Consider the following 288358-nt stretch of genomic DNA (forward strand, 5'->3'; position numbering starts at 1 on the left):
GCAGAGTTCTCTATCGATAATGCAATTGTGTAGTAGAATTATACTGAGCCTTGGTCTCTTGGAATCCATTCCACTTTCTCTAATAGTGCCATTTCCCTCTGGGGAATCTCTCTTTAACAGACAGCACATAGCTTGTAGTGGGTTTGTCTCAAATCTCAGCTACAGTAGTCAACCCATTCTTCAGACCGAGGCAACTAGAAACCACAGTAATTATTTTGGGAAGGTCGTGTGATCTAGTCAGCTCCAACAACACTCATGATACTTTTTCTTGGGCTGCTAGGAAAGAGTGGTCTTGAGACAGGAAGATGACAGGCTGAAGCTATTGCAGCAGTATGACCACTCACATGAGGGTGGAGTCAACACAGAGGAAGTAGAGTAAGAGTTGAAGAGGGAAAATATGGATTCTGATGACATTGGCTGTCTCCAGGAATTTACCTAAAACCAGACTTACCTATGTAGTTATTAGTTATGAAAGCCAATAAAATTAATTTCTATTTACGTTGTTTGGAGTTCACCCACATACTCCATTTGTTAAAATCTGTATGAATTTTAGATCATTAAGCAAAGTGGGAGAATCAAGCAGAGAGGGTATGAAGTGGGAAAATTTAGTAGTATTCTAAGAGTGGGGCAATGGGATCAGTTCTTACTAGGTACAGGAAATAAGAGAGGACATTGTTGTAAAGAATTTAAAAACAATAATACTCCGCTTGGATTTTGCTCCCAGTATGGCAAACTAAACCCCTAATAAAGTAACCGTATAAACTCTTAACAAAATATAAAACAAAGTAAATCAAACAAAAAACAAATATATGAGAGGGCAGGGCCAAGACAGCAGAGTAGTCAGATGCATCCTGTGGTTCCTCTTACAACAAAGACCCAAAAAAACAAGTTTTTTGATTATACAGGACAATCTAGGAGCCCTGAACAACAAAGGCAAAGCTGAGGAATCAAACTAAGTAGTGGGGGAGGGAGAGATGGTTCAGAAGCAGCGAGGAATTGCCTGACCTGACAGGCAGAAATTGGCACTCTGCAGGCTGGATTGGCTGGCACTAATGGTGAGGCAAACAGTGGCATTTGGGATGCATTTTCCCCATTGGGAGAGATCAAGTGCCAGAGAGTCTGCCCCACCCTCCAGAACCAGTGAAAAGTGGTGCTCAACTGGCAAAAGATAAGTACATGCACCTAACCTACTGCATGGACAAAAAAACACCCCTTTGGGAAAAAGCTCTCTCCCATTTATCTGCCTCCTTTCTGCTCTGTACTGGATCCTGGGCAGGCTTCAAAGACTGCCAAGCCCCCTGGGCCAGAAATAGGACCCATCGCGCCCCCCGAGCCATTCTCCTGGCCTTGGAGAGGGAACAAATTAACAAGTAGGAAAAAATAATCTGCCAATTCCCCTAAGCTGGGAACTCAGGGAAGGCACAGGTCCTTTGCCTAGCTACAGGCATAAGGGGTCCATGGACTTTGAATGCCTTTCACCCCTGCCTAGACCCATGTGGGCCCATTTCAACAGCATAGGCCCTCATTAACACGGCACAACAGGGTATGAATCTGAAGCCGAACTTCAACTGTATCATCCATATGGTAGAGTGGTAGGTTCTTGACATTTCAAACCCCTCTGCCCATTAAGCAGCGTTCTTGCAAACCCACATAAGGGGCCTACAGACTGGTGTCTCCACCCATGCCACCTAGCCACCCAAGGCATGGGTCCAAGAATAAGTGGTGCCTCCCAGTCCTTATAGCCAACAGCTTTGGGTGCTGTGGTGTGGCTGCAAAACCCACTCCCCTATCCGCTCCAGGAAACAGGGACATGCTTTCCTCACAGACACTCAGACGCAGCTGTGAGCCCCTTGCCTTCCTCAATGTGTGACCCTCTACTGCAGCCAGGTACCTGTGCCTACACCAATCACCTCTGCTCATTTAGGACTGTAGGTGAAAGCCTGCACCACACACTTGGTGATCAACTACCTGGACACCTGAGCTGAATCCATACAAGAAAAGTAAGCAAACTCCTGGGTTCACACACCCAGTAACAGATCAAAGCACCTAGTGACAGGATGTGAGAGCTTCAAAGGTGCTAATAATCAAACTAGATCACAGGAGCAGCCCATTTGGGCATATCAAAACAGAAAACAGAACACAACAAGCATGCACAAAATAAATAAATACAACTTATTGGTGCTCAGAGACAATGGTCAATATCAAGTCACATAAAGAGTCATACCACGATGGCTTCAGCAAGGCCCAAAACAAAGAACCAAGAAATCTTCCAGAAGAAGGGAATTTGTTGAAATTACTGGAGGTAGAATACAAAAGATTAATATACAGAATTCTTCAAGAGATCACGAAGGAAATCAGGAAAATGCAGAACAAGACAAGCAACACACAAGCAAAGCAATAAAGGGACTTAAGAGCATAATGACAAATTTAACAGGCTGCAAGAATCCATAGAGAGACAGGAGATAGAAATCCAAAAATAAAGAGAATTTTAAGAGTGGCTAGGTATAAACGAAAACTCATCTACAAAGGAGACTCAATAAGACTGAGCTCAGACTACTCAGCAGAAATCATACGGGCAAGAAGGCAATGGGATGACACATATAAAGCCTTGAAGGAAAAAAAATTGCCAGCCAAGAATTATACAGCCAGCAATAAATAAATAAATAAATAAATCTCTCAAATAGGATGGCGAAATCAGGGCATTTCCAGGTAAACAAAAGTTTAGGGAATTTGTGAAAACCAAGCCAAAATTACAAGAAATGCTAAAGGGAGTCCTCTGGTTAGAAAACCAATAACATCAGTTAACAACTCAAGACTAGAACACAGGACAGAACAACCAGATATCAGCCCAGACAGGGAAATCAAAAAACAAATCGAAGCTGAAACACTGAAAATAAGGAACCAGAGACTTCAATGTGTAAAAGATGACAACACTAAAACAAACAAAAGGACTAAATAATGTAGTCATAGATCTTTCATATGGAGAGGAAGTCAAGGTGATATCAAGAAATAAAAGATTGGTTTAAACTTAGAAAAATAAGGGTAAATATTATGGTAACCCCAAAGAAAACTAACAATCCTATATACCAAAAAAAAAAAAAAAAAACAAGGAAAATGTAGACTCAGCAAATACAAAATCAACAACAATGAAAAAGATCAAAAGAAAATGCATAAAGGAAAACGACTCAGCACAGAAAATTAAGTGGAGCAAAGAAACTGCCAACAACACAAACAAAAAAAGACATCAAAATGACAGTATCAAACTTATACCTATCAATAATTATGCTAAATGTAAATTAACTTAATGCACCAATAAAGAGACAGAGAGTAGCAGAATGGATTAAAAAAAACACAGTCCATCTATATGCTGCTATCTTAGTCATCTAGTGCTGCTATAACAGAAATACCACAAGTGGATGGCTTTAACAAAGAGAAATTTATTCCTTCACAGAAAATAAGCTAAAACTCCAAATTCAGGGTGTCAGCTGCAGGGGAAGGCTGTTTCTCTCTGTCGGCCTTCTCATCAATCTTCCCCGGATTAGGAGCTTCTCTGAGCAAGGACCTTAGGTCCAAAGGACGCACTCTGCTCCCAGTGCTTCTTTCTTGGTAGTTTGAGGTCCCTCTCTCTGCTTGCTTCCCTCTCCTTTTTATCTGTTGAGAGATAAAAAAGTGCAGGCCACACTTGAGGGAAACTCCCTTTACATTGAATCAGGGATGTGACCTAGGTAAGGGTCATGTTACAATTCCACCCTAATCTTCCTTAACATAAAATTACGATCATGAAATGGAGATCAACCACACAATACTGGGAACCATGGCCTAAACAAGTCAATGCATATTTTTAGGGGGACTTAATTCAATCCATGACAGCTGCCTACAAGAGACACAAACTAAAACTCACAGGATGTAAAAAAATATATCAAGCAAACAATAATCAAAAAAGAGCAGAAGTAGCAATATTAATCCCTGACAGGATAGACTTTAAAGTAAAAGCCACCGCAAAGGATAAGTAAGGACACTATATAATGATTAAAGGGCCAATATATTGTGGAGCTGTCTATTTCTCTTTTCAATGCTGTTAGAGTTTCTTTTAAGCATTTTGGAGCCCTGTCATATGACGGGGGAAATAATCATAATAAATATTTACACACTGAAGGACAGGGCTCCAAAATGCTTAAAAGAAACTCTAACAGCATTGAAAAGAGAAATAGACAGCTTCACAATAATAGTAGAAGACTTCAACACAGAACTTTCAGTGAAGGGCAGAACATCCAGAAAGAAGCTCAATAAAGACATGGAAGACCTAAATGCCACAACCAACTAACCTGACCTCATAGACATATACAGAATACTCCACCCAGCAGCAGCCAAGTATACTTTCTTTTCCAAAGCACATGGAACATTCTCCAGAATAGACCCCATACTAGGCCATAAAGCAAGCCTTAACAGAATCCAAAGCATTAAATATTACAAAGCATCTTTTCTGACCATAAAGTCATAAAAGTAGAAACCAGTAACAGAAAAAGCAAGGAAAAAAATCAAACATATGGAAACTGAACAATGCTTTGCTCATAAACTACTGGGTTATGGAAGAAATCAAGGGTGAAATAAAGAAATTTACAGAATCAAATTAATACGAAAACACATCTGTCTTAGTCATCTAGTGCTGCTATAACAGAAATGCCACAAGTGGATGGCTTTAACAAAGACAAGTTTATTCTCTCCCAGTCCAGTAGGCTAGAAGTCCAAATTCAGGGGAAGGTTTTCTATCTCTGTGGGATCTGGAGGGAGGTTCTTGCCATCAGTCTTCTCTTGGTCTGGGAGCATAACAGCGCAGGTACGTCAGGTCCAAAGGATGCACTTTGCTCCCAGAGCTGCTTTCTTGGTGGTACGAGATCCCCATTCTCTGCTTGCTTCCCTTTCCTTTCTACCTCTTGAGAGATAAAAGGCAGTGCAGGCCACACCCCAGGGAAACTCCCTTTATGTTGGATCAGGGATTTTACCTGGGTAAGAGTGGTGTTAAAAAAAAAAAAATTTTTTTTTTTTTTTTTTTTTTTTAAGAGTGGTGTTACAATTCCACCTTAATCCTCATCACATAATGGAGGACAACCACAGAATACTGGGAATCGTGGCCTAACCAAGTTGACACATATTTTTGGGGGGACACAATTCAATCCATGACAACATCCTACAAGAATCTTTGGGACACAGCAAAAGCAGTGCTCAGAGGTCAATTTATAGCAATAAATGCACACATCCAAAAAGAAGGGCCAAAATCAAAACATTGACTCTATAACTTGAACAAATAGAAAGAGAGCAGCAAAAGAAGCCCTTGAGCACCAGAAGAAACCAAATGATAAAAAATTAAAGCAGAATTACAAGAAACAGGAAAACAATTCAAAGAGTTGGCAAGACCAAAAAGCTGGTTCTTTGAAGAGATCAACAAAATCGATAAACCATTGGCCAAACAGACAAAAGAAAAACAGGAGAGAAAGCAAATAACCCAAATAAGAAATGAGATGGGTGATATCACAACAGATCCAGCTGAAATTAAGAGTCATAACAGAATACTATGAAAAATTGTGCTCTAAAAATTTTGAAAACCCAGCGGAAATGGACAAATTTCTGGAAACACTCTGCCTACCTAAACTAACACAAACAGAGATAGAATAACAAAATAAACCTATAACAAAAGAAGAGATTGAAAAGGTAATCAAAAAACTCCCCACCTCCCCCCCACCCCAAAAAAAGCACTGGCCCTGATCATCTCACTGGAGAATTCTACCAAGCTTTCAGAGAAGAGTTAACACTGCCACAACTAAAGGTATTTCAGAGCATAGAAAAGGATGGACTACTCTCAAACTCATTCTATGAATCCAGCATAACCCTGATACCAAAACCAGGTAAAGACATCACAGGAAAAGAAAATTACAGGCCAATATCCTTCATGAATATAGATACAAAACTCCTCAACAAAATTCTAGCCAATAGAATTCAACAGCATATAAATAATAATAATAATAACAATTCGTATTGTCCAAGTGGGATTCACCTTTTCAATCTCTTCTTTTGTTGTAGGTTTATTTAGTTGTTCTCCTGTTTGTGTTAGTTTAGGTAGGTAGTGTGTTTCTAGAAATTTGGTCATTTCTTCTAGGTTTTCAAATTTGTTGGAGTACACCTTTTCATAATATTCTGTTATGATCTTTTAATTTCAGTTGGGTCTATTGTTATATCACCCATCTCATTTCTTACTTGGATTATTTTCTTCCTCTCCTGTTTTTCTTTTCTGGGTTTGGCCAATGGTTAATCAATTTTGTTGATCTTCTCAAACAACCAGCTTTTGGTCTTGTTAACTCTTACAGTTGTTTTTCTATTCTCTAGTTCATGTAATTCTGCTCTAAGTTTTATTATTTGCTTTCTTCTGGTGCCTGAGGGCTTCTTTTGCTGGTCTCTTTCTATCTGTTCCAGTAGTAGGGTTAATGTTTTGATTTTGGCCCTTTCTCCTTTTTGGATGTGTGCATTTATTGCTATAAATTGACCTCTGAGCACTGTTTTTGCTGTGTCCCAAAGGTTCTAGTAGGATGTGTTTTCATTCACATCTGATTCTGTGAATTTCTTTATTCCATCCCTGATTTCTTCTACAACCCAGTAGTTTTTTAGCAAGGTGGTGTTCAGTTTCCATACATTTGATTTTTTTCCTTGCTTTTTCTGTTATTGATTTCTACTTTTATGGATTCATGGTCAGAAAAGACGCTTTGTAATGTTTTGATGCTTTGGATTCTTTTAAGGCTTGCTTTGTGATCTAATACGTGGTATATTTTGGAGAATGGTCCCTATGCATTGAAAAATAAAGTATACTTGGCTGCAGTTGGGTGGAGGGTTCTGTATATGTCTATAAGGTCAAGTTTGTTAATTGTGGCATTTAGATCTTCCGTGTCTTTATTGAGCTTTTTTCTGGATGTTCCTTGCTTCACTGAAAGTGGTGTGTTGAAGTCTCCTACTATTATTGTGGAGCTGTCTATTTCTCTTTAAGATGCTGTTAGAGTTTGCTTTATGTATTTTGGAGCCCTGCCATTGGGTGTGTAAATATTTATTATGTTTATGTCCTCCAAGTACATTGACCTTTTAATCATTATGTAGTGTCCTTCCTTATGCTTTGCGGTAGATTTAGCTTTAAAGTCTGTTTTGTCAGAGATTGATATTGCCACTCCTGCTCTTTTTTTGACTGTTGTTTGCTTGATATAAATATTTTCCATCCTTTGAGTTTTAGTTTTTGTGTCTTTAAGTCTAAGGTGTGTCTCTTTTAAGCAGCATATAGACAGATTGTGTTTTTTTTTTTTTTTATCCATTCTGCCACTCCCTTTGTCTTTACTGGCACATAATTATTGATAGATATGAGTTTAGTGCTGTCATTTTGATGTATTTTGTGTGTGTGTTGTTGTTGACTCTTTGTTCCACTTAATTTTCTCTGCTGAGTTCTTTTTCTTTGTGCATTTTCTTTTCATCCTTTTCATTGTTGTTGCTTTTGTTTTTGTAGAGTCTTTATGTTTTTCTTGTTTTTTACTTTGATGTGCAGGATTGTTAGTTTCTTTTGTGGTTACCTTAATATTTACCTCTATTTTTGTAAGTTTAAACCAATCTTTTATTCCTTGATATTGCTTTCCTCTCTATATGAAAGATCTATGAGTACATTATGATTCCCTCTTTTTTTGTTTAAATGTTGTCATCTTTTACATGTTGATGTCTCTGTTTCCTTATTTTCAGTGTTTTAGCTTTGATTTATTTTTTGACTTCCCTGTCTGGTTAATATCTGGTTGTTCTGTCCCGTGTTCTAGTCTTAGGTTGTTAAAAAAAAAAATTACTTTGTACCCATAGGAATCCCTTTAGTATTTCTTATAATTTTGATTTGGTTTTTACAAATTTCCTAAACTTCTCTTTACCTGGAAATGCCCTAATTTCAGCATTGTATTTGAGAGATGGTTTTGCTGGATATGTAATTCTTGGCTGGCAATTTTTTCCTTCGAGGCTTTATATATGTCATACCATTGCCTCCTTGCCTGCATGGTTTCTGCTGAGTCATCCAAGGTTAGTTTTATTGACTCTCCTTTGCAGACGACTTTTCATTTATCCCTAGCCACTCTTAAAATTCTCTTTATCTTTGGTTTTGGCAAGTTTGATTATAATATGTCTTGATCACTTTCTTTTGGGATCTACCTTGTGTGGGGTTTGATGAGCTTTTTGGATAGATATCTTCTCATCTTTTGTGATATCAGGGAAGTTTTTTACCAACAAATCTTCAACAATTCCCTTTGTGTTTTCTGTTATCCCTCCCTGTTCTAGTGCGCCAATCACTTGTAGGTTATTCCTTTGGGTAGAGTCCCACATAATTCTTAGGTTTTCTTCATTTTTTAAAATTGTTTTATCTGTTTTTTCCTCAAGTAAGTTGGTGTCAAGTGATTTATTTTCTATCTCACTAATTCTGACTTCTATTGCCTCAATTCTGCTCCTATGACTGTCTATGGAGTTGTCTAATTCTGAAACTTTATTGTTAATCTTTTGGACTTCTGTTTCCTGTCTCTTTATGGATTCTTGCAGCCTGTTAAATTCATCGTTATGCTCTTGTATAACCTTCTTAAGTTCCTCTATTGCTTTATCTGTGTGTTCCTTGTCTTGTTCTCCATTTTGCCTGATAGCCTTCCTGATCTCTTGAAGAGCTCTGTATATTAATCTTCTGAATTCTATCCCTAGTAATTCCTCCAGGTTTCTTGTTCTTTGTTTTGGGCACCTGCTGAAGTCATCATGGTCTCTCTCTTTATGTGATTTGATATTTACTGTTGTCTCCAAGCCATCAATGTTATTATATTTATTTATTTTATATTTGTTTACTGTGTCCTAGCTTCTTGATTTATTTTGTTTTGATATGCCCAAATAGGCTGGTCTTGTGAGTTAATTTGATTATTGGTGTCTTTGAAGCTCTCACATCCTGTCACCAGGTGGTTAGAGCTGTTACTAGGTATGTGAGTCCAAAAGCTCATTTACTTTTCTTGTATGGATTCAGCTCAGGTGCCCAGGTAGTTGGTCACCAAGTGTGTGGTGCAGGCTCTCACTTACAGTCCTAGATGGCCAGGGGTGATTGGAGTAGGCACAAGTATCTGGCTGAGTAAAGGGTGATGCACTGAGCAAGGCAGGAGGCTGATGGCTGCCCCTGAGTGTCTGGGAGGAAAGCATATCCCTGTGTCCTAGAGTGCATAGGTGGGTTGGTTTTGCAGTCAAACTATGAGCACTCAATACTGTTGGCTGTAAGGACTGGGAGGAACCACTTATTTTTGGACTGTTGTCAGGGGTGGCTAGGTGGCGTGGGTGGAGCCACCAGTCCTCAGGCCCCTGATGTATGTAGGTGCAGGACCCTGCTTAATGGGCAGGGCAGTGTAAAATATTACGATTCTGCCACTTCCCATTATAGCTGATACAGTTGAAAATAGCCTTCAGGTATATACTCTGTTGTACTGTGCTAATGGTCCTACATCGATCTATGCAAGGGTGAAAGGCATTCAAAGTTCACGGACCTCTTATGCCTGTGCCTAGACAAAGGGGTTGTGCCTGCCCTGAGTTTCCTGCTTAGAGGACCTGGCAGATTACTTTTTCCTGTTTGTTAATTTGTTCCCTCTCCAAAGCTGGGAGAATGGTTCATGATGTGCGACGAGTCCTACTTCCAGCCCAGGGGGCACAGCGATGTCTGAAACCAGCCCAGGACCCAGTACAGAGCCAGGAGGGGGCAGGTAAAAGGGAGAGAGGTTCTTCCTAAAGGGGGTGGTTTTTTGATCAGCGCATTAGGTTAGACATGTGTACTTACCTTTTGCTGATTGATCACCACTTCTCACTGTTTCTAGAAGTTTGAGCACGCTCTCTGCTGTTTTGTCTCTCCCAATGTGGAAAATGTTCCTGGAGTGCCTCTGCTGGCTTCACTGTGCATGTCAGCTGATGCAGCCTGCAGGGTGCCGGTGCCCTCCAGGTCAGGTCTGGCAACTCCTCGTTGCTTCTGAACAGTATCTCTCTTCCCCTGCCATTTAGTCCAATCCTCAACTCTGCCTGTAATGTTCAGGGCTCCAATATAATCAATTCACTGGTTTTTTGGGGTCTTTGTTGTAAGAGGGACCACAGAAAGCATCTGACTACTGCACCATCTTGGCCCCTCATGGTTAAGATATTAATGACTGGAGGCAAAGTGCTAGAACCCTGTCTGTCTTACTTTAAAACCCATGTTAACAACCATCCTAATAAGTCTGGCCAAAGTAAAACACTGAATATTAAAGTTCATAGATAATTTCCATCTCCCTTTGGCTTGCACTTATAAACCCAAAGGCTTCCTGGTGAGAAATTCAAAAGCTCAAAAGTGGAAATTATAATATGAAAAAAGGGTTTGGAGTTTCCTATGATTCTAGTCAAAATTTCCATCTTCCCACAAATAGTCCTCTGAACTTAGAAGCAAGTATATTTACAATTGTTATGGTCACTTTTAATCTCTGCCCAGGTAATCAGTAAAAGACAGCAACTTCTCTTGGAAGTGTCATTATTTTTTAGAGTAAAAAACAGATCTGTCATGCCCATCAATTCAGAATATCATCAGTATGATAAAAAGAAACAAGACCATTCATCTACTCAATTTTTTTTTAAAAAGAAAGAAAAAGACATTGAAGATAGGTTTCCTCGTTAATGCTAAAAAAGGCTATGTGCTTCTAACTTCAATAATGTTCCTAAATTATTTTGCAGGTAGATAAGAAAAAGGATTGGGGAGGCAGAGAAATGTGCTTATGTGTTGAATTAATGTGGGTACGTAAAATTTAACTGTCACATTTAGGTAGTATTTTTATGCATAAAAGCCTTGAACTCAAAGTAATTTTACAGAAAAGAGATATGTGCATGGTATATTCATTTCTGTGTGCTGAGCAGTTAAGAAGACACTTTTTTTTTTTTTTTTTTTTTAATACAAGAGTGAAAAATATGTAGTATTAGGTCCGGGACTACAGTTCTTATTTTATCATTTAGTGGCTAGGAGATCTTGGGCTAATCCCTTAACTCCCCTTAGCTCCAGTTTTTCATCTATAAAATGGTGATAACATAGAGTTTGGGGATCTTAATGGGCAGCAAAGCACTATACAAATGCTAATTATGGTTATAGCTTTTACTCATCATTTTCTTACACTTTACTCCTTTTACTCCTAGAAAGCTCCATAATGCACAGTCATCATTTTGAGACACCCAGTAAAAATTCCCTTTGTTCATCTCTTCTTCACCAATCATGTCAACTAATTAATTTCTTCTTATATGTGTTAGGAAACTCTGGTGGCTTAGTGGTTAAGTGCTATGGCTGCTAACCAAAGGGTCGGCAGTTTGAATCCACCAGGCGCTCCTTGGAAACTCTATGGGGCAGTTTTACTCTGTCCTGTAGGGTCGCTATGAGTCGGAATTGACTCGACGGCACTGGGTTTGGTTTTGGTTTTGGTTTTATATGTGTTAAGAGTCCCTGTGTGCACTGCACTGTTAACTGAAAAGCTGGCATTTCAACTCCACCAGAGGTGCCTTGGAAGAAAAGCTTGGTGGCCTACTTTCAAAAAATCAGCCAATGAAAACCCTATGGAGCACAGTTCCACTCTGACACACACGGGTTGTCATGAGTTGTAATCAATTCAATGGCAACTGGTGGTGTTGGTGGTTTATGTAGTTATTTATTTAATAAATGCTAATATATATTTAAGGAAACTTGGTGGTGCGATGGTTAAGCATTCAGCTTCTAACTGAAAGATTGGCAGTTCGAACCTACCAGTGGATTTGCTGGAAAAAGTCCTGGTGATTTACTTCCATAAAGATTATAGCCTAGGAAAGTCTATGGGGCAGTTTTATTCGGTCACATGGGGTCACTATGAGTTGGAATCACCTCAACAGCACATAGCAACAACGACATAAGAAGGCAAGTCAAAAATTATTGCTACAGAATCATAGAAAACTTTATTAAAAAAAAATGTGAAGCTATTGTTTCTCTACATATCCTTCATCTAGGTCTATACATTTCTAAAGATGGTGTTTCAATCTCTCTAATCCTTCCCTGAAGAATTCTGCACTTTTCAATTTATACCACATCAAAACAGCAGTTTTAGCACCCTTGAAGGACACAGTGTTCCTTCTAAATGTTCTTTGAATTTTAGAAACAAAAAGGAGTCTGAAGAGGCAAGATCTGCTCTGCAGGGCAAATGAGGTAAGTTTTCCCAACCGAATAGTTATAGGACAGTTCTTGCTACCTTAGAAGACTGAGCAGGTGCATTGTTGTGATGGAAAAAAATTGCCCGGCACAAATGCCCTGGCCTTTTTCTCACCAATGCAGTTTTCAATTTTCTTAAAACTTCCTCGTAGTAAGCCCCTGTGATTATCCCATGTCTTTTGAGAAAATCTATCAAGATTACCCCTTTGGGATATGAAAAAGCAGTCATCATAACTTTCTGAATGGTCCTCCCTCTCTTGGCCCATCTTTGAGGTCTTCCAGACCTTTCTAAAAGTGCTTGATCCATCTAAAAACTTGTTTTATGTGGGGCAGCATTCCCATAAACTTGTTGCAAAGCTTAAATGATTTCGGAAGATGTCCACTTGAGTTCTGTTACATATTTAATATTAGCCCTGACCTCAAAATAGTTTTTTTCAGTGGCACAAAAAGTATCCTTTTTTTGGAAAGCACCCTAATGAGATGAGTGTATTACTGAGAGAACTTGTCTGCAGCCATCCGCTGATCGCAGAGACATGTTTAAACATATTTTGTTTGAGATAAACCCGTGCATATAAGAACTGGAAACCTAGCAGCAATGCTTTTTGACTTACCCTCACACATGTCTTGCCTTATTATCTATTTTAGATATGCCCCACAAGTACACCCACCTTTGTTCACACACTGTTACAGTGGTATGGGTATAACCACCTATTTGCACATTTGTCTCTCTCACTCTACTTAGAGCTTCTAAAAGCAGAGACTGTGTCCTATTCATCCTTCTATCCTCATCATCTTAGAACACTATCAGCAGATGTTTGCTGAATGGGCGAATGAGTGCTTCTCTTGATTCCTATAATAATCATTACTATATGTTAAGTGGTATTGAAACCCTTCTTTTGATAATGATTATGAAATGAAACAATAAGTTTGAACTATGGGTACATGCTAATATATTAATGGAGCATATTCTAAGTAGAAACCAAAACAAACAAACCCGTTGCCATTGAGTCGATTCTAACTCATAGCAACCCTATAAGACAGAGTAGAACTGTCCCATAAGGTTTTCAAGGAGCAGCTGGTGGATTTGAGCTGCCCGCCTTTTGGTTAGCAGCCATAGCTCTTAAGCACTAGGCCACTAGCGTTTCCCAGCTCATACTAGTGGGATGCAATATCTATTTGAGACTCAAGAAGCCAGCCCTTTAAACAGTGAAGGATATTTTTCAGCATCCTTGTATTAAAGTCCTTACCATTCCATTCCAAAAATAAAGATGCTACATAAAAAGTACAAAATTAAATGTTAAAACAGTAGGGATCCTACATTGTATCCATGCAATTCAGGATACCAATATTTATTGAACATAATATGTTCACACGATAGTAAAGGGAAAAAAAAAGATCCAAACAAATTCTTCGGTTCCTTTGGCTATGTTTCACGTTACATGGTGTCTGGTGTTTGCTAATTCAGTAAATTTTTACTGAGTGCCAATTTTGTCCCATACCCGTAGCTGAGCACTAAAAAAAAAAGCACTAGGAGTGATCAAAATACTCACTGAACTTTGTATACACCGTGTGTCTCTTCAGCAGATTTTGTTATGGCGATGTCCCGCTTAAAATATACTGTGTGGTCATATCACTGAGTAGAATGAGGCGGAGATTGCATTACTTCATGAAAAGCCATTTTATACTGTTGCCTTTGATTGTGTTTGTAACCAATTAAACTTTCAAGGACTTTTTTTTTATATGAAGAAAAGCTAAGCCATAAATCGTCTCTTCTTTGCTCTGCCTGTATTCGATTTTGAAATTCAGTGTAAAAGTGTGTTTTCCTTGTTAAATTTTATGTTGTTCATTTGACTTCTGAAAATTAGCTTTCATTTTTATTCAGAAATGTAACGTGGTAGGTATCCTTCATGATTTTTTGTGTCTAAAATTTCTCTAAATATGCTATATCTTCATCCAGGATATAGATTAAAGTATACTAAAGACTGGGCCAACCAGAGAGCCCTTTGGCACATCAGTAGCAGCATTCTTCTATTAATTACTTAGGTTGATTTTTAGCCAGCAACACATAAACCGACTTATACCACCATTCAGTAAAATTAAAACATTAAAAATATTTGTGTCAAAATGTTTGAGCTACTTGGTCAAATACTTTTTTGAAACCATAATCATTGTATCATAATTTAAATGTGATATGTATTTCCAGAAATCACACAGTTCTCTTAGTGGTTATTACTTATTTTTAAGTGTCCATATATATTTAACTAAAAATACATTCTCAAATCAACATTTGAAGTTTCCTACTTGTAGTTTCTGTTATATTCTCTCCTTCAAATAATCAAATATTTGTATTTTGTAGTATCCTGGGACAGTTTCAGTTTCTAATTTTGCAGAATACCAACAGATATTCTACAACAGCAGCTCCAATTGCTTTTTTGCCTAGGTTGTAATTCATATGAACTTCCTCACGTTATAGAAAGTAGAAAATAGATGGCTCTGGAGTTGAACAGGCTTAGGTTCACATTCCTGTGTCTACTCCAAATATGCTTTATGTCCTTAAAAAAAAATGGAACCTGCTGTCATTGAGTCCACTCTGACTCACTGTGCCCTATAGGACAGAGTAGGACTGCCCCACAGGGTTTCCAAGGAACAGCTGGTGGATTTGAACTGCCAACCTTTTGGTTAGCAGCTGAAGTCTTAACCACTGCACCACCAGGGCTCCATTATGTCCTTGGGAAACTGAATTACCCTCCCTGAGCCTTGATTTTCTTGTCTATAAAAGTAATACCTTTAAAATTCCCAGGAATATGTGAGATGTTTGTATAAAAAAATCACTGGAGATTAGTTTCTTGACTGTGAAGGCTTATTTAACTTGTTCATTTCTATATACCCAGAGCCTATAAGTGTAAGTGTAGTAAATTTCCAAAATGCAATTGTTGAATAAATGCATGGTACATAGTAAAAAAAAAAAAAAAAAAATGTCAGTAAATGTTGGTTTAATTTCTTCCTTGCATACCTCAAGCCTTAATCTTCTTGGCAAAGTTTTACCCTGTACACTTTGAAGATCATTGTCTTTCATACGCAAAGTGGAAGGAAAATAAATCTTGACTTGTTCCCCTTTCTCCATTTTAACAGTACAACATCCAAGCCAAGATCAATCCTTCCTTATGGTCTTCTTCCACACACAACAGAAAAACAGACATTTTTGTTGTCCTCAGTATATTTCACAAATGCTTGCTTCTTCTGGGCTTTAATATTTTTGTACTGAGTTTTCTGGTTAGAATACTTCTTTATATTTTCCTTCAAAATGTGCCTCTTCTATCATTTGTGCATTATCAAATAACTCCCTCGATAACTACGCTGATTTTTTTAGAAGTCCCTCATTTTTCCTTTATAGGATTATTTAAGATTGAATTGTCAGATTTATTTTTTTAGAGATTCCTATCCATTTGAATTACCCTCTTCTTTTAAGTTCCTGGACATAGATTCATGTTTTCTGTGAATATTTTGAGGCTGCTTTCCTCAAAGCCAATGCACACATCAGACCATGCCCTGTTTTGATTTGATGCCAATTTTTACACACTAAAAACACAACTCTTCACTTTTTTTTCAACAAAGTTCAAAGTAGCTATTCCCATGGTTGCTTCATCCACCTTCTAGAAAATGAATCTATTAGTGAGGAAAGTCAATAATGCTTCGGATTTTCTACTTTAAGCTTCCTGAAAACATTTTTATATATGAGAGCCCCAATACACTTCTTTATTTTTTCTATATTAGTTACATCTCTGTAGCCCTGAATTTTGACTGCATTATCGAAATTGGCCAACTTGCCTAATATGTGAACTCCTACAATAACAGTGGCTAGTGCTTTTCTCTCCTTTTCTGTCCTTTATTCTCATTTGAATGCCTTCCAAATGAATACTACCACAATGACTTTGTGACTTGCCCTATAGATGAATGCTATGATAACTTGGGTAAGGCTTGGTTGAAAAAAGTCAGCAGCAAGATGTTTGGTCAGACTGAACTGACACTGGCATAGAATGGTTCATCCAAATTTTAGGGCTGGCCCTAGGATGAGAGTGAGATGACCAGCAGAAATCCATTAGATAATTTTCCTTGTGGTGAAGTCAATCTTGAGTCCAACTGGGGAAAAATATGGTGGCATTAGTTCAGACCATGGAATGATATTTAGAGTCAGCTGGACAGAACTGGGCTTTCAAGTCAAAGACATTGGTGACTACTGCTGTGCAAGAATGGGAAAAGCCAGAGCAAGTATACCTTGTTGCAGATAGAATTATACTATCATTTCTAATCTGTTCACTTCTGTAAACAAGCATTTCTTTTCTATTTTTATGGTATAGCCAAGAGTTCCATCCAACCTGTCAGTGATGCCTGTGAGAAAGTATACACCTTCTTCCTACTCTAATTTCAAGTGCACCATAATAAATTGCATATACCCTGACAAAGTGACATCTCAAGAAACAAATGCTACTCGTGCTTCTTCTCGCTGAAGTTTTACCCTGATAAGAGAACACTATTTCCATTGTTGCTCTTCCATACACTTCTGTAACTCTTACAACTCACTGGATCCAGTTTTATCTGTATATTTCTCTAACTCAAATATCGAAATACTAATCAGCTGACTTAGAATTTTAATAAGAATAGCCCTACTGTTTTTATTAAATAAAATTTATAGCATCTTTTTTTTTTTTTATGGGACTAACTTCAATATCAAGCAACTTAAAAAAAAAATCTGAGAGGCCATTTTATTTTCTTTTCAGAGCCCCATGTCAGCAGGCAGAGACTCTACTCCACTATCAACCAGGGAGGCATCCAGGCAATTTTGACTATGTTTCTGCATCATCCTTTAGGGCCTTGGAGTCCTCAACTTGATCCTCAGCATTAGGTCACTCGATGAGTGAAACCAGTATGATGTTATTAACCACCTCTTTCCAGACACAAGTTACTTCTACTCGTATTCCACTGGAGAAAACTGATTGCATGGTTCCACACAAAAGGGAGACTGAAAAGTAGTTTAGTGGTGTGCCAAGAAAAATGCAAACACGGATATTATTTAAAAACTAGGCAGTCTCTACCACAGCAGAATTCCATCATTCTACTATCATAAACTATTATTTAGTGAATCGAGTAACTCCTTTCCTTTCCATTTTGTTGCCACCATCCACACAATCAAATATTTATTTCCCCTACTTTCTCTTTCAAATAGAAGGCATAAAATTAACATCTTTTCCAGAAATTTTTTTTTGCTCCCAAATTTTGAAATCATTAAATACGTCCCTGATTTCTTCTGCAAGGTCTCATTTATATGAAACTTTATGTATAAAGAAAAACAAGCAATAATAAAAGGATTTAGTTTATTTGAAGTCTCTCCTCATTATCTCTTGATGTAGTAGAATAAATGACTTCATGAAAATCAGGTTAGGTGGCTGCTTCTGAGTTTTGGAGCAGAGAAATGATCACCCATCCTTACAAATATCTTCAGTATAAAGTTAAGAGGAGAGTTTTTCTTAACGATTCTGTGGAATACGGGATATTAGTTCTTCCTCACAGGATTTATTTTATCTTCCTAAGCAATTGCTTCATACCAGTAAAGGGCTATGGAGTCAGACATATCTGAGCTTGAATTTTAACTTTGCCACTTATTAGTCACATGACATTGGCCAAGTTACTTAAACTCTCTGAGCCTCAATATTGTCAACAGTAAAATGGAAAAAATAGACCAGTGTTTCAGAGTTGGTTCAAAAGGATCAGAGTTCATGTATAAAACCACCTAATATCTATTTAAGGAATGACATATACCCCTATTTCTGCTTTGGGTTGCAGTTTTCTTCTGAACAACTCCTTAATACCAATTTTGAGTGTTTTCTAAGTTCTCCAAGTCTTCTTTCTTGATTATTTCCTCTATCCAGCCATTGAGAAGTCTGGATCAAAACAAATTCTATAGAAAAGCCAATTTGAGTAATTGTGCAACTCAGTGACCCAAGCAAGAACATTTTCTAAAACATGCTTCCTGAAACTTGCTGAAGAATTCAGACAATTCTTAGATACCCCTGGCCTGAGGTTTCTTGAAGGCCTTTGTGGTTCTTTTGTATACAGGTTTCCCCCACTATCCAAAAGTAGGGCTTTCCTATGAAAATTTTTGTGAACTGAAATGGCATAAAGCAAAGAAGCAATTAACATTAATTTATAGTGGGATTTTTTTTTAGCATTCTCAGGCCCAAAAAATAATCTACCAAATAACATATGAAACTTACTGACATGTAGTAAAAACAGGAATGATATGATAAATACACAGCCTATAAAAAGTAGAAATAAAGTATGTACTGTGTAGTTTGACTCTTGCTGCTCAGGGTGCACGCTGCCTCTTTAACAGCTCACTGCTAAACAAATGGTGAAGGCTATTTCCGCTTTCCACCTTTTTTCATAAAAGCGAAAATCCTCTGTGGATTTCTTTCAGTAAGCGAAAACATACTGATGTACATCTTCCATAAAAGTGAGGTTGCTTAAAGCTAACTTTCGAAAAGTGGGGCATACATGTATAAACATGTTAAACTGTCTGTAGGGCGTCTAGATATTTAGTGGGTTCTGAGAACATTGCTTATACCTGACTCTTATTTCTCCTTACATGTAACTTTGGCCAACCCCTTAACTATTATTAATTACCTTGAATTTAATCTGCAGTATCATGTGCCTGGAGCCCTCCTGGTGCAGTGGTTAAGAGCAGGGCAGCTAACTAAAAAAGGTCAGTAGTTCAAATGGACCAGAGGCTACTTGGAAACCCTGTGGGGCAGTTCTACTCTGTCCTATGGGGTTGCTATGAGTCGGAATCAACTTGATGGCAATGGGTTTGTTTTTGTTTTTTTGGGAGGGGTGGCAGGGAGGTTGTGACATGCCCAGTGTCCTTTAGTATACTTTCAAAGATGAAATTATGATCATCTTCTTCTGGTCAGGTGCCGTCTAGTCAGTTGTGACTCATAATGACTTTATGTAGTACAGAACGAAACACTGCCAGGTCTTGTGCCATCCTCACAGTCACTGTTCTGCTTAAGCCCTCTGTTGCAGCCACTGAGTCAATCCATGTCTTGAAGGTCTTCCTCTTTTTTGCCGACGCTCTGCTTTACCAAGCATGATGTCCTTCTCCAGGGACTGATACCTCCTGATAACATGTCCAAAGAATGTGAGAATAATCTCACCATCCTTGCTTTTAAGGAGAATTCTGGTTGTACTTCCTCCAGGACAGATTTGTTCATTCTTTTGGCAGTCCATGGTATAGTCAATATTCTTTCCCAAAGCCACAATTCAAAGGTGTCAATTCTTCTTCTTCAATCTTTACTCATCCTCCAACTTCCGAATGCATATGAGGCAATTGAAAACACCATGGCTTAGGTCAGGAGCTCCTTAGCCTTCAAGATGACATCTTTGCTTTTTCAGACTTTGAACAGATCTTTTGCAGCAGACTTGCCCAATGCAATGTGTCTTTTGATTTCTTGACTGCGGCTTGCGTGGGTGTTGATTGTGGATCCAAGTAAAATGAAATCCTTGACAACTTCAATCTTTTCTCCGTTTATCATGATGTTGCTTATTGGTCCAGTTGTGAGGATTTTTGTTTTCTTTATGTTGAGGTGCAATCCATACTGAAGGCTATGGTCTTTGATGTTGATCTTCTTCTTGCTACTAGGAAAGTTACAATATATAATGACAGGTACATGGAAATATGTTTCTTTTTTGAGGAATATGCATTGTATATAAATTGTTTTTTTTATAAATTCTAAAGTATGTATTTCTTTGAGCATAATCCTAATTGAAACATTAGACCATATTTTCCTTTCCTCTACATTCTTATGCTTGAAGAAAAAGACTAAAAATCTTGTGGAAATCATGTTGTAGTCAAATTTTAAAACATTTTAAAGGCTTTTCTCCATTGCTGATTAAATTTTCTATAAAATTTATACTATAGGTGACTTTTGGAATCTTGGTTATACCATCAAATATGTATATGATATAATCATTTTTGTTGTGTGAATATTAATTTTATATATGCTTAAACTTTTTATATTTAAATGCTGTGAATTTAATACAGGTAGTCACTGACTTAACATTGGGGTCCTGTTTTGAGGGTTCTGTCATAAGTCAGTTCTCACATAAGTCAAATACCTCATTTTCTTTTATTATTTTCCATTATTATTACCTTTTATTATCAGCATATTTATATAAATCCAATCTTTGTTTGTCTTTGGTGGTTCACATAAGAATTATAAGAACAGTAAATTACACACTGCCACATTGTAGATAGTACATAATACTAATGATAGGATGTACCAAAAAAAAGTACAGTTATAAGTGCAGTTCATTGTAACTTGTATGTTCTATGTCATATAATAAGTACTACTTCATATTAATATTTATTTTATATTCATATTCATTTGTCCAATTTAAAATATATATATATTTGGTGAAAATATACACATCAAACCATTTTCCCACACAACAACTTCCACACATTGTTCAGTGACATTGGTTACATTCCTCACATGTGTCAAAATTCTCGTTATTTATTTTCTAGTTGTTTCACCTCCATTAATCCAGACTCATTGCTCCCTAAACTTCTTATCTATGCTTTAGAATTACTGTTGTCCATTTGGTCTCATAAAGGTTTGAATATGGCCCCCGACATGCTTTTAACTGAGTAATGAAGTCACTCCCCAAGGTTCACCCTTCAGCCAAAGATTAAACAGGCCCCTAAAACAAAACAAGACTAAAGGGGCACAACAGCCCAGGGGCAAGAACTAGAAGGCAGGAGGGGACAGGAAAGCTGATAATAAGGAACTAAGGTCGAGAAGGGGGAGTGTTGACATGTCGTGGGGTTGTTAACCAATGTCATAAAACAATATATGTACTAACCGTTTAATGAGAAGCTAGTTTGTTCTATAAACCTTCATCTAAAGTACAATAAAAAAGAAAAACAAAATGCAATACTTGAGGAAGACATTCTTAACTTTTTGTGCTAAACTTTTTTTTTTTTAAATGACTTCAGGGGATAGTTCGTTTCAAGGTTTGAAGAGTATTCCAGGGCAATGGTCTCAGGGGTTCCTCCAGCCTCAATGTTTCTAGTAAGTCTGGGTTATTTGGGAATTTGAAGTTTGGTTCCACATTTTTTTCCTCTCTATCAAGATCTATTGTGAACCTGATTGAAGAATTTACTAACTGTAGCCAGGCACCTTCCAGTTCTTCTGATCACATATTAGAGGAAGCAGCAGTTCATGGATGCTGATAGCCCTGTAGTCTAGTTGCTTCTCTGACTCTTAGGTTTACTTTCTTCCTCTGTTGCTCTAGGTGAATAGAGACCAATTACTGCACCTTGGATTGCTGTTCACAAGCATTTCAGACCCCAGATATTATTCACCTAACTGGATGGCAGAACAGAACCTTTAAAAATAGCATTATGCGAATTGACTACATTGTGAGTCCTCTGTGTTAATTACATTTTTCATAATATACATTTTATAATCCAAGATGGTAGAATTTAAACAATCAATACTTGGAGTCATAGGCACTATAGTTTCATATTCTTAGTTAACATTTGATTATTTTTACCTACTACTAAGGAAGAAGGAAAAGATGCTAGAGGAATTTACATAATAATCTTTACAATGATTACAGCTGATAGCCAGAAGAGAGAATGTAAAGCACATGCTGAAATACTCTTGGGGTAGCACCTTCCCACACCTCTGTTACTGTTACCCAGGCCCGGAAGAATGAGCTTTTCCTGATCAAAGAAAAGGAAGACAAGGTTTGTGCCTGGGTAGATAGTGATTGAGTTTTTAGTCTTTTGGAAAATTAAAGCCTGACCTAAACATACGCTTCTGTTTTTTCCCTTTGAGACAGCCAAGAGTATGAGATAATAATTCCAAGCATTTCAAATACCAAGAGATGCCAAGACTGATGCATTGTTTCCTATTTCATGAACTCAGAACAGGATGCTCAGCTCAGAAACACATTTAGGGAGCTTTATAGGATGTAAAATCACTTACACAGCACTATGAGTCTCCATTTTTAATTCCCTTCCAAATTAATTTTTATGACTTCTTGGGGAGTATTCTCAATTCCCTACACAGGTTCTGAAATTTTGATTAAAATTTTAATGAGATTCTTTGCATAGATCTGTCTTATTTCCCAAGCCCGTTCAATCCACTATGCTTATTCAACCCTGTGACCCATCTCTAAAATAAACTATTAATAGAAATTAATTATTCCTTTAAGGTTTTACAGCATACGCTCTTTTCAGTTTTGCCTCTGTAGTTACAGATTTTTCATATATTTTTATCTTGCATTGTTGAGAGCCTACTATGTGCTAGTCATTATGCTAGAAGATGGAAGAAGCAGAGATGAATAAAAACAGCAATTGCTTCTCTCAGATCATTCACAATATAGTTGAAAACATTTTTAAAAAATCCTACTTGTTATATGTAGATGATATAAAAACAAATTGCTATGAAATACCTGGATGGAGTACTGCTACATTCTGGCACTTTTTTTTTTTTTCAGAAGAGGATGGTTATATATTCACTCAAAAATATTACTCGAAAAACTAACCTAGTTTTAGTCATTCAGTGGAAACAATAAAATTAGTCAGTGCATGTATCACACTAATACTCATGTAAAACTTAACATTTGCTTTATATTACTATTGTGATGATAGTTATTAAGTATCTGATATTCAATATTACAAGAATATACAACAGTTGGTAATATTAAAAATAAAGTAAAATAATGATGGAAGGGGAAATTAAAGCATATATAGTGTAGGGTTGTTATGAGTCGGAATTGACTCAACAGCAAACAGGTTTGGTTTTTTATTTTATTTTTTGTTATGTAACAATAGAGAATTCCCCACGCGTCTGTCAGTTTGTTGTACTATGGGGGCTTGTGTGTTGCTGTGATGCTGGAAGCTATCCTAATGTTATTCAGATACCAGCAGGGTCACCCATGGAGGACAGGTTTCAGGTGAGCTTCCAGACTAAGACAAACTAGGAAGAAGGACCCGGCAGACTACTTCTGAAAAGCATTAGCCACTGAAAACCTTATGAATAGCAGTGGAATATTGTCTGATATAGTGCTGGCAGATGAGCCCCCCAGGATGGAAGGCACTCAAAAGATGACTGGTGAAGAGCTGCTTCCTCAAAGTAGAGTCGGCCTTAATGACATGGATGGAGTAAAGTTTTGGGGACCTTCATTCACTGATGTGGCACAAATCAAAATGAGAATAAACAGCTGCAAACATCCATTAGTAACTGGAACCTGGAATGTATGAAGTATGAATCTAGGAAAATTGGAAATTGTCAAAAATGAAATGGAATGCATAAACATTGATATCCTAGGCATTAGTGAGCTGAAATGACCTGGTATTGGCCATTTTGAATTGGACAATCATATACTCTGCTATGCTGGGAATGACAACTTGAAGAGGAATGGGGTTGCATTCATTGTCAAAAAGAATGTTTCAAGATCTATCCTGAAGTACAGCGCTGTCAGTGATAGGATAATATCCATACACCTACAAGGAAGACCAGTTAATATGACTATTATTCAAATTTACACACCAACCACTAGGGCCAAAGATGAAGAAATAGAAGATTTTTATCAGCTGCTGCAGTCTGAAATTGATCAAACATGCAATCAAGATGCATTGATAATTACTGGTGATAGAAATGCAAAAGTTGGAAACAAAGAAGGATCAGTAGTTGGAAAATATGGCCTTGGTGATAGAAACAATGCTGGAGATCGAATGATAGAATTTTGAAAGACCAATGACTTCTTCATTGCAAATACCTTCTTTTACCAACATAAACAGCGACTATACACATGGACCTCGCCAGATGGAACACACAGAAATCAAATTGACTACATCTGTGGAAAGAGATGATGGAAAAACTCAATATCATCAGTCAGAACAAGGCCAGGGGCTGACTGTGGAACAGACCATCCATTGCTCATATACGAGTTCAAGCTGAAACTGAAGAAAATCAAAGCAAGTCCATGAGAGCTAAAATATTACCTTGAGCACATCCCACCTGAATTTAGAGACCACCTGAAGAATAGATTTGACGCATTGAACACTAGTGACTGAAGACCAGACGAGTTGTGGAATGACATCAAGGATATCATCCACAAAGAAAGCAACAGGTCATTGAAAAGACAGGGAAAAAAGAAAAGACCAAGATGGATGTCAGAGGAGACTCTGAAACTTGCTCTCGAATGTTGAGCAGCTAAAGCAAAAGGAAGAATTGATGAAGTAAAAGAACTGAACAGAAGATTTCAAAGGGCCTCTTGAGAAGACAAAGTAAAGTATTATAATGACATGTGCAAAGAGCTAGAGATGGAAAACCAAAAGGGAAGAACACGCTCGGCATTTCTCAAGCCGAAAGAACTGAAGAAAAAATTCAAGCCTTGAATTGCAATAGTGAAGGATTCTATGGGGTAAATATTAAATGACACAGGAAGCATCAAAAGAAGATGGAAAGAATACACAGAGTCATTATACCCAAAAGAATTAGTCAGTGTTCAACCATTTCAAGAGGTGGCATATAATTAGGAACCAATGGTACCGAAGGAAGAAGCCCAAGCTGATCTGAAGGCATTGGCGAAAACAAGGCTCCAGAAATTGATGGAATATCAATTGAGATGTTTCAACAAACAGATGCAGCACTGGAGGTGCTCACTTATCTATGCCAAGAAATATGGAAGACAGCTTCCTGGCCAACTGACTGGAAGAGATCCATATTTATGCCTATTCCCAAGAAAGGTGATCCAACCAAATGTGGAGATTATAGAACAATATCATTAATATCACACTCAAGCAAAATTTTGCTGAAGATCGTTCAAAAACTGTTGTAGCAGTATATTGACAGGGAACTGCCAGAAATTCAGGCCAGTTTCAGAAGAGGACGTGGAACTAGGGATATCATTGCTGATGTCAGATGGGTCCTGGCTGAAAGCAGAGAATACTAGAAGGATGTTTACCTGTGTTTTATTGACTATGCAAAGGCATTTGGCTGTGTGGATCTTAACAAATTATGGATAACATTGCCAAGAATGGGAATTCCAGAACACTTAATCGTGCTCATGAGGAACCTTTACATATATGAAAAGGCAGTTGTTCAGACAGAACAAGGGTATACTGATTGGCTTAAAGTCAGGAAAGGTGTGCGTCAGGGTTGCATTCTTTCACCATACCTATTCAATCTGTATGCTGAACAAATAATCTGAGAAGCTGGACTATACGAAGAAGAACGGGGCATCAAGATTGGAGGAAGACTCATGAACAACCTGTGTTATGCAGATGACACAACCTTGTTTGCTGAAAGTGAAGAAGACTTGAAGCACTTACTAATGAAGATCAAAGACCACAGCCTTCGGTATGGATTACACCTCAACATAAAGAAAACAAAAATCCTCACAACTGGACCAATAAGCAACATCATGATAAATGGAGAACAGATTGAAGTTGTCAAGGATTTCATTTTACTTGGATCCACAATCAACAGCCATGGAAGCAGCAGTCAAGAAATCAAAAGATGCATTGCATTGGGTAAATCTGCTGCAAAGGACCTCTCTAAAGTGTTGAAGAGCAAAGATGTCACCTTGAAGACTAAGGTGCGCCTGACCCAAGCCATGGTATTTTCAATTGCATCATATGCATGTGAAAGCTGGACAATGAATAAGGAAGACCAAAGAAGAATTGATTCCTTTGAATCGTGGTGTTGGCAAAGATTATTGAATATACCATGGACTGCCAAAAGAATGAACAAATCTGTGTAAAAAGAAGTACAACCAGAATGCTCCTTAGAAGCCTAGGGTGGCGAGACTGCATCTTACATACTTTCGACATGTTGTCAGGAGGGTTCAGTCCCTGGAGAAGGACATCATGCTTGTCAGAGTACAGGGTCAGCGGAAAAGAGGAAGACTCTCAGTGAGGTAGATTGACACAGTGGCTACAACAATGAGCTCAAGCATAACAACGATTTTAAGGATGGCTCAGGACCAGGCAGTGTTCCGTGCCGTTGTGCATAGGGTCGCTATGAGTCAGAACCGACTGGACGGCACCTAACAACAACAATCGAGAATAGTGAGGAGGGAACAACTAGGTCTGCCTGGAGCTGAGGGTTTAGTTTAACACGGGAGTTACACTTATACTAGGACTCAAAGAATAAATACCTGGTATGATATTTAATTTTATGTGTCAACTTGGCTAGGCTATGATGCCCAATTGTTTGGTCAAACACTACTATAGATGTTGTGGTGAAAAGGTTTCTCACAGAAGAAGGAATACTGCCTCCAGATGTAACGCAGAAATCCTGCTAGAGTTTAAAACCAGTCACATGCTCTAAGGATTTTGAACATGCCAGCCTTCACAATCTCATGAGTCATTTCTTTCTCTGAAGAACATGGACTAAATCAGATTCATAGATATATGATAATCAGATAGGTAAATGATAGGTTGATAGATGTTAGGTGCCACAGAGTCAGTTCTGACTCATAGCAACCCTATGTACAACAGAACATAAAGCTGCCAGGTCACGCACAATCCTCACAATGCAGTCGATGGGTCAATCCATCTCATTGAGGGTTTCCTCTTTTTCGCTGACCCTCTACTTTACCAAACGTTATGTCCTTCTCCAGGGCCTGATCTCTCCTGATAACATGTCCAAAGTGTGTGAGATGTCATTCTCACTTCTAAGGAGCATTCTGGCTGTACTCCCAAGACAGATTTATTCATTCTTCTGGTAGTCCGCATTATATTCAATATTCTTTGCCAACACCGGAACTCAAAGGCATCAATTCTTCTTTGGTCTTCTGTATTCACTGTTCAGCTGTCTCATGAACATGAGAAAAATGAAAACACCATGGCTTGGGTCGGGTACACCTTAGTCTTCAAATTGACATCTTTGCTTTTTAACACTTGAAAGAGGTCTTTTGTAGCAGATTTGTATAACGCAATACGTCATTTGATTTCTTGACTGCTGCTTCCATGGGCATTGATTGTGGATCCAGGTAAAATGAAATCCTTGACAGCTTCAATCTTTTCTCCATTTATCATGACTTACTTACTGGACAAGTTGTCAGGATTTTTGTTTTCTTTAAACCAGGTGTAATTCATACTGAAGGCTGTAATCTTTGATCTTCATCAATAAGTGCTTCAAGTTTTCTTCACTTTAAGCAAGCGAGGTTGTGTCATCTGCATATTGAAGGTTGTAAACAAGTTTTAGTCCAGCTTCTTGGATCATTTGTTCAGCATACAGGTTGAATAAGTATGGTGAAAGAATACAACCCTGACACACACTTTTTCTGATTTTAAACATGCAATATCCTCTTGTTCTGTTCAAAGGACTGCCTCTTGGTCTATGTGTAGGTTCCACATAAATCCAATTAAGTGTTCTGGAATTTCCATTCTTAGAATAACATAAAAACATAAAATACCTAGGATTAAATTTAACAAAAGATGTTAAAGTAATCTGCATTAAAAATTATAAAACATTAATGGGAGGAATTTTAAAAAATCTGAAAAAATGAAGAAATAAACCATAATCATGGATTAGAAGACTATTGTTAAGATATCAGTTCTCTCCATTGATCTCTAGATTCAAGACAATCTCAGTTACCATCACGATAAGTTCTTTTGTAGAAATTTATCAATTGATATTAAAATTCGTATGGAAATAAAACGAATTTTGAATAGCTACAACAATTTAAAAAAATAAGAACCAAGTCAGAAGATTTTTATTCTCTGATTTCAAGACTTCCTATAAGGCCACATTAATCATGCTAGCACAAAAAAAATATCAGAGACAGAAGAGAGAGTTATTCAACAAAGGTGCTGAGCAATTCAATTGGAGAAGTATTTTCAATAAATTGCACTGGAACAACTGGCTAATGCATTAATAAATAAATAAATAAGACTTTAACTCACAACATACACACACAAAATCATTTCAAATGAATCAATGACCTAAATAATAATAATAAAAAAAAAAACCCAGTGCCGTCGAGTTGATTCCGACTCATAGCGACCCTATAGGACAGAGTAGAACTGCCCCATAGAGTTTCCAAGGAGCACCTGGCAGATTTGAACTGCCGGCCCTTTGGTTAGTAGCCATAGCATTTAACCACTATGCCACCAGGGTTTCCATTGACCTAAATGTAAAACTCAAAACATAGAATCACTTCATGAACTTGGTGTAGGCAAAGCTTTGCTTAAGATGACACAGAAAACACACAGAAAAATTGGACAACATCAAAACTAAAAACTTCTGCTTGACAAAATCAATCCTTAAGAAAATGAAAAGGCAAGACACAGACTGGGAAAAAATAAATGGGGTACATACATCAGACAAAGTTTTGTGTCATGAATATATAATGTACAGTTAAGAATCAATTTTAAAAAAGAACAATAAAAAATAAGCAAAAGACTTTGTTCCAGTTATCTGTCACTGAGTAACAAACCATCCCAAATTTTATGACTTAAAAACAATCACTTATTTTGCTCACAAATCTGCAATTAGCACAAGGCTCAATGGCAACAGCTTATCTCTACTTTATGAGGAAGCAGCTTAGTGACTTGAAGGCCGGGTGGGGTTAACTCAATGCCTGGAGGCTGAAATCATCTGAAGGCCAGCTCATTTACATGACAGGAACTTCTTTCTGGATAGAAGCTGGGATCTCATTAGAGATTGTTGTGGTTCATAACACTGGCACATGGCCTCTCCATGTGGCTGTTAGGCTTCCTCTCAGCACCATGGTTGGATTCCAAGAGTAATATTCCCAGTGAAAGCTGCAGGTGTTTAAGGTCTAGGCCCAGAAACTGGCACAATGCTTCTTCTGCTGTATTCAATTGGTCAAATAGTCACAATGAGTAGATTCCATGGGAGGGGCTGTGGACCATCTCTCTCAACAAAAGCGGTATCAAAGAATTTGGGGGCCATGTTTTAAAATTGCCACAGTCCAGACCACAAATTCTTATATTCATTTTATATTTAAAATATACTTGGCCCCTTCAAAAAAGCCCTCTAATATCTTATCGTTAGCCTCAATTTCCAAGTCCAGGATCTGATCATCACCTAAATCAGATACAAATGCAGAGAAGGTGGATTTGTTTTAATTTCTTAAAAAATATGGTTTCTTTCAATATGAAGATCTGTGCTCCAAAGAAACTGTCTGCCACACATTAAAAATTTATGGTAAAACAGGCATAGAATAACTGCGACAGACACCTTCCAGAAAAGGAAAAATCAGAGACATACCTCAGTCACTATATTAGAAAAGCAAAAACTTCAAAACAGCCCAAATATTCATCAATAGGAGCATGGATAAACACATTGTGGTATGAATATATATTCATACAAAGGAATACCACTCACCAATCAAAAGTAACAAACTATTAATATGTGCAACCATCTGGGTGATCTCAAAAGCATTAAGTTAAGGGAAAGAATCTAGACACAAAAGAGTACATAATGTATGTTTTCATTTACATGAAATTTCAAAAAAAAGCAAACGGTGATAGAAATTTATAACAGTAGTTGCCTCAAAAAAACAAACCTGTTGTCACCGAGTCAATTCCAAATCATAGCGACACTATAAGACAGAGAAAAACTGCCCTGTAGGGTTTCCAAGAAGTGGCTGGTAGATTAGAACTGCTGACCTTTTGGTTAGCAGCCAAATGGTTAACCACGGTGCTGCCAGGGCCCCAGTAGTTGCCTATGGGGATGGAAATTAATTTTGAACAAGAGGGAACTTTCTTCGGTGATGAATATATTCTTTATCTTGTTCTGAGTTATAGTTACCTGGTGTATCAATTTACTGAAAGTTATCATGCATTTTATTGCACACAAATTTTGCCTCGTTAAAATAGTTTTAAACGCATTGAGTTGTACACTTGTGATTTGTACACTTACATGTTATATTGTAGTAAAGACATTTTAAGAAAAATATGTGAGATTTCTTAAGACAAAAATAAAAATATTCAATTTATCTGTCTTTCCTCTGACGCTGACTGCCTGTGACTCCTCTTTAAGAAATATGTGGATGCCCCTTGAGTTATTCTTGGCAATTTTATACTATTTGAAGCTACTTTTGAGTTCCCAGTCTCTGCATGATTCTGAACTCTGAACTTGCAGGTTTTCAACACCAACTCTATTTCTTGACATTTAAATTCCAGCTTACACTAATGTAACATTTTTCAAACTTTAATTACCCAGGAATATTGTCAAACTGCAAATTCTGACCCAGGAGTTCTTCGGTGGGGTCTAAGTATCTGCTCTTCTAGCAAGCTCCCAGTTGATGTTGCAGTTGATCCATGCACTTGGACTACTTGGAGTAGCAAAGCTCTAGTGTACGCTGATGTGGCTTTCTTCTTTGTCAGATTGTTCTGTGATGTCTCAGACAGGAATCTTTGCCAGAGTTCTGGCACCTTGAATACAAACTGTGACATCACTCACTAGGTAAATTCCTAAGCAGGACCAGCCCCAGGTCTAACAGAAGAGCATTATTTAACCTCTATCCACATATAGGGAATCCTTGACTGGCACAAATGGTTAAGTACCTGACTACTAACTGAAAGGTTGGTGGTTCCAACCCACCCAGAGGCACCTTGGAAGAAAGGTCTGGTGATTTTCTTCCAAAAGATCACAGCCTTGAAAACTCTATGGAGCATCATTCTACTATGCAACACATACAGTCACTGTGAGTCAGAATTGACTTGATAGCAATCTTTTTTTTTTTTGTATACACATAGAAGCCTGATGGGACAAATGATTGACTGAAAGGTCAGCAGTTCAAACCCACCAGCTACTCCGCAGGAGAAATACGTGGCAGTCTGCTTCCGTAAACATTTGAAAATCCTATAGAGCACTTCTACTCTGTCCTGTAGGGTCACTATGAGTCTGAATCAATGAGAGCAATGGGTCAAACACATAGAAAGCGTATGAGTATTTCATTTATCTGGGGAAGAAGATTTTCTACTTCAGTTAATTTTACAAATACCTGAAATTTACTTTAATCTGTATCAAAAATTATTTTTGTGCATCTAACTCTTTGTAGGAGTCATTGAACTTCCCTGAAGTCTTAAACAGAGAATATTATAATTGGATCTTTCATTATTAACTCAGGAACATTATTAGTCTGTAATGCAGTGATGCCCTCTGGAGCAATTGAGGTCTGTTTATCACTACCTAAAGAGGTTGGAGACTGCAATTCTTTCTGAGCTTTTGTGTACTTCTTTGAAACAGTTTTTGTTTTCCTAATTCCCTAATAGACTCTCAGCTGTTGTTTTTTATTATTACACTTCAGTGTGCCTGGCTGCAGTAGGCATCTTTCCCTTTCTTAATTTGCAGTTTCTATTCAAGTATTCAATTATTCCTGGAGCCTTGGTAGAGGGAGCAGTCCCTGGAGAAGGGCATCACGCTTGCTAAAGTAGAAGGTCAGCAAAAAAGAGGAAGACCCTCAACAAGATGAACTGGCACAGTGACTGAAACAATGGGCTCAAACACAGCAATGATTATGAGGAGGGTGCAGGACTGGGCAGTGTTTCATTCTGTTGTACATATGGTCACTGTAAGTCAGAATCAACTTGATGGCACCTCACAACAACACAACATTCAACAATAAAAATTAAAAATGAACAATCAAGCAATGGTTTTCTATTTTTGTTTAAAATAAAAAAGACCCTGAATGAGGACATAATACTTCCTGCTTTAGGAAAATCCAGGAGATTTTAGTGTCTGACTTTCCCCAGTTTGGTAATCTAGAGGCCAATTTTGATTTCTTTTTTTGTTATTGGCTATGTTCTACAACAACATTTGTCCATGTTTGGTTAGTAAACACCTTGCAATACAATCAGCTGGGATGCTTATTCAAATTAAGATCACAGGGCCTGAACCGTAGAGATACTATACTTTAGATCCTGAGTGAAACCCAACTTTTTGCATTGAGCAACACTTCGGGTCTTCCTAGGCTCCCCAAATTGGAAAATCACTGTTCTTGTGTAAGTGCTATTAATCAATTGAAGATCATGGTATCTTTTTAAAATTCTCATTAGAATCTCTTCTTTATCTTCAGTCTTCTTGCTTGTGACTAGTTCTAGCTCTCTGTGTAGCACTAGAAGACTTGTTTGTCACAATTAGGAAGCTTCTTATCACTTTATGACCAACCTTTTCCCTTTCTTGGGAGTGGAAAATTAGATGGAAATGTACGAACTGACATGTCAGCGCTCCAAGCCTGAGTTGTGACCCTCCACACCTAAGAGTTGACCGGTAGAGCGTCTAAGCTGCAAATTCACAGATCTGCCAACTCAAGTTTTTTTTGTAAATGAAAAAGCAGATATCCAACTCAAGGTCTGAACTTAATCTCACCTTGGTGGTGTGAAAACAATTGCCTTTATTCAAAATATTTGTTATCTACCTAACAGTTACTACATCCCATCTAACTTTTTAAAACCCTCTAAAAGCATCTCATCATTGTTCTCATCTAAGATTCATGAGAAATAAAAATGAGTTTGAGAGATAAGGTAAAAAAGTGTAAGGTAAGGTAAGGTGAAAAAGCAAGAGAGAAAAGTCATCTCAGACACAAATTCTGGTGTAAAAAAATCCCCTTCTGTGTGTCTATGCCTTAGCAGTTGAGAGCAATAGAAGAAAATATTCACATATTCATGGTCACCATCCCCAAGGTTGTGTCCTATGTTGCCTAAATGTCTTAGCTCTCCCACTCTATGCAACAAATCACTCATTGAATAACTTACTGAGCATCTATGTGTCATGCCCTATTTTATCTACTAGGGATACAGTTGTGAACAAAACACACCAAAAACCCTGCCTTTGGGAAGCTTTAAATCCCAACAGTAAAGACAGACAATAAACAAGGAAAAAAAAAATATATATATATATATATACATCGTGATAGGTAATTTTAAGTTCAAACAGAAAACAGTAAATAAAGGAAGGAGATAAGAAATGGGAGGATGGTTGAGATCTTAGCAGGTCTGGGAAGGCTTCTTTGAGAAAGCAACTCTTGAGAAAAACGGAAGAAATAAGGAAACTTGTTACTTGGTTGTCTGGGGCACAAGAATCTCAGCTAGAGGAAGTGGTAGGTGCAAGGGCCCTGCGCTGGGATCATAACTGCCATCTTCATGGAAAGCTGGAGCAGAGTGAACAAGGGGAAAGAATTAGGAGATGAGATACATAGTGCCTTGTAGGTCTTAATAAGTGTGTGGTTCTTTCTTGGATCAAGGTGGGAAGTCACTAGTGGGTTTAAGCAGAGTGACATGATCTGGTTTAAGTCTAGCTGAATCGATCTGCCGGTGTATTGAGAATAAATTGGAGACTGAGAGTAGAAGCAGTATGACTGGGTAGAATGCAATAACCTCAGCAATATATGAAATGATTTCGAATTTTCTATACTGCTGTAAAATCCCCAATATACCTTTTTTCTACTCACTTTTAATTGATGGTGTAGTCCACTGGGAAATGGGGAGCCATCTGATGGGAAATCTCTTACCACTGCACTACAAAAATCTTCACATCTGCAACCGCATTTATTTCCTTCTCTTTTCTTCTTATCTCAATGGAGAAAATGACTTTATTCTAATTAAAGAGAAGCAGTAAAATACACAAAATGAGAATATTGACTCTGGAAATAAATGCTTAAAATACAACTGTGTCTACTCCACTTAAATTCTGTGTGACTTGGGAATATTCCTTAGCATCCCTGTTCCTAGCTTCTTCATCTACAACATACAGACAATGGTAGCAATTACTTCAACTGATGGTGTTAGCAACGTGTGTTGAACATTTGCAACATTCAAGGTCTCCTATGAAAGGTGCAAGAGATCCTATTTTCCCCTGAACTCACTGTGGAGGTGGAATCTAAACACAGTGTGAAGATACATGAGTGGAAAAGGAAGCATGGGGAAATAAGGTCAGCAGTTACACTGCCAAAACCCAAACCAAGCCTGTTGCCATTGAGTTGATTCCCATGTATAACGACCCTACAGAGCAGAGTAGAACTGCTCCAGAGGGTTTCCAAGGAGCTAGTGGATTCAAACTGCAGACCTTTTGGTTAGCAGCTGAGCTCTTAACCACTGTACCACCAGGGCTCCAACAACTACAGTAAAAAAAAAAGAAAAACCTGTGGCCGTCAAGTCAATCCCAACTCCTAGTGATCCTATAGGGCACAGTAGAACTGCCCTATATGGTTTCCAAGGAGAGCCTGGTGGATTTGAACTGCCGACCTCTTGATTAGCAGTTGTAGCTCTTAACCACTACACCTCCAGGGTTTCCACAACTATAGTACCTACCGTTTAATGAGTACTTTCTATTTAGCAGGCTCTGCTAAACCATTTACTTGCGTTTCTTCACATGATCTTCACGAGGATTGTATGCCATGGTATAATTACCACCTCTGTTTATCAGGAACTGAGGCTTAGAGAGGTTAAGTACCTTGAAGAGGCCACACAGCTATTAGGTAACACAGTCGTATTTGACTCCCAGGTGGCCTGACTTTGGAGCTCAGTCTTCAAACTCAGAGGGAATGCGGAAGGCATTTTAGTCACCCGTATTTTAGAGTTTTCAGTCATAAGTAAATTTATTATATGCTAGAAGTCTCTGTGTGACACAAACAGTTAAGCGCTCAGCTGCTAACTGAAAGGTTGGAGGTTAGTGTTAACCAGAGGTACTGTGGAAGAAAGGCCTATCAATCTACTTCTCAAAAATCAGCCATTGAAAACCTTACCAAGTATAATCGTACTCTGACACACATGAAGTCACCATTAGTAGGAATTGACTCGACAGCAGCTGTTCATTGTTATTATTATTGTTATGAAACACTTTATACTGCACTAATCACTGGGGATGAAATGGTGAAGACCAGCCTGCTTCTTCTCAGGAAGCTGAAAATTTAGTGGGGGCCAGAGGCAGGTGTTAGTCCAGTATGCAGAGGAAATGTAAAATTTCACCATTATTTGATACAAAATCCTATTGCTATCCACTGCCGTCGAGTGGATTCTGACTCACAGTGACCCTATAGGACAGAGTAGAACTGCCCAATAGAGTTTCCAAGGAGCACCTGGCAGATTCAAACTGCTGACCTCTTGGTTAGAGCCATAGCACTTAACCACTACACCAGCAGAGTTTCCCAAAATCCTATTAGACAATATAATTTTGGAATTTGATTTAGCAGGATTTGTATATGTGGAAGATTTTATATAGTCAGGAATATATATTGAGTACTCCCTAAAAAACTGACAATTATGTTTAAACCTGAAGGAACAGGTAAGAGTTAATTAGTCAAAGGAGGGGGGACAATCACTTCAGGCAGAAACAAACCTGCAGAGACCTGTGGTAAGCAGGAGCATGGGAGGGACAAAGGACAGAAGGGGAGTGAAAATGTCTGAAAGGCATGGGAAAAGATGGACACATATACAGTGAGATGAGTTTGGACAGGAAAGTGGAGTGGGCTGCAGATTGTAGGGTATCCTAAGGATTTAGGCCCCTGTCATGGATTGAATTATGTCCCCCCAAAAATCTGTATGTCAGCTTGGTTAGGCCATGTGTGGATGCCTTCCACTTTGTGATCATAATTTTATGTTATAGGAATTGGGGTGGGGTTATAACACCACCCTTACCCAGGTCACATCCCTGATCCAGTGTAAAGGGTGTTCCCCTGGGGTGTGGCCTGCACCACCTTTTATCTCTCAAAAAATAAAAAGGAAAGGGAAGCAAGCAGAGAGTTGGAGACCTCAAACCACTAAGAAAACAGCACCAGGAGCGGAGCATGTCCTTTGGACCTGGGGTCCCTGTGCCTGAGAAGCTCCTCGACCGTGGGAAGATTGAGGACTAGGTGCTTCCTCCAGAGCCGACAGAGAAAGCCTTCCTCTGGAGCTGACACCCTGAATTTGGACTTTTAGCCTACTTTACTGTGAGAAAATAAACTTCTTTGTTAAAACCATCCACTTGTGGTATTTCTGTTATAGCAGCACTAGATGACTAAGACAGCCCCTCACCTAAGAATGTAGGCACAGATTTTCACTTGAAAAAGATATGTGCTATAAGGAGAATGGATTTGACAGAGTCAAGAGCAAATGTGGTAGTCTAGTAAGAAGGTTATTTTAAAATGCCCAGGCAAGAAATGATTAAAAACTCTACTTAGTGTAAAGGTAGATATGAAGAGAAATGAATAGATTGGGGAGATATTAGAAAGGTAATATTGGAGGGCTTGATGAAGGACTGAATTAAAGGTTGAGGGAGAGTAAAATGTTGCTAAACTTCTGACTTGCAAAACTGAAAAAAAAAAATAGTAGTGGCATTCACAATAATAAAGAAGAATAAAGGTATACAAAGAACAATAAAAAAAAAGAAAAGATTTTCGGGAGGGGAATCATGAGTCTGATTTTGAAAATGTTGAGTTTTAGTTTCTTTTGAAATATTCCAGAGAAGAGATGTGCATAGGTTTGTGCATATTTCTGTCTTAAGATAGAGGAAAATCCAAGGCTGGAGATGTGAACTTGGTACACATTGTGTAAATTGTCATTTAGAAATTGTTTACAGTGATGAGCTAATTATAGGTACTCAGTAGATATTTGCTAAATGAATTAATTGATGATTTAATCTGCGCATTGTTGCTGTTGCTAGCTGACATCTAGTCAATTCCAACTCATGGCAACTCCATGTATTCAGAGTAGAGCCTCTCCCTAGGATTTTCAGAAGCAGATTGACAGGCCTAACTTCCGAGGTGCTTCTGTACGTGTTCAAAAGGCCAACTTTCAGCTAATAGCCAAGTGCTTAACTGTTTGCAACATCCAGAGACTCTATAATCTGTATATATTGTTGTATTACATTTGTTTGATTCCAGTTTTTCTTCAGACTTCCAAATTCTTCACCAGTTTGAACTCCTTCTTAAATCCTGGGTTTATTTCGTGATGTTGAGCCTTAATCCCATTGTTGTTCTAGTCCTGCCATCTCCTGTCTGAGGACTGGGCGAGGCAGTAGAGCATAACCAGAAAAGCACTGGGCCAAGACCTGGAGGTTGGTTCAGATCCTGATTCTGACCTACTTACTTCTGGGACTTTAGTGTGAGTTTTAAACTAAATGGGATCTTTCCAGTTTCTTTTAGTGTAAACTCGTCCAACTGAATGAGTTTCCTTTATTTTATGGACTGTGTGCAAAAAAAGATCTAGTCATTAACTCTGTAGATTTAATCATATGGCCTACCCTTCTGTAGAGGGGATCTCTTCCTTGCGGTTGTCCCAGAGAGAACAGAACCTTTCTTCTGCGTGGTTTTGAGTTGTATCCCTGCTTAGCATCTGAAGAATGAATAACTGCGGACAACCATGCAGGAATATAAGAAGAGTTAAAAGATTGCTTTTACCAACACAGGGAAGATAGACATCATTTAGAGACATAGAGGCTTGAGAAGAGTGAACTTTTCAAGTTTATGTGGAGTCAACAGAGGGCAAGTATTATTTGGCCTTTTGTGGAGAAAAAAGAAAATCCTCTGTAGAATTCCCTCACTGAGGGTGAGACTTATCTCCTATGCAAATTACAATATTGAATGTAGAGATTGTTTGCTCTGTTCTCTAAGGTATGAAAGGTCTAGATTGTGTGTGTGTGTGTGTGTGTATGTAAGAGACCATGAGAGAGAAACTAAGAGATACAGTCCTAATACAGTTCAGGTTATCCTATACAGTTTGGGAGACTTTTTTCACAGCCACATTATTTTTTAATTGAATATTTTAGACATTTAAACATCATTCACTGAACTCCTCTAGGAAAGACAGGAATAAGATTTTGTGGGATCTGAAGCTAAAAAATTTCATGGTCATTTTTAAGGAAAAGATGTAAGCTAAAAAAGTAATTATCTAGAATTAGAGGTAAACTCGCTAAACCTAGTGCCACTGAGTTGATTCCAACTCATAGCAACCTTATAGGACAGAGTAGAACTGCTCCATAGGGTTCCAAGGACTGCCTAGTGATTCGAACTGCCAACCTTTTGGTTAGCAGCCATAGCTCTGAACCACTATGCCACCAGAGCTTCCTTAGGCAGGCTAATTATTTTGTGCCTTAAGATATTGTTTAATATTAAGGAAGTGTTTATATATTTAAAATGAGAAGTAAGGCACAGCAAATTACATATTTTAAAAGCCAACAAATGTCACATCACAGTTGTCACAAAAAAACACTCTTCTATAACACTTATTTTCTACATGGTTTGGCTTCACATTCTTTGATCACTTCTTCACTTGACAAAGATTTTGTAAAACCATTTTCTACAGGGAGAAGAGAAAGATAGCCTGCCTTTCTTTTGGTGGGGATGAACAAAATTTGTTTGAGATTACTGATAGTTGAAATAAACATGTGATCTCACATACATACATACCTACTTTTTGTAATATTGCTACCAGAAACACAGGCAATCCAGCAAAGTCTATTCTCATGATTCCTACCAAAAAAGAAAAAAAAAAATTCATTTATTCTTAAATATACAGAATTTTTTTTTTTTTGACAAAAGAGAGCAAAGGGAACCACAAAATTTGATACATTTGACGTTCAGAAGAATTTTTCACAAACTGGTGTCTGACTCCATACATTTCAAACATTGCTTTACCTTCATGACCCACAAAATTCCAGTACCAGAAGCCATAGAGCACATTCATATCATAATCAGACAACTAGCCTTTCCCATTCCTGCCACAACACAAAGTCAGTCAGTGCAGCAAGCAGCAGAGACACTCTTCAAGGCGTTAGTACACCAGAGACTCTAGCTATGACCTCATGATACATAGAAATGGCTGTCAACCACATAAATATATGCCATCAGGTCTAAAAAGAATTCCCCAACTCAATTTCCACTTGGACATATCCTTTTAATATCCAATTCCAATACTTCACAGAAATAGGGAGAGTGAGGCAACAAGGAAAGAGATAGCAATCTTAACTGATTTCAATTAAGGAGTCTTCTTTTTTCAAATTTTACAACAAAAGCATATGTTCACATGAGTACCTTGCTCAGGTAGATAACCAGGACCTTGGATGAGCACATGCAATGAGGGACTCTGAAGCTTAAACTCCATTAGCTTCACCGTAAATCTGTCTCTGGCCCCAGATCTGTCTCTAGTGGTGTCTCATCCATTAACCTATGTTTTTTTATGGCAGAATGAAGACGTTATCTACATGGGCATAAGCCAGGGAGGCCATGCAAGAGGACAGTAAGTCTGGTCTGAAGCAAAGTAGCTCATTGTGAAAACCTGGTGCAAGTTAAAATATATCAAATCCATTCTTGGTAATTCAGAGCTACTTAATTGATAACCGGTATCTGCCAGGCGCTCCTTGGAAACTCTATCGGGCAGTTCTACTCTGTCCTATAGGGTTGCTATGAGTCAGAATCGACTCAATGGCAGTGGGTTTGGTTTTTTTGGATCACCTATGGAGTTTCCAGGATAGTCTCATTTTTGAAACGCAGGAGGAGGAGGCTACAAAAAGAATTTTCGGGATAAAGCATGTGGCTATAATACAAGAAGTGGCATAACCATTGCAAAGGGTCAGGCCTAACGTGAGACTGATGTTTCTGTTGACTTCCTCAACATCTGCCAACCAGCAAAAATTCTATAAAAGTGACTTTCCAAAATATTGCTGCTACTTTTTAAGGTTTTGATTATACTGATGTGGGTATGGCTTGATAAAATCCCATTAGAAACCCTCATAGAATTTTAAAGTCAGGGTCTTCTGGGTAGACACTGAGAATGAGGACCAGGAAATGCAGCTGTTTCCTTTAAAATAGTAGTGAGCACACACACAGTGATTATTAGCTGAGGATGGACGTCAGAACCCACAGTGGATTTTATTTTATTGTTTTCCATATGTATGCCTGGTCTCAACCCTGGACCTTCTAAATTGAAATTTCTAGTGGTGAGGCTAAAACATGTGTGTTTTTGAAAAGCTCCCTAGGGTGGTTTTGATGCTAAGAACTGCCTGATAAGCGAGGACAAAACCACCAGTCTTATAGCTTCAGACCAGTCTGGGATATCAGGATCAGAAGCCCCATAAAACAGGAAATTGGGATTGTATGGTTGGAAATGTGCTCAGATGTGGCCCTTGCCTGCTTGGGAAAGCTGCTACTATGTCATTTCCTCTGACCAAAGGCTGGATTTGGAAGAATGGGGTGGGTTGGGTCTCAACTTTGTTGTTCATCCAAGATCTTTTTATGTTCACTCATACGGGGTGGGAACATCCTAAGCCAGAGCAAGTTTAATGAAGCTGAGAATATTTACAAACAATTCTATTTGGTGATGAAATGGAACTGATATATTTTATTTTGAGAAACCATTTGTATTCTGTTAAAATTGTTTGCATCCTGGCTAAGTTAGCCATTTGATAATGGCATTCTCTTAATTATGAACACCCTATTCTGAAAACTATATTTTTATTCTGAAAACTATTTGCATAGCTTTATGAAACATTTTCTTAATTTTCAGGACACTTAAAATACTATCTTATTTTTTGAGAAAAAGTGATAGATTTTAGAATCCTTTTCCTAAGGCAAACTATGTAAATGTTAAGTATAAACTTCAATTAATAATATATCAATGTCCATTCCTCAGTTGTAACAAACGTACCACACTAACGCAAGATGTAAATAATAGGGGAAGATTGGAGGGAGGAGTGGGTATATGGGAGGAGTCTGTACTTTTTACTCAAATTTTCTGTAAACTCAACACTGCTAGAAAAACAAAGTCTATTCATTTTAAAAAGTATCTAACTTTTATATAGAAATTCATAGATTTTAGAATCTTTTCATTCAAATCACCTTCCTCAAAATTCAGAACAATAGTGTGAACTTGACAGTTTCAGAACAAAGAACCATCATTACCATTTTATAGGTGAGTAAACTAAGACTCAGAGAAAAGTTGTTTCTATTCTAGTGTCATAAATCAGGACTAGAAGGTGAGGTGTGTCAATTGCTTCATTTACATACAGGAATCACACTTATTATTCGAATAATCCTTTGAGAAAATTATTTTTTCCTCTATTTGAAAGATCAGAAACCAAGAATTAGAGAGCTTCATCAACTTGTTCTCAGTAACACAGAGAAAGTGGCAGAGTCGGAACTGTTTGTTCTCAAAGCCCATGCTCTCATGATACACTAACTCATACATGCTCTCTAAGGAACCATGTGTGCGGACCTCTACCCCTCCCTTTCCACCTCCTCAGACCACTGTGAGCCTGGGAAGAGTGCTAGAAAATAGCTAAATTCCTGAGATTGCAGGCCAGGCCAGTAGTCCAGACATATCTGGCGGAATCTGTACCTGTGGGCACCCTGAGAACTAAAGCCTGACTGAAACAGAGGTCACAGGTCAGGGAGAGATCAATAAGCCTTCAATTAAATAAATTGGGGCTTTAATTGCTTTTTGTTGCTAAAGGCAAAACAGGGCAGATGAATAGGGGGAGGAAATAGGACCCAATATAAGACCTGCCTAAAAGGTTAGGATCAGACCTGAGGAATCAATCTAATTGACATAAAAGTTTGATATGTGGGATAGATGATCAAGGCAGAAACTCTGCCTTTTTGGAGTGTACTATCTAGTGTAGGGGGCTAACAGTATCTGAAAAGCATGACTAATTTAGTCTTAGTTTCATTACATCAAGATTTTTAAAAGAAGGTAATAGGTTACCACGAGCCAGAAGAGACATGACCATAAAGGGCATGATTCTGGTTTATTGGTCAGAATAAGCTAGGCTATGCTTCAATAACAAATTACACTTGAAATCTCAATGGCTTAATACAACAAAAGTTTATGTGGGACTTATGCAAAGTCAGAGTAGGTCTGTGAGGTTACAGTGCAGGGCTCTGTTTCACACATTCACTTGGGAATTCAGACCGCACCTTTTGGAAAACATAGTCTCAAAGTCGCCGTGGAAGAAGAGTGGAAAACATGAAGGACTCATATCTGCTCTCTCTGCTTTGCCCTGGAGGTGACCTGTGTCACTTCTCCTTAAAGCCCCTGGCAAGAATGAGTCACATCGATACATCTAATATAAGAGATTGGGAAATGAGGAGGAACACAGGGACATTCAATGAGCAGCACTAGTCTTGGCTACAAATCTCTTTTTCACAAGAGTCAGGGATGGAAGTGCAGAACATCGCCATCTGGGACACCCTCCACACGCTAGCAGAACACTGATCTGTGATACAGTACCCAAAGGCAAAGCCACATGAAAATACTAGTAGGTAGAGAGAGGCCATTGTGAAGAGCATCCTGAAGGGAAAAACATTGGAATTCTGGAACAAGAAGTTTCTTGAATTCCCGAAGTATAGCCTGAGAGCCACTAGTGGGGTAACTTCTTCCCCAAGCAATGTGTGAAGATGGATTTATTAAAGGACTGAGCAGGGGCTGACACTCCATTTCTAACTTTAAGTTTCTATGAATACAAGAAAGCTGTGCCTGCAATTGGTTTTCCTTATTTAGAAACACACACACACCCATACAATTTCTAGAGAATTAAATTCAATCTCCATTGTGCTGGAAGTTAGAAAGGGAGAAGCAAAAAAGTCACCTCATCATGGTTTTAAATTGGTTCAAATCTGGCCCTGTAAAAGATTCCTTTGAGTATTCTGGAATTGTCACAGAGATGGACAATGCAAAAGGGAATTTGAGAAACTGAACAAGAACTAAAATGGGTGGAAAAAATAAATAAAATCAGAATAGATAAAACAGTACTGCTGGATGGAGTGTATATAGTGTGAAAAATGAAGGAGTTTAATATCATTCACTTAAATGTCACATTTTTGTCTGAACATGACTGGCATAGACTAGATACTCAATAATTTTTTAATAGGTGCCATTTGACCTAAGAAAAGAATATTTCTCTAAGATACTGTTGCTAGCACATCAAAATTGAAACCTCTGAACAAAAATCATGGGCACGGATTTTAGGGCAACAGCTGAGTTAAATAAACTGTTTCAAGAACTTTATACTTGACTGTTTATTTCTGAGATCACTTACAAATTCCACAATTCCAAAGACTTGATTATATTCACGTTCCCTGAAGTATGATTAAAATTTGATCATGGATTTATAGAGTAGGAATCCTAAATTTCTTGGGAAAAAATCTTGTTTTCTCTATTAATGATATGATCTATATGAATGGAAAAAAATACTCTGTAGCTTAGTTTTAAACATGAACAATCAGTTTATGAAAATAGATTTCACAGCATCATAGCGCAGGTAAATAGGAAGGAATGGTGATCAAACTAATTAACAAGGACAGTTATCCAGCAGGAGAATGGGCTGCCACACATAGTAATGAGTTCAATCATTTCAAGTGTTGACGTGGATGCTCACTTGCCTTCTGTCAAGGGTTTTCCTGTGTTAGGTAAAACTTTGTACTACTACAGTAACTCTTTCTATATATGTATGTGTATGTGTATGTGTGTGTGTGTGTATACATATATATATATATATATATTTGTTGTTTTTGTTAGGTGCCGTCCAGCCGGTTCCAACTCATAGCGACCCTATGCACAACAGAAAGAAACACTGCCCGGTCCTGCGCCATCCTAACAATTGTTGTTATGCTTGAGCTCATTGTTGCAGCCACTGTGTCAATCCACCTCATTGAGGGTCTTCCTCTTTTCCGCTGACCCTGTACTTTCCCAAGCATGATGTCCTTCCCCAGGGACTGATCCCTCCTGACATATCCAAAGTATGTAAGATGCAGTCTCACCATCCTTGCTTCTATGGAGCATTCTGGTTGTACTTCTAAGACAGATTTGTTGGTTCTTTTGGCAGCCCACAGTATATTCAATATTCTTCGTCAACACAATTCAAAGGCGTCAATTCTTCTTCGGTCTTCCTTATTCATTGTCCACCTTTCACATGCATATGATGCGATTGAAAATACCATGGCTTGGGTCAGGAACACCTTAGTCTTAAAGGTGACATCTTTGCTCTTCAATACTTTGAAGAGGTCCTTTGCAGCAGATTTACCCAGTGCAACGCATCTTTTGATTTCTCGACTGCTGTTCCCATGGCTGTTGATTGTGGATCCAAGTAAAATGAAATCCTTGACAACTTCAATCTGTTCTCCATTTATCATGATGTTCTTATTGGTCCAGTTGTGAGGGTTTTTGTTTTCTTTATGTTGAGGTGCAATCCATACCAAAGGCTGTGGTCTTTGATCTTCATTAGTAAATGCTTCAAGTCCTCTTCACTTTCAGCAAGCAAGGTTGTGTCATCTGCATGACACAGGTTGTTAATGAGTCTTCCTCCAATCCTGATGCCCCGTTCTTCTTCGTATAGTCCAGCTTCTCATATTATTTGCTCAGCATACAGATTAAATAGGTATGGTGAAAGAATACAACCCTGACGCACACCTTTCCTGACTTTAAACCAATCAGTATCCCCTTCTTCTGTCCGAACAACTGCCTCTTGATCTATGTAAAGGCTCCTCATGAGCACTATTAAGTGTTCGGGAATTCCCATTCTTGGCAATGTTATCCATAATTTATTATGATCCACACAGTTGAATACCTTTATGTAGTCAATAAAACACAGGTAAGCATCCTTCTAGTATTCTCTGCTTTCAGCCAGGATCCATCTGACATCAGCAATGATATCCCTGGTTCCATGTCCTCTTCTGAAACCCACCTGAATTTATATATCAGCTATAAGCTACCATGATTTTAGGTTTTCCCTGTATCTGTGCCCTGATGTATGAAGAGATCTAGGTAAGCTTAGAGGGCCGATGTGAGATGAGAGGGCCACTTTTATATGTTGAGGAGTAAAATTGTGATAGAGAGGAAATGTGAGAGATAGGCTCTTCGGAAGCTTCAAGAATCAGCTTGCCTTATAGTATCTTCACCTGAGCAATGATGAAACACTGGGAGTTAATTAATAAAATATGATAGCTCAGAAAAATATTTAATTTACTGCCATAAGTTTGGCCAAATGGTTTGGCCCTACTGCTGTTGATGTTTATCATGCATTTTGTCTCTGCAAGAAGGAGACTTAATATCTGTAACACCATGGGTCCTAAAGAGCTGTTTGTCTTCAGCTCTGTTCCTAACACCTCCAGGAGTACCCCCAATTCTAATTTCAAGTAGGCCAATAACAAAAACAAGAAGTTCAATTTTATCTGTTCTGAAGAAATTACCCAATATTTAAAATGCCTTAAGGTGGAGCAGGAGCCCTGATGGTACAGTGGTTAAGAGCTATGGCTGCTAACCAAAAGGTCAGGAGTTTAAATTCACCAGGCACTCCTAGGAAACCCTATGGGGCAGTTCTACTCTGTCCTATGGAATTGACTCAATGGCAATGAGTTTGGCTTTGGGGTTTTTGTGTCAGGTAAAGTGTAGCACAGAACGGTTTCAAAGAATAAGGGTTAGTAATCTGCATAATCCATTCTCAACAACATTTGGGACTCTATGATCTGAAAATTTTTTAGGAAATTGGCTAATCACTTTGGAATGAAATGGTTTGTACAAAATCCTGATAACCTGAAAACAACGCTGAACTGAAGCAACTTTCTTTAGCTCAAAGATTCTGGAAGCTTAAGGTTAGTTTGTTTTAATATGGACTTTAAGAAGGCTTTCTGGAATCTCATTTAATCCTCTAGGCAACATTAAGAAGTTGGCATACTAACTGTCCTATTTTTCTGCGGGAAAATCAAGGCATAGAGAGGCCAAGTACCTCAGTCAAGTCACATAGTAAGAGGAGGAGCCAGGGTTTGAACCCAAACCTCATGCTCTTTCCCAGTTTCTAAGATTACCTGTAGGCATTCCTACCATTTTATTTCACCCACAGTGACAAGTAGGCAGGGGGGAAGAAGGCAGATATCAAAAAAAGTATTAATTTTTAGACTTCATAACTTTGCCTCCTGAGTAAATGTTTTTCAGTGCTGTACCTTCGTTTCATCTGAGCAATGATGAAATAACATGAGTTAATATAAATTATCAATGTTGGGGTCCTCATTACTGTATTTTTACATAAATAATGCATGGTTTCTATGTTTGTTTGCCAACCACTCCCTCCTCCCCTGAGGTATTTTCGTAAGCACCGTCATGCTAATTTTTTTTTACTATTGCTGTAAAACAATTACCATAGTGCACTTATGAAAATGACTCATGGGGAGAGGGAGTGGCTGGCAAACAAACATAGAAGGCCCATATTATTTGCATGAAAATACGATATACAATTTCTTCAGTGTCAGCGATAAAGTTAACGGCAAACCTTGCTATGTACTTGGGAATAATTCTGAAATTACCCTTGCAGAACCTCAAAACAGCTTACCTTTCCTTTAGACAAGGAATCACATGACGAATTGTGAAAAACTACAGCCAAAAACACGTTTTCATCTCTCAGGTTAGAGTGATTCAGTTCTCTTCACATATCTTCTTTTATTAAAGTGCTCTTAAATTACACTCTCCATTAATTAAAACATCAAGGAGGTTACAATACAGAATGCTTAATAATACCTGTATAAATAGTCCCTCAAAACATTAAATTAAGCAATAAGTATGAGGTCAAAACAAAAAGTGTTTTTTCTTTTTTAAAGATAGAAATTATATGTGTTTATTCTGGAAAAAAGTTTTTTAAGAAAATAAACAAAAATAAGATAAAAACTTCCCATAACTCACCACCAGGAGATAAGCAGTGTTAATGCTTTTATTCTGATAGTCTTCTGTAGGTTTGACTTTCTGTGAAATCTTCCTGCCCTCTCCACCCCGACCCCCAACACACACACTTGTTGCTCTTGGTTGCTGTCAAGTCAGCTCCAATTCATGGCAACTCCATGTACAACAGAAGGGAGCGTTGCCTGGTTCTACGTCATCTTCACGTTTGTTGGTTTGCTCTAGTACCGGACAATATTCCGCTGTGATCCAGAGTTTTCACTGGCTAGTTTTTGAAACTAGATCACCAGTCCTCTCTTCTTAGTCTGTCTTAGTCTAGAAGATCCACTGAAACTTGTCCACCATGAGTGACCCTGCCAGTATTTGAAATACTGGTGGGACAGCTTTCAGCGTTAAAGCAATAAGTAAGCCACCACAGCACTACAAACTGACAGATGGAAGGTGGCTATACATGTACATACTTACATCATTCACATACATACATCATAAGCATATGTATATATAAATGCATATATACACACATTTGCAACAAAATATCATAAATGTATTTCCACACTGATAAAATTTCTCTATATTATTTTGTGGCAAAATAATATTCCATCTTATTCCCCGATAATGAATGTTGTTGACAAATTTTTGTAATACTATGAATGTCAGTGAGCATCTTCATCTTTTTGCATAAGTTCCTAAACATATAATTGCAGTTTCAAAGAGTATCAGTCTTTAAGAGTTTTAATATAAATTGGCAAATCACATCCAGAAAGATTATACCCCAAGAATAGGAGAGTAACTTTTTTTGAACCTTCACCAGTGTTAGAAATAGTTAGAAAATATACCTAATTATATATGAAAGTAAAAAGTAATTTTCTCAATGTTTGAATCTCCATTCCCTTGATTTCTAGCAAGATGAATATAATTTTACTGACCGATTTCTTTCTTTATGACACTCTTTTGCCTATTTTTGATTATAGGATCCTTGTTTTACTGTTGGTTAGCAAGAGTCTTTTCATCCTGAGGATATTAAGTTTTCATCACATGTGCTAAAAACACTTTTTACAAGTTTCTTATTTGCCTTTTCATCTTTTAATTTTTACAGAAGCGAAAGTATCAAGTTTTTCTTTCATGTGCTCTACCTTTGGTGCCAAGTAAAAAAAAATTCCTCTTTACCCCAAAAACATGAAAAGAGCCACACATATTCTCTTCTCGCTTTGTGTAATTTCATTTTTTACATTTAAATGGTTGACATATCAGAAATTTTATTTGGTATTTGAAGTAAAATAGAAACCTTAATATTTTAGGGGGTTAGCAACTTGTCAAAAACAATTTATTAAATAATACACTCTACTCATCTACTCTGGCAAGGATGGCAAGGCTGTGTCTTGCGTACTTTGGACATGTTGTCAGGAGGGATCAGTCCCTGGAGAAGGACATCATGCTTGGCAGAGTACAGGGTCAGTGGAAAAGAGGAAGACCCTCAATGAGGTGGATTGACACAGTGGCTGCAACAATGAGCTCAAGCATAACAACAATTATAAGGATGGCACAGGACAGGGCAGTGTTTCTGTTGTGCATAGGGTCGCTGTGAGTCGGAACCGACTTGATGGCACCTGACAACAACGACTCATCACATTGACTATGTATTAAATTCACCTATATTTATATGTCTATATATTATGTGTCTATGTTTATGTGTATGTATACATATATACCTATGAATATATTTATATAGATATGTAAAAAAAAAGAAATTTTTTTTGTGTGTGTAAGTAGTATAAAAATATATATTTCCATGTACGTACTTTCTATTCTATGCCATTGATCTGCCTGTGTCTTCCAGCAATCATCACTGGTTTAAATAATTATTTTACCTTAAAATTACTTTCCTATCTAGAAAGACAAAGCTGCTTCCCTCTCCTATCCCAGTTATTCTAATTTTCCAATTGTCTTGCCTAACCATTTTTTACTGCATTTTCTTAGGTTTTGTTTTGTTTTTAATCTACAGGTCTTCACACTTTTAAATAGACTTTCTACCATCAAGCATTCCGGGAATCAGAAGCTGGTCTGCTTTGTGGAGATGCTTAGCGGTCAAGAGTGAGAAATCAAAATCCTATTGCATTTCTACAGAAATGATGGTGACCAGTACAAGTGCTGGCCCTGTGTGCGGCCAGCTCCAGAGTTAGAATATAGCAAGAAGCAGGAAGTGAGGGAATGGAAGTGCCTGTCTAAGCTTTCACACTGCCTTGCCCCAATTTATTTCTGGAAAGTACATGCGACATCTCTTCACATGCATAGCTATCTTCATACTCACCAGGATGTGTCACACAGAGTAACAACCCAAAAAGCTGTCTGAGAAAATTTATTAGAAAAGAGGGTAAAATTAAGTCTTGCCTATGCACAAAATCGAAACTTGGAGGCTTTTCTGAGACTATAACTTAGAAGCAAAAGAAACTAATGTGTTTAGGTGCTTTGATCATTTGAGTTTCTCTAACCACTCTCATGTTGAGTTCTTCCCAGCTCAACAGTAATGAAGTGTGTGCCCTTCTTATAAAAATACTGGCCTAAATTTGTCCTGACTATTTTCCAGGTGAAAGGTATAATTTTGGAATAGCTTTCTTGGTGGAGCAGATGAGCCTATACTGATCCATCCACATTCTTTTGTAGGTTTCATGGCTAATGGTACATAAAAGGGTGGTTGGCTGAGATTAGATGCGCAGCCTGTGGCTGAGGAAAAGTGTAAAGTTACCTGGCACACATAGGGTTTATACATAAGGCTGTGGCTGTGTTATCACTGTATTTTAATTAATTACCGCTGACGGAAAAGAGACCTTGATATGCAGATTAATCTTCCTGGTTTGTCTTCTGGTCCTGCTGAGGTTATGTCTCTTAACTGCACCCATTTGTTAAGACAGCATTCCATACCAGGTGCCAACCTCACCCCATTCCCAGGAGAAGAGCACCCATTAGGTATTAAAAGTAATTTTTCCTTATTCTTCTTCAAAGTTCACCAATAAAAATCAGGAATGAACAGTGGACATTCACATACATTTGTTGACTTCTATTTAAAATATCCTGTTCTATTCAAATGGGTTTGGCACTTCTCTCTAGAAGGTGGTCTTTGCAAACCTGGCTTTTAAGTTGGAAAGAAAGAAGAAAAGTTGATTCCTTGTGAATCTTGCTCCAAAACTGAACCCTGGGGCTGTAAAAGCCTTTTTATACAAATTGAGTAGCTGCTTAATGAGTTCCCTTTATAGCTACTCCAAAACACACTTTCAAAACAAAAGTTAGAAAGCTATATGATCCATTCTCAAGAAAGATCTGTTTCTGGGCAAAACCTATCCTGACCTCTTCGTTGAAGAAGAACAAAATAATGTAGCAACAAAAACACAAGTGGCTGCCAGAGGAAGAGAAAAAAAAATAAAAAAAGAGTTCCTGTAAGGGACTGGAACAATAAATCTCCTCTCTGCTGACCTCCCAAAGGGAGTACGTGTATTTCCTCCCGTTCTTTATCAGAACACCCAAAATAAGCAGGAATGGGCAGTGACTGCTCAGATTTAACGCACCTTTTCCATTTGCTACTAAGGCTCTGCCTGGCTCGGAGTGAGTTCTCCCTACCTGACTCTGGAGAGAGCAGCCACTGGGACTGGTCCACAGGCACCATGAAACTGCTACTAGGGCCCATTCTTTGTCTGCTTCTGTTCAGCCTTCGCTACATTGGAAACAAAGCAGGTACCCTTTTCTCTTATTCCTCTGGCTTTGTGGATCAGAAATGACAAGTAGGGGGCTCTTAGCATTAGTTTACTTTCAAGAAGCTCCCGCTGATACTTAGATGCAACAATTCATTTGCTGAGTTTGAGAGTGTGGGTGTTGACTAGGAGTGCATGGGGAAGGCTCCACGGAGAGGATGTTTGTTTTCACTGAAGGGAAAAATGGCTGCTAAGTGTGTTTGATGGCATCATAAAAGTACAATGACCTTTTTAGAGACTAGAAATCTGGAGAAAGAATGCTGGTTAAAAAATGTACTATTTCCCAGCATGCCTCTTCAAACATTAAGTCCACAAAATAGAGATTGTCATCTATGTATGAAAGGCTATAATTGGAAATATTGCGCTGCAGAGACTGGCCTAAATTTGTCCTGACTATTTTTCAGCTGATAGATTGAGAAGTTGGGTATAGCTATCCAAGGAAATGAATCTTAATACTTTAAGGGGGAGAGAGAAGAAAAGGGAAAGAATCATTTAATGAAGGTTTATGGACTTTTGCCCCAGAAATATGCAATATTTACTTACACACATACAATATTTAGCATAACATTTCAGGGAGTTCATAGACACAAAAACCATTTACACAGGTTAAGAAACTCAGGTAAAGGGCATATATATATCTACACTATCCTGACTATATCAATGACAGTTTCAAGAAAAGATTACACATTTAACTCCTAATTCTTTATGAGTGAGTTCATAATAAGCAATTAAATGTATTCAATATTTATTAGGCTCCTTTTTTTTTTATCAGGTACCTACCTAGCAGAGCAAGAATACAAAAATGAGTGAGACATAATCTTTGTCCAGGGCAATAAGTATACTATTGGGACAGATCAGCATGTAATTTTAATACGAGAAAGATTTAATAGGTGTTAAAACCAAAGCAAAGTCCCTGAGTGTTGCTAGTGCTAACCGAAAGGTTGGAAGTTCAAGGCCATTCAGAGGCAACTCAGAGAAAAGGCCTGGCAATCTAGTTTTGAAACCCCTATGGAGCACAGTTCTACTCTGAAGCACATGGGGTCGTCTCTAGTAGGAATCCACTCAACAGCAACTGGTTTTTTTAAGCCAAGGTACAAACTATCATAAAAGAAACTAGTTAGGGAAAAATATTATTCTGACGGTGAAGGTCTGCAGGGGAAAAAAACCTCTGTTCTAATTTTATTTTGCTTGTGTTCTTTTCCAAAGTTTGCTGGCTAGGAAATTCCTATTTCCAGTGATGATGTCAGGGAAAATAAGCACACTCCTCCCTGAACGACATTCATCAGTAATTCCTCAGCATCTACGTAGATTTAAGATCAGTTCCCAGACACTTCAAAATCACATACAGCTGCTGACAGTACATCTTGGTGTCTCCTGGATTAAGTTGCAGCAGTTATCAAGGCCATAAAATTTAATGTAGACAAGTTCCTAAGAATCAGATACTTAAAAAATAAAGAATATTTATGAAATATCACTGAAATCAATGCACTAGCTTGTAAGTAACTCTTCAGTATGCACAGGAAAAATGGACAGGGATCCCATTGCTATGAAAACACTGCTCACTAACATGTGTCGGGTCAGTACAAATTCTGAAAGTCTGAGGTAGGCTGCTCCTCAGTCCAGCTCTGCAGGCATCAGTGAGTACACCACTTTCTGGCATTGTTAAACTCTAAATGGATAACACGTCCTCTGAAAGCAAGAAAGGATCAATAGAAGCAGCCTGCAAAACTTGTCCATAAGGAAAACGTGAAGGCGAAGAACAGCCCGGAGATGACCAGGCAAATTTTTCCATTAGGGTCATTTTGGGAAAATACCAGCCTGTTGTAGCTCACTGGTAATGATCCCTACCTTTCTGTTAACAGTGTCTGCTTTCTAATGAGTTATTAAGCCACAGAAGATAACTTCCCATTTGAGCAGAGACAACTGTAACATAATAAGTCAATCTCTCCTAACAAGCCTGTTTGTTAAAGTAAGGGAAGTATCTGCAAAAACTACCTGATTTATCTTAGTAAAAGAAACAATTGCTCAGGAACAGAAATTGACCATCTGAGTGGTGCCTAGAAGGAATTGGAAGAGATTTTTCCATCCACATATATGATTTTGTTGCACCTGGCTCCGCCTGTTTTGTTTTCCTTCCAAGACTGGGCACAGGAAATGAAGCATTTCCTAAACTGATTTATTAAGTTCTTCCCCTAAACCCCCGCACCACACCCCTTACTGGAAACACATTGATTTCACAGTTTAACATGTTCCCCAAACTCAGAAGGCTAACATATTTCATCGGCAGAGTTGATTACTGGGGATGAGGAGGGAGGTGTTTCATCCACATTAAATTCATAAGTTGTCAAGCAGATCCATGCTTCTTTTTGCATAACAACTCATCTCTAAATAATGATCTTTTAGAAAAATTGACTATTTTCCTTTTCTTTCTGACATTTTTGTCAGTCTCAGGTTTAAATAAATATAGTATAATCCTCTGTGCTCTTTCTGAAAATAAAGGAAATCTGTCCACATGGCAGTGAGTGTCTTTCTATTACTTGGTAAAAAAAAATTACTTGGTAGGCGGTATAATATTTTACAATCTCAAATTTGGAAAACTCTTCTATTGAAATATGTATGGGAGATTCCAAAAAAAGGAACCATCATTCTTTTCTAAAGTTTTCTAAATTGTATTTAAAACTGAACAGACCCCTACAGTGTTTTCCTCTGGCTTTTAAGTTTAGATAGATGGATTTTGAGAGAAGTTAGATTAAAGAGGTATTTAAAATTTGCTTTTTGAACTTTACACAAGTTTAAGAAAGATTAAAATATTTTAGGCATTTGCAGGCAGGCACAAACCCTATTGTATTGGTATCTGAAGAAGAATTTAATTGCTTGGAGGAATTCATGCATTAGTAATTGAACATTCAATTTCACGAAAAAAAAATGATTGAATACACTATAGGGCAGACTATACTAAATGCTGTAGGTTTACAGAGATCGATAAGACTCAGCCTTGAGGTGGTGGCCGAGGAAGAACGAGCCAAGTAATTATAAGTTTGTTTATATCGTATACCCTTGGAAGGAAATAAAGTGTAAAATGTAGAATTCACAACTAGCTTCGTTTTGGGTGTGAGGACGTCAGAAAAGGCTTGGTATTCAGGGCCCAATGCATTTGTTTAGAATTCTTTCTTCACTATTCATTTTTAAATCATCTCTACCTAAAAGTAGAAGTCATCATTCTAGGATTTATATTTTCAGGAGATTCATAACATGAGTTTCACCAACAAATTCTCTGGCAATTTTATTTTGTTGATCGTAATTATTCAGATAAGATAAGTGAGACAAAAAAGATGAACATTTGAAGATTTCAAAAAGTTTTTAACTTACTGTTTAACTAGTTGCCCATCTTTTCCTTTTCTTTGGTGAAGTTAGATTTAAAAAAAAAAAAATTTTTTTTTTTGTTAGATTTTAAGCTCCAAGTAAATGTCCCAATTTGTGAATAGTTATCTAATGTAAATTACTTGTATGCTTTTTTTCTTAGTAATCACTTTTCAACTTCTTCATCTTTGAGAATAATTTAAGATGTGCACTTCTGGACATTGACTGTCAAAAAGGAATTTACTCTAAGTAATTTACTCTAAGTAAATGCTCCTGCTGCTGAACTCCTATAGGTCATTACAGTTCTACTGTATTAGGATAATAATCCTGGCTGGGTGTTAGAAGATGCATTTTTAGTTAGCTAACAAGATCTTTTTTGTACTGTTGCACACAATGGCAACATCAACACAGGATACAACAGTGGTGTCAATTCATTGAGAAGACACAGTCCCATTTCAGGCAACCATAAGAAAAGTAGTTCTCTAAACTTGAGTAGAGGTTTTATAACCTGTAGAATGATATAACAAGAGAGATCATCATAACTGGTCCCTAAAGAGAAGCAGTTACCATATGAGTATTGGACACCTCTTGTGCCACTCCCTACGTCCTCTCTGGCCCTATCTGCTCCAGCCATCACTGTGGCAACTAGCTAAGCACAGGTGTAACCTGATAGCACCTTGCATTACCTGAATGCATGTCTCTTGTTTTCTGTTTGGTGCTATTCTGATAACAACATGTGTTTCACCTGCAGAAACCCATCTGGCACTCTTGCATGCCTGAGTTAGAAGAGAAGGAGCATTATACAGGCAAACCCCGGGTTACAAACCTTCAGCTTACAGACAACTCATACTTGCCCTTTAATACTATGGAAATTTGCCCTCACTTTGAAACGATTGAACCAGCCCTACTCAAAACAAATTCTTCATTGCAATCGCCTTCAATTGCTGCATGTACAGCTTTTAAATCATTGAAAAGGCCTTTTCTTGCACTAAACCAAAACCCAAACCCATTGCCATTGAGTCAGTTCTGACTCATAGCAACATTTATAGGACAGAGTAGGACTGCTCCATAGGGTTCCCAAGGAGCCACTGGCTGGTGGATTCGAATGGACAACCTTTTGGTTAGCCGCTGAGCTCTTAACCACTGTGCCACCAGGACTCCTTTCTTGCACTAACCAAACCAACCCATTGCCATCGAGTCAATTCTGACTCATAGTGACCCCATAGGGTTTCTGAGGCTGTAAACCTCTACAGAAGTAGACTGCCATATCTTTCTCCCACAGAGCCGCTGGTGGTTTTGAACTGCCGAACTTTAGGTTAGCTGTAGATCATTTTAACCATTGCACCACCAAGGCTCCTTTCCTGCACTAAAGTAAGGCTAAATAAGAACCGTATGCACCTGTTTTGACTTACATACAATTTGACTTAAAGATGGAGTAGGAATAGATCTCATTCATAACCCTGGGGCTGCCTGTAATACCCTATGAGATAGTTTTGACCAAAGGGGGATGGAACTAGTGAATAATGCTCTGTCCCCCTATTCCTGTTCCAATTTCACTGTGTTCAATTCTTTACTCCTTTCCCTGAGATCGCTTCCCTTTATAAACAATCTGCACACAAACCCCTGCCTCAGGCTCTGCATTCCTGGAGGTATCCAAAATTTATTTATTTTGTTTTTGAGAGGAAAGTTTTGGTTTGGTCGATAATGTATATCTAGATATAGATTAGTTACAGTTTCTTTGAGATCCTAATTAATGATCACGAATTTTCTTCTTTTCTGAAAGATCTAAAAAGTTTTGATCAGTCTTTTGTAGAATAAGCTAAACAATATTTTATTGTTGAATAAGCTAGATATAATGTTCTAAGTGGGTCGTATTCTAAGACAGTCTTTTTTTTTATTTCATTGTGTTTTAGGTGAAAGTTTACAGCACAAATTGGTTTTTCATTCAAAAGATTTATACACAAATTGTTTTGTGGCATGAGTTGCAATCCTCGCAATGTGTCGGCGCTCTCTCCCTTTCGCTTTCCACCCTGTGTTCTCCATGTCTATTCATCAAGTTTTCCTGTAACTTCCTGTCTTCTCGTATTTGCTTTTGGGCAGGTGTTGCCCGTTTGGTCTTGTATACACGACTGAACTAATAATCACATTCCTCCTGAGTGTCACTGTTTGTTTTATACCTGTAATAGGACTGTCTAATCTTTGGCTGAAAGATTTAAAAAAAACTTTTTTTTTAATCTTTGGCTGAAAGGTGGACTTGGGGAGTGGCTTCAGTTCTGAGGAAGGTGTCTGGGGGGCCATAGTCTCCAATTATTGATTGATTGATTAGTGCCAGTTATATTGGGGTGAGATGGTATCATTTTCATTTAATGCTAGGATTTTTTTTTTCATTCCCTCTTTATGTCTTCTATTACCCAGTTGTTTTTAATCAAAATGCTATTTGGTTTCCATTTTTCCCCCAGGCCTTGCTCTTCCTGTTTATGACTTTTACTTTAATGACTTTGTGATCAGAGGAAATACTTTGTATTATTTCAATGTTTTGGATTTTATCAAGGGTTGTTTTGCTGCTTAAAATTTGGTCTGTTCTAGAGAGTGTTCCATGTGCATTGGAAAAGAATATATACTTTGCTGCTGTTGGGAGGAGTGTTCTGTATATGTCTATGAGGTCAAGTTGGTTGATTTTGGCCTTTAAATCTTCTATATCTATTTTGAGTTTCTTTCTAGATGTTCTGTCTTTTACCCAGAGTAGTGTGTTGAAGTCTCCTATTATTATTGTGGAAGTGTCGATTTCTCTTTTCGGTGCTGTTAGAGTTTGTTTCATGTATTTTGGAGCCTTGTCATTGGGTGTGTAGATATTTATCACGGTTATGTTCTCATGATTGATTGTCCCTTTAGTCATTATTTAATGTCCTTCCTTGTCTTTTATGGCTAATTTTGCCTTAAAGCCTATTTTATCTGAAATTAGTATTGCCACTCCTACCCTTTTTTTTGTTACTCTTTGCTTGATATACTTTTTTTCCATCCACTGATTTTTAATATATTTATTTCTTTGTGTCTAAAGAAAGTGTTCTCTTGTAGATTGTATATTGATGGGTCATGTATTTTTTTTTTTTTAACCTATCCTGCCACTCTCTGTCTCTTTATGGGTGCATTTAAGCCATTTACATTCAGTGTGATAATCTATAGGTATAAGTTTATTGCTGTCATATTTTTGCAGGTTTTTTTTTTTTTTTTTTGATGCTGTTTTCTTTGTTCCTGTTACTTCCCTGTGCTGAGTTCCTTTTTTTATGGATTTTCTTTTCTTTTGTTTTTAAAAATTTTGTGTTTATTGAGTCTTTATGTTTTTCTTCTTTTTTATTCTGATGAGTAGGTTTGTTAACTTACTTTCTGATTAACTTGAAATCTACCCCTATATTCCTAAGTTTGAACTAGTCTTTTATTGCTTGATATCACCTTGACTTCCTCTTCATTTGAAAGTTCTATACCTACACCATTTATTCTCCCTTTTATTGTTCTGACATTGTTGTCATTTACAGACTGAAGTCTTTGTTTCCCTTTTTAAGTTTTATTATTATTATTAATAAAGAACTCCAGTTTATTAAAATAACTGGAATTATTTTCTTAGGTGGGTATCTAGTCGATGCTTTCCTGTGTCCTAGACTCTGGTTGTTTCTGATGTTGTTGGTTCTCTAACTGAAGGGCTTCCTTTAATATTGCTTTTAAATTTGGTTTGGTTTTTACAAATTCCTTTAATTTCTGTTTATTTGGAAATATCCTAATTTTGCCTTTTTAATTTTTTTTTTTTTAATTCAGAGAGAGTTTTGCAGGGTATATTATTCTTGGTTGGCAGTTTTTATCTTTTGAGGTTTTATATATGTCATCCCATTGCCTTCTTGCCTGCATAGTTTCTGCCGAGTAATCAGAGTTTAGTCTTATTGTTTTCCTTTGTAAGTGATTTTCCTTCTCTCAAGCTGCTCTCAGAATTCTTTCTTTGTCTTTGGTTTTGGCAAGTGTGATTATGATATGTCTTGGTGACTTTCTTTTGGAATCTCTCCTACGTCAGGTTCGTTGAGCTTCTTGGGTGGTCAGCTTTTCATCTTTCTTGATATTTGGGAAGTTTTCTGTTCTTTGTTTCCTCTCCACCCCACCCTTTTCTGGAATACTGATCATGCACAAATTTTTGCTCTTAATTGTGTCCCACATAATTCTTAGATTTTCTTTATTCTTTTTTCTGATTTTTTCTCAAAGAGGCGTCCCTGGATTTGTCTTCAGTCTCATCAATCCTGTCTTCCATTGCTTCAAATTTGCTCCTAAGACCTTGTATTGAGTTGTCAATTTCTGAAATTTTGTTATTTATCTTTTGGATTTCTAGTTGCTGTTTTTGCATGATTTCTAATTATTTATTTATAAACAATAAATAAATAATTATTTATTTTGATGTTCTGTTCTTATATTATTTTCCTTAATTCTATTGTTTTGCCAGTGTTTTCCTTAATTTTGGCTATGTTTTCATTGGTTTTGTCTCTGTTTTCCTTGGCCTCTTTCCTAATCTCTTGGAAAGTCCTACATATTAATTTTTTTTTAATTCCATATCTGGTGGTAACACTCCCTTTTCTTCTACCAGAAAGTCATTTGATTCTTTATTTTGGTCACTTGTTTTAGCCACCTTGTCCTGTTTTTCTATGTTTTGATATTGTCTGCTGTCTCTGAGACATTAAGATATTATTTTCTTTATTCATTGTATGTTTGTTTCATCATGCTTCTTTATTTTGTTTTGATATGTCAGGGTAGGCAGTCTGGGTGTGCTTTGCTGCTTGCTTATCCTGGGCATGATAGCTCTCACCACCTTGTCCAGGTAGGCAGAGCAGTACCAGGCATGGTAAGCCAACTTGGCTGTACACTGGTTTGGTGATGTGGCTGAGGGCAGACTGAGTGGGTGCTGTCTGCCTTCTGATATTGGTCCAGGGGTGCGGGAGTGTTCACAGCCTCTTGTCCGATAGGTAGTGTTCTTGTATGGGGAATGATATTGGTTCACTTCCCTCCATTCAGCATCTGATTGAGTGGTGGGAGCAGCAGGGCAGAGAGTGGGCCTAGTGAGGCAGTGGTCTGAGTGGCATGGTGAAAGCCAGAAGGAAAGGAGTTTGTACTATGGGGCTATGTGGGGGTACAAAGAAAAGAAAAGAGATAGAAAGAAAAGTAAGTAAAAGGGCATAACTGCTGGTGGGGGGCAGGGAGGTCCTGGGGACCCATGGGAAGGGGGTAGTGGAGGTAGAAAGTGGTGGATAGGTGGCTTTCTAGCTGTAATGGTGTGGCATGGCTCAACAAGAAGGGTGGGGTGTAGCTTATGGGAGTAGGTGGAAGGGAAAGAAATATAAATAAATAAATTTAATTAAATAAAAATGGCATGGTGTAGGCTGACAGGTGGAGGTGGATGGGGGTGGGTGGGGGCAGGTGGGACCTAGGTCAACCGTGGGCTGATAGGTCTCTACCTGAGGTGGTTTGGAAAGGCTTAGTGGGAATGAGTAGAGGCGGCAAACAGGGCTAGGTGGGAGAGAGAAAGAAGATGTAGAAAGGGGAAAATAAAGAAAAAATGGTGCAGCAGGAGCCATTGGGTGGGGACAGGATGGACCCAGGGTGGCAGTGGGCCAGTGCCTCTCTGGCCAAGGCAGCATGGCATTGCCCAGCAGATATGGGTGGAGATAGCCTACAGGGCTGTATGGGAGGGAGAAAGAAGAGGAGGGAAAGGAAAAAATAAAAAATAAAGTGGCAAGGTGGGAGCCAGTAGTTGGGGGCATAGGGGGGACCTGGGCTGGCGGCAAACCAGTAGCTCTCTACCTGCAGTGGGCCTGACAGGAAGGGGTAGAGGTGATGTATGGGGCTAGGTGGGATGGAGAAAGAAAAAGAGTAAAGGGAAAAAAATGACATGGTGGGAACTAGTCGGTGGTGAGGTACCCAGGCTGGCAGTGGGCTGGTAGCTCCCTACCTGCAGAGGTGTATCATGGCCCAGGGGGAAGGGGTAAAGGTAGCATACTGGGTCAGGTGGGAGGGAGAAAGAAAAGGGAGTAACGGAGAAAAAAACAGCATGGAAGGAGCCAGTGGGTGGAAGCAGGGTGGACGTATGTTAGTCAGGCCAATGTCTCTCTAGCCAAGGCACAGCATCGTAGGCAGGAAGGGGTAGAGATGGGATATAGGGCTTGTGCCCTGACTTCTGTTGGGAGCTCCATGAAGTTGCCTCCCCATACTCCCTGTCTTGGGTCATTGATGGCTCTGCTCCAAGATGGCGATACTGTGCCATGTTAGTTAGTAGATGACCCCTACTCTGTATCTCCCCTTGTTCTCTGTTTTCCTTCAGTTTCTTCTTCCATATGATGTTTGATCTATTTCTTTATCCCTTCATTTGATGCTTAGGGTTCCAGGATTGACATTTATATCTGCTTTTATTTAGTTTTTCAGGTCTTTGCTGCAGAGGGATGACATGGTACACCTGTCTAAAGTGCTATGTTGACTCTGACCTCACTAAGAAAGTCGTTTGCCTGTTTGCATAGTGTCAGTAATGAATTATATTGTGAGATTAATAGTAAAAAATACCAATGTCATTGATTTTACTCTTAGTGTACTGCTCATCTGAAATGTGGGCTGCTTTTTAATGTGTTTAAACCAGTCACAGTCTGACCTAAACCTGTATTGGTTTTGTCTAAGATCAGAGGATGGAGTTTACAATTAACCCAAAGAAGTATTTTTGCAACATCCACTTATATGTACCATTTCTTGTGCCAGGCACTTTAAACACATTATTTCTATCACAGCACTTCAAGGCCAGCTTTTTTATTGTTACTAGGAAACAGAGGCTACTAAAGTGTTGTAAGGTTATTAAGGTGTTGTGGCTTAAAATCAAACCAAAGGCTGTTCTTCAAACCCTTCCCCTACAGCTTGCTACCTTCTAGTACAAAACAAATCCTCCCTTCCAATGTAGTGAAACTACAGTATGTTGAGCCTATTTTGACTGAATACAATAAGGGTAAAAGACAAAACACTTGCTACTTCTCACAGAACACCAGTACCTCTAAACCACCAACTAAGACCACAGTGCCATGGACAACTTCCTACTCAGTCATGGCAATCCTTTTAATATCCTGGATTCAATTAATTCTTAGGAGATGGGCTGGAAGGAGATGTACGCATTTGCCTACTTATCCATTGTTATGTTGGTGGAAGAAAAAAAGGAGGGGGAGGATTAGCTATAATATAAATAAATGTCAGTGCAGGCAATATGGAACTTAGAGGAGAAGAAAAAAGCAAAGAGGAAATAACTATGAGAGCTTTAATCACTTCATGTCACATTTATAATTCTTCTAGAGCCAGACTGTCTGGATTAAAATTCTAGCTCTGCTTCTTACTAGTTGTGTGAACTTGAGCAAGTTACTTAACCTTCAGCTTTCTCAGCTGTAAAATGGGGTGGAGTATAGTCTACCTCATAGGGATGCTGGGAGAATCACATGAGGTAATATGTAAATTCTATATAAATTTTCCTGCTTTTGAACCCATAGTCCTATAGTTTATTCTATCCTGTCCCTTAAACAGAATGATTTCTTTCCAAATTGATTCTAACCCAGGATTCGCTCTTACACATTTAAATAATAATAATGTTTATTCTCACAATGTAAAAAAGAAAAAAAAAACACATGAAAATTTTTTGTACTAGAATTGTCATAGAATAGTAGAAAGATAATTTCCCAACTTATATTTTTAATCACAGTATATACAGGTACAATTTGATCTGTATGCAGAATGGTGCATTACCTTGAATGCCTTTCAAATTTGTAAGTTATTTAATTCTCTTGTGTAAATTAATTATTCAAATCAATAAGCAAATTTATGATGGTATTTATTGAGAATTCTAATTTTTTAGTCTGAGGCTAGTTAACATTCTCCAATTTTACTACCTGTCACAAAGTTTTGAGCATTTCCTAATCAGGAGGGCAGAATAGGTTAGTGGAAGGAATGTTTAGCCTTACTGTAAGAAATGAGTTTGTGTCTGGCTTATGGGTATGCCGAAACTGACCAAGACACTAAATCGTTCTTAGACTCAGTTTCTTTTCCTAAAAATGAGAAAATAAATACTTGTTGATGTTTTACTGGCATTACACAAAAATAAGAAAACCTCTTTTAAGTGATGGATAAATCATAAATTACTATTAAAATATCAGTTAAAAATATACAAACTAATATTTAATGTATAGAATCCGTAGACAAATAGGTAGATATTTAATAAGTCTGAGAACTCTTCCTTACTCTCTGGGCCTTTTAATTGCCATTCCATCATTTCTCTTTGAGCCATAGTACCTTTACATATTTTTCATGGCCGCCTGCACCTCCAAATCACCATATATTAAAACAATGCTTGATTTATTAAAAATCACACATGAAAAACACACACAGCAAAACTATTTGTATCACACATTGAGGTTATTTTTAAGTGAAGTGGGAAAAGATATGCTTTTTTTTGTGGTATGAACTGTGAGGTTGCCCTCCTAGGGTGACGAGCTAGCGTCAGGGAATAAATGCTCAGCTCTTGGGCACTCTCCCCGGGGTGTGGAGCCCCCCCCCCACCGCTGCACTGGTCAGGTCAAAGCCATTGTGGCAATTCTGCTGACCAACAATGAAACATTCCTCAACTATCTCCGTTTTCCTACAAACCCAGTTTTAAAAGGTAGACTCATTTTTCAAATGCATAAAATTAACTAATTTAAAGATTTATTAATAGTAATTACATTATTGAGATTAACCCAAAAAACCTGTTGCCATCCAGTTGATTTCAACTCATAGTGACCCTATAGGACAGAGTAGAATTGCCCCATAGGATTTCCAAGGCTATAATCTTTACAGAAGCAGATTGCCACATCTTTCTCCCGAACAGGGGCTGGTGGGTTCAAACCGCCAGCCTTTTGGTTAGCAGCTGAGCATTTAACCACTGTGCTACCAGGGCTCACTTTATTGGGGCTAGGATAATTAAACAATATGAATCAATGAGCTTGTAATGAATTTCTTCTATCCTTTTCGTTTTCTGACAGCCTCATTTGTTGGGTACAAATTTTATGCCAATTAAAGCTTAAAACTCTATAGGCTTACAGAGTAGAAGAATGAAAAACGATCATGCTACCAACCACTTAGACACCTGTTGTTAGGATCCATTACAACCTAACTGAATATAAACCTCTTGAGAGCAAGGACAATGCCTTATTGATCTTTGTTTTCCCAGGACCTAGCATATCTTTGTGCACATAAAACCCACTACCCACTGCCGTCGAGTCGATTCCAACTTATAGCAACCCTATTGGAAACCCTGGTGGCATAGTGATTAAGTGCTATGGCTGATAACCAATAGGTCGGCATTTCGAATCTGCCAGGCACTCCTTGGAAACTCTATGGTGCAGTTCTACTCTGTCCCATAGGGTCGCTATGAGTTGTGCACATAAGTGATGCTAAATTACTAGCCCTTGCTTTAATTTGAAGAACTGTATTTCCTCAAATGTCAGCAAAGTTGGAAGTACCTAAGGCATTCCTGGATTTATTTTCAGCAACTTATGGGGCAATTATCTATTTTTATCTTTGGCCTGTGTAATAGAGAATCTGTGATTGTTATTTTGGGATGCTCTCTAGGCTGGATGAACTAATTTGATTTGCTTTATGAAGTTGACTTGTTCTATTATCGTTGTATGAAGAGCAGAAAATACCTGCCTTTTTTTTTTTTTTAATCCAAATCACACTCACACTGGAAGCATGCTTATCTGAATGAAAGTGTTAAATCACCCTCGTGTCTTGCTCACAAGGAAAAATTAAAGGTTTCTATTTCTATATATCATTCATGTGTATCTTGACCCAATTAGATCAGATTAGCTCCCACATACACTGGAATAAAACTAGAAATTATGGAAGTTCAGTTTTAAACACACATTGATTACTTCATCTCTGATGTCTTATTTCAATATGTTGAGCAATTGTTCCTGTTCGGAAGCAAAGGCCTTAGATAATTCAGTTGTTCCCAGGTTTTTAAAATTCTGTTGGTCAGTTAATAATGTCCTTTGTCCTTTGGGGACCTGTCGTTTGGGTAGTTGACATGGGAGTAACCTACGTTGTCAGGTTAAGACACAAAACCTTCTCAGCATATACATTATTCACCAAAAAAAGAAAGTGCATTTTAACACCAAAAATAAATACATTTTTGCAATATGTTTTTTTCCTTATTGAGCCTCTGACTAGCATCACAAGCTGGCTCAGCTGCCCTGGCAGAAAGTGTACTGTCTTGAGTAAGGAGCCCTTGGTTTTTGTTACCAGGGTCAGCAAGCATAAAGTGTGACTGATTCAAGCAAATTTTCTCACCTCTCAAGCCTTTAATTTCCTCATCTATAAATTGGGCATGGTTTGATTAAATGATTTTGAAGTTTTCTTCCACATCTACAATTCTATCTTCTTACTGTAACAAACAATTTCTGTACATTTGGACTCAAGTTATCCTGCCTGCCTTTCATCCTGTTATTCCTAGATTGCTCACTCTGGAACAAGATGTCCAATTCTATTCCAAACACTGATTTCCTTTGGGGATTTTCAGATGGGGCTGTTGGAAAATGCCTGCTTCTCATGGAAAAGGTCACTTCTCTGCCATGAGAGACATTTCTCAGAGTATAAAGGTACACACCAACAAGAGACTTTTTTTTTTCCATTTTCCATGTGGTATTATTTACATGTAAATTGGAGAGATTTGGGGGAGGTGGGTAGCAGAAAAAAGGTCTAATGAGAGAGAGAGAGAAACCCACTGGCATCCAAAAAAAGACTGAGAGGAAGGTTAAAAGAGATTAAAAAAAATAAAAGGAGTTTGGAGAAGGAGAGCAAGAGCCTCTCAAAGAAGTATGGGGTGGGGGAAGATCAAGAATGAGAAGGCGGGGCGGCGAAATTGAGAGACTTGCTAAATGCTCTAGCAATTTGGGAAGAGAATTTCTCATAGGCCTTCTGACTACTCTTACAGGGATGGTACCCGGTAGAACCCTTTTTTTTCCCATTAAAGTTCTTGCCTGTCCTTTTTCCCTCCATTCATTCAATTTCTAGAGCACTGCACATTTTCAAAGCACTTTCATTTGATCAGTTATCTCATTTGATCCTTCTTATTGCCCAGGGGACTGGGAGGGGCTGGTGTTATTTGTATCAATTATCAGAGGAGGAAATAGCAGCCCAAGGACACTTTGTGGCTCAAACCAGTATCCCTCAAAATTTAATATTCATAAGAATCACCTCTGATGTCTGTCAAAAACATATTTTCATAATCTTTACCCCCGGTGACCGTGAGTGACCCTTTTAGTAAAGCCCAAAAAGCTGTTTCCAATACTTACCCTGGATAATTTTTATATAGTGGTGGGTTGACACTCTCCAAGAGACCATGAACTAGACTCAGATTTACAGATTAGTCATCTGAGTTCTTTTCACTGCCCTCAATTCCCAAGATAACCAGAGGGGTTTGCTTCTGAGAAAGGTGCTAGGGTCCAGTGCTTTCAAGGAAATATTTGGTATTAATTCAGTGTAATCTATTTTTTTGAAACCAGATTTGGCCAAAACCCATTGCTGTCAAGTTGATTCCAACTCATAGCAGCCAAGACAAATGTTATTTGAAGCACAAAAATCTCCCTAGGCTCATAAGCCTAATTTACAACTTCATTTGACCATCTCCTCATATAGAGATATGCTTCACCCTTACTCATTATAAAATTTATTGATTATTTTCAGTCCAACTAATAACCTCTCTCCTGCTCTCATTAACATTGAAAGACCCTAGGCTTCTGTCCTATAGGCTAACTCCAGAAAATTAGCCATCTTTAATCAAACAGCCACAATATTCCCACCAAAGTTTCTAGCAGGGTCAGGATGTACTTGATAATAAAGACACAAATATTCCTGGTTGTCAGGGAACTGTTAAGAACCAGCCAGAGTTTGAGAAGGTGTGAAGGACTAAACAATGCCTAACATTTAATAAATCTCTTATGAGCACGAGAAGAGATGGAGAAGCTGTGATATTATGAATATGGGCTAGATAAATGCAGAACTTCTGGTATTGGAAAATGACAGACAAGTTTCTTCAGACTGCTTCATTATCCTGTCATTGCTTAATAAATTGGTATAAATTGCAGAAAGAATTCAGCAGATTCTTTTCAAGATTCACAAACTAGCAACCCCTGAAATATAACTGACAGGATTGTGTACCTTGATCTACACAGTAGTTTATAACCTTATGCAAATATTGAAAAATAAGAGCATTTCAACAGCAAAACAACAGCAGCAGTGAAGAAAGAATGAAAGAGAAAAACATATTTTTAGGTTTTCTTGCAACGCTGGGTCTTGTGTTACCTCATGGAAGCACTCAGCTAGCCTGAGTAGTAGTGTCCCCTTAAATTGGGGTGTGCCCTCTCTTCTATTAGTTTATGTGCACTTACACCATGCTCAGAGAGTGCCTGCATGGTGCAAACAGTTAGCGTGCTCAGCAGCTAACAAAAAGTTAGAGGTTCTAGTCCTCTCAAAGGTGCCTTGGAAGAAAGGTGTGGTGATCTACTTCCAAAAAATTAACCATTGAAAACCTTATGGAGCACAGTTCTACTATGACATATACAAGGTCTCCATAAGTTGGAGATGACTAATCTCAACCAGTTATTATACCCGGCCAAATTCTCTTATTTATCTCTCTGCCCGGCCTCTGTGGACATCAGTGTTTAATCCCTTGGCCTACCTGATAGAAACAGTAGGGTTTTATCTAAGCATTAGGCATGCAACTTGCAAAGATGCTACCATGTTTGCAGTGGTTCCACGAACTGTGAAAGATCAGTTATTATTGTTAGGTGCCATCAAGTCAGCTTCGACTCACAGAGACCCTGTGTACAACAGAATTAAATACTTCCCTGTCCTGCACCATCTTCACAATCATTGCTATGCTTGAGTCCATTGTTGGAGCTACTGTGCCAGTCCATCTCATTGAGGATCTTCCTTTTTTCATTGACCCTCTACTTACCAAGAATGATGTCCTTCTCCAGGTACTGATCCCTCCTGATAACGTGTCTAAAGAATGTCACATGAAGTCTTGCCATCCTTGCTTCTAAGGAGAGTTCTGGCTGTACTTGTTCCAAGACAGATTTGTTTGTTCTTTTGGCAGTCTGTGGCATATTCAATATTTTTCACCAATACCATGATTCAAAGGCACTAATTCTTCTTCGTCTTCCTTTTTCACTGTTCAGCTTTCGCATACATACGAGGTAATTGAAAACACCAAGGCTTGGGCCAGGCACACTTTAGTCCTTAAAGTGACGTCTTTGTTTTTGAACACTTTAAAGGCGTTTTTTTGCAGCAGATTTGCCCAGTGCAATGCATCATTTGATTCTTGACTGCTGCTTCCATGGGCGTTGATTGTGGATCCAAGAAAAAGAAATCCTTGACAACCTCAATCTGTTCTTCATTTATCATGATGTTGCTTATTGGTCTAGTTGCGAAGATTTTTTTTTTCTTTATGTTGAGTTGTAATTCTTGTGACAGGACAGAGAGCTGGGGATGTTTCCTACTAGTGATTAAATTTGTCCTCTCAATCTCAGAGTTTTAAAGATATATTCTAGCCATCAAATTTTCCCACTTTTCATAAACAAAATGCTTTTATTAAAATGCAGTTATAAATAATTAAGTGCTGATTACTATTCTTTTATCATCTTAAGAAAGCATAAGACTTAAATGACTTTAAAGAACATGGAATCCACAAATCATAGAATGTGGTTAAAATCCTTTGATTTTGTTTCCTACCACCTCTTTAAAATTTATTTGGTAGTGGTAAACTTCCTGCCCTTCATGAAAATATTGGAGGCCCATGGCATTTCTACTCACTCTGAGGAAATGGACAGTTCTCTGGACAACTAAATTTGCAAAGAGTGTATCAATCTATAATTAGAATATAAAATCCAAAATATTAATAGGAACTCCTCTCCTTTCCAGTAGCTCATGCCAATGATGGGAATGGAATTCTACACAGGTGGTTTCTTTACAGTTTCTCTATTTCTCTGATTCCCTTTTCCCTCCCCAGTCCCTTTCTGATCTCTGCATATTGGGAAGAGAGTGTGGGAGGGTTGGGAAAGTGGAATGAGGGGTGTTACTTGATCTGGCTACCTAAACTGTGCTCCCAGTCTGAAAGACGGTTAAAGCCAACTGCTGAATGATGCATTTTCATGGGGTGCTCAAAGGTGTATTTTGGACCTCTTTCTCCTGCAGTTCCTTGGCCCATGAGGACATATCTCTATTCTGGGAATCCACGTGTTACTCCTTCCAAAGTACCATTACTCCTGTGCTAATACAGAGCTGCTTAATTCTAGAGTCCTAAGCTCTCCAGGCAACTCTAAGGAACAGGACTCAAGGCAACTCTGAGCCCACTCTCTCTCTCCTTCTCTTTCCCCTACAGAGCTCATGTCTGGTTCATAGGAAAGAGTCACATATCTCTTATTCTAACAGTCTCTGGCAGGATGGGCTTGTTCTTAAAATAACAACACAACCTGGCCCTATACCAATACAGCTAGACAGCCATCCTTCATTCTTTGGATTTCATAGGTAGGAGTCAGATCCCAGGTCACAATGCTTTCAACTTGTAGGAATCACACATTAAGCTAGCTGTGAATTGAGAGAGTGGGCAATCCTTTTGTCTCAGGGTTGGGGGAAGTGGGAATGACACTCAAGACAGTATTCTGCAAAAGCTGCTTCCTTTCAAATAATATTTATATATGTCTCTCTCCACACTCTGATTCTTTTTATATTATGGAGTCCATAAAGGGCTTCAAGAGTCCATACAACATGTTTTAGATTTTAATTTGAAAATTTTCATATGGTTATTTGGCCCATCACCTTGCAATTTCACATATGTTGATACCTGGTTAAAACATTAATGCTCATATACTGGGCTAACTATCTTGCACCAACCCTTTTTCTGAGACCAACTAAAACTCTGAGTGAAATATAAAAAACATCTTCTTAGAAGAAAACTATCTGGCTAAATAGAATGAGATTTTAGAGATTAAAGTTTAGTATTTGTCCATCTGGAAGTCAGAGCTGAAGACCTGAGATGTAGTGGTAGCAGCCTTATGGTATGAAGAACACAGAACTCAGAACAAGGCTTATTCAAGGTGAGAAGTCTGTCAACTTCCTTCCCAAACAAACAGAATTACAGCACACATAAAAAAAAATACACGCAACACACTCAAGCCACACATGTAGGCACACAACATAACAACACACACATATACACACCGCATACGTATACACAGCAGACATACACACGTACACCACATGTAACACACATACATGTATACATACAACCCACACAGTGCATACTACATAACAACATATACACATGTACGCACAACAAACATATACGCTTGCTTTAGACTGGTATCCTAAGAGCACTTCAGTGTTAAGAGTGAACTAAAAATAAACTAGCCCTCTTTCAAATTTATAGCAGCTTTGGGTTTTTTTTTGGGTTTAGATTTAAATGGACCCAAACAGATAATGTCCCCAGGTGACTGGAAGAAGTAAATTAAAACCTTTCTGAAGGGAAGGGTGTGTGTATGTGTGTATAAATCTATATATTATATATAAATCTAATATATGTAAATATACACATATATATTAACAGAGAGGCAGAGATAGACAGACAAACAGCAGACAGACAAATAAGCAGCAGACAGGGAGAAAGAGATTTAGATTAAGGAAATGCATGTGACTGTGAGGGCTGGCAAGAAAACTCTGGCAGGTTATCTATGCTATAGTCTTGAGGCAAAATTCTTCTCCTCTTAGAAAATTCAGTTTCTGCTCTTAAGGCCTGCAACGGAAAGAATGAGGCCCAGTCACATTACTGAGCCATTCTGTTTACTTAGAATCAACTCATTAATCAAATCACATCAACAAAATACTTTCACAGCAACATGTATATATGTTTAACCAAACAACAGGACACCATAGCCTAGCCAACCTGACTCATGAAATTAACCATCACAAAGGGTCAAGATGGTAAAGTTGGGAATGGTTTTTACTTCAACCATATGGCATATGGGTATGTGTGTTGTAGCCCAGGAGTATGAGAGCCTAATAAGGGAAGTAGTTGGCATGTAGGCTTAGCAAAACTGCTCAGGAAGGAGGGGAATGTGAGTTTTTAGCTAAGACCTCAAAATCAGGTCAATTTCAGATGAACTACTGACCTAAATGTAAAAGGTAAATTTTTTAAACTTCCAAAATATAAGAATAGCTTTATGACCTTATTCTAGGAAAATATTTCTTAAAGACACAAAAAGCTTTCATCATGAAGAAAAGATGGATAATCTGATTTTAGCATTAACGACTCTATTTATCAAAAGACACCGTAGCAAGTGTGAAAGGCAAACCACAGGATGAAAGAAGAGATTTGCCATATATATAGCTGACAAAAGAAAACTCATCTAGAATATACAGAGAAAACTACACACTTGGAAAAAAAAAAAAAAGTTCTGCGGACTTACATGGGTTTTTTTCTTTTGTGCAAGAAGTAATGTATTGTTCATAGCAGCATTTTTTATAATAACTCAAAATTAGTTACACCTGAAATGTCCATCAATTGCAAAGTAAATAAGTATATCATGGCTTATTCATTTAATGTGGAACTTCATACAATAATGACAACATGCTATAGCTGTAATCAATAAAATGAAAAATCTTAAATTATGGTATTGATCAAACACAAAAATAATACATAGAATAGGTTTCCATTTACATAAAGTTTAAAAGAATCAAATATAAACTATATTATATTTAGAGGTATGTGCAGATCAGTAAAGAAAAGCTGGAAATGATTACCAGAAAAGTCAGGTTAGTGGCTCCGTCTGTAGTTGTGAGAAAAGGATGTAATTCATAGAACATTCCAAAGGAGCTTCTGTACTCTTGGTAATATTCTATTTCTTCATTTGGGTCAGGATTACTCTAGAGCTTACTTAAGAATTATTCATCATATATATATATTTATATTTTTTAAACTTTTCTATGATCCTTTAAAATTGTCACAAAATCTGAGGGGAAATTAATAAAATGCAAGATTAAAAAAATCTTAAGAAACTTAAAGTTGAAGCAGGGATCTGTTAACAGGAAATAAGCAGCCTTCCTTGGGTAGAGATGATGACTCTTCAAGGCCTTAAAAGTGATCACTATTTAACAGAGGCTGCACATATTTAATCAGAAAATCTTAAATATCAAGAAAACTATGAAGAGAAACATCAGTAGCCTTCTGAAGCATTTTGTGGCAATACTCCTTTTTAGCATGTAAATCTCTACTGCCATTAGTCATACACTATTTGTGGATTCTCTATTTCCACACTCCCTACAACAAATCCCCTATGAATAGGGAAGGTATACTATGTACTTTTAAACTTCAATTTAGTTATTATTGATTTCCTCTCAATCTCATGTTGCTATTCTCCTGAATTTCAGTTTCTCATTCACTCTAACTACTTATTTAGGGTCAGAAGTCTCCCATGCAAAACATATCCAGTTTTGTGCTTCATTCTCTAAAAATCATTTCCGTATGGTAACTGACTTTATAGCTCAATAACAATAATGTCATATTTGTGAATTGAGTTTACAAAGTGCTTTTACATATATTATCTCTTCATCTCTACAAAACCCTAAAAAGTAAGCAAAGTAGTATATGTTACCTATTCTCATTACAAAAATAGAATTTTAAATGTTTAAGGGAGTTTAATTAACAAAATATACAAATAGGATTAAATGTTGACCTAAGTGCTGAATTTGCTATTTTAATCAACACAATAACATTAGTGAATTAAGCATACAAATTTAAAAATCAGTTTTTAGTCTGCGATTTAAAAAAAAAAAATTAACTTCCAAAGCCTAATTAGCCACTGAAAAATATTTTCTGCACACAAAATATACACTTGTACATTAAAGAAAACTTATATTTAACATCTCAAAGAGCATGCTTCCAAAACATATATTAATTATGATACTAATGCCATGAATATAAATTAATTTCTTGAGTTAATAAGAAAAATAATAATTTTTTTATGCTGTCACCTTGCACAGCTCTCATACATAGTAGGCATTCCGTTAATGTCTGTTAGATGAATGAAAATGACTCATCAAGAGTTCAGTTGTATGGTTGAAGAATTGCATGTATAGGAGTTCTAGCGAGAGCATAGTAGTCGTAGATGGAATTAATAAACAAGACTTCATGCAGAAGGTACAACTTGAGTTGAGCTTTAAAGAAAAAATTTTCTGTGTTCTCTGTGGTTTTATTAAATAAAAAAAAAGTGGGAGGAAAAACATGAAGAAAGCTACAGAGCAGAAAATAAAAAATATGCCATATTTAAGGGATAGCAAGGTCACCAACTTATCTGTCGGAAGAGCAATGGAGAATTGCTGTGAATAGATTAAGGTTATCAATAAAACACTGAAGTTCCCTCTAGGATACCAAGATTTTTTTAATATAATGATCCCTGTCCTTGAAATCAATCCAACAAATTATAAGTATTTTGATAACTAATCTCCAAGATGATCTCCAGTGTGTCTTGACTTCTGGTATTCATGCCTATGAGTGACCCCTTCCCATCCAAAGCTACTGTATGACCAACAGAGTACGGTGGAAGTGGCATTGTGTGAGGCTAGGTAGTGAAAGGCATTATGGCTTCCACTTGGATCTGAATTGCTCTCTTTGGGGGAAGCCAACCATCATAGTGTGGCCTTTTGGAGAGATCCAAATGAAGAAAAACTGAGGCTTTCCACCAATAGCCAGCACCAACTTACCAGCAGAGTGAGTGAGCCACCTTGTAAATGGATTCTCCACCCCATCAAGCCTTCAGCTGACTGTACCTGTACCGTAATTGACACCTCACTGCTGTCTCATAACAGACCCCCAAACCAGGACTGGTCAAAGCCACTCTCAAATTACTGCCCCAAAGAAACTGTGATCACTGGGCCTTTCTTCCACAGAGCTACTGGGTAGATTTGAACCGCCAATCCTTCACTAAGTACTAAAAATCAAAATAAAACAAAACAAAACCAGCTGCCTGTAGAGTTGATTCTGACTCATGATGATCCCATGTTTTACAGAGTAGAGTTTTCACAGCTGGAAGGAGATTTCCAGGCCTTTCTTTCAAGGTGACTTTGTGTGGGAGCTGAGCACAAACCGTTTGTGTCACCCAGGGACCTTAATAAGTAATTAATTGTTGTCTTAAGATACATGTTTAGGGATAATTTGTTATGCAATAATAAATAGCTAATATAAACTCCATCAACTAAAACTTGTAATACATTCTAATTTTTGACACATATTTGACATTCACGTGACATGAAGTAGAAGAACACCTTGTACCAAGGGAATTTTTCTAGACTGAAGGAGAAATTCTTTTTTCTTAAGCTACATCAAAAGTAAGTGCTCGATTAGTACTGTCTGAATTTATTTAATTGATCCATTTTCTAGTTGCTTCATTAAGCCAAAAATATATCTTGCCTATTAAGTTCTTGAAGTTTAGAGCTTAAATTTACCATTAAAGAACTACTGCTGATAGAATCAGAATGATGCTTTAACATTTTATTGCAATACTATAGCAATAATAATAACAATGAATTTTATAATTAATACAGAATGTTCTATTTTATTCCATCATGTTGTTATTGTTGTTGTTAGCCGCTTTTGAGTTGGCTCCAGACTCATGGCAATCCCATGCATGATGAAACGAAATGCTGCCCTGTCCGATGACATCCCCATCATGGGTTGTGGACCAGACAGTTGTGATCCATAAGGGTTTCATTGGCTGATTTTTGGAAGTACATTGCCAGGTCTTTCTCCCTAGTTTTCTTAGTTGGGAAGCTCCACTAAAACCTGTTCAGCATCATAGCAACATATAAGCCTCCAATGACAGACAGGTGTTGCTGCACATGAGGTACACTGGCTAGGAACTGAACCAGAGTATTCCATTATAAATCACTAAAAACTTATATACTCGAATTACGGAAGGTATCATGTTACTTTATTGCACATATGTTTTACTGAGGAATTTTGCTTAAAATTATCATCTGAATTTCTTGATGTGTCTACGTGAGAGTTATTTTATCCATGTAGCTATGTTCTTTGAATATTAGGAAAATAATTACTGGTTTATGGTTTAATCTAGTTTGTCGATGGTTATGTCTATGAGGCAAAAATCTAAAGCCTTGCTTAAGTCTAGCTAGTTTATTCCTGGTCCTACAGCTCCTTCCATATATAGATATTGGTAGGGATAGATAGACATAAAATAAAACCCAGTGCCTTTGATAGACGTAGAGATATTATAAATGTACATGTTGTTGCTGTTGTTAGCGGCCATCAATTTGGTCCCCAACTCATGGCAACCCCATATGTTACATAGTTCCATAGGGTTTTCTTGGCTGTAATCTTTACAGATCCCCATGTTATCTGTCAGTTTGTCCTACTGTGGGGGCTTGCATGTTGCTGTGATGCTAGAAGCTACACCACCGGTATTCAGCTACCAGTAGGGTTTCCCATAGAGGACAGGTTTCAGCTGAGCTTCCAGACTAAGACCAAGTAGGAAGAAGGACCTGGCAATCTACTTCTGAAAAGAATTAGCCGGTGAAAACCTTATGAAGAGCAGTGGAACATTGTCTGATATAGAAGATGAGCCCCCTGGGGGAAGGCACTCAAAATGTTGTCGGGAGGGATCAGTCCCTGGAGAAGGACATATCATGCTTGGTAAAGTAAAGGGCCAACGGAAAAGAGGAAGACCCTCAACAAGGTGGATTGACACAGTGGCTGCAATAATGGGCTCAAGCATAATAACGATTTTAAGGGTGGCTCAGGACCAGGCAGTGTTTCATTCTGTTGTGCATAGGGTCACTGTGAGTCGGAACCAAATTGATGGCACCTAACAACAAAAACAACAACCTTTACAGAAGCAGATTGTCAGTCCTTTTCTTCTTGAAAGCCACTAAGTGGGTTGGAACCACCAACCTTTCTGATAGCAGCCAACTGCAAATTGTTTACACCACCCTGGCTCTTATGTGTAGATATGGAGATATATAGATATAGATATACAGTATTTTCCTCACATAAGAATTTGAGAGACTAAATGGTTATTACCTAGTTAGAGCTCAGGCTGCTAACTAGAAGGTCAACAGTTTGAATCCACCAGCTGCTCCTTGGAAACCCTATGGGGCAGTTCTCCTCTGTCCTTTAGGGTCTCTACGAGCTAGAATTGACTCCACGGCTAAAGGTTTTTTTTTTTTTTTTTTTACAGCTTACTTTTTACTTGTATAATCAGTCCCTAAAAATGCTGTCCCCAAAAATGCTGTCTAAACATTCAAAAAGAAAAGATTTTGCTTACCTTTGGGCTCCTTTGACTTTGACCATCTGGAGAAGCTGTAATTTATTGCATTACGGTGAACTTTATGATTGATTTGGTGGCCTTCAAAGCCTTCATGTAATAAGGTACAACTGATGGTCCATGAGCTAATTTTAGGTATATATTGTCATGGAATTAAACAGCATTAACTCAAATCTCTGTTATGCTCCTGTTTATCTCAGAAAGAAAGTATACATTTCTTGTTCTTATGTCTTTACCAGGAAACCCTGGTGGCGTGGTGGTCAAGAGCTACCACTCCTAACCAAAAAGTTGGCAGTTCGAATCCGCCAGGCACTCACTGGAAACTCTATGGGGCACTTCTACCCTGTCCTACAGGGTAGCTATGAGTCGGAATCGACTCGACAGCAACGGGTTTTTTGGTATGTCTTTACCATATCTTGCTGGAAACCCTGGTGTCTTAGGGGTTGAGAGCTACAGCTGCTAACCAAAAGGTTGGCAGTTTGAATACACCAGGCACTCGCTGGAAGCCTTAGCTAAGGGCAGTTCCGCCGTGTCCTATAGGGTCACTATGAGTTGGAATTGACTTGACGGCAAACGATTTTTTTTTTCTTTTTGGTTGGTGGTTGTTATTAGTTGCCGTCTACTTAGTTTATACTCATGGGGACCTTAAGTCTGGTCCTGTGCCATTCTCACAATTGTTGGTATATTTGAGTCCATTATTGTCGCTATTGTGCCCATCCATCACATGGAGGAGTTCCCTCGTTTTCACTGACTCTCTACTAAACATCATACCCTTTTCTAGCAATTGGTCTTTCCTGATGGTGTGTCCCAAGTAAGCAACATGCTTCTAAGGACCATTCGGGATATACTTCCTCCAAAACTGATTTGCTCATTCTTCTGGCAGTCCACGGTATATTCAATATTCCTTGCCAACACTGCAGTCAAATGTGTCAATTCTTCTTCAATCTTCTTTTTTCATTGTCCTGGTTTCCCATGCAGATGAGATGATTGAAAAGACCATGGCTTGGGTCAGGGGAACCTTTGTCATCAGAGTAATATCTTGCTTTTCAACACTTTAAAGAGGTCTTTGGCAGTAAATTTTCCCAGTACAATACGTTTACCATACCATAACACTCAGTAATTTTTTTCTTTTCAACACAGAGGGTAGGATTCATCCTGTAATTATTTCAGTCAGTGGTATCTGTCTTAGTCATTTAATGCTACTGTAACAGAAATATCACAAGTGGATGGCTTCAACAAAGAGAAATTGATCTCTCATAGTCTAGTAGGCTACAAGTCCAAACTCAGGACAGCAGCTCCAGGGGAAGGCTTCCTCTTCTTGGCTCTGGAGGAAGGTCCTTGTCATCAGTCTTCCCTTGTTTGAGGTGCTTCTCAGTGCAGTTACCCTGGGTCCAAAGGACACGCACTCCTATTCTTCATTCTTGGTGGTATAAGGTCTCTCTGCTCACTTCTTTCTTTTATATCCAAAGATTGGCTTAAGACACTATCTAATTTTGTAGATCTCATCAATATAACTGCTACTAATCCATCTCATTACATCATAGTATTAGGATTTACAACACGTAGGGAAATCGAGATGACAAAATGGTGGACAAGCACACAATACTGGGAATCATGGCCTAACCAAGTTGACACATATTTTGGGGAGACACAAATTTAATCCATGACAGTATCTATCTAGAATAGAATGGCTTTCCTCATAACATTTATTTTTATGGTGACTTTTATTAATAACCACTGATGCTCTTTTCCTTCTGTGGTAATAAAAAAAAAAAAACTCTTTTTAAAACATGAGTTTAATTTTAAAAAGTATAAAAACAATAAGGAAGTAATAGCTGATAGAGTAAGGGATATGAAAAAATCATGAATGTGGTACAGGAGAGAATGACTTTTTGGAGGCATTTTTCTGAACGTTAAACCTTAGAAGGCTGCTACAGCCGAACCTGGCATTTCCTTTTACCAGATCTTTTTTCTCACTAGGAGGCTGCTAAAATGGGGGAAAGTTTTTAGGATGCTTTGATAGTTGGTAAATGACTATTCTGAACTTAACAAACAACATTTCACTGCAACCTTTATTCCCCAGGAGAATATGAAGAGTAATGCTCTCAAATGTTACAGAGTCTCACTAGAAATCAGAAAAACACCATGAAGGCAGGAAGCGTTCCATGAGTTATTCTCAGATTTTAAAATGACCCTGTGTCAGGAAAGAAAAAAAAAAAATCACAAAGCCAAATCTATCCAGCATTCAAGAACTACTGAGGTCCCAAAAGAGAAGAAATATGTTTACATGGAGTAATTAAGTATAAAGGATAATGATGTGCAAGCAAATTTAAACCTAGAATTTTTATTTTGATCTGTAATTTCAACACTAAATCATATAAAAAAAATAAATTCAACCTAATTTTTTACTCTTTTATTTTTAGCAGGTGATAATTGTATTTAAAATGATATCTAGAATAAATACAAGGTTTTGAAGATTCCAGATATTTGGAAAAAAACTCACATATTCAATAAACAATTATTAAGGCACTGTATTAGTAAATGTTAGTGCTGATTTTCTTTGTTAGAATTGCTTGAAAATTAATCACTCTTGTATATTTCACAGAAACCCTGGTAGCATAGTAGTTAAGAGCTACGGCTGCTAACCAAAATGTTGGTGGTTCAAATCCACCAGGCGCTCCTTGGAAACCATATGGGGCAGTTCTACTATGCCCTATAGGGTCGCTGTGAGTCGAAATCAACTCAACGGCAATGGGTTTGGTTTTGGTTTTGTATATTTCACGTGGTGACTCTTAACTAATAAACAATTTTAATTATACAGAAATATTTCTTAAGCATTTTGGATAAAAGAAACTAATTACATATCGATGATAATGCAAGATTACTTCTATTGGTTTTCTCTTATTTACATCTCTGTTACTCAGGCAGGAAAGTGAATTTAACTGTTCTGCCATGAATTAGTCTTAAAGACCAGAAAAAAATCAGCTTACAAGTGTTAACTCTCATCTAATGCGATCCTTCACACTTAGAACACGCTTTAGTGCTTTAATCCTGGTGACAGCTCAGGTTTAAGTAATTATTGGCACTGCACTGAAGTGCTTATTCTATAGCTACAGAATCTATTTGTTCTGATTATCTATTCTGCCATATCTGTGAAGCAAACAATTTTTAGCCAACACATTTGGAATAATTTGCCATAGAACAAATTTGCGATTACCCTTTGCTCAGCAAGCACATAATTGCCATTTAGCAGATTTAATACTGAGTCTAGCAAACAGCATTTATTGAGTGTGTATTTTATATGTGTTTCTTTTATAAAACTCAGAGGTCACCTGAGTTTTATGAAACAGCTATATCACCTGAGTATCCTCCCCTTTAACATATGAGCATGTTCAGATTGAATATTTATTTTATGTACTGGGGAAAAATACAATGTCCCAAATTTCTGCAAATCCTTTTGGGCAGAGAGAGGATTGCATTTTCACCCCATCTCTCTAACTTCCTACATCCATCAAATCTTGTACTCTATTTGGTTTCTTGTGACATTTCTTTAACTTCCCATTGGCAGCTAGTAAAATGTAGTTCGTTTTTCCTTCATGTATTCCCAGAAAAATCCGCTTAACTGAAATCTTGGTGTGTATTTGCATGCTTTGTGTGTAGGACCAGATTTTACTAAAGGACACGGTTTTATATCACAGTAGAATAACTCAGGGTGATTTTTAGATATCCTGGTCCTTAAATGTTCTTTGGATATCCCCCCTTCTTTCTGGGACTTTTCTCTCTCTTCCCTCCCATCTGCTTTGGCTCTCTAACCCTCAGGAGTAAAATATAGCACATTGTTTCCATGTTCTTGGACAGAGCAATTCAGTTCTCTTCAGCCCTTTCTCTTACACTCAATTTTGAACATTTTGAATAACCAAAAATGCCTTTTGCAAGGGTCCACCTGAGCATTTGTTCTTCATTAAGCACCGTTTCTTCCCTAGTGTTTGCCTTGGTATTTGGGAGGGATTTGGGGTGGTTCATTCTTCTACTTAAAATCGGACAATATCACGCAATGGGGTGCTACTTTTAAAAATTGAGGCAAGTTTGAATTATTTAAGAAGCAAAAATATAGTTTACTTCTTGCTCTCCTTCTCTTTAAATATGAATTTTCTGCCTTCCCCCACTGTTAGAAGAGCAGACACTTCTCAACCACGCTTTGAGAGCAATTCTGGAAATGTGTCTGTTGCCTGCTATTAAACACAAAAATCTGTTGCAATGTTCACTGTAGGTTCTTTCTTTTTCCAAAGGCTACATCTGCCCCACAACATGCGGAGTTATTTTTAAATGTGTTAGATTTAATTAACCCACCACAAGGCCTCCTTTGATAGCATCCTAATGGAATGGTTCAAAATATTTTTAATTTGGGAAAATATACCATATAAAAGCCAGTCTCTAAAATCAGAAAGTAGACAAACATGACTTCTTCTGTGGCATGGGATAAGTACACGATGGCCTTCTGCTGAGCACGTGGCTCAGAGCAGTTTTTCCATCTCTGAGGTGGAGAGGCTGTGGGGAAACAGAGTCAGAGGAAGAAAAGATATGTTTTTTCCTAACACTTAGAACTGAGATATACTGGAACCAAAAAGGGCTATAAATCCCCTGCTCTGCAAGGTATTTGCTTGCTTGTTTTTAATTAATAACAAGTTATGGGTGTTTGAAGAGTGCACCTGGCTTTTTACAGGGAATCGATGAGATTTCAAATTCTGGCTCAGTCCTGTGATGCTATAGTGTCTTAAGTCAAATTAAATAACTTTACAACTATTGATATATTAGTGGAAGATCCACAGGGAAGTGGTTCCCAATTTTTTTGAGAATGAATACCTCATTTACATAGAAAAAAGAGTGAACTCCTCCAGGAAGATAATAATGTACCTATTAATTGATGAAACAGAAATAAAATGTTATTTGTTGATGAGACAGAAATAAAGTGTTGCCCAACATTTAGCACTTAAGAAAAAGTTTTATTAATCACAATAGGATCTATATATTTTAAAATAGTAGCATATGTATGACTCATTCTTTCTCAATATACATATAATATTTGGCATGAATATTAATTCAAAGACTCCTGGTAGAAACTGCACAGGTGCTGGTACTCCAAGGCCCACAGCATGGTAACAATCAATGTAAAGCATATTGAGTTGCCACATGTAACACCCCTCTCTTCTCTTCCATGAAACCAACTTCCAAATCATCTTTTTTTTCTATTTTGAAACATTTCTCTTCTACTCCTATAGCAAGTTTCTTAGAAGAAATGGTATATGGATATTAGACAAAGATCATAAAAATAATTTATAAAATCTAGCAGAGAAGTTGTCAAAGAGCATAACTGGGAGAGTTGGGTGGTATTTAGGAAGAGCTCAGAATTTTTTTGGAAACATTTTACTGGTTTAAATCCACTGATTGGGCTGCAGATGGCTTCGTAGCTAGTTCATGAAGTATTTAGAGAAGAATTAGCAAGAAACAAATTCACCTTACTAATTGTAGAATTCTTAAGTATATTTCATCTCCTTGAGTTAATCAGGATAAATTCAAATGGAACCTAGATGTTGGCTGTAACTCTCATCTTTTTATATGTATTAATCTTTTGATTGTCCCCAAAAGCTCTCTAAGCTAGATTTCCATAGGATTAAAAATTGAGGCTAAAGAGGTTAAGCAACCTTCTTAAGGTCACACAAGTGCTGGGGCCTGAACTCAAACTGGGCAAGCCCAAGTTCTGCTATTATAAAAAAAAAAAAAATTTTTTTTTGCAACCCCTATATTATACTGCCCCTTGCTTTAATGCCTTGCAAATAAATTATTTTTTATTGATTTAGTGTTTTCTCTTTCATTCACAAAGGACGCTAGATATAAAACACATTAAAAAATAGTGTGACTACACATGAAACAAAGAGGGCAAAAGAGTTGTTTGATGTGATCAAGGTAGTATAATTGGTGATTTCACTATAAAAGTGAGACAAATTAAAAACGTCTTTACCATATCACTGTCCCTTTACCCTAAAACAAGAAAGAAAAAAAAATTCTTTGAAATATTTCCCTAAATCCAGGACAAGTCACAAACAAAATAAATAGAACACTAAAAGAGCCATATCTTACAAAGCTCTTTGTAAGTTTTCTACAGGTCATCTTGATATTGTAATAAAAGTTAACTGCCCTACTTTTAATAATTTTTAGTAAAATGGTTTTTCACTAATGTTCTAATGATGAGCAAGATAAGAGAAAACATTGAGCTAAGATATATTTTTTCTTTTCTATAATAATCCCTGATAAATGGGGTGGCTGGTGAACCAAAACAGTGCTACTGATCATCAAAGTTTTTCACTTTTGGTACTTTACAACAATTTTTCCACAGCTGACACTTCGTTGTTGTTGTTGGGTGCTGTTGAGTCCATTCCAACTCATAACAACTCCATGTGACAGAGTAGAACTGCTCCATTGGGTTTTCTTGGCTGCAATCTTTAAGGAACCAGATCAAAAAGTCTTTCTCTCACAGAGCCGCTGGGTGAATTCAAACTGTCAACCTTTTGGTTAGCAGCTGAGGGCTTAACCATTGCACCACCAGGGTTCCTGTTGAGACTTTACATACCCTAATCAATTACACTTATTTTCATAACTATTAGAATGGCAGAAGAGGGAAAAAAAAAAGACTTTAAAGTCATTACAATACTGAAGTAGTAAATAAGTGCTACTGGCATAAAATACACCAACCACAAACACCAGGACATTGTAGTTCTAAGATTCTAGTCAAGGCAGGAGCAGAACATGGAAAGAACACCCGAGTTTGAATAAAACTCTGATGCCTTCTAACGCTGAACCTTGAAAAGTCTTGATCAGTTAACAGGGCCTCAGTTTATTCAACCACAAAATGGAGATAACAGTAGTATCTGTTTAGTTCCCTCACAAAATTGTCACTAGAATCTAACCATGTGAATGAAAGCAATTACTGTTACGTTTGCTTGCTTTCTCGGAATGTCTATCGTTTGAAGTTTTCTTTCCTTCAAATAACTATTTTTAGGGCAAGAAAAGATTTTCTTTGACTTCTTGGAAGATGGAAATAAGTTTTATGTCCTTTGTTTTTATCCATTTAAAACCAAAAATACAGCTTTTCAGCTGATACAAATTAAAGGGCATTTAAAATCCACTGGAGCATTTATTTTTTAGATTTAGACAAGATAAAAATAAAAGTAGATAATATGACAGGTGAGGCAACTCAAACGCTGCCAAATGTCATTTTCTAGCTTCAAATGCAATACTGTAGACTACTTTTAAGGACTTCCTTCTGTGAGGCAGCTCTACTCTGTCCTATAGGGTCACTATGAGTCGGAATCAACTCTACGGCACTGGGTACTGGGTTTTCATTGTAACTGGTTAGCAAGATACTTAGGAAATACACATGCATACACACAGATGCACATTCATGTGTGGGAGTTAACTAGTGCATTGGATATGGTCTCTAGCATGTGTGTAGAAATCAATTTACCTATATAAAAATATTTCATAACATTATACTTGTTCTGCTATGTTGAAAGAAAAAAAATTCCAGACCAAATCACTCTAAATGACTGTTTCAAACTTTGTCTTTAATGTTTCCTCTAGTTCTGGGTAGACTAATACACTGAAGGAAAATGCAATTAGCCCAGGAAACACTGTCCGTTTACAAGTTAGTGTATCCAATGCTTCCCCCTCCCCTTTAAAATACAGAATTTCCTTTTGTGTCTAGATTTCTCCCAGATGATAAGTTACTAGTTCTTTCTGTATGCACAGCCATTGTGTATAACTATTGAAATACAAGCCTTTCTTGGAATGTATAAGGGCAAAATGTATTTTATTATTTGCCGGAATGGATATTTATATTATAATCCAATCTTAAATGTAACAAAATTTTATTGTTGAAGAGGCATTGTTCAACATCCACTTTTTATAGATGAAGAAACCAAAGGCACAGAGAAGTAAGGTGGCTTACACAGGTTCTGACAGCCAATGTCAGAGTTACCAGGTCTGTGTTTTCCCTCCACCTCACAACATGTCATTTTATGTGTGTAAGTCACTATTCTAAACTAGTGTGATATGGTGGTTAAAATGTTTCTAGTGAGAAATAGACAACAGAAAAGTGGTAACTTTGGTGAAGGGTGAGACACCATACAATACTGGGGAAGCCAGCACAGCCTGTGCCGTGGTCATGGAAGTTCCAAAAAAGCCAAAAACCCATTGCCGTTGAGTTCATTCCAACTCATAGCGACCCTATAGGTCAGAGTAGAACTGCCCCACAGAGTTTCCAAGGAGCACCTGGTGGATTCAAACTGCTGACCTTTTTGGTTAGTAGCCATAGCACTTAACCACTACGCCACCAGAGTAGACACATTCAAACTCCCTGAAGGACTGAGTTGCTGGGCTGGGGGCTGTGGGGACCATGGTCTGGGGGAACACCTAGCTCAATTGACATAAATAGCTTATAGAGAAAATGTTCTACATTCTACTTTGATGAGTAGCGTCTGGGGTCTTAAAAGCCTGTCAGCAGCCATCAAAGGTACTCCACTGGTCTCACCTCTTCAGGAGCAAGGAAGAATGAAGAAAACTAAAGACACAAGGGGAAGATTAGTCCAAAGGACCACAACTAGCATGACCTCCTCCAGACTGAATCCAGTACAGTTAGATGGTGCCTGCCTACCACCACCAACTGCTCTGACAAGGATCACAATAGAGGGTCCAGGACAGAGCTGGAGAAAAATGTAGGACAAAATTCTAACTCACAAAAAAGACCAGACTTATTGGCCTGACAGAGACTGCAGAAAACCTGAGATTATGGCCCCCAGACACCCTTTTAGCTAAGTAGTGAAGTCACTCCCAAGGTTCACCCTTCAGCCAAAGATTAGACAGGCCCATAAAACAAAATAAGACTAAAGGGGCATACCAGCCCAGAGGCATACCAGCCCAGGGGCAAGGGCTAGAAGGCAGGAAAGGACAGGAAAGCTGGTAATAGGGAACCCAAGGTCAAAAGGGGAGAGCGGTGACATGTCATGGAGTTGTTAACCAATGCCACAAAACAATATGTGAACTGTTTAAAGAGAAAGTAGTTTGCTCTGTAAACCTTCATCTAAAATACAATAAAAAAAAAAAAAGAAGAAGAAAAGGTTTAAAAAAAAAAGTTTCTAGGGGGACCTTCCCCATTTCTGAAGATATCATTAGAGAGAGGATAGGATTGTACTCTCCCCATTATCTCTTCCCCTACATGGAGTCCAGAGAAGAGAAAGTGGTGCCATTCCTTTCGGGAGTGAGAGGACATTAAAATTGTTCTTGGAAGGGGTCCAAGAGGTTCTTTATAAAGTTTGCAGGTGCCCAGAACAATGTGCTGAATCTAAATATCTTGTTTCCTGGGAAGATGCTTTTTGAACCGTAGAGCCGCAGCTGCTCTCTGGTCTCAGGGTAAAACATGGTGAAACGGATCTTGGAATGATTGCCTGAGAGCCCAGGAATATGAATGGGTTGACCCTCTTCCCTCTCACCCCTACCCAGATAAATGCTGAAATAACCTTTGCCTTTTTATAGCTCAATGCACTGAAGCTCCTCAATCAAATTTGGTATAATATACGAAAATATCCTTTATAATAAAGTCCACAATCTAAAAAATCTCATTTTTATAGAACATGATTTTTAATAACTACATCACCCCATAATTGCAAACCTGATACCTGGGTGAATGAAAGCAATTGCCTTGCCTACTTCCATCCATTTTACAGCCAAAATACCTTTTATGCCTAGGTCCAATTTGCAGATATTGTTGTTTTCTGTATAACAAGCTCACCAATGAAATGCTGCCTTCCTGTTCTCCCTAGAAGGGCCAGGTGGCTGAGACACCTGTCCACACTGACCGCCTGCCAGGCTTGGCACTCCCTTCCCACCTCACAGATGGCTAGCAACCTGAAGAGATTCCTCTTCTGGCACAAAGAGAATATTTTCCTCTCCATGAGAGGTGAGCTTCTCTTCTTACTTATTCCCCAAATTCATTCGATGTAGGAAATTTAAGCATTCTTAAAACTTTTGTGCCTGCTGCAGTATTTTGTTAGCTTTAATGAAAAATTTGGAGCCCTGGTGACAAAGCGGTTAAGAGCTTGACTGCTAAACAAAAAAGACGGCAGTTCAAATCCACTAGCCATGCCTTAGAAGCCCTATGGGGCAGTTCTACTCTGTTCTATAGGGTTGCTATGAGTCACAACCGACTCAGTGGCACCTAACAACAACGAAAAATTTACTTTAAATTTAAAATACCTTTTTCAAGAGTTGCCCCTACCCATGAAGTTTTCATTGAAAATGGAATTTTCCTGTTTCTCTATCCCCCAAAATTTTACTTAAAAATGTCTCATCTCATCAATGCCCTTATTCTGGCTGCGTATTATATGGTCTCTGTTCTATTTGGCACTATTGAATCTTCCCTCCTATATGAATATCCTTTCTTTCTTTTCTTCTATGAAACATTTTTTTTCTATGTTGTTCTCATTTATCTGATTCCTCTTGGAAACTTCTTCCTTCAAGATAATTATTCTAATTATCCCAGACACATTGAGCAATATCACCATAATTTGATTTCATTTAACATTTTGTGGAACCAGCTATACATAGTACTAATTATACAGCTATTGTTGTCGTGGATGCCACTGAGTCGCTTCCAACTCTTAGTGATCCTATGTGCCAGAGTAGAACTGCCCCATTGGGTTTTCTAGACTGCAACCTTTACAAGAGCAATGGTTAAGTGTTAGGCTGCTAACCAGAAGGTTGGCATTTTGAACCCACCCGGTGACTCCAGTAGAGAAAGACTTGGGGATCTACTGCCATAAAGATTGAAGGATTTTGCTAAGATTACATGGCACCTTAGCATAATATCGAAGTTGTTTCATATATGTATAGCTTGAGTATTGTAATAAACTCTATATTCCTCTAGGAAAATAGGTGTATTATTTATCTTAATTAGCTCCTATTCAAATAGATGCTTAATAAATGTTAAAATAAATAACTCATTGGTTAGTGATATATTTCAAATTTTCTACAGGATATCATGACATTTTGGGGTCAATGCAAATAGAAGAAATCATGGACTACATCATCACATAATAAGTGCATTTTTCTTTTAATTAAAAAGAATATTAACTACATTTAATTTTGTTGGCAGTGAGCCAAAGTGACCTCTGCTATGGCAAAAGAGGATTACCGCTAGTGTAAAAATGTGTTAATATGAAATTGCTAATCAGAAGCAATTGGTGCCATGTTTTCATTCAGGTGCTGTTTTAACAGAAATATTAGAATGACAGAAATACCATATTTCATATATATATATATTTACTTTTTTTTAATACATAAGGGAAAACAGCTTTTCAACTTCTTTTTAACTTAAGCTTCACTAATGGCCATTTACTAACAAAGAAAGCATAGGGTACTTATTAGATGAACGCCAAGACTTTTAAGGCTAACAATTACTGACAAATTACTATGAGAAGGGACCATCCCATCATTTAAAATGCACCAATTTATGCACTGATATCAAATATAAACTTAAGAAGTGGACCCACATTCATTATAACCTGTGACCCGGAGTATCTGCCGCCACAAAATCATAACTGAACAATTTACAGTTACTTTATTTCAGGGTAAAATCTGATTAAAGATTCATAAGTCTGTAAGCGTGAGGGTATGGAGCTGTAGAGGGGGTAGCCTTGCATGATGATGGTATGAATTAGTGGAAATAATATATTATAAAGAATTTTAAAATAAAATTACTTATTTTACTTTCAACTCCATAGATAGCCAAGTTGGGTTATGAAATTATTACCTAATAATGGTACTTGGGAGATTTATAACACCATTGAGTAATTAGCATTTTGTATGTAATGAGATATTTATAAAGAGGTCACCGTTCTGTTTACTTAAAGAATGAAAACTTATCTTCTGAAATTTTGTTTATAGTATTAGTTGGTGTAGTAAATATTTTCTTAAGATAGTTCAAAGGGAAACTGCAGCATGGTCTCTGTCAGAAGCGTATTCCACATATCCAGTTAATAGAATTAGAAACAATAAAAAAAATTTCTCTATCACATCATAATAAATAGTGCTGAACTATAATCAAGGAAACATTGTCACTAATTGGTGCTGTGAGTTTTTTGAAACTAATTTAAACTCATACTTTTTCTAAGCTATAAAATATAGGGGTTTTATGACATTAAAGATGTCCAAAAAAATTCTTTCCAGGCCTCAAATCCTAGAACCCTAAGTTACTGTCATTCAGTGTTTGGGTCAACCTATAATGAGAAACAAGATCTATTCTCTTTAATAGTGGATTTCTAGTGGACTCTAGTTGTAGACTTGGGAGAGAAGAGATGGTCTACTGCCCAAAGAAAAAATGAACCTGAAGAGATAGATCATTGTGAGGTTGGATGGGAAGAAAATCCGTTCTCATTTTCAGAATTTATTTGTGAAACTCCTAGAAAAGTAATTACAAAGCATGCCTATGAAGATTGGAGTAGATGACTTGATCATTAGGAAACAGGGAAAAAAAAAAAAAAGATACTCCATTTCCACCCATAACAAGAAAAGCAAGTTCACTTGAAAAGTCATATATGCTGTTATACGTGGACAGGTGGAAATTCTGTATCTTGAACTTCAGAGAATGTAGAACTATTTCAAAATCTGTGGAAACATATTAGCATGAATCTGCCATCAGATGTTTTTAATTAGGATAGTTATTTTATTACAATCAAGATAGTGCTTCAGCCTCTCACTATATATAAATCTAGTGTCATAGTATCTCTTGAGCTCTTGAAATCTGGGTATATGAGTGTAGAGTGGGATCAGGACAAAATGCTGCTTCTCCTATAATCTGGTTCAGCGCAGCAAAGTCGTGAGGCACAGGTCTTCTCGTTAAATTTATCTTTAATCACTTCGGAGTTCAAGAAATGAAGATGGCTACCTCACTGTTGTTTGTAAACAGAAACTACTTCAGGATAAACTGTTTTCCCTCAATAGTTTATTAGGAGAGCAAATTAAAACTAGGAGAAATTTACAGATATTCCAGTCAAAGCGTATCTGCTAGCACTTGCATCATGGTCAATAAAACTTTCAACAGCGATAGAGGAAAATTTTCCAACCAGATCATAAGTTTCTAATCATAGAACTTTTCAAACTGGGAGAATATGTATTTTTATTTTTGAACTAAAAATCTAATCTGTTTTTTTTTCATCTAAATAGTTCTAGTAAGTAGGAAATTTCCTTTAAAGCTTTAAGTCTAATATTCTTTATTTCCACATTGATTTTCCTATGGACGAATTTGTTTGGTCACTTTCTGTGGCCCCTCACTGCCTGGTTGATGAAGTCCAAATACCCTGCTTGGCACTCATGCTCCTCTACAATCTGCCTCCAGTATTTTACCGGACAAAATCCACTACATACTTCCATAACACACTGAAATCCAGCAAAACAACTCTCACTGCCCCCCCTTCAGGGCTTTGCTCATCCTCCTTACTCTTCAAAGCTCAGCTCCTGCGTCAGCTCTCTCATGAAGTATTCCTTGCTCATTCCAGCAGAGATGGTCCTTTTGTCTTATAAATCCTTGTTCAATTTATTTTTTGTCCAGTAGCATTAAAAATTTTTAACTGGAATCAAAGTAAGAAATATATTTTGCATTGGCACATACATCATGCAGACTCACGTGTGTGTGCTCATATGCACATGCACTCACACACCTAAACAAAAAACGTCAGGAAACAGCATCCTTATTACTTGCAATAATACTCTAATATTGTTTCTTTTCTTCTCTTTCATTTGGCAAAAGCTCTGACCGCAATTCACTAAGTACAGTTTACTATCCTTTAATTGTGTCATAACCCACAGTTTGAAAATTGCTGGTCTATATTGTTAAGTGCTATGGCTGCTAACCAAAAGATTGGCAGTTCGAATCCACCAGGTGTGCTCCTTGGAAACTCTACGGGGAAGTTCTACTCTATCCTATAGGGTCACTATGAGTCAAAATCAACTCGACAGCAATGGGTATACTAGTTCTATGACCTAAACAGAATACCGTCTATTATTTACCATCTATTATTTTCCCTACAAAATTGAAGACTCTCAAGGACAATACTATGTGGTATATCATAGAATCTCTTACTATATTTAATTATGTTTTTCATATAAGTAGTTGTTCAATAAGTATTTCTGAAAGAAAGCAAAAGGAAGGAAAACATCTCTCTCTAGAAAACCAAACCCAAAAGATGTTAGTTATGCACAGTTATTACTATTTAGGAAATCAACAGATAGGGATGGTTTTAGTTATTTACAGAAGAATTTTCCAGTCAAAGTGGTATGTTTCTTTGAATAACTTCAACTCCAATTTGAACTTGAAAATTAGTGTTATTTCATGCACTTTAAACAAAAAAAAAAAAAAATAGTGGCAACAAAATTACTATCGGAGAAAAGATATCTGCATACATGTGGTATTCCCATTCCCTACTGAATTTTGCAGGGTGAGACCACAAGTATGAAGAATACCTACAGAGGTTTAAAAAGTAAGTCTTTGACTTGATTTCAGTAAAGCCTGTAAAAATGCAATTCTGTCATTTCTGAAGGTGCTAAACACTTCTGTATGTGCTGAATGCATCAAGCAATTCCTATATACTGTGTCTGTAAACAGAGTCAGTGCTAAGTACTAACACTTCCAAGCACTTCAAGGCTATAAAATGAAACAACAAATATACTCTATCTCATGACATCCAAGTTACTGCTTTTCGCTGACATACTGGATTATGAGAGGCAATTTTTTTTCTCAAATTCAAAAGAATTTTGAAGAAGTTTAAATTTGAGATGTCATACCATGACGAATGATTAATGTAATTACCCACCCAGTTTGACTGGAATTTGAACATAAGTCTTTGACTCAAAGTTTATCCCCTTGTAATATGCTATACATTACCTGTGGCTGATAAAATGCTAATTATGTCTACACAGACAAAGTTAACAATAACACCGTGAAAAATAATACCTTCCATCAAGATGAATACTTTTTCCAAGTCCTTTGTAGACATTTGCTGTTTTTGATCTTCAACATAACTGTGAGTGTAAATAGAAGAGACTAACAAGATGCAGGGTTAGAAAGAAAAAAAAACCAAACCCACTGCCATCGAGTCCCTTCCGACTCATAGCGAACCTACAGCACAGAGTAAAACTGCCCCATAGAGGTTCCAAGGAGCACCTGGCGGATTTGAACTGCCAGCCTCTTGGTTAGCAGCCATAGCACTTAACCACTACGTGACCAGGGTTTCCCAGGGTTAAAAAGATTATATAAATGCTATTAAATTAAAACAAGTTTATGTGAAGCTGATCTTTCCATAGATCACTGTGACTTAAGTCTTACATACTTCACTTTGAAAAAAATAATAAAGTGATGATCGTGCCAACTCCAGCTGTTACAGAGGGTCAGGTCTCTCATATATTTTAATAGAAGTTTTAAGAATTGTTAAAAAGAAGTACATAACATGAATCACGTTAAGCAGATTGCCTTCATTCCTATGCTCTGTTTGCCCAAATACTGGAAAATTCAGAGAAATTAATAATTTCAAATGCAGGTATGTGGTATCTTCAGAAATGTAGGCATATTGCAACTGTTGAATTTCTTTAAAATTTATCTTCTTTGGAATTTCATACAGTATATGTGTATATAGATATAGATATATACACATTGTTTCATATCAAAAAAGATATACTGATTTTTGTTACTTAATAACTAATCTGATGTGAAGATATTCAGTAAAATTGCTCTGACAGGGATCACAATAAAGGGTCCCGTACAGAGCTGGAGAAAAATGTACAACAAAATTCAAATTTACAAAAAAAGACCAGACTTACTGGTCTGACAGAGATGGGAGAAACCCTGAGAGTATGGGCCCAAGGCACCCTTTTAACAGTACTGAAGGCACTCCTGAGGTTCACCCATTAGCCAAAGATTAGACAGGTACATAAAACAAACAATAATACATATAGCTTAACCCTGTATACAAGACTACATGGCCATGTCAGCTAAGGGGCAAGGATGAGAAGGCAGGACGGGAGAGGAAAGCAGGACAAATGGAAATGGAGAACCCATGGTGAAGAAGGCGAGAGTGTTGACACGATCGCGGGGTTGGCCACCAATCTCACAGAACAATATGTATATTAATTGTTCAATGAGAAATTAACGTGCTCTATAAACCTTCACCTAAAGCACAATAATAAAACAAAAGAGAAGAAAATATTTAATAAAATATTCACTACCCATGAAGGTCACATTTAATTTCATCTGGCATGGTTGTTGTTGTTGTTAGGTGCCATGAAGTTGGTTCCGGCTCATAGCGACCCTATGAACAACACAACGACAGAACGAAACACTGCCCGGTCCTGAGCCATTCTCACAATTGTTATGCTTGAGCTCATTGTTGCAGCCACTGTGTCAATCCACCTCACTGAGGGTCTTCCTCTTTTCTGCTGACCCTGTACTCTGACAAGCATGATGTCCTTCTCCAGGGACTGAACCCTCCTGACAACATGTCCAAAGTATGTAAGATGCAGTCTTGCCATCCTAGCCTCTAAGGGACATTCTGGCTGCACTCCTTCCAAGACAGATTTGTTCGTTCTTTTGGCAGTCCATGGTATATTCAATATTCTTCACCAACACCACAGTTCCAAGTCGTCAACTCTTCTTCCGTCTTCCCTATTCATTGTCCAGCTTTCACGTGCATATGATGTGATTGAAAATACCATGGCTTGAGTCAGGCGCACCTTAGTCTTCAAGGTGACATCTTTGCTTTTCAACACTTTGAAGAGGTCTTTTGCAGCAGATTTGCCCAATGCAACGTGTCTTTTGATTTCTTGACTGCTGCTTCCGTGGCTGTTGATTGTGGATCCAAGTAAAATGAAATCCTTGACAACTTCAATCTTTTCTCCGTTTATCATGATGTTCTTATTGGTCCAGTTGTGAGTATTTTTGCTTTATGTTGAGGTGTAATACATACTGAAGGCCGTGGTCTTTGATCTTAATCAGTAAGTGCTTAAGTCCTCTTCACTTTCAGCAAGCAAGGTTGTGTCATCTGCATAACACAGGTTGTTAATGAGTCTTTCTCCAATCCTGATGCCCCGTTCTTCTTCATATAGTTCAGCTTCTCGTATTATTTGTTCAGCATACAGATTAAATAGGTATGGTGAAAGAGTACAACCCTGACGCACGCCTTTCCTGACTTTAAACCAATCAGTATCCCCTTGTTTTGTCCGAACAACTGACTCTTGATCTATGTAAAAGTTCCTTTATGCTTCAGGTGTTATATCTAAGAAAACATTGTCTAAACCAAAGTCACGTAAATTTATTTTTATGTCTTATAAAAGTTCTTTGGTTTTAACTCTTACGTTTAGGTCTTTGGTTTTTTTTATAGATGTCCAGCTTCATTCTTTTGCATATGAATATCCAGTTGTCCCAGCACCATTTGTCAAAATGATTGTTCTTCTCTAATTGAATCGTCTTGCTGAAATTAATTAACCATAAATGTATGAGTTTATTACTGGACTTTCAATTTTATTCCTTTGATATGTTTGTCTATCCTCATGCCAGTACCACACACTCTTGATTATTTTAGCTTTGTATTAAATTTTGAAATCAAGAAATGAGAGCCCTCTGCTTTTTCTTATTTTTCGAGGTTGTTTTGACTTTTCCAAGTCTCTTCAATTTCCATATTAAATTTTCTTGTTTTTTCAATATTGTTTTGACAATTCTGAGTCCCTTGGGTTTCTATATGAAATTTAGCATTGTCAATTTCTGTAAAATATCAACTGAGATTTAGATAGGGATTGCACTGAGTCTGTATACTGCTTTGTGTAGTATTGACATCTTAAGAAGATTAAGTTTTCCAACCCATGAACATGAATGTCTTTCCACTGATTTAGTTCTCTTTGATTTATGTCAGTGATGTTTTTGTAGTTGTCAGTGTACAAGACTGGAGCTTATTTTGTCAAATTTATTCCTAAGTATGTTATTCTTTTTGATACCAATCATAAATGGAATCATTTACTTAATTTAATTTTTTATTGTTCATTGCTACTGCATAGAAATGTAATTGATTTTTGTATATTAATTTTGTTCCCTTCAGCTTTGCTGAACTTGTTAATTGGTTCTGTTTGTGTTGTGTGCGTGTGCGTATTCTTCAGGATTTTTTAAATACATGGTTGTTCCATATGCAAATAGGAATTTTCCTTTTTCTATCTGGATGTCTTTTATTTCATTTTCTTGCCTAATTGGCTTGGCAGAAACCTCCAGTAAGAAATTGAATAGAAGTGCCAAGAGCAGACACCTTTGTCTTGTTTTTGATTATAGGGGAAATCTTACAGTCTTTTACCATTAAGTATGATATTAGCTGTGGGTATTTCATAAATGCTCTTTATCAGGTGGAGGATGTTTCCTTGTATTTCTAGTTTTTTTGGGTGTTTTATCATGAAAATGTGTTGGATTCTGTGAGATGCTTTTTCTGAATTTATTGAAATGATCAAGTGTTTTTTATCCTTTTTCAATATGTTGTACAATGTTGATTGATTTCCATATGTTGAACCAACCTTATATTCCTAAGATAAACACTACTTGGTCATGGTATATAATCTTTTTATATGATGATGGAATTGGTTTTCTATTATCTTATTTTTTGTCTATTTATTTATTTATTTTACAGTATATGATGTTCTTTATTGAAGTATTATATCTGAAAGTACTCAAAAATTAATCAATTGCTTTTACCATGTGACTATGACATATCACCTTTACTGCCTCCCAATAAAGAGTCAAGAATAACTTTTATGACATTAAGGTAATTAAAATCAGTGGTGAAAGACAGAATCAAGTGAGACTTCCTCAGCACTTATGGCCAATCCATCATAAATACCAATCTTAAAAACCACATTCCAGAATAAGTGCAGTTAAACCAAGTACAGACAAGAAAGTTCAAGGAGCTCGCTGGCTACGTTATACCAAATGGATGAAAAGTAAAACTGACTGTATTATAAAAAAAAAAAAAAAAAATTTTATTATAGGTCTACATAAATAAATAAATGAATTCTATCGTTTCTTTCTCTGTGTATGCTTAGATTTCTCATACCAATCACAGAAAACTCTGCTTCAATAGGATAAGCTCCCCAGAAAAAGACTGAAAAGGTTTGATAATCAACTCCCAAATTTTAGACTTTGTTTATCTACTTCTATCAGTTTCTTGACGTATTTAATATATGCAGGAAAATCTCTTCAGTAAATTGAGCACTTGGAAGTCTAGAAAGATCTTGAAGAACTCTGGCAAGTTACATATATCCCATGTTGCTTTTGGTTTCCCATCTCTTCTTTGCTTCAAATCCCCATGCAAGTTTCTTCTTTTTTCTAACAACCTGTGAATTTTCAGCCTCCTTTTTGGCTTTTACAAAGTTATGACAGGCAATAGCTTTGGCAATTTTAACTCTAAGCTCTCGAGTAGCCAACTGGTTGCTGAGATCCTCGGCCTTCTCAATGTTCCATTCTTCCACAGCCTGGTCTATGCTCTTTTCAAGACCTGACTTGTCAATTTTTTTCTTTTTCACAGGGGGATCAAACCTATCATTGACTCCAAAATACTGAGTAAGCTCCTTCCACTGGGTTTCATTTGAGGATTGTTCACTACAAGATGTCTCTTCATTCTTCAATTTACCTTTCCTGGAGCGTTTTCTTTTTTTCCTCCTGAATCTTGAAGCTGAGGTTTTCTGCTTAGAATGTTTTTTATGCAGTTCTTGAAATTTATTCCACGTATGTAAGGAAATACCGGAAGGGCACTCTTCATATGCATTTATATTTGCCTCTGTTTCAGTTTTTGGTCCATCTGTGGGGAAATCTGAGATTTCTGTTTTTCTAGTCATCTGATCTTCTTCAGCTTCCAGTAAGTGAAGTCCAGAGTTTTCTGATTTGGCTTCGTCTTCAGAACTCAGCTCGACATCACTTTCATTTAGTCCAGGAGGTAGCAGCCCACTCCACATCTTTTCCTCTTTTGGTGAGAAGACTTACACTTAGTGACACAATATTCTTCACCTCATATTCATCAGAGGCTCGGATTGGTAGTTACAGTCCACTCGGGAAGCAACTGCGGGGCAGCCATCCTAAGGGCGCGTCCTTGTCTATTTATTTTTTGAGGATTTTTGTGTCTATATTCATATGAGATGTTGGTATAGTCTTTTCTTGTGACTTTGTCTTGCTTTGGTATCAAACAAAGATACCAACTCATAAAATGAGTTACAGAGTGCTTCCTCCTTTTCTCTGTTTTTGGAATAGTTTGTAAAGAGTTTCATAGAATCCATCATCTGGTTCTGGGCTTTTCTTTGCAGAAAGCTTTTTCCCCCCCAGCTCAATCTCTCTGCTTGTCATAGGTTTATTGAGATTTTCTATTTCTACTTGAGTCAGTTTTAGTGGTTGGTTTCTTTCTAGGAATGTGTCTATGTCATCTAGACTTTAATTTGTTGGCATACAATTATTTATAGTACCCCTTTGTCCTTCTTATTTCTATAAGGTTTTCAGTTATGTCTCCTCTTTCATTCATGATTTTAGTAATTTGAGTCCTCTCTCTTTTTTCCTTGGTCGGTCTAACTAATGATTTATAAATTTTGTTGATTTTTTCAAAGAACCCGTTACTGATTTTCTCTATTGTTTTTCTATTTTCTGTTTTATTTATTTGCACACTAATCTTTGTTATTTTCTTCCTTCTACTTACTTTGGGTTTAATTTGCTCTTTTCTAGTTTCTTAAAGTGGCCGTTAGGTTGACTTGAGATCTTTCTTATTTTTCTGTAAATTTCCTCCAGGCACTGTTTTTACTGTTTTCCATAAGTTTTTATATGTTGCATTTTTATTTTCATTCAACTCAAAGTATTTTCTGATTTTACTTTTGATTTCTTTGTTGAGCCATTTTTTATTTTGGAGTGTATTGTTTAATTGCTATATGTTTGTGAATTTCTCATCACCACGTTTTAAACATTTTTTTTCATTTCAGTATAGAGCAAAAGTTACCCGCAATAAGCATTTCATTTTAAATTAAAATAATAAAATAAATTTAAATTAAATTAGAAAAAAATGAATACTATGGAGATTATTCTAAAGTATGTCATACATGTTCTTGCCTCACAAAGCAGAGCATAATAATCATCACTTGTGTTTTGCAATTTTTTCAGAATACTATTTTTATAAAAATGCATTTAGCTCTCATTTTAAGGGGTACAGTATTATTTTAAAAACTATTTCAAAGTTATTATTTAAAGGTGCAAAAACTGAGTTTCTGAGAGGTTAAATGACATAACAACAACAAAAAAAGCACATAATTCATGACAACAATTTAGACTTTGAAACCTGGTCCTTTGATTTCAAATCCTTTCTTTCCATTTAACTAATTCATAATTGAATGTTACTTAATAATTCAGTATTATTATTTTTTATCTCAATTATGACATTTGGCTATTATAGCTAGTCCCTTGGGTGTTAACAAGGTTTATAAGACTTTTCTTCCTTCCTACAGTAAATGGACACTGAATTCTGTAACTTTTTATTTCTCTTTGCTGTTTTTATGCATTTCTTGTTTTTCCTCTTCTTTCAGGCTATCCTTTGGGTGAAATTGCCAGCTGGCTCTTTTTTTTTTTTTTAATTGGTTCTCTTATCTTCAGTGGAAAATACATATCCAGACACATACATATTAGCTAAGCAAACTTGTTAGAATTGTCTCTAGAAAACAACAAATAAGTGAAAGCCCATGTGCTTGAGTATAGCGTGGAAACATCAGTGCATGAACTTCATGATGGGTCTTGTGAGTTACGCCTGCTCTGAAGTTCTTGATCTTACTTTCAGTGTGAGCAGGCGAGGTTACCACTTGAAGAAGCTCACTATTAAGTAACACCGATGTCTAATTTTTTTCCTAATCAGCATAAACTTTTCTACATAAAAAATTATGAGGAACTCCAGCATATCAATATTTCAATCAGTCAGAAGTGGACCTGCTGTTGAAGCAAAAAGGTGTTTGTGGGTCAGTGGAGAGTGGGGGTCTTCTGCTCGTTTATTTCCTCTTACTGCCAAAGGTAGTCCTCGAGGCTTCACCACTGATCCTTCATGGCTTTAGGAGTACAGTTAAAAACTACTGAAATAAGGTATTATTGCATTTATTTAAATTCCATTCATAATAAAATAAACAATGTGGATTCTACAACCAGAAAACAAACACGTCAACTCTTTTTTAATCCATCACTTGACCTAGGACTAACCTCTTTGGTCACTGTTGTGAACTACACTTTCAGAAAGGACAGCTGAATGTCCCAGAGGCCTTTAAGGTCCCCATAAGCATTACTGTTAAGTATTCACTGATACGTAAGACCTCTTGTGTAAATGGACTCAGTAGATCTGAGAAAATAAAGAAGCCCCTACCAATATTTTTTCTGACTCCAAGAAATATAGTTAAAATAGATTTTAAGGAAGAGGAAATTCGACATCCATTTGTTATTTTTTTTCCTTCTTTCAAAGGAAGAATGGTGGAATAATAAAAGAATTCCAAATTCCTGGATCCCTCTGAGGCCCCCAAACTACCCCAGTCCGCTTTGTTCCTGAGATTTATGTACAAAGGACTGCTCTATGTACAAGCACAACTTTATTTCTAGCCCAGAACCAGTACCAAATTCCTGTATGAACCTACCTTGGTAAACTGGGTTAGAAAATGAATAAATCTAGAGGCACTCAATTAACCTGCTAACCAAGGCCTAATCTAATCTGCAGGGAGCTCTTGTTGGTCTGCTCTTGCTCACTTTCCCTGGGGTTAAATCCTGTTTTATTTGGTCTTGCAAGAGCAAGGACCTCCGAGTAGGCAGTACCATTGGTGTCTACCTTAACCTATCATCTAAATGATGTAGAAAAAAGAAAAAGAAGTATAAAATTTACATAGAAATACAACTCTTTTCTTATTTCTGACTGAAAACTCGAGCCCTACTTCACCTACAACCTACCACCACCACTTTTTGTTCTCTTCAGAATTTTGGTACTCCAATGTAGCCTGAGTTCATTATCTGAGTTCCTCCTCTCTAAGAGGGAATTGCTGGAGAAGATGAAGTCTTAACCTCTCCTTAAAGGTTCAAGTGTTTGTCCTACACATCATTTTTTTTTTTTTCCCTTCTTGGGCTTAACAGTTAAACTTGTTTGCACTCTATAGTATAACTTTTCATCCCAATCAAGAAGGTCAAAAGAATCTGAACAAAACCCTCAAGAAGCTTCTCCTTGAGTCATTGCTACTGCTTATTATCTCCTTAGGACCGTTGGTGTGGATGTTTAAGCCCCTCACAATCTTTCTATGAGTCGTTCTTTAATATTTCCCCCAGAGTACACCAAAATGAAGTAGGGCATAAAGTTTATCCAAGACTACACATGTTGTCATAAACAAACAAACAAAAAAAACCCAAACCAGTTGCCATTGAGTCAATTCAAACTCATAGCAACCCTAAAGGACAGGGTAAAACTGCCCCATAGAGTTTCCAAGGAGCTCCTGGTGGATTCGAAGTGCCGACCTTTTGGTTAGCAGCCATAACACCTAACCACTACACCACCAGGGTTTCCATGTTGTCATAGGGATAGAATTTATATGGAACACAAATCCATAAAAAAGTCTATACTGTCCTGAGGTTTTACAAAGTATAATAACATTTTTTTTAGTCTGATAAATCATAGTATAAATAAATCCACTTGACTTTTTTTTTTTTTTACTGTATGTAACTCCAAATTAATTTGGCTATAAAAACATTTTTTCCTACATAAAACAAAATAGCATACCACAGAACTAGTATTCTACAACATATGTTTTAGTAAATGCTAACTGTCAAAAAGTCACTCACTCTTATATTCTCTTTTCCAAACAAAGTGACCAGATCAAGAACTTTTGCTATGTGCATCACATAAAACAATATTGTGTTCCAAATAATAAAATTGCAGAAGAATAAAGCTGACTAATCCATCTCCTTGCACAATTTAATTCCATAAGCCTTCCATTTCAAGTCAATCCATTGTAACCACACATTAAATTCTTAATATAATTAATGTCCCCTTTTATTGTTTCTCCCAAGAAACTTAATCCCCCTGAATATGTAAAATATATCTCATATTAATGAATCCAAGACAATTATAAAACAATTCCTGTCCCTCACACAGAAAGTTCCTAGGTGGTACAAATGGTTTGCACTTGACTACTAACCAAAAGGTTGGCAGTTAGAACCTACCCAATAGCACCTCAGAAGAAAGGCCTGGCAATCCACTTCTGTAAAGATTACTTCCAAGAAAACCCTATGGAGCACAGTTCTCTATAACACATTGGATTTTCATGAGTAGGAATCAACTCAACAGCAACAAATTTGTTTTGTTTTTGGTCCTTCACACAGGTACTCTGCTCAGCCCTAGTCAATATAGTCAATGGTTCTCACTCAAGAGTATGGTTGGAGTGAAGCTCTCTTCCCTGCACTTAAAATCTGGTATTAATGTAACTTCCTGAAGCATCCCTACTGTTAGTTACTCCTCATTCCAATTCAAACATGGATAAATATTCCTTATGTTTTGCCTTTCATGCATCTCATCTTTACCAAAATGCTAAGATTTAAAATGATATAAATTTGAAACATACAAGTGCTAAAAGTAAAGCCAGTATTAGCTTGATGTTCCAATTTCCTTGTAAATTAGAATTTCTCAAGCAAAATAATGTTTCTCAAACACAATACGTATATTATCACGTAATTCACAGTTCAATTTACACCTGTCCACGAAAGCAGGTACATATCGTTATCTGGAGGAAAGTAGCCAGGCAGAAAAACTGGAAGAGAGAAAGGCATGTAAGTTTAAAGAACAGTTTTAAGATTGGCTTCCTTTCTCTCTGAGGTGTCAATCAATCCTTGGCAGGAGTTCAGAATCCACTATGTGTAAACCAAAAGTGCATTTGGGAAAATTCACTCAACAAGATGTTAATACAAAATTATGATCCACAGGGTTGGACTGGGTATCTTAATAAATGTCAGTAATCCAGCATAGGGACTTCTCTCCTGAGATTAGCATCTGAAACATTTCTGTACACTAGTGAAATCTGAAAATTTACTGTTGTGGTAGAGTTAGTTCACACACTTACCACTCCACTCATTTTGGGTCCACTATGTATGGGGTCACTATGAGTTGGAATCGACTGGAGGGTGCTGGGTTTGGTTTGGTTTTCTGTATATTTAGGAAACCCTGGTGGCGTAGTGGTTAAGTGCTACAGCTGCTAGGTTGGCAGTTCAAATCCACCAGGCGCTCCTTGGAAACTCTATGGGGCAGTTCTACTCTGTCCTATAGGGTCACTATGAGTCGGAATCGACTCTACTGCACTGGGTTTGGGTTATGTACATTTAAAAATCTTTTGATACACCTTGAAGGTACTCAAGATTTTCTACATTGCCTACTTGATACTGTGTAATTGACAACCTTCCTTAATTGAAGACGGGCTCTAACTCCACTCTTCTGTGAAGGATATTTCAAATTAACAATAAGCGATTCTTTAAACAGAATTTTGGCATTGTAAACCAAAAACTTAATTTTCATCCAGTTGATTTCACAGAGTTGTCAATGGCTGACCTTTTGGAAGTAGACCTCCAAACTTTTCTTCCAAGGCACCTCAGGGTGGACCTAAACCTCCAATCTTTTGGTTAGAGCCTAGAGCTAACCATTTGCACCACCGAGGGACTCCCGGCATTGTATTCCCAGCTATTCCATTCTCCTGCTCTTCTGTTTGTATTTTTCCAATCTAGCAGCCCCCACGTATCTTTCTTAGCTGTATATTCTCTTTTCCAGTACCTAGATTGCTGAGTCTGCTTTATATTGGGGGATTCTTTAGGTCACCAGGATAGCTTTTCCAATTTTAACTCAGTTGGGTAATCCTTCTCCAAATATTTCTGGTGAGAAACTAGTGTTCTTGGGGTTCCACTGAGCAGCAAAATCTTCAACCCTACATGTTCCTTCTTCCTCAAATGTTGAGTTTCTGCACTTTGAGTGACCTTTCCCACTTCCATGCTATCACGAACATCAATTCCTGCTTTCCTGCTAGAATAAGAAATTTCTGCTTCCTTAAGTGTTTCCTGGCACCTGTCAATTTAATTCTTCAAGATGTCTCTTACGGCAATCTCTTTAGCGGATTGCCTGTGTTGTGGCACATGCTTATTCAATAATAAAACTTGTCTTTCTCTTCTTAAAAAAAAAAGTCTCTTAATCTAGTACCATTCTCATCTTTATTTCTCATATGCATCTGAATTTATTTCAATTTTATATGTGTAGGAATTCCCGAAGGCTTTTTACCTGAAGACATACTGACCCTACTGTCTGCAAAGCCTTCTCTTTTTTTTGCTGTGCTTTAAGTGAAAGTTTACAGTTCAAGTCAGTTTCTCACACAAACACTTATACGCACATTGTCATGTGACCCTAATTGCTCTTCCTACAATGTGAACGTACACTTCTTCTCTCCACCCTGTGTTTCCCTGTGTCCATTCAACCAGCTCCTCTCCCACTCTGCCTTCTCTTCTCACCTCCAGAGAGGAGCTGCCACATAGTCTCATGCGTCTGCTTCAGCTGAGAAGCACACTCCTCACCAATATCATTTTATGCCTTAAAGTCCAGGCTAATCTTTTTCTGAAGAGTTGGCTTTGAGAATGGTTTTAGTTTCAGGCTAACAAAGAGTCTGGGGACCATGACCTCTGGGGTCCCTCCAGGCTCAGTCAGACCATTGAGTCTGGTCTTTTTACTAGAATTTGAGGTCTACATCCCACTTTTCTCCTGCACCATCAGGGATTCTCTGTTGTGTTCCCTATCAGGGCAGTCATTGGTTGTAGCTGGGCACCATCTAGTTCTTCCAGTCTCAGGATGGAGTCTCTGGCTTAAGGGGCCCTTTCTGTCTCTTGGGCTCATATTTTCCTTGTGTCTTTCATGTTTTTCATTCTCCTTTGCTTCAGGTGGGTTGAGACCAATTGATGCATCTTAGATGGCCATTTGCTAACTTTTAAGACCCCAGACACCACTCACTGAAGTGGGATGCAGAATGTTTTCTTAATATACTTTGTTATGCCAATTTACCTAGCTGTCCCCTGAAACCATGATCCCTAGACCCCACTCCTGCTACTCTGTCCCTGGAAGAATTTGGTTGTATTCAGGAAGCTTCTTAGCTTTTGGTTTAGTCCAGTTGTGCTGACTTCCCCTGTATTGTGTGTTGTCCTTCCTTTCACCTAAAATAATTGTTATCTGGTATTTTTTTTTTTATCTAGTTAGTGAATACCCCCCTCTCTCCCTACTCTAGTAACCATCAAAGAATGTTTTCTTCTGTGTTTAAACCTTTTCTTTAGTTCTTATAATAGTGGTCTCATAAAATATTTTTCCTTTTGTGACTGACAATTTCACTCAGCATAATGCCTTCCAGATTTCTCCATGTTATGAGATGTTTCACAGATTCATCATTGGTCTTTATCGTTGTGTAGTATTCCACTGTGAGAATATACCATAATTTGTTCTTCCATTCATTCATTGATGGGCATCTTGGTTGTTTCCATCTTTTTGTTATTCTAAACAGTGCTGCAATAAACATGGGTGTGCATATATCTATCCGTGTGATGGCTCTTATTTCTCTAGGATATATTCCAAGGAGTGGGATCACTGGATCCTATGATAGTTCTATTTCTAGCTTTTTAAGGAAGTGCCAAATCAACTTACAAAGTGGTTGTACCATTTTACATTTCCACCAGCAGTGTATAAGTGTTTTAGTCTCACCACAACCTCTCCAACACTTATTATTTTGTGTTTTTTGGATTAATGCCAGCCTTGTTGGGGTGAGATGGAATCTCATTGTAGTTTTGATTTACATTTCTCTAATGGCTAATGGTCCTGAGCATTTCCTCCTGTATCTGTTAGCCACCTGAATGTCTTCTTTGGTGAAGTGCCTGTTCATATACTTTGCCAATTTTTTAACTGGGTTATTTGTCTTTTTGTTGTTGAGGTTTTGCAATATCTTGCAGATTTTAGAGATTAGTTGCTGATCAGATTTGTTGTAGCCAGAATTTTTTTCCCAGTAGGTAGGTTGTCTTTTCATTCTTTTCATGAAGTTTTTGGATGAGCATAAGTGTTTGATTTTTAGGAACACCCAGTTACCTAGTTTCTCTTCTGGTGTTTGTAAATTGCTAGTAATGTTTTTTATACTGTTTACGCCATGTATGGAAACCCTGGTGGCATAGTGGTTAAGTACTACGGCTGCTAACCAAAAGGTCGCAGTTCGAATCCACCAGGCACTCCTTGGAAACTCTATGGGGCAGTTCTACTCTATCCTGTAGGGTCGCTATGAGTCGGAATCGATTCGATGGCAGTGGGTTTGGGTGGTTTAGACGCCATGTATAAGACCTCCTAGCACTGTCCCTATTTTTTATTCCATGATATTATCATTTTAGATTTTATATTTAGGTCTTTGATCCATTTTGAGTTAGTTTTTGTGCATGGTGTGAGGTATGGGTCTTGTTTCATTTTTTTTGCTGATGGATATCCAATTATGCCAGCACCATTTGTTAAAGAGACTGTTTTTTCCCCATTTAACTTATTTGGGCCTTTGTCAAATATCAGCTGCTCATAGGTGGATGAATTTATGTCTGCATTCTCAATTCTGGTCCATTGCTCTATGTATCTGTTGTTGTACCAGTACCAGGCTATTTTTTGACTACTGTGGCTGTATAACAGGCTCTAAAACCAGGTAGTGTGAGGTCTCCCGCTTAGTTCTTCTTTTTCAGTAATGCTTTACTTTTCCGGGGACTCTTTCACTTTAATGTGAAGTTTGTGATTTGTTTCTCCATGTCATTAAAAAATGCCATTGAAATTTGGATCAGGATTGCATTGTATCTGTAGATCACTTTGGGTATAACTGACACTTTCACAATGTTACATCTTCCTATCCTTGAGCAAGGTATGTTTTCCCACTTATGTATGTCTCTTTTGGTTTCTTGCAGTAGTGTCTTGTAGTTTTCTTTGTATAGGTCTTTTACATCTATGGTTAGATTTATTCCAAAGTATTTTATCTTCTTGGGGGTTATTATAAATGCTATTGATTTGGTGATTTCTTCTTAGCTGTTCTCTTTGTTTGTGTAGAGGAATCCAACTGATTTTTGTATGTTTATCTTGTATTCTGATACTTTGTTTTACTCTTCTATTAGTTCCAGTAGTTTTCTTGTGGATTTTTTAGGGTTTTCTGTATCATATTATCTGCAGAGATACTTTTCCTTCTTCCTTACCAATTTGAATGTCCTTTACTTGTTTTTTTTTATCCTAATTGCTCTGGCTAGGACCTCCAGCACAATGTTGAATAAGAGTGGTGATAAAGGGTATGCTCGTCTGGTTCCTATTCTCAGTGGGAATGATTCCAGACTCTCTCTGTTGAGGATGTTGGCTGCTGGCTTTGTTTAAATGCCCTTTATTACGTTGAGGAATTTCCCTTCTATTCCTATTTTGCTGAGCAGTTTTATCATGAATGGGTATTGGACTTTGTCAAGTGCATTTTTCTGCATCAATTGATAAGATCAAGCGGTTCTTTTGTTTTATTTATGTGATGGATTACATTGACTGTTTTTCTAATGTTAAACCATCCCTGCTTACCTGGTATGAATCCCACTTGACCATGGTAAATTATTTTTTTGATATGTTGTTGAATTCTCTCGGCTAGAATCTTGTTGAGGATTTTTGCATCTAAGTTCGTGAGAGATATTGGTCTTTAGTTTTCTTTTTTTGTGGTGTCTTTTCCTGGTTTTGGTATCCAGGTTATTCTGGCTTCATAGAATTAGCTTGGGAGTATTCTGTCCTTTTCTATGCTCTGAAATACCTTTAGTAGTAGTGGTGTTACATCTTCTCTGAAAGTTTGGTAGAATTCTCCAGTGAAGCAGGGCCACGGCTGTTTTTTGTTCTTGCAAGTTTTAAAATTAGCTTTTCAATCTCTTCTTTAGCTGTTTTATCTCAGTTTGTGTTAGTTTATATAAGTAGTGTGTTTCTAGAAAATTGTCCATTTTCTCTAGGTTTTCAAATTTGTTAGAGTTCAATTTTTCATAGTGTTCTGTTATGATGCTTTTAATTTCAGTTGGATCTGTTTTGATATCAACCATCTCATTTATTATTTGTATTAGTTGCTTCCTCTCCTTTTTTTTTTTTTTTTTGGTCATTCTGACCAATGGTTTATCAATTTTTTCAAAGAACCAGCTTTTGGTCTTGTTAACTCTTTCAATTGTTTTTCTGTTCTTTATCTCATTTGATTCTGCTCAAATTTTTCTTTTTTGCTTTCTTCTGGTGGCTGAGGGCTTCTTTTGCTGCTCTTTTTCTATTTGTTCAAGTTGCAGGGATAATTCTTTGATTTTGACCCTTTCTTCATTTTGGATGTGTGTGTATTTATTGCTATAAATTGACGTCTGAGCAGTGCTTTTGATGTGTCCCATGGGCCTGGTAGGAAGTATTCTTATTCTCATTTGCTTCTATGAATTTTTTTTCCCGTCCTTAATTTCTTCTATAACGCAGTCGTTTTTGAGAAAATGTTGTTCAGTTTCCATGTGTTTGATTTTTTTCCTTGCTTTTTCTGTCACTGGTTTCTACTTTTATGGCTTCATGGTAAGAAAAGATGCTTTGTAATTTTTCAATGTTTTGGATTTTGTTAAGGCTTGCTTTATGACCTAATACGTGGTCTATTCTGGAGAATGTTCCATGTGTGTTGGAAAAGAAAGCATACTTGGCTGCTGTCAGGTGGAGTGTTCTGTATATGTCTATGAGGTCAAGTTGGTTGATTGTGGCATTTAGGTCTTCTGTGTCTTTATTGAGCTTCTATCTGGATGTTCTATCCCTCACTGAAAGTGGTGTGTTGAAGTCTCCTACTATTATTGCAGAGCTGTCTATCTTACTTTCCAATGCCGTTAGAGTTTGTTTTGTGTACTTTGGAACACTGTCATTGGGTGTGTAAATATTTATTATGGTTATATCCTCCTGGTGTACTGACTGTTTAATCATTATATAGTGTCCTTCCTTGTCCTTTGTGGTGGATTTTAAAGTCTATTTTGTCAGAATTTAATATTGCCACTCTTGCTCTTTTTTGATTGTTATTTGCTTGGTATATTTTTCTCCATCCTTTGAATTTTAGTTTGTTTGTGTCTTTAAAGCTAAGGTGTGTCTCTTGTAGGCAGCATATAGATGGGTTGTGTTTTTTATCCACTCTGCGACTCTCTGTCTCTTTATTTAGTCCATTTATATCCAGTGTAATTATTGATAGGTAGAAGTTTAGTGCTGTCATTTTGATTGCTTTTTTTTGCGTTGTTGACAGTTTCTTTCTCTCACTTAATTTTCTGTGCTGAGTAGTTTTTCTTTATATATTGCCTTTTGCACTTTTTCATTGTTGTTGATTTTGTATTTGCTGAGTATGTTTTTCTTGTTTTTTGTTTTGATGTGTAGGGTTGTTAGTTTCCTTTGTGATTACTTTAATATTTACCCCTATTTTTTTAAGCTTAAACCAAACTTTTATTTCTTTATATTGCCTTGACTTCCTCTCCATAGCAAAGGTCTATGACTACATTTTTTAGTCCCTCTTTTTTGCTCTAATGTTGTCATCTTTTACATAATGATGCCTCTGAGTCTCTGTTTTGAGTGTTTTAGCTTTGATTTATTTTTGTGATTTTCCTATATGGGTTGCTATCTGGTTGCTATGGCCTGTGTTCTACTCTTGGGTCTTTATCTGATATTGTTTATCTTCTAACCAGAGGACTCCCTTTAGTATTCCTTGCAATTTTGTTTCAGTTTTTGCAAATTCTCTAAAGTTCTGTTTATTGGAAATGTCCTAATTTTACCTTCATATTTGAGAGACAGTTTTGCTGGATATATAATTCTTGGTGCCAATTTTTCTCCTTCAAGGCTGTATATATGTCGTCCCATTGTCTTCTTGCCTGCATGGTTTCTGCTAACTAGTCCAAACTTAGTCTTATTGACTCTCCTTTGTAGGTGACTTTTAATTTATCCCTAGCTGCTCTTAAAACTCTCTCTTTATCTTTGGCTTTGGCAAGTTTGATTATAACATGTCTTGGTGAGTTTCTTTTGGGATCTGCCTTGTGAGGGCTTGAATGAAAATCTTAGATAGATATCTTCTCATCTTTCACTATATCAGGTAAGTTTTCTGCCAAGAAATCTTCAACAATTTTCTCTGTATTTTCTATTATCCCCTCCTGTTCTGGTACTCCAATCACTCATAGGCTATTTCTCTTGATAGAATCCCACATAATCCTTAGGATTTCTTCATTTTTTTAAATTCTCCAAAGTCTTCTTGCAATATATTGATGTTTCCAGCATGAATACATCAACTGCACTAAGATTATACATTACATGGCAGATGTTTGTTGCTTTAGAATGGAAGCTGATTGCCACTCCTGGAAAGTCCTGGAAATTCAGGCTTCCACCCTACTTTGTGATAGGAATCTACTATACTGCTTCCCCACATCTTCAGGACACACCTAGCTAACATCAAATATGCACTAAATGTGTGTCTATCTTTTGTTTGCTAACTCAATGTTCCCCTTAATAGACTGAAAAGACTGAAGGACATTGAACATTTTTTCAAAATAATATTTTGTGCAAATAAAGATTGTTTCAAGCAATTTTATTCCAGTGTACTTTTTGAAAAGCTCAGCTTATCATTTCTTCATTGTTTTCTTTATTTTTTTCCAAAAACAACAAACAAAGTATAATTAGTAGTTTATTCTCCTTATCTCCTGTTACCCTTCTTTCTCTGGCTATTTAACCTACCTGAAATTTCTCTGCCTGTCACCATGGAAACCATGGTGCTGTCTTTAACTACTACTGCTTCATTATAACCTCCTTTCCTGGGTGGCCGAGTGATAAACTTGCATCAGAAAGGCTCGGATTCAGGTATAGGCTCTTCCCTATTACAGGTCGTGTGACTACAGGGTAATTACTTGACTTTTCTGAGTCTTACATATAAAATGATGATCATAATAAGTACTGAACTAATAAGATTAGTGTGGTGATCGAATGAAATAACCTACAGCAAGCATACAGAAGAGTCTAATGTTCTTCCACTTTCTTTAATGTAATTAATTGGGTCGTCAAAATGCTGTATTTCTAAATCTTGATCAGAAAACTTTCAACAATAAAATTCACACTGTCACAGGATGTTAATATTAATGAGACTATCTAGAGATTGGTTACACCCCTGATGGATGCTTGTTCTTTTTACATAATTAGGAGCCACAGCCATCGACATGACGAATGTACTTAACACTACAAATGCAACAGTGACAAATAGTACACTTCCGGATGCTTCTCCAACATTATCAAGTTCCCAACACATGAGTAAGTATTAGAATTGTGCTAATGTGTTAAAATAATGTATTGGAAATGTTTAGCCTTATAATGTTTTCCAGCCCACAGCTGCCAAGGAATCATTCTCTTCCTATATTTGCTCCTATTCTCTATCAAATTGAACATGCATTTGACAACTTTCTTTTGTAAAGTGATGCTCCTTTCCTCCATAGTCACAAATAATCAGAATAGGATGGGTGACAATAAAGATCAATTAAAGGCTGGGCACTAATCTATGACATATGACACCAAAAGATGAACTGGGACAACAAATTAGGCGACTTCGATGAAATAGGGAAATTCTTAGAAAGAAAAAATAATTTCCAAATCTTGTTCAGTAAGGTAGACAGTCTGGATAGATCTTTAACCAGTAAAGAAATCAAATTAGAAATTTAAAATGTGCCCCTGAGGAACACTTCAAGCTGATAGGGCTTCAATGGCAAATTCTGTAAAATATTCTAAAAATAAATGATACCTATCCTTCTCATACTATTTCAGAAAATGCAGGATGAAGGGAAATTGCAAAAGTAATTCTCTAAGACCAGTAATTCCCTGATATCAAAAATTGGTATAATAATAAAGAAAACTACAGACTAATATCTCTTAATTAAAAAAAATAGATCAATTTTTCTTAATATTAGCAAACATAACTCAGTAACATATAAATAGGATTACAAAACATGAATAAGTGGGATTTATCCCAGGTTGGTTTAATATATGAAAATCAAGTAATATAATACACCTTTTTTTTTTTTATTAGTAGAATCAGTTGATTCAAAAAAAGCATTTGACAGAATCTAACACTCACTCACAACAAAAATTCTCAACAAGCTAGAATGTGATAAAGGGCATCTATGAAACACCCACAGATAACATCATACTTAATAGTGAAGGACTGAATGCTTTCCCCTTAAGATCTGGAACACAGTAAGTGTGTCCACTCTCATTGCTGCTATTCAACATTATAACCAGAGTTTCTAGATAGTACAATAAGGCAGTAAAAAATTAAATACATACATACATATATCTCAATTCAAAAGGAAGAAATAAAACTTTTTATTAACAAACTATAATATTGCTTAAGTAGAAAATCCAAAGAATCTATGATAAAACTACTAGAACTAATAAAGAACATCTTGTATCATAGGATGTAAGATCAATACACAAAAATCACATTTCTATATGTTAGTAATGACAATCCAAAATTAAAATTAAGCAAATATATTCCATTCACAATAGCTTCCAAAAGATTAAAATATTCGGGAATAAACTTAGCAATAGAAGTGCAAGTTTTGTACACTGAAGTACAAAAGATTTCTGTGAAATATTAAAGAATTAAATAAATTGACAGACATTACATGTTCGTGGATTAAAAGGCTCAGTATTGTTAAGATAGCAATTATTCCCAAATTGGTCAATAATCGATCAATAGATTGACAGACATTATTAACATACCAAAACAAAACCCGTTGACCTTAAGGCGATTCTGACTCATAGCAACTCTGTAGGACAGAGTAGAACTGCCCCATAGGGTTTCCGAGATTGTGATCTTTATAGAACCACACTGTCACATCTTCCTCCCATGGAGCGGCTGGTGGGTTCAAACCACCAACTTTTTGGTTAGCAGACAAATGCTTTACCACTGTGCCACCAGGGCTCCCATAGATTTAGCATAACTGAAAACCACTGTTGTTGAGTTGATTCTGACTCGTAGTGACCTCATAGGGTTTCCAAGGTTGTAAATCCTTACAGAAGCAGATGGCCACATCTTTCTTCTGAGGAGCCGCTGGTGGTTTTGAACCACTGACCTTTTGGTTAGTAGTTGATTGCTTTGACCACTGTACCACCAGGGCTCCTAGAGTTAACATTAACTCTTTTAAAATACGAGCCAGCTTTTTTCTAAGAGAGCAACATAAAACAAGCTGACTTATCAATAGAAACAATGTAAGCCAGAAGACAATGGAAACATATCTTTAAAATGACAAAAGAAAAATGGCTGCCAACCTAGGATCCCATAGCACATAAAACTATCCTTCAAGACTAAAGATGAAATGAAGACATTCCTTACAAATAAAAACAGAAAATTCTTCACTAGCAGACCAAAATTAAAGAAGGAAAAAAGTTTCCTTGGAGCAAAAGAAAATCATTATAAATGTAAACTCAGAGATATAGGGTGAAATGAAGAAAGGAAAGGGAGAAAAAAGGAAACAAATGAATAAGTATAAATAAATAATGGCTATAAAAATAATAACATCTGTACATGGAGTAAAAATGTTTTAAGAACATTTGAATTTCCCAAGAAAAGTTATAATTACTAGGGTTATTTGCATTTGATTAGTCAAGAATGCATGTTATAATTTCTAAGGAATCTATTGAAAGAACAGTAAAAGAATAAATAATTATGATGTTAATGGACAGAGAAAATAGAATAATAAAAAATGTTTAATCCAAAATAAATCAAAAATTTTTTAAAAAAAATAAATATACAACAGGTTGTACAAATAAAAAGCAAAGAGTAAGGTGGCAAATAGAAACAAAATTATATTAGTAATTATATAAAATTAAATATCAATGATCTAAAAAAAAGATCTAGATGCTCCAAATTAAATAAAAAGAGAAATTGTCAGAATGAAAAAAACACACAAACCCAAAATCCAACTATGTGCTGCTTACAAAAGACACAAAGAATAGCGGGAAAAAAAGATGAAAAACCCTAATTAAATAAAGATGTTAGTTTATACTAGTATCAGACATAGTAGAATTGAAGATAAAAATTAAATAGAGATAAATAGGGGCATTTCATAATAAAAAATATTTAATATTCCAGAGGAATGAAATAATTTTAAATTTGTATGTATGTGATAATGTAGTCTGAAAATATATAAAGCAAAAGTTAAATGAGAAAGACAAATACACAATTCTAGTAAACATTTTAATATACCTCTCTTACTAGTTGATAGAACAGCCAAATCAGTAATGACATAGAGTCAACACAATTAACAAAGTTAATCTAATGCACATATTTAGAACATTGTATCTCAACTACAGAAAGCAAATTATTTTTATTTACTTAAGCAGACTATTTACTTAAATAGGTCATATATTGGGCCATATGATCTCATCATATTTTAGAAGACAAAAATCATACAGTATATTCCTCAATGAAAGGGGAATTAACCTAGAACCCATTGGCCTCAAGTCAATTCCTACTCAGCACCCTATATGACAGTTCTACTCAGAACTGCCCCATAGGGTTTCCAAGGAACAGCTGGTGGATTCGAACTACAGATCTTTTGGTTATCAGCCATAGCTCTTGAACACTGTGCCACCAGGGCTGCAATCTAGAAATCAATAACAAAAAGATAACTAGAATATATGCATATGCTTGTAAATTTAAAAATTGTTATTGTTGTTGTTATGTGCTGTCAAGTTGATTCCAACTCACAGTGACCCTATAGGACAGAATAGAACTGTCCCATTGGGTTTCTTAGGCTGTAATCTTTATGAGAGCAGATTGCCAGGTTTTTTCTTTGATGGGTTCGAACTGTCGACCTTTCGGTTAGCAGCCGAGCATTTAACCATTGTGTCACCAGGGTTCCTTAAATCTAAAAAAACACTTCTTAACAATCTGTGAGTCAAAAAAGTAATCACAATGGAAAAGAGAAAATAGTTTGAACTGAATGATGATGAAAATATGCCATATAAAAACTTGTACAGAACAGTTAGGACCAGTCTTACAGTGAAATATATGACTTTAAAATTCATATATTAGGGAATAAAAAGAATGATTCAAATTATTTATCTGAACAAGCATTTGAAGAGGTTAAAAAAATAATGAATTAAATCCAAGGAAAGAGGAAGGAAGAAAATTAGAAATATAAGAGGAGTAGCTAATGAGTTAGAAATCAAATATTTAATAGAGGGAATTAAAAAAAAATTGTGTTTTTGAACTTGATGCCATACAATAGAAGCTATAAAAAGTATAAGCACAGAGAGGAGAAAGATTGGAAAAATAAAGAACAAAATGTCAGTCAGCTCTGAGACAACATCAGGGGCCCAAACATAGTTATGATTGATGTCCCAGAAGAGGGAAGAAGGCCTTTTCAAAAAAAATTTGGAGAAATATTTTCCAATTTTGATAAAATAGATTCAAGAGCTCTATAAACACACACTGAAGAAACAGAAAGAAAACCACACAAGGCACATCATAACAAAATCATGGAAAACCAGACATAAAGAGAAAATGTTAAAAGGAACTACTGGAAAAAATGGCACAGTAAGTAGAGGGGAACAAAGATAAGAATGACAGCAGAGTCCTCGCAGGAACAATGCAAGCTGGAAGACAATAGAGGAATATCTTCAGTACTGAAAGGAAAAAAAATAGTCACCCTATAATTCTACAAATATTTTTTCAGACATCCAGGCTGAGATAATTATTTTCCGGAGAGCAAACATTAAAGGAAGGCATTCAGGAAAAGGGAAATATAATGACAGACAGAAATTTGAATCTAAATAAAGGGATGAAAAGCAGTAGGAATAGTAAATACATGGGTAAATATAAAACACTTTTATCTCATTTTACTATCTTCAAAATATAATTGATTGCTGATAGAAAAAGTAACAAAAATTTATTGAAGTTTTAAGATGTATGTAGAAGTAAAATGAATAACAACAATAGCATAAAGGACTAAAAGAGGAAAAAGGCAAATACTTGGTTGTAAGGTTCTTACCCCTTATGTGAAATAGTTTAATAGTGTTTGAAAATAGATTGTGATAAGTTAAAGACGTCTATGGTAAACCCTACAGCAACCACCAAGACAAAAAAAATCCTTAAGAGGTATAGCTAATAAGTCAATTACAGAGATAAAAAAAAATAATCCAAAAGCAGGCAATAAAAGAGGAAAAAGGACAGAAAACAGATGGGAAAATTAAAAATATACGTGTATCAAGAGGGTATATTTATACCCAATTATATTTATAATCAAGAAGCCCTGGGGGTACAGTGATTAAGCTCTGGGCTGCTAACCTAAAAGTCTGTGGTTTGGACCCACCAGCTTCTCCAAAGGAGAAGGATGTGGCACTCTGCTTCCATAAAGATTACAGCCTTGTGAACCTTATGAGGCAGTTACACCCTGTCCTATACGGTTACGAGTCAGAATTGACTCGACTGCAACAATATTAATAATCATATAAAATGAAATGGTTTAAGCATTTAATTATAAAGGCAGAAATTGTCAAATTGGATAAAAAGTATGACCTAACTATATGCGATATTTAAAAAATAAAACTTTATAAACTGGTTGAAAGTAAAAGACGGAAAAAGATATTTTTTGCTGAAGGAGTTGAATGACCCAAACCCAAAAGATGAAGCTGTATTTATATCAGGCCAGGAAGAGTTCAGAGACAGGTATCTTACCAGGGCATAATGAGTGTCATTTCAGCTCTGAGTTTTTGAACCAAAGTATAAGACACTGAGGTGTTTAAATAACATTTTATAAAAAGATTTAAGCTGTAACATCATTGGTAACAGGAATCTATGATTCTTCCATAAAGCAAATTCTGCAGGGAAAAAAAAAAAACTGTTTAGCAAAAAAGGGCAGTGACTTTTGCTGTTAGATCATTAGAGTAGAAGTCTTAAAGTATCTCAACTATATATATTAGTTATATTCTTGCTAATCACGTAGAGAATATGTGCCACATACCAATGTTAAAGAAGCAAATGTTTCTATCTTTTTTTTTTTTTTTAAATAACTTTTATTAAGCTTCAGGTGAACGTTTACAAATCCAATCAGTCTGTCACATATAAGTTTACATACATCTCACTCCCTACTCCCACTTACTCTCCCCGTCTTGAGTCAGCCCTTTCAGTCTCTCCTTTCTTGACAATTTTGCCGGCTTCCCTCTCTCTCTATCCTCCCATCCCCCCTCCAGTCAAGAGTTGCCAACACAATCTCAAGTGTCCACCTGATATAATTAGCTCACTCTTCATCAGCGTCTCTCTCCCACCCGCTGACCAGTCCCTTTCATCTCTGATGAGTTGTCTTCGGGGATGGTTCCTGTCCTGTGTCAACAGAAGGTCTGGAGAGCGTGGCCGCCGGGATTCCTCCAGTCTCAGTCAGACCATTAAGTTTGGTCTTTTTATGAGAATTTGGGGTCTGCATCCCACTGATCTCCTGCTCCCTCAGGGGTCCTCTGCTGAGCTCCCTGTCAGGGCAGTCATCGATTGTGGCCGGGCACCAACTAGTTCTTCTGGTCTCAGGATGATGTAGGTCTCTGGTTCATGTGGCCCTTTCTGTCTCTTGGGCTCTTAGTTGCCGTGTGGGCTTGGTGTTCTTCATTTTCCTTTGCTCCAGGTGGGTTGAGACCAATTGCTGCATCTTAGATGGCCGCTTGTTAGCATTTAAGACCCCAGACGCCACATTTCAAAGTGGGGTGCAGAATGATTTCATAATAGAATTATTTTGCCAATTGACTTAGAACTCCCCTCAAACCATGTTCCCCAGACCCCCGCGCTTGCTCCGCTGACCTTTGAAGCATTCATTTTATCCCGGAAACTTCTTTGCTTTTGGTCCAGTCCAATTGAGCTGACCTTCCATGGATTGAGTGTTGTCTTTCCCTTCACCTAAAGCAGTTCTTATCTACTGATTAATCAATAAAAAACCCTCTCCCACCCTCCCTCCCTCCCCGCCTCGTAACCACAAAAGTATGTGTTCTTCTCAGGTTTACTATTTCTCAAGATCTTATAATAGTGGTCTTATACAATATTTGTCCTTTTGCCTCTGACTAATTTCGCTCAGCATAATGCCTTCCAGGTTCCTCCATGTTATGAAATGTTTCAGAGATTCGTCACTGTTCTTTATCGATGCATAGTATTCCATTGTGTGAATATACCACAATTTATTTACCCATTCATCCGTTGATGGACACCTTGGTTGCTTCCAACTTTTTGCTATTGTAAACAGAGCTGCAATAAACATGGGTGTGCATATATCTGTTTGTATGAAGGCTCTTGTATCTCTAGGGTATATCCCTAGGAGTGGGATTTCTGGGTTGTATGGTAGTTCTATTTCTAACTGTTTAAGATAACGCCAGATAGATTTCCAAAGTGGTTGTACCATTTTACATTCCCACCAGCAGTGTATGAGAGTTCCAATCTCTCCGCAGCCTCTCCAACATTTATTATTTTGTGTTTTTTGGATTAATGCCAGCCTTGCTGGTGTGAGATGGAATCTCATCGTAGTTTTAATTTGCATTTCTCTAATGGCTAATGATCGAGAGCATTTTCTCATGTATCTGTTGGCTGCCTGAATATCTTCTTTAGAGAAATGTGTGTTCATATCCTTTGCCCACTTCTTGATTGGGTTGTTTGTCTTTTTGTGGTTGAGTTTTGACAGAATCATGTAGATTTTAGAGATCAGGCGCTGGTCGGAGATGTCATAGCTGAAAATTCTTTCCCAATCTGTAGGTGGTCTTTTTACTCTTTTGGTGAAGTCTTTAGATGAGCATAGGTGTTTGATTTTTAGGAGCTCCCAGTTATCGGGTTTCTCTTCATCATTTTTGGTAATGTTTTGTATTCTGTTTATACCTTGTATTAGGGCTCCTAGGGTTGTCCCAATTTTTTCTTCCATGATCTTTATCGTTTTAGTCTTTATGTTTAGGTCTTTGATCCACTTGGAGTTAGTTTTTGTGCATGGTGTGAGGTATGGGTCCTGTTTCATTTTTTTGCAAATGGATATCCAGTTATGCCAGCACCATTTGTTAAAAAGGCTATCTTTTCCCCAGTTAATTGACACTGGTCCTTTGTCAAATATCAGCTGCTCATACTTGGATGGATCTATGTCTGGGTTCGCAATTCTGTTCCATTGGTCTATGTGTCTGTTGTTGTACCAGTACCAGGCTGTTTTGACTACTGCGGCTGTATAATAGGTTCTGAAGTCGGGTAAGGTGAGGCCTCCCACTTTCTTCTTCTTTTTCAGTAGTGCTTTGCTTATCCGGGGCTTCTTTCCCTTCCATATGAAATTGGTGATTTGTTTCTCTATCCCCTTAAAATATGACATTGGAATTTGGATCGGAAGTGCGTTAAATGTATAGATGGCTTTTGGTAGAATAGACATTTTTACTATGTTAAGTCTTCCTATCCATGAGCACGGTATGTTTTTCCACTTAAGTATGTCCTTTTGAATTTCTTGTAGTAGAGCTTTGTAGTTTTCTTTGTATAGGTCTTTTACATCCTTGGTAAGATTTATTCCTAAGTATCTTATCTTCTTGGGGGCTACTGTGAATGGTATTGATTTGGTTATTTCCTCTTCGGTGTTCTTTTTGTTGATGTTGAGGAATCCAAGTGATTTTTGTATGTTTATTTTATAACCTGAGACTCTGCCAAACTCTTCTATTAGTTTCAGTAGTTTTCTGGAGGATTCCTTAGGGTTTTCTTTTTTTTTTTTTTTTTTTTATAATAACTTTTATTAAGCTTCAAGTGAACGTTTACAAATCCAATCAGTCTGTCACATATAAGTTTACATACATCTCACTCCCTACTCCCACTTACTCTCCCCGTCTTGAGTCAGCCCTTTCAGTCTCTCCTTTCTTGACAATTTTGCCGGCTTCCCTCTCTCTCTATCCTCCCATCCCCCCTCCAGACAAGAGTTGCCAACACAATCTCAAGTGTACACCTGATATAATTAGCTCACTCTTCATCAGCGTCTCTCTCCCACCCGCTGACCAGTCCCTTTCATGTCTGATGAGTTGTCTTCAGGGATGGTTCCTGTCCTGTGTCAACAGAAGGTCTGGAGAGCATGACCGCCGGGATTCCTCTAGTCTCAGTCAGACCATTAAGTTTGGTCTTCTTATGAGAATTTGGGGTCTGCATCCCACTGATCTCCTGCTCCCTCAGGGGTCCTCTGCTGAGCTCCCTGTCAGGGCAGTCATCGATTGTGGCCGGGCACCAACTAGTTCTTCTGGTCTCAGGATGATGTAGGTCTCTGGTTCATGTGGCCCTTTCTGTCTCTTGGGCTCTTAGTTGTCATGTGGGCTTGGTGTTCTTCATTTTCCTTTGCTCCAGGTGGGTTGAGACCAATTGCTGCATCTTAGATGGCTGCTTGTTAGCATTTAAGACCCCAGACGCCACATTTCAAAGTGGGATGCAGAATGATTTCATAATAGAATTATTTTGCCAATTGACTTAGAAGTCCCCGCAAACCATGTTCCCCAGACCCCCGCGCTTGCTCCGCTGAGCTTTGAAGCATTCATTTTATCCCGGAAACTTCTTTGCTTTTGGTCCAGTCCAATTGAGCTGACCTTCCATGTATTGAGTGTTGTCTTTCCCTTCACCTAAAGCAGTTCTTATCTACTGATTAATCAATAAAAAAAACCCTCTCCCACCCTCCCTCCCTCCCCCCCTCGTAACCACAAAAGTATGTGTTCTTCTCAGGTTTACTATTTCTCAAGATCTTATAATAGTGGTCTTATACAATATTTGTCCTTTTGCCTCTGACTCATTTCGCTCAGCATAATGCTTTCCAGGTTCCTCCACGTTATGAAATGTTTCAGAGATTCGTCACTGTTCTTTATCGATGCGTAGTATTCCATTGTGTGAATATACCACAATTTATTTACCCATTCATCCGTTGATGGACACCTTGGTTGCTTCCAACTTTTTGCTATTGTAAACAGAGCTGCAATAAACATGGGTGTGCATATATCTGTTTGTATGAAGGCTCTTGTATCTCTAGGGTATATTCCGAGGAGTGGGATTTCTGGGTTGTATGGTAGTTCTATTTCTAACTGTTTAAGATAACGCCAGATAGATTTCCAAAGTGGTTGTACCATTTTACATTCCCACCAGCAGTGTATGAGAGTTCCAATCTCTCCGCAGCCTCTCCAACATTTATTATTTTGTGTTTTTTGGATTAATGCCAGCCTTGCTGGTGTGAGATGGAATCTCATCGTAGTTTTAATTTGCATTTCTCTAATGGCTAATGATCGAGAGCATTTTCTCATGTATCTGTTGGCTGCCTGAATATCTTCTTTAGAGAAATGTGTGTTCATATCCTTTGCCCACTTCTTGATTGGGTTGTTTGTCTTTTTGTGGTTGAGTTTTGACAGAATCATGTAGATTTTAGAGATCAGGCGCTGGTCGGAGATGTCATAGCTGAAAATTCTTTCCCAATCTGTAGGTGGTCTTTTTACTCTTTTGGTGAAGTCTTTAGATGAGCATAGGTGTTTGATTTTTAGGAGCTCCCAGTTATCGGGTTTCTCTTCATCATTTTTGGTAATGTTTTGTATTCTGTTTATACCTTGTATTAGGGCTCCTAGGGTTGTCCCAATTTTTTCTTCCATGATCTTTATCGTTTTAGTCTTTATGTTTAGGTCTTTGATCCACTTGGAGTTAGTTTTTGTGCATGGTGTGAGGTATGGGTCCTGTTTCATTTTTTTGCAAATGGATATCCAGTTATGCCAGCACCATTTGTTAAAAAGGCTGTCTTTTCCCCAGTTAATTGACACTGGTCCTTTGTCAAATATCAGCTGCTCATACGTGGATGGATCTATGTCTGGGTTCTCAATTCTGTTCCATTGGTCTATGTGTCTGTTGTTGTACCAATACCAGGCTGTTTTGACTACTGTGGCTGTATAATAGGTTCTGAAGTCAGGTAAGGTGAGGCCTCCCACTTTCTTCTTCTTTTTCAGTAGTGCTTTGCTTATCCGGGGCTTCTTTCCCTTCCATATGAAATTGGTGATTTGTTTCTCTATCCCCTTAAAATATGACATTGGAATTTGGATCGGAAGTGCGTTAAATGTATAGATGGCTTTTGGTAGAATAGACATTTTTACTATGTTAAGTCTTCCTATCCATGAGCAAGGTATGTTTTTCCACTTAAGTATGTCCTTTTGAATTTCTTGTAGTAGAGCTTTGTAGTTTTCTTTGTATAGGTCTTTTACATCCTTGGTAAGATTTATTCCTAAGTATCTTATCTTCTTGGGGGCTACCGTGAATGGTATTGATTTGGTTATTTCCTCTTCGGTGTTCTTTTTGTTGATGTAGAGGAATCCAAGTGATTTTTGTATGTTTATTTTATAACCTGAGACTCTGCCAAACTCTTCTATTAGTTTCAGTAGTTTTCTGGAGGATTCCTTAGGGTTTTCTGTGTATATAATCATGTCATCTGCAAATAGTGATAACTTTACTTCTTCCTTGCCAATCCGGATACCTTTTATTTCTTTGTCTAGCCTGATTGCCCTGGCTAAGACTTCCAACACGATGTTGAATAAGAGCGGTGATAAAGGGCATCCTTGTCTGGTTCCCGTTCTCAAGGGAAATGCTTTCAGGTTCTCTCCATTTAGAGTGATATTGGCTGTTGGCTTTGCATAGATGCCCTTTATTATGTTGAGGAATTTTCCTTCAATTCCTATTTTGGTAAGAGTTTTTATCATAAATGGGTGTTGGACTTTGTCAAATGCCTTTTCTGCATCAATTGATAAGATCATGTGGTTTTTGTCTTTTGTTTTATTTATGTGATGGATTACATTAATGGTTTTTCTGATATTAAACCAGCCTTGCATACCTGGTATAAATCCCACTTGATCAGGGTGAATTATTTTTTTGATGTGTTGTTGGATTCTATTGGCTAGAATTTTGTTGAGGATTTTTGCATCAATGTTCATGAGGGATATAGGTCTATAATTTTCTTTTTTTGTAATGTCTTTACCTGGTTTTGGTATCAGGGAGATGGTGGCTTCATAGAATGAGTTGGGTAGTATTCCGTCATTTTCTATGCTTTGGAATACCTTTAGTAGTAGTGGTGTTAACTCTTCTCTGAAAATTTGGTAGAACTCTGCAGTGAAGCCGTCCGGGCCAGGACTTTTTTTTGTTGGGAGTTTTTTGATTACCGTTTCAATCTCTTTTTTTGTTATGGGTCTATTTAGTTGTTCTGCTTCTGAATGTGTTAGTTTAGGTAGGTAGTGTTTTTCAAGGAATTCATCCATTTCTTCTAGGTTTTCAAATTTGTTAGAGTACAATTTTTCATAATAATCTGAAATGATTCTTTTAATTTCATTTGGTTCTGTTGTGATGTGGTCCTTCTCATTTCTTATTCGGGTTATTTGTTTCCTTTCCTGTATTTCTTTAGTCAGTCTAGCCAATGGTTTATCAATTTTGTTAATTTTTTCAAAGAACCAGTTTTGGCTTTGTTAATTCTTTCAATTGTTTTTCTGTTCTCTAATTCATTTAGTTCAGCTCTAATTTTTATTATTTGTTTTCTTCTGGTGCCTGATGGATTCTTTTGTTGCTCACTTTCTATTTGTTCAAGTTGTAGGGACAGTTCTCTGATTTTGGCTCTTTCTTCTTTTTGTATGTGTGCATTTATTGATATAAATTGACCTCTGAGCACTGCTTTTGCTGTGTCCCAGAGGTTTTGATAGGAAGTATTTTCATTCTCGTTGCTTTCTATGAATTTCCTTATTCCCTCCTTGATGTCTTCTATAACCCAGTCTTTTTTCAGGAGGGTATTGTTCATTTTCCAAGTATTTGATTTCTTTTCCCTCGTTTTTCTGTTATTGATCTCTAGTTTTATTGCCTTGTGGTCTGAGAAGATGCTTTGTAATATTTCGATGTTTTGGACTCTGCAAAGGTTTGTTTTATGACCTAATATGTGGTCTATTCTAGAGAATGTTCCATGTGCGCTAGAAAAAAAAGTATATTTTGCAGCAGTTGGGTGGAGAGTTCTGTATAAGTCAATGAGGTCAAGTTGGTTGATTGTTGTAATTAGATCTTCCGTGTCTCTGTTGAGCTTCTTACTGGATGTCCTGTCCTTCTCCGAAAGGGGTGTGTTGAAGTCTCCTACTATAATTGTGGAGGTATCTATCTCGCTTTTCAGTTCTGTTAAAATTTGATTTATATATCTTGCAGCCCTGTCATTGGGTGCGTAAATATTTAATATGGTTATGTCTTCCTGATCAATTGTCCCTTTTATCATTATATAGTGTCCTTCTTTATCCTTTGTGGTGGATTTAAGTCTAAAGTCTATTTTGTCAGAAATTAATATTGCTACTCCTCTTCTTTTTTGCTTATTGTTTGCTTGATATACTTTTTTCCATCCTTTGAGTTTTAGTTTGTTTGTGTCTCTAAGTCTAAGGTGTGTCTCTTGTAGGCAGCATATAGATGGATCGTGTTTCTTTATCCAGTCTGTGACTCTCTGTCTCTTTATTGGTGCATTTAGTCCATTTACATTCAGGGTAATTATAGATAAATAAGTTTTTAGTGCTGTCATTTTGATGCCTTTTTATGTGTGTTGTTGACAATTTCATTTTTCCACATACTTTTTTGTGCTGAGGCGTTTTTCTTAGTAAATTGTGAGATCCTTACTTTCATAGTGTTTGACTTTATGTTAGTTGAGTCGTTAACGTTTTTCTTGGTTTTTGTCTTGAGTTATAGAGTTGTTATACCTTTTTGTGGTTACCTCATTATATACCCCTATTTTTCTAAGTAAAAACCTAACTTGTATTGTTCTATATCGCCTTGTATCACTCTCCATATGGCACTTCAATGCCTCCTGTATTTAGTCCCTCTTTTTGATTATTGTGATCTTTTACCTATTGACTTCCATGATTCCCTGTTATGTGTATTTTTTTTTAATTAATCTTAATTTGTTTGTTTTTGTGATTTCCCTATTTGAGTTGATATCAGGACGTTCTGTTTTGTGACCTTGTGTTGTGCTGATATCTGATATTATTGGTTCTCTGACCAAACAATATCCTTTAGTATTTCTTGTAGCTTTGGTTTGGTTTTTGCAAATTCTCTAAACTTGTGTTTGTCTGTAAATATCTTAATTTCGCCTTCATATTTCAGAGAGAGTTTTGCTGGATATATGATCCTTGGTTGGCAGTTTTTCTCCTTCAGTGTTCTGTATATGTCGTCCCATTCCCTTCTTGCCTGCATGGTTTCTGCTGAGTAGTCAGAACATATTCTTATTGATTCTCCCTTGAAGGAAACCTTTCTTTTCTCCCTGGCTGCTTTTAAAATTTTCTGTTTATCTTTGGTTTTGGTGAGTTTGATGATAATATGTCTTGGTGTTTTTCTTTTTGGATCAATCTTAAATGGGGTTCGATGAGCATCTTGGATAGATATCCTTTCGTCTTTCATGATGTCAGGGAAGTTTTCTGTCAGAAGTTCTTCAACTATTTTCTCTGTGTTTTCTGTCCCCCCTCCCTGTTCTGGGACTCCAATCACCCGCAGGTTATCCTTCTTGATAGAGTCCCACATAATTCTTAGGGTTTCTTCATTTGTTTTAATTCTTTTATCTGATTTTTTTTCAGCTATGTTGGTGTTGATTCCCTGGTCCTCCAGATGTCCCAGTCTGCATTCTAATTGCTCGAGTCTGCTCCTCTGACTTCCTAGTGTGTTGTCTAATTCTGTAATTTTATTGTTAATCTTTTGGATTTCTACATGTTGTCTCTCTATGGATTCTTGCAACTTATTAATTTTTCCAGTATGTTCTTGAATAATCTTTTTGAGTTCTTCAACAGTTTTATCAGTGTGTTCCTTGGCTTTTTCTGCAGATATCCTAATTTCATTTGTGATATCATTAAGCATTCTGTAAATTAGTTTTTTATATTCTGTATCTGATAATTCCAAAATTGTATCTTCATTTGGGAAAGATTTTGATTCTTTTGTTTGGGGAGTTGGAGAAGCTGTCACAGTCTGCTTCTTTAAGTGGTTTGATATGGATTGTTGTCTCCGAGCCATCACTGGGAAACTAGTTTTTCCAGAAAATCCGCTAAAAAAAAACTGCAGTCAGATCCCTATCAGAGTTCTCCCTCTGGCTCAGGCTATTCAGATGTTAATGAAGCCGCCTGGGGAGGGTGGGGGAGGGAACAGAGAGATAGGAGAGTAGCACCTCAGAATATAGCCAGAGTTGCTTGTCTTGCTTGGAATGACTATTATATCTGAGATTCCCGCGGGTGCGTCGCCTATGTGTGCTGTCTGTGTGGAGATTGCCCCCGGGGGGTCTGGCCCGCTGGAGTCACGGTCAGATCCTCCGCTTCCAGCCCCACGCCCAGCGTCAAGGCTCCCCTACTGGGACGGTGCACTCTCGACTCCAAAATCAGTCGCTGCCTCCCGGGGACTTCTCGTCCCTCCAGCCGCGTGGCCGTGCCGCCCCCGTGAACCAGGTGGGCCCCCTCCCGGGGTTAGTTCAGATGGGTGGAGTAGCTCCCCGTGCTTGTGCCGCGACCGAGTGACCCGGCTGGAACGCTGTTCTCCCCGCTCCAATACCAGTCGCCGCCTCCCGGGGACCTCTCCTACCGGCTGCGTCCCACGCCGCCCGCGCGACCCGGATGGTCACCTTCCCGGGGTTAGTTCAGGGGGTGGAGCAACTCTCCGTGTTTATGGCGTGCCTGCGTGCAGTCCAAATCCCTGTGGGACGGTCCCCCGGCTCGGATGCTGCTCTTTCTGCTCCAAGATCAGTCACTGCCTCCCGGGGACTTCTCCTAACGGCTGCATCCCACGCCGCCCGTGGAACCGGCTAGTCCCCCTCCCGGGGTTAGTTCAGGGGGGTGGAGCAGGTCTCTGTGCTTGTGCCGTACCTGACTGGTATGCTGGCTCCAGGCTCTGGAAACAATCGCTGCTTCCCCGTATTAGTTCGCTCTCCGTCTCTAAATCTGTGTTTGTTGTTCAGGGTTCATAGATTGTTATGTATGTGATCGATTCACTTGTTTTTCCGTGTCTTTGTTGTAAGAGGGATCCGAGGTAGCGTCTGCCTAGTCCGCCATCTTGGCTCCGCCTCCCCTTTCCTTAGGGTTTTCTGTGTATATAATCATGTCATCTGCAAATAGTGATAACTTTACTTCTTCCTTGCCAATCCGGATACCTTTTATTTCTTTGTCTAGCCTAATTGCCCTGGCTAAGACTTCCAGCACGGTGTTGAATAAGAGCGGTGATAAAGGGCATCCTTGTCTGGTTCCCGTTCTCAAGGGAAATGCTTTCAGGTTCTCTCCATTTAGAGTGATATTGGCTGTTGGCTTTGCATAGATGCCCTTTATTATGTTGAGGAATTTTCCTTCAATTCCTATTTTGCTGAGAGTTTTTATCATGAATGGGTGTTGGACTTTGTCAAATGCCTTTTCTGCATCAATTGATAAGATCATGTGGTTTTTGTCTTTTGTTTTATTTATGTGATGGATTACATTAATGGTTTTTCTGATATTAAACCAGCCTTGCATACCTGGTATAAATCCCACTTGATCAGGGTGAATTATTTTTTTGATGTGTTGTTGGATTCTATTGGCTAGAATTTTGTTGAGGATTTTTGCATCAATGTTCATGAGGGATATAGGTCTATAATTTTCTTTTTTTGTAATGTCTTTACCTGGTTTTGGTATCAGGGAGATGGTGGCTTCATAGAATGAGTTGGGTAGTATTCCGTCATTTTCTATGCTTTGGAATACCTTTAGTAGTAGTGGTGTTAACTCTTCTCTGAAAGTTTGGTAGAACTCTGCAGTGAAGCCGTCCGGGCCAGGGCTTTTTTTTGTTGGGAGTTTTTTGATTACCATTTCAATCTCTTTTTTTGTTATGGGTCTATTTAGTTGTTCTACTTCTGAATGTGTTAGTTTAGGTAGGTAGTGTTTTTCTAGGAATTCATCCATTTCTTCTAGGTTTTCAAATTTGTTAGAGTACAATTTTTCATAATAATCTGAAATGATTCTTTTAATTTCATTTGGTTCTGTTGTGATGTGGTCCTTCTCATTTCTTGTTCGGGTTATTTGTTTCCTTTCCTGTATTTCTTTAGTCAGTCTAGCCAATGGTTTATCAATTTTGTTAATTTGTTCAAAGAACCAGCTTTTGGCTTTGTTAATTCTTTCGATTATTTTACTGTTCTCTAATTCATTTAGTTCAGCTCTAATTTTTATTATTTGTTTTCTTCTGGTGCCTGATGGATTCTTTTGTTGCTCACTTTCTATTTGTTCAAGTTGTAGGGACAGTTCTCTGATTTTGGCTCTTTCTTCTTTTTGTATGTGTGCATTTATTGATATAAATTGGCCTCTGAGCACTGCTTTTGCTGTGTCCCAGAGGTTTTGATAGGAAGTATTTTCATTCTCGTTGCTTTCTATGAATTTCCTTATTCCCTCCTTGATGTCTTCTATAACCCAGTCTTTTTTCAGGAGGGTATTGTTCATTTTCCAAGTATTTGATTTCTTTTCCCTCGTTTTTCTGTTATTGATCTCTAGTTTTATTGCCTTGTGGTCTGAGAAGATGCTTTGTAATATTTCGATGTTTTGGACTCTGCAAAGGTTTGTTTTATGACCTAATATGTGGTCTATTCTAGAGAATGTTCCATGTGCGCTAGAAAAAAAAGTATATTTTGCAGCAGTTGGGTGGAGAGTTCTGTATAAGTCAATGAGGTCAAGTTGGTTGATTGTTGTAATTAGATCTTCCGTGTCTCTGTTGAGCTTCTTACTGGATGTCCTGTCCTTCTCCGAAAGGGGTGTGCTGAAGTCTCCTACTATAATTGTGGAGGTATCTATCTCGCTTTTCAATTCTGTTAAAATTTGATTTATGTATCTTGCAGCCCTGTCATTGGGTGCGTAAATATTTAATATGGTTATGTCTTCCTGATCAATTGTCCCTTTTATCATTATATAGTGTCCTTCTTTATCCTTTGTGGTGGATTTAAGTCTAAAGTCTATTTTGTCAGAAATTAATATTGCTACTCCTCTTCTTTTTTGCTTATTGTTTGCTTGATATACTGTTTTCCATCCTTTGAGTTTTAGTTTATTTGTGTCTCTAAGTCTAAGGTGTGTCTCTTGTAGGCAGCATATAGATGGATCGTGTTTCTTTATCCAGTCTGTGACTCTCTGTCTCTTTATTGGTGCATTTAGTCCATTTACATTCAGGGTAATTATAGATAAATAAGTTTTTAATGCTGTCATTTTGATGCCTTTTCATGTGTGTTGTTGACAATTTCATTTTTCCACATACTTTTTTGTGCTGAGGCGTTTTTCTTAGTAAATTGTGAGATCCTCATTTTCATAATGCTTGACTTTATGTTAGTTGAGTCGTTACGTTTTTCTTGGTTTTTATCTTGAGTTATAGAGTTGTTATACCTTTTTGTGGTTACCTTATTATTTACCCCTATTTTTCTAAGTAAAAACCTAACTTGTATTGTTCTATGTCGCCTTGCATCACTCTCCATATGGCAGTTCAATGCCTCCTGTATTTAGTCCATCTTTTTGATTATTGTGATCTTTTACCTATTGACTTCCATGATTCCCTGTTATGTGTATTTTTTTTTTAATTAATCTTAATTTGTTTGTTTTTGTGATTTCCCTATTTGAGTTGATATCAGGACGTTCTGTTTTGTGACCTTGTGTTGTGCTGATATCTGATATTATTGGTTCTCTGACCAAACAATATCCTTTAGTATTTCTTGTAGCTTTGGTTTGGTTTTTGCAAATTCTCTAAACTTGTGTTTGTCTGTAAATATCTTAATTTCGCCTTCATATTTCAGAGAGAGTTTTGCTGGATATATGATCCTTGGCTGGCAGTTTTTCTGCTTCAGTGTTCTGTATATGTTGTCCCATTCCCTTCTTGCCTGCATGGTTTCTGCTGAGTAGTCTGAACTTATTCTTATTGATTCTCCCTTGAAGGAAACCTTTCTTTTCTCCCTGGCTGCTTTTAAAATTTTCTGTTTATCTTTGGTTTTGGTGAGTTTGATGATAATATGTCTTGGTATTTTTCTTTTTGGATCAATCTTAAATGGGGTTCGATGAGCATCTTGGATAGATATCCTTTCGTCTTTCATGATGTCAGGGAAGTTTTGTGTCAGGATTTCTTCAACTATTTTCTCTGTGTTTTCTGTCCCCCCTCCCTGTTCTGGGACTCCAATCACCCGCAGGTTATCCTTCTTGATAGAGTCCCACATAATTCTTAGGGTTTCTTCATTTGTTTTAATTCTTTTATCTGATTTTTTTTCAGCTATGTTGGTGTTGATTCCCTGGTCCTCCAGATGTCCCAGTCTGCATTCTAATTGCTCGAGTCTGCTCCTCTGACTTCCTAGTGTGTTGTCTAATTCTGTAATTTTATTGTTAATCTTTTGGATTTCTACATGCTGTCTCTCTATGGATTCTTGCAACTTATTAATTTTTCCACTATGTTCTTGAATAATCTTTTTGAGTTCTTCAACAGTTTTATCAGTGTGTTCCTTGGCTTTTTCTGCAGTTATCCTAATTTCATTTGTGATATCTTTAAGCATTCTGTAAATTAGTTTTTTATATTCTGTATCTGATAATTCCAGGATTGTATCTTCATTTGGGAAAGATTTTGATTCTTTTGTTTGGGGGGTTGGAGAAGCTGTCACGGTCTGCTTCTTTAAGTGGTTTGATATGGATTGTTGTCTCCGAGCCATCACTTGGAAACTAGTTTTTCCAGAAAATCCGCTAAAAAAAAAACTGCAGTCAGATCCCTATCAGAGTTCTCCCTCTGGCTCAGGCTATTCAGATGTTAATGAAGCTGCCTGGGGAGGGTGGGGAAGGGAACAGAGAGATAGGAGAGTAGCACCTCAGAATATAGCCAGAGTTGCTTGTCTTGCTTGGAATGACTATTATATCTGAGATTCCCGCGGGCGCATCGCCTATGTGTGCTGGCTGTGTGGAGATTGCCCCCGGGGCGTCTGGCCTGCTGGAGTCACGGTCAGACCCTCCGCTTCCAGCCCCACGCCCAGCGTCAAGGCTCCCCTACTGGGACGGTGCACTCTAGACTCCAAAATCAGTCGCTGCCTCCCGGGGACTTCTCGTCCCTCCAGCCACGTGGCCGTGCCGCCTCCGAGAACCAGTTGGGCCTCCTCCCGGGGTTAGTTCAGTTGGGTGGAGCAGCTCCCCGTGCTTGTGCCGTGACCGAGTGTCCCAGCTGGGACGCTGTTCTCCCTGCTCCAATACCAGTTGCTGCCTCCCGGGGACTTCTCCTACCGGCTGAGTCCCTCGCCGCCCACGCGACCCAGCTGGTCCCCTTCCTGGGGTTAGTTCAGGGGGGTGGAGCAACTCTCCGTGTTTATGGCGTACCTGCGTCCAGTCCAAATCCCTGCGGGACGGTTCCCTGGCTCGGATGCTGCTCTTTCTGCTCCAAGATCAGTCACTGCCTCCCGGGGACTTCTCCTACCGGCTGCGTCCCACGCCGCCCGTGGAACCGGCTGGTCCCCCTCCCGGGGTTAGTTCAGGGGGGTGGAGCAGGTCTCTGTGCTTGTGCCGTACCTGACTGGTACACTGGCTCCAGGCTCTGGAAACAATCGCTGCTTCCCCGTATTAGTTCGTTCTCCGTCTCTAAATCTGTGTTTGTTGTTCAGGGTTCGTAGATTGTTATGTATGTGATCGATTCACTTGTTTTTCCGTGTCTTTGTTGTAAGAGGGATCCGAGGTAGCGTCTGCCTAGTCCGCCAACTTGGCTCCGCCCTCAAATGTTTCTATCTTATATCCTCTACTGGCACCACAAAACCCCAAATTATTTTCTATTTTTATGTGATTGTTTCTCAAGCTAAGAGGATTTTGTGCTGTGAAATAAAATCTAAAAATCTTTAATGTTAAACATTCTATTTTAAAATCAGAAGTGTGTGTTGGTAGACACTGAATTTTTTGACCTCTTATCATTTACAGAGTACCAAAATTTAGGACACCTAAATTCCTAATCTAAAGGAATTTACAGACTATCTGAGTAATGCCAAATATTTACAAAGACACAATATTAATGATTTCAAAATTTTCTACAAATGATCCCTGAAAATGGAAATCAGAAAATGTGCAAGAGTTTGCCAAATTTTTTAAATTACTATAAATGAATTTGTGTTCTAAAAGAATTTTTAAAAGTGAATAATGAGACCAAATGTTCTCTATTATACAAATGAAAAACTTCTACTTTGTTTTCAATAACTATTTGGCAATTAATAGACAAGACGTAGTAACTATTTTATAAAGTCTAAACAAAGAAAGTATTTTCTGTCATGTGAAGCCACCTATATTCAGGAAACCAGAAATTACTGAAAAAAAAAAAAAGAAAAAGAAATTACTAGACTGCTTTAAATAATAAAGCTATCCACTATAGGCTTCATTTTAATATTTATGTATTAACTGAGCCTGCGGATATTTTTCTTAAGGAAGTTGAATGAAAACTGGATCTTTCACCTTTCTTCATTCACAAAACAACTGAAATGACCACAATTCTTCATATTCCAGTGAGAAAAATGTTTATTCTTGGCTCAAGTAAGCTATTTTATAAGTCCTTTAACTCTACAGGGAAAGGAAACACATAAATATTCTCTGGGATGTGATGGGCCAGGTCCAGCATTAACCCTTGCTGAGCCTAGAGTCCATTACACATGTATGTATCATATTCTATATTCAGAGCTACCTCGTTAGGTGCTGAGGGGTGATTCAAAGGATAGATCAATTACAGGAGTCCTGCCTTCCAAGATATAAACTGTGGAGGAATTGGGTGTAAAATCCCAATATAAAACTAATGAATCTCTTCTTCCTGAGTTCTGTATTTCAGCTATAATGACTTCAGAATGTGAAATAATCTTTGACTCTTCTCTTATGATTCCCTATGCACATCCTGTTAGCCTTAGAGAAAGTAGAAAAGAAAAAAAAGAAGAGTTGGTGAGGAAGAAAAAAAATAGATTTTTTTTGCTGGTAATTTAGTCATCCGGATAGCTACAACTAAATGCAAAAGCAGGCTTAGTGCATATGCTCCAAGATTGGCAGGTGGGAGGAGCTACTGCTCTTCTTCCCTCAGTGAATCCTAACTTGGCTGAGGAAAGAATGCAGAATAAGGTTATAGGTAAATGGTCAATTAAGATGGGCAGGACACCAATATATAACTCTACCAAGGCAAATACTTAGATAGAAATGTCTCCAATTGTTGTCCCAAGCCAGAACTTCTGCTACCACAGCATATACAATATTACAGATTTGAAATTGGAAGGGAAAATTGGGCTTTTTGTTAAGGAGAAATTAGTGACATTTATAAGTGGCCAGTAGGTTGTTAAACCAGTCGCTGTCCAGTCAACTCTGACTCATGGTGACCCTGCATGTATGTCAGAGCAGACCTGTGCTCCATAGGGTTTTCGATAGCTGAATTTTCAAAAGTAGAATGCCAGACCTTTCAGTGCTCAGCTCCCCAACTCCACTATCATGGAATGTTTTAGGTCCAAGCATTAGGTAGTCCAGGTGAGGGTTAGAAGGCCACACAATAGACAGTTTTCCCACTCTCACAACACTATCCTGATTTAATGGCGTTTATTTTTATACAAAGAACGTAGAGAATTATATGATAGTCAAGCAGCATTTCAGATATATTATCAATTGACTATGAGAATGGCCTGTGTCCCTGCTTTATCTCTTCAAGACATCACATCCTTCTTAAAATAAAAATTTGGCACTCCAATCGTGCCAAAAGAAAGTGAGCTTATTGGTTATGAATAATGGTTGCTTAGATTCAAATAATAGCACGACCATTTATTTGTGCTGTGGCCCTTAGTAAGCTACTTAGCTTCTCTGTGCCTCAGTATCTTCATCTATAAAATATTTAGAATAAGACTGTCCCCCTCACAGCATTCTTGTGAAGATTAAAAGAGATAATACAGGTAAAGCTTAAAACAGTGTTGGGCAAATAAGCACTTAATAATCTTTGCTTATTATTTTATTAATAACAACCCTTACAAAAACTAGGCACACAGGGGTCTTAAAAGCTTGCAAGGAGCCATCCAAGGCACACAACAACTGGTCTCTGTTTGCCTGGGCAACAGAGGAAGGAGGACAGTCAGAAACAGGAGGAAGAAATGGAATGCATGGCTAATGGCAACTGTGAACAACTACCTCCTTTGCTGTGAGACCAGAAGAACTTGACGGTGCCCAGCTGAATGTTTTGATCACTGAATGTTTTGATCAAAGTTTCCATAGAAGAGTCCTGATCAGAAGGGATAAAAATGTAGAACAGAATTTCAGATTTTCTGGGGGATTCAGATTTTCTGGAACCATTGAGGCTAGATGAACCTTGAAACTATTGCCTTGAGATGATCTTTAAACCTTTAACCAAAAATATCCCTGAAGTCTTCTTAAAAAACAACAGTAAATATATATATATATATTAAAAAAACCCTGTTGCCGTCAAATTGACACCAACTCATAGCAACTCTGTAGGACAGAGTAGAACTGCCCATAGGGTTCCCAAGGCTGTAGTCTTTACAGAAGCAGACTGCCACATCCTTCTCCTGCGGAGCTGCTGGTGGGTTTGAACGACCAACATTTCGGTTAGTAGCTAAGTGCTTTACCTCTGCACCACCAAGACTCCTTAAAACCAAACAATCCAAAAAACACCATTGTCGTCGAGTTGATTCTGACTGGTAGCAACTCTATAGAACAGGGTAGAACTGTTCCACAGGGTGTCCAAGGGATGGCTGGTGGATTTGAACTGCTGATCTTTTGGTTAGCAGTCAAGCTCTTAACCACTGCACGACCAGGGCTCCAAAACTAAAAAAAAAAAGTCTAGATTAATTAGTAAAGAATGTCTGTCTTGATCATTTTGCTCCTATAAAGAGCTATATATAGGATCCAACTGATAACAGCAACTCAGAAGTTTAGATAGAAATCTTAGGGGGTAATGAGTTTATGTTAATGGGAGAGGAACAACTCAGAAAGAGGAAGGTGAGAATGGTTGCACACCTTGAAGAAAGTAATCAATGTTACTGAATTGTGTAAGGAGAAGAAATTGTTGAATTGGTATATGTTCTGCCATGTATATTTTCAACAACAAAATTAATTATTTTTAAAAAACAGGCATGGTTGGTAGTTACAATACTTTTTTCACACATAAGAAAATAGGTTGAGAAAAACTAAATGTGTTGATGAAGGTTAAATTAAAAAGATGAAACTCAAACCCCGTTTTTCTTGCCCGAAAACTTGTAACTCTTCACTATACTATGCTTGCTCTCTTTATAACTATTTTGCGTAAAGTATCTAGAGGAATAAACGAAAAAAAAATCTAGCTTTTGATTGCCTGTAGTATATGTTCTACAAGTAGGTGGTCAATAAATATTAGACAAGGCAATAAATATAAGCAAGATATTGACAACTAACTGACTGCCTGTCTGGCTGACTCTAACCAGGTGGTTCTCTATTTCCTACTATTTCAGATTTATTCTTATCTCTGTGGGCTTTATAATCCTACTTTCCTCGTCTGGACAACCATTATTCCTGCCTCCTCCCTTTCCTTCCTCCCAACGCTTATGCAAACCCCGCACATCTTTCAAAGGCCTCTACAAAATTTGACCCCCACTTTTCCCAAACCAGCATGAGTGCTGCCAGATACAGTGCTGCACTATGGTTTTTTTTAGTACTTTTCATTAAACTGATGCACGTTTTCTTCCTAAATTTGTTTTAAAAAGAAATCAGTTTCACTTGGCGTAAATAAACGATAGTTATAAAAATCAATATGATGTAAAAAAAATTAATTAAATTCTAGCTTGTTTTTGTTGCTTGTCAAAGGCTCTGAGCTTGAGGCTTGCTCATTCTTATTTTTTAAAAAAAATAAGGATTAGCACCTGCTACATAGTAATGACATATTTGCATCAAATCAAAATTTTGAAACTTTCTCAATGAAATAAAATAAACTTAAAGAAAGTTGAAAAAGAATAACTTTTCTTATTTAGTTATTCAATCTTATTTAATACCCCTTTCCACTACCACCTTACAGATTCTTTTATACCATGCTATGAACTCAGCTGCTAACCAAAAAGATAGCAGTTCGAGTCTACCCAGAGGCACTGCAGAAGGAAGGTCTGGCGATCTAGTTCCAAAAAATCAGCCACTGAAAAGTCTATGGAGCACAGCTCTACTCTGACACACATTGGGTCGCCATGAGTCACAGCTGACTCATAATCAACTGGTTTTTTATGTATCCTACACTTTGGAAAACATTAATTTATCTGATTGGCCCAGATTTATCATTTTTTATTATTGCAACATGTGTTAATGCCACATATTTGGGAACTTAATCCTAATTTGTATGCTGTTTGATTAGTTTATATCATTTCTTATGGTGAGAAACAAGAGGAATCCTCAGGCTAATAAAGTGTTAGTCATAAGTCATAGTTTAGTCAAACCAGAAATTATCTCCCCTACAATCGCTCAGTCAATACCATGTACGGAGAGAATGATAAGGGAAACTTGATGTGGTCATAATAAATTATTCTCATACAAAGCCGTAGAGAATTATATATGGGAATGGTGGTTTATATTCTTTCTCCTGAACTTGTTAATGATATATATTTCATGTTCAGTATATAATTGCGCTTTAACTTGAAACACAACTCTAGGCTATATCCTTTATAAGACTATTTAGCAAAGTTACTGTATTGCTGTTTAAGTTCTCTGTTTTAAAGCAAAGTGTCTGAGTAATGTTTAACTCTTCATTAACGTTATTAGCCTTCCAAGTTTATTTGCACTTCATATATGGATTGTGGTAGCTACCTTCCTTCAACCAGCAATTTTACATGGTGTACTCATTTTTCCTTAAAATTTTAATTCAGGTTGGTAGGATCAATCCCCTCCACCTGCCCCTCCCCTTTTCTTTCCCCTATTCTAGTTCATTCACTGGATGTGTTTTTAGTGGAGACCTACCTACTGTCATCCTGGCTGTAGGCACTGGAATCCTGGCTCTGAATAAGACAAGAAATATCTGTCCTCATGTGGTTATATTTTAGCATACAGTAAAAAATTTGAAAAGAAAGAAAGAAAAAAAAACTAGTAACAAAGATTCTGTTAGGCAAATGACGCAGGGTGATAGACTAGTGTGAAGGGTCATGGGAAGACAACTTTTGGTCAGGTGATAGGGAAAGACTTCTCGGAATGGTGACTTCTGAGCAGGGTGGTGGAAGGTAGGAGGAAGCCAGTGTAGGTCTGAGAGAAGAACACCGCAGGCATAGGGAACAGCAAGCAGAGAAGCCTGAGCTAGGAAGAACCCTATGCCTTTGATACACCAAAAAAAAGCCTCATGAAGCAGGGTGAAACAGGGTCATGAATAGTAAGAAATAAATTGAGGAGCAAGGAAAGGGCCAAATCCTGTAAAGACTTACCAGACATAGAAAGAAATAGAATAGAGAGCTATTGAAACAGTTAAGTTTAAAAAGACATATCTGGTGGCTATTTTTTTTTTATTGGGGGTACTGATGGGAAAGAAATGGGTGCTAGATTGACAGTACTCAATTAGGTGGTAAGACATGTTTGGATTTGAGATATGTTTTGAAGCTAAAATAACATTGACAAGGATGAGAAAAAGAGGAGAGTCAAGAAAGGCCACTAACTTTTGGCCTAGTGCAGCTAGGTGATGACGATACCATGAATTGATCCAAGAAGCCAGGAAAGAGGCAGATTTGAGGATACCATTCAAGAGTTCTGTTTTGGACATGCTTAATTTGAGACAGTCAAGTGGAGATATCAAGAAGGGAAATAGATATTTTAAAATTTTAATTATTGGGTTTCTGTTTGTTTCCAGATTATTTTCTATATTTTTCGCATGACAAATCTTGTTCATGCTGTATATACTCAAAGTCATTGGACTGACCCTTGATTGTAATTTTCCTAAGCAACTTTCCTTGCAGAAAGCTCTTATGGACTATATTTACTTTAAAGGAATTTCCTAAGTTTAAGAAGAATCTGTCTGAACCTTCATCTAGCTTCCTCAGGTCAGGAGATGCATCATGTCTTAGTTGATACTTAACACATGGCAGCCCCATTCACACTATGAAGCACCTACCAAAAGGTCTGCTGTCCTCTTGTTACCTTGAGGTATTCAACATGTGAGATTGTACCAGATGCTGTAATGCAGAAGCTGGCAAACTAAGGCCAATGGGCCGAATCCAGCCCATTGTCTGTTTTTGTAAATAAATTTTTATTGGAACACAGACATATTCATTTAGATATTATCCATGGCTGCTTTCATACTACCATGGCAGAGTCAGATAGTTGCTACAGAACCTATGGCTCACAAAGCCTGAAATATTTACTATTTGGCCTACTATCCTTTAAGAAAAATTTCCCAGCCCTTGCTTAGAGTTTCTTTCAGTCTTAAAAAAAAGTCTTAAGGTCTCAAAATTTTATAATTTGAAGGAAAATAAGCCAGAAATGAGCTAAGATTTATACTCACTTACTACCTGAATCAATTATGAGAGCAGATCTGATATTTATTCAATATTTAATTTTACTGATTTTTTGTTTGTTTTCTTTACCCTAAAGCCAAGAATCAGAGTTTAATCAAAACAACAGAAAGATCAGGTTAAGTTAATTTTCTCTTCTCTGTGTATCTTCATAGACAAAATCCCAAAGTAGGTCAGTTAGTGTGATGGAAGGGTTAAACTGAATGAAATAGTACAAGGAAAACCATACATGGCAACAAAAATCTTTAGGAGATCTTAGGGTTAAAAAAAAAAATGTATATATATATACATATACACACACACATATATATATATACACACACCAGAAAGACATACGAGGATCTGACTATCTTTGTGCTCTGTTGCTGAGGCAAGTGGACCCAGCCCTGGTGAACGTGTAAAGCCTGTGGAATTTGTCATCTGCATAGAACCTGCTGTTCTTGGCTGGTTTCTGTTGTCAGGGTGTCCTCTCCCAGAAGTACAGAGTGTCTGTGAGCTCTCTTCTCCATCCTTTATAGCAAAGCCTGGCCCTCACATCCATAAAATGATGTTATAAACAACCTGAAATGTTACCACTCCAAGAACTAGCCATGTTTTCCCATCCCTTCATTCTAAACTGAATGCATTTTGGATGACGGGCTAGCTGAAATAGAAAAACAATGTTAAGCACAGGAAAATGATAGTGTTGAGTCTTCCTGTTATTCTGAAATCAAAATACATAGGGATTTTTATCTTTCTACATTCTACCTAGAAGTTCTGGTGGTACAATGGTTAAGCACCCGGCTGCTAACTGAAAGGTTGGTGGTTCGAACCCAACCAGTGGCTCCACAGGAGATTACAGCCATTAAAATTACAGCCTAGAAAACCTTATGGGGCAGCTCTACTCTGTCATATACGGTAGCTATGAGCCGGATTGGACTTGAGGGCACCTAACAATAACAGCATCCTATCTGATAATTAAATAAATGACAAATCTCAGAGGCGCTCAATCTTGGTCACCATTTTGGTATACATAAAGTTAGAAAAGTGGGAAATAATCTAGAGGAGTGTGTAACTTAAAATAAAAATGAAAAATAAAATCAGAAAAATAATAGCCGTTTCACAGCAAGTGTCCTAAGTAATCATGGTACTCTACCTTCTACCTCTTGTGTTTAAGGAAAGTAAAAATTGACATTATTATGCTTTGTACTTTTAATTATTTATCTTCTGCAACATAATGTTGTTGTCCTTAGATGCCATTGAGCCGGTTCAGACTCATAAAAAAAAAACCAAACCCACTGCCTTCGAGTCAAATCTGACTCATAGTGGCCCTATAGAACAGAGTAGAACCGCCCCATAGAGTTTCCAAGGAGCACCTGGCTGATTCGAACTGCTGACCTCTTGGTTAGCAGCTGTAGCACTTAACCACCATGCCACCAGGGTTTCCTGACTCATAGCGACCCTATATACCACAGAACGAAACACTACTCACCCGGTCCTGTGCCATGCTCACAGTCATTGTTATGCTTGAGCTTATTGTTACAGCCACTGTGTCAATCCATCTCGTTGAGGGTCTTCCTTTTTTCTGCTAACCCTGTAATTTACCAAGCATGACGTCCTTCTCCAGGGACTGATCCCTCTTGACAACATGTCCAAAGTATGTGAGATGTAGTCACGTCACCCTTGCTTCTAAGGAGCATTCTGGTTGTACTTCTTCCAAGACAAATTTTTTCATTCTTTTGGCAGTCCATGGTATATTCAATATTCTTCACCAAAACCACAATTCAAAGGCATCAATTTCCCTTTGTTCCTCCTTATTCATAGTCCAGCTTTCACATGCATATGATGTGATCAAAAATACCATGCTTTGGGTTAGGCGCACCTTACTCTTCAAGGTGACATCTTTGTTTTTCAACACTTTAAAGAGTTCCTTTGCAGCAGATTTGCCCAGTGCAATGCATCTTCTGATTTCTCGACTGAACGCTGCTTCCATGGATGTTGATTGTGGATCCAAGTAAAAAGAAATCCTTGACAACTTCAATCTTTTCTCCGTTTATCATGATGTTGCTTATTGGTCCAGTTGGGAGGATTTTTGTTTTCTTTACGTTGAGGTGTAATCCATACTGAAGGTCTTTGATCTTCATCAGTAAGTGCTTCAAACCCTCTTAGCTTCCAGCAAGGAAGGTTGTGTCATCTGCATAATGCAGGTTGTTAACGAGTCTTCCTCCAATCCCGATGCCCTGTTCTTCTTCATATAGTCCAGCTTCTCGAATTATCCGTTCAGCATACAGATTGAATAGGTATGGTTAAAGGATACAACCCTAATGCACACCTCTTCTGACTTTAAACTATGCAGTATCACCTTGTTAAGTCCAATTGTCTTCACCAGTCATCTTTTGAGTGCCTTCCAACCTGGAGGCCTCATCTTCCGAAACTATATCAGACAATGTTTCACTGCTATTCATAAGGTTTTCAATGGCTAATTCTTTTCAGAAGTAGACTTCTGGGTCCTTCTTCCCAGTCTGCCTTAGTCTGGAAGCTCAGCTGAAACCTGTCAGCCATGGATGACCCTGCTGGTATGTGAATACCGGTGGCATAACTTCCATCCTCACAGCAACATGCAAGTCCCCATAGTACTACAAACTGACAGACATGCGGGGATTACAACATATCTCCATTAATAAGTTATTTTAATATTATGAATACTCTTTAGTTCACCTGATCACTGTATTTTTTATCCTTATGTCCATCTTCATAGTCTGGAAATAAGTAAGACTTAGGAAAAACATAAGAAAACCAGGCAAAGAGGGCAGCTTTATATTGTCTAATGCTTCCCCCCCCCCCCACTTTTTTCTAAGAGAACTCTCTCCCTTTTGCTTTGTGGATTGGTCAAGAAGGAGGGGGTAAAAGATGGAAGAAGAATTGAGAAACTTCCAAAACTGTCAGCTACTTTAAGGAGATACTGAAGGATCCTTGTTTAAATAGCTATATTTACAAAATGTCAACTATAACTATAATTGATTTTTAAAAGGATGAAAAACCCATTTAGACTTTTAAGTTTGAGTTATATAAGCTACTTATCCTAAAACAGATGAGACAAACTAATTTGAACAGTAAACAAGAAAGAAATGAGATTGATTCTATAAGCCCCAATAAAAGTTAATCATATTTCCTTACAATCAAACTTCAGATATATGCCTTGACTAAAGATTAATCCATATCCACTCCAAGAGAACCTGAATTGACAAATTTATTAGCAGGGTATTATTTTCTTTCTATTGACAACTTTAATCATTTGTCTGTTTAAAGTCTTCAGTCATATACATTCATCATCAAAGTTGTTCAAATACCAAATTCGTGAAATATTCACCGTATGAACAAAGATAGCTGTCTTACTTAAAATAATTAAAATTTCTCTTTTAGGTAAAAGTTTAGGTAGAGTTCTAGCCCACAGATTTATTAGTACTGCTTTCTTTCTATAAATATGACCTAATATGCATTTAGTCTTAGTCTTTGACTGTATCATACATAGTTCTCACATTTGATACTTTCTTTCACATTATATATTTATCTTTGATTTTCTTGAAAAGAAATTACATTTTTACCACTCATTTAAAAAACTATTACTATGGATCTAGAAAATAATAATTATTTTATGTAGGGCTTTTTTGAAGATTAAGAATAAATAAGGCATTTGTGTATAAAGAGTGTATTATAAGAAATTATAAATAGATATATGATGTTTGTCATTATAAAGTAAAGATAAAAGAAAGATTAGCATAATTATGTGGAAATGATTGACCAAGGTCTAAAGACTTGGCCACTTATTCCACTCAATACAGCAAAGTTAGTGTGCAGTGGATATGTTTAATGATACCTAACATGAAAAATACATGATCCATTTCTAAAGAATGTGGGAAAGTCAAACTTCAGTTGTCCACTGTAGCATATCCAATAAGGCCTCAAACTTAGCATGATCCACTGCTAAATATATAGACTGATATATTCAAACAACTACAACTAACCAAGGCATTCAATAAACTTTTATTCTGGCCCCGCTATTTGTAATACTAGCTAAGAGCTCCACCACCTGCCAGTTTGTCATGCTGTGGTGACTTGTGTATTGCTGCGATGCTGGAAGCTATGCCACCAGTATTTCAAACACCAGCATGGTCACCCCATGGTAGACAGGTTTCAGTGGAGCTTCAAGACTAAGCCTGACAACCTACTTCTGAAAATTAACCAATTAAAACCTTATGGATCACAACAGAATATTGTCTGATATAGTGCTGGAAGATGAGCCCCCTAGGTTAGAAGGCATTCACAATACACAGTGGCCAAAGCAATAGGCTCAAGCATGCCAATTATCATGAAGATGGCACAGGACAGAGCAACGTTTTATTCTCTTGGTCAGGGAGTCACCAACGAGTTGGAACCAACTCAACAGCAACTAACAATGCCTAAGAGCTGTCAGTGATATATGAAGCTTGCCATCAAGGAGTTAACAAGGGAGACTAGACAACATTATAAATGACTATAATAACTCTAATAGTTATGTAGGTATAAAGTGATATATCATGGGTGAGCTTCAAATAACCTTATGTAAGATCAAAAGAGGGAGAGATCTTTGTATTTCCTTTTACTGGGTAGTGGCATAGGTTGAGCAAGGGAAAGCAGTTTAAGAAAAGTGAGGGAAGTGTTCATGAAGGATGTAACCTTCTGGCTGGCAGATTATTCTGCCTACTCATTTTTCTAGTCTAAATTCAGAACTAACGAGGAGATGGAAAGGCCCACTAAAAAGTAATGAAAGGCTGTTTATTCCCTGAGGAGACAGACATCATGTGGCCATTAGGACAATTTTAAGCAATGATTGAATTCACTTTTCTTTAGCTTTATCATTTGCCAACAGACTGACAGAGCTAATAACTTGTCCTTGAAAAGGAACCTCTTGATTTCTTTGATAAAAGATCTCAGCAGCCCTGAGGAAAAATGGACCCAATGTGCCTCAGTATATTAGAAAAGAAATAAACCATTTGCCCTTAATTTTCTGGAAAATATAACATTCCCATGGTGATCAGCACACTTGTGAAAAGAAAGATCGTCATTGTAGTCGTCTTCTTCACTTTCCTTAACTGTGTTTCAGAGACCCCATTGAACTGTAGGCATTAAATTTGGTGGAAAAGCAGAATCCAAACCAGATATCATGAGTCCTAACAAACCTGATTACCAGCCTTTAGAAAGAAGCACCTTCATTGTTCTCAGACTGTATATAATGCCTGGGGGCTGGTTGCCAATCTCTAGGAATTCAAAAAAATGAACCATGAATCATTCTGTACAGGGGGTTGCTTATCTGAGTTTTCTAACTTTATGCCACATTTTGGTATTAATGTTCAATTAGGATCTGCTTAAGCTGGAGATATACCTATAGCAAAGCAATGTCTAGAGTTGTTTTTTGTTGTTGTTGTTTGTTTTAAACTTGGGATTTTACGATATCTGAAAGATTAGTTGAGAATAAAGGAACTCCCTATGGAATGGGAAATAAATCAATGTATGAGTGTGTGAGTGTGTGTCTGTGTCTGTGTGTCTGTGTCTGTGTGTGGGGAGGGGGTGGTTCTGCCATAAGCTTCCATTCCATTCCCACTTAGGAAGTAGTATAAATTCTGGGTGTGGCTAAGGGGTTTCACATCCAGTTCAGAGATCTATTGAGCCTCTAAGAAGTATTCTGCACTTTTTTGTGCCACTCTAGTTTACAGTGGAATGTCATAAAAATTCACAGCCTCAACTGATGAGCTACCCAGAGTTACTTCGGGAAGCGATGCATTTTCAATTCTATTGCTAGTAGGCATGTTCCCTCCAATGAGCTCTGCAATGTGATTGATTTACTACTTTAGGAGTGGCTCGCCCTATCTCCTTGTATCTATCTGCAGGGTCTGCTTTGGTTGTTGAAGAGAAGATGTCTTCAGTTTGTTTTGATGGGAAGAATGCTTTCTTGATTAGGGTCTAAATTGAAAATAAATTACGTTTGATATGTCAAAAATACCTCCTTCCTACTGAAACACAACAGCTTAGGTAGCATGGAGTGTTGGTTAACAGTACAGACTCAAGAGCCTTCCTTCAAATCCTGGCTCTGCCACTTACTTGCTGTGTGACCTGGGGCAAGTTACTATATCTCTCAGGGCATCATTTCTTTACGTATAATGGAAATATTAATAATATAATAATTGAGTGAGTTAATATTTGTAAAGTACTTAGAACAATGCCTGGTACATAGTTTGAAAATAAAATCCTTTTTAATATTTTTATATCCATATTGTAGATCCCTTACACTTGCATTTTCAGAAGAAATATGGCAGAGGCACAGTTACTTTACTTATTGAAAAACTTCTTATTGTTTTCAGGTCATCTGATATAATCTGTGAGTTTGAAGTGAGATAATGTATCTATGTTGAGGAAGGGAGAATATTTTAACCCTTTCAGAATACTGAGAACAAATTTCATTGATAATGATGTTATAAGATGAACTCAGCTTACTAAAACTTAGTTGGCCATATGACATAATAAAAAGAAAATAGGACTTTTGAGTCATATATGGTTTGTATCTTAGCCCTTCAACTTACTATTGGACATGTTACTTTACCTTTCTGAGTCTCAGTATCTCTCATTTTTAAAAAATAGGATTAAATATGTTTTGTGTAAGAATAAAATGAATTAGCACACATGAAAATAACTTTCACTGTGCCTCATTAATTTTGTGTATATTGTATATAATTTTCTGAAATTAATTTATAATTTTATTAGTAACTATGCAAGTCACAAAATTAGAATACAACCTCCTTATTCAACACATATTCCCACAAAGTTACCTAAGCTAAATAAATCTTCAGTCATAATTATTGGATTAGAGCATAGTATTACGTTAGGTTGGTTATATTGATTGGCCAAAGCAAAGTGAAGGAAATTTGAGATAAAACAGTTTTTGTTAGAAAAATATTACTAGGTCAGAAAGGTAAGGTTCTCATGAGACTAGAAATTAATGTTCATAATGTGAAGGCATAAAACTTCCCCTTGGATATTGTATCTATTAAGTAGCCAGGAAGTGCTATGGTGGGTAAAAATGTAGAAACTAGGACAAAATCATGGGTAGAAAAGTACCCTGACAAGAATCTAAAATATTAAAGCCAGAAGAGACTTCAGGGATCATATCAGCATATTCCCTTCCAAAAATACAGGATTGTACCAACAATACTCATAGTATTTATTGTTTGTAGCATTTGTGTATTACTTACTTGTATAACAGATTCCCTTGTAGTAAAATCATTATTAATTTGATCATGGAAATCCAAAAATGAAATATCATTATCATTAATATCACTGCTATTTCTTCAAGAGTAAAAACCTACAGAATGTGCTTTCTTTCCTTGACTGTCGGGATGCTCAGAGCCAATACTACGGCCAGTTCCAGCAACCGCATTAAGACTTGGTATTAACTCTTAGAAGGAGCCTAATTTTTTCTTCCATTTTACTTTGCTTTGGCTTTCTATTTCTATTTCATTAACCTTACGGCATATATCATTGTTTAAGCTCTTCAAATCCTTTTCCTTAAGAGTTGGCCTATAGGTAAAACTCAATAACCAATATTATATTCTCTCTTATTATGACCCCAACATGCTGTTCTGCTTTGATTTTTATCTCTTCCCCATCTATCAACTTTGAAGTATGCTTCTCATCAGCCCTACTAGAACGTAAACTCCTTAAATGACAATAGCTACATCTTATATATAGTATATCTAGTATTAGGTTCAGAATAAGTCTTTCTTTTTTTTTCTATTGTGGAAAGAATAAAAAACTCATGCTACAAATAATTTCAAAAATGTACCTCTCCTAATATTAAGGTAACAAAAGGTAATCTCACTGATTCACTTTGTTTTTAAGAGCAGCCACTACTGCTGTCAAAATATTTGTTTATCTGAACAACAAATATTTATGGACCCCATTTCCAGATGGAAACCCTGGCAGTGTAGTGGTTAAAAGCTATGGTTGCTAGCCAAAATGTTGGCAGTTCAAATCCACCAAGTGCTTCTTGAAAACCCTATGGGGCTGTTCTACTCTGTCCTATAGGGTCGTTATGAGTGGGAATCAACTTGATAGAAATTTTTTCTTTTTTCCCAGACACTATTTTAGCATGTGGAAACATCAGTGAACAAAATAAAGATTCTTGCCCTTGAGGATCTTGTATTTTGTTAGGGGAATAATTGGCTAAACTTCCTGGAGATAACTTTATGACTAACTTAAGGGTTAACTTTGAGTATAACCTTGTCAATAAGAATCAGAATCAACACTGAGCCTGTTCCAATGAGGTAGAGGTCAAATATTCCTCCACTTTCCATCTTCCCTATTTACTTCTGACACCAGCCGCTTTGCCCGTGGCACTCTTTGAGTTGGATAATTAGAAACACCATATCTACTTTAACAACTTTAATAACAAAGAAGGATCTAAACAGGGAAAAATATACATGAAGAATTGCAAAGGGCCAAGTTTCTAACAGGCCCCAGCACTGAGGTTCAATGTTTCAAAATGGACTAGTTTACATCTCAAAGGAAACCCACTTACCCTGCCTGAAAGTCCATATTCATTCTCAATTTTCAGGAAACTTTCCAAGAGAAAACCAGGAAATTCTGACATCACTCAGCAAGCTTGTCTGCTGGCTGCTCCACTAGGCAGGCTTAGCTGTTGGCCACTCCTCTTAGCAGGCACTCCAGACAGGCTCTGTACTGCAGCCTCTGCTCTGCTCTGCTCTGCAGGCCTCTGGGAGCTGCTTTGGCTCAGCTGTCATTGTTGCTACTGACATTTCTCCCAGTTGCTGCTGACTACTCTACTTTCTACCAGGTCCAGCTCTTTACCGGAATGCAGCTTTCCCTCAGTGTTATAGCTCTTCTTCAATGTAACTGGCTCAGTGTCACAGCTCTGAAATTGGTTCTGGAAGATTCTCAGCTCAGGGTCTGTTTCCAAAGGACATGCTCCTCTACCAGCTGTTGTTGATTAGCAGACCCCAAAATCCTCTGTGGGGGTCAGCCATTTATATAGGGCATTTCTTGTCAATTTTAAGGCAGGGCCTCCCTAGCAGAATTGGAACCCCAGCAAACCCACAAGGCAAACTGCAGCCCAACCAATTCTAATTACCCAACAGAAACTTAATCTACTCAAGCCTTGTCAATTACCAGGCCTGGTTGAGCAAAGTAACAAACTCTCAAATTGTTATAGCTTACCTAGGAATTTTTTTTTTTTTTAACCTAGGAAATGTCAGTCAACTCAGAAATCCCCTCAGAAGATTTTGTTTTGTTTAGTTTTGCTTTGTTTTATTTTTTTCCCTACAAACCCAAGGCCAAAAAGGCCACGTAAGGAAACGCATTGCACCACAGGGAGACAAACTATAACCAATAAACATAAGATTGTATAAGTAAATTCTGTAGTAAATTAGAAGGCAATAAGTGTTATGAAAAAGAGAAAGTGTAGACCTATGTAAGAGGGAGGAATTGTGAGTGCTCAAAAGGTAGGGACCAGTTGGCAGTACTGAATGAAGCAGTCAGGTTAGGCTTCTCTGAAAATATCTGAGTAAAGATATGAAGGAAAGGAAGCCATCATGGCTCAGTAGTTAAAAGCTCAGCTGCTAACCAAAAGGTCAGCAGTTCAAATCCACAGTTGCTCCCTGGAAACTTTATGAGGCAGTTCTACTCTATCCTATAGGGCCACTATGAGTTGAAATCAACTCAGCAACAATGGGCCTTTTTGGTTTTTAAGAAGGGAGTGGCCACTCAATACCTGAAGGCAGAGTGCCCCAGCAGAGTTAAACTGAGCAAAGCCTGTAGTTTGGGGCATGCCTAGTTATGTTCAAGAAACAACATCGAATAAACAGGCAGGGTGGAGGTGAAGGATTTGCCAGGCAGAATACATAGGGTTTTGTGGGCTATAGCAAGAACTTTGGCTTTTTCTGTAGGTGGCAAGGGGATTTTAAGCAGAGTAGTGACATGAGCTGAGTCCTATTTAAAAGGATCACCCTGAGAGTGGAGAAGAGACTGCCAGTTGATGCAAGGGCACCTTTTGCAAGTTATCTAGGAGAGAGATAACAGTAGCTTGGGACAGAGTGGTAGAAGGATTTCTGTTGTTGTTAGCTGCTATCCTGTAAGCCCCAGTTCATGGCAACAAGGGATCCTGTGCCATCCCCCAAATCAGTTGTGAATTGGACCGTTGTGATCCACAGGTATTTTATTGGCTGATTTTCAGAAGTAAGTTGCCAGGCCGTTCAAGCTCCTTTGAACTGTCTTCAGTATCCTAACAACACAGAAGCCTCCACTGACAGAGGGGTGGTGGCTGTGCACGAGGTGCACTGGCCAAGAATCAAACCCAGGCAGAAGGGGATAATTCTACTGAACCACCAACATCCATAGTACAAAGGTAGTGGGGAAAAAACGCCCAAATTCTGCATATATTTTGTAGGTGGAGTCAACAAATCTTCCTTATGGCTACATGTGAGATTGGATAGAAAGAGGCAAGTTAATAAAAACTATGAAGTTTTGAGTCTGAGGTTCTGAGAGGAATGTTGGCCATCAAATTGGATGAGAAGAGGAGCCCCAGTGGCCCAGTGGTTGAGCCCTAGGATGCTAACCAAAAGACCTGCAGCTGGAACCAGCCATTCTGAGGGAGAAAGATGGGACAGTTTGCTTCTGTAAAGATTATAGCCTTGGAAACCCTATGGGGCAGTTCTACTCTGTCCTATAGAGTCCTTATGTTTTGGAATTGACTTGACAGCAACAGATTTGGTTTTGGTTAGGATAAGAAGGCTGTAGGTAAAGCAGAAGTTCAGATTTTGATGTATTGAGCTTAAGATGCCTATTATACACTGAATAGGCAGCTGGATTTATGAATTTTGAATTTTGGAGAGAATTGGGCTAGAGGTATACAGTTGGAAAACATTGGCAATTACAGTATACTTAAACCTTGAAAGTAAATGAAATCACTAAAGAAGTGAGTGTGGATATGAAGACCAAGGACTAAGGCCTGGGACACTCCCACATGAAAAGGTCAGAAGGAAGAGGAGGGAACACCAAGGAAATAGAAGAAAAGCTGCAGTGTAGGAGAAAAGAACAAATAGAGTGTGCTGTACTGGAAACCCTGTAATGAAAACGTGTTAAGGAGGAGTGAATGATTTCCTGTCACAAATGCTGAAAAGTTATTTCTTAAAGTGGGACATGAATTCATCAAATTGAAATTAAAGACCAGTTCAAATTTTTTTATGAATAATCAGAAACAATTAATTATCATTCAATGGAATTGAGTTTAGCCCCTCAGGTACATTTTAAGTGCCTGTATACCAAAAAGAAAAGTAGGCAACATAAGGGACATAAATATAGAAGGCATGGTTTTATTTTCTTTATCACACTGGAGTGTTTCATCCTCTACTGCCTCCCGCCTTTATCTCCTGTTAGTATCTGTGTGTCTCATATGCCTTCCTCTCAATTCATTCTAATTTTCAAATTTTAACTAATATGATTAATTCAGCTATGCCTGTGTATTAAGTATGTTCATATGTTAATGCTGAGTTAGCATGAAATCCTCCTAGGAATAGTGATCACACTTTCCAAATGCAATTTGGATATACAATCTGACACATGTTCTGATGGAGCAATTGAAACTGAGAGTGTCCTGGAAAATCTGGATACAGAACTACTGTTATGGATTGAATTGCATGCCCCCCTAAATGTGTGTCAACTTGGCTAGGCCATGATTCCCAGTATTGTGTGGTTGTCCTCCATTTTGCAAGCTGATGTAGTGTTGCAAATCCTAACTTCTGTAATGTTGATGAGGCAGGATTAAAGGCAGTTATGTTAATGAAGCAGGACACAATCTACAGGATTAGATTGTATCTTGAGTCAATCTCTTTTGAGATATAAAAGAGAGAATCCAGCAGAGAGGAGTGGGACCTCATGCCACCAAGAATGAAGACAGGGAGTGGAGAATGTCTTTTGGACCCTGGGTCCCTGCGCTGAGAAGCTCTTAGACCAGGGGAAGATTGATGACAAGGATCTTCTCCCAGACCTGACAGAGAGAGAAAGCCTTCCCTTGGAGCTGGCGCTCTGAATTTGGATTCCTAGCCTCCTAGACTATAAGCGTGTTCGTTCGGGCTCGTTTGGCAGTGGTTTTTTTTAGACTGTAAGAGAATAAATTTCTGCTTCTTAAAGCTATCCCCTTGTGATATTTCTGTTATAGCAGCACTGAATAACTAAGACAACTACCATAATTATAAACACTCTGTGTTCAATTTAAAAGATTTTCTTAGAGAGTGTGCTACTAACTATAATCCAAGCAACATATCTAATGGTGCGATTATAGTCTAGGATGAAATGGAATGGACACCATACCTTGAAAGACCAGCAGGGGCTATTTGAGGCATTGAAGTGGTCATGGGGGAGCTTAGTACTATATTTTAAATCATGCTAGGTAGGTGGCTAATAGTTTTACTAATGGTTTTAAAGGAAAAACAAACAAACTCTGTGTGCTTGTTCATAGCCTAGGGAGGTAACGTGGTAACAGAAAGGACAATGGGATTGTAGTCAGGATATCTGGGTGTTAGTTATGGCTCAAGGAAGATCTCAACAAAGCCTTTTAAGGCTCTCCAGGCCTCAGTTTTGTCACATATAAAATAAAAGGTTTAGTTGAGTCAAGACTGGCAAATATGTATCGTGATGCTGCCATAACTCCTCCTGTGCCCACAGCAGCCACTGTAAATTGACCGTGGCACATTTTTCTCAGATATGGCTTCAAAATCTTTGGGAACACAGCATCCTACCCAATCACTACCAATAGATTAGGTTTCGCACTCAAAATGAAAATTATTTGCCATTCTACCCAAAGATGGCATTGCTCAAGCAAAATGATACCATGACTATGATTGTAATTCTTTGATTAGATAAAGCATTTTTGTCCAGAACACAAAGCATATTTATGAATAGCTCTTAACTTCTAATACCTAGCACAGGATCTGGCTCAGAGTAGAGCTTCAATAAATATTAATAGAATAGTAAATAAATATATGCTAACTGTGATTGCTGGATTTGTGTTGAGCATGTTGCATGCATTATCTTTTATATATTTAAAATATTTTTTGAGTATGTGGTGTTTTTTTAAAATCTCCATTATACTAATGAGTAAAACAAAACTTATAGAGTTTAAGAAATACACGCACACACACGCACACGTCTCCGTTTCCTAGGACTGCTATAACAAAATACTCAAACTAGATGGCTTATAAGAACAGAAAGTTATTGTTACACAGAAGTCCAGATCAGGATACCAGCCATATTGATTCCTTCTGAGGGCTCTGATAGAGGAATTATGCCCTGCCTTTTTTTCTCTCCTAGCTTCTGGTGGCTCCCAGCAATCTCTGCCATCCATTCCTTGGCTGTGTAGACACATCTTCATGTGGCTTCTTCCCCTTGTATGTCTCTGCCTCTGTTCTTTTACAAGACATCACTCATATGGGATTAGGACCCACCCTACTGTAGTATGAACTCATGGTATCCTAATGGATAACGTCTCAAAGGAAAACCCTGCTTCTAAACACAGGGTCACTTTTCACAGGTACCAGGGGTAAGGTCTTCAACATATCTTTTTATATGGGGGGATCGATACAATTAAATCCATAACAACATATATTAAAAAAAAAAAAAAAAAAAAACCCACTGCTGTCGAGTCGATTCCGACTCATAGCAACCCTATAGGGCAAAGTAGAACTGCCCCATAGAGTTTCCAAGGAGCGCCTGGTGGATTCAAACTGCTGACCTTTTGGTTAGCAGCCGTAGCACTTAACCACTACGCCACCAGGGTTTCCTAATAACATATATATGTATATTTACTTACACGTTGTTATGATTGAATATATAAACCAAAAACCTACTGCTGTTGAGTCAATTTCAACTCATAGTGACCAGAAAGGAAACAGTAGAACAGCCCCATCAGGCTTCCAAGGCTATAAAACTTTATGGAAGCAGACTGCCACATCTTTCTCCTGTGGAGAAAGAGTTTAAACCACCGACATTTTGATTACCAGCTGAGTGCTTTAACCACTGATCCACCAGTGGTCCTATTGACTATATAGTGAGAGAAAGTGTGGAGCCCTGGCAGCGCAGTGGTTAAGAGTTATTGCTGCTAAACAAAAGCATGGCGGTTAGAATCCACCAGCAGCTCCTTGGAAACCCTGTGGAGCAGTTCTACTCTGTCCTACAGGGTCTCTATGGGTTGGAATTGACTCGATGGCAATGGGTTTTTATGTATATATAGAGAGAGAGAAAGAGTGAGAGAGCTGCCACTTAGCCTGTCTACAAGATGGTAATAAGGTAGGATGTAGAGTCTCGAAGGTTAACCTTTGGAAAACCTCTGGCTGATTAATACTGTTGATTATTTAATCAGACACATTTTTCTTTACCAACACAACTAGAGAAATATTTATTCTCCCTAAAGCACTTGACTGGAACAAGCAACTAAAAGTACCAAGGTTTCAGCTAGTTACCACTTTTTCATTTAATATTCCTTTTTCTGCCTGCTTAGTGCACTAGGCTGACATTTCTCTTTGTTCTTAGGGGCATATATCTAGCTCCCTCCCACAGATCTCTTGCATGGTAAGAGCTGCACAGACTCTGAACATTATTCTTCTCCCACGGATGTCAAAAATGCATGAGGATGCAGTGCGTGCTAGGCTGTGGGTGGCAAAGAAAGAAAGAGCCAAGGCAGTGAGAGGCAATATCAATTTCTTTGATGTAATTATACATGGCTTCAATACTCCTAAGGGGGCCACAGTCATAACACCCACTGTACCCTGGGTGCCATATGGGGTGTGGTGGGATTTATGGTCTTTGTACTTCAGGAACTTGCATTTCAGTAGCAGAACAAGGCAAATAGATGTGATAGAAATAGCACACTTCATACTGAAAGAGAATGAGGTTTGTTTTGTTTTTAATTTTCTAAACTTAAGCTGTATTTTAGCTCAGCTACACAAGAATAAATGCTGTAAACTTATAAAATCTTTAGCTATTCATACGTATTCCCTTAAACTTACTGAGATTTGTTAGTATTGAGTAACAAAATTTTAATTATAATTTTTTGCATCAGTTCTTCTGATTGAAGATGGCAAATGTTAACGTATGGAAAAAATTATAAAATAAATGTAAAATTAATGTGGTCTTTGGAAGAAAGAGCAAGGATATTGGTAGAAATACAACCAAGCAGCAGTTATTCTAAATAAGGCATATACTTGTAATAAAATGCTGAGTTTTCGTCATGAAAATTGCTCAGCTTTAGTCATGAAAACAAAGGAGTCTTCTTTGATTTTTTTTTCCCAACCTTCTAACCAAAGTCACAATTACAAGCTTTTCTTTTTAACTATTAAGAAACACTAAAAAATCTGAAGTACGTGCATTTTTTCCATTTTATGTATGTGTGGTGGAAAAAAAAAAATCACTATCACACAAAATTATAATATCTGAAATTTAAATAATGTTTTTTGCAGGTTAACTTGTTGGTATACCATAAGAATCTTGTGTAGTAGGTTCTACAAAGCACATCCTAGGGTAAAGAGTTATTGACTTATTCGAGTTTTCTTGGCCAATTCTTAAAGATACAATACTTAAGCCAGGGTTTTGTGAGTTGAAATATAATAAGTTTAAAATAGGTTTAGCACTGCCATGGTATTTTATCCTGTTATTCAATGATAAGCAAACAATTTTCACAGATCTTCAGAAATGCAAACAGAATCTGCAAAGAAATCCAGTAGGAAGAGTTAATACCATAGTCTGACTCTAGATTTGCGCTTTCCCTACAGTTAACGCTTCACAACCAGACGTATCGTCTCCTGAAATCAGTACACTATCCTCAACGTCCTCAACGTCAACGTCAGAAAACATCTTGCAGTCTCAAGGTATGACTACTCTGTGCATGAGTGGAAACTTGCTTCACTTCACCCCTCTTCACAAAAAAAAAAAAAAAAAAAAAAAAAAAAAAACCCTGACAATCTTAATTCACAAAACAGAGCTCTTTCAGGATAAAAGAGAATTTCTTCACACTTGGGGCATTATATCCATGAATCAGAAAAGCTTCTTTAATGGGGAGGGGAAAAGATTGTGAGGAATGGCACATATTAACCAAAGTTGACTTATTTTTTGTTTCTTAAAATAATAGGAACTGAAAGTGGAAAAAATGCAAGCGCTGCTTCAGCCAGCTCCTCTTATTCCAGTGAGTAACAGATACTATCTCCATTCCTGGCAGTTGATATGCAAAATATTAGAATGTGCCCAGTAATGGGGGGGGTTAGGTGGCAGTCATGGATAGCCTTTTCTCCACTTCACTGAACCTGCAATCCTATCATAAAACTGATCTAATAGTCTCCTGCTTTAAGAATTTTCTCCAGGTGAGCCTGGTCTTAATGAGCATACCTCTGAGGTTTTTTTTTTTTTTTTTTTTTAACCTTACCTTAAAACCAAAAAACCAAACCTGTTGCTGTCGCGTCGATTCCAACTGACTCATAGTGGCCCTATAGGACAAAGTAGGGTCCCCATAGGGTCTCCAAGGAGCCCCTGGTGGATTTGAACTGCCGACCTTTTGGTTAGCAGCTGTAGCTTAACCACTATACCACCATGATTATCAGCAAGGGCCAGAGGTGAGTTGATGGGGTTAGATAAACCAAGGTGCACAGGCAGAGCTCCCCATATAAATGAACTGATCACCTTTACAGAGATTTATCTTAATGTTAAAAATGGCCTTTGTTAAAACGTTCCATTTTACTAAATACGTATATATGTCATATAACATATGTGTATGCTAAGGCCGAATATAGATACTCAATAATTTCCTAGCAATTAAGAATAAGATGAATATATATGAAGCTAGAATCATAAAATATTACCTTAGGTTTAGGAAAAGCCCTCCTATTAAATAAGTCAGCATAGAAATAATCGACCTGCCTATTCATGGCATCCACAGTTTGGGAAACATTAGAAAAACCCCATTCCCTTCCAGTCTATTCCAACTCATAGCGACCCTATAGCACAGAGAAGAGCTGTACCATAGGGTTTCCAAGGAGTGGCTGGTAGATTTGAACTGCTGACTTTTTGGTTAGCGCTAGTGATATTAATCACACAGCATTTAGTTCAACAAGTCTCACTCTAGGACTATTATGAACCTAGTAAAACTTTTTTTTTTTTTTTTAACTTAGCTAACAAATATTCAACCATAACAATGGAAATGTAAATTCCCCTAAAAATCAATTAACTATTCTCATTCTCTAATAAATATATAAGGAACACCTATGCAAGCAGATGAGAGTACATTAACTGAGTAGTAACCATGACATGGCTTTGGTATTTATAGTTATATCCCTATAAAAGATTCTTTTGCCTTCATCACTGTTTTAACCTGGGAATGACTGCCATAAAAGAAGAGAGGTGATTCAAAAAAAAAATAATAATAACAATAACCCTCCTCTTAAAAAAAGGGAAAAGCTATTCCTAACCTATTGCAGGAATACCCACTCCCCCAAACACACGTACTCAGGCACACACACACACACACACACACACATCTATCTTAAGTCACATTGTTTATTTTAAAAATAATATCCATTGAGATATCCACTTATATCAGTTTACTTTATGCCTTTTTAATTTTTAAGATATTATCGTGGAAAAAATATTTGTGAATTTTTTCTAGAAAGCCAGCATTGGGATTAGGAGTTGCAATATGAGATACATATATATTTTTTTCCAGTAACTACATTATGAAATAGTAAAGAAAACGATATATGAATGTGAATTTTAACTATAGCTCTGGAGTAAGTCATCTGTCTCTCGGGTCCTCTATCTCCTCATTCCTCCAGTCTCCAGGAAAAGTGGGAGAACACCCCCGCTTAGTTTGGAATTTTGGTTCAGAAAGGCTACAAGACTGACATCAAGTGGATATGTCAGAAATGACAACTAGAGCTAAACCCGTGAATCAGATAAATTTTGCCTAAATGAAAATATTCTAAATAAAATGGTGTTTAAAGAAGAAAGGAGGCATGCATGCTTTTGCTCAGTTAATGAGCTATGGTGAAATTCAATAGCTGCTTTAATTGACAATCTCTCCAACACTTTTTAGGTGTTATTTTGCCAGTGGTTATTGCTTTGATTGTAATAACACTTTCAGCATTTGTTCTGGTGGGTTTGTATCGAATGTGCCGGAAGACAGACCCAGGTAAGTAACAGTGTTTTGTTTAATGTTCCTGAAAGCAGTATATGTACCCAGCCTAAACCTGACTTTAAGCTTTTAAGAGGAGAGAGTAGTTATAGAAAGAAGTAAAATGTCATATTACTTGGTAACAGGAATGGATGGGAAAGGGTAGAGAAATCCATTGTATGCCAGTGAATGTAAGGAATTGGGATTAGCTACTATTTATGGATATTATCAAATACGGGCAAATTCTTTCTGATGAAACTGTCTCAGTTTTGCAGGTGGTCAGGGGAAGATGGTATATAACAGAGGGTACAAAATGACATGCCTTGTCTATAGTGAAAATTTGTTCCATTTCCGTGTAATAGGAAGATAGAGGTCTTCATAAGAATGTTGCTTTTTCCAGTTGCCTTTGAGCTGATCCCAACTGACGGCGACCTCACATGTAGCAGAGTAGAAATGTGTTGCATAGGGTTTTCAATGGCTTATTTTTCAGACGTAGATCACCAGCCTGTCTTCTGAGGTGCCTCAGAGTAGATTCCAACTGCCTGTCTTTCAGTTGGGAGTTTGTACCCACATATGGGGAAGCTATGAGTCAGAATTGACTCACTGGCAACTGATTATTCTACAGTACAGTTACTTGTTTATGTGCTTGCCTCCCTTACAAGTCTGACAAACCCTCCAAGTCACAAACCACGTATTGATCACATTGTATTGTTACTATTATATTGCAGAGCTTTAATACATGCTTGTTGAGTGAAATTTTTAAATTTTCAACAAAATCCAATCCTGTCTTTCAACATCTGGATTCTAAACATTTCACCAACTAAACTCTAAGTATTATAAGCTGTTAAAAAGTAAAGAACAATTACTTTTGTAAGCTGTATAAGGCACATTATTCTTTGTTTATACCGTGGACGCTGTGCCCAGGACACTAACAAATGCTGTTCCTGAGGCCAATCTCTGGCCATGTGAAACGTGGACAGTTTGATGCACAATCATGACAGTGCAAGGGAGAGTTGGGGGCAGTGCTCATTTTAGCTCTTAGTAGGAGATAAGAAAAAAAAAAATCTACGTATCTTCCTTTGACAGTGGGTGAATAAACTTCTTACTAATATCTGAAATATGTTTCCTTACATGATTTCCAGAGGGGAAATAACATCTTTATAAATTAGTTTAATTTCTCTAAGTTTCTAAACCGCCGATCTTGTCTTTTATGGGATATGAACCATCCAAGTTGAAGCCTGTAAGTATGGAGTATATAGGATAGGTAAAAAAAATTTTGTCTTAAATTCATTTGTAAAATGATCCTGTATTGAAAAACTGCTTTGCATTTAATTATTTGGAAATAAGCTTTTTGAAAACTTGACATATTCTGTTAAAGAAGACTCTACATGTGAATTGGATCATTCAGAAAAAAAGTATAAAATATCTATGACGTATGGTACTTTATAATCAAGTTTGTACAATCAGCCAAATCTATTTGGTTATTTTAACTTTGTTTTACAAACAGAATTTACAGCATTGTTATCATTAAATTAGCACTGTTAAACACCCTCAGTTAATCGTTCTTCAAGTATGTGGGTGAGACTTCATTAAGTTTCGAAAAAGAGTAAATCCACTCTGCTTTCTGGAAGACAGCATCAGTCTGAGATTTCGGTATAAAATTAAGCTTATCTAGATAACATTGACAATCGTCTGAGCTTTAACCCAAAAAGGAAAGGTATAAATGCAGAAAATAGTCTATTGGCATACAATCATTACTGTACTCCAAGAAAAAATATTAAAACAAACAAAAATCAACTCAGTGCTATAAGCATCACAGGTGATTTCATAAATGGCACATCATAAAAATCATGAGAAATGCTGTTAAAACCCTATTGAGGTAGGGGCTCAAAATGGTGGCTTAGTCACACACACCACCCTGTTCCCCTACAACAAAGAACCAAGAAACCATGTGAAACAGACACAGATGACAATCTAGGAACCCAGAACAGCAAATGGAAGGATGAAGAATTAGAGTGAACACCAAATAGAAGGAGAAACTGAAAGAAAACAGCAAACAAGGAAATTTACAAATCATATCTCCCAATCCAGTGACTGGCAAGAATGTCCCTTATGCCCAAGCCCAGCAACTGGCTGAACAGACACATCACCTCGTCATTGGCTCTAGCCATATCTTGACAGGTGCCATCTACACTTCTGCCAAATGATGAGTAGGAGATCCTAGTGACCTCATTCAACGTCCACCCTGCTGCAACATGACACATTCCACACAGGAAGAAAAATCTACCAAGCAAAGCAAACAATAACCAAAAAGAGCAGGGATGGCAATAATAATGTCTGATAAAATAGACTTTAAGTCAAAGCCTATCATAAAAGACAAATAAGGGCGTTATATAATGATTAAAGGGTCAATCCACCAAGACGACATAACAGTAATAAATGTGTACCCAATAATGGAGCTCCAAAATAAAACAAAGGCTAACAAAATTGAAAAGAACAACAAACAGTTCTACAATAACAGTAGGAGATTTTAACACATCACTTTAAATGATGAACAGAACAACTAAAAAGAAACTCAACAAAGATACAGAAGACCTAAAAAACACAATAAACCAACTCGGCTTCATTGACATGTACAGAACACACCACCCAACAGCAGCACATTCGCCAATGCACATGGATCATTCTCCCAAATAGGCCATATTTAAGGCCACAAAGCAAGCCTCGATAAATTAAAAAACAGTGAAATAATACAAAGTATCCTCTCTGACTCTAACACTGTTAAACTAGAAATCAATAATAGAAAGAACAAGGAAAAATAATTAAATACATGGAAACTGAATAGCACCTTACTTAAAAACTATCGGGTAATAGAAGAAATTAGAAATGAAATTAAAACATTCTTAGAATCAAATGAGAATGAAAATTCAACATACCAAAACGTTTGGGACACAGAAAAAGCAGTGCTCCGAGGAAAATGTACAGCAATAAATGCACACATCAAAAAAGAAGGCCCAAAATGAATAGCTGGACCAAAGAGTTTGAACAAATAGAAAAAGAACAGCGAAAGAAGACCACAGTTACCAAAAGAAAGGAATTAATAAAGATCAGAGCAGATATAAATGAAGTACAAAACAGAAAAAAAAAACAGAAAAAACTCAACGAGACTCAAAGTTGGTTCTTTGAGAGGATCAATAAGATTGACAAACCACTGGCCAAATTGACAAAGGAAAAAAATCAGAAGACACAAATAACAAAAATGAGAAATGACATGGGTGACATTATAACAAAACCAATTGCGATAAAGAGGGTCATAACAGAATATTATGAAAAATTCTATTCCAACAAATTTGAAAACCTAGAAGAAAACAAATCTCTAGAAACACACTACCTACTTAAGCTAATACAAATAGAGAGAGAAAACCTGAACAGATTCATAGCAAAAGAAGAAGCTAAAGACATCATTAAAAAAAAAAAAAAGAACTCCCCCCCCCCCCAGTAAAAAAGCCCTGGCCCACATGGTTTCACTGGAGAATTCTGCCAAACACTCAGAGAAGGGTTGATACCAATTCTATTCGAACTATTCCAGAACATAAAAAGTGAAGAAATGCTCTCTAATTCATTCTACAAAGCCAGCATAATACTAAAACCTAAGCCAGGCAAAGACTCCATAAAAAAAGAAAATTACAGACCAATATCCCTCACGAATATAGATGTAAAAACTCTCAACAAAATTTTAATCAATAGAATTCAACAGTATATTAAAAAAAAAATACATCCTGATTGAGTGGGATGCATACCAGAGATGCAAGGATGGATCAATATTAGAAAATCAATCCACAGAATTTACCACATAAATAAGTTAAAAAAGGAAAAGAATCACATGATCGTCTCAACCAACAGAGAAGAGGCATTATATAATACCCAATGCCCTTTCCTGATTAAAACTCTCAGCAAAATAGGAATAGAAGGGAAATTCCCCAACCTAATTAATGGCATATATGCAAAACCAAACCAGCGAACATTATTCTCAAGGGAGAACGACTGAGAGCATTCTCCCTCAAAATGGGAATAAGGCAAGGATGACCTTTATCATTACTCTTATTCAGTATTGTACTGAAAGTCCTAGCCAGAATAATAAGGCAAGAAAGTGTATCCAAATTGGAAAGGAAGAAGTAAAACTATCCTTATTTGCAAATGACATGATCCTATACATAGAAAATCCCAGAGACTCCGCAAGAAAGTTACTGAAACTAATAGAAGAATTAAATAAAGTGGCAGGGTACAAGATCGATATACAAAAATCAGTTGGGTTTCTCTACACTAACAAGGAGGACTCCGAAAAGGAACTCAATAAAACAACACCATTTACAATAGCCCCCAAAAGGATAAAATACCTAGGAATAAACTTAACCAGGGACATAAAAGATTTATACAAGGAAAACTATAAGACACTACTGTGAGAAACTAAAGGAGATCTACATGAATGGAAAAACATTTCATGCTCATGGATTGGAAGACTTAACATTGTGAAAATGTCAATACTACCTAAAGCAAGAACTCTTTTTCAAAAAGCTAGAAATAGAAATCCCTTATGATTCAGTAATCCCAGTTCTAGGTAAATATCCAAGAGATATAAGAACAGTGATATAAATCGACATATGCACACCTATGTTCATTGCAGCATTATCCACAATAGCAAAAACATGAAAACAACCTAAATGACAATGAACAGAAGAAAGGATAAACAAACTGTAGTGTGCACTTACAATGGGATACTACATAACTATAAAGACTAATGAGGAGTCTGAGAAATATCTCATGGCATGGATGAACCTGGAGGACATTATGCTGAGTGAAATAAGTCAATCACTAAAAAACAAATAAATTTTGCATGGTTGCACTATTATAAAAAGTCAAGAATAGATACACACAGAAAGCAACATTCTTTGACAGTTAGCAGGGATGAGAGGGAGGGGAAAACTCTTTCTAGATAGTATTCATTAATCTATTGCCATTGAGTAGATTCTGACTCATAGCAACCCTATAGGACAGAGTAGAACCGCCTATAGGGTTTCCAAGGAGTGTCTGGTGGATTCAAACTACCAACCTTTTGTTAGCAGCCAGACTCTTAACCAATACACCACCAGGGTTTCCTTCTAGATAGTAGACACGTGATTTGGGGGATGGGAAAAGCAATACCAAATATGAGTGAAGTCAGCACAACTTGTCCAAGGTAAATAAGACTCTAAGACATACACAAGAAAAAGGGATAATTTCAGTAAACGCTATAACATTCATAATTTTGCCACAACAGTAACAACAACCAAAAAATCTTTGTGTGGTTACACAGGTAGATATGTATGCATATATGTGTATAGGAAGACATATGCCAGTAAATGCAAGTGCATATATAGGTGTAACTGTAGGCATATGCATGTACACTTTTGTATGTATATGTACATACATCCCTATATATGTCAAAGCATGTAAGGAGCACAGTTGCAGAGGAGGCTCCGCAGACGTATCCAAACAACTCACGGGATTGGTTTATTGGATTAGAAGGCTTAGGACCATAGTCTCGGGAAACAATTTAGTCAGTTAGCATAACATAGTTCATAAAAATAATGTTCTACATCCTAGTTTAGTGAGTAGCATCTGAGGTCTTAAAAGCTTGTGAGAGACCAATATAACTATTGGTCTCTAGACTCTTCTGGAGCAAAGAGAATGAAGGAAAAAAAAACAAAAGCTCAAAGAAGAAACCAGTCCACAGGACTAAGAGCCCGCATGAACCAAGGCCTCTTCCAAGCTGAGACCAGAAGAACTAGATGGTGCCTGGCTACCACTACTGGCCATCCTGACCAGGGACGCAATATAAGGTCCCAGATAGAATGGGAGAAAAATGTAGAACAAAATTCAAATTCCTGAAAAAGGCTGGACTTACTGGACCAATAGAGAGTAGAGGAACCCTTGAGACTGCAGCTTTAAGATACCCTTTCAACCTGGAACTAAAGCTATTTCTGGAGGTCGCCTTTCAGCCAAATAACAGGTTGGCTTACAAAATGAACAATATCAACCGTGAGTAATGTGCTCCCTTACAAACCAACTATATGAGACCACACAGTCAACATTTACCCAAAAACAAAAATGAGAAGGCAAGTAGGGGAAGGGAAGCTAGATAATGGAAACAGAACAAACAGAATGGAAATAATGAGAATACTGATATATTGTGAAAATTGTAACCAATGTAATGGAAAAATTTGTATAAAAATTGTAAAAAGGGAACCTAATTTGCTGTGTAAGCTTTTATGTAATAAATAAATAAAAACAACTATTTAGAGTAGGGAAGACCAGGATAGATCTAGTTGGTGAACAGCATACGGCACCATGGATTAAATCTTAGAAATTAAGAGTGAAACTGGGGATTTTAGCCAAGGTGACAGACGTAGAAGAATCCAAAACATTACTGAAAGTCATAACTTTATAAAGCAAGTATGATCGAAGCCAAGTGAATTAAATTCATAAAGCATATTCCAATGACAAGAGCTAAATCAGAGATGAAAGGAAATCTAAGAGACAGCAGCTGAGTAGTCATGGAATGATACCTGAGTGACATCAGGAGCAAAACCAAGGAAACTTTAAGCAATCAACTAAATGTAGCTTTCCTAATTGGCCATTTATTACCTGAGATGCATAGGTGTATTGAACTGGTTTAAAAATCTCTATATGCCTCTATTTTTGATGTATAAAATGGGAATAATAACTGCATGGGTTTGTGAGGATTGAGTGATAATTCATGAAAGTACCTGGAATGTACTCAATAATATTATTGTTGCCCTATTTGGCTTCTTGGCCACATCATATCTAAGTGCCTTTCACATGGGAAATATTTAATATGTTAAAATTTTGATAAATTATCCGAAGGTAAGCAATGTTCAATATATTTAAATGAATTCATTTAAAGGATGTTTTTTTTCAGTTTACTGGTTTACCATTTTGTTGACTTTATTGATCTTTACAGTTTCCATTAATTGATGTTGTCAAAACAGTAGTAGAGAGCAAAGGGTTGAATCTGGAGTAGACTAGACTAGACTAGAATAAAAAGGAGTATAGAGATGTCATCAGAAAATGGAGCCTTATTGAGATTAACTCATTCCAAATCAAGATTTAATTCATTGCACTTGAATGTACTTCTTTAATTAGTATGACAAAAGCACTTGTGGTCCTGAACAGTGTCAAACCAAGTCTCTCTCTTTCTAACACACACACACACACACACACACACACAACACACATCCAAAAGTCTTTGGACAGACTGTCAGCCAGACAGTAATGCAAGCTTTGACCACAAACGCCCACACCAGGAATACCAGGCTTTTGTGCAGGATGGATCGTCCTGAGTTTCCGCTCAAAGCCCAAATTATTTTCTCTCAGACACTTGTGAAGCAGCCTGGCAAAGCATAGAAATGATAATCTGCAGTCAGTAGCCTCAGTAACACTTTGCAGGACACTTTTGAGAGGCTGAATCAGTGGGTTTCAGGTTTAATTAGAAACAATATCTATATAGTAGCCCACCGCACATATAACAATTTGTGTGCCCCCCAAAAAAGCAATGTATGAGAGAAAGTAGAAAAATCGATTGTCTGATTTAAAAAAAAAAAAGGACTTCAATACTTGAGGTAACTGCTTTTCAGGGATCCTGAAATAAACTGAAACATCCTCTGGGGTCTGTGGGATGAGCAGTGATGGACAGTAGTTTTATACGGAAATCGTAAGATCAAAATTAGTCCAGAACTAATTAGCTCAGAACTAATCAAGACTATCCCTTTAATGTCGGATCAGTGTTAACCACACCCGAGGAAGTGGTCAGCGGGGAATAAAAAATTATAAATTGGCTTTAGAAACAACTGCTCGGAACTTTAAAGCCACACAATGTCTCTGCAAAGAAGCTGGTAGGGGCCTCAGGGATTTTTTTTTTTTTTTTTGTAGCCAAGAACCTTCTAACTTTAATAACAACTCTCTCCCCCTAGGCACAAGGGAAAATGGAAATGATCAGTAAGTAAAGCCGTCATCATTATTTTCTATAAACCCTGACCTTACTATTTACGTAAGGAAAATTAATGATCCTCTACTTAGGCTTCTTTTTTCTTTTTAAAGGCATTTGTGTAGAATCCAATATATATGGTATTTGGCTAACTATTTGTCAGAATTCTGTCTATTCTTATAGAGAAATTCCAACAACTAAAAGAGAAGATTGTTCTTTAAGCTTGGATAAGGTAGTAAAATGGAAAATCAAAAGATGAAATCATAAAAAAAAATTTTTTAATTTAAAAAGAATGAATATAAATATGACGGAAAACATCATAGAAAAAAAAAAAAAAAACCTGGAGTTTTAAAATAGTTTTCCCAGTGAAATTTTCAGTATGTTTATCACAATTAGGTAAAAATCATTCCTGTACCTTGAGGCTGCTCTAAGTGGCTTTGCCTTAACCATTTGCATTGACTTTATTAAAATAACCAAATTGATGGTTAGCAATTCAGCCAATCATTGTAACCAAGGTTCTGCAACAAGACAAATTGTTTTAATGTCAAAAGCTCAAATTCTGTGGTTAAGTTTTCTTTATGGACTTGAATTTGAAGCCTGCCTTTATATGGATGTTTTCGTATGTTCATCAGGTTGTGAACTTTAGATAGAATATCCCTAGATTGCTCACCCTTCTGAATTAGAAATGGAGGTTCTTGAAATGTCAAAAGAAAAGGGTTGGGGGCCAAAACTGCTTAGAATAAGAGGAAGGATAAGTGGTGTTATGGTTGAATTATGTCTCCCCAAAATTTGTGTTGTAAATCCTAACCCCTATACCTGTGGTTGGAGCCCTGCTGGTACAGTGGTCAAGAGCTCGGCTGCTAACCAAAAGGTCAGCAGTTGGAATCCACCGGCCACTCCTTGGAAACGCTTTGGGGGCGGTTCTACTCTGTCCTATAGGGTGGCTGCAAGTCAGAGCTGACTCAACAGCAGTAGGTTATACCTGTAGTAATAATCCCATTTCAGAATTTGTTTAAGAGGCCATACCAGTGTAGGGTATGTTTTAAGCTGATCACCTTTGAGATTTAAAAAGAGCAGATTAGGAATGAAGGAGCAAGCAGATATGGGGGAAGATATATGCCACACCACGTGAAGACCACCAAGGAATCAAGGAACAAGGACCTTCCCCAGAGCCGACAGAGATAGAAAGCCTTCCCCTAAAGCCGTTGCTCTGAATTCAGACTTCTAACCTCCTAAACTGTGAGAAAATAAATTTCTGCTTGTTAAAGCCACCTACTGTGTTATTCCTGTTACAGCAGCACTAGATAACTAAAACAGGTGGAAACTCCTAATTCGAATAGACAGGTAGCCTATCTGCACTGCAGGATCCCAGGACCTCATGAAAATGAACATCTTCCAAACCTGGCATCAGTCCCAAGGTTTGGAAACATTTCCATGTCTTCTCCTTCATAATTTAGTGCTGGAGACATGTGCAATGTGGACTTTATGACAGCTGCTTCACATGACCCATTTTAATGTTTGACTTATGGGATAATCACTGCTATAGTAGAGTGACAAAGATTTGCCAGCTTGATTCCAGAAGGGAAAAGTGCTATGATAGAATATACGTTTTCCTGTGTGAAGAGATAGAGGTTTTGTTATAGAAGCACATGAATTATATATGTATGTGTATCTCCATTCTGTTTATATCACATTTACTCGCTTTCACAGACATTCAATGCTAATTACTGTGGTGCTAACTTAATGTTTTCTGTTCCAAATAGACCTCAGTCAGATAAAGAGAGTGTGAAGCTGCTCACTGTTAAGACAATTTCTCATGAGCCTGGTAAGTTCCCAGACAGCTGAAAAGATGAAAAATGGTTATTTCAAAATCTAACTATACCCCTGGATTTTGCTCATGTGAAACATAACTAAAAAGTATGAGTTCTTTAGAAATAGTCAATTAAGAACTCCCCCAAAATACAAAATTTTCCCATGCAGGAGAGATAAACCCTAGAAATAGCATTTTTTATAAGATTGTTGGACTACCTGGCTTTTACAAGTTGCTTTTTGTGGATGTGTAGATGTGGCCTAAAGAATGGGTAGTAACCATAGGCATTTCCAGTCTATAGTGATGGCAGCAGAAAGAGCATTATGTTTATTATAAAGCTTTTTGTTATTGTTGTTTTGTTTTGTTTTTGATAATGGCTATGTGTAGTCAGAATCAGGATACATTCATTGGTTAAAAATATAAATCACATTTTATATAATTTTGTGAAAATTACATTTCATATAATTTTAATTGAGCTTCCGAATGAAGATAAAACACAATTTCATGTCGATAAAATTTGATGCATTTTTAGAATTTCTTATGTAAGTTCATTTGATTTGAAATGTAAAAGTCTTTCAAAATACAAATATGGTTTGTACAAGGTATATTTTTATCAAGAATGGTAAATGTGAAATACTAGACAGTTTTAAAAGAATAAAAAGTCACAGATTTTTTTCTTGTTTTGAGTAGACCAGACATTTAAATCACTGATATCATAAAACAGATAAAAGTTATTCTCAGTTTTACAAAATAATCCATGTGACTTTAACATTAAAATCAAGATACATACATTTATAATATTCAGTCCTCAAAAATTTTATGTATGCAAAATAGCCCTAGAATACATGTGACATGTAAAGTGAGAGTTATAAAATCATAAACTACATTATAAATATTTCTGATAGCAAAAAAAATAATTTTATAAAACAAAAAGCTAGAAACAACATCACAAATTGAGGGCAAGATATCAAAAGCTGAATGTGTTCCCAATTTCAGTTAGGAAAGTCAAACTAGAACTACAAAAGTAAATTCAAGCTAGATCAAGGTACAACGGGCAAACAGAAGTCTTGAAAAGTGAGAGGCCCTCAAAGTTTGCAGATAGCCAAAACTCCCCCAATCCCTTTAAGAGAAACCTTAATCATTCTTTTATCTCTTCCACTTTTTGATACACATATTTCCTTTATTGCCATACCATTGTCTTTGGGTTAACCATCTGAATGGGCAAAGGAACAAAGGTCCTCATAGGATAGGTAGAAACCACTCAGTTTTCTGTTGGCTATTCATGGGCCTTGACTACATCATCAAGCCCTTTACACTAAACCAAAAAAAAAAAAACCAAACCCATTGCTGTTGAGTTGATTCTGACTTAAATTTGTCAAGCAACTTAAATGTGAACTAGTGTTAAATAAAGGAGCCCTGGGTGGCTCAACAGCACTGGGTTTTTTACTGGGGGCGGCTCAATGGTTAAGTGCTCATCTGCCAACCAAAAGGTTAGCGTTTCAAATCCACCCAGAGGCTATTCAGGAGAAAAAACTGGCCATCTGCTTCTCGAAAGATTACAGCCAGGAAAACCCTGTGGAACAGCTCTAATCTGTCACATGAGTCAGAATTGACTGGACAGCACACAACAAGTCTTAAGTAAGCTCATGAGGAACTTTGAGTATGACTACACTGTTTATCAAGAAAAGCTCTCAGAATCTGTCTGTGGCTTGCAAGCAGGCATCTCAATAATTTCATGTGCTCTCCCTTACTTCCTTGGGAATTTGAGCAGAGACTTTACAGTTTCCTGGACTCTCTGGACCCTGGGCTTGGTTGCTAGCCAGCATCTGGAAGTAGCCCCTATGTATGAGCCTGGGGCTCTCTGTGAGGAGGGTGCCAGGATCAGGACCACCTAGATTTCTCTACCACCCAGGGGCAAGGACAATTGACACCTGACCCAAGGCTTCTGAGAAGGGTAAAATCCAGAAGAATTTCATGTTTCTTGATTGCAAATTTCATACCTGACCCTTCTTTGAGGCACAAGGACAATTCTATGTGGACTAATATCTTCCATTCTCATAGTAACCACTGTAACGAGTGGACTAGACAATGACGGGGTAGTTAAGAAGACCCTCTAACCCTGAAACTTCCTTTTTCTTCATAATTAACTTCTCAGGTCACAGGTCTAAGGAGGAAATATCGTCATGGAAATAATATATATTCTCTGGTACTTTTGTTCTGCCAGCCTCAACTTGGGAATCACACTGCTTTTAATAAAACATCCTCTCGGAGATCAACTTAGCTGATCCACCGTGGAAAATATTTGGTGATACAGCAAGACTGAAATGAGTGATTCAGAGTAGATTTCAGTAGCCCCAAATTAATAGTCTAAAATATAATGATCTCCCAATGTTCTTTGTGCCACAAATGTTATTAAAACATGTCTACCATCAGTAGGACTTCAGGACTCCTAAAACATTGACAAATCTCTTCCCACTGCTTTTCAAAATTCATTCAAATATGTTATTGTTATAAGCTCATGCTCACCACACTGAACATAAATTATGTTATTATTTTTTTTTAAGTATTTCTTGCCCAGCAGTAACATCTTTCCTAAAATATAATTACAACAAACCCTGAAATGATTGTTGTTGTTAGGTGCCTTTGAGTTGGTTCCAACTCGTAGCAATCCTATGGGACAGAGTAGAACTGCCCCATAGGGTTTCCAGGGAGGGCTGGTGGATTTGAACTGCTGACATTTTGGTTAGCAGCCAAGCTCTTAACCACTATGCCACCAGGGCTCCTGAAATGATTAGGTTGCTTGATATAAGTTCAGAGCTTTCACCTAATTTTTCTTCTCCTATATACATACATTTTTAGAAATTTTAGAAATAGAGAAAGTAATGGGATAGAACACATGTCGGAATATGAACTACTCATAATTGATGATCGTTATGTTGTTATCATGTTTGCTTCAAAGTCTAAGAAATATGATATTAACTAACGTGCATAAGTGGCTAATAAAATGAAATGTGAGCTTCAGTGGCCATAAAACTTTTTGGATTGGTCAGTCCCTCAATTCAAAAACTCTGGGTTTATATCATAAAATAAACTGTGCAATTTTAGTGGTCAATAAATAATGTTTCCAAGGAAACAGAACTGTGCAACAACCATCTTGAGGAAAAATGCCAGGGGTTGGCAAGTTTCCTGGGTTTATAAAAGCCTCAGTGAACCATGGTTGGAGCCCTGGCCTCCTTCTGGTAAGAAAGTGCCAGTCTCCAATTCCTCTTCCTTTGATTAGGTCACCTGTTTCATTTCTGCACGCTCATTCCTTCCTTGGAACACGTTCTCTCTCAAATAGGGCTCTTCTCCTGAAATCATAGCCTCTAAATGTTCAAAATTCATTTCTTTAAATTTGGAGCCATCTTCAATGTAAAAAGGAAAAATCCTATTGGGTATGACAAGAATGTAACTTCAGGAAAAAAAAAAGAGCAACAAATGTGGCAGATGAAGGAGTCTTTATGAAAGCATATGATATTCCTCTGGGCATTAGTAAGAAATCTTGCCAAATTAAACATCACCATGATTGACTACAAAATATTCATGTGACATGATGTGTTTCAAACATGATTCTCACGTCACATGTCAGAGAGTTCATATAAATTATCTCATTTTCAATATATAAGAATTATGAAAAAAACTACTTCAATTAAAGAATACATAACTCCAGAGAAGAAAGAAGACACTGTATCATAGAACAACATTTCAAAGCATTACATGATTTTGAATCAATTCAAGAAAGAAAAGAACAGGTGGGAATTCACTATATTCCTTTGTTTAAAAACCTCTAATACCTTCCTATTAAAAAAAAAAAAAAATTACCTAAGAAAAAGTTCAGATACCTTAGTGTGTATACAAGGCCTTCCATAATGTGCCAGCCTTCTCTTTCTCAGTTTTTCTTTAATTGCTTTGTTAAGATATAATTCACGTCCCATATAATTCACCCATTTAAAGTGCACAATGCCATGGTTTTTAGCACATTTACAGATATGTGAAACAAACACCACACTCAATTTTAGAACATTTTCATCACCTTAAAAAGAAATTCCATACCCACCCCCTCGCCCTCTTTCTCCTCTCCCATCCTTAAACAGCCGCTAATAATTTCTGTCCCTATAGATTTCCTGATTTGGGATTTTCATATAAATGGAATCTTTTGTGAATGGCTTATTTCACTTAGCATAATGTTTTCAAGGTTCATCAGAATTGTTGCATGTATCTGTACTTCATTCCTTTTTTGTGGCTGAGTGATATTTCACCATATGGATATACCATATTTAATTTATCCATTCAGAGAGACATTTAGATTGTTTCTAACTTTTGACTATTATGAATAATGCTACTATAAACATTTGTATGCAAGATTTTGTGCAGATGTATGTTTTCATTTTTCCAGGGCTTATATGCCTAAAGTGGAAATGCTGTAACATATGGTTGCTCTCCACCATGTATCTGTCAGTGTGTCATATTGTGCTGGATTGTGTGTTTCTGTGATGTTGGAAGCTATGTTGCCAGTATTTCAAATACCATCAGGGTCACCCATGGTGGACAAATATTTCAGCAGAGCTTCCAAACTAAGATGGACTAGGAGGAAGGACCTGGCGGTCTACTTCTGAAATAAATTGGCCAGTGAAAATTTTATGAATAGCAGGGGAACATTGTCTGATATAGTGCCCCTCAGGTTGGAAGGCACTCAAAATACAACTGGGGAAGAGCTGCTTCCTCAAAGTAGAATCGACCTTAATGGCATGGATGGAGTAAAGCTTTCAGGACCTTCGATGTGGCATGACTTAAAATGAGAAGAAAGAGCTGCAAACATCCATTAATAATCAGAACATAGAATGTAGGAAGTATAAATCTAGGAAAATTAGAAGTTATCAAAAATGAAATGGAATACAGAAAGGTCTATATTCTAGGCATTAGTGAGCTGAAATTGACTGGTATTGGCCATTTTGAGTTAGACAATCTTATGGTCTATTATACTAGGAATGACAAATTGAAGAGGAATGGCACTTCATTCATCATTGAAACAACATTTCAAGATCTTTCCTGAAATACAACTCTGTCAATGATAGGATAATATACATACATGCCTACAAGGAAGACCAGTTAATATGACTATTATTCAAATTTGCACACCAACCACTAAGGCCAAGAATGAGGAAATTGAAAATATTTACCAATTTCTTCAGTCTGAAATTGATCAAATATGCAATCAAGATGCATTGATAGTTACTGATGATAAGAATGAGAAAGTTGGAAATAAAAGAAGGATCCGTACTTGGAAAATATAGCCTTGGTGATAGAAAAGACACTGGAGATCACATGATAGAATTTTCCAAGACCAGCGACTTATTCATTGCAAACACATTTTTTCAACAGCATAAACAGTGACTATACACAGGGACCTCACCCAATGGGAGGCACAGGAATCAAATTGCGTACATCTGTGGAAAGAGATGACCAAAAAGTTCAATATCTTCAGTCAGAAGAAGGCCAGGGGCCGACTGCAGAACAGACCATCAATTGCTCATATTCAAGTTGAAGCTGAAGAAAATTAAGATAAGTTCACAAGTACCAAAATACAACCTTGAGTATATCCCCCCTGAATTTGGAGACCATCTCCAGAAGAGATTTGATGCAGTGAACACTAATGACTGAAGACAAGACAGGTTGTGAGATAACGTCAAGGACATCATATATGAAGAAAGTGAAAGGTTATAAAAAGACAGGAAAGGAAGAAAAGACCAAAATGGATGTCAGAAGAGACTCTGAAGCTTTCTCTTGAACATAGAGTAGCTAAAGCAAAAGGAAGAAATGATGAAGTAAAAGAGCTGAACAGAAGATTCCAAAGGACAGCTTGAGAAGACAAAGTTAAGTATTATAGTGAAATGTGCAAAGACATGGAGTTAGAAACCAGAAGAAAAGAATACACTTGGCACTTCTCAAACTGAAAGAACTGAGGAAAAAATTCAAGCCTTTAGTTTCAATGTTGAAGTATTCTTTGGGGAAAATACTGAACCATGTAGGAAGCATCAAAAGAAGATAGAAGGAATATACAGAGTTATTGTACCAAAAAGAAAAAAAAAAAGAATTGGTAGATGTTTAACCATTTCAGGAGGCAGCATATGATCGAGCACTGATGGTACTGAAGTAAGAAGTCCAAGCTGCACTGAAGGCACTGGTGAAAAACAAGGCTCCAGGGATTGACGGAATACCAGTTGAGATGCAACAAATTTATACAGCCCTGGAGGTGCTCACTCATTTATGCCAAGAAACTTGGAAGACAGCTACCTGGCCAACCAACTGAAAAAAAATCCGTATTTGTGCCCATTTCAAAGAAAGGTGGCCCAACAGAATGTGGAAATTACAGAGCAATATCATTAATATCATAAGCAAGTAAAATTTTACTGAAGATAATTCAAAAATGGTTGCAAGAACTGCCATAAATTTAAGCCCGATTCAGAAGAGGACATGGAACAAGGGATATCATTGCTGATATTAGATGGATCCTGGCTGACAGCAGAGAATACCTGAAAGACGTTTATCTGTGGTTTATTGACTATGCAAAGCCATTCAAATGTGTGAAGCACAACAAATTATGGATAACATTGTGAAGAACTGGAATTCCAGAACACTTTGTTGTGTTCATAGGAACCTATACATAGACCAAGAGGCAGTCATTCGAACAGAATGAGGGGATACTGCATGGTTTAAAATCAGGAAAAGTGTGTGTCAGGGTTGTATCCTTTTACCATGCTTATTCAATCTGTATGCTGAGCAAATAATCTGAGAAACTGGGCTATATAAAGAAGAATAGGGCATCAGATTTGGAGGTAGACTCATTAATAACCTGTGATATGCAGATGACACAACCTTGCTTGCTGAAAAGGAAGAGGACTTGAAGCACTTACTGATGAAGGTCAAAGACTACAACCTTCAGTATGGATTACATCTCAACATAAAAAAAAAAAAAAATCCGCACAACTGAACCAATAAGCAAAGTCATGATAAATGGATAAAAGATTTAAGTTGTCTAGAATTTCATTTTACTTGGATCCATATTTAAGGCCCATGGAAGCAGAGGTCAAGAAATCAAATGACATATTGCATTGGGCAAATCTGCTGCAACAGACCTTGTTAAAGTGTTAAAAAGCAAAGATGTCACTCTGAGGATTAAGGTGTGCCTGACACAAGCCATGATATGTTCAATCCCCTCATATGCATGCAAAAGCTGGTCGATGAATAAGGAAGACTGAAGAATTGATACCTTTAAAACATGGTTTTGGCAAAGAATATACCATGGACTGCCAGAAAAATGAACAAATCTGTCTTGGTAGAAGTACTGCCAGAGTGCTCCTCGGAAGCAAAGTTGGTGAAAATCTCACGTGCTTTGGGCATGTTATCAGGAGGGACCGGTCCCTGCAGAAGGACACTATGATCAATAAGGCAGAGAGTCACTGAAAAAGAGGAAGACCCTCAAAGAGATGGATTGACATAGTAGTGGCAACGATGTGCTCAAACACAGCAATGATTGTGAGGATGGCCAAGAACCAGGCAGTGTTTTGTTCTGTTGTAAATAGGGTTGCTATGAGTTGGAACCGACTCACTGGCACCTGACAACAATTGTCTGAGGAATTGCCAGACTTTTTCAAAGTGGCTGCACATTTTATTTTCCCACCAGCAGCGTAGGAGAGCTCTGATTTCTCTACATCCTCACCAAAGCTTGTTATTATCTGACGTTTTGATTCTAACCATGTTAGTGGTGTGAAGTATTATCTCTTTGTAGTTTTGATTTGCATTTCCATGATCACTAACGATGTGGACCACCTTTTCATGTATTTCTTGGGCATTTGTTTATCTTCCTTGGAGAAATGTCTATCCAAGCCCTTTGCTGATTGTTAAACTGTGTTACTCTCAGTTTTTGAACTACTTAATAATAGCATATTCCCCAGACTTCATTCATCTCATGTCTCGTCTTGCTGAACTCAAGCTCCTTTGAAGGAGGAGTTGGTGCCTTGAATTCATTTGTCACTCTCTCTGTCTCCTAGCCATTATGGTAATTGCTCATTACTAATTGCTATATTATTAGTATACTAACAGTCATTAGTATATTATGGTAGTTACTCACTACTAGTATATTATTAGCATATAGCAAATATTCATTAAATTATTCACTTTTTATTTTTTTTACATATAAAATTTCATTAATGTTAAGAAATGAACAAAAGTGAAAAGAGCAAAACATCCACAGAAGATTTACAAAGCCATATATATAGATTCATTTTCTGTCTTCTCAGCCCTTCAATATTTGGCTCATTTCTGCATTATTCCAAAGCCTCATTGACTCTCCCAGCTGTAAATGATATTTCTCTCCTCTTAACTTCTTATTAATTTGACCAATTAACAAATATATTCTGTCTTGTAATATCTCTTCATAGCTGAAATTACCATTTTAATAGTTGATCACATGCGTAATGGAGAATCAAAAAAAAAAACAAAGACTAGAAAAGAATTAATATTTACCCATGAAACACAATCCTGGTACAACCACTATTGACATTTGGTATATTTCCTTCCAGTTGTTTTTATTTCCTCTAGATATATGTGTATGCAGTTTGCTTTTACCATAGATATAATTATTATAGCTGCCATTGGAATCTTATGATTATTGAATCTTTCTGACATTTTCTATTCTCCGTGAGGCAGACCTTGAAGAGATCTATTAAGAACTGTAATGATTTTCACATGGTTTGCTTTCCATGACTTCTGGCAGACAGTAGGGGCTCAATAAACGTGTAATTTTGTTTGCTTCTCACTCCTGTACTTCATAGCCACAGGTTCGAAACAGGTGAAATGCCTTTCACAAAGCACTTAGTAGTGAGAAAGGGCCGGCTAGGATAAGGGTGTGTGGGATTTTGCACTGTGCTGGGCATTTCTTGGGGCACCAAACCCAACAGGCTCCTGAAGAGAATGCCGGGCCTACTCTCCCTGTAGGTCTCTGGCACTGTTTTCTTTTTTACTGTTAACTATTTAATATTTTAATTTTTTAAATTGTTGTAAAAATATATATAAAAAAATTTTTTTTTTTTAGCACAATTTAATGTCTTTTCACTTGTATGATTTAGTGGCACCAACTACGTTAATCATGTTGTGTAACCATCATTGATACTCGTTGCCAAATTTCCCATCACCATGAACAGAAACTCACTGCTTCCTAAACAAGACTCCCTCTCTCCCCCTCCCTCCTCCCACCCCAACCACTAATAAGCTTTGGTCTCTATACATTTGGCATCTGGCTATTGATTATGGCCATGAGAATGCAGGTAATGGTGGCATCACAGAGTCCCCAGAAGACAGGTTTCCTATGCTGGCAGATAAAGGATGGAGCAAAGTGATGTTTTCAGTGCTGGAGTCATTGACCCTTACTGCTTTTCTATCATGTGACTCATGTTGATATCCCAAAGACACCAAAACCAAAAAAACCAAACCCGTTGCCCTCGAGTCAATTTCGACTCATAGAGACCTTATGGGACAGAGTAGAACTGCCCCATAGTGTTCCCAAAGAGTGCCTGGTGGATTCGAACAGCTGGCCTTTTGGTTAGAAGGCATAGCTCTTAACCACTAAACAGGGGATGGCAATATTAGTCATGGATCCACGGGCATGTAGAATATGTTGGGGGTCTCTCAGCTCCTCATCATCCTAGGTTAATACTTATCTTCAAATTGAAGAGTGGGTTAACTCTGGAAGTTTAAGTAATGCCCCTTCTGCTGTCCTTTATGTCACCAGTGTTTATAAAAAAAAAAATAATAAATTTTTTTATTGGCCTATAATTTCATTTTCACAAAACTCGCACTGAATTACTTAAATGCAAGAACCCAAAAATGCCTTCCTGATTAAATGGCATTTTAAACATGTAATACAGGTTTGCTTCAGCAGAGCCAGCTCATGTAACAGGCAAAAATCAATAACTCATGCCACGGGGTGCCTCTCTTGTGATCATCTCCCAACTCACACCCCCCTCTGCCAGAGTGAAAAGGGACAGTGGCTGAAAAAAACTCTCATAAATCTTGGCAAACAATTTCCAGGTGACACTAAGAGAGAAATTGTGCCTCTAATGATATTCTTACAGGGAAATTGAACTTTCCTTGAAAAACAAAAAAGAGCCAAGAAACTTTCTTTTCATCTTAACTCACTCTCTGAGCATATAGATCAAAACATGTCTTCTGTTCTTAGGTGAGCATTCTGCACACGGAAAAACCAAGAACTGACAGCCTGATGAATCCTTCCCACACCTGGGCAATAAATATGTAAGTTCCCTAATTTCATTCACTGAGCTACTCATTAATATCTGTTTCATTAGACTGCTGCAGCTTAGATTATTTTTAAAGACTTTTATAAGCTGAAAAGTTAATGGTTTGTGTCAGTGAACCTGTCATTGTCTATTTGTTAAAGCAAACTGTAAGAAGTGTTGCCAGAAATAAAAAGAAAGAAAATGAATGCTTTGAGGGCCGCAGAAGAGATTCTTCTAGTTGCCCTGCATACCTAAGGAATGGCACGGTTCACTCTTTCTGTCTGTTGATAGTATTTTCTTTTAAATGCTGTCTGCTTGCCTTTACCAGGGTCAGTATACACTAACAGTGACAGTTAAATAGAATTCTGTTGCTAAAGAAGACTCACAAGACCCAAAATTCCTGCAAATTTGTACCTTACTGGAGGGGAAGGACACAATAGAGCAGCAGCATTGAAGCAAGGATGTGCATCACAGCCGAAGGCTGTCTCAGCACACAGGGCCCAGAGAGGCCAAGTGGGAGCTTCAATTGCCCTCCCTCTATAAGGACCATTCGAAGACACACTTTGTCTCAAACAGGAACCACCAACATGAGCACAAAACACCTCAAACAAAGGAACTCAAAATGCATTCTCTGCCAGGGTTCCTTAAATCTTGCTGGTCACATAGGTGTATTCTTGCTATATAAGAGCCCCGATGGCAGAGCCCCCCAGGAGCCTCAGAGATACCAGGTGGAAATCATCAATCTCACTGTTAATCAATAAACAATTGGAACTCCTCAAACCTATGGCTACAAGCAATACAATTATTCACTACAGTCTATGCCTTGACCAGGGCTCAGTGCAATATAGGTACAATTCTTAAGTAAAACTGTTCAGGCCAATTCCAGAGCTGCTGGAATCAACCCTCCCAGTTCAATACAGGATTGCCTTTATCTTTCCGAGAAATGGCTAAGGAGATTTTCTACTGACTTTGTCTTACTTGTCACAAGAAGCATTGATTAAGTGCCCTGGCAATTGGTGTCTAACGCTTAACAGAGCCTGCAGGAAAATCTACCCTTTGTCTACAATAAAAATATATATATATATATACACACACACACACACATACACATAAACATATATACATATATATATAGAAACAAAACAAACCCTTTACTCTCAAATCGATTCCAACTAATAGCAACCCTATAAGACAAAGTAAAACTGCCCCATAAGGTTTCCAAGGAGTGCCTGGTGGATTCAAACTGCCGACCTTTTAACCACTCTTAACCACTACATCACCAGGGTTTCCATATATGTATACATATATATCCAGGATAATGAACCCTGGTGGCTCAACTCTCAGATGCTAACCAAAAACCTCCATAAAAGACCTGGTAATCTACTCTGATAAAGATTACAGCCTAGGAAACTCTAGGTGGCAGTTCTACTCTATCACAAGAGGTCACTATTAGTCGAAATTGACTCAATAGCAACTAACAACAATAGCATGTCCAGAATTGGCCTGACCACAATGGTAGCCTTTCTGGATAAAACACCCAGGGTGAGGAATCATACTGTTGTGTCAACTACCTATGCCTACTGCCAACTACTAGTAAATAAGTGATGTCAACCATGTTTTTCCATCCAGTAACAGGAGACGGCAGGGTTTTAACAGGAGACGGAGACAGAGGAGTGCTATCCAGACACATTCATCAATATCAGAATTGCGTTTCTCTCTAGACAGCAATTGGGGGTGGATTAGAATGAGAGGAATCTGGCCTTTTGTCCATTCCTTTAAATGGACACTTGCTAGTGCAAGGTTTGAGAAGCTGAGCATGGAGTCAGGGGGTATAAAAAGTTAGTGTGTAAAAAAGCTTCCGTGTAGGGTCGCTGTGAGTCGGAACTGACTGTGGCAACAGGTTTGTTTTGTTTTGTTTTGCTAAAGACAATCCTGTATTGGTTTACGGTTTCTTTGGGACCCTGTGGCTAGAAAAGGAAAACTTTCTCGATTATAAAAATGTCCACATTTTAGTAGCCTTTGTCTACCTTGGAGAGTGACAGTCTTCAGCTGGAAAAAAAGAAAAGGTACATAGGAATCAAGGAGTAGTGCTAACCCAAACACGCTTCATAAAAGGGTGTTTATTCCTTTCAATCTTGGTACTTTTTAAAATATACCAATATACCTAGCCTCTGATTCCATGTCTTTTGATTTGCAGAGTAAATAAATAACTCCTGTTGCTCTACATAATGATGTTCTGAAGAATAAAGATCAGAAAGTAATGGGAAGAAACAAGTTGGCATCTATCAATTCTACTATTTGTCTTACTTTTTTCTTTCACAGATTTCTATTAGCAATCACTCTGCTTCTAATTTAGTAACCAGTGAATTACGTTGTAGGCTGTCAGTTAGAATCAGATATTAACTCAGAGATTCAGAATAATAGAAATGTATTCACCAGAACAAGACGAGTTGGAGAAAGAAGATGAGAGATCTGAGAATTTATCCAACAGCCAACACTAACATAGAAACGATGACCTATGTTAAAAATTACCATTTCAAAATAAGAACCTAGCTATATTTAATTCTTCCTCCTTCATATATTGATAATCTATTATGTGTAGAGTATTGTATTTACAAAGTATCAGGTGGAGCTTGGAGATGCTCTTAAGAGATGCTTGATTTAGCAGGGTGGAGGAAATTCCAAAATACTTATATGATACTTGTTCTCTGGAAAACTTCGTCTAGTGGGAGCCTGAAATCACACATAAGAAATAAGAAAATAATTCAAAAAAAATTAAAACACAATATGGTCATAATTGATGCTACTTCATACATTCAAACTAATCGTAAAGTCTGTTACTTTTATATCAACAAAAGGATGATTGATAAGGGTTTCAAAAATATTATCCTTTCTTTGTAAGTGTATTGTTAGATTTAGAGATCATAATTTTTTAAGAATAAGAAAAAGATTATCTTGGCTTAAATGTTCCCTTTATAATTTACTTTGGTTCCAGATATTAGCCAGTACCACCCTCAAAATACTTCTTTGTGTTAAATTAGCTTACCATGAGTTTTGAAGGTCAGTAGAATAAAAAATGGGGGATATATTGGCTATATGCATTTCTATACATACTAGTGCTCATTTACAATGTAAATGTGTTCTTTTTAAATTATAAATGTATAAATATAATTATAGATTAATTATCTTATGATAGGAATGACGATGACGACACAGTTAAAGGAACTGATTTGCTGTTACATACAACTGATAAGGCCAAAGTTTCTAGGCAAAAATGTGAAGCAGGCAAAAAGCACATTCCTTTCTTATTGATGCCAATAAATAATCTGAAACAAAGTGGTTAATGATAAGTGTGGGGGTGTTATGGGGGTAGACAGAAAGTATTTAAACCTATGTGGGGGATAAGATGTATAAAGAACTAAATGTAAAAAAGGAGACAGTAGAAGAAAAATCAGCAATGCTTTATCAACTCTGTAAATTTTCAAAACTAAATTAATATATGAAAATCCAATAGAAAACATCAGAATTCTACAATATCAAGGCTTAAAACTTGCAAACATAAAAAATATGGTAGATAAAATTATATAATACATAAAAACAAATTGGAAAAATGATTGTCATAAATTTGAGAGCAATTAACTAATATCCTGAATATACAAAGAATTTTATATTGCAAAACAGCAGAAAAAGGAGAAAGACCATGAATAGGCAATTTGTAGAAGAGGAACTAGAAATGGTAATATAAAATTATAGAAGAGTTCCTACATTAGTAGTAACTAAAAATGTAAATTAAGTCCAAAAAAATTTAACATATCTATTCACTTGGAGCCCTGGTGGCACAGTGGTTAAAAGCTATGGCTGTTAACCAAAGAGGTAGGCAGTTCGAATCTACCAGCCACTCACCGGAAACCCTATAGGGCAGTTCTACTCTGTCCTGTAGGGTTGCTATGACTCAGAATCAACCCAATGGGGTTTTTCGTTTTTTTATAAACCTATTCCCTTAATTTTTTTTTCTAATTTTTTAATGGTATTAGTAATGCAAATACATTCGTATGCTGCATTTAAAAGTATAAATTGTATCAATCTTTCTGAAAAGCAGTTTATTAGTACTCCCTAAGACACTTAAAATATTCACATCTGTCACCTAGTAATTTCACTTTCAGAAATGTTCCTAAGGAAATTATTTGAAATGTGATTAAATAGTAATATTTTTAAAATGATAGCAAACATCTGGAAACAGTATAAATGTCCAACAGTAAAGAAATGATAAAATAAATTATACTGCATTCAATCAATGACATTATGCAACTAGTAAAAGTAATTCTCGAGATAATTTTTTTAAATAACATGCTGTAGTCAGGGAGGGGCACTGCTGCAACCTGCTTGCTCCCTCACCTGTAGGTCTTACCCTCTCCTCATCTCTCCTCTGTTCTGAGTTCACATGAAGGGCTGAGGTGTGAAGGGAGTTTCAGGCCAATGAAGGGCTGTAAAGCCCAGAAGCTTGTAGGAAAGTCCCATCCCATAGATCCTCAGCAATGTGGAAAGTTAGTCATATCTATTTTATTCCTAGATGCAATTCACCATCCTTCTGTAATTTTCAAAATGGTGCCCTGATAATCTAAAAGCATCCTCCAGAAGAGCTGAACATGTTTTTCAATAATTTTCCTTACATTTCAAAATAAAATAATAGAAACTAAAAGGAAAACATCATGGGTAAAGGAGGTTTATTTTCTGATCCTAGTCCATGACCCTGAACACAATTCTTTTTTTGTTTTGTTTTTTTATTTTATTAATTTTTACTGTGCTTCATCAACACTCTCCTGTTCTTGAGCTTGGCTTCCTCATTTCCATGCTTCCAGCTTTCCTGTCCCTTCGTGCCTTATCATCTTTGCTTTTGGCCTGGTGTGACAATTTAGTCTCATCTACATGGTTTTTACATGGTTGAACTATGTGTGTTATTGTTTGTTTTATAGGCCTGTCTAATCTTTGGCTGAAGGGTGAACCTCAAGAGTGACTTCAGTACTGAATTAAAAGGGTGTCCTGGGGTTATGTTCTCAGGGTTTCTCCAGTCTCTGTCAGGCCATTAAGTCTGGTCTTTTTTGTGAGTTAGAATTGTGTTCTACATTTTTCTCCATCTCTGTCCAGAACTCTCTATTGTGACCCCTGTCAAAGCAGTCAGTGGTGGTAGCCTGGCACCATCTAGTTGTGCTGGACTCAGACTGGTGGAAGCTGTGGTAGTAGTGGTTCATTAGTCCTTTGGACTAATCTCTTCTTTGTGTCTTTGGTTTTCTTCATTCTCCCTTGCTCCAGAGGGGGTGGGACCAGTAGCCACTCACCAGCTTTTAAGGCCCCAGACACTACTCACCAAAGTAAAATGTAGAACATTTTCTTTATAAACTATGTTATGCCAGTTGAGCTAGATATTCCCTGAGGCTATTATCTCCAGCCCTCAGCCTCGTAACTCGGTCCCTCAGGAATTTTGGAGGTGGTTATGGAGCTTCTGCGACTTTGCCTTGTTAAGTTGTGCTGACTTCCCCAGTATTCTGTACTGTCTTACCTTTCACCAAAATTACCTCTTATCTATTGTCTAGTTAGTGTTTTTCCCTCCCCACCCCTCTCCTCCATCGTAACCATCAAAGATTGTTTCTTTCTGTGTATAAACCTTTTCTTGAGTTCTTATAATAGTGGTGACATACGGTATTTTTCCTTTCGTGATTGACTTATTTCACTCAGTATAGTGCCCTCTGGAGTCATCCATGTTGTGAGATGTTTCACAGATTCATCTTTGTTCTTAATCATTGCATAGTGTTCCTTTGTACATATATGTACCATAGTTTGTCTATTCATCTGTTGATGGGCACTTAGGTTGTTCTATCTTTTTGCTATTGTGAATAATGCTGCAAGGAGCATGGGTGTGCATATGTCTAGGCTCTTATTTCTCTAGGATATATTCCTAGGAGTGAGATTGCTGGGTTGTATGGTATTTCTATTTCTAGCTTTTTAAGGAACTGCCATATTGTTTTCCAAAATGGTTGTGCCATTTTGCAGTCCCACTAGCAGCATGTAAGAGTTCCAATCTCACTACAGCCTCTCCAACATTTGTTATTTTCTGTTTTGTTTTTTTTTTTTAATTCTTGCCAGTAATGTTGAGGTGAGATGGTATCTTATTGCAGTTTTTATTTGCATTTCTCTCCTGGTTTTTTTTTAATGGCTAGTGATCATGTCTTTTAGCCTCCTGAATGTTTTCTTTGGTGAAGTGTCTGTCCATATCCTTAGCCCATTTTTTAATTAGATTATTTGCCTTTTTGTTGTAGAGGTGATTGATTTTCTTATTGATTTTAGAGATTAGACCTTTGCTGGATATGTCATGGCCATTTTTTTTCCCCCTGTCTGTAAGTTGTCTTTTTATCCTCTTGGTGAAGTCTTTTGATGAGCATAAGTGCTTAATGGTGAGCACATTTCTTAATAATACTTTGCACTGCCTTCCACATCTATAAAACTGGGGTAAAATGTCTTTTCTCCTAAGGCCATTATGATTCTTTGTTTAGAAAGTATTGCCACTATTCTTAAAGAAATCTGTCATGATACTTTATTATTAAAATAATGATTTATTCACTGCAACAATCATAAATTTATGAAAATTTTAAGGTTGTGAGGGAACTCAGTGACCATCAAGTCGTATATCATCACAATTGAAACCAACAGACTGAAATTTAGAGGTATTATAACAGTATGAGGAAACCCTAGTGGTGTGGTGGTTAAATGCTATGGCTGTTAACCAAAATGTCTGCAGTTCAAAACCACCAGGAGCTCCTTGGAAGCTCTATGGGGCAATTCTACTTTGTCCTGTAGGGTTGCTATGAGTTGGAATCGACTCAAGAGCAACAGGTTTGGTTTTGAAACCAAAAATACAGATATTGGTATAGACATGTAAAATGAAACTTTCAACTAAGGAAAAATTTATTACTGAGGCAAGATCCATCTCCTCAGAAAGATTGCTGATATGGAATACAGCCTGATGAAAGCTACAGCTTGTTCTTGTATACATCACTGATCTTTGACAAAATGATTAATACAGTAGTAATCAGGAGGCTTATCCTAGTCACACAAGTCCAGGCTGTTTGCTTAGTGAACTATGCTGCCAACTCTTAGCTTCACTTGGAAACTCACCCACAGAACTCAGTTGAATCAAAAGGGATTGAGACCTTGCTATGTACTGAGCCAGGTGGAAGGAGAATATGACATGGTTGCTGTCCTCAAGGAGCTTATAAAAGTGAAGAGAAATGCACATACAAATGATAATGTTAGGATAATATGGTGAATAAGATAGTAGTATACAAAGATAAGTATGGTATCCCAAAGTTTTGTGGCAAATTTCTTAGAAGAGATGGTATTCAAGCTTAGATATCAAGGATAAGGAAAAAAAAAAAAAAAAAGAAAAGACCTAGGAGAAGAGAGGAAGGGTTTTCTAGACAAAGGAAACAGCATGAGCAAATGCAAAAAAGTGAGAACCTGTACAGTGTGTGAAAGACATTATCAATAGCTGAATAGCCTAGATCTGTGCAATGTACAACTGGTGCTAGGTCAATAAACAGCTTGATACTGTTCCACAATGACATGAGTACAGAAACTGAGTATAAGCATTTAAAAATTCTTATAGCAATCTGAGACTACTGCAGCATTCAATTCATTTTATTATTTTCCAAAAATATCAGTTGATAACTAATTAGAAGTTTAAAAATCAACCTGGTACTTCACCCCAGATAGCTTGAGAAGTGCTAGCCTAGAGGATAAAGTTCAGTGCAAGGAGGGCTAGGAGACGATGCTGAAGAGTTAGAGGGCACTAGATCTTGGGAGTCGTTGTTTGCCATGGCAAGTGATAAAGAACCCCACAATGATAGAATGAAATCCATCATTTCTTTTTCTGAGAAGAATAAACTAAGGATATAAAATATGCAGAGGAAATTAGTTGAAAAACTGAGGAAAGGGCAGGGTCCACACCTGCCACTATAATCCTCATGATCCTTCTATTACACCATCCTCTGGCAGGTGCTAGACCATTTGTTGGTACAGAGGCTCTGAGAGGACTTTAGAGATACCCCTCTCTAGAGTCCTTTCCACAGACTAAGGCTTGATAAGGAATCTGTGGCTACTACCTCCAGGCTATGGCAGCCATGTCTAGCTTTCTCTCAAGTAAGGCAACCATGTAGCCATTCTCTACTGGAGATCCTGTCACCTCCAACAGTGCCCTGAAAGATCAGGCTACGGATCTCCACTTCTATAACTGCCCTCCTGCCACCATATCATCCTCTTCCCAGATTCTAGCAAGCCACCATCACAGCCATTAGCAGCACCACAACATCCAACCCTGCCAGGCTGGGCCACTCTTCATTTCCCTCTTAAAACACACAAGCTTCTATCCCCTAGCCTTTTATGGACAAATACAGATAGATTTTTTTTTTTTTTTTGCACGGCAAACAAGAAAACCCAAAGACCTAGCTATCTTTCTTGTGATGGTGAAGTGGAGAGCTGCCTATTCATTTTTCTCCCTGATGAGTACACAGCAGCAAAGCATGAAAGTTACCAAATAATTTATTAATAATTCACACTATCATCCCAAGCAATAGACATTGAACTGTATCCAATTAGTGATAGAGTTAAGGATTTTAATGAAAAGAGGAATATGATTAGACTTGTGCTTGAGATGCATCATCCTGTGTTTAATGTGGAAAACTAATTCAGGAGGAGAACGATTGGGAGCACAGAAGTCAAAAGGGTATAGTGATATCCCATAGGAAAATGACAAGGACTTAAATTAGGGCTGCATGTACAGTGAAGACAGAGTTGAAGGGGTAGAATAGAGGAATGTCCGGAAGATCAAATTCTTGAGATGTGATGAGTGATTGGATGTGGGCAGTGGGGAGGGAGGAAGAATAGGAATCTAGATGATATCTGTACTCCTAGCCTGGGTGCCTATGTGGATGATGGAGCTAACAGCAAAGATTGAGATTATGGGATGAGGGAGGACAAGTGTGGCAGACAATATAGTGGTTTTTGTTTTAGACATGTTGAGTTTGAAGTGCCTGTGGGACATTCAAGTCGCTCCGTTAGCTGCTGTGGAGTCACATGGCAACCCCATGCATAACAGAATGAAATGCTGCCTGCTCCTGTACCATCCCCATGATAGGTTATGGATTGGACCATTGTGATCCATAGGATTTTCACTGGCTGCTATTCAGATGTAGATCACCAGGCCTTTCTTCCTAGCCCATCTTAGTCTGGAAACTCCACTGAAACCTGTTCAGCATCATAGCAAGACACAAGGCTCCACTGACAAATGGAGGTACATTGACCGGGAATCAAACATGGGTCTCCCACATGGAAGGCAAGAATTCTACCACTGAACCACCAATGCTTCATGTCTAGTCACTCTACTGGATGGAAGTAATTCAGCTAATCACTAACTTTTCCCACCAAAAAAAAAGATCTCCTTGAGCATCTGTACTTGTTCACTTTCTTGGAACCTGAACATTTTTTTCTTTTGTTCACAGGCTGAGTCTTCAGATTCTATGTCCCGGGGTAGAAAGGGAGAAAGCCCTGTGCAATCTCCGAACCTGCTGGCCAGTCTGCACCAGCTGCCTATCCCAGTAAAATGATGTTCGATGACACACCTTAATTTGATAGACTCAAAAAGAATCCTGCACCCATCCTGTCCTTTGAGATGGAAAGAAGCACACTGCTACATTTTATAGAAGCGTCCCTAGGAGAGCAAATTTTAGGAAAGGCATTTGTGAAGCAGTTCACCCAACAATCAAGGGAGACGAGCCCACGGAAGGCATGAACTTATCTTGAGTTTAAAGTTTCAAGAACCTACGGTTTTCATCTGTGGAGACTTTTCTACTTTCTTGGTGTTCTTCTATTACCTAATGTTTGTATTTATTGATTTCCACTATTTTAATGCAGGGACAATTTGCAAGTGTATTTTTAAATATTACGTAGAATTCATGCCATGCCACTTTGTACATACATTTTATTCATATTTTCATGTTACTTATAATAAATAATTACTGCACGTTATCACTAGTGGGATACAACTAAAGGTCTGTTGCTTGGGGCAACTAAAAATATCATCATGGGACTGTGAAAATGTAAATGGCATTGTCTTCTCATAATTACGAATGTTTTTCTGATTGATTGTTGGATTGTGAGTCCCTGGAATTCACTAATGAAAGGCATCTGTCGTAGGCGAGAAACGGACAAAGGATTCGTGTATCAGACTCAGTTCTGGAGGAGCCGGTTTACCATTTCTTTGTTCTTTCTATTTGTAATTCACACTATGTGACAAGGATGAAAGGACATTTGCAACATGCTGTAGTGCATTCATTAAGAGGATAACAGGATCGAGTTCTCATTAATCCACTTGGTTGATACTATCTCTGTGCATTTTTTATTTCTTTTTAGAAATGTAATAATTTATTCTACCCATCATTGCTAAATCTTCTGTTTGTAAAAACCAACACTTCACCAATACTACTTGTGATATTTTCACTGCATCACTTTCCTAAATATACCATATGCATATAGCTGCCACTTCATTAGGGGCAAATTCTTCCATTCAGAGCTGACTGATCAACCTTGACCACTTTCGGGACACATAGGATCAACATGTCACTTTGGCTGAGGCTCTGTGGAAAGCTTAAGAACTAGTAAGCATGCCAGTGGCAGTTCTTCAATTTTCCTGATTACCGAAGCTGAGTTTGATGCTCACTTATTTTAGCAACGCAAGGGCAGTATAGTAGAGATAGAATGGGGTATTCAAAACCGCCTTTTAAATTTTTTATTTTGTTAGCAGTTATGTAAATAATCATTTGGTTTTAGCTTCCTGATGTTTGGACTATTTCCAATCAAAGACATTAAGCAAGTATATCAGTATCTCAAGTGGCATTTCTTTGTTTCTTTAATAAGAAGGACGGGGAATAGAAAAAAAAAAAAAAAAAAAGGAAAAGCACAGCGAGATAGAAAAGGGCAGGGATTTCCTCTACATACATTTTCACTTTAGGGCTGCTTTGTCCATGCTTACTTCCAACCTAAAAAAAAAAAAGTCTTTAAACAGGTGAAACTATGGCTGAAGCATGTCAAGCATTGAGCCTTTGTCTTCAGAAGGAAAATATTCAAACGCCTCTAGAATACTTTGCAACGATCTTCAGCAGAAGCTTTGTTTACAGGATGTACTGCAGAAAAACACACTTGTCTGCGATTTAAATTCCTACATCGATATGTTATCCTGACTTCTAGAAAAATCATCTCCTCTACCTTTCAAAAACATTGTTAGAAGAGAGTTTACAAGAATCAGGGAGAGGGAAAGCTTTTTAATGATCATGAAACTCATAAAGAACACATTTTCAATAACTATAGCGCTAACACTTTTAAAAAGTCAAAATGATAAAAGGATTGAGGAATCTGCAGAGATAGTCATAGCATTTTGTAGCATCAATCTCAAAGGTAATGTCTGCATTTTGATAAATCAACTGCTGTTGAAATTGAGTCTTTTGTTTTCAAGCCAAAATTATTATTAATCACATGTTTTTCAATTATCTGGTTTAGATGATCTATTTTTTTATGACTGGTTTATGATGAGTTTTTTACTCTGATACACAGTCCAAATGTCATTGCAGAAAAGGAAAGGCTGTATTCAGATGAAAGGCAAAAGTTTCTATGCATTTGTAATGCATGACAACATGAATATAATTTAAGTCTATCAATAGTAAAAACATAAACAAGAGCTAATTAACTGGCACTGTTTTCATCGGAAAATAAATGCATGTTGTTGTTTGACACACTGGTTGTGATCCAATAGCAGAGGAGGACTTCTAAATTCCTTTTGCTGAGCTGGAATATTCCATTGCATCTGGCTGGCTAATATGTGTTTTACTTCTTGTTTACTTGCCATATTTAAGTGCATGAGGACCAGCTTAGGACATGGTTGAAACTTCAACAATGAACACACTAGCTTTGCCCTGGTTTTCTCTGTTGAGCCCTACTTGTGGTCATTTAAGATTTTCTGGTCTCTAAAAGAAAACTGGGTATGTTCTTAATAAGGTGTGTTTTGAATGACTATAGTTTCAATCTTATGAAACTGTTATTGTCTATTATTAAAGACATCCATTAGTGTGATTAATTCAACAATAGATATTCCATACTGAGAATTTGTAGTGGACTATCCACAAATCTTTCTTTTCAAATAGCCCCACAAATACAAACAGAACTTCCCATGTTCCACTAAATGAGTATACCTGTCCTTGTTTCCAGGGGCTTTGTCCTAGGAGTCTGAATATATCTGCTTTCTGTTCTGCATATTTTCGAAAGAAAAAGTACATTTTAATAAACAATGCAAAGATATCTAACCTTACCATCAATACTACTTTCCTAAATTGAAGTCAGTTGTTCTACCAAAGTGGTCACGGACACTATCACTAGTCCTAACTGTCATCCAATAATTATTATGTGCAAGGCACTGTGTTAAAAACTTTTCAGGCATCATATCAGTTAATCATCACAATAATGTAAAGAGATAATTTCTGTCATCATCATCTCCATTTTAATGATGTGGAAACCAACACTGAAAATTAAGTAACTTTTCCAAGGTCACACAACTAGTAAGCAGAAAGAGCTTGGATTTCAGCCTATGCCCAAATGTCTTTTATTCATAATTATACTACTTAGTCTCTTTCAGCCTCAATTTGCTTATCTATAAAAAGGAATGAAAGCATTACAATCCTGGTCATGATTGAAAAACATAGACCTGACTTACCATCTCACTATAAATAACCAAAAAATTTGAAGAAGACATTTCAAACAATTTTTCCAGGCAGTAGATAACAGGCAGAGTTGGATGTGATCCATGAGAAGAGAGAAATAAAAACAGGGAGGCCTATGTTTGCCTGGACTTTGGTACGTTCCAGGGCAGCTGCACAGAGGGAGATTCACAAACAGAACTTGGCAGTCACACTGAGTTGAAAAGACATAGATTGGAGCAAGGAGGCTAAGGTGGCTGGGATTTGTGGAGTAGAGTACCAGAAATAAGGGAGCTGTTCAGAGAAAGACCTCAGAAAACCTGTATACAGGTCCCTTTGCACCTGTTGATTATGGGATATTAAGCTGTGCGCAACTCTGTGAGGTTACACCAAAAACGAACGGGGAGCTGTAAGCTAAGATCTCCTAGATTTCATATATGGCAGAGAGACATAAGACATCTGACCAGTCATATAGAGAAATTCCCATTGATCACCTTGAAGGGCTACTCCGTAGTGGTAACACTAATCCCTAGAGTAAAGCCCTTACACAGCATAAAAACTAGTTCTGAAGGAATTAAGCTGATTCACAAAACTTTTGACAATCCTTCAAACAAAGACTAATAATCTTTGATAAAGACAAAATACAACATAAAAGCAACTCAACAACATAAAATTTGAAACATCCATCATATAATCTAAAATTATATACATGTTCCAAAGAAGTGAATTGTGGATCATAACCATGAGAAAAACTAGTCAATAAAAATAGACTCAGAAATGACAATGAGGATGGGTACTTCACAACCAGTTGCCTGAGGTCAGTATTACCTTGATAACAAAACCAGGCAAAGACATCACAAGAAAGAAAGAAAAAAAAAAAACTATAGGCTTATAGTTCTCATGAACATAGTCACCAAAATCATTAAATAAATATTACCAGATAAAATCCAGCAATATAAAAACATGGTGAGTGAGATTTATCCTAGGAACTCAAGCCTGTCAAACATTTGAAAATCAGTCATTGTAATTCGACACATTAATATAATAAATTAATATAAAACCATATCTTTATCTCAATAGATGTAGAAAAAGCATTTGACAAAAGGCAATACTGATTTATGACTAAAAAAATACTCTCAGCAAACTATGAGTAAAAGGGAACTTTCTCCATCTGATGAAGGACATTTATGAAAAACTTATAGGTAACTTAATGCATTAATGGTCAGAAACTAAATGCTTTGCCTCTAAAATTGAAAATGAGGTAAGCATATTTGGTCTCACCTCTTCTATTCAATATTGTTCTGGGGGATTCTAGTCAATGCAGTAATTCAAGAAAATGGAATAAAAGACATATAGATTGGAAAGGAAGATGACAAGATCATGCATTGAGTAAATCTTGTGAAATCTACAAAACAAAGCTGCTAGAATTAAAAAGTGAGTTTGTAAAGTTTGCAGGATACAAGATTGTTACAATCAACTGATATCTTTTACTAGTAAAAAAAAAAGAAATTAAAAAATGCAAAAATATCATTTAGAATAATGTCAAAAATATAAAATACCTAGAAATAATTTTTAAATATGTGCAATACAGGCCCACTTAAAACTGCCAAACTTCTGAGAGAAATTAAAGAACACCAGGCCATCAATTAGAAGACATAATATTATTAATTATAATGTCTGTTCTACTCAAATTGATCCATATTTCATCCCAATTCCAATGTAGAACCAGTTTTACTTTTTGTAGAAATTGATAAGCTTATTCTAAAATTTATACAGAAATGTAAAGGACCAAAAAAAACAGTAAAGGACTAGAATAGCTAAAACATTAAAAAAGAAAAAAAGCATAATATTAAAGGGCTCACTACTTGATTTAAAGACTTACTATAAAGTTATAGTAATTGAGACAGCATAGTATTAACCGAAGAACACAATTTAATCAGTGGAACAAAATATAGTGCCCAGAAGTACGTAGCTATATGTTTTTCTTTCTATATCCACATGCATATATGTTCAATTGATTTTTGACAACGGTGTCATTATAATTCAATGGGGAAAGGATAGTCTTTTCAAACAAAATGCAAGCTAAAGAACAGAAGACCATTTTTACAGTACACATATCTGACAAATGAATTTTACCTAGAATATGTAAGGAACTCAAAACTTAAAACTAAGAAGTCAATCAACTAAAAAAATGGGGAAAAGATTTGAACACAAGAAAACACACTCGATATCATTTGCTCATCAGGAAATTGCAAATTAAAAATCACAGTGAGCTACCACAGTGGTTAAAATTATAAGGCCAATAATATGAAGCGTTGGTGGGGATATTGAGTAACTAGATCTCTCATATATTGCTAGTGGAAATGTAAAATTGTACAACCATTTGGAAGACAATTTGGTTGTTTCTTAAAAAGTTAAATGTACACTTAACATATGACCCAGCATTTCTACTTCTATGTATTTACCTAAGAGAAATTAAAATATATGCCCTGGACATGCAAAGATCTATAACCAAATTCTCATAGTAGCTCTATTCATAATAGCCAAAAGTTGTAAGCAATGAATAAACAAATTATGGGGTGTCATACGATGGAATACAATTCAGCAATAAAAGGGAACAAGCTACTGGTAACAACAAAATGTGTGATCTCAAAAACAATATGTATTATGCTGCACAAAAGAAGTTAGACGTAGCAGAGTGTGTACCTTATGACTCCATTTATATAAAACACCAAGAAAGTAATCAGATGCTTCCTGGAGCACAGGATAGAGGGGCATTGCCAGGGGAAGAGCCCAAAGGAACTTACTGGGGTGATAGAAATGTTCTATGGTTTGATTGCTGTGTCAGTTACATGAGTGTATATATCTGCCAAAACGTAGCAAGCTGTACACTTAAAATGGCTGTACATTTCTATGCAAAATATACCTTAATAAAGTTGGCTTTAAAAAACTTTGTTAGAAACTTTTAAAACAGGAATTATGGTACCAAATTTCTTAGAGGATTACTGAGATAATAAAATTATGATGTATGGGGAACACAAAAAATATTAACTTTCTCCCTCCTCAGTTTTTCCAATGGTAACTAGATTAGAAATACTTGTTCTTGTTAAAAAAAGGTGCCGTCAAGTCAGTTCCGACTCATAGTGACCTACATACAACGTTGCCCCATGCTGCACCATCTTCTCAACCGCTCCTATGCTTGAGCTCAGTGTTGCAGACACTGAGTCAGTCCATCTTGTTGGGAGTCTTCCTGCCTTTCCTTAATCCCCTGCTTTACCAAGCACTATGTCCTTCTCTAGGGATTAGTCCCTTCTGATAATATGTCCAAAGTAAGCAAGATGAAGTTTCACCATCCTGGCTTCTAAGGAGCATTCTGGCTATACTTTTTCCAAGAACTAATAGTGCTTACTTTTAAGATTAGTTAGCAAACCTGAGGCATCTTTGCAAAATCTGGGAGAATTTCTAAACCCTTGTACCACTGGGTTAGAACCTCTAAATTTCTAAACGTCATGATTCCAGTACTACCTATTATTATAAATGAACTTTTATTAAGGCTATCACTTGGCTGATAAGCTGTTAAAATATTGAAATGCTTCAGTAGCACTGATAAATAGCTGCTGCCCTGAGCCCACTCCTTCCCTAAGTGCCTTTCACCACAGTCATCCTGGTCCGTCCCATGAAACCCCCAGGTCTCTCCAGGATTCAACACACACACAGGTGGCAAAACAGAAGACATCTGTTCTGATGAGTCAGTCAATGCCTCATGCCACATCTGTGGTGAGGTTTTTTAAATACCACTGTGTGTTTAGGTGTTTAGGCATTTTTATTATAATGAAGAGAAAGGCATTAAGGATGAGTAATGTGATATATTTTTTTTAATTATAGATTAGCATGACTTTAATTTTTAGAGCATGTTTCATTTGTTAGTCCAATGAGTTAGTTTGGGTCACATCAATTTAAGTGATAGTGTTGCTATAAGTCGGTTTTTGAGGTTTTGGAAGGTAAGATAATTCTTGCGATATTTTAAAGCATAAAACCTTACCTGTGCAAGCTCGGGCCTTGATTGACCTTCTACAGTAATAGGTGTTTGCAGCTATCCACGCATGCTTTTACTCAAGAATATAAATCAAGTGCGCATGTGTGTGTGGTGGGTGGCTGGGTGGAACGATGAAGGACAGAGCTTCTTTGGTGCACTGGCAATGTACTGGCAGAGGGCTACTCCTGCTGATGTTGCAGTGCCATGTAATAACGCTGTTTGCATTTAAGTTATAAATGTAAGCACCTTGCAGCATTTATAGCATTTTGCTTGGAACTGAAACTAAAACAAATGGCAGCATTTGAAACAAAAACTGTTAGACATTGCACTGCTATTGCTGTTGCAGGCCATTCAATATCTCAAACAGTTTAGATGACATGATAGATGGCAAAAGCACAGATGTAGGTTTCTCTGGTTTTGCAGAAAAACCCATTTATCTGCTGAGTGTAGTGCTGTTGCTTGTGATGTGTGTGCTACAGAGGTGGGCTTTAATTAGTGGCTCTATTGTCTAAGAATTATGGTTCAGAAATATGTTGAACTTCACTTTGGCAAGTTGGATGTGCTCAGCCTCAGCTTCATCCTGTTATTGTGGTATGGCCTGCTCCTTAAGATCGACATGAATTTTTATTTCAAAGAAGAACAGTAACTAAAGTTCTGCTAGCTGAGCTTCCCACTCTGTGGTGGGTCAGAGCATGAAGTATGGAACTGAAGTCACACTACCTGGATAGAAAAGTGTAGGAAGCTCTCAAAGGTTGAAGATTTAAGAAATGTGTACGGCAAGAGAACAGAAATGGAAATAGTCTATTAATACTAAATATTAATAGTTATCATCATCATCACAATAAATGAAGTTACATTGCCTTCTACTGGTCCAAGGCATGGTTTTAGGTACAAGGGATACAAAAAAGATATCATGAATGATAATTCCCTCCAAAAGCTTATTATCTACTGTAAAAGATAAGACATAAAGCTTAAGGGTGAGGATACTTTTTGACTTACTGCTAATACGGGAAGGTGAAGTGAAGTGATTAAATGGAAAACTAAAGTTATGTGGCATTGCTTTTACTCCAAACTGCATACAGCAGGTACAGTACAGACTTGAGAAGCAGCTTAGGTGGTGTGATGCAAGGTAGGTCTGAGTTAATTAGACATGAGCTGAAACCTAGGTTCCACCCATTCTCCTCTCAGTTCTAAAATGGCAATGTTAAGATTTTGAGAAGATTAAGTAAAATAATGCACACAAATAATGTAGCACAATGCCTAGCATATTAACCAAAGATGCAAAATCCTAACTTCTAAACAAACAAAGAATGTAGCAGAGAGCTAATATAAACAAGTAACACAGTACATAAGGCTACAGGACAGGTAGAAGCCATACCTGGATAAGTGTGGCCTCTTTTGCTGTAGACATTTCTTATTAGTGAAACTCTAAATGTATTTCAGAAAAGTAATATCTTATGGAAGCAAGAAACATTTAGAAGGAAGAGGCAACAAAGGCTGCAGTTTCTATTTAAATGCAAACAGGAAGGAAAAACAGTCAAGAATAATTCCAAAATTACCTTTGGCATTGGTGCTTAAAATAGCCTCCTTCAAGTGGCACAGGTTTAATAACATAGGATTATATTTCCTCCTCTTGGGTCTATTTTAGGGAGTAGTTTTTGGCAGTAGATCAGGGAAGAATCCCTTCTCATTGCTGAGCCCAATTCATTAATAAGGTATTTTACTAAGGCAGTAAAAGATTCACATCCTTAAGGTATAAATACCCATCCAAAGTTTTCCCAAAATATCTCTTTATTTTTGATTCAACTTAATATTAAAAAACAATAAAATATTATCCACACTGGAGTCTCTCCTTTAGTTGTTTGAAGGTCTGAGATTTTTTATAATTCACCTAACTTCGTCCCCTGGGGTAGATTAAAACATTGGTCCATTCGGGGCTAGGGTCTATAGATCATTGCATCTATCCCTTAAAACGACCTGCCTGCTTCTTTTATATTAAGGGGTTGACAACAATAATAACTAATTACGACTTGTATTTTCCTATTGTGGGCATTAGTAGGAAAGTTTCCTCTGTTCCCTTTAAGACAGATTACAAAGTTTCTTGTAGCTAAAAATTCTCATGAAAGTGCAAACTACGGTGACTAACGTACATCTCGTACTGTAATTATCATCTTGTGCATAATTTATCTGTGGGGATAGAATAAAGCAAGGCTTGCTATACTATATACCCAGGTATACTACACGTAGGTATGATTTATCAAGTCTTCAAGAAGGAAGCTTCAGCTGAGTTGCTCGAAGACCTTCGGTGGAGAGCGAATCTCACTACTGTGTCCTGCAGTGATTGCTTTTTGTATAATCTTAATACAATAAGATGTGCTTATAGGTTCCTGACCACCCCTTAGACAAAAGTTAAGGTTGAACCAAAATGTTATAAACTTCAAAGATATAAAAGGCTGGGATAGTTCAAAGGAATTATGAGATGGAGGCAAGGAGGAGAAAGGTAAGACACAATAGGTATGCTAACGTTCTTATTTTACATAAGGAAACCATGAGATACTGCCTAGCCGATCAAGAAGAGAAGGGTAGGTTTAATAACATTATTTAAAATTAAGAAGACAAGCAGTAAAATAGTAATATAGCATTAAATACTGATGTAGTCTATACAACTTGGGAGGTAAAAGGAAGACAACTGTGAAGCAGTATTAGTGAGCTAATCTTTTTTTCTTTCATAGCCCAAAAAACCAAACCTATTGCCATTGAGTCCATTCTGGCTCACAGAGACTCCGTCAGACTGAGCAGAACTGCCCCAAGTCTTTATGGAAGCAGATAGCCACATCTTTCCCCCAAGGAGTTGCTGGTGGGTTCAAACCACAACCTTTCGGTTAGTGGAAGAGGACTGAGCCGCTGGGCAACCGGGGCTCCTTAGGAGATTATTAGCCACTTTCTAAAGTTGTTACAGAGAAGAATATAAGCTAATTTTACTCAGAATTGTAATGATGAGCCCTAGAAGAACAGAAAAGATCGTTATCTCTGGCTGAAATTTAGGGGCAGAGGGAAAAGTGAATCTCAGTTTAGTTTAGACTCAGCAAGGCCTCTACTAAATAAATACATTACTTTAAAAAACATATATATATGTAATAAAATATACATAAAACTTCACTGTTCATATATTGAAAGGTCATAGAACTTTATATATGTAATAAGGCTTTCCAAAAAAATTGAAGGAAAACTCTGACAATAATGACTTCATTTGATTATCACAATAACCCTAGGGATAGGTTGGTCTGCTATTATTAATGACTGTCTTCCTATATTTATGGAAATACATTGTTGCCTCCCAGAAAGATAATTTATTAGTAGAGAACATGCAGACAGTTTATAAGTGGCAGAGCAAGGGCCTTAACCCAGGTCTTCTGACTCTAGTTCAAAATCATTTCCACTACAGAAACTTAAATTTTGGCTGTCCCTTAAGGTCAATGATCAGATGGCATTCTATTCTTCACCTGAATGCAACTGTGACTACTGGATTACCAAAAATGTGAATGCCAATAAGAAACCAGTCACCAAAGAGTAAAGAGCAAATTCTCTTATCAACATCTCAGCTTTTTAGAAAATAAATAATTCATAGGTGTCATGGATTGAATTGTGTCCCCCAATAATGTGTGTCAACTTGATTAGGCCATGATTCTCTGTATTGTGTAGTTGTCCTCCATTTTGTGATTGTAATTTTATGTTAAAGAGGATTAGGGTGGGATTGTAACATCACCCTTACCCAGGCCACATCCCGGATCAAATGTAAAGGGAGTTTCCCTGGTGTGTGGCCTGTACCACCTTTTAACTCTCAAGAGATAGAAAGGAACAGGAATTGAGCAGAGAGGAGGCACCTAATATCACCCAGAAAGCAATGCCAGAAGCAGAGAGCATCCTTTGGACCCGGGGTCCCTGCGTGGAGAAGCTCCTAGTCTGGGGGAAGATTGATGAGAAGGATGAAAGAAAGCCTTCCCCTGGAGCTGATGCCCTGAATTTGGACTTTTAGCCTACTTTACTATAAGGAAATAAACTTCTCTTTGTTAAAGCCATCCACTTGTGGTATTTCTGCTACAGCAGCACTAGATGACTAAGACAATAGGTATGTATTTGGGAACATTCATTATCGGAATTTTTTGGCTAGTAAAATTAGTAGGGCTTAAATATCTACTGACATTTAGGCAAATTGTATTATTAGACTTCACAATCCTTGTCAAATTATCTAGAGCAGTGCTGACCATAGAAATATAATGTGAACTCTACAAGTAATTTTGTATTTTCTAGTAACCACTTTAAAAACTAGAACAAAACAAATGAAGTTAATGGTAATAAAATATATCTTTTAACCTAATATATCCAAAATGTTATTTCAACACATGAATAAAAATTCAGATAATAATTTTTAAAAAATGATGAAAAAGATACTTTCATTCATGTCTTTCAAATTAAGTGTTCGAAATCAAGTGTGCATTTTATACGCACTGAAAAAAAAAAACAAAAACAAACCCATAGCGACCCTGTAAACCAGAGTAGAACTGGCCCTAGGGTTTCCAAGGAGTAGTTGGTGGATTTGAACTGCTGACCTTTTAGTTTGCAGCTAAGCTTTTAACCACTGTGCCATTTTGTGCTTACAGCCCATGTCAATTCAGGCTAGCTGAATTTTGAGTACTCAATAGCCACTGTATTCAATGGCTATCATATTACACAGCACAGTTCCAAATATCCTAGGGATCCTCATGCTGGGATGTGGCAACTCCATCTACTTTAAAACAAATGATCAATACCCCAAACTGAAAATGGGAGGGGCAGAGCAATACTTTAAAATATCAGATTGTTCAGAACTAGTCCTTAGTAATGGGAATCCAATGCTTGTCCAACTACCCACTTAATTCCTCAGAGTGAAGACAAAGTATCATCTATATCATCTTAATAAAGGAGGACTTTTTATCTTAAATTATGTCAATTGCCACACTATATATTCTCATTCTCCAGGTTTCGCCTCAAAAAAATATTATAACTAAGTTTCTTAATCTAATGTCTTGCATATGTAACCAACAGATGTTTCTGTTTGGTATCAGCAGTGAGTTAGTTATCAACAACATAAAGATAGGGAAACATTATTTTCAGCTTTTACCAACCACTCAACATGTTTCAAATTCATAAAGAAGAACTCTCTGTGAACTAAATGGCATCATCATTCTCTAGCTCTTACATAATCAATGCTTGAGGTCATTTTCCAACAAAATTGCTCATATCCTTGTGAACAAAAAATACTTAGAACAGAAATAAATCCATTTGCAATGGTATGAAAACCAAGCCTTTGTCCTAATGTCCCATTCTATAACATATACTTAAGTAGTTACTATGTGATTGGATGTACCTGCTAGAGGAAAAAAGTTATTCTTTGCTAAGTAAATAAGAACTGTACCAACCAAAAAAACCAAACCCACTGCTGTTGAGTCGATTCCGACTCATAGCGACCCTATAGAACAGAGTAGAACTGCCCCATAGAGTTTCCAAGGAGTGCCTGGTGGATTCGAACTGCTGACCTCTTGGTTAACAGCCATAGCACTTAACCACTATGCCACCAGGGTTTACTACCATAACTAGAAGGTGAAAAGGCAGCTGAACGTAAGAACTAGTAATTAACGACAAGAAAATTTTTAAACACACACAAAGCTCAGTACTAACTACATTAAAATTGAAATCATCATATTTGCAAATATAATTTAATTGGAAAACATTAAATAATCTCATCTATCAGGTTACTTTATTCAGTGTTAACATGCATTCACATATAACTTTATTCTAGTAGGTTCATTGGGATACATAGTTCTACTGAAGCACCTTTGCTATTATGAAATAATATATCACCTGATCTTGAACATATTTAAATCAAAATTGTCTATTCCATATCAACCAGAACTCTCTAGTTACAACCTATTACCTTTGACACTCTGTAGTAAATTCTATGCAGGTATGAAATACCCTTCACCCGGATGAGAATGCTAGTCAGGCTCTTACCCACTCATTCATTCATTCACTCATTTATATATTCTGTTTTCCATCATCAGTATCTCCTTTGAATCTGTGACCCCTTTGTCAGGGTGTGCATGCAGGCAAAAAGTAATTTCAGATTATGTAATACATAACTCTTTTCTTTTACTTGAATGTCTCAACACATGAGAGGAATTTCTAGACCACAGCAACATTTTCTAAAATCTCTTTTCTGATTCATATACTACACCTATCTTTCTCAAATCTCCTCCAAAGACTCTCTAGTTCCTCCTCATGTCCTATCTCAAGGCATCTCTTCTTTCTTTCTTCTTATCTTAATTCTCTATTCCAAAATTCAAAAAACAAAACAACCAGGTTAGCAACGGTGGAAATATCTAAGAAGGTGAGGGAAGGGGAAACAATGAAATAGAAAAATCTCTATCCTTTTTAAATGTCTAGAAATATAGATACATTCATAATTCAATTACTTGTTTTTTTTTTTTGTCCTATCACACAACCATTCAATAAACATTATTTAGCACCTAGAAATAAGTGCTGGAAATGCAAAAATGAAATAAAATTCTATTTTATTAAGGAGCTCTTTTCTAGTGTTGTGTGTAGGGTGGAATTTTGTTAAAATAGTTCCATTTAAATGCTGTTAGTATGTAGACTAAGACAACTACCATAAAGGAAGAAAAATGGGAAAACTGACAGAATTTTGTAATGTAGAACATGGAAGATGAGCAAGGGGAATACATCTTAGATGACTTCCAAAAGGCTCACCTGTGACTGGGTGAATACTGGTATCAATTTAAGAAACATAGGAGAAGTGATAAGAATTAGTGTGAACCTGATAAATTTGATTTTGAAGAAGAAGAGCTCACAATGCCTATTTATACATACATATGGAGATCTAGGCAAAGATATGGTGGGAATTAAAAGTTTGGATATGAGGAGACATATCCCTAGAAATATAGGTTTAGAAGTTGTCTTAGTCATCTAGTGTTGGCATAACAGAAATATCACAAGTGGATGGCTTTAACAAAGAGAAATTTATTTACTCAGTCTAGTAGGTTACAAGTCCAAATTCAGGGCATTGGCTCAGGGGAAGACTCTCTCTCTGTTGGTTCTGGAGGAAGGTTCCTATCCTCAATCTTCCCCTGGCCAAGGAGCTACTCAGGCACAGGGACCCTGTGTCCAAATGACGCACTTTGCTCCTGGTGCTGCTTTCTTGGTGGTATGAGGTCTCCAACTCTCTGCTTGCTTCCCTTTCCTTTTATCTCTTGACACATAAAAGGCAGTGCAGGCCACACCCCCAGGTGACTCCCTTTACCTTGGATCAGGGAGGTGACCTGAGTAAGGGTGGTATTAAAATCCCACCCTAATCCTCTCAACATAAAATTACAATCACAAAATGGAGGGCAACCACACAATACTGGGGAATCATGGCCTAACCAAGTTGACACATATTTTTGGGGGGATGCAATTCAATCCATGACAGAATTCTTCAGCACTTTCATGATGGTTGAAGAAAGGGAATATACTGACCCAGGAAGTGTTCACACAGTGAGAATACAATGCTGTAAAGCATCAACACTTAAAGGAAGGGCTGAAGAAAAGTCGAAATAAAAAAGTAATAGAAATAGGGAGAAAAACCAGGAGAGTGAAGTGTAACAGACCAAATGAAGGTGAGAGTTTTCTCACCAAAGGACAGTTAAATTTGTGAGTCTTATTTCAAGTAATAAATCATATTCATTAAAAAATAGCTATAATTCAAGTTTTTATCAGATAAATAGACCAGAAGGCAACTCAGAGTTGGCATTTGCTAATGGAATCTTTTGAACAACTGATATGTCAGAGAAACAATATGACAGGCATTCAAAATAGTCATTCCCTTACATTTTCTAAACTCAATTCCTGCGTTAAGAAAATCATCAGGAAGTAATATTCCAGAACCAATCTCATTTCCCTGCAAAAATACCATCCCTGAGTGATGATTTAATATTATTTCCTCAAATTTTATAGACAATGGGTACATAAAATTCCACTTTGAACAACATGGATGTGTCCTTTGCAAAATCCTAGTTAAAAACATTACTCCTTATGTTACCCAATAGTCTTTATATAGACACACAATGGATGACTCTTTGAATTTGTGCTCTGAAGTGGCCTCTACAGATGAGCTTACATTAGGATTGTAATTAGACCTTTTGAAGCCACATGGCTCCATTTTGCCAAAGTTATCTGGAAGCTCAGAATTAAGTTGGTATATTAATTCATTAACTTAATATTGTGGAAACAAAAAGTCAAATGGCATTTTCATCATTGTTATTTTATCTGATACTTTTAAATTGTTTTTAATTTTAAAAGCAAACTTAAACACTATTTAGAAAGAAGCAGCTCCATCCCCAGCACAGGACTCAGACAACTTTCCGCAGTGGAATATAATATTTATTATAATGTCATGCATGGCTTTCTAAAAAGAAGGTCAGAGATGAAATTACATTAAGGACACAAATCCGTGTATTATCACAGTGTAATACTCTTAATCACGCCATTGTTTCCTTTTACTATGTCCAGTGGTAGATATCTACCAACTGGAATAATGATAAATTTTTATCATCCTTAAGAGACCCATCTGAGGATAATGTACTATAAATACTTGCTTTGAGCTGAGCAGTGATTTGGGAAACTAGAAGATAGGGCAACACAGTGAAATTTTTTATATCTCCACCCACAGGACACCTGAACACCTGTAGAAATAAAATCTCAAGAACAGCCTTGGGTATAGTACAGTTTCTCAAATTAAATTAAAAAATATATATAATTTTAACATTACCCAAGTATAGATAGATGCATAAGTAGATAGACAGGTAGATAGATAGATAGGTAGGAAGGTAGACAGATAGACAGGTAGATGGATAGATAGACCGATAGATGGATAGATAGATGGGCAGACAGATACAAGTCATCACCATTTAAATTGTTGTAGAAGTCATGACTTCTAAATGAGAATATAAAGAAATAAAATTTAGAAAACCTAGATTATGCTGAGCAACACATGTAGGGAATGAAAAAACAAAGCCAACATTGCTGAGAGTAGAATTTGTTTCTTACGTAAATGGGAGGTATGTCGCAGTTATGATGGAGAATATGCAAAGGTTTCTACAGTAAGACCTACATTTTGAATAAAAGTGAGGGTACATTCATTATACTTTTCAAAGGGAGTCATTAAGCACTATAATCTTCAGATCCTGCTTGCCCAGACCCACTCTTTCTCTAAATACCTTACTTAATAATAGGTTCCTAACTTTGTTATTAATAATGAAGGTTATACTATCCCTCAGTACATCACTCCTCTAACGTAAGCTCAGAGTTCTTAAAATTATGTGGTGATGTTTTTCCAACAACTTCACTGGTAATTCATTTTGTTCCACTCTCTAAGCATTCTTAATCTATACTTTATCTGTACTTTTTCTCCTTTGGATTTGAGCCAGTGTTTTAAGCCATGAATGACTTTAAGAAATACCATACAAATATTGGTTAACTGAGGTAGCAACACAACCCTAACTCTAACATACGTGTGCTTAAGATCACACATATACACACACAATCATCTCTTCTCCCAGCTCGTCTTCTTCCAACCTAGAACTTCAAACCCATTTTCTCAAAAGAAACTTTATCCAGTTGTTGTTATTGGGTGCTGCCGAGTCAATTCCAATTCAGAGCAACCCTGTAGGACAGAGTAGGACCGCCCCATAGGGTTTCCAAGGAGTAGTTGGTGGATTTGAACTGCCAACCTTTTGGTCAGCAGCTGAGCTCTTAACCACTATGCCACCAGGGCTCCAAGGTGAAGTGGAGGTGTCAAATGAGCCAGGGACCTCGTACACATGAAGCATGTGCTCTACCACTGAGCTACACCCCCTGACTAAAAAGGAAGAGAACATGCAAAGTCACTGAGCTGAAAAAGACTGTGATACATTCAAAGAAACAGAAGGAAGCGTGTGTGCCTGGATCATATGCCCAAGCCCATTGCTGTTGAGATGATTCCGACTCATAGCAACCCTATAGGACAAAGTAGAACTACCCCACAGGCTTTCCAAGAAGCATCTGGTGGATTCGAACTGTCAACCTTTCAGTTAACAGCCGAACTCTTAACCACTGTGCCACCAGGGCTCCAATTACACAGCCCTTATTCATGTATCTACCCCCGATCTGTTTGTTGTACTGTGGTGACTTGTGTGTTGCTAAAAATTATGCAACTAGTATTTCAAATATCAGCAAGATCACCCATGGTGGTAAGGTTTCAGCAGAGCTTCCAGACTTACAGAGATTAAGAAAAAAGTCCAGGTGAACTATTTCCAAAAATTAGCCAATGAAACCTTTATGGATCACAACAGAACATTGTCTGACACACTTGTTTTGGACATATCATTAGAAGAGATCAGTCACTAGAGAAGTACGTTATGTTTGGTGAAGTAGAGGGCCAACAAAAGTATGGGAGGCCCTCAGTGACATGGGTTAGCACAGCAACCACAACAATGGACTCAAACACGTTGGCCTCATAAGGATGGCATAGGACTGGGCAACGTTTATTCTGTTGTACGTAATATCACCACGAGTTGGAATCGACTCTACATCAGCTAAAAACAACAATAATATTTACATATACTTCTCACCACCCCACACAAATATATCTTTCCCAGTTGCTATCACTCTAGCCTATGTTCAAACACCTTCTGAATCTAGCACTGCTGTATGTACAGGTGTGTTATATTATAATTGCCCCCTCACTGACTCCCCAGCTGCTAATGGACATAATAGCTGTTTATGGATATAAAGGAAAAAATGTGCTTTAAGGGGAGATGATTGCCCTCTGAAGAAACCCAGAACTCAGTTAAGTTATATTAGTGGACTAAAGGAGGTATGGCTGTTGTCTGGCATCAGTAAATCTACCCCACTTTTTTTGTTTTTGGCTTTAACAAACAGAAATTTATTCTCTCACAGTTCAGGAGCCTAGAAGTCTGAATCCAGGGTGCCAGCTCCAAGGGAAGGCATTGTGTCTCTCTTGACTCTGGAGGAAGATCCTTGTCATCAATCTTTCCCTTGTCTAGGAGCTTCTCAGCACAGGGATCTCAGGTCTAAAGAATGTGCTATGCTCCTGCTTGCTTTCTTGGTGGTGGGAGGTCCCCTTGTCTCTCTGCTCGCTTCTCTCTTTTGTATCTCAAAAGAGATTGACTTAAAACACAACCTAATCTTGTAGATTGTATCCTTCTGTAAGAAGTACAGCTTGGAAACCCTATAGGGAATTCTACAGTGTACTATAGGGTCCCTATGAGTCAGAATCAACTCAATGGATAGGTTATTAGTATCTAGTTTTTCCAATAAGGAAGGTGAAAACTGACTTATACAGATTGACCATCTGTTCAGGATTGCTCAGGGATTAGGCTGAAGACACTCACTTTTCACTGCTGTGTTGCTAGCAGCTGGAACAATGGTTCTAACCCACTCTTAACAAGGGCAGTAAATAATGTCCATCGACTGTAGGGGGCTTTCTACTTTCATTACCACCCTTTACCTTTTATTACCTTTTTTCATTGACTTTTCCCCTACCTGCTCTCTTTACACGTGATTTGGCATGTAGACATGGCTGTCCAATGAGTATTTAATCCCAGAAGAGAGGAATTTAGGTGTTCTCCTCCCAAGATGTGAACTGTGGTCTGCTTGGATGCAATCTGACAATACCCTGTAGATGGGAACCTAACTTCTGTGGTCTGCTTGGATGCAATCTGACAATACCCTGTGGATGGGAACCTAACTTCAGGGAGCCTAGGCTGATGATGATGTATCTTGTTCTACTCATCCGTTCACCCCTGTCTTATTTATTCTATAAGTAATAAATGCCTACTGATCACACCATTAGAAGTGTCTGATCTGGCTCTGCTCCTAACAGTTTTTCTCTAAGAACTTGTGAAATAGTTACATTGCAAGTACCATCAAAGCATTCTGGAAAAAAATATTATCTTCAGTGAATTATAAGTAACTGTATTTTCAAAACCCTTTCAGTTATAATCTCCCCCTTCTTTTTAGTTACAACAATCTACATGCAACTCTGTGACTATTTCAGGCTGTGGGTATTTCTACTCTCCTGGAAAATACTCCTGCTCTTACATTTCCATTCTCGATAACTCTGAGCCTTCATAACTTTCTCTGAAAAGCCTTAACATAATTCAAATGGCACTTGCTCTTCTATATTCCATAACATCTTTTACATAACTTTTATATCTCACAACACATTGCCTTTTTTTTTTTTTTTTAATATATAGTCACCTTCTAATTCTTCCTACTCCCCATGGAACAGGAAAGAATGCCACCATGGCATAGTGTTAATCATATAATAGGCATACGATACATGTTTTTAGAATGAATGATTGATTTTAACATAATCATATCATTTACGGCATACCGAAGTTTTCTAAATCATGTTTTTATCCTTAGTTGTAGTTATGGAGATATTACAGATGGGAAGGAAATAAAATTGGCACTAAGATTTAATGAAACTCACCTTAAATGGGAATAAAAAGAGGTTCCCAATTTAAAATTCTTTTGAATTAATTGCCTTTGATACAACTGTTTCTAATACTCTAGTAATATGACAACGGCGATATTCATTTATTAAATAAGGTATTTAATAATCTAGATACCATGTTTATATCAGAAGTAAAGTGGTTTAGTTACTGCCCACAGAGTAGTCAGAGAAATAGATAAAAATTCATACCATTGCCTACAATTAGAATTGAAATAATAAAATGGGATTGGGAAACACAATCATTGTCTCGCACATACTTCACTTCTGAAAAGAGAAAAACTTTGTTATCTGACAAGTCAAGACAATGGAAAGGAAAATGATTTCTCAATGTTTGTCCCACTCAGAAAGAAGATAAGAACCAACCGAGACACTGATCCTGAATCCTGCCTGGGTTCTGCTTTTTGAGGCAAACAGTAGAATGTTCCTATGCTTCTCCTTCCCCCAGCACATCTGACCCTTCCACCCTATTTCTCTTTTCATGTTGATAAAAGACTACAACACTTAGAAAAAAACTGGCCGTGAAGTAGGAATGAGTCTTAAGTACATGCAAAAATAAGAACCTTGGTAGTAGAACATCCTGAGTATTGGTCATTTTCATGCACTGATTTAGATTGTTGCAAAAGGAAGCTGGGATGAGAATATGTTTCAGAAAGAGAGCTTGGGAATGGGCATATTAAATGATTGAAACTCCATTGGGCTGTTTTAGACTATAAAAACTGAAATAGACACTGTGTGCAACAATTGGCTCTCTAGCTGTATATATGAGAAGATTGAACAGATCAAACCCTAAAGTGGATGGGAAGATCAAGGGCAACCCGGACACTGTTTGTTTACAAACACCAAAAAAAAGAAAAAAAAGAAAAACCAAACCCATTGCCGTCGTGTTGATTCCGACTGATAACAACCTTATAGGACAGGGTGGAACTGCCCCACAGGGTTTCCAAGGAGTGGCTGGTGGATTTGAACTGCCAACCTTTTGGTTAGCAGCCAACCTCTTAAGCACTGCACCACCAGGGTTCCTAATACACACTAGGTATACATATATTTTCTTCAAGGAAGAGTAAACAAGTTAGTTCAACACAGGCTATGAAGAAAATCTGCAGGGTGGGAAAAATAAAGCAGAATAATGAAACCACAGAAGAGCACAGTCTAAATCCAATTTACCGCAATAATCAGAAGACAAGCCCTAGAAAAGAATATGACTACAATAACACAATCCCATATGAAGAACAAAAGCTAGAGGAAATGACAGCAAAATGAAATTACTTAAAATTTTTAAAAATCTCTAAAACGTATGAATGAGTATGAGTGTTTTAAAGATTCAGAAAAAAACAAACACAATAGTGGAATTAAAATTCTCTGTGGAGGCAGTAAGATATAGGGAAGAAAAAAGAGGGAGAAGATAAACAAAATTTATAATAATTAGCTGTCCATAATTAATGCAGAAGATATATTTTTAATTAGAAAAGAAAAATCTGTACAACGTTGTACCGATAATTTAATTTTTTATGAAATATATGGTTTTATGGGGTACCATAAATGGTTCAGATATGCCCAAGAAGAAATAAACACCTGAAAAATGGCATGTTTTTATCTTCTGTGTACTGTCATCTTCCAAAATCAACTTGTAGCTGAGTGTAAATTCAGGCCAAGGAAAGATGCCTTTGAGTCTTGACTTGGGCCCTGTTCTCCAGTCCAAGAAATCAGAGGTTTTTTTTAATGGAATTCTACACTAAACTATGCTTACGACAAAACACTGCAGTCTTGCCTTTGGGATATATCTTTCTTGAGGGTGCTGAGGAGAAGAGTCTCTTTGGTTTGAGGGAAGTTTTAGTTACTACTAGGGCTTCTTGAAAAATACCATGGGCCATATGTTTATGCAAATAATATGCTCCTTGTACATTTGTTTGCCAGCTGCACCCTCCTCTCATGAGGTATTTTTGTAGTGACTATGCCATTTTTTATGCCATTTTTTTGTTTTACATGTTGCTATTAAAAAAAAAAATTAGCATAGCATGCTTACAAAAATACCTCATGGGGGGAGGGCTTGGCTGGCAAACAAACAAAGAAGGCACACATTATTTGTGTAAAAATGTGGTAATTGTACTGTGATGCAATAGATCATGCAGTCAAGAAAGCAATGGCATGACTTACATAAAAAATTGAAGGAAAAAAATTGCCAACCAAGAATCATATATCCAGCAAAACTGTCTCTTAAATATGAAGGTGAAATTAGGACATTTCCAGAAAAACAGGAGTTTAGGGAATTCATAAAAACTAAACCAAAACTACAAGAAATGCTAAAGGGAGTACTTTGGTTAGAAAATCAATAATATCAGGTATCAACCCAAGACTAGAACACTGGGCAGAGCAATCAGAAGGCAACCCAGACAGGGAAACCAAAAAAAAAAAAAAAAAGATTAAAGAAAAAAAAAAAAAAAGCTCAGAACACGGTAACAGCAATATTATTGTATAAAAGAAGACAACATTAAAACAATAAAGAGGGACTAAGAAATGTAATCATAGACCTTCCATATGGAGAGGAAGTTACAGCGATACAAAGAAATGAAAGTTATGTTTAAATTTAGAAAAATAGGGGTCAGTAATACGGTAACCACAAAGGAGACAAACTACCCTACTCATCAAAATAAATTCCAAGAAAAAAATAGAGACTCAGCAGAAACAAAATCAACAAAAATGAATATGAGGAAAGGGCAATATATAAAGACAATCTACACAGCACATAAAATTAAGTAGGAAAAAGGAACTGTCAACAACACACAAAAAAAGACATCAAAATAATAGCACTAAATTCATACCTATCCATAATTACGTTGAATGTAAATGGACTAAAGGCACCAATAAAGAGACAGAGAGTGGCAGAATGGATTAAAAAACAAGATCAGTCTATATGCTGCCTATGAGAGACACACCTTAGACTCAGAGACACAAAGAAACTAAAACTCAAAGGATGGAAAAAAAATATATCAAGCAAACAACAATCAAAAAAGAGCAGGAGTGGCAATATTAATTTCTGACAAAATAGACTTTAAAGTTAAATCCATCATAAAGGATAAGGAAGGACACTATATAATGATTAAAAGGACAATATACCAAGAAGATATAACCATATTAAATATTTATGCATCCAATGACAGGGCTGCAAGATACAGAAAACAAACTCTATCAGCATTGAAAAGTGAGATAGACAGCTCCACAATAATAGTAGGAGACTTTAACACACCACTTTCACTGAAGGACAGGACATCCAGAAAGAAGCTCAATAAAGACATGGAAGATCTAAATGCCACAATCAAGCAAATTGACCTCATAGACATATACAGAATACGCCACCCAACAGCAACCAAGTATACTTTCTTTTCTAGTGCACATGGAACATTCTCTAGAATAGACCACATATTAGGTCATAAAGCAAGTCTTAGCAGAATCCAAAACACTGAAGTATTACAAAGCATCTTCTCTGACCATAAGGCCATAAAAGTGGAAATCAATAACAGAAAAATCAGGGAAATCAAATCAAACACTTGGAAACTGAACAATACCCTAGTCAAAAAAGATTGGATTATAGAAGACATTAAGGATGGAATAAAGCAATTCATAGACTCCAATGAGAATGAAAACACTTCCTATCGAAACCTTTGGGACACAGTAAAAGCAGTGCTCAGAGGTCAATTTAGATCAATAAACGCACACATACAAAAAGAAGAAAGGGCCAAAACCAAAGAATTATCAGTACAACTTGAACAGATAGAAAGAGATTAAGAAAAGAAACCCTCAGGCTCGAGAAGAAAACAATAAAAATTAGAGCTGAACTAAATGAAATAGAAAACAGAAAAACAATTGAAAGAATTAACAAGACCAAAAGCTGGTTCTTTGAAAAAACCAACAAAATTGATAAACAATTGGCCGAACTGACAAAAAAAAAAAAATAGATGAATCAAATAACCTGAATAAGAAATGAGATGGGCGATATTACAACAGACACAACTGAAATTAAAAGAATCATATCAGATTACTATGAAAACTATACTCTAACAAATCTGAAAACCTAGAAGAAATGGATGATTTCCTAGAAACACACTACCTATCTAAACTAACACAAACAGAGGTACAGCAACTAAATAGACCCATAAAAAAAGAAGAGATTAAAAAGATAATCAAAAAAATCCCAATAAAAAAAAGCCCTGGCACAGGTGGCTTCACTGCAGAGTTCTACTAAACTTTCATAGAACAGTTAACACCACTACTACTAAAGGTATTTCAAAGCATAGAATAGGATGGAATACTCCCATACTCATTCTATGAAGCCAGCATATCCCTGATACCAAAACCAGGTAAAGACACCACAAGAAAAGAAAATTATAGACCTATATCCCTCATGAACTTAGATGCAAAAATCCTCAACAAAATTCTAGCCAATAGAATCCAACAACATATCAAAAAAATAATTCACCATGACCAAGTGGGGTTCATACCAGGTATGCAGGGATGGTTCAACATTAGAAAAACAATTAATGTAATCCACCACATAAATAAAACAAAAGACACGAATCACAAGATTTTATCAATTGATGCCGAAAAGGCATTTGACAGAGTTCAACACCCATTCATGATAAAAACTCTCAGCAAAAAAGGAATAGAAGGAAAATTCCTCAACATAATAAAGGGCATTTATACAAAGCCAACAGCCAACATCATCCTAAATGGAGAGAGCCTGAAAGCATTCCCCTTGAGAATGGGAACCAGACAAGGATGCCCTTTATCACCACTCTTATTCAACATTGTGCTAGAGGTCCTAGCCAGAGGAATTAGGCTAGACAAAGAAATAAAGAGTATCCAGATTGGCAAGGAAGAAGTAAAATTATCTCTATTTGCAGACGACATGATCTTACACACAGAAAACTCTAAGGAATCCTCAAGAAAACTACTAAAAGTAATAGAAGAGTTCAGCAGAGTAACGGGGTAGAAGATAAACATACAAAAATCACTTGGATTCCTGCACACCAACAAAAAGAACATCAAAGAGGAAATCACTAAATCAATACCATTTACAGTAGCCCCCAAGAAGATAAAATACTTAGGAATAAATCTTACCAGAGATGTAAAAAGCTTATACAAAGAAAACTACAATACACTTCTGCAATAAACCAAAATGAGACCTACATAAGTGGAAAAACATACCTTGCTCATCAATACGAACACTTAACATTATAAAAATATCTATTCTACCAAAAGCGACCTATACATTTAATGCAATTCCAACCCAAATTCCAACGACATTCTTTAATGAGATGGAGAAACGAATCACCAACTTCATATAGAAGGGAAAGAGGCCCCTGATAAGTAAAGCATTACTGAAAAAGAAGAACAAAGTGGGAGGCCTTGACTCGACAGCACTGGGTTTATTATACCACCACAGTAGTCAAAACAGCCTGGTACTGGTACAACAACAGATACATAGACCAATGGAAAAGAATTGAGAATCCAGACATAAATCCATCTACATATGAGTAGTTGATATTTGACAAAGGCCCCAAAACAGTTAAATGGGGAAAAGACAGTCTTTTTAACAAATGGTGCTGGCATAACTGGTTATCCATCTGCAAAAAATGAAACAAGGCCCATACCTCACTCCATGCACAAAAACTAATTCAAAGTGGATCAAAGACCTAAATATAATATCTAAAATGATAAAGATCATGGAAGAAAAAATAGGGACAATGTTAGGAGCCCTAATACATGGCATAAACAGTATACGAAACATTATCAAGAATGCAGAGGAAAAACTAGATAACTGGGAGCTCCTAAAAAACAAACACCTAGACTTGACGGCACTGGGTTTTGGGTATGCTCATCCAAAGATTTCACCAAAAGAGTAAAAAGATTACCTACAGAATGGGAAAAAGTTTTTAGCTATGACATTTTCGATCAGCACCTGATCTCTAAAATCTATATGATACTGCAAAAACTCTACTACAAAAAGATGAATAACCCAATTAAAAAATGGGCAAAGGATAGAACAGGTGCTTCACTAAAGGAGACATTCATGTAGCTAAGAGATACATGATGAAATGCTCATGATCATTAGCCATTAAACCAAAAAAAAAAAAAAAAAACCCAGAGCCGTCGAGTCGATTCTGACTCATAGCAACCCTATAGAACAGGGTAGAGCTGCCCCACAGAGTTTCCAAGGTGTGCCTGGCAGATTCAAACTGCCGACCCTTTGGTTTCCCATTAGCCATTAAAACCCAGTGCCGTCGAGTGAGAAACGCAAATCAAAGCTACAATGAGATTCCATCTCACTCCAACAAGGCTGGCATTAATCCAAAAAATACAAAACAATAAATGTTGGAGAGGTTGTAGAAAGACTGGAACACTTATACACTGCTGGTGGGAATGTACAATGGTAGAACAACTTTGGAAATCAATTTGGTGCTTCCTTAAAAAGTTAGAAATAGAACTACCATATGATCCAGCAATCGCACTCCTCAGAATATATCCTAGAGAATAAGAGCCTCTACACGAACAGATATATGCACACCTATGTTTATTGCAGCACTGTTTACAATAGCAGAAAGATGGAAGCAACCAAGGTGCCCATCGGTGGATCAATGGATGAATAAATTATGGTATATTCACAAAATGGAATACTATGCATTGATAAAGAACAGTGAGGAATCTGTGAAACATTTCATAACATGAAGGAATCTGGAAGGCATTATGCTAAGTGAAATTAATCAGTTGCAAAAGGTCAAATATTATCTAAGACCACTATTATAAGAACTGGAGAAATAGTTTAAACAGAGAAGAAAATATTCTTTGATGGTTAAGAGAGAGGGGAGGGAAGGAGGGTGGGTGAAGGGTAATCACTAATTAGATAATAGATAAGAACTACTACAATACAGGGGAGGTCAGCACAACTGGACTAAACCAAAAGCAAAGAAGTTTCTGGAATAAACTGAATGCTTCAAAGGCCAATCTAGCAGGGGCGGGGATGTGGGGACCATGGGTTCAGGGGATATCTAAGTCAATTGGCATAATTAAGTCTATTAAGAAAACATTCTGCATCCCACCTTGGAGAGAGGCGTCTGGGGTCTTAAATGCTAGCATGTGGCCATCTAAGATGCGTCAATTGGTCTCAACCCACCTGGACCAAAGGAAAATGAAGAACACCAAGGACACAAGGTAATGATGAGCCCAAGAGACATAAAGGGCCACATAAACCAGAGACTACATCAGCCTGAGACCAGAAGAGCCAGATGGTGCCCGGCTACAACCGGTGACTGCCCTGACAGGGAACACAACAGAGAACCCCTGAGGGAGCAGGAGAGGAGTGGGATGCAGACCCCAAATTCTCATAAGACCAGACTTAATGGTCTGACTGAGACTAGTGGTCATGGCCCCCAGACCTTCTGCTGGCCCAGGACAGGAACCACTCCCAAAGCCAACTCTTCAGACATGGATTGGACTGGACAATGAATTGGAGAGGGATCCTGGTGAGGAGTGAGCTTCTTGGATCTGGTGGACACTTGAGACTATGTTGGCATCTCCTGCCTGGAGGGGAGATGAGTGGGTAGAGGGGGTTAGGAGCTGACAAAATGGACACAAAAAGAGAGAGTGGAGGGAGGGAGTGGGCTGTCTTATTGCTGGGAGAGCAACTGGGAGCATGTAGCAAGGTGTATATAAGTTTTTGTGTGAGAGGCTGGCTTGATTTGTAAACTTTCACTTAAAGCACAATAAATAAAATTTTAAAAAAAGAAAGAAAGAAAACCCTATGGAGCATAGTTCTACTCTGACACGTGTGGGGTTGCCATCAGTAAGAGCTGACCCAACTGCAAGTGGTAAATATTTGTCCATATGGAACTGTGAAGAGGTTGCCTCTTATATTTATGGGTAACAAATTTCCTCTTCTATAAAATAAAGGGGTTTGGCTAGGTTAAATTCATGATATCCTCAACTATTAATAGAATTAGTATCCTAAGTTATTATGTAGAAATGCAGTCAGATCTTAGAGCGATAGTTTCAGGAGGCTGAAGAAAAAAAGTGCCATAGTTCAAAAGAAAGAGAAAAGTGACCTCCCCCCATGTAAGAAAAATCCTAGCCATTTTCTCCCTCCAGCCACGTAGAGGGAGGAAGTGGAAGAAAATGAGCATGCAACATCACCAGGAGACTCTTCTATAACAAATCAAATATGCACATCTCATTCTTCACAGACATGTTGAGCACAAAATGTTATTGCACCTACCTACCTCCCTTACCTACCTACACATGTAGATCTTCTTATAGCACTCAAAGGCACCTAACAACAAACAACAACAACAACAATATTTATTTAGCAAATACCATGTCTCATTGTTTCACTTTTTTTCACTATTTATATCTTTGAGAGGAGGATGTATTTGAAAATCACTTTGGCCAGGCAGCGGCCATGATGGCGTTGTCACTGTCCAAGTGTGTGTGCCTCTCTACATGGGAATGGACGTAAAATTTGCGAGAAATTCTCAGAGACAATAGTGGATCATCTTTGAAACAACTGTGCCACCACCAAAGCTCTTGATGGCACAGAGGATAATATTTTGTGGGGAGAAAAATAAATATGCTGCGTTAAAAAATTATTCAGAAGTGTCAGATTCTAAACATGGAGAAGTTCTAGGAGTCCGCTGATATAACTTTCTCCTTTTTATGTATGTACAAGAGTGACATAGGTTAAAAATCTATGTCTAAATAAAACAAAAAGAAATCTTTTAATAAATATGAAATAAAGTGCTAAATGATAAAAAATCATCATGTCATATTTTAATTGATAGTGTTTTTTTTCTTTCTTAGGAGTACAAGAAATATTGGTGTGTCTTACAATCAATGCATCAGAGATTAAATGAAATGTGATATTTAATACACCCCTACTATGATGTAGCAGTTAAGAGCTCACCTGCTAAGTAAAAAGGGTGGTAGTTCGAAACCACCAGCTGCTACTTGGAAACCTATGGGACAGTTTTACTCTGTCCTATAGGGTTGCTATGAGTTGGAATCAATTTGATGGTAATTGGCTTGTTTTTGTTTTGTTTTTCACTTTGTGTCAAGCCCTGTGGTGAGAACTGGGAATACAGACTGAACATGGTTGCTGCCTTCAAAGAAGTTACGTTATCTTAGTGCATGTAGTTCTTTATAAATATAGTAAGAAAAATAATTATAAGAGACAAGTGCTATAAAAGGGGGAAATATAGGTGCTCTGGGAGCTTTTTTTTTTTTTTTTTGGAGCTTATCTGCTCTGGGAGCTTATCTCTGAGGGCCCTCAGCTCATCTGAGGGATCATGGAAGTCCTCCTGTAAGGAATGATGCCTAAACTAAGAGCAGAAGGATGAGTAGGAGTTAACCAAGAGGTGAGGAAAAAACATTTTCCATAGAAAGAGTAACATGTGCAAAGGCCTGAAAGTGAGAACAAACATGGCTAACTGGTAGAAGTGAGAAAAGTTCAGCACAAGTGAAGGAGAGAAAAGGGGAGGACAAGAGATACTGCTGAATATGTGGGCAGGGGCTGGATCATGGCACAAGCCCCACATCTGCTCACACATCATTGTAACTGTAGGTTGATGTATTCATAATGACAGATATAGAGGAGTGTGTTCAGACCTTGCAGTTTTACTTGTAGGTGGTAGGAATTTCCCTTGGTCTTTTTTGGGAAACCATCTGGGGTATTTCACAAGCTCCCTTCACATACAAAGGTGCTGGGTGTTGCAAGAACTCTGACTTAATTTAGAAGTGTTAAATGCCTGCTGTCCAAACGATGCATTACAATTCCAACACTTAAGGTTCTAATATTTTATACATTGCTCTGCTTGGAGTATGGTATCTTTATAGTCAACTTTTTATTCTTAAGTTGTCTAGTGTCTGAACAAGGTATATCTTTACGAGAAGAAATGTCCTTCAACATACAGTTGAAATCTTTTTTTAGTCAACCAGATTCATCTGTGTTCTAATAACTTTAAAATATCTGACATATCATCCATACTAGCCATTCACAAGTCTATATTTCAGTATTGACCTGGCTATTTGCACAGATTTCAGCTCCATATAAGAAGATAATATAACAACAAAAACAAACATAATAGCTAACAAATATTGAGTCCTTAATAAGTCCCTGGCACTACATAAAGGTGTTTGCACTCAGTCTGATTAAGCTTTGAAAGTGTCTATAATGTAGCTACTATCATTATCTCTATTTTGCAGATAAATAGAAATTGAGGCTTAGAGAGATTAGGTAAATTTACAAACACTAATGTAATCTGTATGCTGAGCAAATAATCTGAGAAAGTGAACTATAAGAAGAATTGGAGGAAGACTTATTACCAACCTTGCAACATGCAGATGACACAACTTTGCTGAAAGTGAAGAGGACTTAAAGCACTTACTGATGAAGATCAAGGACTGCAGCCCTCAGTATAGATTACACCTCAATATAAAGAAAACAAAAATCCTCACAACTGGACCAATAAGCAACATCATGATAAACAGAAAAAAGATTGAAATTGTCAAGGACTTTGGTTTACTTGGATCCACAACAAACACCCATGGAAGCAGCAGTCAAGAAATCAGACAACCCATTGCATTGGGCGAATCTGCTGCAAAAGATCTCTTTAAAGTGTTAGAAAGAAAAGATGTCACCTTGAGGACTAAGGTGCACCAGACCCAAGTCATGGTGTTTTCAAGCACCTCATTTACATGCAAAAGCTGGACAATGAATAAGGAAGACCAAAGAAGAACTGATTCCTTTGAATTATGGTGTTGGCAAAGAATATTGAATATACCATGGCCTGCCAAAAGAACAAACAACTCTGCCTTGGAAGAAATACAGCCAGACGCTCCTTAGAAGTAAGGGTAGCGAGACTACGTCTCATATACCTTAGATAGGTTATCAGGAGGATCAGTTCCTGGAGAAGGACATCATACTTGGTAAAGTAGAGGGTCAGGAAAAAGAGGAAGTCACTTGACGAAATGGACTGACACAGTAGCCGCAAGAATGGGCTCAAGCATAACTATTGTGAGAATGGTGCAGGACCAGAAAGTGTTTTCTTCTGTTCTAGATAGGGTCTCTATGAGTTGAAACAGGCTGGACAGCACCTAACAACAACAATGTAATACTTAAGGACCCTTGGTGGTACGGTGGTTAAGCCCTTGGTTGCTAACCAAAAGATTGGCAGTTTGAACCCACCTGCTGCTCCATGGGTGAAAGATGTGGCAGTCTTCTGCCCTAAAGATTACAGCCTTGGAAACCCTATGAGATAGTTCTACTTTGTCCTGTAGGGTCTCTATGAGTTGGAGTCAACTTCTCGGCAAGGGGTTTGGTTTTTGTTTTAAAGTAGTGCTTACGCAAAGGATGGTTCTAAACATTATTCAAACACTGCTCTTTTAATTCTCCTAATAATCCTATGCAAGTAGACAAATGGATATTAAGTAATTTGTCACACAAAGGGCAAAGCCAGGATTCAAACTCAGACTGTTTAGTTTCAGAGTCCTTATGCCTAACCACTATGTCCCAGTCTTTAGAAACTAGAAGACTAGTCAACAATTTCATCTGTACAAATTTCAGAATTAAACTCTGAGCCCAAGTTTTCTAATCTGCAAAATGGCAACTTAACAGGATGTTGCGAAAATCAAATCAGATGATACACATTAATTATGTTAGTATTAATTATGATCATCCTTAGCCCATCACTTCATAAATATCATCACTAATGATTTATATTAACTAAATGCTATGCTGTCGTTAATATGATGAATGAGCCTCACAACTATGAACACTTCATTAAAAGTATTATTGCACATTATCACCATTTTTAAAGAGTCTCTGTGTAAATGAAGCTTCACTACCTTATACTTCTTCTGTGGGGTTGACACTGCTCTGCCTCAGTCCTCAACAAGAATGAAGAGAAAGGGAAGGACAAAGGGTCATGATGAAGTGCCAAAAGACAAAGGGATGGCTTTGAAGTCCCTTATGAGTCACAGATCTCTCTCAAGAGATAATGTCAAGGTCCATGTTACTTCGTTGTCCAGGAATCAAAACCATTATCACCCTTTTTATCTTGGAGTTTGAAATTACAAATCCTGAAGGCAATGCAAATAGGCCCATTGCCCTTTTCTAACTCCTTCTTTCCAGAATGGTACAATCCAACTGTGATGTCCAAGCAAGGATATAAATGAAGCACCAGTAAGTGTATAAAACACTAATTACAAAATACCCCTATTCCCCACCAATTAAGTGCAATCAGGGAATAAAACCTTCTCATTTCACCTGCAGCTGCAGAGAACACTTTGGCACTTGATTGACATACCTCCTACTTGAGTTTGTTCACAGCCACAAGAACTTTATCAGCCTTTCTTCCTTTTTTCAACCCCTATGCCTCTGGGAAAATTTCAGGGTACTTTTTCTACATAAAGTCAAAGCCTTGGTTGGCTATGCAGAATTTTATTTTTTTTCCCCTTGTCAAGCTCCCACTCCAAAATGCTTTAACCCCCAAAAATGTGAGTTGCCATGGTGATTCCTGTTGTAGTTGCTAGAAGCTTTTGTAAGATGCAGCCATCCTCTTGTTATGTTTCAGTTTTTATGATTTCCAGCAATGAGGAAAAAAAATAATGAAGCTTTATTTGTTAGAATAGGAAATGTGGTGCTTAGCAATTTATAAACAAAGTGAAAGAGAGCTGGGGAGTGGGCACTGTGAACATTCTCAGGATCCCTAGGGAAGAGGATTGGAAGCTGATGCAAGGTGAGACATTTCTAAGGCAGGAGATGCCAATGCAGAACATAGACCTTCTTGTTCTTTTTTAGCTTAAATCTTCGGTTTCTAGGGTGTAATAAATGACTAAATAAATCAGTCAAAGGAAGTCTCCAGTATGAACTTGAAAGACCAGGAGTCAGCAAACTACACTCTGTGGGCCAAATTCAGCCTGTCACCTGTTTTATTGAATAAAGTTTTATTGGAACACAGCCATGCTCATTCATCTATGTATTGCCCATAGCTGCTTTTGAAGTATAATAGCCAAGTTCAACAGTTGTGACTGATATCACATTGTCTGTAAAGCCTACAACATTTACTATCTTGTTCTTTAAGCAAAAGTTTGTCACTCCCTGCTCTAGAGCTAGGTAGAAGTAAAGGTGTTGAGGGAGAGAAAAGATGGCTAAGCACAGCTAGGAATTCCATTTGAGCATTGGTCTCCTTGTCCCTTGGTTTCCTCTAATGATTATTCATACTCAGATTTAGAGCTTTAAACCATAGGGAAAGTCTATGTCCCTCCTGTGCTAGGGCAGGTCCTCCACAGAGTAGCCACCTGGGCAATACCAGCCCTGCAAGAGAGTTATTGTAGAAGACAGGGGCAAAAGGGAGAGAGGTGTCTGGAAAAGCCTTCAGCATATGATGCGGGGCTGATACTTGTGAAAGGTGAGGAGGAAGGAAGGAGGGTTGGTAGAAAGATTCTCAGACTGTAGCATAGCTCTACAAAGTGTTAGCCAGGCCTAGAAAGAGTCTTCGAGCCTAAGGCACCCATCTAGAAATTACTGCACCTCTCAGGAATGGACCTGTCTTAACTACAGGAAGCAGAGCCCTGTGCAAACCCAGCGGTGGAATCAGAATGCTGCAGCAGGACCATTCACCAATTACACTCGCACAGCAGATCTGAGTGGTGCATTTTCATGGTCCTCACTCCCAAGAACTCCTATTTCAAATTTGTTATGCTTCCAACCTGCCCACAATTGTTGAAAGGCCAACGTGTATACAGAGCATTACGCTAAGTAACATGATGGGGAAGGAGGACAAAAAAGAATAAAAAATGCACTAAGAAGCTCAAATCAGGGTGAGTATAAATTTGCAATTTCTGACAGACAATAATCTCTGATTTTCCCCTGCACCTCTTTGTTAGGTCCTTGGCTCTGAGTTAGGCCCTCAGAGCACCTGCAAACCTGGAGAAAATATTTCCGGACTTTTCTACGAACTCTCTGATTAGATAAACTACAGAATAAATTGTGTTATATCGGTCCCCAAGTCACTGCTTACTGTGGTTAGGGACACTGAAGTTCACAGCTTTTCCTAAAACAAAGTAGCCCTGGGCTTCCTCTCTCCTGTGCCATCCATATAGAGTGCACACCTCATAATATGCACATGAAGCATAATGGAAGTCAAACTGCTTTCAAGTTTCCAATTATTACTCTTGCTTTACAATGGAAACAGGCAAAGATAAAGAAGAGATGTCAAAAAGATGAATCCATAAATGTTATCTCACAATGCAAATGCTTAGCTTTTTCTTTTCTTTCTCTATCCACCTCCTTTTTGTTAAAATTTGGTTGAGGGAGTCACTATGGCCACTAACTGAAGAGTGAAAAAATACATAGGTCAGTATCGTCCCAAGAATGCTAAAATATTGTTAAATAAATAAGTGAATATATTAGAGTTGACACTGATTATGTATTTTGATCTCTGTTCAAGCTACTTAAAAGGATGACCTGGAATCTGAAGAGCTTGTTGGCTATTCTTCTAGCCAGATTCTTCTAGAACATGCTGTAGTTTCAGAATTAAATGACACCCTTCTTTCATGAAGGCATATCAGCAGGTCAGCCTTCTTTCATTGCTTTCTTATTGACATCTTGAAGGTCAAACCAACAGACACAGATATCTGTTCATCATAAACATATGTCAGTCTTCTCATGCTTGTGTTCCTCGCTGCTGTTTGAGAAAGTGCTGTCACTCTCTGTCATTTGCTTCTACTTGGAATTAGGAGGAAGAAAAATAAAAGACAAGTAACTCTCTGCTCCCCAAAAGTTAAAAGCCAGTATCTTCCGAGGCTTCCTACCTCTGCTCTATGATTTTCTTGCTTTAGCAACAGCTTTCCTAACAAAAAAAAAAAAAAAAAAATTTTTTTTTTTTTTTTTTTCCTAACAGTGGTTTGCAGGTGGGAATTCTTACTAATCTTATAATGGAAAGTGAGAGACCCAATGCCCAGACTGTAATTTATAATCCATTGTATAGGAAAGTAATAAGAACTATATTAATGAGCATCATTTACAGATAAATAGTCTAAAGACAAGCCTTTTTACTCTAAGACCCAGAGCTTGATGATGATAGCACTTTTGTAAAATTGCATCCTGATGTGGAGCGTCCCACAATCTCAATGCCACAGCACCTACCCCAGGAAGAGCAAGAGTGTGAAATTCCCACCTACCGAAGGCAAATAAAACTTAAATAATTTTAAAGGATTATAGCTAAAATTGATAAATGATTACAGCTGCCAATATATGTAGAACTCTATCCTTCATTAATAGATTAAGGTTGTTCTTTCTTTTCTTCTACATTTTTTAGAACAATATACATAACTGTGTGATGGCATACATACATATGTTAGTATTATACATATGTACTACTATTACACATATATATAATAGTAACATATATTTTACTATTAATTATGTATTATGATTAACAGCTCAGCTGCTAACCAAAAGGTCAGCAGTTCAAATCCACCAGCTACTCCTTGGACAGTTCTACTCTGTCCTATAAGGTCACTATGAGTTAGAATCGATTTGATGGCAATGGGTTTGGTTTGGGTTTATATATATGTATATATTGTTCTTACGTATATACCATGTTCTAAAATGGTCCATATATCAAGTGAAAACAATTTAGTAAATAAAGATTTATTTTCCCATTTTTATTTACTAAGGAATGCATAACTGTTAATCAAAGCTTCCAGACAGCTTGCTGTAGTTAGCATATCACCATGAAAAACCATCACCATGACCATGAGCTGCTATAATTTTAGCTTGGAGACAAGAGACAAGGTTTTAGCTAGCAGCTAGAGCAGCTTTAAAAATAATGAACATTGCCTGTAGTTCTCTATTACTAACTACATGAATCCTCTATGATCTAGGGACATTGTGCTGAAAAACCTTGCTCCAAGGCAATACTTCTCATCCTTTCTCCACCCCAATGTCCAGAAGATATAACCCACTTTTATAAGTAACTATTGATCACAGTGGCCCATCCTATCCTTGAGCTTCTATTAACCCAGGGCAGGAACGTGTCAGAAGCTTGGGGAGGAAAAAGGAGCCTGTCGTGTGTGGCTTGAAAAATGTTACAGGTGATTCTGATGCAGCCTTCGTTTCACCTCCCTAGTTGAAAATAACTGCTGGAAGTTATTATATAATTCCTGAATAGAGCCGGAGTTTATTCAGTTATGAAAATTAAACCCTTTTCTATGAACCCTGGGTATACCGGATTACTAGAGCTATTCCTACGATCTGAGATATTTTCACTAGTTTCTCTGTATTTTGGAATAGCCAAGTAATACCTTTTTTTTAAGTAATTTTTGAAGTCCAATCACTCTGCAGAAAATACAGTGCTACTTCAGAAGTACTCAAGACAGAGTTTGGTGGGTAGAGCATCTAACCCATTATGAGCACTCAAATATTACTCGATACTCTAAAAAATACAGGAAAGGGGGCTTTAGGAAAGATGACTAAATTTCACCACAAATTCCTCCACATAATTCTCTCATTTCTGTTCTCCTGGGTGGCCTTTTGTTTTGGAGGAAGCCACTTTGATTTCAGATGCTAAAATAAAACAGCATGAGAATATACACTGAATGTGGGAGGCAAAACTCACCTTCCCCTTCACTGTGATTATGAAAAATGCGTCCCACACTCCCAGAATTAACGCACAAATGAAACAATAAACCTGAAACCCACCAACCTATTTTGGAAATGGTAGTCTTGGATGTACATGAAGTTGATTTTGTTGAACTCTGATAATCTGCCAGTGTCCTCATCATATTTTCCAAGGAGCTTATTATTAGGTATACTCAAAGTACATGGACACCTTGAACACATTAGAGTAATCCCCAAAGCTTTATCTTTCAAAAGATTTTTAGTTAGAGCTTTGGCTAATTTTATTTTCCAGTGGAAGTTCATCCCTGCCAAGGATCCAAAATTGGAAGCATTCCCAAAACCAAGCCTATTTATTTTTAATACATTATCTTCCTCAGTAGAGTTTTGCCAAAAATGAGAATCGAGCAAATTTTTAACCGTTTATCTTCTGGAATAAATTTCAGGTAGTCCATACTTTGTACTTATATGAACAAGAATCAAGATATAGCACAGAAGAGGCTAAAGACCTAAGTAGAATGTGGCATAAAAACCAGTTGCCATCCAGTCAGTTCCAAATCGTGGTGACCCCACGTGTGTCAAGAGTAGAGCTATTCTCCATAAGGTTTTTAATGACCGATTTTTTGGAAGTAGATTGCGAGGCCTTTTGTCCAATGTACCTTTGCGTGGACTCGAACCTCAGTTATCAGTCAAGCGCCTTAACCGTTCACAGCACCCAGAGACTCTAAAAGGTAACATAGACAAACTGGTTTCCAAATTTATGTACTTACATTTGCAGTCACATAACAAAGGAGCTATTGTTGAAATAACCTATGTCACCTAGATTTTTTTTTAACACTGGAATTTCCTGCATTGATGACATAATTATACAGAAATGTATTAGAATAATAGACTCATAGAACAGGACCTTGAGGGTTTGCTAATCTAAAACCCTGAATTCACACATGAGGAAAACGAGACACTGACTTGTTAAATGGCATATTGTAGGTTATCCAATGACAGACTCAGGCCCTTTAGGTTTAGTTTCTTCCCATTACAACATCTAATTATATATAAAGATTCAAAATGCATTTGATCCTTTACCGAAAAGTACAAGAGTAGAATTAGGAGTAGCCCACCTGGGTTGTGGAAGACAGTGAAGGATCTAGAAAGTAATGAAATAGGCCAGAAGAACTATTTACCATACCTGCTATGGCTGTGCTGCTATGTGGCACACCAAACTCCTAAGTCCTGAGCAAAACTTCTTGACACTAAAGCTCGTCAAAACACAGTATCAATGATTAGCTGTCAACAAACGACTGACTGCATGTGTTACGTTACGGACTAAAAATGGCATTGGCTATCTTATTCTGCCTGATGTTCTTCCTCCATTTTGGAAAGACAAAGTGGAGAAGACTTGTCTTCAAAATCATATATTTTCAGTAGATTGACTTTAGTTACATTTTGAGGATTTACTAAAAATTTTTGTAAAGTTTTTTCACTTATTGACATGGCTCATAAACAATCCAAATATTGATACCATTTTATCTGATTTTGTGACAATTAAACCTCTAGATGCTTCATTAAAATATAAGAGTAAATCTGTTGCATTTTTAAAAGAGGCTAGCACTTACCGCATTGTATTGAAATTGAATTTTACTAGAATATTCCCTATGAGTTCTTGTGAGTTCCCTGCAGGCCCTAAAAATATCTTTTTTATTATCGATAACCACAGAATCAAACACAGCAACTCAACAATATTGGGTCCTAAATAATATTTTTTGTATTAAATTGAACTGAATACAATAGTTTTTATTTCTCAATGCAGGGGATTGGATAGAGATTAGATGTTGGCATTCCAATGCAGAAATTATCACAAAAGTAAATCGAGGGGGGTTTTGTTGCTATTTTCTAAAGACAACAATATCTCATGTGAAAAAGAAGGTTAACTGCCCACTAAAATTGCAAGAGTATCGAGATGACTTTGAGAAGTGGCTTCCAAGTCATGGGTTACCTCTCCCAGTCTCCTTTGCAGGTAGGAGCATGCGACTAATTCTCATTGAATTACTCTATCAATGAGAAATAACTTAAGCTACAGAATTTTGTTGTTTTTAACTGTTGCAGCAGCTACTCTGAATCTAATACAGGCCCCACAAGATATCGTCCTCGTTACCAATTCATTCCATGAAACTCTATACTTATGCAGTATTATCCTAGGTATATTAAATTGGTGATGTTACCACTCTCCATGTCACTCAGGTATTACAATACTGCTTTTGAAGTAATGTATTATACAACAGGACTTACTACTTTCAGCTGAACTCATTATCAAAGTGATTCTTCGGACTTTTCTGCTGGTGGCAGATCCTTGAAGCGCTTGTTCAAATCTTTAGACAAACATCATTATTTTTCTCTTCAGTCAGGCACAAGATAGATATTCCTTCTCTTTCCTCTCTTCTTCTTGATTTAATTCTCCTTCTGCCACCTACTCCCAGTCTGATCCTCTTCATCCTGATAGAGGGTTGTTTTTTCATCAAAAAACTTAATTTTTTACTGTAGTTTCTATAATAATCATATCAGTATTTTTCCATCAGTATATCTGATGAATTAATGACGACTGAGAAAGTGTGTATTTAGCTTGGATTTTATTTATGATTATGTTGTATTCTCTATTGCATTTAAAACATAGAAAATTCAGGCCTGTCACTAATATTACCTACTTGAAAATATTGCTGTGGTCTTGATCCTTTATTGAGACAGTAAGTAGGCTGCTTTTAGAAACTGCTGTTACTCTTTTATGTTATAAAGATGTACAAATCAAATTTCCTTTGTACATATTCAGCACAAGTTCAGATTTATGCCTTTAATAAAGCATGGCAGTGATCTGGTTGCATATCTGAAAACTGACAATGTTTGGTAGAATTTTCCCTATGGGTGCCATTTGCCTTTAAGCCATAAGAGTAGAAGGCTGCACGGTCCCAATAGAGTAAAAAACATTTTCCAAAATCCTGCTGAGTTAGTGAACTGTGAAAGGGACTTCTAATGAGGAATTGGGTAGTTAGAAACTCTGTAATCACTTAGTGACTTGTTTCTATCTGTAAACATTTGTTGTTAGCTAAGTGTTATCACACTTCAAGGAATAATAATGTCTTTACCATATAAATGAAATCTGGTTCTCCTTATCTTCTTGAATTCTATCTGGCAAAGTGTTTCCACCTAGCTCTTCTAATCAATAAAGTGTGCCTAACACCTACAGCTGTAGTATTACTCCAAAACCAAACCAAACCCACTGCTGTCGAGTCGATTCTGACTCATAGTGACCTTATAGGATAGAAGTGTCCCATAAGGTTTCCAAGGAACACCTGGTGGATTCAAACTGCGAACTTTTGGTTAGCAGCCATAGCACTTAACCACTATGCCACCAGTATTTCCATAGTATTACTAGTCAGTCAGTGCCGTTGAGTCGATTCTGACTCATAGTGACCCTATAGGACAGAGTAGAACTACACCACAGAGTTTCCAAGGAGTGCCTGGCAGATTCAAACTGCTGACCCTTTGATTAGCAGCAGTAGTGCTTAACCACTACGCCACCAGGGTTTCCATATTACTAGTATTACTAGTGGTATTGGTACCTAAAACCCAAGCATGGTGTCCTTCTCTAGGGATTGATCCCTTCTAATAACATGCCGAAAGCATGTGAGACAAAGTGTCCTTACCCTTGCTTCTAAGGAGGATTCTGGCTGTACTTCTTCCGAGACAGATTTGTTTGTTCTTTTGGCAGTCCACGGTATAGTCAATATTCTTCACCAACACCATAATTCAAAGACATCAATTCTTTTTCTATCTTCCTTATTCATTGTCCAACTTTCACATGCATATGATAGCTTGGATCAGGTGCACGTTAGTTTTCAGAGTGACATCTTTGCTTTTTAATACTTTAAAGAGGTCTTTTGCAGTAGATTTGCCCAATGCAATGTGTCATCTAATTTCTTGACTATTGCTCCCATGGATGTTCTTGTGGATCCATGTAAAATGAAGTCCTTGACAACTTCGATCTTTTCTCCATTTATCATGATACTGCTTATTGGTCCAATTGCGAAGATTTTTGTTTTCTTATGTTCAGCTATAATCCATACTGAAGGCTGTAGTCTTTGATCTTCATTAGTAAGCACTTCAAATCCTCTTCACTTTCAGCAAGCAAGGCTGTGTCATCTGCATAAAGCAGGTTGTTAATGGGTCTTCCTCCAGTCCTGAGGCCCTGATCTACATATATATAGTCCAGCTTCTCAGATTATTTGCTTAGCATACAGATTGAATAAGTATGGTGAAAGGAGACAACCCTGATGCATGCCTTTCCTGACTTTAATGATGTCATGCTTGGTAAAGTATAGGGTCAACAAAAAAGAGGAAGACCCTCAATGAGATGGATTGACACAGTGGCTGCAACACTGGGCTCAAGCATGACAATGATTGTGAAGATGACACAAGACCAGGCAGTGTTTTGTTCTGTTGTATGTAGGGTTGTTATGAGTCCTAACAGACTCCAGGATACCTAACAACAAAAACAAGAAAGCCCAAAACTTCTCAAGGTACATAATAAGATCTTCCTTGATCTAGCCAAGCTTGTTTTCCAATTCTGTCTCTCATAATGCCATACTTCCCTACCATCTAGCACACATACACGTGCACACATCTCCTACCATCCAATCATACAAGCTATTGGTACTTACTTTACCTATCTCTATCTATACTTTAGTTCTCACAGGTTGAATATCATTTCCTCCAGAAAGACTTCTCTCACAGGTTTGATTCCCTGAGAAGCAGAGTCTGACATAGAGATTACTCTGCAGGAAGTTTTTATGGAGAGTACTCTTAAGGTCAACACCTGTAGAAGGGAAAAGAATAAAACAAGACTGGTCAGAAATAAAAATCTAGTTGGGACGAAATTTCAAGAGAAACATCAGCTGCCTTTATGGAGATTTCCGAAGCTGATCTTTTAATGTTGTCCCAAATTGGGAAGAGGGATCAGGAATTTATATCCCATTTCAATCAGTCTGTATTAATGAATACTGCCCAAAGAAAGAAGTGTAACTTAGAGCAAGGCAGCTCTCATCAGCCAAGGCAGTCCCTGAAGGGTGCTTAGAGCTCAGGGCTTTCTTCCAGGAAGACTTCTAGCAGCTGAGAGAATAAGTCACTCATTCCTGAAGGGGAACCTGGATAGCATATTACAGCATCCACAAGAACCTCCCCCCCTCCTCTACTCAAACTCACTCACTCCTTTGTATAAGTTTTGAGTAGCTCATCCAGAATTCCAGTGATCCTCTCTTCTTAGGGAAATGTAGAAGATGGGGATGAGTAGGATGAAATATAGCCCAAACTGCTACAACTGGTCTCAGGGCCTTAAATTATACTCACCTTCTTCTCTCTTCTATACTACTCATTCTAGATTACCTTTCCTCTAAATCAGCAACTATTTCAGGAGGTAACATATGATCAAGAACTGCTGGTATGGAAGGAAGAACTTCAAGCTACACTGAAGGCACTGGCAAAAAACAAGGCTCCAGAAATTGATAGAATACCAATTAAGATACTTCAACAAATGGATGCAATGGTGGAAGTGCTTACTAGTCTGTGTCAAAAAATTTGGAAAACCGTTACCTGGTTAACTGACTGGAAGAGATTCATATTCATGCCCATTACAGAGAAAGGTGACCAAATGGAGAACTGAAATTAATGAACCATATCATTAATATCACTTGCTAGCAAATTTTTGCTAAAGATAAAAACAGCCGCAGCTGTACATCAACAGGCAACTTCCAGAAGTTCAAACTGGATTCAGAAGGAATATGGAACATGGGATATCATTGCTGATGTCAGATGGATCTTAGCCAAAAGCAGAGCATACCAGAAAGATGTGTTTACCTATGTTTTATTGACTATGTGAAGGCATTTGACTGTGTGGATCATAATAAATTATGGCTAAAGGTACAAAGAATGAGAATTCCAGAAGACTTCGTTGTGCTCCTGTGAAACCCATACATGGATCAAGAGGCAATCATTAGAAAAGAATAAGGAAATACTCTGTGGTTTAAAATTAGATAAGGTATGTGGCAGGGTTGTATCCTTTCATCTCGCTTACTCAATCTGTATACTGAACAAATAATCCAAGAAGCTGGACTATATGAAGAAGAATGTGGCATCAGGATTGGAGGAAGACTCATTAACAACCTTTAATATGCAGATGACACAATCTTATTTGCCAAAAATGAAGACAATTTGAAACACTTACTAATGAAGGTCAAAGTCTACAGCCTTCAGTATGGATCACACCTGAACATGAAGACAACGACAAACTTCACAACTGAACTGATAAACGATGTCATTATAAATGGAGGAAAAATTGAAATTGTCAAAGATTTTGTTCTTCTCGGATCAATAATTAATGTCCAGTCAAGAAATTAAACGACATACTACATTAGGCAAATCTGCTATAAAAGACCTCTTTGAAGTTTTAAAAAGCAAAGATGTCACTTTGATGACTAAGTGCACCTGACTCAAGCCATCTCATATGCATGTGAAAGCTGGACAATGAAAAAGGAAGATTGAAGAATTTATGCATTCACATTTTGGTGTTAGCAAATACTAAATATACCATGGACTGCTGTGGTATGGTTGATTGCTTTTGTGGGGCCTTTCTAGCCATGGTCTTTTAATTCCCACCCAGATGATTGGGCAGGATTGTGTAATGGGGGTAATCGTGGCCCACAAAGGAGATGGTCAGTTTTGCCTGAAAAGAGAGCCAATTCCAGAACAGAGAGGAGGATTCTACCACCACCAAGGAAGAACAGCCAGGAGCAGAAAGCGCATCCTTTGGACTCAGAATCCTCATGCTGAGAAGCTCCTGCAAGCAGGACACCAAGAGAGAGAGCAAGCTGTAACCCTGGAGATGGTGAGAAGCAGTGGCAGGAGAGGCCTGGCAGCAGAGACCTGGCAGCGGGAGATGGCATGGTGGGCTTCCCAGCCCATGGAGAGAGAAAGTTGAGTGCCTTTGGAGGAAGGCCTAAGGCCAGGGAGAGAAGTGCCTGCGAACACGTTTGGGAAGAGGCTGTCCTGATAGAAGAACTGTACCCTGAGTGTTCCTGAGCCTGAAAGGTAGCTGTTACTTCCCCAATAAACCCCATAATTATGAATGTGGTCTGTGAGTTCTGTGAGGCCAACGCAATGAATTATTGAACCCAGCAGAGAAGTAGAGAGTGCTGTGTGAGGGACAGTTGGTGTCAGAACTAGTAAAGATGGTGGAGAGAGGAGGCTTGCCTGGCCTCGACCTCATGGAGTCAGCCTTGTGCTATTGACCTTGGTTCTCCTTCCCCTGCTTTGGGTTGGAAGAAGTCAGACACTGCCCCCATGCTGTTTTTACAGCTGCCAAGAGAATGAACAAATCAGCCTTAGAAGAAATACAACCAAAAAACTCTTTAGAAGCAAGAATGGTGAGACTTCAACTCACTTACTATGGACACATCATCAGGAAAGACAAATCACTAGAAGAGGACATTATGTTTAAAGGTAAAGTAAAGGGTCAGCAAAAATGAAGTTAAATCCTCAATGAGATTGAGTGACACATAGCCACAATAATAGACTCAAACATATTTATAATCATGAAAATGGCATAGGACCAGGCAATATTTTGTTCTGTTATACACAAAGTCACCATGAAATGGAGCTCATCCGATGGCAACGAACAAAAACAAAACCATAATGGGGGCAGTGGTGGCTCGGTGGTAGAATTCTTGCCTTCCATGTAGGAGACCCAGGTTTGATTTCTGGCCAATGCACTTCAAGTGCATCCACCATCTGTCTGTTAGTAGAAGGTTGTGTGTTGCTAAGATGCTCAACAGGTGTCAGTGGAATTTCTAGACTAAGACAGATTAGGAAGAAAGGCCTGGCAGTATACTTCTGAAAAATCAACCAATGAAAACCCTATGGATCGCAATGATCTGATCCCATTGTACAGTGGGTCATGATGAGTTGGGGTCAACTTTAGGGCAGCTAAGAACAACAATAAACCTATAATACTCACAGTTACATGGATAGGAAATTCAAGTTCCCCAAGCAGATCACTGAGACTACTGGTAAGCAGGGCTGCTTCTGCCTTACCCTTTTGTTCCCAGAGCCATGTATTCTACCTATTGGTAGGTAGGATTGGTAGATAAAAATTATTAATAGTAGTATATGCTATATCTTGCCAGGTATCACCCTTAAGCTAGCACTTCAACACTATGTCCATTTGGTAGCTTCTGAGTGGTGCAGTATGTAATATGACCAGTGCATCACACGTTTTTATGCCCAGTTTTATTCCTCCTTGGATATGAAATGGGTCCCTTGGACTACCACAGTGTTATATGGAATTTCATAGCTATTAATCAAACACTCTATAAACCCTCCAAAAATTCTGTCAGTAAGAAAGGTAAACGCATATCCAGAATAAATGCCTGTATTTATGAAAATGATTCTCTATTCCCCAAGAAGAAAGAGACCCAATGGTTAATTGGTCTCATTGAGGGATGGTGCCATATGGAGGGCTCAAATATTGACTCTGTTGCTGGCAACTTAGACATTTGGCAGTGGCAAATAATAGTTAACCTTTTAACTGGGAACACATGCTGTTTGGGCCCATTCCTGCTATGATGACCATCACAATCATGTGTCCATTGTACCAGCGCTGGGGTGAGTAATGACAGCCTGGTTAACATCAGTTGGTTGAATCATTAATGCTGCTGGTTGTTTAATGTCTCTTCTATGATAGGATCTCTCTGAAGAGAATGTGGTATAAAAAATGCTCACAGTGTGTGTCCATATCCCCATGTTCTTTCCTCAGGCTTCCTTGTCCCTGATTTTCCAGATTTGTTCCTTCCAGGCCCTTGCTCATTGTCAAATAAGGAAAAGCAGGAAATGATCTAATATTCAGCAACAGATAAGTAGATAAATATATTAAAAATTATTTGTAGAATGAAATACAATATACAACTGTTAAAACAAATCAGTAGTGAATATATTAAGAAGGATAAATCACAAAATAAGATTTGTGGTAACATATCAATATGTAAAACTTGAAAATACAAAAAAATTATATAATATTTTCAGCTACATCCATATGAAGTAAGGTATAAAAACTTACATGAGAGTGATCAACAGCAATATATATAACAGAGTTTGGGAGAAGGAAGATGAATAGGTAGAAATAAACTTCACAAAGTGGGCTTGCTTGATTGCCTACAGTTAATGAAACAAGTAAAATATTAATAAATATCTTAAAGAAAAAAGATACACAACAGAAAAACTAAAAATAGTGATAAGAATACATTGGAAGTAAAGGATAAGTAGAATGCAAGTGGCATAAGTAAAAAGACTCTTCAGCTATCACAGAAGTCAGTGAAATTATAGTGCTTAAAATTGATTAATTAAGATTTTCCCAGAAATTTTATAAATTAGGTACCAAGGAAACCTTTTTGTTAAAAAAAAAAAAAAAAAAACTTTCTACAAATTCAGATTAAAAAATAATAATCCGTCAGGGACCAAAAATGAAAAGGAAATTAAAAAACAAAGGAGTCCAGTGTGAAATGCTGCTGGGACTGCCAGAGAAGTGGTGTCTTAGTCATCTCGTTCTGCTATAAGAGAAATACCACAGGTGGATGGCTTTAACAAAGAGAAGTTTATTTCCTCACAGTAAAGTAGGCTAAAAGTCAAAATTCAAGGTGGCAGCTCCAGGGGAACGCTTTATCTCTCTGTCGGCCTTCTCATCAATCTTCCCCTGGACCAGGAGGTCCTCGGGGCAGAGACCCCAAGTCCAAAGGATGTGCTCTGCTCCTGGCACTGCTTTCTTGGTGGTATGAAGTCCCCACGTCTCTCTGCTTGCTTCTGTCTTGTAAATTTCAAAAGAGATTGGCTTAATACACAATCTAATCTTGCAGATCTTGTCAATGTAACTTCACTAATCCATCTCATTAATATCATAGTGATAGGATTTACAGCACATAGGAAAATCACAATCAAATGACAAAATGGCGAACAATCATTCAATACTGTATCATGGCCTAGTCAGATTGATATGCATATTTTGGGGGGACAAAGTTCAATCCATGACATTCCACCCATGCACCTCCAAAAATTCATATCCTTGCCACATGTACAACACATTCACCCCATCATGTCATACCAAAAGTTTAAATCCAATTTCAAGTTCAAATCCAAAAATTCCTCTTCATCTGTGAAATCTAGAATACAAGTTATCTACTTCCAAAGCACTATGGTGGAACAGGCATAAGCAAGATATTTCCATTATAAATGGAAGAAATCGGAGGTAAAGAAGGGATAGCACACCAAGCGAGTCAGCAGAACACATTACATTAGCCCTCAAGGCTTGAAAATAATCCTCTGTTCTCTGAGACCATTCGCACAATAGCCCTGTCCTACAGACTCTAAGAATTGCGCATACTCTCTGGGTTCTGAGTGGAGACCCCTCAGCCCTGGGCTTCAGCTCTGCCTTCCAGGTCCTCTAGAAAGGCAACTCTGCTCCCTCGGCTTTAGGGGACTGCATTCTCCTAGTCCATCTGAGTGGTGACTCCACCTTTAGAAACTCCAAAAGCCATGGCTCTACCCTTTGAGACCCCAGAGGTTGTGCCGTAGCATTTACAACTGAGGCAGATCTGCTTCTTGTCTTCCTTGTCTCTTAAGCTTCTGCTTCCTGGTTCCTTGGCCTCTTGGCCCTTCAGGCCTCACTACTCTTGTCTGCCCTGCTGGGGCAAGTGTTCTAAAGCTTTATGGCTCCACTGATAAGTGCCTCGAGGCACCCTACTCTGCCAGTAAACTTCAGCCAGAAGGCACTCAGTTCTCTTGCTCTATGAGTCAGCAAGCCTAGCCCACTGATAAGTGCCTAGAGGCACCCTACTCTGCCAGGAAGCCTCTTGTGCAAAGGCACTCAGCTATCTTGCTCCATCAGTTGGCTCCAGCACCATCTCATGTTGGTCTGGTTCTCCTGCTGCTGGTTATCTGTCACTTCTAGCCCTCTGCCACTTCTCATTATCTGCACTGTCTCCACTGTAGTAGCTCTCCTCATTTCCTTCTGAGTCCTCTATCCATTCTCAGTCTCAAAACAGCTTCCACATTTTAGGTGTCTGTTAGAGCAATACCCCACTCTCAGTACCAAATTCTGTCTTAGGCATCTAATGCTGCTATAACAGAAATACCATAAGTGGGTGGCTTTAACAAACAGAAGTTTATTCTCTCACAGTCTAGTAGGCTAAAAGCCCAAATTCAGGGCATCAGCTCCAGGAGAAGACTTTCTCTTTCTGTCTACTTTGGAGGAAGGTCCTTCTCATCAATCTTCCCCTGGACTAGGAGCTTCTCCTTACAGGAACCCCAGGTCCAAAGGAAGCACTCTGCTCCAGGAGCTGTTTTCTTAGTGATATGAGGTCCCTACACCTCTCTGCTTGCTTCTCTTATATCTCAAAAGAGATTGGCTTAAGACACAATTTAATCTTGTAGGTCTCATCAACGTAACTGCTGCTAATCCATCTCATTAACATAATAGTGATAGGATTTACAACACATAGGAAAATCACATCAGATGACAAAATAATGAACAATCACACAATACTGAATCATGGCCTAGCCAAATTGACACACATATTTTTGGGGGACAAAATTCAATCCATGACAAGTAGTATGCCAATTTCTATAACGAAAGGTTTGCATTTTAATGGCCATAGGGAAAGAAGTAAGAACTTCTTTCTGAGCAAGTAGGAATTTGAAAGAGATCAATCATAAAACCACTATCCTCAAGCTTACACCATTAGTAGAAGGATCAATTTGAAAAAAAAAAAAATCTGTTCACCTACATAGGCAGATGGCAAAAATAATTATTTGTCTAGCCTGAGCTCTGGGTAAAATAAAATGTGCCCTTTGAGAATATAAATGCAGGTCCACTTGCTCAAAAATTTAGAATCTAAATTTACACTGGGTGGCCTGAAAATCCACTCACATAAAAATTAGCATATCTTTTTCTTCTGGACTTCTTTTTTCTTATAATGGCAAGCTAGTTTATACATATCAACCCTTCTGCTGAAAACATAAGAAGTTAAAAAAAATTTAAGCATCAAACAGATAACAAGATAATAAGGAATTAACCAAGAGAAAATACAAATACAGAAAGATAAGTCAATACTAAAGCCACTTTTGCCCTGAGAAATTTAGCCATCCTAGAAAACCAAAATTTTTATTTTTATCATTTCAAGAAGTGATAAGGGAAAGAAACGAAACCCCAGAGACCACACAAGTTGGAAAATCTAAGGGAACTCTCCCAATAACAACAACAACAACAACGACAAAAAAGAAACCCTAAAGCACATAGCCCCAGGGTGAGGGCAAACTGAAAATGGAACTGACAGGGAAGTTCTAAAGCATAGTTTGAATTCCCTGGGTCAACCAAGAGATTTTAGGATGTAAACTACTTAATTTAAAAAGATCTTTGATCCGAGAGCCTGGCAGAAGCAAATCCAAATCCTCTTTGGATAAAAATATTTTTTTAAGAGGCTTCACATCATTCTTAAAAATATATGTTCAAATATAATGTCTACCACACAGCCAAAGATTATCAGGCACACAAAGATATTGGACACCATTGTGAGAAACAGCAAAAAATACAAACAACAGAAACAAATCTATAAGTAATTTAGATATAGGCAATAAAACCACTATATAACCATGTTTAAAAAAATAAAGAACAAGCTTGAACATATCTACAAGGAATTGGAAACTATGAAAAGTAAACCAGACAATTTAATAAAGAAACAAATAGAAATCCCCAAAATAGAATCAATAACTTAAATTTTAAAAATTTAATGGATTGCTTTTACACCAGACCAATTAGTAAATTAGTGAATTAGAACTCAGATATGAAGAAATTACTGGTAGTGAAGCATGTGTAGGGAAAAAACATCACAAAGTTTAGTAAAGCAAAAAGAAAGTTCTATTCGGCATATATTCAAAAAAGGCAAAAGTGGGAGGCAGACAAGCATGTTGCCAGAGCTAATGTCTGCCTGAATCCAAAGAATATTACGGAATAGGCAAGAATGGGAAAACGGACAGGCATGCTGCTAAAGCCATGTCTGCCCAGTCCTAGAAACATTACAGAGTCATCAGTATATATTAACATTACAAATGGGCAAAACCATTGAGAGCTTCACCTTTTTACAGATTGGCTAGAAACTGTGATCCTACATTTTGAATTGTCTTTCTTAACAATCATGGGTACAGGTTTCAGTAATGACAGTCAGGTGGGTCTTCACTGATCCAACAAATTTTCTGCTCACTAAACGCTAATAGAAAAAGATAAGAGTGGAAAGTATGTGGGTCTTTTGTGCTGTGTTTTATGATTTGTTTATGTGAATGTTTCCCTAAAAGATGTTTTCCAAGATTATTATTGTCTTTATACCTCAGGGCCTAGTTGATGTGTCCTTGTGAGTCCAACTCCAGCTGGGTCACAGTTTAGGGCAGAGAATAATGGCTCCGATATTATTTCCTATATCATGTGGGGAGACAAACAGATGGAATATAGAGAAGAAACAGTAGAAGACATAGAGGATACAGTTAGAAAGTCTAACAAATATTTAATATAAATCCCAATTTTTGTTACTTTTGAAGAGATAAGAATTTTCCAGAATAAATGAAAAATACCAACCCACAAATTTAAGAAGCTCAGCCAATACCAAGGGGAATAAATTTTCAAAAATCACATCTAGACACATCATAGTGAAATTTAACATAAGACAAAATTCTAAGACAAAGAGACAACACTAAACTGGCTTTGAGGGAAAAAAAGTCGGTTACCTTCAAAAAAACGACAAAATGACGAATAACTACTCCAAAGCACCAATAGAAAGCAAAATACAGTAGGAAACATATTTACAATATAATGGGGAAAAAATGCTTCCAACCTAGAATTCTACATGGAGGGTGGGGGGATAAAAAGGAAATACAGATATTTTCTAATGAACAAAAACTGAGAGAGAAAGGAACTGGTAAAAGATACACTTTAGGTCAAGGAAAAGAAGATCCCAAATTGAAAGTGCAAAGAAAATGGTAAGTATGTAAATATATCTAAATTAACTTTATTAAAATATTAATAACATCTCATAGGGGTTAAAACAATAACAAGTGGAAAAAAAACAAACAAAACACCAAACCTGTTGCCATCAAGTCAATTCTAACTCATAGAGACAAGTGAAAAAACATCACCAAAACAGCACTTAAATTGAGAAGAAATACAGAGAGTTCAGATAAGCTATGGTCATTTTACTGTCTAGGATGAGGATAAAGATATATTAGACCATGGTAATGTAATTTCTAAGATTACAACAAAAAGAATGAAAACAAAAATGTGCACCGTAATTCCAAACTAATAGAAGATATGAAATGATTTTAAAAATAGTGCATTACAATAAATGCAAGGAAAGAGAAGAATAAGCATTAAACATACATGACAAATAAAGAGCTCAAAATAAGATGATATGATTTTCCTCTATGTAGTAATAATTATTTAAAATATAAATAGTCTAATTTAATTCTCCAGTCAAATTCAAAGATTGTCAGATTAAAGACAACTATATTTTGCTCATAAGAGATGAAAACAAAACATAAGACTATGGAAAGATGGAAAGTGAAAGTATTAGCAAAAATGTATACAGTAAATAAAAACCAAAAATGAAGTGTAGGTGATATCAAACAAAATTGGCTTCAAAGCAAAAAAAGGGAGAGGTCATTTCATAATGATAAACGATTTAATTCAGTAGGAGTAAACTATATATCTGTATGGATCGAATAACATAGACTCATATTGTATAAAACAAAAATTAAAATAACGTGAAGGAAAAGCTGTTGTTGGGTGCCATCAAGTCAATTCCGACTCACAGTGGTTGCATGTGACAGGGTAGAACTGCCCCATACGGTTTTCTTGGCTGTAATCTTTACAGAAAGAAACCCTCATGACACAGTATTTAAGCACTCAGATGCTAACCAAAAGGTCAGCACTTGGAACCCACCAGCAGCTCCACAGGAGAAAAGACCTGCTGATCTGCTGCCATGATTGTTGTCACTGTTGTTAGGTGCCCTCAAGCCGGTTCCAACTCATAGTGACACTGTGTACAACAGAACTAAACACTGCCCTGTCCTGCGCCCTCTTCACAGTCATTGTTATGCTTGAGCCAATTGTTGCAGCCATTGTGTCAATCCATCCTGTTGAGGGTCTTCCTCTTTTTCACTGACCCTCTACTTTACCAAGGATGATGTCCTTCTTGGGGGACTGGTCCCTCCGGATAACTTGTCCAAAGTATGTAAGACGTAGTCTCGCCATTCTTGCTTCTAAGGAGCATTCTGGTTTTATTACTTCCAAGACAGGTTTGTTCATTCCTTTGGCAGTCCATGGGATATCCAATATTCTTCACCAATGTCACAATTTGAAGGCCTCAATTCTTCTTCAATCTTGCTTATTCATTGTCCATCTTTCATGTGAATATGAGGAAATTGAAAACACCGTGGCTTGGACCAGGTGCACCTTAGTCATCAAGGTGACATATTTTCTTTTCAATACTTTAACTCTTTTGTAGCAGATTTGCCCAATCCAATGCGTCTGTTGATTTCCTGACTGCTGCTACCATGGGTGTTGATTGTGGATACAAGTAAAATGAAATCCTTGACAACATCAATCTTTTCTCCATTTATCATGATGTTGCTTATTGGTCCAGTTGTGAGGATTTTTGTTTTCTTTATGCTGAGGTGTAATCCATACCGAAGGCTGTGGTCTTTGATCTTCATCAGTAAGTGCTTCAAGTCCCTTCACTTTCAGGAAGCAAGGTTGTGTCGTCTGCATAATGCAGGTTGTAAATGAGTCTTCCTCCAATCCTGATGCCCTGTTCTTCTTCATACAGTCCAGCATCTCGGATTAATTGCTCAGTATACAGATCGAATAGGTATGGTGAAAGGATGCAGCCCTGAGGCACACCTTTCCTGACTTTAAACCACGTAGTACCCCCTTGTTCTGTTCCAACAACTGCCTCTTGATCTATGTACAGGTTCCTCAAGAGCACAATGAATTGTTCTGGAATTCCCATTCTTTGCAATAATCTGTTATGATCCACACAGGTGAATGGCTTTGCATAGTCAGTGAAACACAGGTAAACATCTTTCTGGTATTCTCTGATTTCAGCCAAGATCCTTTGGACATCAGCAGTGATGTCAGTAGTTCCAGGACCTCTGTTGAATTTGGCTTGAATTTCTGGCAGTTCCCTGTCGATGTAGTGCAACAGCCCCTTTTGAATCATCTTCAGCAAAATTTTACTTGCATTTGATATTAATGATATTGTTTAAGAATTTCCACATTCAGTTGGATCACCTTTATTGGGAATAGGCATAAATATGGATCTCTTCCAGTCAGTTGGCCAGGTAGCTCTCTTCAAAATTTCCTGTCATAGACGAGTGAGCACTTCCAGTGCTACATCCATTTATTGAAACATCTCAATTGGTATTCCATGAATTCCTGAAGCCTTGTTTTTCACCAATGCCTTCAGTGTATCTTGGACTTCTTCCTTCAGTACCATGGGCTCCTGATCAAATGCTACCTCCTGAAATGTTTGAATGTCGACCAATTCTTTTTGGTATAGTGACTACGTGTATTCCTTCCATCTTCTTTTGATGCTTCCTGGATTGCTTAATACTTTCTCTTTAGAATTATTCTAGATTGCCACTCGAGGCTTGAATTTTTTCTTCAGTCGTTTCAGCTTCAGAAATGCAGAGCGTGTTCTTCCTTTTTGGTTTTCTATCTCCATGTCTTCACACATTTTATTATAACACTTTATTTTGTCTTCTAGAGCTGCTCTTTGAAATCTTCCTTTCAGCTGTTTTACTTCATCATTTCTTCCTTTTGCTTCCTTTCGTGATGACAGATGAAGGGTGGAATTAAAGTAGTACTTTTTTTTACAGTAAAATGAAGAACCTTAAATAAATGAGCTAGGGATCCATCACAAGAAGCTAGAAGAAAAATAATCTCAAAGAAAGATAAAAGATGTTAAAATAGAAAACAAATACCCAATAGGGAAGATCTAAAAAGCCAAAAGTAGTTGAAAGAGCTATTAAAATTGACAGGCTGATAAAGAGAAAAAGAAACAGACAGGGAGAACACAAATAAGCAGTTTTAATCATAAAAAAGCAGATATTATTACAAATCCTACAAACAAAAAAATTAAAATTTGTATGACATGGGTGGAACTGTGGTAGTGCAGGGGTTAAGTGTTCAGCTACTAACCAAAAAGTCAGAAGTTAGAATCCACCAGCTGCTCCTTGGAAATCCTATAGGGCAGTTCTACTCTAACTTACAGGGTCACTACGAGTAGGGATCAACTCGGTGGCAATAGGTATAAAAAATGGCATGGTAAATTCTTAAAACATCTCATCTGAGTGGATACAAGAATACATAAAGAATCTGAATTTTGTTGTGTGCCCTCAAGTTGATTCTGACTCAGAGACCTTATAGGACAGAGTATGACTGCCTCACAGGATTCCCTAGGCTGTACTCTTTAAGGGGAAACTGGGGAAACCCTGGTGGCTTAGTGGTTAAGTGCTACGGCTGCTAACCAAAGTGCCGGCAGTTTGAATCCACCAAGGGCTCCTTGGAAACTCTATGGGGTGGTTCTACTCTACCCTATAGGGTCTCTATGAGTTGAAATCGACTTGACAGCTCTAGGTTTCGTTTTAATCTTTAAGGGAACAGATCCCCAGGTCTTCTCTCCCTAGGAGCTGTTTGTGGGTTTGAACCTTCCAAGGAGCTGCTGGTGGGTTCGAATCTCCCACCTTCCAGTTGGCAGCTGCATACCTAACCGTTGTATCACCACGGCTCGTTAATTAATAAAATTAATAATTTAAAACTTTCTGCCAAGAAAATTCCGGGCCCCGATTGCTTTACTGGTGAGTTCTACCAAATTTTTGAGGAGTATCTCTAATTGTATACAAACGCTTATAGAGAATGGAAAAAAAAAAAAATTAATTCTTAATTGATTCAGCTCATTTAAGAATTAGCACTGCTTGGATAGCAAATCTGAAAAAGAGCAATAAAAGAAAGGCACAGGCTAATCTCACTCATAAACATAGAGGCAAAAAAATCCAAAACAAAATATTTAGCTCCTCAAAAGCAGCAATATATGAAGGAAAAAAATGGCTTTATCATGACCAAGTTGGGTTTTAAATCAGTTGACCAAACCAGTTGCAGTCAAGTCGATTCTGAATTGACTGCAGAGTAGAACTGAGCTCCATAGGGTTTTCATGACTGTGATCTTTCAGCAGCAGATTGCCAGGCTTTTCTTCTGAGGTGCCTCTGGGTAAGTTCGAACTGCCAAACTTTCAGTTAGAAGCTCAGTACTTAACCATTTGAGCCACGCAAGGACTCTAAGTTGGGTTTGCACATGACTTATAAATTTGGTATAACATTAGAGGATTAACCAATGTAAGTTTGTTAAGCCAAGTAACCAGTAGACATATAATTTATTGCTTCTCAAGTAGTACAAGCAAATAAGAGAATAAAAAATCTTGGTAAGTCTAAAAGATAACCTAAAAGGATTAGGCACATAAAAGATTTAAATGGAGAAAAAGAAAATACCATATAAGATTGTGGAAATAATTTCAAATATGCCAGTGATTACTATACATATAAATGCACTAATTTGCCAAGTAAAACAGAGTTTGTCATGTTGGGAAAACAAGAAACCGATAAATCAAGAAATAGTAGTAGAAGCACATTATTTAAAGATATGGAAGTAATGTTCCACTGCTATTCATAAGGTTTTCATGGCTAACGCTTTTCAGAAGTAGACTGCCGGGTCCTTCTTCCTAGTCTGTCTTAGTCCGGAAGCTCAGCTGAAACCTGTCCTCCATGGGTGACCCTGCTGGTATTTGAATACCGGTGGCATAGCTTCCAGCATCACAGCAACACACAAGCCCCCACAGTAGGACAAACTGACAGACACGTGGGACATTGATACAGTGCCGGAAGATGAGCCCCCCAGATTGGAAAGCACTCAAAAGGTGACTGAGGAAGAGCTGCCTCCTCAAAGTAGAGTCGATCAGGACCTTCATTTGCTGATGTGGCATGACATACTTTGGACATGTTGTCAGGAGGGATCAGTCCCTGGAGAAGGACATCATGCTTAGCAAAGTACAGGGTCAGTGCAAAAGAGGAAGACCCTCAATGATGTGAATTGACACAGTGGCTGCAACAAGTAGCACAAGCATAACAACGATTGTTAGCATGGTGCGGGACTGGGCAGTGTTTCGTTCTATTGTGCATAGGGTTGCTATGAGTTGGAACTGACTTGACGGCACCTAACAACAACAACAACACAACATAACAATAAGAACTAAAAACATAAACAGAGTTAAAGTTTTTGCCTCTGAGGAACTGTACTGGGATTAAAGAGCAGTGGGACTATGAATTTCCTTACAACTTAAACTTTTTCACTAGATATTTAGAAATATCTATTTGTCATGACCAATGTTTATCAATATCTAGTTCTTGCCCACTTCCAAATATTTCAATGTTTTCTCATTTAGAAGATTTGCTTAAAAGTTTTTGTTCAATTGATTTTTAAAGGGTATGAGTTTTGATCCTTCTTTATTGCTTTATGGAATTAGGGAAACAAATTCTGTGTCAGGAAGTTTTAGAAGTAAAATTTTATTCTGGTTTCCAGCAGTTTTGGAAATAAAATTACCTATAATGGATTGTTGCTTTTAAAGTAAAATTTCCTTACCAGGAATCATATACTGAAAGGCACTCAAAGCACTCTGGTGATTTCAGAGACTCAAGCAAATGTAAACACTAGGTATCTCATTTTAAGTGACTCCAGTGATAATCATTTAAGCCTCATATTTAAGAGAGTACCTACCTGTAAGTCAAATGGCTGAATCTAAGCATACTGTAAACAACTCTCTGAGAAATAAGATATATAAAAGAAAAATGTGAGCAGAATCAAGTTTAAAAATATGTAAAATGACCAGTAATTTTTTCTAGATTATGTATGATTAGTGTATACATGTCAGAGGGACTGAGTGATACGCAAAAGAAAGTTTTATATTATCTTTATTTTTTTAATTGCAATGCTCTTGTCACTAGAACAGGCAATATAAATACAAATATATTTTTGAATAACAATAAATGGAAAAATCTTATATAATGCTTACCATGTGCTATATTCTCTGATATAAATGCTTTGTATACATTAATTCATCTAATTTTCACAACAGCCTATGAGGTAGTTACTAAAATTACTCCCATTTAATAAATGAGGAAACTGAGATACAGGAGAGGTTAATAACTTACCCAAGTTCCCCTAGCTAATAATAGGTGGAGTGAGATTTGAACATTTACTTGGCTCCAAGGCATGGCCTTTAATCACTGCAATATAAAAGTAACATATAAACATGGAAAATTAGGAAAATAAAAAAATTCCCTCTATTCTTTCATGGTAAAATAATCTTTGCATATTGTGTATTCTCTTCCTCTCTTCTCTATAGTCATGATTTTGTGTCATGATCATTGTACGCTATATTGTACCTGGACTTCATCAGTTAATAGAATTATTTTTCCATGTTGCTGTGTTGTTAGGTGTCTTCGAGTTAGTTCCAACTCATAGTGACCCTGTGTAAAACAGAACTAAACACTGCCCTGTCCTGCACCATCTTCACAATGGTTGTTATGCTTGAGCCCATTGTTGCAGCCACTGTGTCAGTCCATCTTGTTGAGGATCTTCCTCTTTTCCACTGACCTTCTACTTTATCAAGCATGACGTCCTTCTCCAGGGACTGAACCCTCCTGACAACATGTCCAAAGTATGTAAGACGTAATCTTACCATCTTTGCTTCTAAGGAGCATTCTGGTTGTACTTTTTCCAAGACAGATTTATTCATCCTTTTTGCAATCCATGGTATATTCAATATGCTTTGCCAACACCACAATTCAAAGATGTCAATTCTTCAGTCTTCTGTATTCATTGTCCAGCTTTCCCATGTATATGATGCAATTGAAATACCACTGCTTGAGTCAGGCACACCTTAGTCTTCAAGGCAACATCTTTGCTTTTTAACACTTTAAAGAGGTCCTTTGCAGCAGATTTGCCCAACGCAGTACATCATTTGATTTCTTGACTGCTGCTTCCATGGGTGTTGATTGTGGATCCAAGTAAAATGAAATCTTTGACAATATCAATCTTTTCTCCATTTATCATGATGTTGCTTATTGGTCCAGTTGTGAGAATTTCTGTTTTCTTTATGCTGAGGTGTAATTATTACTGAAGGCTATGGTTTTTGATCTTCATCAGTAAGTGCTTCAAGTCCTCTTCACATTCAGCAAGCATGGTTGTGTCATTTGCATATCACAGGTTGTTAACGAGTCTTCCTCCAATCCTGATGCCCTGTTCTTCTTCATACAGTCCAGCTTCTCAGGTAATTTTCTCAGCATACAGATTGAATATGTGTGGTGAAAGGATACAACCCTGATGCACATCTTTCCTGACTTTAAACACACAGTATCCCCTTGTTCTGTTCAAATGACTGCCTTTCGATCTATGTACAGGTTCCTCAGGAATACAATGAAGAGTTCTGGAATTCACATTCTCCGCAATGTTATCCATAATTTGCTATAAACCACACAGTTGAATGCTTTTGCATAGTCAGTAAAACACAAGTAAACATCTTTCTGGTATTCTCTGCTTTCACCCAGGGTCCATCACACATTAGCTGGATTCTGGTCCCACGTCCTCTTCTGAATCCAGCCAGATTTTCTGCCAGTTCCCTGTCAATGTACTGCTACAGCCACTTTTGAATGATCTTCAGAAAAATTTTACTTGCATGTGATATTAATGATGTTGTTTGATAATTTCTGCATTCAGTTGGATCACCTTTCTTGGGAATAGGCATAAATACGGATCTCTTCCAGTCAATTGGCCAGGTAGCTGTCTTCCAAATTCCTTGGTATACACTAGTGAGCACGTCCAGCGCTGCATCTGTTTGTTGAAACATCTCAACTGATAGTCCATTGATTCCTGGAACCTTGTTTTTCACCAATGCCTTCAGTGCAGCCTGGACTTCTTCCTTCAGTACTTATGGTTCCTGATCATATGCTACCTTTTGAAATGGTTGAACGTTAACCAATTATATTTTGTACAATGACTCCATATATTCCTTCCATCTTCTTTTGATGCTTCCTAATCTTCCTCAGTCATATTTTGAGTGCCTTCCAACCTGAGGGGCTCATTTTCCGGCACTCTATCAGACAATGTTCTGCTGCTATTCATGAGGTTTTCACTGATCAATCCTTTTCAGAAGTAGACTGCAGGGTCCTTCTTCCTAGTTTTCTTAGTCTGGAAGCTCAGCTGAAACCAGTCCTCCATGGGTGACCCTACTGGTATCTGAATATCGGTGGCATAGCTTCCAGCATCACAGCAACACACAAGTCCCTAAAGTATGACAAACTGACAGACACGTGGGTGTATGTTGCTGTACAATCATTACAATTCAGTTTAATGGCTACTTGTTATCCCATTCTTTATATTCATATATTCCATCTCATGTGCATATAAAGCTACCCTGAGCATCCTCATAAACACAACCTTTACCATATTCTAATTATTTCCTTAGGAAAATATACAGAAGTGGAAATATTAATTAAAAATGATTTTTAAAATGCTTTTTTTTCTTTAAAACACGTATTTCTCCTGTCTTCCAAGCCTTGTGCGTTACTAGGTTGGTAGTCCTTAAAATCAGAAAAAAAAAGCTAAATCCCACCTTTTTAATTCTCCACCACAATAGATCACTGCCAATTACCCAACAGCTCTACCTGGAAGTTACAGATTAGAATCCCCAATTTGTAATATTCTTAAAATCACTAATCTTCCTGTTTTGAATCTGGCAATAATGTCCTCAGGTTTCTTTCTTTGACATATGTGCTTTTATACTGAAGAATACGGTATCTGCAGCACAGCAAAGGGCTTTGTTTTGCCAAAGGAAAATCGAAAGTGGTGATTTTAATTGTTTCAAGTAGATTCTGTGGAGAGGTTTCCTAGCCACAGCTGGATCAAGCAAAGCCACAGTGGAAATACACCCATTCTAACTGTGTTTGCCCTGCCCTAAAAGTTGAAAAGCTGAAGTTTCAGAAAGCTAGGCATTGGAACGACGCTTTTTGTTTTCTTTTCCTTTTTTTTTTAACGTGTGGAATTACTGAACCAACACAAGCTCTTTCACATAATAAACGAGTTGTTTGTTCTGGTTCTAGTATTTTGTAAAAAGATAAGACAATTTTAGAACTAGAAAGGAACTTCAAAATATTCATCTTGTCTAACTCCTTATGTTACAGATGAGGAAAGTGGGCCCAGAAATTCAAAATGCCTTTCTTAGACTTACACAAGAATTAACGGCAAAATAAGGCTAGAACTGAATTTCCTTACTCCCGTTTCCTGTGTCTAATGAAATTTGAGACAGCTGCCAGGAAAGTCCAGGAAACCTAAAACTGGAATGAAAAACCTTCATTTATAGAAATCTGGCCATGTCTTGTATCAAGAATATATAATTTTGGGGAACAAAAATTTCAGGTAGATGAGAAGGTAGCTTAATAAGTTGTTGATATGTCTTGGTCATAGTATGGCCAAAATCGTATAGCCGTGATGTTAATTTAGATCACAGAATTCATGGTCAGATATATCCAGTATTTGGGGAGTAATAATTAAGCTTTCCAAATGTTTAAATAGAGCCTATGAATAAACTGTTGTAAGTAATAATTTTGTTCCCAAAGGAATAATTTGTTAATACAGGAATAGGCCATGAGTTTAATTTCGTAGTGGCTAAAAGCAGGAAGGTATTACCAGAGATCAAGACCTCCTTTGAAAGTTTAGAGAGGCTATATCATCACTAGAGTCCCTGGGTGCTGCAAAGAGCTAACGTGCTTGGCTGCTAACCAAAAAGCTCATAGTTCGAGTCCACCCAGAGCACCTTGGAAGAAAGCCATGATGATCTGCTGCTGAAAAATCAGCGATTAAAATCCCTGGGGAGCACAGTTCTATTCTGACACACAGGGAATCACCAAGAGTCTTAGCTGACTGGATAGCAATTGGAAAAAAAATAGAATACAGTGCTCTTGAGTATAGTCCACAGTCCGATAACATCAGCTTCATCTGGGAGCTTGTTAAAAATACAAAATCTCAGCCCTACCTAGACCTCTCTGCAAGTAATGCTCAAGAATCCATGTTTTAACAAGTTCACTAGGTGATTTCCATGCATGCTAAAGTTTAAGAAATATTGTTCTAACACAGAAGTTCTCAACCTTGGTTATATGTTGTGATCACTTGGGTAACTGTTTAAAAATATTGAAATATCCCTAGATTCATTTTTAATTGGTCTGAGATGTGGTCTAGATATAATCATGGTTTAGAATAACTGCTCTAACAATTTATTTGAAGTATTTGTATTGGTTTCTTTCAATGAATCTTTGAAAATAGCCCTGAGCCTTCTCAACACACCCAAGGATCAAAATCAGAGTTTGCAAAGTGGGAGGATAAAATAGGACTTAGTGGAATATAGGTATAAAATATAAGAACTTCCATTTATATTTATTTTAAATTTCATGCTTTAAAAATGTATGCTTGCTTATGATTATGATCTATATAACATCAATATAGTAATGCATGTGTACAATTTATAAATATTATACATATATAAAATACAGTAAACAAGTTGCCATCAAGTTGATCCCAACTCATGGTGATCCCACGTGTGTCAGAGTAGAACTGTGCTCCACAGAATTTTCAAAGGCTGATTTTTTGGAAGTAGATTGCCAGTTCTTTCTTCTGAAGTGCATCTGGGTGACTCAATCTGCCAAGCTTTTGGTTAGCAGCCAGGCACATTAACAGTTTGCACCAGCCAGGGACTTTATCATATATATATATATATGGAGAAAAAAAAAAAAAATTTTTTTTTTTGAGAGAGTACATATTCATTTTTTAAAAAAAATCAGAGATCCTGTCAGAGAACAATTGGTTTTCAAACTTGAGTTTGCATGAAAATCACCTGAAAACTTACTAAAAATACATATTCCTAGGGCCTATATGCCAAAGATAAATGCAATAAGCCTCAGTTGGAACCAAGGAATCTGCATTTATAAGACATGCCCCAGATGATTCCAATATAGATGCTCCATAAAAGAATCACTGGTTTAGAATAGGATCTATTATAGTTAGAGCTAGAAGTCCTGGTTATGTAGTAGTGGTTAAAGCACTTGGCTACTAACCAAAAGGTAGGCAGTTCGAACCCATCAGACATTCCATGAGAGAAAGATGTGACAGTCTGGTTCTGTAAAGATTTACAGCCTTGAAAACTCTATGGGACAGTTCTACTCTGTCCTATAGAGTCGCTATGAGTCAGAATAGGGTCAATGGCAACAGGTTTGTATTTTGTTCTTGTTGTTGCTATAGTTAGAGCAAAAATTGTTTTTAAAAAAATAGAGAGCTATCTGGGAAGGAAGAATCCCCACTCAGGTTTCAAAGTGTGGTAGTACTTCAATGAGATAATCATATTCAAAAGCATGAAACTCAGCTCTGAAAACATCAGCACACTTGGAAGGGATTCACTTCCTGAGGCTAACTCTGGTTAAAAAGACAGCAGTGTAACCAGAAATAATAATGTGTACTTTTATAATGAGAAATTTAACTTTCAGGCAGATCATACCCCAAAACAAACCAAACCCAGTGCCGTCGAGCCGATTCTGACTCGTAACAACCCTACAGGACACAGTAGAACTGCCCCATAGAGTTTCCAAGGAGCACCTGGTGGATTCAAACTGCTAACCCTTTGGTTAGCAGCCATAGCACTTAACCACTATACAACCAGGGTTTCCAGGCAGATCATAGTGTTTCTTATTAGTTGCCAGTGCATTATTGCCCTGCAGAAAATCATGAGATTTACAAAATCATATTCATAAGTTTGCTTCTTCAGCCTGGAATCAAAACAAGGAAAAACAACTTGATGTTTTAATCATTTAATCAGTTAAATATGATAAGTGATGCACTGCCAAGAAAAGAATAAAATTTGGGACAGATATAAATAAAATATGATAAGTGATGCACTGCCAAGAAAAGAATAAAATTTGGGACAGATATAAGTATAAATGGTATAAACACACCAATTAAAAGGCAGAGATTGCCTTACTGAACACAAAACAAGACCAACTTCTTCTGTCCTACGAGAAACCCACTTTAAATATAAAGACTCGAATAGGTTAAAAGTAAAAAGATGTTCCACGCTAACACTAATCAAAAAAGAGCTGGAGTAACGGTATTAATCCCCCATGTGTCTGTCAGTTTGTCGAACTAAGGGGGCTTGTGTGTTGCTGTGATGCTGGAAGCTACGCCACTGGTATTCACATACCAGCAGGGTCACCCATGGAGGATAGGTTTCAGCTGAGCTTCCAGACTAAGACAGACTAGGAAGAAGGACCCGGCAGTCTACTTCTGAAAAGCATTAGCCAGTGAAAACCTTGTGAATAGCAGCAGAACATTGTCTGGTATAGTGCTGGAAGATGAGCCCCCCAGGTTGGAAGGCACTCAGAAGATGACTGGGGAAGGGCTGCTTCCTCAAAGTAGAGTTGACCTTAATGACATGAATGGAGTGAAGCTTTCAGGACCTTCATTTGCTGAAGTGGCACTACTCAAAATGAGAAGAAACAGCTGCAAACATCCATTAATAATCGGAACCTGGAATGTACGAAGTATAAATCTAGGAAAATTGGAAATCGTCAAAAATGAAATGGAATGCAGAAACATTGATATCCTAGGCATTAGTGAGCTGAAATGGACTGGTATTGGCCATTTTGAATCAGACAATCATGTAGTCTACTATGCTGGGAATGACAGCTTGAAGAGGAATGGTGTTGCATTCATTGTCAAAAAGAACGTTTCAAGATCTATCCTGAAGTACAACGCTGTCAGTGATAGGATAATATCCATACGCCTACAAGGAAGACCAGTTCATACGACTATTATTCAAATTTACACACCAACCACTAGGGCCAAAGATGAAAAAATAGAAGATTTTTGTCAGCTGTTGCAGTCTGAAATTGATCCAACATGCAATCAAGATGCATTGATAATTATTGGCGATTGGAATGTGAAAGTTGGGAACAAAGAAGAAGGATCAGTAGTTGGAAAATATGGCCTTGGTGATAGAAACGATGCTGGAGATCGAATGATAGAATTTTGCGAGACCAACGACTTCATTGCAAATACCTTCTTTTACCAACATAAATGGCGACTATACACATGGACCTCGCCAGATGGAACAAATAGATCAAATTGACTACATCTGTGGAAAGAGAAGATGGAAAAGCTCAATATCATCAGTCAGAACAAGGCCAGGGGCAGACTGTGGAACAGACCATCAATTGCTCATATGCAAGTTCAAACTGAAACTGAAGAAAATCAGAGCAAGCCCATGAGAGCCAAAATATGACCTTGAGTATATCCCACCTGAATTTAGAGACCATCTCAAGAATAAATTTGACACATTGAACACTAGCGGCCACAGACCAGATGAGTTGTGGAATGACTTCAAGGACATCATCCATGAAGAAAGAAGAGGTCACTGAAAAGACAGGAAAGAAAGAAAAGACCAAGATGGATGTCAGAGGAGACTCTGAAACTTGCTCTTGAGCGTCGAGCAGCTAAAGCAAAAAGAAGAATTCATGAAGTAAAAGAATTGAACAGAAGGTTTCAAAGAGCCTCTCGAGAAGACAAAATAAAGTATTTTAATGACATGTGCAAAGAGATGGAGATGGAAAACCAAAAGGGAAGAACACACTCGGTGTTTCTCAAGCTGAAAGAACTGAAAAAAAAAATTCAAGCCTCGAGTTGCAATAGTGAAGGATTCCATGGGGAAAATATTAAATGATGCAGGAAGCATCAAAAGAAGATGGAAGAAATACACAGGGTCATCATACCAAAACGAATTAGTCGATATTCATCCATTTCAAGAAGTGGCATATGATCAGGTACTGAAGGAAGAAGTCCAAGCTGCTCTGAAGGCATTGGCGAAAAACAAGGCTCCAGGAATTGATGGAGTATCAATTGAGATGTTTCAACAAACAGATGCAGCGCTGGAGGTGCTCACTCATCTATGCCAAGAAATATGGAAGACAGCTTCCTGGCCAACTGATTGGAAGAGATCCATATTTATGCCTATTCCCAAGAAAGGTGATCCAACCAAATATGGAAATTATAGAACAATATCATTAATATCACACGCAAGCAAGATTCTGCTGAAGATCATTCAAAAACGGCTACAGCAGTATATCGACAGGGAACTGCCAGAAATTTAGGCTGGTTTCAGAAGAGGACGTGGAACCAGGGATATCATTGCTGATGTCAGATGGATCCTGGATGAAAGCACAGAATACCGGAAGGATATTTACCTGTGTTTTATTGATTATGCAAAGGCATTTGACTGTGTGGATCCTAACAAACTATGGATAACACTGTGAAGAATGGAAATTCCGAAACAATTGTGCTCATGAGGAACCTTTACATAGATCAAGAGGCAGTTGTTCTAACAGAACAAGAGGATACTGATTGGTTTAAAGTCAGGAAAGGTGTGAATCAGGGTTATATTCTTTCACCATACCTATTTAATCTGTATGCTGAGCAAATAATATGAGAAGCTGGACTACATGAAGAAGAACGGGCATCAGGATTGGAGGAAGACTCATTAACAACCTGCGTTATACAGATGACACAACCTTGCTTGCTGAAAGTGAAGAGGACTTGAAGCACTTACTAATGGAGATCAAAGACAACAGCCTTCAGTATGGATTACACCTCAACATAAAGAAAACAAAAATCCTCACAACTGGACCAATGAGCAACATCATGATAAATGGAGAAAAGATTGATATTGTCAAGGATTTCATTTTACTTGGATCCACAATGAACAGCCATGGAAGCGCAGTCAAGAAATCAAAAGACACATTGCATTGGGCAAATCTGCTGCAAAGGACCTCTTCAAAGTGTTGAAGAGCAAAGATGTCACTAAGGTCCGCCTGACCCAAGCCATGGTATTTTCAATCGCATAATATGCATGTGAAAGCGGTACAGTGAATAAGGAATAACAAAGAAGAGTTGATGCCTTTGAATTGTGGCGTTGGGGAAGAATACTGAATATACCATGGACTGTCAAAAGAACAAATCTGTCTTAGAAGAAGTACAACCAGAATGCTCCTTAGAAGCAAGGATAGTGAGACTGCATCTTACATACTTTGGACATGTTGTCAGGAGGGACTGGTCCCTGGAGAAGGGCATCATGCTTGGCAGAGTACAGGAAAAGAGGAAGACCCTCAATGAGTTGAACTGACACAGTGGCTGCAACAATGAGCTCAAGCATAACAACAATTGTAAGGATGGCTCAGGACCAGGCAGTGTTTCTTCTGTTGTGCATAGGGTCTCTATGAGTCGGAACCGACTCGACAGCACCTAACAACAAGAACAACAACAACTATATTAATATCTGACAAAGTAGACTTTGGAGCAAAGAATATAGCTAGGAATAAACAGTGTTATTTCATAACGGCATGGAGCCCTGATAGCTCAGTGGCTGGGTGCTTAGCTGCTAACTAAAATGTCAGCTGTTCAAGCCCATGAGCTACTGTGTGGAAGAAAGATATGACAGTCTGCTTCCATAAAGATTACAGCTTCAGAAACTCTATGGGTCTGTTCTACTCTGTCCTTTAGGGTCCCTATGAGTCTGAATTGCCTTGACGGCAACAGGTATTTCATAAGGATAAACCAAACCCATTGCCATCGAGTCAATTCTGACTGACAGTGAACCTACAGGACAAAGTAGAACTGCCCCATAGAGTTTCCAAGGAGCGGCTGGTAGATTTGAACTGTCAGCCTTTTGATTAGCAGCCATAGCTCTTAACCTATAGTGACCCTATAGGACAGATTAGAACTGCCCCTAGCATTTCCAAGACTGTAATCTTTATGGATGCAGATTACCACCACATTTTTCTCCTGTAGAGCAGCTGGTGAGTTTGAACCACTGACCTTTTAGTTAGCAGCTAAGCACTTAATCACTGTGCAGCCAGGGCTCCTTTCCAAAGGGCATAGCTAGCAACCCTAAATGTTTATGTGCCTAACAACAGAATTTATAAGTAAATGAAGCAAAAATTAATGAAGTTGCAAAATGACATAGAAGAAATATACATATCCACAATTATAGTCATATGGTAAGATATTTCAACACCCTTCTCTCAATTTTTCTCAAGAAAAAAATGCACAGAAAATCAAGTATATAGACAACTTGTGCAATATTATTAACTACCTTGATCAAGTTGTCATTTACACAAGGCTCCACACATTTTTTTCAAGTACATATGAGAAATTTACCAAGATCAATAATCTTCTGAGACATAAGTCTCAAAAATTTAAAAGTATTCAAGTTGTACCAAACGTGTTCTCTGACTACAAAAGAATTAAATTAGAAATCGGTTGCAGAAAGATATCTGAAAAATCTGCAAATATTTGGAAAATAAATAATGCATTTTACAAAAGAAGAAATCAAAAAGAAAATTCAAAAAATATTTTAAACCAAATAAAAATGAAAACACGTTTCAAAGTTCATAGGGTGAAGTTACAACAGTGATTAGAGGAAGTATATAGGATTGAATAGTTATATTTGAAAAGAAAAAAATGGTTTCAAATCAATGAGCTCTGATTCCACATTAAGAAATTAGAAAAGAAGGCCAAATGTAACTCAGACTAAGAGAAGAAAGGAAATAATGAAGACTAGAGCAAAAATAAATGAAATAAAAAAGAAAAAGAATAGCGGAAATCAATGAAACAAAAGCTGACTCTGCTAAAATCAATGTAATTGATAAGCCTCTAGCCAGACTGATCTGGAAAAAATAGTAATCAAGAATTACCAATATCAGGAATAGAGATGTGGTATCAGGATAGATTCTAGATATATTAAAAGAATAATAAGAGAATTTTATGAAAACTTTATGCTAATAAATTCTACAACTTGAATATAATGACTAACCTCCTTAAGACACAAACTACCAAAGCTCACTCAAGAAGAAATAGATAACCTAAATACCCCTATATTGACAAAAGGAATTGAATTTGTAGTTTAAAATCTTCCCAAAAGGAAACTCCAGTCTTAGATGGATTAACTATCAAACTTTTAGGAATAAATAATGGAGCCCTGGTGGTGCAGTGGTTAACAGCTTAACTGCTAACTAAAAGGTTGGCAGTTCAAATTCACCAGCCGCTTCTTGGAAGTGCTATGAGGACAGTACTATTCTGTAGTAGGGTCTCTATGAGTCGGAATCAACTCAACAGCAAAGAGTTTTTTTTTTTTTTTTTTAATAGTTCTCTGCCGGTAAAAGAAATTGAATTTGTAGTTAAAAATCTTCCCCAAATGGAAACTTCAATCTTAGATGGATTCACTACCAAATGCTTAAGGGATAAATAATACCAATTCTACACAAATTCTAACAGAAAATTAAAGAGAAGTGAATACTTCCTACCCCATTCTCTGAGGACAGCATTACTCTGATGCCAACAGCAGAAGATAATAGAATTTAAAAAAAAAAAAAAAGCTCCAGACCAATATCCTTCATGAACAAAAATGCAAAAAGTCTTAACAAAATTATAGCAAAGATTCCACTAATACATGAAGGGTAATACATCCAGACCAACTAGGGTTTATTTCAGAAATGTAAGATTGAATTGACATTCAAAAATCAATACAAGTCACCACATAAGCAGACTAAAGAAGAAAATCCACATGATCATCTCAATACATGTAGAAAAAGCATTTGATAAAAAGTCACTAAAGATTAAAAAAACTCCAAAAAAAAAAAAAACTTTCAGCAAACTAGGAATAGAGAACTTCCTGAACCTGAAAAAGATCATCTTTTAAAAACCTGTATCTGACCATTCTTAATGGTGAAAGAGAAACCTTGGTGGCGTAGTGGTTAAGGGCTACAGCTGCTAACCAAAGAGTCCACAGTTCGAATCCCCCAGGCGCTTCTTGGAAACTCTATGGGACAGTTCTACTCTGTCCTATAGGGTCACTATGAGTCGAAATCAACTCGACGGCACTGGGTTTGTTTTTTTGTTTTTTAATGGTGAAAAAGACTCAATGCTTTTTCCTTATCATCAAGAACAAGACAAGGATATCTGTTCTATTTCTGGTTAACATGCAGTAGAGGTACAATGCTGGTGGGAATTAAAATGGTACTTTGGAATACTGTTTAGCATTTGTTGTTATTGTTTTTAATATGAACTTACACCTCCAATATGATTCAGCCATTCCACTGCTAGGTATTTATCCAAGAGAAATGAAAGCATATTTCCACAAAAAAAAAAAAAAATTGCACACAAATGTTAATAGAAGCTTTATTTGCAATAGACAAAAACATGAAACAAACTATATGTACATTGAAAAGTGACTGGATAAACAAATTATGGAAGATTTACACAATAAAATACTACTCAGCAATAAAAAGAAATGAAGTAGTGATACACTCATCAATGTGGATGAATCTCAGACATTATGCTGAGTGAAAAAATTTAAACAGAGCACCTACTGTATTATTTCATTTATATGACATTTTTAAAAATGTAAGCCAGTTTATAGTGACAGAAAACAAATCATTGGCTGCCTTGGGATGGGATGTAGGGAAGGGTGGGAGAAAACATTTGGAGGTGTTGGGTATGTTCATTATCCTGACTGCGGTTATGATTGCATGAGTATATTCATGTGTGAAAACTTATCAAATTATATAATTCAAACACATTTAGTTTGTTGTATATGAATTATACTTCAATAAATGTGCTAGAGAAAATAAGTCAGCCTTGACCCAGAAATTCAGCCTCTGTACCCTCCACCATGTCAGAAGTAAAAGATCAACACCTTGGTAGGCACCGTTTAATGAACCAGCTATCCTGATGTTCAGTCAGTACAGGACTAATTTATTAATTTGGAGATGTAGTAGAAAATTATAGAACGATATCATTAATATCATGCCCAAGTAAAATTTTGCTGAAGATCGTTCAAAAGCAATCACAAAAGTATACCAACACAGAACTGCCAGAAATTCAAGCCAGATTCAGAAGAGAATGTGCAATGAGGGATATCACTGCTGATGTCAGGTGAATCTTGGCTGAAAGCAGAGAATACCAGAAAGATGTTTATCTGTGTTTTATTGGCTATGCAAAGGCATTCAACTGTGTGGATCTTAGCAAATTATGGAAAACATTGCGAAGAATGGGAATTCCAGAACACTTAATTGTGCTCATGCGGAACCTGTACATAGACCAAGGGGCAGTCATGTGAAAAAAAGCAAGGGGATACTACATGGTTTAAAATCAAGGAAGGAGTGCATCAGGGTTGTATTCTTTCACCATATTTATTCAGCCTGTATGCTGAGCAAATAATCCAAGAAGCTGGACTACAGGAAGAAGAATGTGGCATCAAGATTGGTGGAAGTCATTAGCAACCTATGACACAACCTTGCTTGCTAAAAGGGAAGAAGACTTGAAGCACTTACTGATGAAGATCAAAAACTACAGCCTTCAGTATGGATTGTTCCTCAACATAAAGAAAACAAAAATCCTCACAACTAGACCAATAAGTAACATCATAATAAACGGAGAAAAGACTGACATCGTCAAGGATTTCATTTTACTTGGATCAACAATCAACGCCTATAGAAGCAGCAGTCAGGAAATCAAGTGATGTATTACATTGAGTGAATCTGCTGCAAAAGGCCTTTTTAAAGTGTTAAAAAGCAAAAATGTCACTTTGAGAACTAAGGTGCACCTGACCCAAGCCATGATATTTTCAATCGCCTCATATGCATGCAAAAGCTGGACAATGAATAAGGAAGACTGAAGAAGAACTGAAGCCTTTGAGTTATGGTGATGGTGAAGAATATTGAATATATGATGGACTGCCAGAGGAATGAACAAGCCTGTTTTGGAAGAAATACAGCCATAGTGCTCCTTGGACACGAAGGGGGTGAGACTTTGTCTCATGTACTTTGAACATGTTATCAGGTGGGACCAGTCCCTGCAGAAGGACACCATGCTTGGTAAATTAGAGGGTCAGCGAAAAAGAGGAAGTCCCTCAATGAGGTAGATTGACACAGTGGCTTCAAAAATGGGCTCAATTATAACAATAATTGTGAGGATGGCACAGGACCGGGCATTGTTACGCTATATTGTACATAGGGTCACTATGAGTCGAATCTGACTTGATGGCACCTAACAACAACAGTAGAAGGGAGTTTACTTTTAGATGAAAAATTATTGCTAAACAGTGAATACTATTGAACAGGCTCCCTCTTCTGAACTTCCATTCCATTCTTGGAATCCTTTGATCCAAATAAATCTCCATGGTTACTGTCTCAAAACGGTACCACAACTTTGGAATACTGTTTAGTAGTATTAAAAAGCTACTTTTAAAAGTAGTATCAAAAGTTACATTTATCAATGATCTGATATTTTTTATATGCACTAGACAACTTAAGATACTTAAGTTTTTAACTATTCTGGGGGCAATTTGTTATTGGCTTAAATAATGGATAAATCTTTAATCCAAAGTTATTAACTTATTATTGTGACATTTCAAGCATCACAAATTAAGAAAGGGAAATAATTTGAGGTCAGTAGAACTTCCAGTTCTATAATAATATTGCCATGAACAGTGTCCATAAGCCCTGCTTTTGGTATCCCAGAGGAAAATCATTACCTTGATTTTCTGGTATGGTCCATCTTTCCTCACTCTCAGTCTTTGGGGCTGGGCCAACTCAAACCTCTTCTTTAAGAGTAGGCATGAGGGCTTTTGTTTCTTCTCATAACTACCTCAGGATTTTTTCTGTCATCATGAGCAGTTTATAAATCAAGACAAAATATGTGAAATAAATTTTTCATAGATTGGACAATTGGCAACAAAGGATTTTCATTCCTGACAGGAGGGAAATAAATTAAAGCCCTATGATTGTCCCAGTTTACTCCCTGGTGGAAGTTTCCAGGTCAAATATGTTGTTGTTGTGTGCCAATGAGTCATTTCCAACTCATAGCAATCCTATCTGACAGAGTAGAACTGTCCCATAGGGTTCCCTGGGCTGTCCAGGTCTTTTCTCCTGAGGAAAGGCTGGTGACCTTTTGGCTAATAGCCAAGCAAATGCTTAACTATTATAACACCATGGGGACCATCAGTCTGGTTAAGTTGAGAAGGCAGAGATTGCAGATCAGAGAGGCTGAAATAGCTAGAATTGTGTAGGACAGAACACCAAAGATGAGGTTGCTACACAGAAAAGTCTAGGGATGCACAGAGGGGCACCTCTATGTATTAGGCCAAGTTCTGATCTGTGCATTGGTTAGTGGTAACTGAGATAAGAGAAAGAAACACAACAAATCAATAGACTGAGAAGTTCCCAGAGTTCAGACATGGCTGGGAAACGTTTTTATTTCCTTCAGCTATACTGGAGAGACCTGACAACGTAGAAGACATTGGGTAAGCTCATTAAAAATGCATCTCAGTAGCAGCAGGGCTAAATTGACTGTAGCTAAAAGGCTGTTATGGGCTCACTTTAATAAAGTTTAAAAGCAAACTTAAAACAATAGATCTTAACTGCATGCTAAACAAAGTCTCATAATCTCATAATTTTCATGGAAAATTTTTTGCATTTTTCCAGGCTCCATTGAAAAACATGATATTGCAACAGGGCAATTCCTATATTCACAATATAGCAAGTCAAAAAGAAAATTTTGAAATCCCATGACACTTATTTTAAAACCATAGTATACACTTATACCAATTATGATTGGTTATTGTTTGTACATGCATATTTACTAGGCTTTTAAAAACAATTTAAATGACATCAATATGAATACAGATTAAGAAAATAATTGCAGTTGGAATAAACACAAAGCAGGAGAATAGATTCTCTTGTTCTAAGCAAGAGTCTCATGCACAAACGAGCTTACACACACATACACACACAAAATATCATTTGAGATGACCTACATGGATTGTGACATTAAAAAAAAAAAGGATAAACAGAAGTCTCATCAGGTATATTCAGGGAAAAAAAGACCACAGTATGTTATATTAAACTAGGACACCTGACAGGTTAGTTTACTGCTATATTCTGAGCAGCATAATAATTGGAATGTCGTTGTTATGTGAGGGAAAGCGCTGGAAATTTAGCCATACAGTGGTCATTATGCAAGTATTATTCTTCTTTGTCTAGCCTAGTCTGCTTTGCAAAATTGGATATGTTCAGCCATGTTTTAAAAGCTCACTAAATCACCCTTCAATAAACTGTTACAGCTGATAGAAGAAAATTAGCAAAAAACTCATGGCTTGTGCTGAGAAACGAAAATATCCAAATGTATACATATTTTTTCAAATGAATGTAGACACTGAAAATAATTACAACAAGCAAAAGATACTGTTAACCTCCCCCCCAAACCCTTAACAAGATACGAATTCCGGGGTTTATATGTGGACATCTCTGACCTAAAGAAAGCAACCATTAAGCCCCCAAAGCAAAGGGCTATTGTTCTTTCACTTTTAGGACATTAGGGCCTTTCTTTAAGAACTCCTTACTTCATATTCTAAATGAAGATGCACTTAACAAAGTCACTAAACTTTGATGTACTCAATTCATTAACAATAAACTATCACATTTTATGCATACTCAAATAGTAAGAATAGTTACCATTCCTTGGGCATGTAATATGTTCCAGGCATTGTTATGACTGCTGTGTTAACATATTTAATCCTCACAACAACTCTGTAAAGTAAATAGTATTATAATCCCTATTTACATATGATCCAACTGAAGCCCAGAGAGGCTACATAAATTTCCCAAGGTAACACAGGGCAAATGCTAGGGGCAGGGCTCAAGCCTGGTTACAAAGTTTCCATACTACTACTGTTGTTGTTGTTATTGTTAGGCTCTGTCGAGTGGGTTCTGACTCATAGCAACCCTATGCGCAAAAGAACAAAACACTGCCCAGTCCTGAGCCATTCTTACAATCGTTGTTATGCTTGAGCTTATTATTGCAGCCACTGTGTCAATCCACCTCATTGAGGGTCTTCCTCTTTTCCGCTGACCCTGTACTCTGCCAAGCATGATGTTCTTCTCCAGGGACTGATCCCTCCTGAAAACATGTCCAAAGTATGTAAGACGTAGTCTTGCCATCCTTGCCTATAAGGAACATTCTGGCTGTACTTCTTCTAAGACAGATTTGTTCATTCTTTTGGCAGTCCATGGTATATTCAATATTCTTTGCCAACGCCGCAATTCAAAGGTGTCAATTCTTCTTCGGTCTTCCTTATGCATTGTCCAGCTTTCACATGCATAGATGCAATTGAAAATACCATGACTTGGGTCACCTTAGTCTTCAAGGGGACATCTTTGCTCTTCAACACTTTGAAGAGGTCCTTTGCAGCAGATTTACTCAAAGCAATGCGTCTTTTGATTTCTTGACTGCTGTTTCCATGACTGTTGATTGTGGATCCAAGTAAAATGAAATCCTTGACAACTTCAATCTTTCCTCTATTTATCATGATGTTGCTCATTGGTCCAGTTGTGAGGATTTTTGTTTTCTTTATGTTGAGATGTAATCCGCTGTGGTCTTTGATCTTCATTAGTAAGTGCTTCAAGTCCTCTTCACTTTCAGCAAACAAGGTTGTGTCATCTGCATAATGCAGGTTGTTAATTAGTCTTCCTCCAATCCTGATACCCCGTTCTTCTTCATATAGTCCAGCTTCTTGTATTATTTGCTCAATATACAGATTGAATAGGTATGGTGAAAGAATACAACCCTGACGCACACCTTTCCTGACTTTAAACCAATCAATATCCCCTTACATTATGACATGTGCAAAGAGCTGGACATGGAAAACCACAAGGGAAGAACACACTCAGCATTTCTCAACCTGAAAGAACTGAAGAACAAATTCAAGCCTCGAGTTGCAATAGTGAAAAATTCTATGGGGAAAATATTAAATGATGCAGGAAGCATCAAAAGAAGATGGAAGGAATACACAGAGTCATTATACCAAAAAGAATTAGTCAATGTTCAACCATTTCAAAAGATGGCATATGATCAGGAACTGATGGTACTGAAGGAAGAAGTCCAAGCTGCTCTGAAGGCATTGGCGAAAAACAAGGCTCCAGGAATTGATGGAATATCAGTTGAGATGTTTCAATGAACATGCAGCACTGGAGGTGCTCACTAGTCTATACCAAGAAATATGGAAGACAGCTTCCTCGCCAACTGACTGGAAGAGATCCATATTTATACCTATCCCCAAGAAAGGTGATCCAACTGAATGTGGAAATTATAGAACAATATCATTAATATCACATAAAAGCAAAATTTTGCTGAAGATCATTCAAAAATGGCTACAGCAGTATATGGACAGGGAACTGCCAGAAATTCAGGCCGGTTTCCGAAGAGGATGTGGAGCCAGGGATAGCATTGCTGATGTCAGATGGATCCTGGCTGAAAGCAGAGAACATCAGAAAGATGTTCACCTGTGTTTTATTGTCTATGCAAAGGCATGGGACTGTGTGGATCATAACAAATTATGGATAACATTGCGAAGAATGGGAATTCCAGGACACTTAATTGTGCTCATGAGGAACTGATACTGTACTACCACACTGTGCTAACTCTATAGGTATGATTGTGTGTGTGTGTAGTGGGTATGTGTTCTAAGTCCTTGGAAGTTTCTAGATTCTGTGTTCTGAGTTGTGATGTAGACTGTAGAGGAGTTTATCTTGCTTTGAATGTTTGCCATGATCATAACTCTTGCTAAATACAGAGATAATAGGAATAAGACACCAAAATTTGTACCAGATGGCCCCTTAGGCATGCAGCTTCAAGTTTTATACATGTGCCTCTGCTCTTCTGACCACAGGACCAAAGAAAGACACTTGGCCCACAGGCTGACTAGCAGTCTCTGAGGCATTTTGATGCAACAAAAATTTCACGCAAGAGACATCTAAACAAATTTCCTTTCTTAGCTTTTGACATGCAGCCTCTGTCATTGTAGCAGCTGTCTTTCTCATATTCTCTCTCTCTCTTTATACTCTTCCCTCCAGAGGTTTAAGTTCACTCTGAAAGTTTTGTCAGAGTTAAAACTGAGTCAAGTCCTTAATGTCAGAAGTAGAAGCAATAGAAACAGTGTATCTGAGACTCCATAGTGGTGGGACATTTCCATGCACCAGTTCTTGAAAGTTTCACAATCAGGTCATCAGAACTACTCTGTCTTCCTTGATGATTCCCTAGTGTTGTGGATAACGGGCTCCCCATCTCTTTTTCCACACTCCAACATTCGCCTCACGGTAAACACAAGTAACCATTGGTACGCTGAGCATGTCTCTGGTCTTTGCAACCTGAAAATGTCTATCAGGGAGGTTTTAAATGAAGAAATATACTTAACTAAGACCAAAAAAAAAAAAATTGCTTTTAATAAAGCCAGTCTTGATTTTTTTTAAGTAACTTCTAAAAAACTAACTTTAATGAGGTACTTCTGCTTTGCACAGCTATGTTCTTTTGTTGTTTTGATGCACATTTCAAGATTTCTCATTTACTTAGTCATGAAACTTAGAAAGGAGAACTTACCAATACAAGAGAACTGAGAAGAAACAGGAAAACAGGACACTTAGTTCTGAATTGGAATGAGCAGAAAGCCACCAGAAAGTTTCCAAAATGATTATATTCACTACCACCAGACTCCATACACTTATCCTGATTAAAAAATAAGCAAGAAAAGCATTTCCTTCTATTCAATTCTAAGTTCCAGCTTTTGAAATATTATTTCAATATGCCAAATTTCAAACTGAGGAACAATCCAGAGGCACCCAATAACAAAAGGGAAAAATAATTTGCTGTAACTATCGTTTAATTAGCATGCAGAAAAGTTATTTTTTAAAAAAGACACTTTCGCTTAACTCATATGTTTTCCTCTGCTAGCACACTTGTGTAACTCATGGCTACAGCATGCTTAGCTGACTCCCGCCCCCGAATTAAAAAAGAGAACAAGTATGCCACTGAAGTGTGCCTCTCTTACCTGCTAAAGTAAAAAGGATAATAATAATAACTGGGTTCACACCAGTAGCTTTAACCTGTGGCAAAATAAAGGGATGTTTGGAGCTCAAGCTACACTGACATTAAAATACCCAATGATGACACTGAGCTACCGAAATGTATAGGAACAAGCCCATGGTAGAGACTAGAAATTCAGGCTGCAGTTAGATTTCCCAGTCTCGGTAGAAGAGGTCTGCATACCCTCTGGTATAGTCTGTGAGCCAAGGTGACCAAGCATTTACCAGAAGCATTCAGTCTTCTGGTCCCAAACATGGGGAATAAAACCAGACCACAGAAAAGCCACAAACCCCTTGCCCACCTAGCCTAAAAAGTACCAAGTGGTGCCTTAGTGCATTCAGTTTGTTCAAATGATTTAAAGTGAGGTGGGGAGAAGCGGAGTAAACACCAATATTCATGTCAACTAACTCCTGGCATGTTGTCTTTCTGGTTTTAACAGACCCTTACTAATTAAGGAACAGATTATGATATCAGTGACTGCTTATTGACTGCTCATTGTGCCAGCCATTTCGTATGCATTATCTAATTCAATCTCTTCAGCAATCCCGTAAGGTAGACAATGCTTTCTACAATTTACACGTGAAGATCAATTATTTGACCAAAACCACAAAGCTATTAAGTAACACGGCTGGTATTCAAAAGCAGTCCTGCCTAATACTGTTTTTTCATTATATTATACTATCTTTCATAGTAAGTGCTAAATGTTGTTGTTGTGTACTGTCGAGTAGATTTATACTCATAGCGACCCTATAGGACAGAGTAGAACTGCCCCATAGGGTTTCCAAGGCTGTAATCTTTACAGAAGCAGGCTGCTACATCTTTCTCCCACAGAGCAGCTGGTGGGTTCCAACCATCAACCGTTTTGTTAGCAGCTGAGCACTGAACCACTGCAACACCAGGGCTCCTTAAGTGCTACATACGTAGTAATAAATATAAAAATAAATAAATATAGACGTTAACAAACATCTGTTGAGTAAAACATGCCAAAAGCTTAGTCACAAAATGTTATATGTTCTGTGAAAGATGCAATGTGTATTTCTATAGTGCTTTGATTCCTGGTTTGATGTAAGCAAGCAAGAATTTAAGAGACGGACGAATTCTGTCTGCTGTTTCTTAGCACACATTATACTGTTTTTGGCATAAAGCAATTCTTTTACCTCTTTGTCTTACTTTCTCTCCAGTAAACTGTTAATTCCCTTGTCTAGACCCCAGGCACGCCTTTCCTAGACAGCTATAACCTCCTTCCTGCCAGTCTCCTAACACCATGGCCAAAGCTATTTTCCATGCCTTCCACTTTCAGATTGCACTTTAATATAAAGTTCCTGAGGGCTCTCATGGCTCTACTAATTACCTAAAGTGGGCTGTTCCTTTCAGGAGCTTACTCCACCCTACCTGTCTGTTCCCTCTACTGCTATAACCCAACCTACTCCCTCTGCCCTAGACAAGCTGGCTCCCTTATATTCTTGTTTATTCCAAAGGTTCATGCCAACTGCTGCAAGTCACATTTGAAGAATGGATTGCCAAAGAAGAAATGCAAGATTGGCAAAGTGCTTGCTTGCCTTTTATGAAGTCCTTTTTGAATGGGTCTGCTTCACTGTTAACCCCAGGGGATCCCTCTTCACCATGCTATTGGGGTTGGCATTTAGGTTGAAGCTGAGAGGACTTTCCAGATGGTTTGCTAAACAAGTTTTTATTCTAAGCCGGACAAGTGACACTGTATTCTAGTAAGAGGGGTGTTCCAGTTAAAAGAGAAGCTGGTCTCTGGTTCACCCCACTCCCTCTATTATCAGCATTCTTCCTTGTTTTCAAATCTGTAGACTTCAAAGAGTAACAGCTCCAACTGAGGATTGGGAGGTGGTACTCCTCAGAGCCAGGCAATGTTCTTTTCTATTCACAGCTACCACTCAGCCAAACTGCAGTGGGTTTGTTAACTTATTCCACGTGGCTGCCAACGTGACAGCCAGGGGAAGCAACCTCAGCTACACATGGCATTTCACCACTGAAATCACATCCAATATGTGTAAGGACACTTGGAGTATCTCTCATGTGCTTTTTTTCTAGGATTGAAATCTGGAAAGCCACTGTTAGCCAGAAGCTGCCAGTGTACGTATTTGTCACTTTGTGGGAAGGGAAAACAAAGTAGAGTCAAAAGAAGGAAAGAGACTGCCAGTGTCACATGAGCTCTCAGTTTCAACCATGCCTGAAAACAGAACCACCTCTTGGACTCTCTAGTAATGCAAGCCAATAAATTTCTTTCTTTCTTTCTTTTCTCAGCATAAACAATGATAGGTAGAACTTTTGTCACTTGCAGTGGAAAGAGTTCTAAATAATAAACCGTATAGTTGAGAGGAAAGATGACTGTGTGAGGTATATTTCCCAATAGGAAACAGATGGCACTGTCAAATCGGATAATTTAAGGAGGGTTTTTGTTTTTATGAAGATTCTATTTACAAAGGTATAAGTAGGGTGTATAGGAGCCACAAGGGGTAGAGCATTAACTCAAGGTTGGTTGCAATGGTGCTATAATATTCTTAGGCATAAGGACATGGGAAAAGATAAAAGGAACGACTCATGTGTAAGAAGTTACCTTGAAAGAAACAGTGATATTAACTCAAGTGACAGAGCTAGTTTCAAGTGCACAAACAGGAAAAGAGTCAGGGAAATAAACGCACTGATCTCATTCTCTAGTTTGATCTCCTGCCTGGGCTCCTTACTGGCCATACTCAGCTGAAAGTTGTAGACAAAAGATGCTGGTGATCCAGTCCACACAAATCAGTCACCCAAGGCAGAGATCAAGGTTTATAAGGGTGAAAGTTGATACATAGGTTCGAATAAATAATATTCATTTCACAATCTATCTGCTTTGCCTTTCATTATTCACTTTTATCTTTTGTCTTGACCAATGCATGCTGTCATCTCAGAAGACTTATGAACTCCCACCAGCTTTCGTGTCACCATGGAGTGATGTCAATTACATCATACTATGACCTGTCTTTGAAGGTCACCACTGTGTGATAGCTGTACAGCATCTGTCTTTCTTCAGCTAATGCCAGCAAGGCATGGAAATCTATTCATAAATCAGGCACATGCTTTTTTTCTTCACAATTACCTGGTCATCATGAACTCCCATGAAGTCATAGCTGCAGGTGAGGAAGAGATGTCAAAGCAGTGGAACCTTGTACTTTAGGAGTCTGAGTCACCTATTCCTGCAGTTTATGAGTCAGGTCAGGCTTGGACTTGTATATACTACTTCAAATTTATAGCATAATATTGCTGTGTATGTCCAACTTTAATTCTCTGTATCAGATAATGCCATGTGTATGATGGACAGTCTGTCACTTTACATCCTATGATCAAGTGTTTATTGTCTACCAGGCCTAGTAGCAAGCCAGGAGCTGCTCTTCAAATGGAAAATAGTTGTCAGTAAAAGAAGGCACAGCTTTATGCCAGAGTGTTGGGTGTTTGTGCTGTTGATATTCCTGTTGGGTTTCCCACTGGCTCAAAGAGCATCTCTGTGTGCCGTAAGTATCTCCTTTATTAGTAAGTGCCTATATTATGAGGTCCAGATTGCAGAGCAGCCTGCACTGCAACTCACACCTGCTACACTGCTCATTCTTTCTGCAGTTCCCACTCAAAACTTGTAACCTTATGGATTACTGACAAATGGGTGAAAGGATCACTCCCAAATATACACATTGCCTACAAAATCCTAATAGGTCTAGGTGTACACCTTTGTCTAAGTCATGGGTGGTATAAAGGGTGCAGCAACTTATCTCTTGCTTTAGAAAGGAACCCAGCCAGCAGCATCACGAAAGAAGGCCCTGGTAACACGCTTCTATAAATATTACAGGCAAGAAAACCCTATGGAACAGTTCTAATCTATAACACATGGGGTTGCCACGAGTTGGAATCAACTTGATGACAATGGGTTTTATGTCTTATTAAGACATTTCTACTGCTCGTTTCTTCCTGCTTACCAGAAGCAGTTAACAAAATGTTATTATGATGTAGTAGATGAGTGAGATGTTCTGTGAAATAACAAGACATCAAGGTCCCTCTAGATTATAACACAGAGTAAAAGATTTGACACAGCCCTGGGGCAAAATTGTAAAGGTATACTGTAGCCCCACTATGTAAATGCAAACAGCTTCTAATTTTCCTCACTGATCGAAATGAAATGGAACCACAGCTGCAAATATAATCACCACATGATTAAGTTTCCTATAATTTACTGTTATTCTCCATGACGCATCTGGCTTTTGCACCAGCCAATCAGGCATGTTAAATAATATATGGTAAGCATAACCACCACTTCATTTATCAAAATTTTGATGGTGACACTAATCTCTGCAATACTCCCAGGAATGTAATGTTGGCTTTTGACTAATCATCTTGCTGGGGGGAGGGAGAGGAGGGTTTGAGGTAGTTCCAGGGATTTCCACTTGACATTTTCTATCATAACAACTCCACTTTATAGGTCATAGAACCAATGTGGGGTTTTTGCCACTTATTAAATATATTAATTTTCCTAAACTTTGTGGGTAAGGAATTAATTTTACTATTTATTCTCAGTCCTCCCATTAGACAGATTTCAGCCAAGAGTCCACCTATTACCCAGCTTCTATAAGTCCTTTCTCATTGGGACACAAAACTATTTTATGTCTCTAGGGGTTAGGTTCAATTCATAGATAATGTCTAATTAACCCCAGAAAGTCTGGGCATTTACCTTTCCTCCACGCACAGTCATTGTAGTAAACAGATTCAGATCTCCCTCAGGAAGTTTCAGAAAAAGACTTATAGGATTGTTGGTTCCATATTACAGTGTCTTTCCTCAGAGGGACCTGGCCTTCTCTTCAGCCAAGATGCTCCAGGTATTTGAAAAAAGTGTAGATCTAGAAACTGGATAATAAGTGTGAGTCCCACTTGAAAGATTTGAGTTAGGTTTCTGCACAGTGGACCTAAAATATCCCTGCCTTTATATATCAAACAGCCTATTAGTAGACAGCCCATATATTTTATTTCTAGAGACTCCATGATCAATTAAGCACTGCCATAGATTCCTGCAGATCACAAGTCTATGATTACCATTCCAATCCCATAGATTGTTATAGTAATTGCACCCACTTCTTCTCTGATGAGTAATTGTTTCTAAGTGGCTTCTACAACTCAGGGATCCCACTCTTCACATTAATATCAGTGAAGCCCTCATCATTCCCTGCCATCACCTCTGGCCAAAAAAGGAGCCATTAGAAAGCTTTTCACAGATTCACTGATACTGGTGACCTCATACTAGTGTATTCCCTAATGCTTTGGTAAAGGTGAGTCCTTCAGGTCCTTCTAAAGGGTACAATTAGGAAGTGGCTAAGCAGTTGCTTATATTTATTCCAATATTCATATATTCCTAAACCTTAAAACTATTTCCTCTACAATATACCAGGGAAGTTCCACATATGAAATCAGAATTCAGTTAATTAACTAGGAGACTTTAGTTTCTTTCCCAGGTCCCAGAGATGGTATACGACAGGTGAGTACACCGATATCAGTGGGTCCTGATCGATCTTTGTATTTCCTCCTCTTGCTCTACAACCTTTAAAATTTCCACACATTCTCCGCAGACACCTGCTGATATGTATTGGTAAAGCCTATCTTCTTATATGTGCTCTTTCCTCACGGAGACAGGTCTTAAGCTTCTAAAACTGGGCTACGTTGAGCTGTAACTCTCATTTTAGGTCTGAAGACAATGAGAGTTGGGGAGGGTAGGTCCTGAGGAAAACCAGCACCAGGTTACAGGCAACTGTTTCAGGGTCAGTTACTGACAAATTTTTATAGAGAAGAGAATTATATTTGGGGGAGCATGAGAGGGACTGAACCCCCAGATAGGAGAATTTGAAGAGAATTTAGAGGGCCAAAGTTTTCATCTTTGTCTATGTCTCCTCAAATGTCCCTTTCTCTGCCTTAGGATATAACTCCTTCCCTACCAGTTTCCTTAGGTGAGAAATCTGACAGATGAACATGTAATCGACACTATAATCCTACATCTCTTACAATCCAATCCTGGGTTCGTACCTTAGCCACATATGTCCTGCAACAACAGGAGATAAGAAATTCCTTCAAAGCTGCCATAGCAACCTTCTAGTTTTCCACATGCGTTATAAATATGTTCATATCTGTTAGTTTCTTCCTTCCCTAAATAAACTCTTAAGGAAAAGAAGCCAGGTTCCTCTACAATCTTTATAATCTCTTTGTTGCTATAGTGATCTGCCAATGCTATGACCTCCATTTATTTGCCCGTCATTCTATACTGGCATCCCTGATAATCTAGGTAACAGTAATTCCCCTCCATGCATGGCCTACCCATGTTCCACTTTTCTCTGGCAAGATGGTTATCCCTGCAGTCCCTGAATTTAAGAAAAACTCAATCCTAGAATCCCATTTGGAAGACTTACTTTCTGTGGCCACTTCTAGTATCAATTAGTACTAATTATTGTAATACTCAGAGTCTTAGCCAGAAAGAGATGGTGCATTCAAGTTAGGATAAATCAAGGAAGATTTCTTTATGAAGTGACAATTTACCAAGATGGGACATGGGGAGAACTGCAAGTGATACTGTATTATTCCAGGTTGTTTGTTACCATCCATAGCCTAAAAGTATCAATGAGAGGAGAAAGCAGTTACCAGAATCTGGAACTAGGGAGACAAGTAGAAGACCACTTTGAGATGATTTGGTGAAAGAGCAGTCCAGGCAATGTTCTGGTAGGTGCAACTCTGAGATTTGAACATGTCTGGAGTGTTAGAGGAAGAGCAAGAAGGCCGGTCCCTGGAGCAGACTGACCAAGACAAAGACTGTTAGGAAACGAGGACAAAGAGATAAGGGAAGTTGTAGACATTATAGAATCTGTAGGTCATTCTAAAGGCTTTGTATTTTACCATCCACGTGAGGGGAAGATTTAAAGAGGTTTAAGCAGAGGAGTGACAAAATCCGATTTACATTTTAAAAGAATCACATAGTAAACTCTCAGGCGACAACGAACTTGGAGACCAGTTAGATCATTACAGCAATTCAGGTGAAAGATGATCATGGCTTGGACCAGGCACAAGGTGATCAGATTCAGGATACATTTTGAAAAGTGAGTCTGATAGGAATTGCTGAAGAGTTGTCTGTGGATTGTGAGATCTGAAGAAATAAAAAATAACCCCAAGGTCATTGGACTAAGTAACTAAGGAATGAAGCTGCCATTTACAGAATTAGAGAAGACTGTGAAAAGAACAGGTTGGATAGAGAAAAGCAGAAATTCCTCTTTGGACACATTAGTTAGCCTTGAGATGCTTTCAGACATCCAAATGGAGGTGTGAAGTAAGAAATGGGACATATATAAGTCTGGAGTTCAGGAGAGAGGTCTGGGTCAGAGGCATAAATACGAGGGTGTCGGCACATAGATGGTATTTAAAGCCATGATACTAGATGAGATCACCTCAAGAGTGAATATCAATAGAGAAGAGTGCTATAAATGTGAAAAATGAACCCACTTCTGAGGAAATTTCATCTTAAACTGATTATTCTGAGAATCTATAAAATTGTGGATGGCCCAGAGACTATTCTGCTTCTCAGCAGAATTATATAAAAGCCTTATTTAAGGTTACTAAGTATATGGCTGAACTGATGAAAAAGGACAGTAAAGTATGCGCGAAGATGCATCTCTTTAGATTTACATGTCTTTATTCCCTCAGTTTCCACACATTTAAAATATGCCAGAAACTACTCTGTAAAGACCTTATCACAGCCTCAAGAAGATGAATGAGGCACCGCCAGTGTTTAGCTTTAGGCCCTTTAGAGGAAAAGCTTTCTTTGAGTTGAATCCAAAGTAATTTCTCAAGATTTTCATCAGCACCCTTTGGAGGCCCTAAGGAGGAGAACCGACAGGCATCTACCAGAGGTAGAAGCTATGCTAATATTATGCCCCCAGCCATGACTCAAAGCAGCCCATGCGTAAGAATTTGTATCCAACATCCAGCATCAATGTCTTTCATGGCATCCCCCTGAGGGGATCTAAACTCTGAGCCTTTAAATCAAAAAAGCATTCTGATATGTATATTGAAGAATTGCCCTCGGATAAATTGTATTGATGTATTTTATAATTGCTGGTATTCACAATGCCTCATACCATGCCTGGCCTGATGTTTGCCCAGTTTGTATTTGAGAGATAACAAACCACGGATATTAAATTACTTGTCAAGAGTCACAGAGCAAGTCAGAAATTGGCTGTCCTTGTTTCATCCCTGGATTTACTGCCCTTGTCTTTGCATTCAACAAAAGATAGCTTTAAAACCTCACACAGTCACCACCAAATGTCAGTTTTACAAACACTAATAAAACTAGGAGCATTTTGAAGCCAGTTTTATTTTGAACCCTTGCTCCCAGTGGTCCTTTAGCCTTCAGATATTAAGTATTACTTTCTCCAGTTTTAAAAGATAATGGAGGTGGAGGACAGAAAAATAAGCTCAGGAGATAGCTAAAATTTTAAAAAGTGTACCAAGCAATATACAGCTACGAAATAGTTTACCAGAGAGGTTGTCAGGACATATCATGTATTACTTTGTGGCTCCTTAGAAATAATACAGAAATAACCATTTTTATCTTCACTGACCTAGTTGGTTATAGCTCACAGTAGAGAAAACACTGACCTAGGTGACTGCACAACATCTTGGATTGTGGTCCTACCTGGATCCCTTACTTATTGCACAACCTAAGGCAAAACTCAGTTTCTTCATTAGTAGAGTGGAATGGTAACAGCCATCTATCTGCCTTACAAGTGCTTCTGTAGATCAGGTCAGACAATATTATTATTACTATTATAAAACTAATAAACAAAAGTAAACTAACCAATTTGTTATCGAGTTGATTCTGATCCATGGTGATCCCCCGTGTGTTTCAGAGTAGAACTGCTCCACAGGGTTTTTAATGGCTATGAACTTTCAGAAGTAGACCACCAGGCCTTTCTTTCGAGGGGCCTCAAGGTGGATTTGAATTGCCAAAAGTTTGTTTAGTAGGTGAACACTTAACACTTGTGCTACCTAGGGACTATAAAAGTAATAATTAACCAGTTGTCATAGAGTCAATTCAGACTCATAGTGACCCTATAGGACAAAGTAGAACTGCCACATAGGGTTTCCAAGGAGTGGCTGGTGGATTTGAATTACCAACCTTTGGGTAAGCAGCTTAGTTTTTAACCACTGTGTCACCAGAGCTCCAAAAGTAATAATAGATCATATTAAACAGTGCTCTGTGCCAGGCACTGTTCTAAGTGCTTGTGGTATATTAGCTCACTAAAAAAAAAATCACAGTAAATGTAAGAATTTTTATTTTCTTTAATCTATTCAGTATGTAATCTAATATATTGAGTCCTGGAAATGCATGACACTTTCTTAAATTTTTTGTTGTTGTTGAGAATATACACAGCAGAACATTCACCAGCTCAACAATTTCTACATGTACAATTCAGTAGCACTGATTACATTCTTCAAATTGTGCAACTATTCTCACCCTCATTTTCTGAATTGTTCCTCCCCCATTAACGTAAGCTCAGTTCCCTCTAAGTTTCCCATCTAATCTTTCTAGTTTCTGTTGTAAATTTGATCCATATAGATAGTTCTTGAAAGAGCACAATGCTCGCGGCAGACATTCTTCACTAACTAAGAAAAACTATTTGAAAAAGACACAGAGGATATTTTTTGATTTAAGGTTTAAGGTTTAAAGATATTTTTCAGGGCAATAGTTTCAGGGGTTCTTCCAGGCACAATGGTTCCAGAAGGCCTAGAGTCCATTAAAGTTTGAAATTCTGTTCTGCCCTTTCCCCCTTTTGGTCAGGATTCTTCTACAGAATCTTTAGTGAAATGTTCAGCAATGGTAGCTGGGTAGTTCTGGCTTCATGGCAAAGGAGGCAGTTGTTCATGGAGGCAATTAGCCACACATTCCTAGAAATGCATGACTTTTGATGCTGTTTATACATGGATATTAAAACTAGAGCATGACCATTTTCACTTACCCTTTTTTCTCTGCCTGGTAATGAATCAATTCTAAACAGGCCAAAAAATGTGTCAGCAGCCTCAAATATAAAAGTTAGTTGTGACTGGAACTGTGCAAATCCAGAATTCAGCACTGGAATTTAGGCTTAAAGGCACAATCTAGTTGAGATAGAAGCCATTTGTACAGTGGGCTGGTTAGAAAATTAGTTTTAAAGATGGATTTGCATAGAAGTCACTGCATTTATGTTTAATGAATAATGCATATATAATATATACTGTCCTTGTTGTCAGGTGCCATCAAGTCAGTTCTGATTCATAGTGACACTATGTACAACAGAATGAAATACTGCCTGGTTCTGTGCCATCCTCACACTCTTTGCTATGTTTGAGCCTATTGTTGCAGCCACTGTATCAGCCCATCTCATTGACAGTCTTCCTGTCTTTTGCTGACCCTCTTCTTTACTAAGCATGATGTCGTACGCAAGGGACTGGTCCCTCCTGATAACTTGTCCAAGGTACATGAGAAGAAGTCACGCCACCATCCCTTCTAAGATGCATTCTGGCAGTACTTCTTTCAACACAGGTTTGTTGATTCATCTGGCAGTTCATGGTGTATTCAATATTCTTTGACAACACAGTAATTCAAATGAATCTGTTCTTCAGTCTTCATTATTCATTGTCCAGCTTTCCAACGCATATGAGGCGGCTGAAAATACTGTGGTTTGTATCAAGTGCACCTTAGTCCTCAAAGTGACATATTTGTTTTTTAACACTTTAAAGAGGTCTTTTGAAGCAGACTTGCCCAATGCAATACATTGTTTGATTTCTTGACTTCTGCTTCCATGGGCATTGATTGAAAAATTGATTGATTGACAACTTCAATCCTTTCTCCATTTATCACGATGTTGCTTATTGGTTCAGTTGTGAGGATTTTAGTTTTCTTTATGTTGAGATGTAATCTATACTGAAGGCTGTAATCTTTGATCTTCATTAGTAAGTGCTTCAAGTCCTCTTCACTTTCAGCAAGCAAAGTTGTGTCATCTGCATAACGCAGGTTGTTAATGAGTCTTCCTCTAATCCTGATGCCCTGTTCTTCTTCATATAGTCCAGCTTCTTGGATTATTTGTTCAGCATACAGATTGAATAGGTATGGTGAAAGAATACAACCCTGACACACGCCTTTCCTGACTTTAAACCAATCACTATCCCCTTGTTCTGTCCGAACAATTGCCTCTTGATCTATGTAAAGGTTCCTCATGAGCACAATGAATTCTGGAATTCCCATTCTTCGCAATGTTATCCATAGTTCGTTACGATCCACACAGTCAAATGCCTTTGCATAGTCAATAAAACACAGGTAAACATCCTTCTGGTATTCTCTGCTTTCAGCCAGGATCCATCTGACATCAGCAATGATATCCCTAGTTCCACATCGTCATCTGAAACTGGCCTGAATTTCTGGCAGCCCTGTCAATATACTACTGCAGCCGTTTTTGAATGATCTTCGCAAAATTTTACTTGCATGTGATATTAATGATATTGTTCTATAATTTCCATATTTGGTTGGATCACCTTTCTTGGGAATAGGCGTAAATATGGATCTCTTCCAGTCAGTTAGCCAGGAAGCTGTCTTCCATATTTCTTGGCATTAACAACCTGCGTTATACAGATGACAAAACCTTGCTTGCTGAAAGTGAAGCACTTACTAATGAAGATCAAAGACCACAGCCTTCAGTATGGATTACACCTCAACATAAAGAAACCAAAATCCTCACAACTGGACCAGTGAGCAACATCATGATAAAAGGAGAAAAGATTGAAGTTGTCAAGGATTTCATTTTACTTGGATCCACAATCAACAGCTATGGAAGCAGCAGTCAAGAAATCAAAAGATACATTGTATTGGGTAAATCTGCTGCAGAGGACCTCTTTAAAGTGTTGAAGAGTAAAGATATCACCTTGAAGACTAACGTGTGCCTGACCCAAGCCATGATATTTTCAGTCACATCATATGCATGTGAAAGCTGGGCAATGAATAAGGAAGACCAAAGAAGAATTGACGCCTCTGAATTGTGGTGTTAGCGAAGAATATTGAATATACCATGGACTGCCAAAACAATGAACAAATCTTTCTTGGAAGAAGTGCGGCCAGAATGCTCCTTAGAAACAAGGATGACAAGACTGCATCTTAAATACTTTGGACATATTGTCAGGAGGGATCAGTCCCTGGAGAAGGACATCATGCTTGACAAAGTACAGTGTCAGTGGAAAAAAGGTGGATTGACACAGCATCTGCAACAATGAGCTCAAGCATAACAACAATTGTAAGGATGGCACAGGACTGGGCAGTGTTTCGTTCTGTTGTGCATAGGGTCGCTATGAGTCAGAACCAACTTGACAGCACCTAACAACAACAACATACAGATTGAATAAGTGTGGTGAAATGATACAACCCTGATGTACACCTTTTCTGATTGTAAATCGCACAGTTATCTGCTGGAACGACTGCCTCTTGGTCTATGTACAGGATTCTCATGAGCACAATTAAGTGTTCTGAAACTCTCATTCTTCAAAATGTTGTCCATAATTTGCTATGATCCACACAAACACCTTCGCATAGTCGATAAAACACAGGCGAACATCTTTCCGGTAGTCTCTGCTTTCAGCCAGGATCCAGCTGGCATCAGCAATGATATTCCTAGTTCCATGTCCTCTTCTGAATCCAGCTTGAATTTCTGGCAGTTCCCTGTGGATGTACTGCTGCAACTGCTTTTGAATTATCTTCACCAAAACATTACTCACGTGTGATATTAATGATATTGTTAGGCGATTTTCGCATCCTGTTGGATTACCTTTCTTTGGAATGGGCACAAATATGAATCTCTTCCAGTTGGTTGGCCAGGTAACTGTCCTCAAAATCTCTTGGCATAGATGAGTAAGTGCTTCCAGGGTTGCATTCATTTGTTGAAATACCTGAATTGGTTTTCCATAAATTCCTGGAGCCTTGTTTTTCACCAATGCCTTCAGTGCAGCTTGGATATCTTCCTCCAGTGCCATCAGTTCATAATCATATGCTACCTCCTGAAATGGTTGAACATCGACCAATTATTTTTGGTGCAATGGCTTGTGTGTTCCTCCCATCTTCCCTTGATGCTTCTCTTGTTTCTCAATATCTTGCCTATAGAATTCTTCAGTATTGAAACTTGAGACTTGAGTATTTTCTTCAGTTCTTTCAGTTTGAGCAGTATCAAGCATGTTTTTCCCTGTTGGTTTTCTAACCCCAGGTCTTTGCATGTTTCATTATAATACTTTACTTTGTCTTCTAGAACTGCTTTTTGGAATCTTCTGTTCAGCTCGTTTATGTTATCATTTTTCTTCCATTTGCTTTAGCTACTCTATATTAAAGAGCAAGTTTCAGAGTCTCTTCTGACATCCATTTTGTTTTTTTTCTTTCTTTCCTGTCTTTTTAATGACCCCTTACTTTCTTCAAGTATGATCTCCTTGATATCGTTCCACAACTCTTCTGGTGTTCAGTCATTAGTGTTCAGTGCATCAAATCTATTCTTGAGATAGTCTCTAAATTCAGGTGGGATATACTCAAGGTTGTACTTTGGCTCTCGTGGATTTGCCCTAATTTTCTTCACCTTCAACTTGAACTTGCATATGAGTAATTGATGGTCTGTCCCACAACTGGTCCCTGGCCTTGTTCTGACCAATGATATTGAGCTTCTCCATCATCTCTTTCCACAGATATGTTCAGTTAGGTTCCTATGTATTCTGTCCAGTTAGGTCCACATGTATAGTAGCCATTTATGTTGTTTAAAAAAGGTATTTGCAATGAAAAAGTCATTTGTCTTGAAAAATTCTATCATGTGATCGCTGGTGTCATTTCTGTCACCAAGGCCAAGTTTTCCAACTACAGATCCTTCATCTTTGTTTCCAACTTTCACGTTCCAATAACCAGTAATTATTGATGCATATTGATTGCATATTTGATCAATTTCAGACTGCTGAAGTTGGTAAAAATCTTCAATTTCTTCATCTTGGGCATTAATGGTTTGTGTATAAATTTCAATAATAGTCATATTAACTGGTCTTCCTTGTAGGTGTATGGATATTATCCTATAACTGATAGCATTGTACTTCAGGATAGATCTTGAGATGTTCTTTTTGACAATGAATGAAATGCCACTCCTTTTCAATTTGTCATTCCCAGCATAGTTAACTATATGATTGTCTGATGCAAAATGGCCAGTACCAGTTCATTTCAGCTCACTAATGCCTAGAACATTGATGTTCATGTGTTCCATTTCATTTGTGACAATTTCCAATTTTTCTAGATTCATACTTCATACATTCCACCTTCCGATTATTAATGGATGTTTACAGCTGTTTCTTCTCATTTTGAGTTGTGCCACATCAGCAAATGAAGGTCTCAAAAGCTGGACTCCATCCAAGTCATTAAGGTAAACTTTAGTTTGAGAAGGCAGTTCTTCCCCAGTCATCTCTGAGTGCCTTCCAACCTAAGGGGCTCTTCTTCCAGCACTGTATCAGACAATGGTCTGCTTCTATTTATAAAGTTTTCACTGGCTAATTTTTTTTTCAGAAGTAGACCATCAGTTCTTTCTTCTTAGTCTATCTTAGCCTGGAAGCTGCACTGAAACCTGTCTACCATGAGTGATCCTGCTGGTGTTTGTAATGTCAGTGTTGCACAGCAACATGCAAGCTGCCACAGTATGACAAATTGACAGATGAGTGCTGGATATAATAATACATACTAAATACAATGTGTATATATAATATGTAATGCATGTATAATGCAATTTTTTAAATAGCTATGTTTTCTTAAAATGCTCTCATTTACTTTCTCTACTAAAGATGAGAAAAATTGCAGTAGTCCCTGTCAAAGTATATATTTGAGAGGTGGAAGCTGATAGTGGTTTTAAGGGGTTTATAATGCAACTGAGCCTACTACCTTGACATCACTACTGGGTTAGAATTTTTCATAGAGTTGATGTGCAAGTATGAGCCGTCAGATTTATTTTCCCCTTTTCTTTTTCCTTTCTTATCTTTTATCCTCTACCTTCTTTCTTTCTTTCGCTTCTATTTCTCTCTTTTTTTCTCTTCTTTCTCTTCAATTCTTTTGTCATTTTCTCATTGTCAACCTCTCTTTCTCTTCATTTTCCTTTCCTGCCTCTTTTCCTCCTTTTTATCTCTCCTCTTTCACCATTTCCACACCTCCATCATGTTGTTTGGGCTCTGCCTCAACATACTATCCTACTAATATAACCAACCAATACCAAACATCCCATATCCTACTAATATAACCAACCAATCATTTGCCATCATTAACTCTGACTCATGGCAACTCTATGTGTGTCAAAGTAGAACTGTGTTTCATAGCATTTTCAATGGATGAGTTGTCAGAAGTGGATTGCCAGGCCTTTCTTCTGAGGTGCCTCTGGGTGGACTTGAACTTGCAGACTTTTGATTAGCAGCCAAGCACATTAACCATTTGCACCACCCAGGGACTCTGTATGTCAGCCTAACTAGGGTAAATTTTTCTTTAAAATGTTAATATTAATTATGGTTTATTGACATCAAAATTTCCTCTAATAATGGTGAGTATCCACACTAAAAAAAAAAAAATTTTTTTTTTTTTTTTTATCCACACTGTGTATCCTAACTGGGTTGGCTCCTATTGATATAAAAATAAATAAAAATCAAACCCATTGCTGGCTGTCAAGTCACTTCTTAGTCCTAGTGGCACTATAGGACGGAACAGAACTGTCCCCATAGGGTTTCCAAGGATGGAAATCTTTATGGAAGCAGACTGCCACATGTTTCTCCCACATAGCAGCTGGTGTATCCAAACTGCCAACCTTTCTATTAGCAGCTGAACTCTTAACTACTGTGCCACTAGGGCTCTTCCTATTGGTATAGTAGCCTTTATTCCCATCCTAAAAAGTTCTTTCCAGAGCCTTCCTTACTACTACACCTGACTGGCTTTCTATTATGAGAAGGCTGTTCAGTTGCAACCACAATACCAAGCTTGCTGCCCAGGTTATCGTCATGGATTGAATTTTGTCCCCCCAAAACGTGTGTCAAATTGGTTAGGCCATGATTCCCAGTATTGTGTTGTTGTCCTCCATTTTGTGATTGTAATTTTATGTTAAAGAGGATTAAGGTGGGATTGTAACACACTTACTAAGGTCACATCCCTGATCTGATGTAAAAGGAGTGTCCCTGGGGTGTGGCCTGCACCACTTTTTATCTTACAAGAGATAAAAGGAAAGGGAAGCAAGGAGAGTAGGGACCTCATGCCACCAAGAAAGCAGTGCCTGGAGCAGAGCACGTCCTTTGGACCCAGGGTTTCTGTGTGGAGAAACTCCTAGTCCAGGGAAAGATTGATGATGAGGACCTTTCTCCAGAGCTGACAGAGAGAGAAATCTTTCCCCTGGAGCTGATGCCCTGAATTTGGATGTCGAACCTACTAGACTATGAGAAAATAAACTTCTCTTTGTTAAAACCATCCACTTGTGGTAGTTCTGTTATAGCAGCACTACATGACTAAGACAATTACTCACACATTACCCCACTTCACACAGCAGACTGTACCCCATTGATTACAACATTGTAAGGAACAATATGTGACCTCTCCATATCCCTGGGACATAGCACACTGGCCAGTCCTTATGCCTCAGAGAGACCTACCTCTATTGACAGGTCATTTTCCCCTAGTCCATCTCTGACTTAGTTCTGACACTCCAGCTCCCTAATTCCCATGCCCTGAGCTCCTGACCTTCCCACACGCTCTGGACTTATACCTCCCCAGGTTAAAACACCCGCCCTTGAGAAACTTATAATCCAATTGAGGAGACAATATAGGTATATGGAAAGGAACTGACAACACAAGGGGAAAAAATAAGGGCTAACATGGGGGTCTAAAAACTAAGAAGAATGTAAAGAACTACAGAAGGATTCCACAAAGGAGATAGAACTTGACATCAAACTTGAATGAGTAGGATTCAAACTCCTCATTTAACTAAAATGAAAAGTAAGTGGAGAGCATTCTAGGCAAGATACAATGTGAAAGAGAGTACAGAGATGGAAACATACAACATTTGGCAGAAATTATTTGTTTAAAATGTATGTGTCTATGGCTGCAAGGTGTGCTCGGCACTCAACAGTGGGTCCATGAGGGGGACAGTGTTGTCCTGGAATGAATGGATCCAGACCACAGAAATAGGGAGTCCCTCACAGGTACCTCTACAATCCCCAAATGTCCTGGCAACACAACCATGATATCCATGAGGGAATGGTGAAGATGGATCTTCTCTAGGCCAGCACCATTATTCCTTGTTTGATCTGGGGAAGTGAGGACATGATAATGGGGGTCACTGGGCCATAAGGTAGCTACTGGCAGAAAAGGAAGAGGCACGGTTCCAGAAAAGGTTTTCCAGGCTAGTGATCATGGAGCCAGGGAACATTAGTTATTCAAGGGACATTTATTGAGATTCTAATAATATCTTAGATACAAAGATCAATGCTTTTATCCTTATTATCGGGAGGTTCACTGGCTGCTAAAGATGGGGATATAGATGTAGGATCTCATTATAAATAAATAAATACATGTATATATACAAAACATTAAAATTCAGTGTCCTGTGAGAAAATAAAGCAAGGAAATATACCTAAACTAGCCCGTAAGCCTGTCAACTGGGGAAGACCTTGGTAGTGTTTCTGGAGGAACTGACATCTGACTTGGGTCTTCAAAGATGTGAAAGTTTTATTGGCCTAGACAATCCAGGTAGAGACACAACATAAACATTTGAACAAAATTGTAGAGACAAGAAAAATGTATAAACAAGAAGCTGTGTTTGTACAGCATGAATTTTGAGGCAAGAAATTGAAAAAGATTATCAGGTCAATTCACAAACAGCTTTGTATGTTATGTTAAGGAAGAACAAGATCCAATGTCCAGAGAAAACAGAATGGTTGGAAAAGGAAGGTTTCTGAATTGACTGAGTCCAACAGGAGCCTGTAGGATAGATTTCATAGGGCATAAGGAGGCAGTTATATGTGAATACATGTGTACTCAGGGGCCCAACCTAGGCACTCTAAGCTCAGAGGACTTGAGTAATTCCTGTTCCAGAAGAATAAAACCAATAAACCAGTTGCCATTAAGTTGATACCAGTTCTTGACAACCCAATTTGTGTCAGAGTGGAACTGTGCTCCATAGAGTTTTCAAGACTGTGACCTTTCAGAAGTAGATCATCAGGCCTGTCTTCCGAGGTGCCTCTGGGTGGGTTTGAACTGTCAACCTTTTGGCTAGAAGTTGAGCCTTTAACCACTTGCACCATCCAGTGACTTCCAGAAGAATATGTTCCTTATAAACTGCCAAACTTCTTGCTTACTGATGCAGGGAAAGGGTAGTACTGAACTAGTATCATTCAGTACTACCTGCCAGTCAGCTGAACAGGGACATACAGAAACTAGAAATTAATATACTTCATTGGCTAATGAAAAAGACTCCTGTAGCAGAAAATAAGATTGAAAATGTAGGTTATGCCCAGATTCTGAAAAGTCTTATCGACCGGCCTTAGGAGTTTACATTTTTTATAGGCAAATGGAAGTCCATTAGCCACTGACATTTCAGCAAAAGCCAGGACAAAAAGCCCGATCTGAAGATTCTACTAACGATTCTAGTCCACGAAATGTTGTAGTTTTGGTTGTTGTTAGGTAGCATCAAGTCAGCTTTGACTCATGGCAGCCTTACATATAACAGAACAAAATGTTCCCCAGCCCTGTGCTATCTTTGTAACCATTGGTATGTTTGTGTCCATTGCTGTGGCTATTGTGTCAATGAATCTCATTGAAGGTTCCCCTCATTTTCTCTGACCATCTGTCTTACCAAATAGGATGTTCTTTTCTAGTTATTGGTCTTCCTTGATGACATGTCCAGAGTAGTGAGCCCACGTCTCACCATCCCTGCTTCTAAGGAGCATCCTGGTTGTATTTTTTCTAAGACTTATTTGTGGGCATATCATGCCTCATAGACCCAACATACAAAAATCTATATTTTAATAAAAAATAAATTAAGAGAGAATATGTTTTACAAGCATTTTTACTATAGAATTTCTGTAACTTGTAAGCTACATTCCCACTGTCATCTGTTGAGTTTGCCATCATTGGCTTAGGTGATATTTCCCAGAAACACAGCTGTCGCATGAAGTAAGGTACTCAGTACTCAGAATTCTCCATTGAATAAGAAACCAAATGACTGCTTCCACCTAAATCTCAGGGTTACTTTAAATTAAAAGTAGTGGGAAAATCCAGAGTGCCTTGAATTCCCCAGTAGAAATATGCTGCCTGAGTGTGAAGTTCATAAATTCGATGTGTCTCCTTTTCTGCAGCCTAACAGCTGGCACAAGAAGGGAAAAGGATTGGTTTGGACCCGTGTTAAGGTCACTATGAGCAGCAGTACTGACATCTGACAGAAGGTTTTAGAAATTCCTGCTTCAAGGGTAAGAAGGAAGGACTGCCAACACTAATGTATGTATCAATATAATGATAGAAAACAACAGCCAGGCAAGTTTTGTTGGACTCCTAGAGGAGTACTGACTGAGAAGACGCTGCTGCAAAAGCTTTATATGTATGTGGTGAAGAGGGACATCCTAACTGTTGGAAGCTGGGCTATGGCCAGTACGTGACTCACAGGATTATTATAATATATGTAAAATGACATAATTAAATAATTGTAACTGGTAGTTTAATCTCTGTCTTCCTGCAAGAACGTAATCTCCATGACTGCAGGAATCCAGTTCTGTATTATCAGCATTATATTCTAATATCTAGCATTATACCTTTCATGTAATAGGCTCTCAACAAATATTTGTTAAATTATGTCCTGCAATATCATCCTGTCCTCCTTCAAGAATGAATAAATGAACAAAGTCATGCATTTAGAATATATGTATTATAGTCATGTGTTGGATCCTATTCTGGGCTCTGGTAATACCTGGGACAGAGTAGGCACTAGTGAAAGATTAATGGTTTGTCTTCTTCACTGGGCCGCACACTCAATGAAAGCAGGGATCATCTTTACTTTGCAGCTGGCACCTAGCATGGCCCCTGGAATGTGGTAAGTGCTCCTTACTGCTTCCATCACCTCATCAAACGTGGTGGATCTCTGAAAGGTTCAGAGGTAGTGTAGTTTGGTACATCACAATAAGAATCATGAGCCCTGACTTACACTTCCAACTTTGTTGCCATGAATCTAGGTATGTATTTAGACATTTTGAGCCTCATTTAAGGAGCCCTGGTGCTGCAGTGGTTAAGCACTCAGCTGCTAACCAAAAAGGTAGGTGGTTCGAACTCCCCAGCAACTCCATAGGATAAAGATGTGGCAGTCTACTTCCATAAATATTACAGCCTTGGAATCTCTATGGGGCAGTTCTACTGTGTCCTATTGGGCCACTGTGAGTCTGAATCGACTAGACGACAGCAGACTCGGCCTTTTTTTTTTTTTCCTCATAAGCTCGGAATATATCTTTAAATTACCCTTCTCTCTATGGCTTCTTGAAATATTCCTAAGATATTAATCACATTCAGGTGCAAGTAACAGAAACTCAACCTGTACTACCTTAAGCAATAACCATTGATGTTATTCACAGATTTGAAGTTGCAGGAACCCAGATCTCAGAACCCAACACTGCCAGAATTCTCTCTGTCTCTCTGCCTTAAGAGAGAGGGAGGTAGAGGGGGTAGGGAAATGAGAGATTTTATATGTATTTTCTCTTCGATTCATATTGCAGACTTTCTCTGTGTTCCAGAAAAATGACCACCTTCAACAGAAATTTATGTTCTTTCAATTTTGCAGTTTCTAGCCAAAATGAATTTTCCTCTCCCGAAATCAACATGTCAATCCTGGCAAAAGATTTCCATTGGCCTTTCCTGGGTCATGACTCAACCCCTTGGAAGCATCAATGAGGCCTAGGATGTAAGGTATCAAGACTGCTCAAACCTGGGTTGCATTCACATCACTGTGACAGGAAAACTGCCATCATTTTAAAGCCAGGTACATTGATTGAAAATATGTCGAGAATCACATGGAATTGGAAAAGATAGTGATTTACTAAAGGAAATAATGATGGGCAAACAAAAATAATTTATGCTTATTATACTACTTTCCACCATTCATCCGTCAGTTTGCCATATTGCTGTGGCTTGTGTGTTCTTATAATATTGGAAGCCATGCCACTGTTATTTCAAATACCGCAGAGTCACCCATGGCAGACAGGTCTTAGTAGAGCTTTCAGTCTAAGACAGACTAGGAAGAAAGGCCAGGTGATCTACTTCCAAAAATTAGCCAACGGAAACCCTAAGAATCACAACAGAATATTGTTCAATATACTGCTGGAAGATGAACTCCCTAGGTTGGAAACCACTCAAAATACACAGTGGCCGTAACGATGGATTCAAACATACCCATGATCACGAAGATGGTGCAGGACTGGGCAATGTTTTATTATGCTCTACTTGCATCTCCGTGAGTAGGAGCCAACTTGATGGTAACTAACCATAACAGCAACCACTGCTTTATAATCCTCTTTTGTGTTTTTTTTTTCCTTCACGTTATCAAAATTATACTCTTCGAAGTTTGCTCACATTCTCTTTTACATGAGTATTTGGTTCGATTTCATACTTGAGACAAGAGTCATCCTGACTAATTGTGTAAGGTGTCAGGTAGCTAGAAAAGGAGCACTGCTAACCATCGTAATTACAGATTCAAAGCACATAGTTGTGTTCCCTAAAATAAACATCATGGAAAGATGGTGGCATAAAACAGTGGGAAGAACTAGGGCCTTGAAATGGATTCCACTGCTTATTAGCCAGTTACTTAATATCCCTGAACTTGTTTCTACATTTGTAAATGATGGTAATATCTATCTCACAGGACAATGTTCTGAGAATTCAAAGGAAACATATAAATGTTTAGCATAGCACCTGTGACATAGTCAGTGCTCACTAAATATTAGTTCTTTGTCCCCCATACCCATACACCTACCCACTAATGTCTTCTCACTCCATCTTGAAAAATTCAAGTATGAGGGCTTGTAGGAAAATTTTTTTTAGAGCCATCCTTGGTATATGAGGCCACCCAAGCATTTGCAAGAAGCAAGCAAATGGAATTCATGACACGGATAGGAAAAGCCAGGTGGCCCTGTAAGCCTGAAGATATAGTTCTGGAGAGGGAGATATTGCCCAAGAACCAGAAGCATTTAGATGCTTCTGCACAAAGGTAAAAGAAGAGAAGAGACATCATATCATAAAGACCATTTGGCCTAAATGTTACTTTCTCAGAGAGGCCTTGCCTGACCCCTCTGTCTAAAGCAGGCATCCTACTGCTCTATGCCTAAGACCTAGAACAATTTCTGCCCATAACTAATACTCAACAAATGCCTGCTGAAGGAGCAAAAGCAAAAAAAATTAGGGAGGGAGGAAGAGAGAAGAAGAGATAAAAAGGGAGATATTCCTGATTTAGGTAAGAAAACCAGTAGAGAAGGAAAATGAAATCTATAATATGGGCTTTGACTACATGCTGGAAGTATTGTCTGACTTAAAAAAGAAAACACATCCAATAAATTGTTGACTTGCTTTGCTGACAGTTTAATTTTACAGAAGACTGAGAATATGAAAAAAGCCTGCTTTTAGGTATGAGGGAAACCATTAGTAGGCATCATTTAAAAGAAAATTTATTAAATCAAGTGATCATTAAATTGTACGTATATAACCAGTGAATTTTAATTTCGAGTCCAAATGAAAAAATAAATGGTGCCCTGTGACTAGAACTGAAATCTCTCCTATCTGCTAATAGAAAATCATACCAATACCATATGCCTCCTGTGAGCTAGACAGTATTTAGCACTAATTCTGTGAAGTAATTGTTATTGTCTGTATTTTACAGGCGAAAACTGAAGTTCAAAGAGGTAAAGTGGCTTGGCTAAGGTTGCCCAGCTAATGAGTAGCATGAGATTTAAACCCAAAGTTACCTAATTTAAAGCCTAGACATCTTCCTTTATGAAACACAGACGTACACTGTCTCTGTGGAATACAAAGAGTATTTCTCTCAAACCTATAAACTGCCTTATAAAAATTTAATATTAAAAGCCTAAATACTATATAGAAACTTTATAGTGTTATTAAAAAAATTGCTTCGAAAATGAAATGTTTTCATTTTAAACCTGTTTTCCAGTAGTCTTCTAGTATAACATTCAAAGCACATTGCCATAGAAAAACCAGGCCTAAGGCATAACAGAAGCATTCTCACTCAAACAGACCTCTTTAAAAAATCACGTTCCTGATAAAGTTAATATATAATGATAAAATATTCATGTAAATCAAGTCACGCAATTCAAACAAAGCACAGAAATCATATTTATGTCTGACAAAAGTTCAGTGATCCAAAGAAAAAAACAAAGACAGGACCTCATAGCCTTAAAAGTTACTTCTTGATGAAATCACCTTACCAAGATTACATGTGTTTCGAAGCCAGCAGCTTCTAGAAATAAACAAGTTTAGCTGGGCTGCAGTGGGAAAGAGACAGAAAAAATCCAGACGCAGAATTTCAAAATAAGTTGAAAGAGGTCTAATGAGGAAATTGATTTCCAGAAACACACAGCCAAGAGCGTCTGAAACGTAACTCCTAGAAGTCCTCAGGCAACATGCCAAGTTTGTTCTTTATTTTATAAATTCATAGAATTGTTGCATTTTAACGTCCAGAGGCAAGTGGAAGCTTCCATCCCTTATTTTCCTGATGCAAAATAGAGGCCTGGAAATGTTTAATAACTCATCCAGCATAGCTCAGCTAGTTACAAACAGCCTTTCAAGTCATTTTTTTTATGGTGGTAGTGGTGGTGGTAGGTGCTGCCGAGTCGGTTCCGACTCATAGCGACCCTATGTAACAGAACAAAACACTGTCTGGTCCTGCGCCATTCTCATAATTGTTGCTCTGTTTGAGCCCATTATTGCAGCCACTGTGTCAACCCCTCTCCTTGAGAATCTTCTTTTTCGCTCACACTCTGCTTTACCAAGCATGATGTCCTTATCCAGGGAGTGATAAAGAGTGCTTTATAAGATTTACTTTTACAAACTAAAATCTCCATATCAAATAGCCTAAACTCGGTAGGCAACATTCACAAATTAACAAACTACTATACATTCTCTCATGATTACCATTTTTTTTAATTATTAAAAGCAAAACTTTAATAAGAAGGGTTTTTGAAGAAATTTGAACTGGTTGGAACAAAGATGGTTGATGAATCTATAAATAAGTTGAACCTGAAACTAAGTGATCGACCTTGTATTAACAAGATTCAGAGTAAGGTTTAGAGCAATCAACTTTATACCCAGATAGGACTAAAGAGACTGTAGAGGAGAATTCAGAATAGCTAGGATATTATTAGCAAAAATATTTGTTTAATAGAAGTGTGCCAATTGGCACAGGATACACAGGGACCAATTTGGAGTGGAAAACGAGAAAGAATCAAGTGCCATAGAAAATAGGAGCGAACGAGGAGTTGAGACATGAATCCACGGAGCATAACAAATTTCCTTGCCCTGGCAGCTCTGCTCTACCAGCGGAAGGTGAGTCTGTCGATGGACGACGTGTCCCGCAAGCGTTTAAAAAATAAAACATTTTTACAGCTCTGCCAAGCTACATTTTCAAAAAAATATTAAAAACCATTCTGACAATACTTTTGGGGATGAGGGGTTCCAAGAGTCAAGAAAGCACTGAGCTGAGGTTTCTGCTTCATACCTTATTCCCTTTGCTGTGTTTCCTACACCGCGCAGGCGCACAGATACAGCAGCGGAATCACAAAGTGCAGCAGTATACTCACCAACGTGTTCCTTACATTTTCAAAAAAAGTTCTTTTTTTTTTTAAGTAGCATTGGCAGCACCTTTTATGATTATTTTAATCGTTCGCAATTTCACGTTGTGCTTTGACATAGGCCATTTTCCATTTTTGTTGCCAGCAGTAGAACTTGGTCAGCTGCCGCTCTGAACTAGTTCCACTTTATCTCTTCCCACTATATGTAATATGACCCAGTTTTGGTGAGAGAAAAGAGTACACCATCCTTAATTGCGGCAGCTTAGGGGGAAGGTCTTTGCCAGACATGGGAAGTTGCTGACCCTCACGGAACCTTACAATGGGTAAGGTCAAGGGTTTGGTCCTTAGGGTGCAGTAGCACAGTGTGGGACATAGGGAAAGGTCTTTGGGAAGGTCGAGCTAAAAGAAGTAGAGTACTGTATCTGCTGATTTAGTGAATCAGACTGGGACTCTGTGTGCAGGCTAGACGTTGGCTTCCTGTGCCACTGGGGGGTAATTAGGGAGACAGAGGGATAAGGTGGAAACACCATGGGGCTACATTCAAGGCCCAGCAATACCACTCCTTGCCTTGTGAATGAATGCAAATGAGTTAATGTCACTGAGTCTTAACTGTAGTATCTAAACATGGGAATAAACATTAACATTTTCAAGGCTGTTGTTTGATAGGAAGATGTCTGTGAAAAGCCCTTTGTATACTACAATATGATATTAGACATTAAAATATTAATGTTACCAAGCAAAATTACTTCCTTTATTAGTACACACAAACAGGGTGTAGATGGAATAATTTCGGTTAATTCTTTATTTCAATATATTTTTATTAGCTCGTGTAACTTGAAAGTATTCTTATATTAGTGTGATATATTCTACCTGTCTGATAAAATGTGAAATGCTCATGTCATTGATGAAATTAATTAAGGCATATGTACACTAGGGCTGATGGAAAGCCCGCAGGGATCCAGTCATGTACCTTTGGTAGATTTGGAAACTGAAGGGAAGTGAGGGGAATTTTGGGAGCCAAGACATCTCCTTAATGATGTAATCAACTTTTAAAAAGAGAAAGTTGGTTTCAAATGCTTGAGTTTTTAAGGAAATGTTAAATACACAGAATTTAATGATATATATCAAGTTCTATCACTAACCAAGTAAGGGAAAAAGTTATTGATGAAGATCTTTTATTCTGTTATCATTTCTGGATTGGCATATAGCCAGAACAACAACAAAAAGTTCACACTGATCAAATTTTCCATTTTCTACAAAAACATGGTATTGCTACATCTAAGTATGTGCTGTCTCCTGAAAAAAATGTATAGAAAATCTTATCAGCTACAACTGAGTTTCAAATACAATAAAACTCGGAGAGAAAAAACAAATCATTGTAGGATGAATAAAATAAGATGGTACCCAGAGCAAAACGAATACTTACATCATACATGTACAACATGTACAAGAAAAGTTAGCCTGAACTCTGTGTAAAAATTATGAACGCTTTGTGAATGTTATGTGAAAAATGTTTGATGTTCACAGTAAAGAAGAAAGCAATGGGAATTTTTAGACAGTCATAGGGACAGTAAATATGCAGCACATTTCAGAACCGTATGCAGAAAGTGATTCAGCCATAGCTCTTAACCACTCTACCACCAGGATTTCCACTTTGTACCATAAGCATTAGAAATTGTTGTGGCTGTTGTCATTGCTAGTTACCCTAGAGTTGGTCCCCAACTCACGTCAACCCCGTGCACGATGGAACAAATGCTGCCCAGTCCTGTGCCATCCCCATGACTGTTTGCAGATGGACCAGTGTGATCCATAGGATTTTCACTGGCTAATTTTGGGGGGTGGATCGCCACACCTTTCTTCCTAATCCACTTTTGTCTGGAAGGTCCACTGAAACCTGCTGAGCACCACAGCAACACAAGCCTCCACTGACAGATGGGTGGTGGCTGCACATGAGGTGCACTGGCCAGGAATCAAACCCGTGTCTCCTGCATGGAAGATGAGAAGTTTACCGCTGAACCACCAATGTCCCCCGTAGAAATTAAGGAGAGTTAAAACATGAAAAATCTGTTTTCTGGTATTCAAAGAGCTATGACAATTTAACTTAGTTAATACCATCTATTTCAAACCAGGTTCTTGTTGAAATTATAGGCATGATACCGTTATTGGAAGGAAGGAAAAAAGAGGGAGAGGGAACTAATTGAGATTAAGCCAATTTCTTAAAAAGGAGTCACTTATTAGAGCTATTGATAAAATAAAAACTATTAACAAAATAAACTCTTTTCCAATCTGTCAGTCATCATAGTGGATTTTTGTGAAAGGCTGGAAATATCCAACACCTTTGCAAAATAGATGGTAGAGATAGATTGTTTCCTTTCACAAAATACAGAATTTGATTTCATAAAACCATCATTCCGATAAAAGCAGGTTGTGTATTTCAATGTCATCTGCTGCCTTAAAGTCTTTCCTTTTTAACAAAAAAATGGCTGCTCCAAATAGCTC

General features: G+C 37.6%; 2 protein-coding genes across 2 annotated transcripts; one reads left to right on the top strand and one right to left on the bottom strand.

Annotated features, from left to right (window-relative positions):
* Positions 1-50427: 50427 nt before the first annotated feature.
* Positions 50428-190334, top strand: EMCN (endomucin). The gene is made up of 9 exons (XM_049885633.1): positions 50428-50672; positions 108849-108956; positions 152008-152103; positions 152364-152417; positions 154317-154412; positions 162425-162449; positions 164202-164263; positions 174525-174598; positions 184134-190334. The coding sequence occupies exons 1-8, from the start codon at positions 50477-50479 to the stop codon at positions 174557-174559; spliced, it is 672 nt and encodes a 223-aa protein (XP_049741590.1). The 5' UTR covers positions 50428-50476; the 3' UTR covers positions 174560-174598; positions 184134-190334.
* On the bottom strand, positions 94656-95721 carry LOC126076926 (protein FAM204A-like). Its single transcript, XM_049885632.1, has one exon. The coding sequence runs from the start codon at positions 95554-95556 to the stop codon at positions 94855-94857; it is 702 nt and encodes a 233-aa protein (XP_049741589.1). The 5' UTR covers positions 95557-95721; the 3' UTR covers positions 94656-94854.
* Positions 190335-288358: the final 98024 nt, after the last annotated feature.

Source organism: Elephas maximus, chromosome 5 (genome assembly GCF_024166365.1).
Source record: "Elephas maximus indicus isolate mEleMax1 chromosome 5, mEleMax1 primary haplotype, whole genome shotgun sequence".
Lineage (NCBI taxonomy): Eukaryota > Metazoa > Chordata > Mammalia > Proboscidea > Elephantidae > Elephas > Elephas maximus.

Coding starts and splice junctions, on each gene's coding strand:
- EMCN (XM_049885633.1), top strand. CDS start 50,477: ATGGGCAGTGACTGCTCAGATTTAACGCACCTTTTCCATTTGCTACTA. Junction 152,104..152,363: donor AAACATCTTGCAGTCTCAAG/GTATGACTACTC, acceptor TTAAAATAATAG/GAACTGAAAGTGGAAAAAAT. Junction 154,413..162,424: donor GTGCCGGAAGACAGACCCAG/GTAAGTAACAGT, acceptor CTCTCCCCCTAG/GCACAAGGGAAAATGGAAAT.
- LOC126076926 (XM_049885632.1), bottom strand. CDS start 95,556: ATGTGGAGTGGGCTGCTACCTCCTGGACTAAATGAAAGTGATGTCGAG.